Genomic DNA, 204412 nt, shown 5'->3' on the forward strand with positions numbered 1-204412 from the left:
TAAGCACACGTTAAAATAGTTTATATATGTGCACATATTTTTTTCAACGTATGTTTCCCTGTTCTTTTGGAATATGAAGACAAATGAATTCACTTTAGTAAGAGAGTGATCTAATAACATACATGACGTAAAACGAGGACTAGACTTGTTACTGTTGTATGGCCAAATTCAAGGATATCAAAGACATCAGAAAGTGTGCAACTTGTTGTAGCTCTTGTCATCTGGATGTAATTGAATGGTAGATGAATGTGCAAGGAAAATATATGTCAAATAGTCGATGAGATATATCATACATCACATCAACGAATGAATAGCTCCAATAAGTGGATGGCATTCATGTGTGTTGAACTAGTATAAGATATGTTTCCACTATATGGTGTTCTATGACACTATTATGTTTAGAGGTGTGTGTGGTGGTATAGTGTGATGAATAATGCTTTTGATGGCAAGGTAAGAACGTGGACTCGCTTACGGTTTTGTTTTGAAAATGGTTATTTTGAATCGTTTTCGAGTAACACTTGAAACTAAAGAAATGACATGAGCCATATATGATTTGGTTTTCATAAGGAAGAGTCATGTGCACTTTATAAATTGATCAACAAATATTATATAATACTTATAATCTAAATTGAATGCATCTGATATATCCAAACATATGATAAAATTATATCAAGTGAGTAGGTAATGAAAGAGTAGTATTTGAAAATGGAGTTTTATGAGTTTTATTATTGAAACAAGAATTGCAAGGTAGCAACATGATGGAAGAAGGCACCCTTACCGTCCAAGGTAGCACAGCAATTCCTCCACCTCCTATAGAGAGAAAATGCTTTGCAAGCTGAAGAACAAGCCTTGTTAATGGCGGTTCAGCAAATAAAACGCTTCTCCTATGAGAGAATGTAGAGTTCGTGAGACATAACTAGCTTTTGGTCAATCGCACTGTGCAATTTACCTCCTATGAAGAAACTCAAAGCAATGCTGGAAATACTTTGCCCATCAGTATACAAGAGATATACTGCTATTATCCAAAAATCAGATGTATACTTTCCATTATGCTTCTAGAAGACTACTATTCCATCGTATAAATAACCAACCTTACGTAATTTCCTGGCCAAATTAGTCTTCACTTGTTGTACTCTTAATTAATATCAATGAAAAAGTTGACAAAAAAAATGATTTGCAATGTATCAATTAAATTGAACATATAATATTTAACATTTTACCAAAAAAAAAAAAAAACATATAAAACAAGTTAGAAATAAAAAACGAAGTGGTGAAATAGGAAGGTTCGAGATGGAACGCCAAGAGTAGGCTTTTAACTTAAACACTGTGCTGAAAGAGACGGACGCTCTCGAGTTCGCCCTAACACCTAGTCCTCCATTTGTGGCCGCCGCTGCTCGACTCCGGTGGCTCCTATAGCACTGGAGTCGAGTTTTTTGCACTTTAATTTCTTAGATCTGTGTGTTTTGCTTTTGTCTTGTCTCTGGTTTTCGTTCGATTTGAAAAGGGCTAGGAATCCGTCGTGAAGGTGAACAGAGGAGTGTGGAGAGTGATTTTTTGGCCAGGGGTTATGGGTTCTCGGATCTGACGGTCTATGTGCTTCATGGTTTTCCTCTCTCTTTAGATTGGGGGTTCTTTCAGATCTGTTTCTATACTTCTGGTCCTGTTCTTCAGTCGTGGACACGACTCTCTCAGCTCTGGATGTTTCTCTTTATTGGCACTCTTAGCTTTGGGTTAATGATAGTTAGTCGTCTTGTGTGGTTGGGGTTGTGGCTTGTCTTCCTTTGAAGTTTAGTGGTGTGGAAGTGCCTTCTCAACGGGTTACGATATGGGGAGGCTATATGATAGAACCAAAATAAGGATCACTCTTCGGTAAGGTTGATATGAACTCAGATCCGAGAGGATTGAGAACTGATGGTATGAACGGTGACACTAAGGGTTGCGGAATAGCCCAAAGATACTACCAGACTTCGATCGTTGCCGGATGTGACGCACCGGTCCAACAAAAGAAGGATCGAAACTTGGAGATAACCTCACCAAGAAACTAAGAAATGTTCTAACAAAGAACAAAGAGTTTTAACTCAACAAAAGGGGAAAACAATCTGCTTTATTTCGTGGCTCTAAGGCCTTATTTATAGGATTACAAGTTGTAGAGATCCAAAGAAGAATGTGCTAAAAACAAGACATTGGAAATAGAAACAAAGACTTGACTAAATAAAGTCTTTGACCGAAACTTGGACTACTTCTTCATATAGCCACGACCAGGACTTTGAAAGGTGAAGAATATACTCCTGATATGGGCCAAGACATGTCCCTTTGAGGTCTGGTCGAAATCCATCTTTTCCCTTAGCCAATATTTTATCAGTTTCTCCATTTGGGCCAAACAAGCTCGTTTTTGAATCTTTTTGAAAACCATCAAGCCCAATGCTTTCTTGGACATTTAGAACATGAATAATCACCTTTGTCATGATTGAATTGGCCGTTGGTTCATCAGAAAGAAGGTTAGCCATTTCGAGCTTCTCGGGTGGTCTGAATTCGCGAGAACTAAAGATCACTTGATTTGTAAATAGCATAACTATCACATATGAACTCCGTTTGATCTGATTTTTCTTCTAGGAGCTCCGTAATTGAGTTGATAACATTCTCCAAGTGATTTCATGTGTAGAAGCCTCGTGGTTTAGTAGATATGAGTCAAACAATGAACATATATCATTACTGCTTCCAATGATCAAACCATGCATGTCTGTTTTGCCCGGTGCGCTACTCCATGGCACATCATTCCCTCCCTCTTCAAAAGGATTTGACCTCAAATCAATTTTACCTGAATCAAAATAAAATGAATCAGACAAAAAGAATTTTAAAATCATGTAAAATTCAGAGAAGAAAAATTTTGGACAGAAACTTCCTTGGAGTTTTGAACTTGTTTCCCTCAAGTATTTCCAGTTCCATGTTCGAAGAACATAAGTCCTTAGACGTTCTCCAGCGCTTGCTCTCCTTGGAAACTGATCATGCTTAACCTGTTCATTCAAAATAACTCGAGAAACCACATCAAATCTGCGAAAGAAATAATCAAAGGGTTTCTCTATCTTTAGGACATCAAGATCAGGATCCAAGCCCTTAGGATAATCATCAAGCACGTGGACAAGCATCAAACAAGTAAACTGATCACCAAAAATTGGTTTATCAATTTTAAAATTAGGCCAAGCTGAGAAACGGTCAGGAAGAGTCAATGTCAAATCTGAAAAATTCTTATCATGAATGAAATCAAATTGATTCTTTGGCCTAAGCAATTTTGGGTCATGCCTTTTCCTAAACCAAATCTCTTTCAAAGCACAGCTCAATGAAATCAATTCATGAAAAGGTTTGAGCAAAACGTTTTTCAACCAAGTAAGAATATGTTTTCTTTTTGAAATTCTCGGTTTCAAAACATTTTCATGAAGAGTAGAGGCAATCAACTCATGATCCTTACAGTGCTTTTGGTTTAGACAGTAGAATGACCGAGGAAACACCTTTGGTTCATGGAGGATCGGTTTTGGCTCAGGTCGATTCTTTCTGGGGCATGAATCTCCTTTAGAAATCTGGTACTCGCGGATAGATAGACTGAAGAACCTCCGGTTTGGAAAATTCATAACTTCTTCATCCGTGAAGCTTTTCATGCGATTCCAAGCCTCAGTGAATCCTTGATGAGTTGGATTTCTTGTAAAATTGGATTCGAGACAAAAGACCTTCGGAATGTTGAGATATCCTTCTTGGACTGAACCTCTGTCGCTGGCACCAAGGTAGCCGGTTTGAACAACAAAGCTTCTCCAAATCTGAGGTTGTTGGGCACGGCCAATGCTTTCATTCAGAGGCTGAACCTGTCTTTCCTGGATACTCAAAACAAACACTAAAAGACCAGGATCAAATGTGCAAGATAAATATTTGTTCAAATCACAAATCAAGATATCTTTTCCAAGAACAAATTGCACATTTTTCAGCCTGTCAAGGTGCTCATCAAAGTAGATATTACAGACAAGAATTTTATCAAGGTATGCAACAACAGTATTCATTTTCAAGATGTGCATATCCTTCCCAACATCTGAACACACAAGCTTAAGTTCAGTTTGAGAATCATTTATCAAAAGTTCAAGGCATTTTTCAAAGAATGTGTTGTAAACCAAAATATCATCAGAACTCAAGACAACACCATTATCACGAAATGATCTCAGAAAATACCAAGTCTTATCAGTTTCAAAACTTAAGAGATCAGGCTGCAAAACAGAACCACAAAATTCAAGATCACGAAAATCATTTTCAGTTTTAAGTGATTTCTGTTCCACCAACTTCTGAATCAAAATTTCGTCCAAGGCATAAGAGGATGCAAACAATTCATCAGTGATCATTACATGTCTAGAAGAACTCAGATCAAAGCCATTTCCTTTGCAAACAAACAAATCAAGAGATTTTTCAGCACAAAAATCAGTTTGTTGCAAATCAAGATCAAATGGCCTTCCAAGAAGATGAAAACCTTTGTTATGTTCCAAGAACTGATCAGAGCTCAAAATAATTCCAGAAGTAATGCCATTGACATTTTGAAAACGTGATTGATCAAGACATTTATCAGGTTCAAAGATTTTTAAAGAATTAATCATGTTATCAAAAACAGATTTTGAAACACAAAATTTTTTCATCTTGTCAAGACCAAAACGAATTACATCATCAGTACTGACTTTCACAACCATGTCAGGCAGAGAATTAAGAGAAGAAGGTTCCTCACAGTGCTCTTGAAGATCATGAAGCAAAGGGGAAGGAGATGAAGAAGCAGTAGTTGTGCCGGAATCAAAGCAAAGATGGCTCTCCATAAAGGTGGATATGATGCTTGTTGCTTCTTCATCAAAGACTGGATCAGGTTCGTCCACCTCATCAAAGATAGGTTCTGGGACTTCATCCAAAGATGTCCAAATGTCAAGACATGGGCACTGATGTGGAATATCCAGTGGCTCTTCCTCAAAATCCTGTTGAGACAAAACAAGGCTACTCGGATGCTCCGATTGCAAAACAGTTAGTCCTACAATAGCTTGTTCATTATCAAGATTAAACTCAGTTTCAAGAGAAGGAAGATCACAATCTTTTTCACAAAACATCAAGCTTTCAATTAGCTCTTCATCAGATTCATCAAAAATGGGTAGAGAATCTGAAAAATCTTTAAGTTCTTCAAAATGGTTTTCAGATTCACCTTGGGCTTTCTTACTGATGAACAAGGATGGCTCAGCTACTGGGGCACGTGTGGATGTGCTCTTCTTTTGGCTCTTGCTGACGTCCTTGAGGGCTTTGTCCACACCCTTCACAAAGTTATCACAAAATTGTTGGACATCAAACTGAAGCAATCGCCTTCTTGGATCAGCCACATCTCTGGTTGTTTTTCTCCTTATAGCTGGCTGTTCCTGCACACTAACAAACTCATCAAAATAATTCAAAGGATATTTAAAAGGAGTTTGAGAGTTAGAATTTCGTTGAGGCTTCTCCTTGTTACTTTTCCTTTGCAAACCAAACATCATAAACCTGAAAAATCTCAACACAAAAGTTAGTAGATAAAAACCTCACACTCTCAAGTGTTTGATCCTCACCCACACAAGTGTTTCTCTCAGATTTAGATGATCACACACAAGTTTTTACTCAATGTTCTAAGAGAACAAATCAAAGAATCCCAATGGGCAAATCCAAACAAACAAGGGAATTTTCTCAAGATAGAAAGATAAGAGATTTTTGATTTTTGAAATCCGTTTTAACCACCTCAAAGGCTGGATTTCTCCTCAGCCAGCAGGCTTTCTCTTCCACCACCAATCCAAAAAACAAACTTTGAACTTTTTTTTTTTTTTTTTTTGAATCAAATCGTAAATCTTTTTTTTTATATATATATATGGATGGTAATGAGGGGCCCGGATTTAAGAAAGGTAGAAGAAGAAGTGTTTGAAGAAGATGGAGAGATGAGAAGATGGAATGATAATAGAGTTACCGAGAGAGTGGCTCTGATACCACTTGATAGAACCAAAATAAGGATCACTCTTCGGTAAGGTTGATATGAACTCAGATCCGAGAGGATTGAGAACTGATGGTATGAACGGTGACACTAAGGGTTGCGGAATAGCCCAAAGATACTACCAGACTTCGATCGTTGCCGGATGTGACGCACCGGTCCAACAAAAGAAGGATCGAAACTTGGAGATAACCTCACCAAGAAACTAAGAAATGTTCTAACAAAGAACAAAGAGTTTTAACTCAACAAAAGGGGAAAACAATCTGCTTTATTTCGTGGCTCTAAGGCCTTATTTATAGGATTACAAGTTGTAGAGATCCAAAGAAGAATGTGCTAAAAACAAGACATTGGAAATAGAAACAAAGACTTGACTAAATAAAGTCTTTGACCGAAACTTGGACTACTTCTTCATATAGCCACGACCAGGACTTTGAAAGGTGAAGAATATACTCCTGATATGGGCCAAGACATGTCCCTTTGAGGTCTGGTCGAAATCCATCTTTTCCCTTAGCCAATATTTTATCAGTTTCTCCATTTGGGCCAAACAAGCTCGTTTTTGAATCTTTTTGAAAACCATCAAGCCCAATGCTTTCTTGGACATTTAGAACATGAATAATCACCTTTGTCATGATTGAATTGGCCGTTGGTTCATCAGAAAGAAGGTTAGCCATTTCGAGCTTCTCGGGTGGTCTGAATTCGCGAGAACTAAAGATCACTTGATTTGTAAATAGCATAACTATCACATATGAACTCCGTTTGATCTGATTTTTCTTCTAGGAGCTCCGTAATTGAGTTGATAACATTCTCCAAGTGATTTCATGTGTAGAAGCCTCGTGGTTTAGTAGATATGAGTCAAACAATGAACATATATCATTACTGCTTCCAATGATCAAACCATGCATGTCTGTTTTGCCCGGTGCGCTACTCCATGGCACATCACTATATGTTCCGGACTTGGTGTCTTTAAGCCGCTCTTCCTTCTTTGGTCGTAGCTTTTGATCAGGTGTGCTCCAGCTTCTCTTCGTTCTCGTGAGTCGTTGGTAATCTGTGTTTGTCAAGGTCTTTTTGTTGGGTTCGTCTCTTGGATGGCAATCTGTTGTGTAGGCATCTACTTGCTTCCTCTGCATGGTGTGAGGTATCAAGACGAAGCAATGGGTTCGATCTTCGGCTCTTCTCTTGCGAGGACGTGACCACTCTCTTGCTTTGTAGATGGTTGAGTTTGGGTACACGAGGGTCCGCGTGCAAGAGCTGCTGATCCTTTTAGACGTTTTCCCCACTTGGAGTTTCAAGGTTCAACCTTGTGCCTTTCCTCTCTTGGGTTGTCCGTGGTCTTATTGCAGACGCGGTAGTGGTTGTTATTGGCTCTATTTGCGCCTCGGTTGTTGATTGTTTCCGCCGGTGTTGTTTCTCGTGAGGCTGTGGTTGTGACCTGTGATGGATTGTGGTCTTCTCAAGTCTCTGTTTCTGAGTTCAACTCGTGCGTCTTCAGGTTCTTGGTCATGATTGGCGACCTGGTGCTGTTATGGTATTCGGTTTGAGTTTCCTTGATCATTAAGTATTTCAAGTCATAATCCTTTGTTTGTAGTAGTCTCTAGAGTAATGGTTTTATTTATGTTTTTTTAACTTGGGTCTCTGGGATGTTCGATTTGTGAACTCTCGGCTTTGGTCTTCGGAAGAGTTGCGACTCTTGTCGACTGTTGGCTTGTAATGATGGTACTTCCGTTTAAGTTGAATGAAATTCAAAGATGACAAAAAAAAAAGAAGGTTCGAGATGGAAAGAATACTTCTACACACTTCTTCTTTGCCTCTTCTCCAAGCATCCCCCAAAAAAAAAATCAAAACTCATATAATCTTCTCCCAGCGAAAATCTCCGTCGCCTTTCGATAAAACCCCTTCTACACGTTCGTCGCCCTCGCTAGTTGCTTCTTCAGCAACCTCTCATGGCGTCCAGGAGACTATCCAAGTCCACCGCTTCTGCAGCCATCAGAGCCTATAACGCTTTCTCCACACCCTCTCTCCTCCTCCGCTCTCGCGCTATCTCCGCCGCCTCTGCTCACCACTTCACATCGCGTTCCTCTCCCACCTCCTCTCTTCTCCGGCCAAATTCCCTCATCGGAGCTCCCGGAAACGCCGCAAACTCGATCACTCATGGCCGACAACTGCTACCTCTCTCTTTCCAATTCCTTTCTCCGCGCCGCTTCTCCGCCACCGCAGCTCAGGTTTCGTGTTTCCCGTCGATTTGATTTTGAGAAAGTTTGAATCTTTTCGAATGATTTTGTCTTTGTGTAGACTAATCAGAACTCGTATACGGAGATGGCTTGGGAAGGGATTCTCAACGCCTTCGACGCGGCTCGCGTCTCTAAGCAGCAGATCGTGGAGTCTGAGCATTTGATGAAAGCTCTCTTGGAGCAGAAAGACGGTCTCGCCAGGAGGATATTCGCTAAGGCTGGGATCGACAATAGCTCTGTTCTCCAGGCTACTGACGCATTCATCTCCACACAGCCTAAGGTTACTGGTGATACCAGTGGTCAGGTGCTAGGGTCGTCTCTCAGTACTGTGTTGCAAAACGCGGAGAGGTATAAGAAGGAGTTTCAAGATGATTATGTGTCTGTTGAACACCTTCTGCTGGCGTTTTATTCGGACAAAAGGTTTGGGCAAGAGTTTTTTAAGAACCTGAAACTTAAAGAGGAGGCCTTGAAGGAAGTTGTTAAAGAGGTCCGCGGTAGTCAACGAGTTACTGATCAAAGTAAGTTAATACTTGTAAGGCGTGTGACAAAAAGATAGTATCATCATCGTCATTGAACGTTTTTGTTACCCTGCACATGTAGATCCTGAAGGAAAGTATGATGCGCTTGAAAAGTATGGGAATGATTTAACTGAGATGGCCAGACGAGGGAAACTGGATCCTGTCATTGGGAGGGATGATGAGATTCGGCGGTGCATCCAGATATTGTGCAGGAGGACGAAAAACAATCCTGTTATCATCGGTGAGCCTGGTGTTGGCAAAACTGCAATCGCTGAAGGGTAAGTAAGCCGTTTTTCACTTATGCTTTTACTCTCTCTTCTGACGACTTTTACTGAGAGATTTTTTTTAACTTCCTCAGGTTGGCGCAGCGAATTGTACGAGGGGATGTCCCTGAACCTCTTATGAATAGGAAGGTTTGCCCCGATTTCTCTTTAGTTTGTTTACCTTTTCTCTTCTCTATGAACCAGATGAAGATTTTAACAGTGTTCTTGGCTTGGTTGGTTTGTCATGTAGTTAATATCTCTTGACATGGGTTCGCTGCTTGCTGGTGCCAAGTTTCGAGGAGATTTTGAGGAACGGTTGAAAGCAGTACTGAAGGAAGTCACTGCTTCCAATGGACAGACAATCTTGTTCATTGATGAAATTCACACTGTTGTTGGTGCAGGTACCTTTTATTTTTAACCACCAACTATAAAGATTGTTAGATTAGATACATAATAAGCTTGCTTTCTACTTGTCAAAAGATAGTGATGCGTTGTTGAATGAAACTAATGAATGGAGTTGTTGATATTGTTGCGCTTGTGTAGGAGCTACCGGTGGAGCAATGGATGCGAGCAACCTCTTGAAACCAATGCTTGGAAGAGGTGAACTGAGATGCATTGGTGCAACTACACTGACTGAATACCGCAAATACATCGAGAAAGACCCAGCTTTGGAACGTAGGTTTCAACAAGTGTTATGTGGCCAACCATCTGTTGAAGACACCATTTCGATTCTTCGTGGGTTAAGAGAGCGTTACGAGTTACACCATGGTGTTAAAATATCAGATGGTTCCCTTGTTTCAGCAGCGGTTCTGTCAGACCGCTACATCACTGAACGCTTCCTGCCAGACAAAGGTATGAACAACTTGCACCTTGTTAAAAATCACTCTGAGAGCCAGCATTGGTTTCTTAAAGATGGATGGTTGATTGTTTTTGTTTCAGCTATTGATCTTGTTGACGAAGCTGCTGCAAAGCTGAAGATGGAGATCACTTCTAAACCAACCGAACTCGACGAAATAGACAGAGCTGTGATCAAACTGGAGATGGAGAAGCTTTCTTTGAAAAACGATACTGACAAAGCCTCAAAAGAACGCCTTCATAAGATTGAGAATGATTTGACCGCTCTCAAAGAAAAACAGAAAGAACTCAGTGACCAATGGGAGCAAGAAAAGTCTCTCATGACTAGAATACGTTCTTTTAAAGAAGAGGTAAAAAATCTTTGCTCCTCGCTGTGATTTGATTAATTTTAGTGGTTTGCTTAATGTCCTTCTAAACTTGTTTTATGTTTTTATAGATCGATCGTGTGAATCTGGAAATTGAATCTGCTGAACGTGAATACGACCTACAACGTGCTGCTGAGCTTAAGTATGGAACACTTATGTCCCTTCAACGCCAATTAGAAGAAGCTGAGAAAAACCTCACCAAGTTCAGAGAGTCTGGACAGTCATTACTCCGGGAAGAGGTAACCGATCTTGACATAGCAGAGGTAGTAAGCAAGTGGACCGGTATTCCACTGTCGAATCTTCAGCAGTCAGAGAGAGAGAAGCTGGTCATGCTGGAACAAGTGCTCCACAAGAGAGTTGTTGGTCAAGACATGGCTGTAAAATCAGTATCAGATGCTATCCGGCGTTCAAGGGCCGGTCTCTCTGATCCTAACCGTCCAATAGCCAGCTTCATGTTCATGGGTCCCACAGGTGTTGGCAAAACCGAGCTCGCCAAAGCTCTGGCCGGATACCTTTTTAACACTGAGAACGCAATCGTGAGGATCGACATGAGCGAGTACATGGAAAAATTCTCAGTCTCGCGGCTCGTTGGTGCACCACCTGGCTATGTCGGTTATGAAGAAGGTGGACAGTTGACTGAAGCTGTTCGTAGAAGACCCTACTCAGTGGTTTTGTTCGATGAGATCGAGAAAGCCCATCCTGATGTCTTCAACATCCTGCTGCAGCTTCTCGACGATGGAAGGATAACTGATTCTCAAGGGAGGAGAGTGAGTTTCACAAACTGTGTTGTGATTATGACCTCTAATATAGGATCCCACCACATACTCGAGACTCTCGGAAACAGTGAAGACGGCAAAGAAGCAGTGTATGAGTTGATGAAGCGGCAGGTTGTGGACTTGGCAAGACAAACTTTCAGGCCAGAGTTCATGAACAGGATCGATGAGTACATAGTCTTTCAGCCGCTAGATTCGAAGGAAATCTCCAAAATCGTTGAGTTGCAGGTAATTATAATTATTAACTTGTATACACCCCAATTTGGTTTGGTATTTGATGTATTGTAACCATGTGGTGTAGCTGGAACGAGTGAAGAACAGGATGGAACAGAAGAAAATAAAGCTTCAGTACACAAAAGAAGCAGTGGATCTTCTTTCTCAGCTTGGGTTTGATCCCAACTATGGGGCAAGGCCTGTTAAGAGAGTGATCCAACAGATGGTAGAGAATGAGATCGCCGTTGAAGTTTTGAAAGGGGATTTTGCAGAGGAAGACACTATCCTCCTCGATGTTGACCAGACAAGCAACAAATTGGTCATCAAGAAGCTCGAGAACAATGCTCCTATCGAAGAAATGGCAGCTTGATTATACTATAAACAAGCGTTTTTGTAACTTTTTGTTCTATGTTCTGTAGATTCAGCTCTGTTTTCTGACACGTGCGGATGGATGATGTTTAAAAGTTTTATCTCCTGCCGACAGAAGCAACAGACCTACTTCTTTGTCCATAAGCATTTTGAATTAACACCAGGAGCAGTGAGTAACGTGTTATGATAATTCATGGAGAGTTCGTTGGCGAGAACTCCGAAGAGCTTTTCATTACAAAAGAAATTGATATTCTAACAGAAACTGTTTTTACAACTAAGTATTGAAATAATTTTTAATCTATAATTGACAAGTGTTTGTTGGGTTTTCATAACTTTCTCCTAAAACCGATTTTCACTTTATTTTTAATTTAGTTTTGAGGACATTTTCTTATATATTTTCAAAAGAAATGTTCTTACTAATCTAACTAGGTTTAAGACTCGCGTCTTTCGCGGAATGAACATTATATATATAAATTATTTTATATGTTATATGTTTATAACATATTATGAAATAATAAATATATATTGAATAATTAAAAAGTCATTATCTACTACTTATATAATTAAATTGGTGCAAACATATAAATAAATTTTATAAATCAAAAAAATATTTTTTCTATTTAATATGATATAATTAAATTAAAATGATAGTAACATATATATATAGTATATTTTAATATTAATGTTTATTAGATGATACTTTTTGCTCATATTTTTTTTTATCATTTGTATCTGTTATAGCAAAACGTCTAAACTAGTGATAACAAAATTTTCACTATGAGATTAATAGTTTAAGTAATTTATAATATTTTAAAAAATTAAGTTATCAATATTTTTTCAATTTTTTTTATCAAAAAAATGTTCAAAGTAAATTTCAAAATTAAGATATTTATATATTTTTATATAGTATATAGTTTAATTTAAAATGATACATATATTTATATATCTTTTATTTTTGATACTTATTAAATGAGACTTTCAACTTATATTATTTTTTAATTATTTGTATCATGTCATAACAAAAATTTTAAATCATAGATCACAAAATTTGAATGTGAAACTTTTAACAGTTTCAGTAATTCATACTCGTTTTTAAAAATTCAAAATATAATATAAATATATTTTTTTTTAAATTTTTATTATATGGTTACTATGATTGTTTAATTTATTTTAATAGTTTAAAATTAAACAAATATAATTATAATACACACTTATTTTTATCAAATTTTTATTATTCAAAATCATTAATTGTCATATATACTTTAGCCACATTAGGCAATTCCGTAATCTTATTTAAGGAAATAATGAAGCACATTAATAATGTATTTATTGTGGTTTAATAAAAAAATTATTATATATTTAGGTGGACCAACCTATTTTTCTATGGATTCTAAAAATCATTTTAGTAATGACACGTGGATACAAAAAATGTTGCATTGCTTCTCAAATAATATATAGTGGATTTTTATGAGATGAACTTGAGAAATCTAACAAAATCAAATCAAAATCAAATCGGAGAAACGATTTAATAAATTAAATTAAACACATTCTCATATCGCTAGAATTGAATCGGATCCCTTCTGTTTAATAGCCTCCGACATTGAAATCTTTGTTTATTTTTTATAGTTCTCTTAGTAATTCTATTGTCTGGTCATTAATTGAGCGAATAACACTCTCATTAATGATAGTTTAGCTTACTAACTAGTTAGTGACTTTGAAATGTCAGTCGTGTCTTTTAATGGGGAAACAATCTGATACATCTGGCTTAGCCTCTTAAACAATTGAATTTTCAACTTTCAATTTAGTCTACCATCTTTTTATCTGGTTCAACAACTGATTCATATGTTCTAAACTCTAAAGGTTAAAGTTACTTTACGCGTTAAAAAATGTCAATAAACTAAAAAGAAATAGACCATGTAACTAAGTTTCCAAGCCCTAGGCATGAGTGGACCTACTTGCAATCAAAGGGGTTCAATTGACACCCCATAAAATTTTTTTTCTCCTCGTATTTTTAGATTTACGGTACTAAATTTGAACCAGTTCGTTCGCCTATGTTTTTGACAACGACCTTTATGTTTGACACCTGTTAAATAATTCATCTAGGTCCGCCAGGATGTATGTATGCGTGCACCCTTTTTCCTCCGCCATTGTATGCGAAGTTGATGAATATCTGACATGAGAATAAGCACGTAAGTGGACTTGGATTTTATGTGATGATGATGATAATGACGATGATGATGGAACTCGACTCTTGGGTATAAAAGGTGCAGTAAAGAGCTTGGCCCCATCACAGTGAGAGTTTGAAGTTCTTTTGTGATCCATCAAGTGTTTGCTGGAAAAAGGTGTGTAGAGAAGTGATGTTTGAGACTGACTTTAGTCAACTAATTTGTGTTTTGGACGACCAAAAAAGACTGGTCAGCGTTTTCACCCTTGTTGGTTCAGTTCAGTGTTTTTTCTTTCTACAGTCTTTGCTTCTTTTGCCGTTAACTTTGTTACTCCTTGTAATAATATTTTTTCATGCTGATCTCGTAGCAGGGCCGTCTAACAGCACGCGCAAGTAGAGCGGTCGAACAGGGCCTCGAAATATAAAAATAAAAAATTTAAGGATTTTTCAAAATATATAAATAAATTATGGTAAGAAACTTTAAAATTTTAGATATAATGCTAAATTTAGAACTTATAATTAAAAAAAATCAAACAAAATTATTAAATTTTAAAATTACGTTATAAAATGTACAATTAATATATTTTTTGAACAGGGCCTAAAATTAATTAGAGACGGCCCTGTCTCGTAGCACAAGAGCATGTGACAGGTTTTTTTTTCCTTCTCATGTGCTGTGTAATTGAGTTTGGCATTTTTTGGAGGTAGCCCTAAATTTTAATTATATGAAATTTACGTAACAAACAAACAAAACAAAAAATGCTCACACGAGCTTAGGACAAGTAATTAATAAAAAAAAAAAAATCTATAAAGCTTATTTACTTTCTCCTCTGTTTTCGCTTCCAAATAAAAACAGAACAATTCTTTTGTATCTCACTCTCTCTCTCTCTCTCTCCTTCATCAAGCTGCATAGAGCTGATCGGAGAAAATGGCCAAGTGTCACCGCAACAATGTAGATCCTCTCATCCTTCACCGCATTCCCTCCGCTTCTTCCTCCTCCACCTCCTTGAACTCCTTCTCCAGATCGACATTCCGCAGATTGATCCTGGACGCCATCAGCTGCGGCGGCAGCTCACGTCATCAGCGAGAACTCCAACAAGACGAAGAAGATAAAACGACGATCGGAGGGGATGAGTTAGCGACGAAATCAGAGAAGCTATGCGATCTGCTAAACTTAACGAAGATGGAGACGAAGAAGATGAAGAAGGAGGAAACGCTGGAGATTCTGAAACGCGTGGCTAAGGATTTACAAGCGGAGGGAGAGAAGAAAGTAATGGCAGCTAGTGAGGTTAGGCTGTTAGCTAAGGATGACGCCGAGGCGAGAGTGACGCTCGCCATGCTCGGTGCGATCCCTCCGCTCGTTAGTATGATCGACGATTCGCAAAAGAACGAAGATGCTCTGATTGCTTATCTCTATGCTCTTCTCAACCTCGCAATCGGCAATGATGCGTAAGTCTCCAACTGCATGTTTAATTAAAACAATTTGTAACGCTCCGACTGTCCACTGCTAACTAACGAGGTTCCTTTTGATGCCTTATTTATTTTTGCAAGCCTAATGGACCGAATAAAAAAAATGATAATTTAATTTTTTTTTTTCAGGAACAAAGAAGCCATTGTTAGAGGAGGAGCAGTTCACAAAATGCTTAAGCTTATTGAATCGTCAAAGCCTCCTCCTAACCAAGCAATCTCCGAGGCTATCGTGGCGAACTTTCTTGGTTTAAGCGCGTTAGATTCGAACAAACCGATCATCGGTTCCTCTGGAGCGATCATCTTCCTAGTGAGAGCCCTGAAAACTAGTAGCTCGCAAGCCAGAGAAGACGCTCTTCGAGCTCTTTACAACCTCTCGATCCACCACCAAAACGTCTCGTTCATCCTGGAAACCGACCTCGTTCCTTTCCTCTTGAACGCGCTGGGAGACATGGAAGTCAGCGAGAGGATTCTCTCGGTCTTGACGAACGTGGTATCAGTGTCGGAAGGAAGAAGAGCGGTCGGAGAAGCGGCCGAAGCGTTTCCTATACTGGTCGACGTGTTGAACTGGAATGATTCGGAGAAGTGTCAAGAGAAAGCGGTTTACATTCTCATGTTGATGGCTCACAAGGGGTATGGAGACCGGAGGGCGATGATCGAAGCGGGTATTGAGTCTTCGTTGCTTGAGCTGACGCTTGTGGGAAGCCCATTGGTGCAAAGGCGAGCGTCGAGGATACTAGAGTCCTTGAGAGCGGTGGACAAAGGGAAGCAAGTCTCGGCTCCGATCTATGGGATAACATGTTCTTCGTCTTCGTTGAGCAGAGAGAGGAATCGTGAGGTTAGGATGAGTGATGAGAGGAGGGCGGTGCAGCAGTTAGTGCAGCAGAGTTTACAGAGCAACATGAAGAGGATTGTGAAGAGAGCTAATTTTCCACAAGACTTTGTTACTACTTCACAGCATTTTACAAAGAGCTTAACTTTCTGAACTTTGTAAAAGACATGTAAGTTGTTTTTAAAAAAAATTATATCATCATTAATCATTTTCCAATAAAATTGCTCTAGATTTTCTAGTAAAACCTTAGACAATAGTCAAACAGTGTAATTTAGTTCATATCTGAAACCAACAGATTTACCGCTACATAGTTTACTAGGAGCTATCTAGAAATATGCTTTTCACTATTGACGATTATTCACATAGAGATTGTCTAATTGAAACACATATTAAATAAGAGTATTTTAATCACAAATATAAATATTCTACAATTTTGAGTTCAACAAGAAAAGTTGTGCTTCTGATTACGATAAATTTGCTTCCTGAACATGCTTGGATTAGGTCTAGTGTCATGGTAGTTAACTTTCTATCTAAGATTAGGTCAGTGACAGTGGCATCAAGTGTAATTACGAGGAAAATCAGTGGTATTAGTAGAGTGTGATCGGGATCCTCACATGCATCGATAAGTTTTTATATTTTCTCTACATTTTTTTGAACAAAATAAAAACAGATATCTTACAATTATTTTCTATTAAGCATGCATTGGTCCACTCGTGGATCGTGCATCTAGTAGTGTCTTTAAAATATTATGACTTTCTTATACCAATCTTCGTTGCACACTCGTGGGATTTGTGAATAACCGACAACCATTTTCGTACGTTGTTTGCATTTTTTATATATATACAAATACCATAAACATGTCATTCACGTAAATGTTTAATGGTTGTAATTTTTTTGTTAGGTTAATGAATTTAAGGGTACTATACTAGTATTGGCTGACACTATTAAGCCATTAATTGAGAGTCTGAGACCACCGATTCTAGATCTAATATGTGTAGTTTTGAAGTAGGTTTTATTTCTCTTTCTAGGTTTTTGAATTCATTTATTTATTTATTGTTGTTGGTTTGGAGTTTAGATGCACCGACAAACTCATGGTTGTGGAGAAAGAGGAAATTACAAAGGGCCGTCGTCGCATTCGCATTCACAATTTCATAGAAACAAGAAGGAAGCCACGCGACGTATGTCACAAGTCACAGACTCGCAATTAGTTACATTTTGTTTATTTTGTGGTAGTTCAAAACCTAGTTGGAAATATTCAGAAGAGATTCTTTTTCCAAACAAGTTTCCAATCCAAGTTTGGTATGAGAGCTATTGTTTGAAATTTTCCTTACATTGTATATTAGATCAGATATAATTTCTCAGCGTATATGCGCACATTTCTTTTCAATTTGTGGTTTAAGGGATGGTGAGAGTGATATGTATTTGTGAATTAAGATGGAATATTTCGAAGGAGACGTGCATATTTATAAATATTATAATTTAAATGTATACGACAATTAGCATTTACACCAAAGAATAATGTATTCGCCAAACATAAGAAACTGATGAGTTTATTTTCACATTGTAGTTTTGTAATGTTTGTCAAAAAATAAAATAAGAAAATTGTATATGAGTATATCACTTAACATTTTACACCAAAAAGAAAAAGAAAATAATAAGATAACACTATGAAATATGGACACGATATTTCCTAGGAAGAGAGGTATAGACATGGACATATATGTACACTAAGGTTGTTTTTTTTTTGTGCTTAAATATACACTAAGGTTGTTATGAACTTAGTTGAACTTACTTCGAAAATCAGAGTCGCGAAAAACTCTTAATTATATTAGAAAAGATTTCGGTTATAACCATTAAATTTTGTGATAAATTTGAAAAGCCACGAAAAAGATAGAAACTAAAAATGTGGTAATCAATGGTAAAATAATCACGAAATTGTTATGAACTAAAACATGACAACATATAGCCACAGATTAACCACGAAACTTCTACGATGACAAATTTGTGACAAAATAAACTTCTACGATGATAAATCATTATACCTGCTTGAAGGCTGAATGAGGGAATAGTCTATATAAAAAATTGTTGCTATATTCTTCGTAACGTAGGTTAAAATCCTACTTGCCAAACCAGGGAGGTGTGATTATGGTCGGTTAAGGTGGCCAAGATTTAATGATTATGATTTAAATTTTTAATAAATTAGAAATGGTTAATATTAGAATTTAAGCGTGTAACGTCCTATTTGACTATAATTTAAATGTTGTCATAACTATGGACAGTTTTTAGATTTTTTTTTTGAGGTGGAGTTGCAATATGAAAATGAAATTTCAATATTTTTGTTCTTATGTTTGAGAATAAACTAATGGTTTAGTAAGAAGCGTGAGGCTTTGGAAGTTTTAAATAATTATCTATACTAGATCCTTTTTCCGCGCTACGCGCGGATAATATATTTAAATTTGTTACATTTATCATTTTTATTTGTATGTGAATTTTTGTATATTAAATTATATATAACTAATTTTTAAATTTTTTTTTATATTTTTAGTTTGAAGTAAGTATTTCTATTATATGTAACACAATTAACTAATAAAATATGAAGAATCAAGTCCGAACGAAAAGAAAAAAGTACTTCAATAACCTACTTAAAATATAAAACCCTCTTTTCAAAAAAACGTACTTAATAACATTTTTTTATGTGTAATAGTTGAAAACTGAAAATTGAATATCGATCTAGAATATTATTTTAATATATCTAATGGTAAAATATTAATTGTAATAAATAAATTTTGAATTTTGTAATATTACATGAATTAGAAGTCTTTAAAATCTAAAATCTATTTTATAATATATTTTTTATTCATTTATTATGACGTTACAAAATTTTGCTTTAGTTTTATTTGTATATTAATTTTTTAATAATTTAGTTTCTTTTTAGTAATTTTAAAATTATCAAGAATATAATATATTTAAATATATCCAAATATGATGTCTCATTTTAATGTGTATTTGCATTGAACATATTTAATTTGTAGTCTGTATATAAGCCACACTATACAAACAAAAGCACAAAATAAATTTCATAGACGTTGTTGTTGCTTTACTTCTATGTGTAGATGTGATGCCGTATTTTTGTAGTTAGCGTTTTGCCGTGGTTACTAATTTTCTAAGATTCGTATTGTAATGTGGTTGAGATGTAGTGATGAACTGTTCTAATATTTAGCGGTTGGTGTTATGTATATGTTGTGTGTGTAGAGTCAAGAGTGTATTTAACATTGTCGGAGGTTTTTCTAAAAGAAAAATAATGATTATATTCCTAACTTAAGATTTTTTTGTTTTTTGTTGTAATTTTTAATTGGTGATAACATATTTATAAAGTGCATAGCGTTTGTTGAAGTTTAACTGGCTAAAAATGTAGCGAAAAAGGTATTTTTGTGTAAAACAAAATTGTACTGGATCATAGTTAGACATAATGACTTTAACTCAACATCAACAGTTTTAATTTATTATTAAAATATATAATCTTCTATGTCGGACACGTGATATATCAAAGCGTTCATAAATTAAAAAACACATCTAATTTTATAATTTGATGAGTTTTTAATTTTTTTAAAAAAACTTGGAGAATGTTTCAAATAATATAACTTTGTAAATTCTCTGTAGATAATCAAAAACATTTCTCAAGATTCTTTATCGACTTCGCGTTTATAACAGCCATTGTTACCAGAGGATCTTATTTGAGATTGACTCAGGCTCTTGGGTTTATGGAGGACAATCTTGTCCAACACTTTCGTCTCTGTCCCCAAAAACAGCCATGATCACCACTTCTTCGAACTCCTTGCTGTCTGGTAATCCAGATTCTATCGCTTTCTTCTCTTTCGTGTTTGTCTCTCCCTCATCACAACCACCAAAACTCAACATTCCCATGGTTTGACTCGACGATCTTGTCCTCTTCAGCTTCTCTTTATTGTTGATCAACTTCGAAGAGAAGAACGGTTTTGCATCAACCCTTAATGGGTTGTTTAGTACTACATTCACATTCACATTGGTTTTCACGTTCTCGTCACCGTACCCACCATTGCTCAAATCCGGCTTTGCCTTAGGCTTCACGCTCTGTTCTCTACTGAGGCTGCCATATATAGGAAGAACAAAACATGGTGTCAAAAAGCCTTCTCTACTCAACCCTATCATCCCCTCCTCTTCTCATCATCTCGGAGCCAAGATCGTTATAAGCATAAGCTTTTAAATGTGAATCCACTCCTCTAGGACCGTTATTCAAGTGGCTATCTCGTAATTGAAAATGATGCTTACAAATATCTCGTAAGCTTTAAGTACTTGTACCTTGAAGACATCAGTGCCACACAGAAAACCACCGTCTAATAAGACAGAAACTTGTCCATATATGGTTCTCTCGAACGTGGATAAATATGAAAACTTTACAACCTAAACCAGCATGAGCTCTATCGCTAAACTACTTTATGACACTTGGATATTTTAATTAGGAAGCTTAAAGCTTGAAACTTAATATTGATATGGAACAAATCATGAAATCATGTTCATATACTGGTCATATAATTCACTTTTTGCAACAAACTAAGACACACACATAAACAGAGGTCCTACTGTGTAGAAACACAATTATACAAAGATACTACTGCCGAGCTGATAAATAGCTTCAATGAACGTCTCATGAAGTTCTTGTATCCCCACCTGTTCATCAAAACCCAAACCATTCACCCGCAAGACAAATCTATGATATAGTAACTCCATGATGGAATCCCACAAAAAAATTTTTATCGCCACCTGTCATGTATGATCCCCTTCTCTCTTCTGTCGTTTACACCATCTGTGATTCTTCTCTCTAATGTGGTCTTATTTCATATATAAACATTCTTCTTGTGGCTCTTGCCTCTGTGTAGTTCCAACTGGTACATTTCTGTTGCATCATATTTGTTTTAGCAATCCATTTGGTCCATGGTGTCCTCTTTTCGATTCACAGAAAAATAAAAGCTCAGCTTAGTAACATACCTTGTATAATCAACATGAAAGAGATCATGAGTGTTTCGAGTGAGTGATTGTTGATCAGCCTTCTTTCCTCTTTATCTTCTCTGGCCATTTTCCTTGAAGCTGAAGCAGATTCAGTTTGGTCCCCTGTTTGTGTCTCAAGACTAAATTCGATTTCTAAAGATGTGCAGTTGCATTGCTTTGGAAATGGCTCTGAGGAAGAGGTCTTGTTCTCTTGTAGCTTCTGTTGTTTCTCAAACATAATCTATAGTTGTCGGCCCTGTTTCTCAATCTGTATCTGCAGCGACCGTTGGACCTGAGGCATATAATTTAAACAGCATCACACATTAGTCATGATATGTTAGGACTTAGGACGCACTACTACTCTTTCTTGTTTGAAGTAAGGTAAAGAAGGGTAGTTTATTTTTATTGATAACACAGGTGAAGGAGATCATATTACCTCGAGCTGATCATGGAGACGTTTCTGAACTTCCATTTGAAACCTTAGAGCTTGTGTGATCTCAACGCTCATGCAAACGAAACATTAACAAAAATTAACTTAGCTAGAAACACACATATAAGTATTTAACCTTATTACAAACAAAACTCTAAACAAATAAAGTCCCTACGTTTTCATGTCAAGAGGTTTGATATCTTCCATAGATGTCAACTTCTTTTCTTGAGGTTCTTCTGTAGCTTCTGAAGTCTCCGGTTTGTACCTCGCCGTTCTGTATTTCTGTAGAAAGAAAGACCATATAAAATGAGAAATGAGCTATATACCACAAAGATAAAACAGAATGAGATGCAAAAAAAGAAACGTGGAACAAACCTTCAAATGGCTTTTTAAGTGATAGATGGTCAAGCCAGGGTTATTCAAGAGATTCAAAACAGCCTTAGGCGTGGCTCCTAATGGTGGATATTAAGAAAGTTAAGAGAAGAATAAACAGCCCTGAGATATTCTTTTTCAAGAACTAATAGAAGAAGAAAGCTTACACACGTTCACTACCACAAAGCTGATTAACAGCTTCAACGAACGCCTCATGAAGTTCTGGTGTCCAACGCATGCGTTGCTTAGATGCAGATGATAAGTTTCTTGCACTGAGCTGCTCCTCCAACGAAACCATTTGATGCGGGGGGTGGTTAGCTATTACCTCTTCTTTCCTTGGTACGACCAAACATGGTGTCGGTATCTGTTGAAAAGGCATGATTAAATGACAAAATGAGTAAACAGAAGTTCGTATAATAACGCTACATAGAAACTGAACCTGTGGACTTGGATCTCCAAGAAGTTCAGACCAGTTAGGCTCCGAACCATTGTCAATAAGCTGATCTGCCCAACTTTGCCATTCGCTTTTCTGATGGAGTTCCACGGATGAGACCACCCTCTCTGCTTGTTGATTCAGAACAGGAACTTGATAAGAAAAATCAAAGAACTCGTCTAGAGGGTCTGCCAACTTGGAAAATCTTCCAAATAAAAAGCTTTATTTTTGGGTCAGTATTCAGCTTCCATATTCATTTTTCCCAGTCGATAGGAGTCGCTTGAAGGACTTGTGCTGTAGTCTCTCAGTGCTCACAAGCTGCCCAATATCCAGATTTTGTTGAGTAAACCCCATCCTTCGTTAATAAAATAAAGAAGTTTCATGATGAACTACCAAATTTCATTTGGAAACATCTGGTAAGATGTCATATAAAGAAAGAGAGGATAACAAAAACAACAAAGAAGACGTAATACACTGGATTTAGTGTTTACCTGTGAGCACCTTCTAATGTGGACTATGATTTACTGCAGTTTCCACCCTCAGTGATAAAGGCTGGCTTCAAGTCGCCATGTTCATCTTCCCCATTTTTGGCTGTGAAGTTATGATGTCGTTCGAATCAGTAATATATCGACTGTAGCATAAGGCCACTGATCCCATGGAGACTATTATGTAAGACCATTGGAAAATACAGAGTTAGGTATTTAAATGCAAGCTGCTAAAACAGATGCAAAAAAGTGAATTACAAAGTATCATCCTAATCTTCTGCACCAGCGACACTTTTTCGTTCAATGAACTGTTATTCAACCTATTCATAGAAACAAAAACAATGTGAGACAGATAATCATCAAACACCAGTTTAAAAAGCATTTAAAATAGAAAATGAATTCTCAAAGCCACAATTAGCTGCAGGGAAGATAAATAAGACAAAATAAATAGCTAAATTATGTTTATTCATAAGTCGGATACATACTCTGATGAAGTACATATAGATCATTGGATACCAGGTTCTACATTCTTGGGTCATAAGTATACTGTTTTTAGAACCATAAGAAAAAGACCGAGGCAGGTCAACTTACAGTTTCAGGCAGATTATTAATCAGCACTGAAGTCATCACCGTTGCTCGAGCAAATATTCTGAAAAAAAATCAGCAAAAACAGTTGATTAGATATCCAAAGCATCATCAAACAAAATGTCTAAATGTTCAAAGAGTCGTCATAAACAGTAGACTTTCCAACGCTTTCGAATCCTTCAGTGTCGGGGTAATATAATGGAAGTTTTTACACCGTCAAGCTCTATCTTTAGTGGTGTTCCCCATACCCAAATCCATGTTCACAACAGTTAAAGTGGATTCCAACCAAAAAGGTTAAACCTTTCAATAGCAAGAAGACTATATTTGAAATTGGAGGATGATATTGTCCTGGCAAAAATGGGATTAGTGGTGACATACCTTTTGTTTTGGTATCACGCATGTGTCCAACACCAAAACCTAATGAATATGAAAATATTTATTTATGACTAAAGCTTGGAAAGGAAAGGGCAAAAAAAAAAAAACCTTGCATCTCTCTCGTTCCAGTACTCAGCGGCTGAGTACTCAAACGATCTTAAACCGTTTATATCGATTCCGTCGTGGTTATCGTTCGGATCTCCGAACTCGTTGCTTTGGATCGTGTCGAACTCGACAGTGAAGACGTGGTTCGTTTCGTTACCGTTGTTTGAGTTGTTGAAGAGACCGATGTATTGACTTGATTGGGAGTGCGGAAGTGAGGCTATGGGATGGAGAGACGACGAAGACGATTCCATGGCCGCTTAGAGTGGGGATCTGGGAGTATATGGCGAAGACGAAGGTGGTGGAGACGGAAGAGACGGTGGCGTTTGGTATGTCTTTGAACTGGATTGGTTTTGTGTAGAAGGCGTGACCGTTTTTTTTGCCACCATGTTTGATCGCCGGAAGATGAAACGGGGAGAGAGAGAGATTCACGCGAGAGATAAAGCATGATATGGGCTGAGACTTAATTTGTTTCGAACAAAACAAATACAAAAATAAAAGAGCCCAAGAATACCCAATTTCTTGATCTGATGTGGTGAAATGCTGGTTTGCTATTGGCTGATTATTTTTTCTTACGTGGACACATTCCCCTTAGCTTATATTCACCTTTTAGTATTGTATTGATTACATTATAATTAATTTTTCTTTTTTTTATATATAGACAGTTTTTTTATTGATAAGTGATTTATAATTTTATATTTGTATTTGTTGTCTATATAGTTTAAATTTAATTATGTTAATATAATTGTTTTTATGTTTTTATTATTTAAAGCTTCAAATAAGAGGATGCAGCGATAATAATTTTTTTAACGTATTTTAAACAGCTAATGTAGGCAATCACATTAAAAAGTAAAAATAGTAATGAGAAGAATGCAACCGGTTATCACTATTTGCATATACACCTTAGTATTTTTTCATTTCTTGGTTTATTTTAAATTTTGTATACATTTTATTTGACCAATTGAATTTGAATATTTTACTATTCTTTCTTATTGGTATATATGTAGATTTTTTTTTTCCTTTTATAGCACATAGTTTATGTTATTGTAGTTTATGATTACGTTAATAGTTTTAAATTGATTTTGATACAAATCTTGAAACTGAAACATATTTATAACTATGATCAATTTATTAAGGTTAAGACCAAGTTATGTTTATTAATTCGTAACTTATTTACTATTCAACATATATTAATGTTGTAACTTATGGTGTATTAAAAAAACTTTTAGAATTTGCCACCTATATAAACCCCTACATTCTGATTTCATTATACAACTCCTCCATACCTCTAAACAACTCTTCCATACCTCTAAACAACTCCTCCAAAATCTAAACATGAGTCAGTTATTTTGGGTTATACATCACAAAACGAAACCATCTTTATTATTTCCAAAAAAAATCATTACCATGAAGATAAAAAGGCCAAGGATACAGCAAACAAAAATTTTGATATCCGTCGCCCTGAAGATAGCAAACAATGACCACCTAATCCACGATATGGTAAGCGATATGGAGTACATGCTTGAATACCATGAAATTTATTTTGATTCAGTGATGGAGATTATCAAGCAGATTTCTGACTTTGTCGCATGCACTATTCCGACGCTTGCTGATCCCACATATACAAATCTTGATATAATTGTTAAGATATCTGATCACAACCTAGACGCTTTCCGCAGAATTGACCTAGACGTCTATATCATCGAGCTTTGTGAAAACCGAAGAGAACCCATCCCTAGCGAAAAAGATGATATATGCCCAATTTGCTGCGAAGTGTTCTAATATCATCTTTTTCGTTAGGGATGAGTTCTCTTTGGTTTTCACGAAGCTCGATGATATAAACGTCTAGGTCAATTCTGCGGATCGCGTCTAGGTTGTGATCAGATATCTTAACAATTATATCAAGATCTGTATCTGTGGGATCATTGAGCGTCGGAATAGTGTGTGCGACAAAGTCAAAAGTATGCTTGATAATCTCTATTACCGAATAAAAATCAATTTCATGGTATTCAAGCATGTACTCCATATCGCCTACCGTATCGTGGATTAGGTGGCCATTGCTTGCTGTCTTCAGAGTGACGGATATCACAATTTTTGTTTGTTGTGTCCTTGGCCTCTTTATCTTCATTGTAATGATTCTTTTTGGAGATGATAAAGATGGTTCCGTTTTGTGGCGTATAACCCAAAATACCTGACTCATGTTTAAATTTTGGAGGAGTTGTTTAGAGGTATGGATGAGTTGTATAATATAATCAGAATGTAGGGGTTTATATAGGTGGCAAATTCTAAAAGTTTTTAATGCACCATAAGTTAGAGTTTGTACTTCGCGGAAAGGGGAAAGGGAACTTAGCTGTGAGATGGACTTCACGAGCTTCTCGAATTTGAACGATGCCGGACCGGTGAAATTTGAAGCCCAAATGACGTAGGCGAAGCTTATGACGTGGCAGAAATCAGTTTTCCTATAGGTCGTTTTTTTGGGGGACGAAGACACCCTCTCCATGACTTATATTTGCATTTTAGTATTGTATTGATTTATGTATTTATTAGTAATAATTAAAAAAATTTAACACAAATATGATTACAGAAAAATACAAATATCATTACAAAAAAATATAAATATGAAAATTAAAATTTTAAAAATAAAGTAAAACAAAAAATATACCCGTCCATCCTTTCAAGGGCGGCGGATCAGAAACTAGTAGTGCATTATGAGTCATGATTTTGCCACCATAAAAAAAGCAAAAAATATATTATTTTTTTGTAAAAAAGAGCCAGAAATATATTTCATGGCAAGTTTTGTGGCTATTCACCGAAGGAGAGATCCTATCCGTCATATGAAGTGCGGAAAAAGAGAAACATATTCTGAATTTGACACAAAATATTTCGTGTAAAGAATTATAGCAAAAAAAAAATTTGGTAGAATTATAGCAAAATTCTTGGTAAAATGTGGTAAAAATGTGGCTATTTATTCTCTATAAGAAGCAAACGAGCATTCACATATTTTAAGTGGTTCTATTGAAGAATATTGCACGTAAGAGTGGAATAAATTTGAGAGTTCAATGTGTTATTAATTTTAATCAAGAGAGTGGATTCATCGACACATTGATCATATCCATAATTTTGTTTTAGAGAGTTTATGGAAGATAAAAAATGTTGCTACTAATCTAAATTCTTTCGTAAGGGCAAAAATCATGTTATCTCTTTGTGGAAGATGTTAAAACTGTTGGGATTGTTAAATCCCATGTCCAACTCTATATTATCCGATTAGTACGACATTGTCCACTTTGGGTCTAATTGGTAAGTCCGCATGGATTTACTTTTGGTTTCCATCCTAAAAGACCTCCTATTAATTAGAGTTGAACATCTCTTTATATATTAGACATTCTTTGTCTAATTCTCCAATGTGAGACTTAGTTTGTTATCTCACAAAAACCAAAACCAACATGATGTGAAAATTGTATCTCACCATCTTTACCAAATCGGATACAAAGGTAATTATTATGTATGGTTAAACCATGGAAAAAGTTACTATGATGTTAATATTAATTTTTAAGATAAAAAACACAGTACAAGGAAGAAGAATCATATCAGGAGAACATAAACGTTAATATGGGAGGAGGCATTGGGTCATCCCATACATTGAAGGATGTGATGAAACAACCAAGGACGAGCTATGAACATAAATGGTTTCCAATTACAAAACACACAATAATTAAACTCTTATATAAGGAAAATGTAAATTGATATGAACATAAACGTTAATATGGGAGGAGGCATTGGGTCATCCCATACATTGAAGGATGTGATGAAACAACCAAGGACGAGCTATGAACATAAATGGTTTCCAATTACAAAACACACAATAATTAAACTCTTATATAAGGAAAATGTAAATCACCTACAATAACAATATATGTATATTCATTCGTACGACTAGAAGCATCATCAATAGACCAGTCCGGTCTGGGGTATATGAAAATGAACCGATCGCTTAGGGCATTCTAATTTTATACAACAATTTTAGTTGTATATTGGATACTTTAAAAAATTTATATGAAAATGTGGGCATAAGTGTAGAGCATTACAAGTCTTTTTTTAAAGTTAGACCGACAATCGAAGATCAGCAAAATATATGTATTTTCTTGTTTATGAGTTTAGAAAGTAAAAGATGAGATTCAAAGACTCCTCAGAGATAAGTTAACACAACTCTTCACCTTACTTGCTGCTGCTACTCTCATCAACGGGAAGGTAGACTCCTTCTGCTGCCAACCAAACATTATCTGCCCGCTTTTCCCTGATTCCACACACCTGTGTCCCAAAAAAAAAGAAAAAGAAAAAAATCTCATGCATGAGTTTCAACTTTCAAGACATTGGCAATAATATCTGAAGACTAGACAAAAGCGTGTAATTTACCTCTTGCTGACCACCGGCTATACGCTGGTACTTTTTGTCATGGCTATGGAGGTAGCCACTAGTGTCTATGTGTTGAAGTCGGACTCTTTGGTCTTGTTTCCATGTCTTCCCGCTCCCTTCGATTATAAGCCTATGAAACAGATCGTAAGGTGTGAGTGTGAGCTTCTATGTGGATGCAAACACACTAAACATTTAGATGAGTATCAAATAGCTTTTAAGGGATTATAATTACTTCCAGTGATCCCCAGTATCGGAATTTGAATCATCTCCAAAGCAGCTAACCTGCACCAAGAAAATTGGGTTAGCAAGAAGAAGAATGCAACTACCAATTTAAACCGGCACAGTACTTCACAATTCACATAGACCCACTATAATAATATCCTCATACTACACTGCTTAAAACCATAAGATAGATCTTTAACCCAAGCTTAGCGGATCAGGGCATACAAAAACGTTTTAAATGGAAGAGAATAATAACCTCTAAGTTGCCTGATATAGGAGATGCATGCAAGTGACTGTGGAGCCATTTCCGGGTCTTCATGTGCTGCAATCTAATGGTAGCTCCACTCATGACGGCATCACCTTGCTTTGCTGTTGTCCCAGGCACAGGTTTAACAATCTATCAAAAAGAATAGTCCATGACAAGATAAATGCACCAGCTCCATTACTCCATCATAACTCATTAAAAACCATTGCTTCAGATCAAATACAAATTAATGTTCTGTTCTAACATACAAAAAACAGGCAGACCTGAGATTTAGGGGGCAATTTATTAACGATTTTAACTAAAAACTTTTTTTACAATTTTGAAAGCCTAAATTTTTTTTTTTGGAAGCCTATGTTTATGTAGTGTTCTTCAAAAACATTTTGGGGGTGGTAAGGCACCCAATGTTTCATTCGGCTTTGCCCAGGACCGGCCGTGATCCAAAGACTCCAATTTTAAGTTGCTCTAATACACCATATCTTCAAATTTAATAAACTAATATATAAGGATAAGAGAAGCTAGTTGATGTTTTGTTCCAAGACTTGAAACAAAATGATCTTCTTGTGTAAAAGCAATAAAGTACCCAGTAGCTGTTGGAATCAACGACGCCAGGAAAGCCAGTGACTGACTGCTGCCCACTGCCGGATCCATAGGGCACATCGTGAGAATGCAGTCGAACCTTTGTCTTCTCGTGCATCAGCTTCATCGCACTTCCATACGTAATCTATACATCACAACGAGTTACCGAATTCGAATCAAATGCAAGAAGAAACACTAAATCGATACAATGTATACACACACCTCGACGCCTTCTTTACCCGAAGCGGCGGCGGCGGAGGCAGACGTGTAGCCGGAATCTGAATCGACGCTGAGGAAGAGGAAGAGAGCGAGGGAGAAGAATCCCATAGCCATCACGAAGAGAAGAGCGATGAACCAGTTCTGCTGATAAAAGGGGAATTCGGGGATAGGTTTCCTCGCTGAAGGAGGAGGAGCACGTAGAGGCGAAGCAGAGGAAGGAGGAGATGGAGATGGTGGCGAAGGCTTTCTTCTCGAGAGAGCTTGTTGTTGCCCGGACGTCGACGCCACCGTGAAGGATCAAAAATTGAGATCTCGCCGGAGACAGTAGAGATGTGTTGGCTTTGCCGATTCCGGTTAGTTAAGTTTTTTTTTTAGTTTATGTTGACACGTAGGCTTGCGTTTAGATAACAAATGGTAATTCAACACGTGTACCTTGGATGATTTGGCGAGTTATGAGTGGTGCGAAGACGCAAATCAAAGCTAAAATTTACTTTTAAGTAGTTATAGTATAGTATGAGAAAGTTAGTTATTAAGTTTTTTTGTTAGTAGGAGCTTCTATAATGTCAAGATCAGGAGAGGGGCAAAGAGAGCCTCTTCCAAAGTTTTATGGGACGAATGAATAATGTTTTTGTTTGTGAAGATAATGTTCGTTTGTTCACAACATAAGTTTTTGGCGGGTTCTACCTACCAAGCCAATAATCTTTAACAATTTCATTAATCTCTGGCATGTGCTATATTGATCTGAAAATGCCTAGATCTTTTCTATGTTGAAAATGATACAAAAAGATTGTTAAAGGTTTATGGTCCGATTCCTTAATTAAACTTGGAGTACTTGCAATGCGCTGCAAGAAACATCTCTAATCTAGAGTAATTCTCTGATGGGGTCAGGACGAAAACCTGATTCAGTTTTGTTGACAAGTTACAGGACCAATGGTGTAGTATGTATGCTTGTTCTGCCCCTTTTCATTCCTTTCTTCTCTCGCCTCCCTCCATTTTGCATGTCAATCTTATTCCTTTGTGAGAGCTTGTATGTAAAGCATGACACTTTCGATGGAATATTTCACAATTTTATATAAACTCAAAGCTCTTTTGCTGCTCTAGTTGCAGATTCAAAGACTTTAAAGGAAGAGAAAAGAGAAGAACTTTAAAAAATCTTAAAGCTTGACAAGTCGTTGGATGGGGCTGTTGACGTCATTGGTTCCATGGAACTCTCAGCTAAGATACTTGCAAAGTTAGTAATCATATAGCTTTGGTTTTGTTTGTCTACAGAAACAAGATCCATTTAAATGAGATTTCATATAACTCTGCAACGGGCTCATCAAACAGGTTATAGACATGGAGTTCTTCTAACTGAAGTCTTTGATTACCCTTTCAGTGGAAACAGAACTATCATCTTAAGAGAGAAATGTATATATGTGAGACTAAGAATTCTAAATTGCATTTGCAGGTTTATCTGGATACCGTGGGAGATCCTGAGAAGTAATGAATAAAACTGTCTGATAAGTTTGGTTCGATCAAATTTGCCGTTTCAAAGAAAGCTGATAGTTTGTATCCTATTGTTAGTGGAGCAAGTATTGTGGCCAAGGTTAATATGTTATGGATTCTCACTATCTCTATCTCGAAGCTTTTCACTCGCTAAAAGTCGCTGAGTATATATTAAATTGCTTAGGTGACCAGAGACAGAGCGTTGACAGAGTGTTGGTAGAGGAAACTGGAGAAAACATAAACAGAAACTTGGGTTCTGGTCTTCTGGATATTCCGGAGGTGTATTATTTTTAAAACTTCAAATTCGTTTATATTTTTAGTGACTAATATGTTTTGTGATGTAATAATATAGATCCTGAGACAAAGGCATGTTAGAGCAACACAAACATTGTGTTTGGATTCCCATCATTGGTACGTTTCAGTTGGGGAACTTGCACTAACGCATTTGAAGGGCAATGTTGAAGTTTCATTGTTAGTTTTTCTAGTTGCTCATAAAATTATCATTTTTGTGTAGTTTACACAAACATTTTTGATTTTATATATCACTTAATAGCTTATAAAATTATCATCATTTATTTTTGTATAGTTATGCATTTGCATTCATATTCTTTATTTTAAACCAGTAAAAAAATGCAACTTTTATATTATCTTTGTAATTACCATTCAGAATTGATAAATGGAATATACTGGAAACATCCAGTGGTTTATGGTGAATTTTATAAAAGCATAATATACTCAAATATATTAAGACGTCAGCACAGACAAGAACAGAACAATGAAACCCTTAATTAATCATGGCCACTAGAACTATATAGAAAACAAGGAAAGGTCTCTTCAAAAAGTGACGGATCCGACGGCAGATAGTTAATGTTTCAGATCGACGGTCGAATGGTTCATGCCTCTATCTGGTTTAGTGTGAAACCACGTCAGTCTAAAATGAAACCTCCAATAAAAAGCCAACAAAGCTCTCTTATTTTTTCTCTTTCGATAAAGCTTCTCTACTTTAATCTTTGTTTTTATTTTTATTATTTCTTTGGGTGTATTCGAGACACATTCCAGTGAATATATTCTTTACCCATCCCTTTATCTAGATAACTTATTTTATATTCCAAATCATTTTGATTTAGACTGAGCCGACCGAATACTTTAATATGCGATCACGAATTTTTTAAATGTGACTGAATGTTGATGTATAGAGGTAAGATTCGATGTTCAGTATCTTTAGACATTCTAGAGAAAGGACACAAATTTAAGCATATTATAGATTGATGCTAAAATAGATTTTAGTTCAAATATTGTAAGAGTGTTAACCATCGTTGGGTGGTACGGGCAGAGCTAGGAATTATTCTCACCGGAATCAATATTATTATACTTATCTAGTAATATTAAGACAGGTGCAAAAATTAGATTTCATCTTTAAACAAGAGGGTCAATTCTATATGAATGACCTTCTTTTTTTACACTAACAACTTCAGTTATAAACAAAAAACTAGATTTTGACCCGCCTTTGAAAAGCGCGGGTTTTTTAGGTTATATTATAATACAAAGTCTTATTATATCAAAAAATATATTTTTTAACAGTTATATAATATATGAATTAGTTTATTTGATATTTTATATGTACACTTTTACATAAGTTTTTTTAGGCATGAGAATTATATCCGGATCAAAAAAACAAACCGAACCGACCCGAAAATATAGGTTTAGTTCAGGTCGAGAGAAGATAACCTATTGGAGTTTTTTTTGGACCCGCGTCCGGTCCTACCCTAGATCCGATCATAAATATGTTGTGTTTATTAGGTATATTTGGATATTTCGAATATGTTTCTGGCATTATCGATGTTTTTTTTAGGTTTTTGGTTTACGATTATAGTTTTTGATTTCATGTAAATTTTCAAATTAAAAAAAAAATTTTGGGTATTTGGATAAAATTTTGTGTATTTTCAGTTCAGTGTCAGATTTTGAATAAGATTTTAAATTTTTAGGTATTTGAATTTTTTGGGTATTTGTTTGGAGTTTCAAGTATTTTTCGTGTTTCAGATATTTTTCAGCTTTTTTAGATATTTCAAATCTTTTTAGAATCCTAAATACCCGAACAGATGTGGACCCATTACGTGCATATCGGGTCCAACAACCTTTTGATATAGGTTTTTAACGTTATTGTACAAAAACATGGTTGATGAAATATTTTTAGAAAACTCATTTTTAAATATGAAAATATCTATCAAAATATAGACGGTTGAAAGTTTAGTATATAATATGAAATTTTAGTGGGAAAATTTATATATGATATGATTACGTTATTATAAAAGAAAGAGGAAGTTAAAATGTACACATATATGTTGTGTAACTTCTCTTGCTTTAAATTATATATTATATGATAAAAGTGATAATATTAAACATTAGTTTCAATGCTTTTACGATTAAAAGTCAAAATGGTAAATATAGTAATAGTAATGATTAAGATTTAGGAGTGGTATTTGAATAAATAAATGAATTAAATAAATTATTGTTAGGAAAATATATGGTAACATATTGTTAGTATAAGTTTAAGGTAAGACCAAAAAAATAATGAGTTAAATAAAAGGGTCCAAACAACTTTGATAGGTAGATTTTTTAAGACTTCTTCCCTTTTAATAGTATTGATATTAAAAATCATGGAAGTTAACTGACCCCCTCCCCCTCAAGTAGTTCCGCCACTGGTGATACGGCAGGATTGAAAAAATAATAAGCACTTTAAGTTTAAAATTAACCACTTTAATTTATTCATCTGCATGGTTAATCAATATAAACATTTGACTCTCACGTAGAAAATCAAAGTTTATCTGTCATCTGTTGACAAATCTTCAGAAGATTAGTTGAGTCTTTGGATTTGGATACGTTCAAAATTATCAAAAAAAAAGAATTAAGATTTTTTTTTATTCTTCTTAAATCTTTTCTTACTGTATTTAATATTTACAAAAAAAAATTCAATTTATTGGAAATATAGATTTAAAAGATAATTTGGTGGGAGCTAAAAGATAATATATAATAAAACTAAATAAAAAGAAATACCACATTTTATAATTGGATTTGAAACATTTTAAAACAAACATTTACTTCATTTAAAGAAAGTATATTTATGGATAAAAATAAAGAAAAATATTTGGAAACCAAAATCTTAAGTTTTTATTTTAGATATATTTCATAAAATATGAAATAATCTAACTAAAGTCTTAAAGAATATAAATTATCATTTGAAATATTTTTGTAAAAGAATAAATAATGAAAATAATTTTTAAAGAATAAAATTTTCATTTAAAATATTTTCTTAAAAAATTATTTTAAGAACCTGACATTTCTTTAAATCACCTTAAGTGTTTCAAAATGTATGCTATTTTGGGGAATATTTAGTATTTTGAAATATAAAATATTCTATACATTTGAACATGATTTTTGTTCAATAAATAATTTTACAAAAAATATTACTTTATCAAAAATTCTTGTGATATTTCTATAATTTTAAATATATCATTTGATATTCTCAGATTTCTCCATTGAAGATCGAAGTACTCAGATTTAACCCTATTTTTAATTGCAAGTGTACATCTATGCACGATAGTAAATTACGATCAAATCCTCAAAGACTAAAGTTACATTATCAAACTACGAGGAGAGAATGCGAATGTGTTTTTATGGTTTTCAAGTATGATTAATATAAAGAACAATATGTAAAACAAAAATTAAAGTTATGACTAAAAACACTTGGCAATGGAAAATTCTTAGAAAAACATGGATCGTGAAATGAATGCTAGCATAGAATACAGTATAATACCGTTCTCAAACTCAAACCATTCAATTACTGTAATCTACTTCTGCATCGCTAAATCCTATGTTATAAAATTATATAGACTAATTTTCGTTGAATTTTGGATTTTAGACATACTATCTAATAGGTTTGATCTGAAGTTAACAACAATATCAACTGGTTACGAATACTTGCTTATCTAGATTCGGTCATGAGATTAAATACTCATTTTAGATGCATTGTATAAATTTTCTCCAATAGTTTTGCAATTTGTTTAGGGTTTGTTGGTGTTGGTATTCCGCCAACAAAGGAAAGTGACGAAACTAACTAATAATAATTAATTATATTAAAGGCGTTGGTAAATTAAATGTAAATTAACAATAACTACCTTCTTGATAACAACAATGTTACAATAAACATATTGATTTGTTTGCAAAAGTAAAAAAAAAAATGTTTAAAAGAAGGAAAAGAAGGCACACTTGTTCACGATCTTTATATATACTCCCTCTCAAAGTTCAATATCGTTGGAGTCTTGTGGGTTACCATTTTACCTCATAAGATGAAACTCTATAAATTAAAATGTTCTGTTCAATTCAATGCCTCGGCAGACATCTGTTCCCTTTGCATGTAAGAGAGATAAAGAAAGCGACAAAAGCCATAAAGAAAGGTAAGACTCTTTGAATGATAGAGAGATAAGGCTCCTCTTATCTTCTCAACAGATCTTTGTTTCTTTCTTCTTTTCTTTTATTTTTTCCTTTTTTGGTTATGTTTGTTCTCGATTTAGACAAAAAAAAAAAACCCTAGACTTGATCTTCCAAAGGGTGTCTGAATTTCTTCCCTTTTTACAGATTAGTATTCTTTCTCTTTGTGGTTCTTTGCCTTCTTTAGTTAAAACTTAGATCTAACCATAACCATTAATCTCTTATCTTTTCACTGACCCAATGATTCTTATTCTTCGTTTTATCTTGTAGATCTCTAGAGTTGGATGAATTGTGAGTGAATGAGCTGGGGCAAAAGAAACACACAGAAACTGACAGAAGAGAGTGAGCACACAAAAGTAAATTGCATATGTTGCATTTGCTTCTCTTGCGTGCTCACTGCTCTTTCTGTCAGATTCCCGTGCTGATCTCTTTGGCCTGTCCTTGTTCCTCTTTGTCTCAGTCTCTCTCTCTCTCACATACACAAGCTCTCTCTCTCTCTCTTGATTATTTCCAAACTAAGGTAAGAATATACCACTGAAATGATGGCTTGTTCTTGTGTATTGATTTTGGTTCGATCTGATTGCATGCGGTGTGAGATCTTTAAACTTTAACCATAAATTCATTATGGTTTAAGGTATGCGTAATATCGAAAAAGCAATTAGTCTATGTGTTAACGCGTGGTTAAGTGAAATTAAGCATGGTAACCTAGTTCTTATTAGGCTGGTCCTTAATTTCTCGATTCATGTATATATTATTGTTTATTTTTTTCTTTTTGTCTTTTTAATACCTTGTTCCATCCTATATTCTCATATAAATAATATGTCATTTGATTCATGCGATCATCATATCATCTCATTTTTCGTGAATAAGATGTTGCAAGATAACTTCGTCATTATAAGAATGAGTCGTTGGCATTTTAGTTAATTAAATAGTTCGTTCGTACATTTTGATTCAATGAGACACATAATTAGCTTATTATATAAAGAGTTATGCTAGTATATACTTCAGCAAAAAAAAAATTATGCCGGTATATAGTTAGTTGTAATTACCTTTTTTTATAAATGCAATAATGTTACATTTCATGAATCTTTTTATGTTAATGAAGATACAATTATATGTAGCATTATTAATCACATAAATCTTGTGAGAATATTCTTGTGGTGGTTTGTTTTGTCAGATTAATTTGATAGCATGTTCTTATTTTCATTGGCTTTTCAAACACACATTTTGAATGCAACTAATACAGCCTATAATGTATGAGTTTCTGGTATTGGTGCCACATGTTGATGTGTCATGTCTTTCCGCTTTTGTACTGTTAAGGATGTTGAAAAATATTGTTGTTTGTCGACAAAATATCAATACTAGTAATTAATTTTTGGTCCTACTGTTACACCTTTTATTTTTTGTTGGGTAAGTCATGAGTTGTTGGGCTGAGATCGTGATGATGCCGGTGAGGATTTTGTGGTCAAGTGAATGCATCATATACGAATCGATATATCCATTGCAATTGTCTGATGCTTTTATTAGTTAAGGCAGTATTCGATCTTGATATTTGTAGAGAAAACGAAATTTGGAGGACATGGAATACATGCGTATGGATTTTTGAATTGGATGATTTCAGAGGTGTTGGCTCCAGCTTTATAAATTTGTTGGTGTGCGTACATGAGCTCTCTAGAGATCTAGAATACAAATCTATTTGTAAATTGTAAAAGGAAATGCAAATTCATATTTTGTACCGAAGGATCATTTGAAAGAATCATCCAGAGGAAAGTCTAAACGCAAACACAAAACAACTAGACAAACTTTGGCCGAGGCAAAGATCGTTGAGCAAGTACAACAAGCTTATTGTTTAAGAAGTCGATCGAAGAGTATGATAAGTGTATACATCCTACTGTTCATTACAAAAAGATAAAAACAACTTAAATCTCTCTTATGCAAATGCGTAAACCAAACACAATTTCTTACTCTCCTATTTCTCTATCACGATTGCTTTTTAGGACCAACTAGTTTGAGTTAAACTCGACATGGGTCCATTTTCATCTAGAGATAATGGACCCAATCCACATATGTCTAGTTCTTATGATAAAGCTAGGCAACACCACTACATACAATAAGTATTTCACTTTCAAAGATCTTTCTCTCCTCATCTTTGGCGTGTACTCCACAACGGTCGACATAGGTCTTCTATATATAAGGGCATTAGAGCCCTCAGCTATCTAATATAGTAGCTTCTAAGAAATTCTTCATAATTTATTCTTCCAATCGCAAACCCAATATGAATTATTAATGGCTTTTGCATTCTTTTTCTAAGACTTAGTCCTTAATATGTCATTTGAATTAAAATTTTATTTCTTGCAAAAAATCCAGATTTCCAACAATAGTTCCTTTTTGTTATTTAAATTCATAGAATTTTGGAGCTAAGAATTCCCTTTTGGCAGCTTTGAGTCGTACCGTTTATTTTAGAGTAATTCTTGGGTTCACCCCCTAAGGTGAACCTCTAGGTTCACCAACCAATAGGATTTTATTATTTCAAATTTGATATCTTCTAAAAAAGAAAACAAAATATTGTCAAGTTATATTATGTTTTTAAAATAAAAAGGTAAAAAAAATAATAGTTACAAAAAAAAAGTTTTTTTTAAAAAAATATTGTTAACGTCGTCAGCAAAATACTAAACCCTAAATCCTAATCCCTAAACCCTAAATCCGAAACCCTAAATCCTAATCCCTAAACGCTAAAAAATTCAAGGGTTTATGATTTTTGTGTTCAGTGTTTTTGATTTAGAGTTTATGATTTATCCAAGGGTTTAGGATTTATCCAAGGGTTTAGGGTTTCGGATTTAGGGTTTAGGGATTAGAATTTAGGGTTTAGGGATTAGGATTTAGGGTTTAGTATTTTGCTGACGACGTTAACAATATTTTTTTTAAAAAAACTTTTTTTTGTAACTATTATTTTTTTTACCTTTTTATTTTAAAAACATAATATAACTTGACAATATTTTGTTTCCTTTTTTAGAAGATATCAAATTTGAAATAATGAAATCCTATTGGTTGGTGAACCTAGAGGTTCACCTTAGGGGGTGAAACCAAGAATTACTCTTTATTTTATGGCAACTCCCGTTCAAGAATTCTCTTTGCTCCATTTTTAGGTGTGGTCTAGTCCCTCACTTAGGCAAAGCAATGCAACTGGAGTTAACATCTGTAGATTCTTTCAAGGTAGAACCCACTGAGCGTTTGTTGCTTAGCGGATTGTGAAGAATTTGCAGAACTTCTTTATTTGTTAATTAGAATTGGCAAAAGTTATTCACTGTTTAGGGCTTATTCGTATCAACTGCTGCTTAGTGTTTGATTGATCAATGCGCTTTGAAATTCATGGCAGGTTGGGTTTTTAACAGCCAGGTTTGACGACCTAATCAACCATAAATGAGAGACAAAATGAGTACGCAACTAGCCATAAGACAGTGCACTATGTTGAGATCTTACATTTTTTTCGGTAAAAAGATCTTTACATTTTTAGTTGTTACTCTCTATTTTGTACAATAGAGATTGTCAAGAACTTGGTGATAAATCCCTATATAAATTTGGCATTTATCGCGGATGACATCCATCACGGAGTTTCTTGAACATGATAAAATATGATTTACTACCATAGAATATATGGATCTATCACGACATGTCGTAATATTTTGAATTGAAAGAAAAAAGAGAATCCTACGATAATCAGATGTTGCAGTAATGGTAAGGTTATGAGTGATGATGATGGTTATAATTTATAACGATGGTTGTGAATGATACTGATTAGTGTGATAGATATGCATTATTGTTTGTTGGCCATTGGGCCTCGAGAATTATTATATTAAATGATTATAATTTGATGAGTACGTATTATAATTTGATATTGTATAATACCTACTATTTTGCATTACGTGGTTGTGTGTGTCATTTGACAACACATAGATATGGAAGCACGGAGAGACGAGATTGATCCTAGATTGCAGCCTAGGATTGTACGACATATGACGATGCTCATGGTGTACTGATTATTTAGGTGCAGCCGGATATGTCTGGACCATTGTCAATTTATTATTTGTGGCAATGATCTGTTTGGGTGCCTTGAGAGAAAAGATTTCGAGGTGGAAGTGATAGAAGTAAAATATCTGCAAATAGTATACATGAGTATGTAGTAGTATCAAACAATATGTTGATGATGTTTTGTGTGATGAATATTATTTTGGGTTTGCGGACAACTGAAGATGCGGTATTGGAAACCCAACTAACTAAGAAAATTAGTTGCTCACAATCTACTTGTTTTGTATCTAACCATTCGGATTAGAGGATCATTTAAAAGTTGTAATATTTCTCAATTAGTATATAAAAAATAATTCATCATTTAGTCACATAATATGTAGTTATCTTACTACAGTTTTTGTTATGTGTATTATGCTCACTGTCCTATAAATATATCAACTTTGAAAACTTATAATCATACTTAGCATTGTAATAAAATATATATCGTTACAATGTATACAAACCATAACCAGCAAAACCGAGTTTCAAGTACTGAATATTTTACAATCAGTCTGTGTGGTCTCTCATCGCAGAGGTTATTAAGCAGCAAGCAACTTCTTGATGTCCTTCTGCAAAACAGCAGAAACAAAAACAAAAGTATGGTTGTGAACCGGGAATCAAACCGAGATGAACTGAACCGGAAGCAGTTGGGTTAACCGTACCTCGATTTGGAAAGGGGATGTGGTGGGAGGGTACCTCTCAACGACCTTTCCCTTTTTATCAATCAAGAACTTCTCAAAGTTCCATTTAATGAGATCACCCAAGAATCCTCCTGCGTTTGATTTCAAGAACTGATAGATTGGTGCTGTGCTCGGTCCATTCACATCGACCTGTGGGGTTCAAACTTATTCTAATCTGCAATACGCACAACCGAAAAGAATAACAAAGGCTTCGGAGTAATACCTTATCAAATATAGGGAACTCTGCTTTAAACCGGGTGCAAGCAAACTGTTTGATCTCAGGGTTTGAACCGGGCTCTTGGCCACCAAACTGATTACAAGGGAAAGCTAGAATCTCAAATCCTGTAATCAGAACAACAAGAAAGGTTTGTTGATGTCTTACTCAAAATAATGCATTGAGCAAGAAATGCAACAAAATAATCTCTTTAAAAAAAAAAAAAAGACCAAGTAAAGCTCACCTTGGCTCTTGTATTTCTCATACAGATGTGAAAGCTCTGAGTAATTTGATGATGTCAAACCACTGTATGTTCCAGTAACCATACCTCAACATTAGTATAAGTGACATCTAGACACATCTCATTAAAAAAAGAAGAAGGTGCTTACCATCTTGAAGCGACATTGACGATCAGCATAACTTTCCCCTTATACTTGTTCAAAGAAACATCATTCCCATCAATGTCCTGTCTCCACAAACATGAAGAGTCCTCATTATGTTTCAAAATTGCAGATTTAACAAATGATATCTCCATTGAAGTCACTAAACCAATTTCGTTTACTTAAAGCTTCATCATAACTAGAAGATTCCCAAATGAATTAAAACCGTATCTTTTCTGTTCTTAATTTGGTTAGAAGGATAAAGACCAAACCTTTACGGTGAAATCGTGAACGGTCTTCTCAGCAGCAGCTCGAGCTTGAACATTGAAAGTTCGGGACTTGAAGAGAAACCCAGGATTAATCGGAGACTTTAGCGAAAACCCATTCGCGAAATTCGAGATGGCGGTGGAGAATTTCAAGGAAGGGACGAGGAAAGCCGCGGGGTTTAGAGATGGATTGGGTTTGGAAACGTCGAAGAGTGCAGAGAATGGTGAGTAATAAGAAGACGAAAAAGCCATTTTTTGGTTACAGGAGAAGAGTTTATCCTCTTCTGCTTTCGTCTAGCGTTGGTGAAACTGAGGGCTGATTTGATGATAGTCAAGAGTTTATACTAACCCCAAGTTCCCAACACAATAAAAAGGGAAAAGTTAAAAATATATTCCTGCTTTTTTTCTTTTTATTTATTTTTTAAATCGTCACCCAAGCTATTTGATGGTTGATCAAAGATTTATTAATATTTTATAATAAATAATATTCAAATAATATTTTAAGTACAGTGCAAACAAGATCATTCATCATAATTTCGTATGTCAAAATAAATATCTATTGTGAATATTAAATATATAAAATAATATACCTTAAATAATTATAAATATATATAACCATCTGTTATTAAATCAGTAGTTGATATAACTGTTTTCAGAACTTATATTTTTAACAACCCAGATGCTAAAGGAAAAAAAAATAACATAAGAAAAGTATCTTCAAATAATTAAATAGGTTTAACGTTAAAAAATATTTTAAAAGAAAAAATTTAAAAACTATGACTATCGAGTTTCTTTTTGATATTTGTTGAGTCTCGTTTTTAGTCTCTGGTGGGTTTCAAAAAAGAAAAATTAAAATTGGTGAAATAATTTTAATCTATTAAAATGTCTGGATCTCGATAATCCAAGCTATAGTGTTTTCAAAATTGAACTAGAAATCGTACCAGAATAAAAGTACATCTTGTCTCTAATCAGTTCATCATTAAAATTTTATCTTATAAATTTTTTTCTAGCCACATAATAAAATTTAAGAATAAATGCAGCTATCATAAATTGATATCTCGCCGACAAAAATGGATATCCTCGATATTTTCGCTTTTTCTTTTTGAAATTTTAAGAATCAAGAATAAGATTCAATTTAAAAAAATGGTAATTCAAAATATAAGAATGAATCTAAAACTTCGAATGATGACCATTGTCCCGTTCCGCCATGCAGTTAACAGTAATAAATTTTTTTACATATACTATATATCTATATATTTTTATAACTGTTAGAACCACATCGCAGTTGAACCGTTTGTCCCACATCGTTCAAACCGCAGTCACCGTTCGGAGCCTAAAGTTTGATTGGTACGCACTCAAGATCTCATTTCTGAGGGCATTTAGGCACATATTTAATATTTTATTATGAAGTCTCTGTTTATCCTCAATGCCCTTACAGATCCTTGTCCTAATGTATATGTTAAAAAAAAATCCTTATCCTAATTGTCTGGATCTCGATATGTGTTGTTGAACTCAAATGAATAGTTCTAACAAGTGGCAATGCCTTATCCATTAAATATGCTGGATTACAAATAGTGTATGATGTGACAGCCATTTTTCTTGTACTCTTTTTAGTGTAGTAAAATATTCAAATCTGGCTCTCTACGTCTCTTACAAAATCTGCTGCCATCGGATGTGAATAATGACATCATAAGCTGGACAGATCTTTTATAATATAATTTTCCTTTTAGTTGCACAAACAAAAAAAATCTTTTATTTTGCCTTGATAATAAAATAATAGTAAAAACGTTAAAACCGAATTGGATTTTCTTTTAATTCCGATTTAGATTATCTAAATAGGTACCAAACTATTATACGGCACAGCCGAAGGAAAACAGTTAGAGTACCGCTTGCAAATTTACCGCAAGCGCATTGTTTGAAATATTTATTATTAATTATTTATAATTTTGATGTGATTTCAAAAGGTTTTTTTTAGGTCCAGTGACTAATCATCAAGATACTCATAAAAATTTGAGTTTTCTTCTCATTTAAGTCGTCTATGGATAACCAAAGGAAATCGAACTCATCGCGGAAGCTCCAGCTGGAACCCCTTTATCACTAAACCGTTTGAAATATTTGTTTTTAAATTATAATTTTTGTTGTACGTTAATAAACATAAAACTAAAACTTTTTGATAAAATAAAAAATTAAAACCGAAACCAATATTTCAAAAATCAACTTATTATAATAAAAAATTATAAATAAATAACATAAAAAGTAATAAAAATCTCAAATTATTCAGTTTTTTTTTTTAAAATCTCAAATTATTATTAAATAATAAATTTTAACTTATTTTATATTTTGTCTTGAGTTTTGTTTAAATTGTGCTGATAAAAATTTCACTTCATATATGACGAAGCTGGATAGGAAAAAAAATCAAAAAAAGAAAATTTATATGAACCAAAACATAATCCAAAAACTTGGACAATTAGAAATCAGAAATCATGCAAGAACCTGATAGAAAGTTTGGATTATAGTGGTGATACATCCAAGTTTCAACGGAAAGCAAGCAACAACCACCATATAAACAACTGTATATAAATTTATAAATATTTATATATTCATTTTCTGTCAATTATATTTATTATAAACTAGCTAAAATTATTGTTTTACGAATACAAAATAGGGGTTTTTGCCAAAACTAACCCACAACTTGATTTTAATTCCAAACCTATACCCAAACTTGAATCAAATGCAAAACTAACCTAAAAGCTTAGTGAAATTACAGCTCAGTCCCTTGTGACCAAACAAAAAAACAGAAGCCATTTTTACGAATATAGCCCCAGTAAATCGTCTGAGTCGTTTGAGATGTTGGAAGTCGTCTGGACGACTGAAGTGTAAGTCGTCTGGTACCAGTTTATTTTAAAAATAATTTATAAATCTTGTAAAAAAATATTTTGATGCGTAAAGAATAAAAATCAAGTAATTATAAACAGTTTTAACTGATATAAATTAAGATATGATAAAATTGATTTGTTTTGAAGATATATGAGTGGAAGTAGTGAATCATGAAATACTTTGGTTTAGGAGTTTGGCAAACATATGTTGTAGTATTGTATGTATTGTTAGGGTTAGATTTTGGAAAACTAAAATGTTTTTTTCAAAAATTAGTTTTCACCTATATGTGTTTATTTCTGTGTATAGTAAACACTTTTCAAGTTTGATTTGGTTTTATGAAGTGTTTAATTAGATAATTAAGTTTAGGGGTTATGTTTAGGGTGTGGACGACTTATATTTCAGTCGTCTGTTGAATAATTTACCCGGACGACGTATATTTCAGTCGTCCAGACGACTTACTTGTAAGTCGTCTGGAAAGTCTTCTATTTTAGTTTCCCGCTAAAAATATTTAATTTCCCGCTAAAAATATTAAACTCTTCTGGACGACTTACATGTAAGTCGTCTGTTTTAATTTCTTCACCAGACGACTGAAATGTAAGTCGTCCAGGAAGTCGTCTGAGTCAAAAATATTTAATTTAATTGGATTTTTTGTCTCCCTATATAAAGAAAAAATTGCACATTCTCTCTCCTCCTCTCAAATGGCTGCAACAAAAATGTAATGTTCATCATTCTAAAATTCTCCAACCTCTCTCTAATCTCTTTGACTTGAAAACACCAAACTTTATATGAATTTTTCAGTTTTGTCTCATGTATTTCTTACTAATCTATCTCTTTTGCAGGTTTTTAATCAAATGGTACTCATCTTCCACTAATTTAGAGGTAGATCTATTAATTTTAGATATGTATTTTTGTGTGTTCTATAAATGTAGATTTATCTAATCTTCCACTCATTTTCTCTATTTTTAAGTCATTTGAACGTTTTTGAATATGCAAGTTTTTCAGATCTGGATTTGATGTGCAGGTTTTTCAGATCTGGAAGACTTCTGGGACGACTTACCTGTTAGTCGTCTGGAAGTCGTCTGGAAGTCGTCTGGACTTCTTGGAAGTCTTCTGACAAAGTCGTCTGGACTTCCAGGAAGTCGTCTGGACTTCCAGGAAGTCGTCTGGACTTCCAGGAAGTCGTCTGGACTTCCAGGAAGTCGTCTGGACTTCTAGGAAGTCGTCTGGATTTTTCTGAGCGTTTTGGTAAGTTCTTATGTCTGATTTTTCTTCATTTGGTAACTTCTTGTTGTATAAAGTTCTTACTTTTTTCCCAAACTAAAACTCTCCAAACCCACTCTAATCTCTTTGACTTGAAAACACCAAACTTTATATGAATTTTTCAATTTTGTCTCATGTCTTTGTTACTAATCTATTTTTTTTTTTGCAGGTTTTTAATTATTTGGTACTCATCTTCCACTAATTTAAAGGTAGATCTATTATTTTTAGATATGTATTTTTGTGTGTTCTGTAAAGGTAGATTTATCTAATCTTCCACTCATTTTTTCTGTTTTTAAGCCATTTGAACGTTTTTGAATATGCAGGTTTTTCAGATCTGGATTTAATATGCAGGTTTTTCAGATCTGGAAGACTTCTGGGACGACTTACTTGTTAGTCGTCTGGAAGTCATCTGGAAGTCGTCTGGAAGTCGTTTGTACTTCATAAAAGTCGTCTGGACTTCCTGTAAAGTCGTCTGGAAGTCGTCTGAACTTCCTAAAAGTCTTCTGGCAAAGTCGTCTGAACTTCCTGGAAGTCGTCTGGACTTCTTAGAAGTCGTCTGGACTTCTTAAAAGTTGTCTGGTCTTGTCTACTCAAGTGGAATCCAAGCTTGTCTTTGTAGATGAATGATCTATAATAGTTTTGTTTGTGGTCTGTTTTATGAATTGCATGTATACTCTTTTAGTTGTGAATTTTTTGTAAAATCAGTAATAATGTTTTCCAAGATGTATTAAATGTGCTAACAATGTGTTTACACATTTACAAATCAATGAAATAATAGACTTCAGTAGCCTTTTTCTTATCTTTGGATCTCTCATATGCAATAATAAACTCCAATGGCCTTTTTCTCATCTTAATAAACAAGAATGTTGGTAAGAGATGGAAACAAACAATAGTAACTAGTCAAAGCATATCATATTTTTTATAAGTTTGCATTGAAAAACTTAGTCAAATTTAGTAAAACTAAGGGAGAGAACATATTTTGTAAATATAAGTTTTACATATCTTGAAGTTACTTATCACTCTTAAAAATACAAGTTATTCAAAAACTAACGTAGAAGACTTAAAAACTAGTGGAGAAGACGCGGACGACTTCAATCTAAGTTGTCTAGACGACTAAACTATATGTCGTCTGGTCAACGCAGAGGTTATTTTTGCAATTGACTTTGAAATCTGTTATTTCGGACGACTGAAAGTTAAGTCGTCTACTATTGTTTGGTTAAAAAAAAACTCCAAAAAAGCTAGACGACTTACATTTCAGTCGTCAGAGGTTAGTTTTGCATTTGACTGGATTATTTCAGAAGTTTGACTTTTTGGACGACTTACATTTCAGTCGTATAGTGAAAATTAAAATAATAATATTTTTTTAAAAAGTAGACGACTTACAGTTAAGTCGTCATAGGTTAGTTTTGCAATTGAAAAAAAAAACTTCAAGATTTAATTATATACAGACGACTTATAATTCAGTCGTCCACGAGACGACTGAAATGTAACTCGTCCAGGATTTACGAGGTTTGACCAGAATCTCGGAAAAAAATCCTGGACGACTTACAATTAAGTCGTCTGGTGGACGACCGAATTATAAGTCGTCTGTGTATAATTAAATCTTGAAGTTTTTTTTTCAATTGCAAAACTAACCTATGACTACTTAATTGTAAGTCGTTTACTTTTAAAAAAATATTATTATTTTAATTTTCGCCAGACGACTGAAATGTAAGTCGTCTGGGGAAGTCAAACTTCTGAAATTATCCAGTCAAATACAAAACTAACCTATGACGACTGAAATGTAAGTCGTCTAGGTTCTTTGGAATTTTTTTTGAAACCAAACAATAGTAGACGACTTAACTTTCAGTCGTCTCAGGTTACAGATTTCAAAGTCAATTGCAAAAATAATCTCTGCGTTGACCAGACGACTTCCAGGTATGTCGTCTACAGCCAGACGACTGAAAGGTAAGTCGTCTACAGCCAGACGACTTCCCAAGTAAGTCGTCTGACGAACAGATCTGGAAAAAAACTCGATGTCATACCTTAAATTGGTGAGATAAGTTCCTTAGCATACATAAGGCTTCTCCAAGCACACAGAATCACAAACGGAAGTCACCCACCCATAATCGTTAGCTTCTATGACTCTATGAACCATAAAAATTTTAGAATCAAAATCTTGAGTTTTTTTAGCTCATTGTGGAGAGAAAGTGAGAGATATGTTGTGTTTAGTTCACAAGAATGGAAAAAGAAGAAGGGTAAATCGATTTTATGAGCATTAAGAGCTTCAATTTGGTTGTTCATGGTGGTTGTGGTATTGATGACAATGGTAATCTTGTAATTACTTGAAGATGATGAGGGTGAGAGAGTAAAAATGTCATTTTCGAAAAAAAAAATAAAAAAAAATTGATGGCATTTTCGTAAATTATATGAACTTGTGGGGTGAATAGGGCAAAACCAATTTTCAAAAAAAAAAGGAGGTTAGTTTTGAGTTTGACTTTAAGTTGTAGTTCAATTTTGCAAAAATCCCTACAAAATATTCATGCAATTGCAAAAACAACACAAATAAGAACTTATATATATATATATATATAATTATTCATAAGTGAGTACTAATTTTGTTCATACGACCATGCCTAATAAATAATTAGCAGATATATTAATACATCATTTTAAATTTATTAATTTATTATATATGAACAATGGTGACGGCAAAGATTAGACAACTGGTTCAACCAATCCCTGTGAACTTTTAAAAAACAAAAACAAAAAGTTATTTGTATTTTTCAGAAAAATTAGGTAAATTGTAAATTCAACTTAATGACCCCATTATTTTTTTTTTCCGAAAACTGATTTGAACCAATGATTTGTTTTTTTTTTACAGTTGAGCCTACGATTTTTTGACAACTGAACCCATGATTTTCAGGGAAAAATATTTTTTCGTCTTTGGCCTATTGTACCATTTTCATAATCATTTAATTATAAAAATTTTCCATATGATTTTTTTGTCATCATTTAATTATAAAACATTTCCATATGTTTTTTTTTTCACTAGTTCAACACTTCTAATATTTTACTATACAAATTTTCTTCTTATGTTTATAAGCTTTTAAATATTATTTATTTAATTTATTCAATAATTAGATTAAATATAATATATTTTTAATTTAGATTTAATTATAAAAATATTGTCTCCTTTAGATATTATGGCTGGCTCCGCCAATGTATATGAACTTTACGAAAAATAATTTAACAATTTGATATTTTCTTGTAATTTATTATTTAATTCAGGTTTTAGCAATCTTTAATAATCAGTACTTTTGATAATTTTAATGTATATTTTTTTTGTTTATAACATTTTTTTTTCAATTAGTTCTCATTAAGTTTAAAGATTAAAATAAAAAAGATTTATGTTATCATATGAGATTAACATTTTTAAATTTCTAATTTGAGCTTCAACTAACCTTTATCATAAAAATAACTGATTTTTCTTAACATGCAACATTTAACAATTTCTTGTTTAAAAAAATTACTCTCAATAATATGATATATTATTTGGTAAAATATTTTTTTCTTATATATATTTGTTATGGTAAATTCTAAATATTATTATTATTATAAGTTATAATATTAACATTTTAAAATTACATTTTTGCTTGGGAATGTAAATTTAATAAAGAATTATGTCATAATATTCTGCATAAAGGCACTTCATGAATTTTATCAGTTTTGTATGTCAATTTATTTTTATACAAAAATATATGTTGGTCATAAAAGATCCCGTTCATATGAAAAAGGTAAGATCGACTGACAAATACCACATCAAGCAAATCCACAATTAGTTAAATAAATCTTCTCTGTTTTTGATGTTTCCTATATTATACATTCTGGAAGCTGTGATGATGAAGAAGAAGATAAGCTTTAACAGCTGTAAAGATTTACACATCTCGAGTTTTAGTTAATGAACAAGAAAAAAAGGGTGAAGTTGTAAAAAAAAACTTTTCTCATTGTACATCTGATCTCAAGTGGGTTGGTCCTTTTCCCCTTTCTCTCGCCACCCATCTAGTTTCTTCTCCCAACTTCAGAGCTCCGTCCTCAAGGATCTCAAAAGGGCTTTCCTTTTTTTCTTCTACCTTGAGATGTAAGTTGCAACCTTTCTTGTCTGAATCTATTCTCTGTTGGAATAGTCAAATATCTGCATCTGGGTCTTTTTCTTTTGGTCGGAACGATGTCTTTATCACGAGTAGTTCTTAGTTGTTCGAGAATCAATTCAGAACCTTTTTTTGTCTTGGTCTCTGTCCTGAGTAGCTCTTAGTTGATTTGGTCAACTGTGAATCTATAAGAGGTAGAAACTAGATTGTGTAGGATTCTCATAGGTTCAAAGCTAGCTTCTTGTAATATTCTGATTGGTTCAATCTTTTACTTCTTGGCAGAAAGAGATGGGGACATACCTAAGCTCTCCCAAAACTGATAAGTTATCAGAAGATGGTGAGAATGATAAAGTCAGATATGGTTTATCCTCTATGCAAGGTTGGCGTGCCACCATGGAAGATGCGGTGAGTCAAACTTGATCTTTGAACCCACCATGTTGATCATCATATGAAACTTCTAAGAGTTTTGGTTTTTGTTTCCCACACTGATCCCATCTCTCTTGATTGTTAACTCTTTTTATTTTGCTAGCATGCTGCAATTCTTGATCTAGATGATAAGACATCGTTCTTCGGTGTGTATGATGGCCATGGAGGTAATGAACTAGAATTGTTCTTCTGTGTATATACTTTTGGTAATTTTTTTTTATTGATATGGAACTCATTAGTAATTTTACTAAGTGGTGTAGGTAAAGTTGTGGCAAAGTTCTGTGCCAAGTATCTACACCAACAGGTTCTCAGTAATGAAGCATATGGAGCTGGAGACATTGAAACATCTCTTCAGAGAGCATTCTTTAGGTATTGTTTGTTCTTGTAATGTTTAAAACACTTTTTACAGAACAATAAAAAAAGGGTTTCTACTTAAAAGTGTTTCATTGTGTATATTTTTTTAGAATGGATGACATGATGCAAGGACAGAGAGGATGGCGAGAGCTAGCTGTACTCGGTGACAAGATGAATAAGTTTAGCGGCATGATTGAAGGATTCATATGGTCACCAAGAAGCGGTGACGCCAATAACCAGCCTGATAATTGGCCTCTTGAGGATGTAATAATATAGCTTTAGTCGTTTCCTTGTTTGAATTGGGACCTTAAAGAACGGTGCTCCTTTTGTTTTCGTATACAGGGTCCTCATTCTGATTTCGCCGGACCTACTTCCGGGTGTACAGCATGTGTAGCTCTGATCAAAGATAAGAAGCTGTTTGTTGCAAATGCTGGTGACTCACGCTGTGTGATATCAAGGAAAGGCCAGGCTTACAATCTTTCTAAAGATCACAAACCTGATCTTGAAGTTGAGAAAGAGAGGATACTGAAAGCTGGTGGGTTTATTCATGCTGGGCGTATTAATGGAAGCTTGAATCTGACTAGAGCCATTGGTAAGCTTTTCTTCTTATCCCAACACTTTCCAGCATGTAATCTTGATTTGAAGCATTGTTTCTGCTTCTTTTACAGGTGACATGGAGTTCAAACAGAATAAGTTCTTACCATCTGAGAAGCAAATGGTTACTGCTGATCCAGATATAAACACTGTAAGAATCTTAACTGACTTTTTTGGATTTTTTCGCTTGATTTTGGTTTCTTTAAGCTTGATTTGTTATTGTTTTTATCTCATCAGCTTGACCTATGTGATGATGATGATTTTCTTGTTGTTGCATGTGATGGAATCTGGTAACAAAAAAAAACCCAAATGTTTCATTTTGTACATATATGAGTTAGTTTCTTGATGATGAATTTTTGATTTTGATCCTATCTTCTTTAGGGACTGTATGTCAAGCCAGCAACTGGTGGATTTTATCCATGAACAGTTAAAATCTGTAAGTCTATCTGTTGCCTTCTTCTTTTTTTTTTTTACTGTATTAGTCTGTGACGTTGGCAGTAACTTTTCAGGAAACAAAACTTTCAACCGTATGTGAAAAAGTTGTTGATAGATGTTTGGCTCCAGACACTGCGAGTGGTGAAGGCTGTGATAATATGACCATCATCTTGGTTCAGTTCAAGAAGTCTAATAATAACCCATCTGAGCCTGAACCAGAAGAAGAAACCAAACCAGAACCGAGCCAGGACGAGCCGAGCTCATCAAGCTAGATGGTCTTTAAAAAGAGCCAGGGGGAGATTTGAAACGGTTATATCATTAACTTTGGTTTTGAGTGGCTTATAGAAAGCAGATGCTGGTGTTTATTGAGATTTCAGATTTTATTTCCTCAGTTTTCAGAGCTTCTCTTTACTCAGACTCTGGTTCCAGCGGTTCCTGTAATAAAAACGACTCTGTATAGTTTTCTTGTGGTTTATGAGAAAATGTCATTAGATATTTTCATATTCTGATGTACACAAACCATTAATGAGATTTACAGGATGTAGCTGTGATATGGTTATACTCGTTCCTTTTAAGTTTTTTGGTCATACAATTTAAAATCAATTGGCAATGAAGACCCAATCGATATCTTTCCAATGTAATCTCCAACACCTTTCTTCATAATCCATCTCCATCATATCACTTTGAGATAATATTTTTTTTTCTAGCTATTTGAAAAAGTTGAGTTTTCTTTGGGCTATTGATTTGTAAGATACCACTTTTCGAACCGGACTAATGGATTAGGGTGTCAGTCCGCTCTGATACCATAATAAATTTTTCTGGACATCCAACTTAAAACTAATTGACCGTAAGTGAAGTGGCTTAAATACGTTATATATTACTCATGTCTCATTTATCTTTCCAATGTGAGATTTTTTATCTCCAACAATAGTTAGGATTTTTTTTTTATTCAAGATATTTTCTTTATTCAAGATATTTTCATATTTATAGTTACTTTTAATTTTAATAAAAATATCTAGTCAAAAATACTCTATTTTGCAATTGGTTGAATATATATATATATATAAGTTATATTTTAATGATATTTTATATAAAGATAAACTTTTCAATTTTCATAGTTGTGTTTATTGGCCTAAAACATCATATATTTTGCCTATTTGGTACAAAGAGTATTGTTTCTTATAAATAAAAATGTTATCTAATTTTAAACAATACTTCAAAATATTAAATAATATAAATAGAAAGAATAATAAATTATACTTTTATTTGTTTAGTGAGAGGGTAGAAATATTAAAACAAATGCTGTTGTATATGGTTACAATTAACTTTTTGTAAGAGTTGGTTTTGCAAGAGAAGTTTTGGGTGGCTTCTTGCATTTGACACAATGTTTAGAGTAGCAATTAACATCTTTTAATTCATTTTCTATCAATCTTGATAAACTTTTTTTTTGAAACACTAATCAATCTTGATAAACAATAAATTTAATTTAATTATAAAACAGTAGCGAGGAACCGAGACCAACAAAGATCTCTAAGCTAACAAGATGTAATCATAAAAAGAGAAACTAAAAGAGCTTTTCTGAAACAAAAAGCTCGTCCATAAAGCACAAAACCCACATGGTCCCAAATTAGAACCAAGCCCATAGACCAAGAACAAGACCTAACACGGCAGCAAACCCACCACCAAGCCTAGCTGAGCCACTAGTCGGAGCTGGAGCCACGGATGGACCATCTTCGAACTCAACCGGAGAAGGAGCCGGAGAAATAGCTTCGTGACGCGGACTAACCACGACGAGGCTCAGCTTCTGACCTTTCTCACAGTGACCATCGACTCCACTAATGAAGTAAAATGGACCGGACCTGTCCAATTTCACCTTGGTCTCTCCATCAGTGTAGTTAGCTAAAGGGTTCGTGGTGTTACAGCTCTTGTATGCTTCTTGTGTTACTTGCAAAACAGAGTCTTTACCAGCTTCATACCGGAAAACTGAAAGGAAAATATTTATTTAAATAATCGAGTTAGAAACAGAGCATGTAGTAGAAAACAGAGCACCTATAAGAAAACAGAGTAAATAAGTATTAAAATGGTGGGTACCGATAAAGTCGCCGACTTTGAAGCGAGCTTTTTGAGCCCATTCCGTGAACGAGTAAGAAGAGGAAGGAGGGATTTTCCAGTCGCCGGATTTTCCACCGACGGTGACTTCATTTGCATCGGCGAGACAGCATAAGAAGATGAAGGAGAGGATGATAGCCACAAGGGATGAAAAAGAAGCCATTTATGCAGAACCGAACAGAGTATTTGAAAATAGTTACTAATGGAAAAGATAAAAAAGACAGAAAAATAGTTGTCGATTTTTATGTTATGAATGCTGTGGAGATGTTTGTTGATTCTGAAAGAGGCTCGTGTGATGATTTATAGTGGTGAAATTCGAAAACTAGCCGTTAGTTATTTTCCTTTAATTAAAGGGAAAGTGTAAAAATGTTACTGTAGCCGTTGGGAAGCTACCGTGTTGTAACGTTAGAGAAATATTTTTAAAATGCAAATAATTTTACTGACATATTTGTGTCAGCCAAGTTATGAAGGTTTCTCGTTTTTCGCTTTTTTTATTTTTATTTTTGACAAAATAAATCGTAATTTTCAGGAGAAATAAACGTAGTTCCAAAGTATACAAAAAATAAAATATACAAAGAATCACTTGTAGTAATAAGCCGAATGATTTATTGGTGTGGATGATGCGTATCCATACTTCTGGCATGATCCTAAAATACATTGACATCTCTTCTGATATAGAAGATAAACATTTATTGATTCTTTTTATTTGTTGGTTAGCTTTGTGTGTGTGTTTCTTTAACAACAAAAAAAAATCATTCTATTACTTAAACAAAAAATGGTTCGAGAAAGTAAACCGAAATATAATAACCAACAAAACAATTTTTTTCTATGAGAAGATCGTACAATTCTAGTTAAAAAATTAACAAATGCGGTTGACAAAAAAAAAATCAACAAATGCATTATTTCCCTTTGGTTGGTTGTGTTTTAGGGACACTTGACATATATTTTTGTATATAAAAAAACACGGGAAAATATGCATTTTATTTCTGAACTATTTAAAATCAGCACATTTAATACCCAAGTATTGCTTGCGTAAAATTATTTCTGAATTAATCGTTGACTGCATAAAATTAGACATGAAATAGTCAACCATTAAAGTACAGTTCACTGTTTCAAACCCAATTTGCACATTTAACGATTAGTTTGGGAATAATTTGCGCAAGCAGTACTTGGATATTAAAACTGTCGATTTCAAATAGTTGGGGAATAAAAAAATTATTTTTTTATTATGATTTTCTAAATCAAAATATCAATCAATTACTTAAAATTTGAGTTAAGAAAATTTATCAAGATGAATATAAATTTGTATTTATCCCGCATACAATTTTTCAATGTGTATAAGCTTTTATTATATATGATCTAGATGTTACTATATTTTTATTTGTAAAAGCTTATACACATTATAAAATATATATACTGATCATAATAAACTACTATATAGAGATTGTTATAAAAAAACTATTTTTTTAATAAGTTTGTAAGATCATCGATATATATTTTTATACTGATTTATATAAGTTTCAATCAAAAAAAATATATATATATATATATATTTTAAAGTTCGAGTTAATAAAATTTATCAAATTGGATGAACCCAGTATATCCTTGTAATATTCATTTTTGGATACATATTTGTAATATTTAGTTACGTAATCTAGAGTTAAAACCGTCAAATAAAGTTTGCATTGATATATAGCTTATGTACAATATACATTTATCTAAAACAATGATCCAAAACGATATATCGATGATCATAAATTACAAGAATGTTATATCTAACACTGGTAATACTAAATGTGTTGCAATATTTATATATTACACAAATCGTTTTAACTTGATTTTTAAGAAATTGATTGATATTTTAATTTAGAAACTCATAATAAAAATATAGTTTTTTGTTCTCTAACTATTTGAAATCGATACATTTGATACTTAAATATTATTTGCACAAAATTATCCTCAAACTAATTGTTGACTTTGCAGAATTGGGTTTGAAATAGTCAACCGTTAAAAATGGGACCGAAGCCGTTAATTTTTCGTTTATACTTTAACAGTTGACTATTTTATGTCCAATTTTGCGCAATCAACAATTAGTTCGGAAATAATTTTGCGCAAGCAATACTTGGATATTAAATGTGCTGATTTCAAATAGTTAGAGAATAAAATGCTCATTTTCCCAAAAAACACCAAAGATTACATGAGCTCTGCTTAGTGATATAATAGTAAAAAAAATTGTTGAGATGTCTTGAACTTGGTAAGAAGACATGGTAGCATTAGTTAGTTGGAGATGTTGTTAGATATATATCTTTAGTGTTATGGTTTTCGATTCTAGATACTCTTATATATTTTGTGTGTGTATAGTCATAATGTAATATAAATTATATTTTCAATTTCTGATTAATAAAAAAATTCTTTGTCGTAGATAAAACCAATTTGGTGAATCACATTATTTTTTTTTTTTTACGGTGAATCACATTAAATCTCTTTGTCATTTACTTTTTTTTTGTGTTTTAATCTGTTTCCACATCTTTCTCACACATTTTTTTTATAATAAATCATTAAAAATAGGGATTTCAACCTTTAAGATCTTGATCTTGAATATTTGAAATCATGATTGATCCCACAATTATCATAATTATGACAAATAAATCTTTTTGTTTTTGTTGAAACAAACAAATTCATATTTTTATGAATTTTCTTCTAGTGATATATTTGAATTGCATTTTCTTTGCTTCAGGTCTATCAATGATTCATAAGACACAACTATTTGATGGACTTCATATTTGTTAGTGGCATAATCCCAAAACCATTTACATCTCTTATGATTAGAAGGCTGTAGGGGGCGTGGGGTGTTGAATCTTAATTCGCTGTGTTCGATGAAAACACGAATGTAATGGTGGGATATTTGAAAAACGTTTTTTTGAGAGATCAAATGTTAACAACACAGGAAAATATGATGAAGTTGTAAGAGAACTATGAATTCGGCAAGAATAAAGTAAATCTATGAAAATTGTTTTGAATAAAGAAGAGAAGACAAGAGAAGAGAGGAATTGGTGTGTCTTATTCCATGAATAATGAACTCTTTATATAGGGATACAATATGAGGGTTTAGCTTGGAGACCAAGTACAAGTAAATCTTGGTGAACAAGACTTTCTATAATTGACATCACAATAAATATAACACTTCCCCTTGATGTCTATTATGCGCGTATGATACTGCCTCGTTAAAAACCTTACCAGGAAAACCCAGTGGGAAAAACCATGGTTAAGGGAAAAAGAGTGCAGCACGCAATTACTTCCCCTCATGTATACTAACGTCAAGATCCTTGAGACGACGTAATCCAATAAGATGAACCAACTTCTTGAAAGTAGAAGTGGGTAGCGCCTTGGTGAATAAGTCAGCTAAGTTGTCACTTGAACGAACTTGAACGACACGAACATCGCCATTCTTCTGTAGATCATGGGTGAAAAAGAATTTCGGTAGAATGTGCTTTGTCCTGTCTCCTTTGATGTAACCATCTTTGAGTTGAGCGATACATGCAGCATTATCCTCATACATGACTGTTGGGGATTCTTTTCCTGTAGATAGACCACAATCTTCTCGTATATGTTGAATGACGGATCTTAACCATACACACTCGCGACTAGCTTCATGAATGGCTAAAATCTCTGCATGGTTGGAAGAAGTAGCTGCAATTGTTTGCTTCATCGAACGCCAAGATATAGCAGTTCCACCACAAGTAAACACATATCCTGTTTGTGATCTAGCATTGTGGGGATCAGACATGTATCCAGCATCTGCAAAACCAATCAAATCTTCTGCGGATGGGTTAGGAAAGAATATTCCCATGTCTTTCGTACCTTGGAGGTATCGGAGTATATGTTTTATCCCATTCCAATGCCTATGAGTTGGGCATGAACTAAACCTTGCCAGTAGATTCACTGCAAATGATATATCAGGTCTTGTATGACTGGCAAGATACATTAATGCCCCTATAGCACTTAAGTATGGTACTTCAGGACCAAGAACTTCTTCATTCTTCTCTCTAGGGCGGAAGGGATCTTTATTCACATCGAGTGATCTTACCACCATTGGACTACTCAAAGGATGTGCTTGATCCATAGAAAATCGTTTAGCAACCTTTTCTGTGTAAGTTTGTTGATGCAATAAGATTCCATTCTTAAGGTGCTCAATTTGTAGTCCCAAACAAAATCTTGTTTTTCCAAGATCTTTCATCTCAAATTCTTTCTTCAAGTAATCCATTGTAATTGAAATCTCTTCAGGAGTTCCAATAATGTTTAAATCATCAACATACACTGCAATTATAACATATCCTTTCTCAAATCTTTTTATAAAGATACATGGACTGATAGGATCGTTTTTATAGCCTTCTTTCAACAAGTACTCACTTAGGCGATTATACCACATACGTCCTGATTGTTTCAGTCCATAAAGAGATCGGTTTAACTTTATGCTATAACTTTCTCGAGAATTAGAATTTGCTGCTTCTGGCAGTTTAAATCCTTCAGGGACTTTCATGTAAATGTCAGTATCTAGTGGGCCATATAAGTAAGCTGTGACTACATCCATTAAGCGTAAATCAAGTCCTTCCTTTATCGCTAGACTGATAAGGAACCTGAATGTAGTAGCATCCACCACAGGAGAGTATGTCTCTTCATAATCAATTCCTGGTATTTGTGAAAATCCTTGAGCAACTAAACGTGCTTTGTATCTCACAATCTCACCATTTTCATTTCTTTTTCGCACAAAAACCCATTTATATCCCACTGGTTTTACACCTTTAGGTGTACGGACTACAGGTCCAAACACTGCTCTCTTTGCAAGAGATTTTAATTCAGCATCTATTGCTTCTTTCCATTTTGGCCAATCACTTCTTCGTGTACACTCTTCAATAGATTTTGGTTCATGATCCTCATCCATAAGATCAACTGCTACATTGTATGCAAAAATATCATCGACGTCGATTTGCTTTCGGTTCCATTTCATTCCAGACATGACATAGTTAGTTGAGATCTCTTCATTATCAGGTACCTGAATTTCTTTTTGTGTCATGTTCTCTTCTGGAGATTTTTCACTTGTAGTAATTACCTCGGTTTCATTATTGCCAATTTCTGCTCCTTTTCTTTTTCGAGGGTTTTTATCTTTAGAACCGATAGGTCTACCACGCTTCAGACGTGTTTTAGACTCATTAGCAGGTTGATTTTGTCCTTCTTGGACATTCATTCTAACTGGAGCATTTACAGCTGGGATATGTGACGCAGTCACTCTTTTTGGGTCAGTAAATGCATCTGGCAACTGGTTTGCTAAGCTTTGTAAATGAATTATCTTTTGGACTTCTAGGTCACATTCTTTAGTTCGAGGATCAAGATAAGATAATGATAATTCATTCCAATTAATATCCTTTCCCAACTGTTTCTTCTCTTCCCCTAATGTTGGAAAAACAGACTCATTAAAATGACAGTCTGCGAATCGGGCCTTAAATAAATCCCCTGTGGATGGCTCTAAGTATTTAATTATTGATGGAGAATCATATCCAACATATATTCCTAACCTTCTTTGAGGTCCCATTTTAGATCGCTGTGGTGGAGCAATCGGAACATATACTGCACATCCAAATATCTTAAGATGGGAAATATTAGGCTCATGACCCATAATCAATTGTGATGGAGAGAATTGATGATTACTCGTTGGCCTTATGCGAATCAACGCTGCTGCATGTAATATAGCATGTCCCCATGCAGAGACTGGGAGTTTTGATTTCATAAGCAATGGTCTAGCAATCAACTGAAGACGTTTAATTAACGATTCAGCTAAACCATTTTGTGTGTGAACATGTGCTACAGGATGTTCAACAAAAATCCAATTCTTGTGCCAAATTATGTGTTATTGTGAATATCTCATCTTTTGTGTGAGTTCCTCTCTATTTATAATTAAACTTACCGAATTATTTTTTTTCCTAATCCGACTTGGCTTTCCTCATCCGTATTTTCTCTTAATTGAGCCGAGTTTGGTTACATATTGTTGAGCATTGTCGAGGGACATAGTCCATCACCAACAATAAGCCACTCAGTTTATTGGGTAGAGAAATTGTTGATCTTGATGAATTACCAAAACGAGTCCAAAAAGTAAACGAACTCATGCAATGTGTGTCCTCCAAATTTTGTTAAGTTGTAAAAGGTTCACTATTTACAAGAAAATGGCACGAAAGACAAGCAGACGACGAGTCTCAAAGTTTCTATGGACGATAATTCCACTTTTCAGAGCAAATTGGAGGTCTTGTTTAGTGGATAAAAAATTGGTATGCTAAAACCAACAATAACCAAAAATTCTGATAAATAGTTTGCAGTAAACCAATAAGGACCTTTGGAAAAGCCGAGATGGCAACCACCGTCAATGTTTGAAAGATAAGATCCAAGATTTTTACTCTTAGTATCCATTCTTGGTAATTCATTGAGATATACTTTGTTTCTCACAATAAACCGGGGGAGGAGCTTATTTTTGGAAATTAATTATATCCCTCGACAAGGTATGTCAAGTAAACTGAACTCAGTTCACCTGATAGAAAAACGATCATATGAGATAACTTGGAGGAAAAAGAAAAGAAGTTGACATAAATAGGAAATACCTAAGCTCGAAGAGAATATATATTTGATAATCTCAAAAATCGGCGCAAGAATTAGAATTTACATAGTTTCACTATTTTGTCGAGTTCATAACTTTTTACGAGTTTTTATTATTTTCTCTTGTAATCAACATTCAATCTCCCAATAAACGTATTTCGAATAATTCACCATCGAACTCGTGCATATTTCCTGTATACGCTGAATCCATATTAGAATATTTCTCAGTGTTACCTGTATTTAAATGGTCCTATATTAACATGTTTTAAGTATTTATAGATTGATTGGGTGTTTCAGCAAAGCTCCTTCCGTTATCATGAACCTCGTGTTTACTTGTTTCATATGGTCTCATCTCTCTTCAATGCTCAACCAGTTCTCCGGATTAACTGAGTCTAAAGACCATTCCACGTAAACATCCATAAAACGCTCTCGAACAATTAAGGCATATATATACTCCGGATGTTAATAGGTTAGTTAGTTAGTTAGTGTAAGCACGGCCTTTTCTTAGATCTTAAAGTGTATACAATAAAGGATGCTATATTATTCTTTATTACTTAAAAAAAAACAATGGTATCTAATGTGTACTTATTCAAAGATTATCTGTATTTTTAAATAAGTTGATTTGCCAAAACACGAAGAAAAATTAAATATATTTCCATGTTTAGGAAAGTAAATAAAGCAAAAAAAAAGAAAAGAATATTGAAGACATGTATCATAGTCCTTCGAAAAGCTAAACAGATCCTTGGGTCCGTCCTCCTCTCTTATCTTTTTTTTTTCTTGTTAAATCAGACATCCTCAATCTCCGTCTCAAATTCGACAATAGCTGTATCATCTTCTTGCTCTCTCGAATTACAGGAAAACAAAACCCTAGTTTTCTCTCTCCAAATGATAACCTAGCTCTCTCTCTCTCTCTTTTCTTTTCTCTTCTTTCGCATGTGCAAAGCTATCAACATCTGTTTTGATTGAAAGCTAAGTTTCCAATTCCCAAAAAAAAACAGAAGAGATTGAAAGTGTGTATGTCAAGACAAGCCACCAAACTACAAAGAAACACACACAAACACACACACCGTGTTGTTCCTTAAAGACCCAGCAACCAGATAATCTCTCCTCCTCTTCTTCCTCCTGACATTGTCCTCCCTTTTGTTTTCTGGTGATTTGGGGGTTATTGTTTCACCCTTTACTGCAATGTGGGCTCGCATTTGGTGAAGCCGCTCATTATTTCTTAGGGATTGTATTCTCTGGTAAGCCTTTTAAAAGAAGAGCTCTCTCAATGGCTTTGTTTAGAAAGTTCTTCTACAAAAAGCCTCCTGAAGGGTTAGTGGAGATCTCCGAGAGGGTTTACGGTACGCTCTCTGCTTTTTAAGTGTTGGGTTTTTAGAAAGTTTGAACCTTTTAGCTCTTAATTAGTTCAAACTGTTAGTTTTGCTGATCCTTGTTGTATTTATATTTTTTCCCCACAGTCTTTGATTGCTGCTTAACCACGGATATGTTGGAAGAAGAGGAGTACAGAGTCTACGTAGGACGCATAATGAGCCAGCTGAGAGAACAGTTCCCTGGTGCATCCTTCATGGTGTTTAATTTCCGTGACGGAGGAGAGAGCACAAGCCTGATGGAGAATGTGCTCTCCGAGCACGACATGACGACCATCATGGACTACCCTCGTCACTACGAAGGCTGCCCTTTGCTTACTATGGAAACGGTTCACCACTTTCTTAAATCTAGCGAGAATTGGTTGTTGTTGAGCCAGCAGAACATCTTGTTGGCGCACTGTGAGCGCGGCGGGTGGCCTGTTCTGGCCTTTATGCTCGCTTCCCTCTTGCTGTACCGCAAACAGTTTAGTGGAGAAGAGAAAACACTTGAGATGATGTATAAGTATGCTCCTCGCGAGCTGTTGCAGCTTATGTCTCCGCTGAATCCTCTCCCTTCGCAGCTGAGGTTTCTTCGGTATGTTTCGAGTAGGAGCGTTGGCGGCCACTCGCAGTGGCCGCCGCTAGACCGGGCGGTTACGTTGGACTGTATCAATCTTAAGCTGGTTCCTGACTTTGATGGTGAGGGTGGGTGCCGGCCGATATTTAGAATATATGGTCAAGATCCGTTTATGGCTTCTGACCGGACTTCGAAAGTGCTTTTCTCCATGCCTAAAAGAAGCAAAGCTGTTAAGCATTATAAGCAGGTGGTTTGTATGTTTGTTTGTTCATTCAGTCTCTCTCTCTCTCTCCCGAGTATCATTATAGTAACTTAAACTTACTGTCTACCGTTGCAGGCAGATTGTGAGGTGGTGAAGATTGACATTAATTGCCATATTCTCGGTGATGTGGTGCTTGAGTGCATTACTTTAGATAGTGATCATGAGAGGGAAGAGATGATGTTTCGTGTTGTGTTCAATACTGCGTTTCTTAGATCGAACGCTCTTTTACTTAACCGTGATGACATTGATGTACTGTGGAACACAACGGATCGGTTTCCTAAAGGTTTCAGAGCTGAGGTGATTATTTTATCTTCTTTTTTTTGGTTTGTATCTATACAAGTGGTAACATTCTGTGTGTTTGTTCAGGTTATATTTTCGGAGATGGGCGCTGGTAACAATCACGTCTCTGTTGATTTAACGGATATGGAGGAGAATGATGGTTTACCTATGGAAGCGTTTGCTAAGGTTCAGGAGATTTTTAGTGATGGAGAATGGTTGGATCCAAACTCTGATGTTGCTGTCACTGTTTTTAACCAAATAACAGCGGCAAACATCCTTCAAGAGAGCTTGGATTCAGGTTCCCCTCGAAGCCCTGATTCACGTAGCTTACTTGAATCGGCGCTTGAGAAGGTTAGGGAGAAGACCAAGCTGATGATATCGGAGAACGTTGCTGTGAGTCCTGATGCATTCTCTCCGGTGTGGAGAGAGAGAGACTCAGATTCTTGTCATAGATCTTATGCAGATCCGAACTCACTCATTAAGAAGGTGGATGAACCGCAGGGACTTCGTGTTTCTGTGCAAAGACAAGCTCACTCGAAGATAATCTCACCGAGATTGCTTCAAAGTTCGGTGACATCACCAGTTTTGAATCGTAGCCCCACACAAGGGTCATCGCCTGCTTCGGTATCCAGGTTTCACAGCTCCCCGTCTAGCCTTGGGATCACTTCGATATTACACGATCATGGTCCAGGTAAAGGTGAAGAGGCTACTTCTTCATCATCACCTTCCATCACGTTTCAACCAGCTTTGCATCCACTGATACTTAAAGCTTCTCCTTCAAATGGCTCTCCCCCAGCAGAAGCAGTTGTGAAGCCACCAACGTTGCCACTGTTGAAGCCACTTAAGATTTTGTCTCCTCCTCCTCCACCCCCACCACCACCTCCTGCATCCTCCTCTCTGCGTTCCACAGCAACACAAGGGCCACCTCCACCGCCTCCTCCTCCACCTCAACGTTCTGCACAGCCATCTTTTCCTTCGCCACCACCGTTACCACCTCCAAAGAAAGTAGCAACCACATCTAACGCCCCACCTCCTCCTCCCCCACCTTTGCGTTCTAAACCTCTCTCCGGAGCTGCAGCCCCTCCCGTTCCTCCTCCACCAGCCCCTTCAGCTCTGTCTCGTTCTCAAAACGGTGGTTGCAATGGGAACGTTCCTCCAGTCCCTGGACCACCATTGGGTTTAAAGGGGCGGGGGATGTTACAGGCGAGTCTTAAAGGTCAGGGTCAAACGAGAAAGGCCAACTTGAAACCGTATCATTGGTTGAAGCTTACTAGGGCATTGCAAGGAAGTTTATGGGCTGAGGCGCAGCAGACACCTGATGAAGCTGCTACGTATGAATATTTAGTTTACAAGTATTTGATTTGGTTTCTTATATTAGCTTCGGCATCTTCTAACTGTGTCTTTCCAATTCTAGTGCTCCAGAGTTCGACATCTCTGAGCTTGAGAAACTCTTCTCAGCAGCGATTCCTAGTTCTGACAATGAAACGAAAGGTGGGAAGTCAGGTCGACGTGGCCGGCCTAAAGTTCAGAAAGTCCAGCTGGTAATTGTTGCAATGAACATTCTGCTCTTCTGACACTACTAGTTTTCCAAGATCTGTTAGAATATAGCTTACAGTCACTCTATTTTTTTCCAACTAACGTGGTCTATTAGTTTTGCAGATTGAGCTCAGACGAGCATACAACTGTGAGATCATGCTCTCTAAAGTTAAAATACCTTTGCCTGATTTAATGGTAAGTACAAATTTTTCTAGCAAAAGACATTGCTCATCTTGTTGACCAAAAGCTGTTTTAAATCGTATTATCTTTTACCTGAATGATCTTTTTGGGTCACAGAGTTCTGTTCTTGCATTGGATGAGTCGGTGATAGATGTTGATCAAGTTGACAATTTAATCAAGTTTTGTCCAACAAAAGAAGAAGCAGAATTGCTCAAGGTATATATATTTGTTTTCTGCTTCTTGATAGTATTAAGTTATTATCATCAAGTGACAGCTTCTTTTGTGAATACACTGATGCTACATCTCCTGTCTGCTTTTCTTGCTTTCCGCAGGGCTACACTGGAAATAAGGAAAATTTGGGACGGTGTGAGCAGGTTGGTCTGCTGAATCCACATTTATAAATGAACAATCCACATTTATAGATGAATTCAAGTTCTTCTCTCAGTTCCGTACTGACAGCAATTTTTCTGACTTTTCTTGTGATAGTTCTTTTTAGAATTGCTGAAAGTTCCTCGAGTGGAGACCAAGCTAAGGGTTTTCTCGTACAAGATCCAGTTCCATTCCCAGGTACGAGCATCAACTGGAGTTTTGTATCTGTGTAATGCTTTAGGTTTCTAAAATCTTGGATCTTTATTTTCCCTTCAGGTTACTGATCTTAGAAGAGGTTTGAATATCATACATCAAGCAGCCAACGAGGCAAGTTGATTTAATTTTTTTCGTGAACCACACCAGATTCATGTTCCACTCTTGACTCTGTTGTATGTTTACTCTTTCCAGGTTAGAGGCTCGGCTAAACTAAAAAGAATCATGCAAACTATACTTTCCTTGGGCAATGCCTTGAACCACGGGACTGCAAGGGGTGAGAATATAATCTACTGCCTTTTCTCTGCCTTATTTTCAAAGAGTTATTGGTATCTTTTATATATATATTTCTTCTCTTTTTGACAGGCTCGGCTATCGGATTTCGCTTGGATAGTCTTCTGAAACTCACTGACACTAGATCCCGCAACAGTAAGATGACTCTGATGCACTATCTCTGTAAGGTATAGGAGATTTTTCAATAGTTTCCCGCTCTTTCTCTCCCTTGTTTTAATGTAAAAGTCCCTTTGCTCTTAACATGCATTCCTCTTTACAGGTGCTCGCCGAAAAACTTCCTGAGTTACTTGATTTTCCAAAAGACCTGGTGAGCTTGGAGGCTGCAACAAAGGTAGTTTTGCTTTTATTTATATAAAAAGAAACTCGTTCAATCCTCTGACAGTATTATTTGATGGCAGATTCAACTAAAATATCTAGCAGAGGAGATGCAAGCGATTAGGAAAGGGTTGGAGAAAGTTGTACTAGAATTCACTACATCTGAAACTGATGGTCCAGTATCAAAACACTTTCGTATGGTACGCTAAATCACTGATACTTGTTTTAACTAGTGATTGCTATTGTTTTTATCATCTGCTTAGCCTTCTTGTAACTTGTTTTATGCAGAACTTGAAAGAGTTTCTTAGTTTTGCCGAAGGAGAAGTTAGGTCCTTGGCTTCTCTTTATTCAACTGTGGTTAGAATTCCCTTATTTTTATTGCTTTTCTGCATCACTTTGATTTCAACATTTCAAGAAGCTTAGGCGCTATTAATCCGTTGTATTTTCTTAGGGTGGAAGTGCCGATGCTTTGGCGTTATATTTCGGAGAGGATCCAGCTCGTGTCCCATTTGAACAAGGTAACATTACTCAACAACCTATTCAGTTTCTTTTCCTCTTATCTCTCGAGTTGTGTCTCTGGCTTGACCTATGAGAAACAAATTCCTTGTAATCTGCAGTTGTATCCACCCTGCAAAACTTTGTTAGAATATTTGTACGGTCGCACGAGGAAAACTGCAAGCAAGTCGAGTTTGAAAAGAGAAGAGTGCAGAAAGAAGCAGAGAACGAGAAACTTAAGAAAGGTGTGTGCAGTGAGAACTGATACACAATGTCCGAACACAAAAAAAGGTTCATGTTCTCTACTCGCTCGACCTCCTTGAGTTGTGCCTTTGGCAGTCCTGGGAACCCAGAAACTACATGTTCCGGCTCCTACCATTCTTTGACGTAGAGTTAGAGAACTTTCCATTTAGTAGCTCATCATCAGACAAGACAGTGGCGTTGGAATCAGTCTTTTAGCTTAGGAGAGGAAACTTTGTTCCAATCATAGGTTTACAAAAGCAGATGGAATCTGGCGTTATCTACTGAAGAAGACATGAAGATTCAGCTCTGTGATATGATGGAAATAGTATTAGATAGACTTAAGCAGTAGCTGTTGAGTTCTTCCCTGCTTTAATGCAGAAAATGTTATAACTTTTTTGTGTATAAGTTTTGGGAGGAAGAAAGGGGATGTGTAAATATTGAGTGTGTTTTGTGTGTGTGTGTGTCTTATCAACACTTGCAATCTTACATCCAATGAAATATTTAGGCTTTTCCTACATGGCATTATCTCTAATTTTTTCTTTTTGTATTTTTATACAATGTTGCTTCTTCCTAGCTTTTCTCCAAAAGATATGGAAGATTTATGAGCAAAGGTTTAAAACGATTTTTTCAGCCTTTCTAACACCATTTCCTGTCTTATGAAATACATGAGAAACAATATAAATCCGAGGTAGAATTATATTTATATTGACATGTTTTAATTTATAATGCATCAAAATATTTTTATACTATTTATTAATTTTAGAATTGAATACATTAATACATTTTCGAGAAATCTGCTCAAGATAATAGAATTTTAAAAAATATCTTATGGTATAAAAGCAGTTCCATCTTTGAATATGTGAAAACATAGATTTTTAACAGAATTTAAAAATAATAAATTAAATATAATCTAGTTAATAATTAATTTTACACTTCAAATAATAGTGTTAACTAGAAATCAACAGATAGACAAAAGGTTTCTAAGATTTTTTTGTTGAGGTTCTAAAACCAGAATCAGTTCATTTGTCTCTATTTTCCTTTTTCAATTTTTATTTTATTTTTTAATAGTTACTATATATTAGCTTAGATCCTCCTCCATTGAGGCTGTTCTAGACGACTAGACCTCATTATTAAAAAAAATTCTGAGGACTATAATCAATCATACAAGTGTATATGGATTTTTTGTTTGGTAATAAAAAAATAGTTATAATTTTACTACGATTTTATGTTATTTTCTATTTGATAGAATTTGAAGTATATATTTGCATTCAAATACAAGTTTGAGTTATTTTAGTAAATCCCCCATTTATAGAAGTAACTGAGAAATTCAACTCTGCAACGTATTGGCGAATACATATTACCCTTTGGAATCCCCGCATTATATCCCCGCATACACATCCTTTGGAATCCCTCAACAATGTCGGAACTAAGGCAAGTGCGTCATCTCTCACTATTTAATTTTGCATATTTGCATGATCGAGTGATTTACTTAAGTCTGTGTCTATATACGGAAAGAAGACTGGATGGCAAGATCGTAATTATAACAGGCGGAGCCAGCGGTATCGGAGCCGAGGCGGCTAGGCTATTCACCGACCACGGAGCTAAAGTGGTCATAGTCGATATACAAGAGGAGCTAGGCCAAAACGTCGCCGTTTCCATCGGGAAAGAGAGAGCCAGTTTCTACCGTTGCGACGTAACAGAGGAGACAGAAGTGGAGAACGCCGTCAAGTTCACCGTCGAGAAGCACGGAAAGCTCGACGTTCTTTTCAGCAACGCCGGCGTCTTGGACCCGCGGGGAAGCATCCTCGACTTGGATCTTGACCGGTTCGACCGCATAATGGCGGTTAACGTGCGCGGCGCGGCTGCGTTTATCAAACACGCGGCACGTGCGATGGTGGAGAAAGGCACGCGTGGGTCTATCGTGTGTACCACGAGCGTGTCGTCGGAGATTGGTGGTGGGAGACGTCACGGGTACACGGCGTCTAAACATGGACTGCTCGGGCTGATCAGAACGGCGTGTGGGGAGCTGGGGAAGTATGGGATTAGAGTCAACGGTGTGGCACCGTACGCGCTCGCGACGCCGTTGACTAGCCACGACGAGGAAACGGCGAGGCAGGTGGAGGAAGAATTTGCGGCCAAGGGGGTGCTCAAGGGTGTGGTGCTTAACGCTCGCCACGTGGCGCAAGTGGCTCTGTTTTTGGCTTCTGATGAGTCGGTTTATGTCAGTGGTCAGAATTTGGCGGTGGATGGAGGTTATAGTATGTGTCGTTCAGGCAATGTTCAAATTTAGAGAAACATTAATAATTGAATCAGTCAAAAAAAAGATAATAATTGAACGTCAAAACTTTTGTCATTTTCCTCTTTTTTTCTGCTGTAATAATAACTGATATGATTGGGAATAAGAGTATGAAATCATAATAATAGACTAACATCAGTGCTGTTTGTTTGGTCGACGCAACGCAGCTACCAACGACTACGTTAGTGTCAATTTTTTTAATAAATTTTTATACGTTTCATTTACGCCGGTACTGTGTCTGTGTCTACGTCTAAACGCTACGTCCTCGCGTTGATCGTCGAAAAAATTTATGTCTGCGATTAAAACAGTGTCGGTGTTGGCGTCTACAAAACGAACAACAACTATTTTCATTAACGCTGACACCGACGCTGATGCCGACGCCAAAAACTGCGGCAACCAAACGAACATCACTATCCATAATATGATGAGCCGAACGTAAAATAACCTAGTAAAACTTTTGATTAAGATAACCATGTGATATATATTAACACGAACTGAAATTGAAAATGTTGTAATGAAGAAAGATTTAGGTAAGGTAATTTTGCATTAACTATATCAACAAATATAGAGAATTTTGTCCTCACTGGAATTGAGTCATATTTTCGGCATCAGTACACATAATTTTTGCCGGATCATATTTTACGACGAATTAAATTATAACGTTTTTATTTATTACTATTATGATTATTATTCTTTAATTTATTTGATGATCAATTAAGTCAGAAATAAATAAGTAATTCTAATTTATCAATATTTTGATGGACAGGTCGTAATTTAAGTAAACCTTAGAAAACAATTATGTTCTCCTCCCACTTCAAATATATGTCTTTGGATTTATGTAAAGACATTTTGAAATCAACACATAAGTCTATAGGCAAGCCGAAAGAAATTTAAAAATTTATATTAAGAGATTTAGGTGTTCGTTTTCCAATTAGGATACACTCCATTAAAGAAGATCTCTCAGGCACAATGAAATTTATGAAGTTTCATATAATTCCATTATGTAATTAATCTAGATGTTTAGAGATCTTAGGGTTCATAAAAATATTCTTACAAAGTAAACCATATGAGAGAAACAGAAGAAATGTATCAAAGCAGGCGTCATCTGGAAGAAGAAAAACATTATAAACATGCCCATAATATTATCATCTACTTCCCAATTCCGTAAAGTGCAAATGGAATCTCTCGTGCAGGCTTATCTTTCACTCCCCAAATTGGTCGAAACAGCCATCTTTCAACCTTCAATGGGAAAACCATACTAATCCAGACTGAAGGCAACTTTTTCCCTCCGGTAGGGGAACTATAGGTCCCAAGAATAGACGCCATAGATCAAGAATGATCGTTACCAACATAGAAGCACCTAAAGCATCAACAGCCACACGTGACAAATCCCATTTATCACTTGATTTCTCATCCATCCTGCAATACCACCATTACCAATGAAAAAACGCATATGAAAAGGAGATGAAAAAATCTAGGACAGAGTAACACTATAGACCAGTTTCAATAGGCATCAGTCTTGTTTAAGGCGTCTCTTTACCTGAAGAACATTGGAAAGCTCACAATGAAGTATAAGGCATAGAACAAACATCCAACTCTGTACATGGCATTTCGGTCCACAAACTCGTAGTAAGGAAACTGCAAATGTTTGAAAACAAAACAAAAACATATGAAACTTGTTCTCAAGTAATTTCCAAAGAAGACTCTAGAATGGTGTTACTAGCTAAACATATATAGCCTTTAAGCCTAATATATACAAGAATAATTTATCAATAAGCTACTACTTGATAAAGCACGAAGTAAGTTGCTCTCTGTGGTTTCCGGAATATCTAGAAACAGAAAACTAGATCTAATGTGCCCTGAGAAAAAGTATCAAACAAATGAACACCACAACATACATTTACAATAGAAACAGTCTCCAGGTATGCAATGAAATAAGAAAAGGCCAGTATCCATGCAGCCTCAAAACACCATCTCAGAGAATCTGGTAAATCAGATATGGAATGTCGTAGCCTTCGAAGAGTAATGTTGGATGCAACGTGGTAAAAGAGGAAACAAACATGTGCCATGAAGAATGTGCTGTGAGGCACCTGTTCAGCACAAAAATCTGCCATCATGAGCTCAGGGAAACAATAAAACACAGACACACACACACGATGGAGAAAAGCCGAGGTTAGATGTGTGTTTGCTTACATTATTCATTTTCCACGCCGGAAAAGTATATGACGCTCCAAGAACTTGGAAGAAATAGTGAGTCAAAAAGTAGTTTCCCACATAGCTGAAAATAATTATCCAGAGATTTGCCTGTGGTAGAAATAAAGTCCTTAATTGATACAACAACGGATGAGATATCAAACTCTCACCACTGTAACTATTAAGAAATTAAAGGCACTATTAAACTAAACTCTACTAATGTCAAAAACATAATAAAGAGAGTGTTGAATAGATGAGTAAATAATAAGAGAGTTTCTGATGTAATATTTATGTGTAAGAATTTTTGGTATTATATTAATTATGTTTAGGAAAATAACTAAGAAATATGCAGCGAGAGTTTCTCTACATGTGATTCGGTAAACCAAATAGCTTAAAATTAAAACAGAGAAGGAAGAACGCTTGCCTTAACCCAATAACGGTCCTTCCAGCATAAGTCTCTGTCGGCCTGAAGAAAGGAATACAATAGCGGTTAACTATCAGTTAAGAGACACAAGTAGATGATCATGGCTATAGAACCACAAGTCAGCATGTTTGGTCACACTGAAACAGAGTTCTCAAACCGTAACAAAGTCATAATAGCTTCTATACAACCAAATAACATAAAGATCTTCGTTAAAACAGGTTACATGCATTTAGTAGATGTACAATAACCTCTTTACATGTTTTCGAATTTTTCCATTAAGGTAGTGACTTCTAGTCCAAGGTAAGGCGACAAAATAAAAAGAAAATGGATTAATGAAAAAAGAAGAAGTTGTAACCTTTCCAATAACTAACATTGGTATCAAGAAAGCAGGAACAGCTGAAACCAAGGCCGCAAGCAGATACTCCAACTCCGTGAATGTCTGCTAGTTGGCAAATAAAATTTTAATTGTTTCCAACTGTGAATAGCTAGCTAGTTGCATGGAGCTAAACAAGCCAGCTCCAGGATATGTAGACTTCATATGAAAACATATTGATAATCTTACAAAAACGGACCTCGTAAAGCTTGTAAGGAACAATGATTCCCAAGGAGAGAGTGAGCCAGAAAGGAGTGTAGAACAGGAAGAAGAGCTCTCCCCATCTCTTGCTCGGATTTTGTGCCAGCCACAAGCTCCGAGAAACATCACTTGATCCTGTAAAAAACTTTATATTATATTATTTTAACAAAAATCAATAAAACGGAAGAAGCAGAAGAGATGGGCGTTACCTGACATCTTCCTTGTGACCGGAAAATCTGGAGTTTGGCTTTGGGAAGAGAAACGTTTCGATGGGTTACTTGAAAGGGATTACTTTGTACGATCGACCATATAAATAATCACAACAAGGTGAACGTGACAGCTCTACTATCGTGATTATGACGGGAATTATGGCCGCAGTTAAGATTTAATCACATGTGACGTTACTCCATGGACCATTCTAATAAGCTGCAGAGGGTGTACTTTCAAAACAAGCATTAATCAACAGAAGGGCTGAAGAAAAAGTATGAACTGGAGGACTTAGAGAAAGTCAATGGGCCAGCACAAGATTTGAGCTACCAGCTCAATGTCACAATATTAAACTTAATCAACAACAATGTGATCATTAAAAAAATATAGTTTTGGATGAATACACTCAAGTCGGTTTCTTACGCTAAAAGTTGGTGTAATCCATCACGTCACCCAAGAGGTGTTGAAGGCAAAACTATCCCCTTTTTTTTCATTCTTTTACAGCTTTAGTTTCTTATAATTCGGAGTATTAATTTGTAAATATTTTTTTTTGGACAGTGGAAAAAATCAGTGTTCTAAAAAGTGGTCTATGCGGCTCTTAGGGATTAAGCTTATAAGGCTGTGACAATTACCTTATAAACCGCCTAGACAATTACAATATAAATAATATATAATTTATTATTCATAATTATAATAATTAAGAAAGATTCTTATGAAAAAAATAATCTGAATTTTATCATTAATAAATATTAATATTTAATAAAAAATATTAGGTAAATTTAACATATTATTATTGTATATATAAACGCCTAAACCAACTAATTAATAATTTAGACATTCTCTTAATCGTTTTAATCACCGGGTGTTGGGTCATCACCCGCTTAGCGCCTAGCGGTTTCTTTTGCAAAAAATAGTTAGATACTTACTAGATGGTATGACTCAATGTCTAAGGTAATAACTAGGATAATAAACAATATAAGTTAAGGTATTTATCCAATTTTTTCATTATTTATTATATTTATATGATATTTTCTAAATTATTATTATCCTATTATATTATTGATTTCTGTTATATTTTGAATTGACACAACTTAAGACCAATTTTTTTATTAATTTATCGTATTTATTAATTTATTGAATATTAATTTATAGAAAACTAAAGATCTAATATGTATATGTCCTTGATAGTTAATTTGAACCGACCCAACATGAAATTTTATAATTTGGAGTGTTAATTTGTAAGTATTTTTAACTTTTGGTAGTGTAAAAAAATAGTTAGATGCTTACTAGATGGTGTGACTCAATGTCTAATACTTAAAATATTTGATCAAAATCCAAATTATTATTCAAGTGATTTAAGTGTTTTATAAAATAAAACATTATACTAAGTATATAATTTGGTATATACAATATTATGAATTAAACTAAATGTATATCATTGAATTCTAAATAATTTTACTAAGTATATAATTTGGTATATACAAAATTATGAATTAAACTAAATATAAATTATTGTATCTAATATTTATATATAATTTATTAATTATTATAATTCCTAGTATTTATATTATCTTATTACTATTATATTATAACTTTTAAGCGATTCAAAAATAATTACCATAATTTTAAATGTGTACTTCTAGGCGCTACATAAGCTGCCACTTAAAACATTTCTTCAATCACTTTTAATTGTCTCTTTCATAAATATATTACAGTACTTGGTTTGGTTTAATTTTAAATGTTATAAATATATATATTACAGTACTTGGTTTGGTTTATTTGCGTTAGCTGACGACTATTTGGATGTTTCGAATGATCGAATCAAATGTTTTGAATGATGGAATCAATCTAATTTGTATTTATGTTAGTTTTGTTTTTTTTTGGTTGAGTTTAGTTTATTTATTTATTTATTGATGTATTCGCTCTTTAGAACACAAAATGTTGAGTTGTCTATGATCGGCCATCATTTATGATGATTTGAAGAGTATGAGAACATCCTTACTAGTAGGAATATACTCAAGAATATCAAAATATTAATATTTTTTATTTGATTATTTCTAATCTATTCTATTTTGATTAGACCAATCCATAGTAACTTAACATGTCTTATATATAGTTATACATGTCAATTAGACCGATACCCGCAGCCTCACTCCTAAAATTATCTGGTTTGGACTTAGTTTTATAAATTCCAAAAATTAGGTCTTTCGGACTAAGCCCATTTGGATTTTGGATATTTTGGGCCTAAGCTAGTTTGGGTTAAAACTAGTCCGAAAACCCAAAATTTTATACTTTAGCTAAATATTATCGTTATTGCAATCCAAACGATTATTAGTATTGCCATATTATTTTGATATTTTTATCCAAACTCTAATAAAACAAATATAAAAGTTGTTAATGATTTTATTGTTTGATCATTATAAGTATCACATTTTAAATTTTGTACATGTACAATTTCTTTCATGTACAATATTTTTTTTTTAATATACAAAATATGAAACATTTGACTATGTTCATCATAAATTTTGTTTTCTTATATGTTTAGTTTTAATTTATATTTGATTATTTAAATCAAATTAATTTTTATTTGTTTATAATATGTTTTTAAAGCATACGAATATTTTTGATAAAAAAAGGGTTTAAATTCATTTTATATTTTAAAACAAAAAATGAAACTATTTTTTTTAATGAAATTCACATGTATTACAACGATGAAAGTGACAATGACAAATTATTTTTCGAAAAGCCCGAAAAACTCTATAGCCATATAAGGACCGGACCAGGCTTTTGAATTATAGGCCCAAAATATTACCGGACCAAACCGGGCTCAACTATTTACGAGCTTGGCAGGTTTGGGCCGAGCCAGGCCGGGCCGAATTGACACCCCTATATATAGTGAGGAAATTGGTAGCACTGAGTTTTGTCACGTTTTTCATAGTGACATTGATAAGGCCATCTGGAATCGGAGAGAACAGTTTCGTGAGATGTGGCAGGTGAAATTGTCATACTAATAGAGTTGAGAAAGAAAACATCATTTTTGGAAAAGAAAAATGGCGGCCACGATCTTATGGTCTGATTTTATATGACTTGAGGCTGAATAATTCCATTAGATGACTTGATTACAATACAATATAGCATGCATACGTGATTAGGGTTTTAATATTTAGTATTGTATGCTTTCCATAACTATATTCTACATATATAGATGCACCAATTTGGCTTATATAAGAGTTTGTTCTTGGAGTTGTTCCTGTGAAGACAAGACCATCAGTCAGGTTAGATATACATAGCATGTTAAGAGGGTAATATATATATTTCGTATAGTAGTACCTCTGTAACAAATAAGGCGTGGAAGCCATATGGGACCCTATGTGGCAGCTCCACCACTGCGACTGGCTCAGACGACATTGTTTTTGCGTCTATCACATTCACACATGATTTTCTGCCCATTTTTAGTCGTCATTATATTATCGTTCAGCACAGACACAAAAAGAAACAAATGCAAAACCGGTAAGGAAGCATGCATGTAAGTAAATAAGCACTATACCCTGTGTTTTCATCATGAACAAAGAATATCAAGTAACCGTCGTCTTCTTCTGCTGTCTCGCGCGGGACATATATTGGGTCTGAGCCATATATTCCGTGTCCCATCTTATATATTCCTTTGATATTGCCTCCTATTTGCAGCATTGTTTTGCTTGTCTCAGCTTCCGCATGCAGATCAAACTTGATAATTCCTGTAACCTTTGAAATGCCGTCCAGAAATGTTCCAATACCATATACATATCTCTGTTTCCTTAATACACCAAGAAAACAAAAGATGAGGTTTTCTTGCATGTTCAATACTCATGGACAAAGGTGAAATCATACTTTCCAGTGTAGGACTCATTGATTCTTGGGAAATCAACTGAAGATGCAGATAGTTTCTTCTGAGAAGCTGAGCCCGTTTTCATGTTGAATCTCATTTCATACCTGCGCAAGCAATAGTTGAGGACGGTGTTTTTGATTTAGGAGAGAGAATAGGAGATGTATCATGTCAGGGATCCTTACAGTTCGTTGCTAAAACTTCTAAGTACTTCTTCATCATTCCCACTGACCATGTCAAGATTTGGGTTCTCAAGGCGACAAGTGATAAGGACGACTTCTTCGTCTTCTTCCCAAGCATTGGCTGGAGATATAGGGAATCATTCATAGAAATTTAATTGGTACGTAGAATATAAGAAATGATCATATGAACCCTTAAACAGACATATAAAAGCACACACCGTTGTGGAATATAAAGCAGTTGGGAAGCTCAAACCATTTAATCATGAGCTCATCCTTGGCATACCGTGGAAGAACACCAAAACGAGCCTTTTTTGTAGGATCAAATGAGTATAGCATTTTCTTCTCTTTCACCATTTCCTTAGAATAAATTTCAAAAACGAAAATAATGAATGTATAACCAATGTTTATGACTCTCAAAGGAAGTATTAAAAAACAAGTGTCCCTTGTTTGCTTATAAATTAATAATCATCGTCTCTTGCACACCATTTCAACTAAACTATAAGGGAAGCAAAAATCTCTTGTAGGTGTAATCTTTAAATTTAATGAGTACCTTTGGCCTGAAGTGCATAGGAAGATCCATGAAGATTGAGTAATTCTCGGTAATTGCAAAATCATGCATCATGATTGGCTCTGATATAGTAATTGGAACAGGGTCATGCATAATACCATCTTTCGAGATCACTCGGTATATGAGATATGGTGGCATATGCGAATAGCCAAATGTAAACATTTCACCTGGACCGAGACAGCCCATCATGGGTCAACAGAAAGAGTAGCTCTCGTCTCTCACAGAAAAAAATTGAAGACTTACCCGTAACAGGGTCAACTTTTGGGTGGGCAGTGAAGGAATGGGTCAATCTCTTGTCATAATCTATCATACCAAGAGTTTGCAGGTCCCCATCTTCTAAAACTTTGATGACATCTATAAAGAAAGAGAATGACATATTTAGTGTCCTATCCAAATCTAAAAATATGATTTTTAAATAGAAGAAATAATGAGTAATTCTGGTAATAAAAACACACACATCAAATTCAATTATTATTTTTAGATTTTAAGCATAGCAGAGGAAATAGACCAAGTTCAATTATTATTTTTTTGGTGTAACCAAGTTCAATTATTTGCGACCACTTTGGACCATCCCAAGAAAAAGAAAAGAAAAACAAAATAGTTAGTAGAGGGTTTACAAGGCTTATCTGTCTCCTGTAATGCTAGAAGGTGTCCATGATGATATACGAGCGATGTATTAGCTGGTGCATGGAAGAAAAAAAAAGAATCAGAATTTGAAATAGTTGGGAGATAAAGTAGTATGGATGAAGTAACCAACCAGTTCCGTTTCCATAGGAGTCGTCCAATACTTTCAGTTTAGTTCTCAGATGTTGCATATTTGCCATAAGCAATCCGAAAATCCCTTTAAGGTCTCCAATCTGCAAAATTTTCAATGAAATAAAAAATGATTCGCCCATGCAATGCCGACTCATAAAAGGAGATGTGGCCAGTAAGAGGAACTGATCCGGTCACATTGAAATGGTAATGGTCATGTTGTTTCCACCTGACCTAAAGTAACTTGAATAAAAATTGAGCTGAAGATATCCTTTATATATTAATTGAGAAACATTACAACATTGTTTTATAACAACGTATCACCATAAAAATCAAATTCAGAATTTTTAGATAAATAAGTTGGTATATCTTAATTTATATTATAATTTTTATTAAACTAATTATTAAATAGATAAAATAGTGTACAAAATAATATTCTTGCACTTTTCTTAAATAAAAACTACGGAATTACCTAATATAATTAACGTATATATGACAATTAATGATTAAGAATAATAAATATTTGATAATAATTTTGTATCTTAGCTCTTTTAAGTTTAATTTTATATTATTAAAAGATACTAAACCACCACATTAATCATATAATAAAAAAAAATTTCTTATATGCTATATTTTGAATTTTTAAAACGACTATAAATTACTGAAAATGTTAAATGTCTCACACTAAACATTTGTGATCAATGGTTTAACTTTTCTTAGTAATAACATGATACAAATGAATATAAATCGTATAAATATGAAGTCTCATTTACTGGACATTCATATTATATGGTAATTTCTAAATTCGTATTGAAAAAGTATTGAAACCTAAATATTTTAATTTTGAAATTTGCATTCAAAAAATCGCACATTAGATTTATTTATACGATATAAATATTTATATTAAAATAAATTAGATTTGCATTCAATAATAAATATTTATATTAAAATATACTATATATCTAAATATTTATATTAAAATATACTATATATCTATGTCTATGTCAATGACATTTAGTTATATACCATGTAAAATAAATAAAATGATTGTTTTGATTTATTTTACCAAAAAAGTATTGTAAATAAACAAGATGTATTGTTTTATTTATGTATTTACTCTAATTTAATTATATACATAATACTTAAATAAATATAAATAAATAATAATAGATAAAAATTAGTTTTATATATAACATTTATTCCGCGCAATTGCGCGGATCTTACGCTAGTTTATAAATATTTGAAGGCATGCTTGTTTCCTCAGCTTTTTTTCAAAGCCGGCACTGGCCACCGGGATCTCCCATTTCTTAATAATTAAAGCACTCCATTTTCATATATATATATATATATATATATATATATATATATAATATTAAAAAAATAAATAAATATAAAAATAGGTTGAAGATAACAAAAAATATATCTTATGTGTATATTTTCGCTTCACTACAAAACTTATAAATATACCGATAAATTTTGATTTCTTTTTAATAACTCTTCTGAAAATATAAAAATTTTGAATCTAAATTTTGTTTTGCGTTATAGCCTATAAAAATGTTGAATCGGTCACTGGCCCTATGAGCAATGCAATTTTAGAAGATAAACTTTATATATATATATATTTAGAAGCTCACCTTCATCAATTTGGCAGCTCCAAAAAACTCTTCCTGCTTGAGACGTGATGTCTTAACGTACCGAGAAGAATACGTTGCTTTCCCCTCTTTGATGCGTACCCCATGTATCATTCTATAAAGTTATATGAGACATGGAGATTCATATAAGAGCAGGTAGTATCGGCACAAAATATTTGGGGCCCGTGACAAAAGAAAATAATTTGGGTTCTGTAATTGAAAAAAAAATTTAGTTCTAATTTACCTTTCCGAACTCTTTTAAATAAAAACATGTAAATATTTACTAGACTAATTAATTCAAAACTGATTATGTATACAAAATTATGTTGGACAAAAATGGAAAATTATATATCTAACAAGTTCTGCCTAAAAACTCTCATTTTGGCGTTAAGCAGCCCGTGGGTTTCGTGAGATAATCAAGGGGACTATGAACATGTAACAGGAAACCGTTAACGTACCCATCTCCATCAAACCTGAAAAGAGTTGAGGGAATCAAATATTATAAGTAAGAGGCCACTCATAAATTAATAATCCTTTAATTAAGAAAAAAACAAATGAAGAAGAGCACGTGCCAGAGATATCCAGCGACGGGATCAAACTTGGGATTTGGACCAACCCTCAGAAATTCACCATTCAAGCATTCCTGGTAATTAACAAAAAAGACAATCAGAAACTGTGAACTCTTAGAAAGAAATGATCAGATGTGGAGCTCTCTCACGGGAAGAAAGCCATGGACGGGGAGGTCCTTGACCGGAGGAGTTTCGTCTCGGAGGGGAGCGAAGTTGCCGGAGAGGTAGTTTAGAGGGAGAGAAGTATCGTGCATGAGCTTGACGAGGAGTGACTCAAGAAGATCGATAAGCTTAGAGGAGAAACCCTTTGAGGGTTTAGGGTTGACAGAGAGTATTCCATCATCACCAAGCTTCTCCTCCATGAATGTTTGATCAGAAACTGAATTGAGAAGTGAGCGTCTCCAGCGCAAAGAGCGAGAAAAATGCTGCAGAGCCCACGGACGGTGGTTGCTAAGATTATTGTGAGGGTAAGGATTGTTCTGATAATGTTTGGTGGCAGTGACCGAGTAATGGGGACGCTTTGGAAGCAAGAGATGTCTGTAGTGTAATCTAGAGGTGTGTCTAACTGAAGCGCCTCTAGGGCTGGACGGCGGTGAAAGAGAGAACATGTTGAAGAAGATGGTTATTGAGTATCTGGACAACTAAAACTGTGTGGATTTGGGAGATATATAAAGAAGAAACATAGAGAAAATGTTGTTCTTAAAGAAAATAAATGTTTGTGAACTACATGAACGATACACCATTACATGGCTACACATCTAGACAAAAATAATATATCAAAATTCACAGAAACTATATAATTCACATGATAATATCTCTGAACTATCTTATATATTAAAACTAGGGTCGGCCCGCCCTACGGGCGGGATGTTATTTCGAATAGTTAAAATAAATATTTAATATAAATTTTTATTAATTTAAAATTTAAATATTAGTTCAGCTCTGTATTTGTTTTTCTTTTTTTTTTAAGTCTAAAATATGGCTTTTGTTGTGGTTTTATAATTCAAAAAAAATTTCAATATTATTTAGAAAATAAAATGTGTATCAATGATATAGAGATATACAATCACATCCAATGTTGTCGTCAACCTAGATCTAATGTCTGGACTGTTCTGTTTATAATATCTGAGAAGGACATCGAGAAAGCATTGGCTTCAGAAGGAATATGAACAATGTGGCTACCGTCGTTGTTATTGACGGCTGAAAGGAGGGGCTCCAGTTTCTGAGGTTTTTCCTCGTCATTATCTACTCAAAAATTGACAATGTGAAGAGCGACACTATTCTTTTTGAACTTTTTCCCAACAACCTCCAAGGCATTCTTTTCATACTTGATTGGGCTAAAAAAATAGAAGCGCAACATAAGCATCAGATAGCTTTAAAAAAAAAAAAGAACAATAGGCAAGAAAGCTAATACCTTCCAGGGAAAACAATAATCATTTGGCTGTTGATTCTTGGTGTTACAGTTTTGCAAGTACCTGTGCTAAACACCTGTAAGAATGGCTTCCTTCTCCTCATCATCCAATCATTTTCCAAGTCCAGGAAGAGGAAAGGCGTGTATTAACACTTAGCCACTGAAATCCAACCATGTACATAAATAATCACCATCATTTTCAAGTAAACAAAGCGACAAAACATTAGAGAGTAGCTATTTCCTCTTAAACTTGGTCAAACGATGGTGTCGGTTTAAAAAGGTAGTCTTTTTCGGTTTGGTGTATGTAAAACGTATCTTCCTATCAAACTCTGTTAGAGAGTCAATTTCGCAATAGTAAATATTATAAACAATCAAATGAGAAAAGATATCATGGATATAGTGGAACTTACGGCTCCTCTTTCGATTTAGATATAATGTTTATGCTCTTTAGATCCTCATGATCAACACCACAAATCACTCCAATCTGTAACAGAAAAAAGATTTTAATCATATCAAATCAAATAAGATTAAAAAATCAATTTAACTAAAATAAACCTACCAAGAGTTAATGCGAAAGTTCTAAGAAGACGAAGACACGTTCATCGTTCTGCTACGTTGTTTAGTTGTCGGAAACTCAACTGCCGATCTAAACAGAGATCCGCAACTCTGCTTGAAATCAAAATCCTTTTACTTTATAATCCTCTCATGAACCCGACTGATCTTAATTTTACTCTAACTCCTTGAAATCAAAATCAGAGTAGGCGTAGTCAAGACTCTAATTCCTTTATCTGCAATGGCAAAACACGAAAAATCCCCTAAATTACAGATAAAAAGGACAATCCAAAAGCTCTAATGGAATAGAGTGTACCTGGGTTTTGGCACCGCAGAGAAGATTGACAGCTTTGGTTTGAGCCTATAATCTCTATTTCTCACCAACTCGAAGTTGTTGATGTATATCATAGTCCACTACACACAAAATCAAAATCCATGAATCATACTAAAATACTCAAAATCAGAAGCAGATGAAATTCAAAAATCACCTCGAGCAAATGTTGAAGATGAAGATAGTATAGTTTGAGAGATATAGAAGATGGTTTGGAGGGGAGCAAAGCATACTTTTTTATACTCGGAGAAACACCACATCTAAGAAGATTAACACATATTGAAGTGTAGATCGTGGATAAAGAAATTAAGAACATGTTCAATGCAGTGGATCTGGAAGCAAAATTAAGAACATATTGAACATGACTTTAAAAGCAAAATCACCTTAATAAAGATCTAAATTCAAAAGCTTGATAATGTTGAGATTACAAACCGAAATAGTTTAATCTTACCATGAACATGAGTTTAAGAACATAATCACCCTTGAATCCAGTAAGAGCATACCCAGCCCATCAGCTCCCCACGTTTATGGCTTTCAGAATCTGAGGAATTTCATCTCCTCTGCAAGAAAGGAAAGTCGATACACAGTCTCGATCTAGCAATTAGGGTTACAACGCGAAGCACCTCTCTTCTGGGCTGGATGCAGCCTCCTTTTTCAGAACCCAACACGCATCAAACAGAAAAAGCCCATCACGGTAAGCTTTAATGAAACGCAGCGCTTCAGACACGTGTTGCGTGTAGAAAGAACGACTTATCTAGCTGGCGGGTGACGTGGAGGCACCAGGATTGAGAGAACTGTACTTTATATATAAAGATAGAAGTCATGATTTTTTTCATGTATGATTTTCTTAATATAGACATCGTTTAGAAATCTTATTAAATGTATTTTATTAAGACTAATAATACATAGAATCTTTAAAATACTTTAATCATAATATCTTTTGATATATTTTCATTTTAAATATAAATATATTTATTTTAAAATTCTAACAAATCTGTTTAAAAGATTTTCACAAGATCTTCATCTTCAAAATTATATTTAAATATTTTTACTAATTTCAAAATTCATTTGAAATATTATTATACATTAATAAATTCAGTAATCGTTTATAAAATAAAAAATAAAAAATTATGTAGTATTTTATATATTAAATAATCATAATCAATCATATTAAAAAATTATTATATTGAGCTAAATATAATAAAATTGTATTAAATTTATAAATTTTATAAATTTTATTTTCGTAAGTATAAATATTTGTGTTAAAAAAATAAAATCTAATACATTGGTAAGATGGGTTAACATTAGCAAATTATATAATGCATGTATAAAAATTAACATGTATTTCTTTAAAGCTTATAATATAAAATATTTGTAACTACTTTAATCATAATATATTTTCATTTTAAATATTATATATATTTATATATTATATTTTAAAAATTCTAATAAATCTGTGTAAAAATATTTTAACAATAACTTAATGTATTTTAAGTTATCGTTTATAAAATAAAAAATAAATAAACTATATCATATTTTATCTACTTTATAGTCATGATCATGTTTTTTTTTTTTTGATCAAAGTCATGATCATGTTAAAATATAATTATTATACCTAAATAAATATGATAAAAATATATTCAATTGATAAATTTATAAATTTTATTTTCATAATATAAATGATTTATTTTAAAAATATAATATGGTGATGGAATGGCTTAAAATTAGCAAACTATATAATACATGTCTAAAAATTAACATATCATAGACTTTTGTATATCAATAATATATTATCTAAAATGAATAAGCATAAAAAATATTAGTAAAAAAATACATCTTTGAAACACGAGTCAGAATTTAGTATAAATATTTATTTAAAAAATAAAATATGATGATAGAACGGGTTAAAATTAGAAAACCATATAATACATGTCTAAAAATTAACATATCTTAGACTTTTGTATATAAAATAATATATTATCTAAAATGAATAAGCATAAAAAATATTAGTAAAAAAAATACAGCTTTGAAACACGGGTCAGAATTTAGTATAAATTAAATACAAAATAATTTTCAAATATGTTTTCTCATGAATATATTAATTTGTTTAATAACTAAATGAAAATACAATAAGATAAATATATAATAAGAAGTGAAAATACATACGGTTTTAAACAATTGATTAATTATAAAATTATTGTATTTGAAATAGTTATATAAACATTTAAGTATATGATTAACATTACAAATATATACCACTAATGTTTAAAAATAATAATTTATGTATAGAAAAGTGAAAACAAATATTCGTGTGGTTGCGCGGGTCAAAATCTAGTTATGTATTATGTTGTTAACACCAATATACATCATTCTGGTAGCCAAAAAGTGTTGGATTTGGAATCAGCCAACTTTTATTTTCCACATGTTTTGGTTGTATAACATTGCATTTGTATATGCTTGATCTGTGTATTTATTTTTATTTTTATTTTTGGTATATGTGTTATGATCCATTTTAACTTTTTAAGAGTTTAATTAACATAAATCTTATCAGATGTTGTTGAATTCCAAACCTGACACACATTTTAGCTATCAGAATGATAGTTGCGGTGTTAGCAACATAACACATAATAGTTCAAGGATGTTGTCATGTGAATCAAATAGTTCTTGTAGTTTTCGATACATTTCTTTTGTTTAGATTTGTATGTTGTGTTGATTGTTTGTGTAGATAACAATAAAAAAATTTCTTTTGAAATAAACAAATTTTCATATTCACTGATTGAAATAGACTTTCTGAAGAATATGTAAACCAAAATGGGAACTCGTGTTTATGCGAACGACATAAAACGGTTGACTCCGAGCACTATGTACAAAACTGTCCACCCATGTATTTTGAGTTCAGAGCACATGTGTCATCACAAAAGCGTCATATTTATCTTTGTTTCATAGAAACTCTTCAAGATAATTTGCAAATGCAGGTCATTCTTTAAGTTTACAAACCATCTTTACCAATTCAAAGATATCTGTCACAAATGTTACAGTTATCTGTCGGAAGGTTATCATGCATTCCATACCACATATAACAAATTCGAATTTCGAGTGCAAGGGTGTGAAGCAACTCCTTGTATTCCAAGCCCCCATCAAACCCTCTAACTTTGTAGCTTATTATACCACTCTTCAGAACAACACAAACTATTGGGAATACGGAATCAAAGGAGGCGTGTTTCACCTCTGCATATGGAGAGCTAGAAGCTCTTGGGCTATAGAAAGTATATTACAATATTCAATATATCAGCATTTTAGAACATAATGCAAAGATCTGATTTCAATGATTCAAGAACTAATACATGTCCAAGCTTTTTAATGAATGAAAGGAGTACGCTACTCTAAAAGAAAGATTTCAAAATTTTGAGATTGTTTACCATTATCAAGCAAAACAGGACGGTGTATTCATTAACTAAGACTGCACATATTTTTTACAGAGATTTGTTTTTCGTTGATTGTTTAGTTCCGATCTGGCTTGAGCAATAAAATAGATTTTTGATGTGAGAAAATCACTTAATTCAACGAGAAATAAATTTCAATTATAGTTGTTGTGTTGGTTTACATCATATGGTTTATAATATCATGTTCATCTCCTATGCAGAAAACTTGACATATATTCTTGGATGGCTTAAAGCAAAAAGGATATATAGTTATATACGCGAAATTTTCGTTAATACTCTCACATCGTTTATGAAGTTACTAAACCATATCATTAAACCATTATTAAACCATCTAAATAAATTTGATGCTGATAGATGCAATCCATGTTCGAAAACTCCGGTAAGACACCTGATTGAGCGCTGGCGAGACGCTCGACGTGTTTAAATCTGATGCTTAATAACTAATCTATTTATTTGGGACATAAATAAGACGAAATCACTCAACAATTTGATTATTTACAGTTGATGGCCGCCATGAAAATGGTTTGCACAGTCGCAAACTCTAAAAAAATATTGGGGAAGATGATGAGAAAATTACCATTATGCCACTCAGTAAATGAAAAAAATGAAAAAAAAAAAGCAAAATACGTTAGGGACAGGTCGAACAAAAGAACTCCAGAGTAAGGGGCGACTAATTTTTCCGTTACCACCTGCAAACGCAGCTTTTGCGGTTGGTAACAGTTGTTGGCGGTTTGCAACAATCATTCAAATCGCTCTAAACCGATTCAAACTGCCCCGAATCTCATAAATTCAAAAGCTGGCTTCAGCTAGCGTTTGTGGTTGCGGGAAGATAATTTTTTTTCTTTTTTTTAAATAAAATATATAGAAAATTAAAAATACTTAATAAAAAATTTAAAATTGAAATTATGAAAATATTAAAATATATCTATTATATTTTAATTAATATTATAAAATTTGATAATAAAAACATTTTCAATAAATTTTCAAAAATTATAATTATAATTTTCTAAATATAAATTTTATATTTATTATAATTTTATGATTTTTGATATTTTTATAATTATATTAAATATAAATATTATTTTTTTATTATTTGACTGTTACCGCATTTGGTAGTTTACCAGTCATAAGTCACCTGCAAATACACCAATTTTTAACCGTAGTAACATTCGTACAAATCTCTTAAAACCGCTAAAAACCACAATCGCCCGCATTCACAAACTTCCGTAACCGCAACCGCTGTGTTTGAACCAATCAGGCCCTAAAACCAGCATTTCTTCCCACTTGACCGTAGGATTTTAATGATATACATCACACACACGAAAACATATCACACTGGTGGTCTGGATTTTTTGCTTTTTTTACTTGGTAACATAAAACTGATATGTTGGTTCCCAGAAAAAAATAACAGGACTCTAGTGAAGTTTTTATTAATCATATATTATTTTACCACAAATCAAAATAATATTTATCGACAGCCCTAATTATAATTATAATCGCAATTGTTTTTTGTTGGTAATTTGTTCTAGCGTTTAGAAAATCATTTAAGAATCTATATTGTGTATTGTTAATAGAAAACTTCTTAAATAATGTAAAAACATTTAATTCAGTAGAGTAATATAGATGTTGTCACTGTAAAATCAGTAATGTTTTGCATATTATTTTTTAGCATATAATAAACATTTCAATATAACTAATAGATTATGATGAATATATGATACAAACGCCAGTTATAAACATGAAATAATAAGATCACCATTAATATTTTAAACTATGTTATGTAAATATAATAATATGTAATTTGTATTATGTTGAGACATCAAAAATACATAACACTTGAAAATGAGAAACAAATAAAAAGTGAACATGAAAAAAATTTACTATCCGTACGGGCACGCGGATCAAAAGCTAGTAATTACATTAATTGTCTTTTCATATTTCACTTAGTTTAACAATTTCATTAGTTATATTATCTTAACAATACATAACATCATTAATTATATTACTATAATAATAATAGTGCAGATTTTATTGATTAGTTAATCAATATTAAATTTGTGCTAATTATAAAATCAAAAATATAAAATAAATAGGTTTTGCATATGATTAAACATTCGGTTTGCTTTATTTTACTAATTTTTTATTTATTTTAGTTTCAATCGGTGGAAAATTACGTAGCTAAAAACACAATTCAAAAGCATGTTGTTTGTGAATAAAATAATAATTTAAATCAAAATAATAAAAAGGTATTACATTTATTGTCACTTAATTTTTCACTTTATATAATTGTTTTACTAAATAAAAAAAAACTCTTTCTCTTTCACTTAATTTAACCAAACACATTGAAAGAGTTATTTTTATTAATTTATAAAATCAGTTAGGCATGAACATTGACTATCCACTTAGGTACGGATTGTTTTTTTCGGGTATCGTTTTTTCTGTTTTGAAATTCTTCGCTTGAATATTATAAATTTATGTGTGGATTTAGAGTTGGATCATTCTGTGTATGGATGAATTCGGTTCAATGTATAAGAATCTAAAAATATCTAAATAACATATGTATCTAAAACGGGTTTGGATATTTGTATAAAAAATAACCATACTATCCGATTTGGTCCATGTCTTTTGAATACAATTAGTTATTTTACGATTCATCTAAAATATATAACACTAATTATGAAAAACAAATATCAATGTATACAAATGTAAAATGCGCGGGTCAGTTCCTAGTAAACATTATGGGCAAAAAATACCACTGTTTATAAACACGTTGGTGATTGAATATTTTTTATGGTATATAAATATCCGGTGATTAAATTTTTTTTTTTTTGAACTGAGTAATTAAATATCTTCTTGTCTCCATTTTGGACGTACCAATACAAGTATACAACTGGCATTGAGAAAACAAAAACATGTCGACGAAAAAAACAAAAAACAATAGATAGCAGTTGAAAGCAACTTGCTGTACAATCTACCATTTGTAGACAGAGAAACAACGTCTATCACAACAACATTATCATCTGGTCAAGTGGTGATTGCAATGATGAGTTACAGAGAAGTGAAGAATATGTTCATGGCAAGATAGGAAGCTATTTTTTAACTTCTTGTCAAGTTGGATAATCTAATCATTAGGCTCCTAAAGCTTCTTTGCTCTATCTTGTTTTCTTTTTTTTTTACCAAGATAGAGTAGACTCTAGATTTAATTTTTTGTAAATCTCAAACATCATTAATATGATATTAGCAGTCTTAGCAAGCAAAAAAAACACTTGAAAGCAACTGGCATCAGCGCGTCACTACTAAGGATTTTCCTTATCTCTTTTCTAGACATATCAATCAATACAACATCAACAAGTAGCAACTTGCAGAAAAATAAATTAAACTTAAAATAATTGATTGGAATATCTCATATTTAAAATGAGGTCACCAACTAGTGGTAGCAAACTTTCAGTAACTTGTGGGAAACTCAAAGAGAAAGTCGAAAAGTTATGTATACAAACAATGGGGAAAATGGTTGTATACACTCCATCAATTTGCGTTGTGCTTTTTTAAACTCAAACAAAACATACGTGCGAAATCGTTCATAAATCTTTTTAAAAAAATTCGACCCAAATTTTATTATGTAACATAAAATCTTACTTTGACTAACTTATCATTAGTCAACCGTTAAACTATGTTTAGTCGAATAAGAAAAAAGTGCTGATTTCAATCTGTACAATTTTGGGTAAGTGCGATTTCATACCCAAACTGAACAATAATTTGAATTTCATACCCACTTTAATATTAACATAAAAACTACTTAAACTAATGTTTGGTTAGTCAACCGACACCATTTTAACTAAACTAATTAAAACACTAACTATGACTCGACCCACGCCTAGAAACTGAGCATTAAACCACTGCACTGAGACAAATTTTGTAAAATCTACATATATACTAAATTATATAGGTATCAAAACGAGTAAATAAATCACTAGCTTCTTCTCCCTCTGGCTATCTCTCTCTCAGTTGCCAATTTCAGAAGTTTCAGTCTTTATGAAGTTTTATTTTGATAGTAATGAACATTTTAAAATCACATGAGAAGGTAATGTTGGGAGCCAAAAAGAGTAGCTCCGGCTATAACACGTAGACAAGAGAAGGGATTAGTTTCTTCGTCTAAAAATGAATTAGCATGAACTGAGGGATTATCAAACCCAAGAAATCGAATCCATTTGATCAGGGATCGATCCGCCACGAACGTGAGTAAACCTAGTATCGAGAAGAAGTAAAACAATGGTGTAACATGAAAGAGAGCGAACAAGACAAAGATATAAGTTAGTATATATGTAAATATGACAACAGTTACTGACCTGATGGTAAAGTGTTCGTTTAATTCACTTGTCTAGCGTGGGTTTGACCCTCCAAGTGACGGAATTTTATTATTTTTGCTAAAACAACGTCGTTTTAACTCTTCCTCGATATGTCATCTCTGCCTAAACACTGACTCGCTAAAAAATAACGGTCATAGTAGTTTTTTTATGAAATTCAAACTATCGTTCAGTTCGGGTATGAAATTCAAATTATTGTTCAGTTTGGGTATGAAATCACACTTACTCTTTGTTCAGGTCTAAAAAGACATGACCAAAATTGTACAGGTTGAAATCGGCACTTTTCCTTTATCCGATTAAGCATGGTTTAACGGTTGACTAACGATAAGTTAGTCAACATAGAATTTCATGTTACGGAGTCAAGTTTGTGGTGTAGCTTGATGTATTGTACATGCAGGTGTAGAGACATGCTAGGCAGGGAGTGGCGAACAACTTAACCCGGTTTCTTGCAAGGTTCGGTGGTGGTGGTAGTGGGTGCTTTGCTCGGTTTCAAGCGTTGTGTGGGGTCGTGTATAAGCCCAGCTTTAATGGCGATTGCAAGGCTGTGTGGTAAGTATCTGGAATCGTCCATAATGGTCGTCGAGCGCTTCATAGACATAGACAGTGACGGTTATAAGCTCGTGGAGTTTATCAAAGGTTGAAAACGGCAACCGATTCCAAAAAAGTTTGAAAAACGGATTAGCGGAATGTGCCGGGTTTAGTGGGCGGGCGAAACTAGTTTTGTAATAGTTTGACTTTGAAAATTTTGTTCAAAGCAAGTTTGTAACCGGTTCTGAATTCTCAATTGTTCGGGTTGAATATATATTTATTAATTCAAAAAAAAAAAAACTATACGAGGCATCAAGGCTGAATATACGTATATCGTACCGTATACTAAAGCTATCGTATTTGTCTATTTGTCTATATTGATCTGCTTCCCTGTATATCAGCACATATCTAATCACCAGAGATAATAAGACACATTACATATTTACATTCTTACAGCAGGTGATTACAGATACAAGGAAAGTCTAGGGACATGGTTTTCGTCTAGGAGCTGAGGTTGGTTATGAAGTAAATTGTCAAAGCACTATCCAAAATTCTACCAAACGTTACATAACTTGCCTAATTGCGTAACTTGGAATAACTTAATCAATAAAATGACAAACACTACTGTTCAGAAGAAATGGTAGGTGAGCTTTATAGCTTCGTCATCTCTGGAATATATGCACCAGTTTTGCTTATATTAGAGTTTGTTCCTGGAGTTGTCTCTGTGGAGACAATGGTACAGTTAGGTATGCATCGTTTATAAATAGGAGAGTATATGGATGTAGTTTAGAAGTACCTCTGTAACAAACAGGGCGTGAAAGCCATATGGGACCCTATGTGGCAGTTCCACTATTGCGACTGGCTCAGCTGACATTGTTCTTGCGTCTATCACATTCACACATGATTTTCTGTCCATTTTCAGTCATCATCATATTATTTTACCATCAAGACGCAAAAAGAAACAAATACTAATTGTTAAGGAAGTAGTAGGGAGAGCCATAAGTAATACCCTGTGTTTTCGTCATGAACAAAGAATATCAAGTAACCGTCGTCTTCCTCCGCTGACTCGCGCGGGACATATATAGCGTCCGAACAATATATTCCTTGTCCCAGCTTATATATTCCTTTGATATTTCCTCCTACCTGCAGTATCCTGTTGCCTGTCTCAGCTTCCGCATGCAGATCAAGCTTGATAATTCCTGTAACCTTTGAAATGCCGTCCAGAAATGTTCCATAACCATATACATATCTATTTTTCCTAAATGCACCCAAGAAAAAAAAAAAGAGAAATGATGAGGTTTCCTTGCATATATTAGTCAACATTTGAGTAAAAGGGTGAGATTCTTACTTTCCAGTGTAGCACTCGTTGATTCTTGGGAAATAATTTGAAGATGCGGATAGTTTCTTCTGAGAAGCTGAGCCCGTTTTCATGTTGAATCTCATTTCGTACCTGCACAAGCAAATAGTTGAGGTGCGTATCTTGTTTACGAGGGAGCAGAAGAGATGTATGTAACAGGTCAGTGATTCTTACAGTTCGTTGCTAAAACTTTCAAGTATTTCTTCCACGTTCCCGCTGACCATGTCAAGATTTGGATTTTCAAGTCGACAAGTGATGAGGACGACTTCATCCTCTTCTTCCCAAGCATTGGCTGGAGATATAGGGAGCGTATTACAGAAGTTTATTTGGTACATAGAATATAAAATTATGATTTAAACAGATATATCAATACACTCACCGTTGTGGAATATAAAGCAGTTAGGAAGCTCAAACCATCTAATCATGAGGTCATCCTTGGCATAGCGTGGAAGAACACCAAAACGAGCATTTTTTGTGGGATCAAATGAATATATCATTTTCTTCTCTTTAACCATTTCCTTCATAAAAAATACATTTACTTGAAATCATTTGCAAAGACACAAGAATGAATGTATAGGGGAGTCAGACACTTTATGACTTTCTCATAGGAAGTATAAAAATAAGCATCCCATGTTTGCTTTATAATTTGTCATATCTTGCACACAATTTCAACAAACTATATGGGAAACAAAATTCTCTTGTAGGTGTAACCTTTAAAATTGATGAGTACCTCTGGCCTAAAGTGCATAGGAAGATCCATGAAGATTGCGTAAGTCTCGGTAATAGCAAAATCATGCATCATGACTGGCTTTGAGATAGTAATTGGGACTGGGTCATGCATAATGCCATCTTTCGAGATCACTCTGTATGTGAGGTAAGGTGGCATAGGCGAACACCCAAATGTAAACATTTCACCTGTAAAGAGATAGGGCACATCATGGGTCAACAGAAATACTATATCATGTTTCTCAGGAAAAATTGAAGACTTACCCGTAACAGGGTCAACTTTGGGGTGGGCAGTGAAGGAGTGGGTCAATCTCTTGTCATAATCTGTCATGCCAAGAGTTTGAAGGTCTCCATCTTCCAAAACCTTGATAACGTCTACAAAATGGAAAGAGAATATAATGGCTTCAACTTTTACTACAAGAAAATATGGTTAGTCCTAACTAGATTATGTCTCGATTTTCTAATGCCAATTATTAAGGACGACTATTATGTGTTTTGTCAAGGGAGTTTCCGTGTTAGCTGGAGATGTCTCTTTTGGGTGGACTAGCCGGCGAGCACATGATTAGTGTCCTATTCATTGGGAAAATTATTGAAACTTATCCATAATTATCCAAAAACTTAAACCGAATTGAATCCAAGTTGGAGTCATTTTTTTCTTGGATATTAGCTAATTCTTAATCTTGTTATCCAAACCAAACAGAAAGCCAAAATAACAAAACTAAAACAGAGCCGATTTTCATAAAGATACATGAAAACCGAGAAAACCAACCCGAACTCCCAGAACTAAGAAGAGGGCTTACACGGCTTATCCGTCTCCTGCAATGCTAGAAGCTTTCCATGGTGATATATGAGCGATGTATTAGCTGGTACGTCGAAAAATAGTGTGAATATACTTAGCTGGGGATAGAGTAGCAGGGATGAAGTAACCAACCAGTTCCATTTCCGTAAGAGTCGTCCAATACTTTCAATTTAATTCTCAGTTGTTGCATAATGACCATAACCAATCCGAAAAACCCCTTAAGGTCCCCAATCTGAAAACGAAAAAGAGCACAAATGATTTTCGCCACAAGTTCCCATGCAGTTGCCGTAGACAACGCGCAAGCACTAGACGGTGGTAGAACGTTTTCAATTTTATGTCAATTATATTCAGACGCTTAAAGATGTTTAGGTGGATATTATGCGAGGCACTTATATTATTTAAATTAATTATTAAGTATTTATGTATCAAAATCTATATATTTGAGTTTTAAAAAAAAATCTATATATCTACTCTATTAAAATAGAAGTCACAACATCATTTCATGTGTGATTTTTTAAGTTGGACCATTCCTTAAAAAAAAACTTAAATGAATTTTTTTATACATATTTGAATTATTCTAACTATTCTAAGAAAATCAAATAGATATTCCTATATTTTCTCTTAATTACATTTGAATAAAATCTTTTCATATCTTTTTTTACAATATAAATATGTATTTCGTATTTATTTAAAATATAAATGTTTATTTTGTTTTTCACTTGACAAACCTTTTAAATAATATATTAATTTCGTAATTATTTAAAATATTAATTTATATTTCATTTTTTACTAAAATAAACCTTTTAAGTATGTAATTAATTTTTTGATTATATTAAACTCATGTACAATTTTTATTAATTTATGATATTAATTTAACATAATATTTTCAATTAAGTCTCTCATCTCTAATATTTAAGATTTGTTAATTTAGAATTTTGTACCACACTGCTGAAAATATGCTATCAATATGAATGATCGGTCTAGAAATGCTATTTTGAAAGTACATTCCTTTTTTGTTATTATAGTGGCCGGTTTAGTTTTATTTTCAATAATAGAAGTATATGGCTACTTTGTTTACAAAAAAAAGATAATTAAGTTTATTTTTATATAGACCATATCTATAAATTATTCATTAATATATATTTTTTTGTTTCTTTTATCTTGTGCAATAGATATTGTACCAATTTATGTCATTAACATAAATGACAGATGAATGATTGAAAAAAATATCTTTCATGTGATTATTTTGTTTTCAGTGTGTTTATTATCAAATTTAGTTGTAAGTTTAAGTGTTAATTATATAACATGATGTATGATGGATGAATAATTTCAAATAAAAGTTTAACATTGAAAATTTCATTGTAAATAATCCAAGAGTTTTGGGATTAAAAAAGTCTAACACCAATAGACAACATAAGAAACCTCAAAAACATAGATAATAATGAGAAAATTCATGTTTACAAGATCAAAAACAAACACAATGCATTACAATTTCCGATTTAATAATTTAAATGAAGCGGACGTGTTATAAAGTACGGTACTTAATATAGGTTATTCAGTCAAAGATTAAATTCATACAAATAATTCGATCAACATATATGTATGACCAAAACCTAAAATACAAGTATAATCATATAGAAATTAGCATTTAAGTTAATATAAAATTGAACAGAATTTGTCGTAAATATCATATAATTTAAGGTTTTAGTTAGTGTTCATGTTTTAATAAAAGATATCACTAATAATTTGAAACACTAAATTAAATAACTGCATGCAAACTATAAAAATTGTTGGTTTTAAAAATATTAAATTAAACTATTAGTAATATAGTAAATGTTAAATCAAATATTTATATATATAAAAATGAAAAATAATCACCCGCACGGTTGTGCGGGTCGATATCTAGTTTGATTTATTTGCGAAATAGTTCTAAATTTATATGTGTATGGTCTTTTATATTTTAAACATATGTGGTATTATATGAAATCATTTATATATGCTAAACCATATTTTTCACACGAATTGTATTATTAAGTATATTTTATTTTCACATTTCTAAAAATAATGACCTTCATCAATTTGGCATCTCCGAAAAACTCTTCCTGCTGGAGACGTGATGTCTTAACGAATCGAGAAACGTAAGTTGCTTTCCCATCTTTGATGCGTACCCCATGTATCATTCTGCGAAGTTATAGAAAAATGAAGTAATTGACAAAAAAATAACAGAAGATTCATGCATGTGAGAGCAAGGGCGTCAGATACTTTGGGACCATCACTAAACAGTGGCCGAGCTAGGATATTATTATGTGGGTCAGATCCATGTGAGTTTTTGAAAATAATTTTTTTTGCATATATTTCCTATAGAAGAAACATATGATGAATTTTGTTTATTGACCCTTGTAAATACTTGTATAATTAGTTTGACCCCTGTAAATTTCTTTTCCCTCCGCTACTGTCACTAAATTTGAGTATTTTATTATAAATCCGAAGAAACAAATTAAAATTAATAAAACAAATTAAAACCAGATTAGAACTTGTAGATATCTGTATAATTTTTTTTATTTCTATATCCAAAATATCTCAAGCGGATCTCAATTAAATAGGGATTGAATTGGGCGCTTGGATAAATTAATAAAAAATTTTTACCAAAAATATCAATTATATTTATATATAAAATAACCAAATATCTATAAATACAATTTATAAATTTACTAAAAATATTAGAAAAACAAAATTACTCATATTTTTCAAGCTTTCCGAAATATCTGAATTTATCTTAATATTTTTATCTAAAATATCTAAAACAATTCAAATGATCCGATACTTTATCCAGATCATTAGAATTACCCTAAATTTTACTCAAATATCCAAAAAACCTTACTGAATGCTATACATAACCCTCACAAAAACAGAGAGAGAGAAGTTGGCTTCTATAATCCAACCAGTTGTAGTTTTAATTTACTTTTTGCATTTATAGAAAAAATGGTTATGGTAACACAAATAATATATCTAAAAAACACTCTTCCTAAAAACTATCATTTTTATCTTTGAAAACAAACTTATATTCAGAATCCTTAAAAAAAAGAGAGAGATTGGATCCCTCTGACATGAGACACGGAACTGGCTCCCAAGCCCTCCCTCTGAGCCGTTCCCGTGTGAGAGAGTAGAGATAGGTGAAAAATGAATGAGAAACATAAGCGGTGAGGGGATCAAACATAACCTACCCATCTCCATCAAACCTGAAAAGAACATAGGGAAGAATGTATATTTATATGTTGGAAGCGACAATACCATGATGATATTTTAATTTAGAAAAAAACATGGAAGAAGAGAACGTGCCAGTGATATCCAGCGAGAGGATCAAACTTGGGATTTGGACCAACTCTAAGAAATATACCATTCAAGCATTCCTGATAATTAACAAAAAACACTATCAGAAACAGTGAACCCATGGAAATAAATGATCAGAGTGGTGGAGCTCTCTCACGGGAAGAAAGCCATGGACGTGGAGGTCCTTGACCGGAGGTGTTTCGTCTCGGAGGGGAGCAAAGTTGCCTGAGAGGTAGTGCAGAGGGAGAGAAGCATCGTGCATGAGCTTGACAACGAGTGCCTCAAGAAGATCGATAAGCTTAGAGGAAAAACACTTGGAGGGTTTAGGATTGACAGAGAGTATGCTATCATCACTGAGCTTTTCCCCCATGAATGTTTGATCAGAAACTGAACTGAGAAGCGAAAGTCTCCAGCGCGAAGAAGGAGAGAAACGCTGCAGAGCCCACGGACGGTGGTTGCTAAGCTGATTCTGAGGATAAGAGTTGTTCTGATAAGGTTTAGTGCCAATAATGGAAGCGTCTGTGGAGGTTAACGGCGGCGTAAGAGAGGGCATGCTGAAGATGGTGCTTCTCATAAGTTTAACTGTTTCAGAAATTGACAAATTTTAAATTAGGTGATCATGATCAACGCCGCTTGGCGTTAGTTTATATAGGATAACAATTCATTTATTGAAAATGTGCGATTTATACTTTTCATATTTTTTATGAAATGTCAATGATAATAAATATCCTTCTTTGTGACAAAAAATAAAATAAAATAGAAGTGCTTCTATTTTTCTATAGAGATAACTACTAAAATAATGTGTAAAATGTTGAAATTAATAAAAAGGCTCAAAGAGCTATGAATCCAAAAAGTGTGAAAAATTATTTAAAACATAGTATTTTTTACAATAAAAATCACATTGATAATAAAATAACTAAATAATAATATTATAATAACATGATAATAAAAGTAAAATAAATTTCTTGTGACTGATATTTATAACTTTTATGGTTGCCGTTTGCTATTAGTCAGTCGAGTGACGTTTTGTGGCTCACGTCAATATTAATGAAAGATTTGTTTGTCCTCCAACATCTGTTTGACCAAGTCACACATAAAGTCTTAACACTATTAAATATAAATATATAAATCTATCCTTATTGTTTGTAGCACATTTAAATATAGGGGAATTGGGGTGTATGGCAACGAAAAAAACGATAATTGACAGAGTAGCTATTTTACCTAATGAACAGATACACGGCGTCATATATATATAATAATACAGTATTACCCTTTTAATTAACCGGCTGCACCTGCTACAAAAATTAATTTTAAAAAAAAAATTAACTGCACAAAGGTAAATCGTGTCTTCATCCGAATCACAGCTTCTTCTTCTCACTTTCTTCAGCAATTTCTCGAAGTCGAAAGGCCTCCGATCTGCTCCAACGCTTCGCCTCTGCATGCAATCCAATTTTTATCTCGGTCGTCCTCTCTTTTAATCGTGTTCGCCGTTAGTAGGGGTGTTCAATCCGGATATCGGTTCGGTTTCGGTTCAGTTTTTTCGGTTTTCGGTATTTCGGTTAGTAAAATATAACTACCGTTCTAAATCCATATTTACTTCGGTTCGGTTCGGTTTATATACCGTCGGTTTTCGGTTTATTCGGTTTTATACCAAAAAACATAATTATTTAGTTTGAGATCATATTATATGAATTTTAGAGTCATATTGGCAATATAGTCATTTATTAAAAATATATTACATGTTCAATAAATGAACAAAAAAGTAAAAATGCTTCTACCATCAAATAAAATAATCAAATCTATAACTAAAATCAAAGCATGAAATTTTGAAAATAAAAATATGAAACAAAACAGAAATATGAAAAAAAAGTTTTTTTCACTCTTCCCTATATATTGTTTATTAAAGTCATGTTTTTTCAATTGAACACGAAACTCTGTTTGTTTACAGATAAGAAAAAAGTTGTAAAAATTTTCCATTAATTATTGTCCATCAAATTTATAATCTTCATATTAATTTAATGAAGACTAAAATAAAGCAAAAAAATCAAAAGAAGACTTAGAAAATAAGATGTCTGAATTGCGATGTATTGTTATTTAATTATAGTTCAAGTGTTTTACAAATTAAGGCTCTTTATTACTATAAAATTATAGTAATAGTTATTAACACAAATTTAACTTATGTAACAAATAGATTTTCATGTATTGTTATAAAATAGATACATATTTACGTGTTTCTACTTTTAATCGGTTTTGTTCGGTTTATTCGGTTTATTCGGTTTAATCGGTTATATACCAAACCATATCCAAATCCTACGGTTTTTATAAAATTATATCCATTCGGTTTATATGGTATATACCAAAACCAAACCATATTGTCTATTTCGGTTCGGTTCGGTTCGGTACGGTTCGGTTTTACCATGTTGAACAGCCCTAGCCGTTAGGGTTCGGCGGTTGGGTTTTGCGTTACGGTTTTGGCGGCGGGTAGTAACACAACCGACCTCTCCAACTTCACCAACTTGATTCTTCTGAGCTTTTTGACAGTCCTGTAAGTTCTCACTGTTCTTCCGTCGATTCTGGTTACTAAAACATCTTCTTTGCTTATCTGATTTTATTTTGGGATCCTCTCTGATGTTCTGCTTGAATTGGGGTTTCGTCTCTACGGTGCATAGTTCATGGTGTAGAAATATCTATTATTTTATGGAATAGCATCTGTAATACATAGATGTTTCATCGTATGTCTGTATTAGTATATCTCGTTGATATATGTCATGTCAAGTGGAATAGTATAAGGTTCACATTATTCCATTTTACATGGAATCATACTTTTACATCATATGCCTTTCCATTCGTTAGCCATTCTTATTCGATTTGACTCATAATTCATTTCTATATTTAATATTACAGTGTGAACCGTCCTCACTCTTCGCCTCTCTTATTTTTCATTCTTCAGGTTTGGTATGGAAAAATTAGACCTTCCAAGTAGATTGTTTGAGATAGGCTTTGATGTCAAGTGGATTTAGTTTCCTGAAGATTTGGGTTGCCTATGGTGGATTAGGGTTTATATTTTCCTAATTTGGGTTTAGTGTTTAATGTCAAGTGTTTAATTACCAGCCCCATTAGCTTTGTATTTCATGTTGCTCATAAGGAATGTAAATACATGTTTCCAGTATTATGGCAGGTGGATTTAATTTCACAAAGATTTGGGTTGCCTATGTATTGGGGTTTATATTTCTCTAACTTGGGTTTAGTGTTTACTATCAAGTTTTCTATTACTATCTTCATTAGCTTTGTATTTCATGTGGCTCATGAGGAATGTAAATACATGTCTCCAGTATTATGGCATGTGGATTTAATTTTATGAAGATTTGGGTTGCCTATGGATTGGGTTTATATTTTCTTAACTTGGATTTAGTGTTTACTGCTAAGTGTTCTATTACCATCCCTATTAGCTTTGTATTTCATGTTGCTCAATCTTGGTTCTAGTATGCACATAGTATCATTTTAAATAGTACATTGTATATAGTCTAGAAGTGTTCTCGTAATGGACGGTGCAAATATGTATGTAACTCTATAACACACATTTATAATCATTAACCTACATCATTAAAATGTGTATATCGTTTACAAATCAGAGGTTAGGGTTTAGTATTCCCAGTTAGGGTTTAGTATTTCCTAAACAACTTTTGTAATATGGAATAGAATATATCGGCTATTCTGTATAGAATGGCTTTATTCGTTTTTATACTATACAGATGGAATGGAAAATACTGTTTTTCAGTTTAGTTTATGTTGGTTTCAGGTTCAGGTTGGGTAAGAAGTACACACTTTGATGTCATCATAGAAGTTCAAAAATATTACCATTAAAATTATTTACTGTCAAAAATGTAAACTGTAAAAACATTTCCCTTCCGTTCTTGTTAATTTTTTTTGTGTTTCAGTATGTGGTTCTCATCACAACACACAACGCAAGACGTAACGTACTATCACTTGTAAATGGTTACCTGTTAAGGTAAGGGTTAAAACCGGATAGTTTGTGTATGAAATGTCTGACACTAAATAATGTCAAAATCAAAGTTATTTATTTAATTTAATCTTTATTTATGGCTAGTACGCAAATTAGCCCTTAAATATACCATCATTATAAATTTATAACTGTAGGTAAGAATATAAGTTGATCATTATTATATGTAAATACACAATTTTATCATCACATTTTTTTTGTCACAAAGACACAATTTTATCATCACTAACAGCATAATTATCATCATTTACTAACCAATCAAAAGTCTAACCAAACAAAACAAATACAATAAATCTATCATCAAAACCGTTGACCGAGATTCGTAATGGGTGAAGAGGTTCCAGCTTTGATAAACTTTGGTAAGGAAGCTAGAAGATTCGTTTTCTTTCTGTTTTCATTTGGTCCTTTTCAATATAAAAATGTTTTACAAGTTATATTTTGTAGATTAACACCAAATCTAGTCGCAGATTTCTCGGAGCCAAAACTAAGCAGCGTCTTAAGGATATTTGCCGATTGCTCCCAAAAGTGAGCATATCACTTGGTAGAAATTTCCTGCAAGCAACAACGAATTTATCACCTTATCCAAACAAAACGATTTAGAATTGATTTTTGTTTTTTTCCCTCCAACACATTTTTTAATACTACTTTTCAAAACCATTTTTCGATACATACTTTTCAATATGTTTACTACTTCCAAACGTATTATATTCTAGTATTGTCCTGAACTTCATTTTTAATAATAAAGTTATTACCTTATGTCAATATGAATACTCAAATAAATTAATAATGTCAATTTATTGTGTAATAGACTTAACAGTTTTAGTTGATCAAAAAAAAAAAGACTTAACAGTTTTCTTTTTTGATCAAAAAGACTTAATAGACTTAACAGTAATAGACAATGTTAAGTCTTAATAGACTTAACAGTAATAGACTTTACACAAAAATGTAAATTCTTAACACAATAATGTAATAGACTTAACAGTAATAGACTTAACACAATAGACTTAACAGTTTTTTGATCAAATATTAACACAATAATGTCAATTTATTGTGTAATAGACTCAATAGACTTAACAGTAATATACTTAATTGACTGAGAGTTTACAAGGACGCATAACATAACGAGTTTATTAACGAACATTTTAGACGATATGTCTAATGTTAGCGGGTAACAAAATTGTTATGTACTAATAAAAGATACCAACTATATTTTATTTTATTTTGAACTACTAATCATATTTTGGTTTATTCAATTTTGATTGCACAATAATATTTTGTTCGGATTCGATTTTAGTTCATATAGTTTGGCTTTGGTTGTTAGAAAAATTGATTTGGTTTTTGCTTGATAAATTCTCTTCGGTTCGGTTTTCACTCATACACACGCCATGCTGTTCTCAAAGCTTACAGAAGAACTTCGTGCCGTTTATATAAGTCGCCTACTTATTCCACTGAAAGAAGCGGGAAAATTAGATAAAACCCTAAGGGAGAGCGAAAGAGGGAAGGAGATGAGTCATCATCCTCATCACCACCACCAAGCCGTCGATAATCTTATCAATGTTTTCGCGAGAGCCTCTCGTGATCTCGATGCTGTCCATTTCAAGCTCGACAAGGAGTTCCAGCAGATTTACCCAGACAACGTAAGCAATTTCGATCCTGCTACTTTGGATTCAACCTCGATCTATCTAATCATTCAGTTTATGAATTTAATACGTAGGCGAATCCGATGAAGCTGATTCAGAGAATCAAGAAGCTGCAGGAAGATGTGACTTTCCTCAAAGACCAATGCCTTGAGCTTTTGTCTGCTAAACAGGTTCTTCCTTTGTTGTCTCTTTATGGCTACGAATGGTAACTACGATTTGAGCGGTGCGGGACAAGTGGTTCAATTGCGGTGCGATTTTAACAATTATAAAAACATATAAATATATGGTATATATAGAGTTTTTTGTTAGTCTTTAACTCCTGGGGCGGAGAACATTCGAAGCCTATATCTTTGAAACTGCTAAATCAAATCTGGAGTTTGTGGAAGGAAGTTTTGATTCTAGAAGGCTTCTCTGCAGTATTTGATTTTTTATTATCATTATTTGTTTGTTATGAACAGGATTTGATTGACAAGGCGCAGACAACACTTGTTGGTAACTACAACCTTATTCAGAAAATAAATGCGGCCTTGGGAGAATCAACAAACGGCGATGCTGATGATGATGCATTGGCTGATTTTAATCAGGTTGGTGGTGTTCGTTTTCTTCTTGATAATGCCAATCAATTCGATACCTTAAAAATCAAAATGCACATGAGCGTCCTTAAGAACATCTTTTTCCACCATAAATCCTTTTGCTTTTCATTTTCAACAGATAATTGAGGAGTGGACAATGCAAGTTAGATCAAGAACAGGTAACCAGAACAAAGCCATTAGATGTCGTGGAAACATTGAGTTATGTTTTGCAGTGGTTTTAAGTATTATTTTCCTAAATGATGCTTCTTGTTTCTGGTAGTGGGAGAGACAGAGGAGGCAGATAAAGAAGACATTAATAAGTTGCTTTTCTCCGCTATTGTTCATAACAATTGAGGATGTTCATGGTTATGTTCAGATTATGTAAACTGTGTTTTGGATTGTGTACCTAAGATCACTAGATCATTTTACAATCTAACATTACATGAACTATCCCCTTGTGCTTTAAAATTTGGTATTCATTTTGGTCGTTTCGTTTAGGTAGAGATACACTGTGGCTTAAATGTCTGGCAAAGCTTGCAAAACATCAATTGCTATTGGTATTTTTCCTTTATACATGGTTTCATCTTTGGATGTTCCCGCAAAATAAGGCAATAATCTCTTAGAAGCACACATTGTAAGACGCAAGCCCAAGAGCGTCATTTGAGTAGCCTTCTTACCTTAATACATGCTTACCAATATTCATCTTCTTCAGCAATTGTTTGCTTCTCTCTCTATCTTAAACAACGCCATCGAGACTGAGGATATTGTTGATATCATCATTTTTTTTCTCATCATCAATATTATGTAACGATTCTCCAGAATGAACATGTCAGCCTGCAATCTGACTTTGCATTGAAGGATTCTGCCATGTCAGAGTAAGGCTCTGTGAATGTCTCACCAACCCTGTTTCCTCTTATAACCTGATCAAGCATAAGATCAGTAAGTCCATGATCAATGTCCATTCTATACAAGGAGGACCAATACTGCTACAGAGGTAATCATTCATCTTTCTCTTCCCCGGCATGAACCATCAGGAAAATTTGACACATTTAAAAATGCTTCAAAAGTTGAAAGTGTATATTAAGTAACGTCACTTTCTTATTAATGGAGAAACATTTTGAAAGAATAACCTTCAAAATGTAAGTTATTTATATGGGTGCCATGCTGACATGTCAACACCATATTCACTCTCAGCTCATATATAAAATTACCCTTTCTCACTTAGAGAAATTACATCAAATGCCATTGTCAATCCAAACTAATTATTGTTGTTATATATCATGCTCTCATAAAAATTACCTTTTCTTAACCGTAGCTTTTACCTTATGTAAAAGTCAAAACAGTTATCTATCTTTTTTACCAGTGGTCGTACTTTAAGTTATGGCCTCCTTTTTTGTTCAAGATGTTCTACATCGTTGAACACTTGAACTCTTTAATATTTGTTTTTTTTTTATATTCTCCTACGGCTTTCGCGAATGACTCAACAGAATCGTTGAAAACTTTTTATATCATTGATTCGTTTATATCATTGATTTTGTTTCTTTTACCCTGTAGTTTTTCTTAAAACTTTTTCCATGTTTGGGTTGTTTATCAGAATTTTTTGTTTTTTTTTTTCATAATCTCCTCGATCATACAAATCTTCTCACCTCCAATTAGTTGATATTTTTAAGTTTCCAAAAGGCTTCCAGTTTTTGATGATTACGCCGTAATGCAGATCTTAACCAAAACACAAGTTCAAAGGGATTTTCACAAACCGAAATAGCGTAATGAAAACAAATTTAATTGACTAAAATTTGCTACTTTACAACGATTTATTAAAGCAATATATACATGAATCTGGTGCTGATTACTGATGGTATACGGAAACTAAGTTTGGAGGATATGGTAATTGATATTACTCTTTTAGAGTAGAATATAGATAGTTTTGACTATATTAAATATTTTGCAGTCATAAATATATAAGTTATTCCGCCAGTAACTAGGACATTTAAAGAGCTTTGGTGTCAAAAAGTATATATGGTAAATTATACTGTGATTTACGTTAATTAGAGAGTGATTGGCAAGCTTAATCTGTTCCATGAATTATGCTAATATTTCAAAAAAATTGCTCATCAATGCTCTGATTTTCTTCTATATAAGCCACTACAATGTTAGCCATTTCATCATTAAGCATAATCTTTCATAGAGAAAAAAAAAATCTTTTTGGAGGGTCATTCTCGGTGCTTTCTGAAGCACCTGAGGTTATATAAATGCTATTTATATCTATTACCTATATTCCGTAATTATGTAAAAAATGAGCGGCTTATTGTTTGTATGCTAACTATGCAGGGGTCTCTAATGTGCATGGTGGTTCATCTCAGCATTCTGACTCTAATGATCTAACACCAGCCAAGCACACTACCAGAATGGCGTGTACTATAAAGTTGAAGAAGGGATGGTCGAAGTGAGAAAGGGTAATTTTTGCAATATTTCGCTGAGTTTTTCGATTTGGTTTTATTTATCGATTGAAGTTTGTGTTTTCTGGTCTTTTTAAGGTTGATTTGCTTTGTTGTTTGAATTTTACAATTAATTTGAAACCTCTACTCTTCATCATTTCCAATTTTTGCAACTAATCTTATATTGTCATGGCTGAATACACTGTTCCTATCTTTTTAGACATTTTTTTTACAGTATCTTTTTAGACATTATAGGCGAATCCTTTTGAATATTAGCTTCAAAAAATAATTTACTATAAATGTACTTAATTTTAAGCCTCATTTTTTATTTAAAGTTTGACTTTTGCATTTGTTGTTATTTTTTTTTTTGATCAACTGTTGTTATTTTTTCATATGTCAATACCCTATACTTAATTTAGACACTCTGCATTACCAGTCAAGTTCTAAGAAAAAAACGGTGAAGAAGCATTTATATTTACATGTTTGATTGACGTTGTTCATTTGAGTTGTACTTGATGGAACAGTTAGTGTGAACATACATGACCATCTTTATCTGACAGCTCTCACCCTGTAAACACACATGAATAGGCACTTTAGTGAGGAAAGCAATAAGTTAGATTCTTGAATACATTAAGGTTGACATGTTAATTATTTCATTCTTACGTTGAAAGTGATGTGGCGGGAGCGACACAAAATAAGTGCAGAGACTTCTTTAAGCACCACTTATCTATAGAACAAAACACATATAATCAAAGGGGATTAAGTATTTGTAAACAGTAATTGAGCATTATGTTATTCTCGGTGAGAGCTGACAGAGACGCTTACTAAACCAATTCAGCATTAGTGATGTATTGATGCAGTGTTGATACGAAGCTGCATCCGTCTTACGCTCTTTCTTGCTTAATTATCTACTCAACAAATTCACCGTTCGGTAATTTTAGCGATAGAAGACATTTGATGGAGAGGACAACCTAACAGAAAAATCATGTATTTTTAATGAAGAATCTGATAAACGATGACCAGAACGAGAAGAAGTGTAAACTGACATGGGATCCTGAGTTAGAACTCCACAGAATATGAAAAATCTGAAAACCTTTGCGTTGGAACACATAATTGGCGATATGATAATATTTTCTACCTATATATCTATTGTGAATGTAAAATTATAATGCTTTCAACCAAATAGCATACAAACACATAATTGCAGTCCAAGAGAACAAGATAGGCAAGATATGAACAAAACCACCAAGAAAAAATGAACGAGAATAGTAATCAGATTCCTAATGCAAAGAGAAGAAAGCATGGTATAGTTTTGTGATTCAATTACACGTTGTGAGGCTTGAATTCTCACATGAAATTTTTGTTTACACAAATTGAATTTTTTTCCTTTTGGTTGTTGTAGTGGACCGCATAAATAAATAAGCAAATGTGGTTATTTTGCAAGACTTAACTAATTCACAAGGAAATGACTCAAAAGATACAAGAATACAAAGACAGTGACAAAAAAAACTTAAAGGTCGGGTACACCCCCAACAAGAAAAAAAAAATTCTGAAGGCCATTACAGTAATTAAGGAAGACAATATCTGAATATGTTTTTCTGATCAATAACGATGGTCCATTAACATAAATAATTTAGGTAAGCCCGTCAATAATTAGAGATCACATGTAACAATATATGGCTCAAACTAAGGGCATGACTGGTTCAAACGCAGCGGTTGCGGTTACGGGAGTTTGTGGATGCGGGCGGTTGCGGTTTCTATCGGTTTTAAGAGATTTGAACGACTGGTACTGCGGTTAAAAATTGATGCGTTTGTGGGTGACTTATGACTGGTTAACTACCTAATGCGGTAACAATCAAATAATAAATTAACAATATTTACATTTAATATAATTATAAAAATATCAAAAATCATAAAATTATACTCCCTCTGTTTTTAATTATAAGTAGTTTTACTTAAAAGCACAAATATTTAGAAAGTTGTTATCTAAAAAAATATATCATTTAATCAATTAATTCAACCAATTATAAAAAACTTAACATTATTTTATTGGTCACACAATATCCAATAAATGAAAAAGGTGCATTGAAATATGTAAACTACTTAAATTGCGAAACAAACTCTTTTTGCTAAAACTACTTACATTTGAAAACAGAGGGAGTATTAAATATAAAATTTATATTTAGAAAATTATAATTTTAATTTTTGAAAATTTATTGAAATTGTTTTTATTATAAAGTTTTATAATATTAATTAAAATATAATAGATATATTTTAATATTTTCATAATTTCAATTTTAAATTTTTTATTAAATATGTTTACTTTTGTATATATATTGTTTTAAAAAAAAAGAAAAAAATTTTACCCTCTCGCAACCGCCCGTAACCGCAAACGCTAGCTGAAGCCAGCTTTTGAATTTATGAGATTCGGAGCGGTTTGAAGCGGTTTAGAGCGATTGGAGTGATTGTTGCAAACCGCCGATAACCGCTACCAACCGCAAAAGCTGCGTTTGCGGGTGGTAGCGGGAAAACCAGTCGCCCCCTAAGTCCATCAATAATAGATTAATACTATTCCTTTTTAACAGATTAACACTATTCAGTCCGAATATTTAAGCTTCGATCAGGCTAATTTTTTTACCTGTAATGGTCAAATCATTACTATGAAACAACACACTCTGATTGTTTTTAAACTATATGGTTTATATTTTCATATAGTTTATGCATTCAAAAATATCAATGAGTATGTAATTCATATTGCTTTAGGATCCATAAATACTATATTACTTCAAAATTACTGATACAAAAGACTCACCCCGCGCATAGCGCGGGTCTCATCCTAGTGTTTAAGAAAAGTGCATCCATGTGTTACCAATTCTTTAATCTTTGAGTTGTTCTAACATTTAGTCAATAATTCAACTTTTTATTGATGACTTAAAATATTACTGTTTTTGAGTAACGACTTAAATATTACAAAAGTTCAAATACTTAGATTTATTCGTCCCTTGTTACAAAACGAAAACCCTGGAGACTTTATGGATTAAGAAAAACAAATTTCCATTTCCTGATCATTGTAAATTTGCAATAGACCCATTGAATTGGGTAGCTTTCTTATTGCATGGCGATCATAGAAGGTTTTTATTCTGTCAAATATCTCATCTAGCACTGACGCGTCGGTTCCAATCGATATTCTCACCCAATTATCAGCCCCTAGAGCCACTCCTACAAAACATTTTTTCTTAAATTATAAATAAACAACACAAAATTTATCATCATATATTTGGAGGCCAGGGATTTACATAAAACTTAATTAAATCGATAAGCACCTGGAATCAAGAGGACGCTCTCCTCACTAACTAGCTTCATGCAAAACTCAAAGTCATTTTTGATATTAACCAACATTGACGTATCAAGTTTTACCTGTGGAATAAATAGTTCAAATCAGTCAGTTTTATTTTGATCCTGAACATTAAAGTAAAATCTAAGAAATGAAAAATACCCATAAGTAAGAAAAATACCCATAAGTAAAATCCTGAGCATAAAAGTAAAATCTTACCCATAAGTAAGAACAAGATTCAGGTTTCTTGGGACAAAAGAGACAAGGGATGTCCTTGAGCCTCTCACACGAAAATTCTACCGACTGTCTCATTGCTTTAATCTTCTTGTCGAAGAACTCTTTAGGTGTTTTCTCTAATATATCAGGAAGTGCCTCCTATCAAATTTCACAAAGACAAACTCAATTATTTAGAAAGATTAACATAAATATATAGTAAGAATCTCTTTATGTTATACTTTTACATTATACAATTACCCCATATCTATTAGTTTGAAAAATGAACTAATAGAAACATTTAGTTTAACAATAACTAAACCTGATGTCATCAGCAAAATAACTTCTTAAATAATAGTAAATTTTTTAAATAATAGTATAGATAAAAGTATATTTTCTTAGTCATGGTCTTACAGAAAATAATATATAAAACCATAGTATATATGAATAGTATAGTGGCTTTATATTATGTAAAAGTGAACAACTGATATTAGTAAAAAAATTCGTTTGTAAGAACATGTTTACAATATTAATATTACAAACATGAGGTAACACAATGAGAGGGTCCACAATGTAATAGTTCTTTCCATTTGTTAGTTAATGTTTTCAATATTTAAAACTATACATTATATAACATTGTAATATATATTAGTGATACCAATGGCAATCTTGTAATATGTTAGTAAAAAAATGATTTTAAATATGGGTTGAGAAAGGAAACATGTAAGGCTGGTAGGTCAGCATGATATAAGTGTAAATAAGATATCAAAGTAATTTTTCTCTTTAAAGTCGATTCACTTTTAATTCATAAGGGATTTATATAGGATAGCCAACGTGAGAGCACAAACCTGGAGAATAAGTGAAGGTTGTGGAGTTAAGTCTAAACAATCCTCTATTGCTTGAATAACCTGTTGTGAACAAATTGCCAAAAACTTTAATTTGACTCTCGTACTAATTATTTAATGTGCGTGACTAATATAATTAAATAGGTTTTTTTTTGTCAGCAATTAAATAGGGTTTAGATTTATAAAAGCTTCTTCCTAATTAGGGATATTAGAAGACTATTCAAGCATATACTTTTGTTTGTTAGTAGAAGTTGTGTTTGACCACACGGCTCATATCAACTCTAATATATTAAAAAGTATTGAGGTAAAAAAGTTTTTAACTAACCCCTGTTGATTTCAAAATGCTATTAGGATCATTCATGGCCATCCAACCAATTCTCCAACCCGGGACGACCCATCCCTTGGATATGGATCCGAGCGTGATCACTGGAGCTATCGATGCAAAGATCCCCATGGGAATAAAAGGCCTATCTCCATATACAACATGTTTGTATACTTCATCAGATATCACCACTATACCAAGTTTCCTAGCCATCTCGGCAACCTGAAGGTTGGTCCATGCAAATATGGGTATTAGATTATAACTTCTTTACAAAGTTTATGCTTATTGATTATGTGAAAATTACATATACCTTATTGAGATGATCGTAGCTGTAGACATTTCCACAAGGATTGTTGGGATTGATAAGTACCATTGCGACGGTATTCTCATCAGCAGCAGCCTCGAGGCCGTCTAGGTCTATCTCCCAATCTTTTTGGGGAAGGAGATCGTACTTGCGAATCTCAAGGCAACTATAGAGAGCACGAGCATCGTAATGAGGGTAACCCGGCCTTGGAAGCAGAATGTTGGCGACTGAATTTCCGGCTAGTGAATCTATTACAATCTCTATTGCCTGGTTGCAACCACCTGTGATATACACATCCTCCTCCTTCAGCTTCGCTGGAAGCTCTCCGTTTAGATAATCCGCTACCGCCCTGAGAGAACCGGTTAAAGTTAATTAATGAACTATTGATTTAAAAGTTATTTTGAAAGATTTTGTTGTGACAATAAATAAATTTTTAAATTGAACTCAAACCTTCTAGCTTTTAATATTCCAGGGCTCGGTGCATAAGAGTTAGCCATGCCCGAGCGTGCCGCTGCAGCCACGGCTTCCTCTGCTACGGGGCAAGTCAGAAAGCTGGGAGAGGCGGAGGGATCGCCAGGACTTGGGGCCAAGATGGGTTTCCCGCTGTTCAAGTTGTAGTTTCTGAACATCTTAAAAACAAGCTTTCTCAACGCTACCGCAGCCGCATCACTAGTTGCTGTGTTTCCCTTAAACTGCCAAACATTGCCGTTTGCGTTGCCGTTGTTCGCCATCTTCTCTCGTTTTGATTTTAGATGCTTCTTGTAGTTGTGGGTACATGCTTTTTTTATTGCCAGTCTCGTACCCTTTTTATAGGACCACAAGCAGACTGAACTGCTACGAATTTTCAGCACTATTTTAGCATTCGGAATTTTGACCGATTTAGTATTAGTATGTTTGCCATGACTATTATTTGAAAGACTTTACGTCTCTATCTCCTTCAAAATTTTGTTTGTCGCAACAAAACCATTGTTCTAAAACAAGCTAGGCGTCGGCGGCAGATAAACCTCTAGCTAATAGCCGCGCGGACGTGTAAATGGAATTTAGATGGATATATATAAATAAAAATAATAATACATATACATTAGTTTTCGAAAACTGAACAGAGAATATATTTCAAATATAATTTTTATGTGTAAAATATAGTAACATAAATATTTTATTTTGCAAAACGTGTTTAAATATATATAATGATGATAAACATTTATAAAGTGAAATTATTTTTCAAATTATTAAACCAATAGCTATAATCATATAAATACATAAATAAATAAAAATTAATAAACATTAGTAAACTATATAATAATGGTAATATTTAGTTTAAAAAAAATATTAATGCTTAAATCCATTTAGGTATTTGCTAGATCGCATAATATTCACCTAAACGTTATTATGCGCTTAAACTATATAAGTCCGTATAAAACACTTTGTAATATGTAAACGGTACGGTTAACTATTGTACATCGCATACACACAACCTACACGGGTTCATAGACCATATTTTTAAATACTGAATAAAACTCTATAAAGTTTAATCAAGAATAATAATTAATTTATATAGTTTTTATTTTGAATTTTTCTTTTAAGTATATTTTTATTTAAAATAAAATATTTAATTTCACATTTTTATTTATTAATTAAATTTTAGAGTTTTAACTTTTATATTGTTTATTAGATTATTTGATTTTTATAATATATCTCTAATGAATCAAAGATACGTACAAATTGGAAGGACTCCTTCACCACTGGTTCAAGCAGGACCACCCTAGAAGATTCTTTCTATCTATGTTTATAAAGGTCTTACTTGTTTTCAGCTTTATTTTGGCTTACAAATTTCTGTTCATTTCCACTTATTAGTTACTAGTATTTCCTCCCGTATTACTATTACGTACGGGCCTTTATATTTATGTATATATATTGTATGTTCATTTTGAACATATTATATATACATTTAAATTTATAATTAAAATAAATATTATTTTGAGGATTATTGTTGGCAAACTTTAAAAGAAACTAAAATTTTGATGTTCATATCTTACAATAGTGTATAGACCCAAATGTATAATATTAATCCTTTTCCAAACCAACAAAATCATTAAATATAAACAATAAAATCATAGGTTTTGCACAAAAGTACAATTAAATTTCAACTTAGTTTTTGTAGATAATTGAGGTTAATTATTATGTTTTTTAGTCATTTTTTTGTTGCTTCGGCTTTTCTGTTTGTGAACGGATCTACAAATTTGTTAAACACTAAATAAGAAAAACAAAATCAGAAGTACAGGTTGAATTGAAAGTAAAGAAAAAAATACACCTCTTTTTATAAGATAATAAATACACAATACAAAAATATGGAAGACTAACCTGATGTTAGGTCTTAATTTAGATAATAAACATAAGTCCTCATTCCTCTATCACCCGAGTGTTTTATTATCCCCATTTTCTCTTTTTTTCTTCTTCTTGTGGTTCGCTTTATAGGGGCCATGTACATGTGATTTGAAGGTGAGCCTCTAACTCTTCTTCCCTGAATCATTCACCAAAGCAAATAAATTTGTTCAACAAAATTGAGAATCAGTTTTGTCCATTATGAAAATGTTATTGACCTATGTTATTTACGTACCTTTTTCAGCATATAGTGTGATGTATGTGCAATATCTTAAAAAATGAAAGAAAAGAAATATAGTATCAATGACGTGTTTTTAAACGCTAAAATGCCACAAAACTATTCATTGTGTGTAATAGAGTTGGAGATGCTTATTGCTACCTTTGTTGCCGAAGCTTTGATTTGTCTTCTTTAATTGAAGAATTAAGATTTGAAACGTGAGCACTCGAAGGCCATTTACAACTTGAAATATGTGAAAAAAGATTATTTAAGAGTAATTATAAACCATTTTTTTTGTTGCTTCAATCAAAGATCACAATTGTTAAAAAGAAGAATATGAAGCGATGGAATAGCAAAAAGAGATGAAGTAGAAGGGAGATTAATAGAGAGTAAAATTAATAAATTGAAGTAACAATATATAAACAATAAAACAGTTTAAATCGTGATTAGTTTTGAACGTGGGGTGAATGTGAGAACATTTAGGGCTTTAGATTTTAGTTATTTGGAGTTTCAGAAATTTTATGATCAAAATTAATCTGTTCTGACAACATTTAAAAAAAAACATTTTTGTAAAAATACATGTCATGTGTCAGATTTTGATTGGTGAGATGACTTACGCTTTAGTATATAAGAGATACTTGTATGAGATTAAATATTGAACAGAAACAAAAAAAATTGTGTCGCTCCATAGGTTATTCTTGGGGATTTTTTTTTTAAATAATGTATTCAATTTTAAGAGTTTTTCATTGAATACAGTTTTGATATAAGATTGTGTCGCTCCATAGGTGATTCTTGGGGATTTCATAGTTTTATTTATTAATTTAATTTTATAGATTTAACTTTTACTGCTCATTGTGCTTTGAGAAACTTTCAATTCGGAAAATATAAGAATGTGATTTTTAATTTTTGATATGAAAGGCTAAGAAACTTTTCATACTTGTGATATGTTAACACGTGAAGATTAAAGATTGTCCTCATCATTTTGATGGGAACGAAGAGGCTGGAAATGATGACATTGTGATCAATGAAAATTGGATGATGGTTACATACAAAAAGTGACGTCAGCTGGTTGAAACTTGGATGATGGTTTACATACAAGAAGTGATGTCAGCTGGTTTTCATGAGGCTAAGCGAGAAAACTAACATCATCAAAAGCAAAAGACGGACGACCATTTCATGTAACATTTCTTTGACCTTTTTTTTTAAATAGTGATATTCTTGTAAATAACTTGATATGTTAGGAATAATATAGGATGAAAATGATTAGTCTTGTGTTTGACCAACAATTTTGGGTCATTAGCAACAAACCTATTTATTGTTTAGATATGTAGAGTTTCGTATAATTTTAAAATTGAACCACAATTTATTTTGGTTCTAGTTAAGTTAAAATATTAATTAACTTTGTTAATTAAGTTTAGTTTGATTCTTCATCTTAGATTTGTAAAGATTTTATAAAATTATTTATAAAATTAACGATATGTTGTTTTGAGGGAAAATAGGAAAAATTGTTGATAGACTAGAGTTATATTCAGTAAAAATATTCAACAGTGCCAACAGTTAATCACGGAAGAAGGAATTTTACATTTTTTAACTTTGATATCCTGTTAATTTTTACCATAAACTAACATGTCTTTTAAATAAGTTATCTGAACTATCAAATTAATTTTGAAAACAGAATTGACCAAAATGATGTTGGGTGACCAGTATTACTAATATTCTAAAATATTCAAAAAAAAATCTGAAAACCTGAAAATACAATACTCCTTCCGTTTCAGTTTAGTTGTTGTTGTAGCTTAAAATTTTCGTTTCAAAATAAGTGTTGTTTTATAATTTTAATGAAGATTTATTGATTTTGATATTCTAATTTTTTTTTTTATCGGTTGAAATGTGGTTAGGTGTACTGGTAAGGATATTTTTATTTAGTAAATATACAAAATTGTTTTTTTAATCTATGTGCTCAAGTCTAAAACGACAATTAAAATAAATCGGAGGAAGTAAATACCATAAAGCCAAAATATATTCAAAAAAACGAGAGACTACAAATACCTACAAACCTAAGAATATACCTGAAACTTGAGAAACATGAAAATTCTTTAAATACAAAAATATACTCAGAAATCAGAAATTTGAGAGTGCATGACCTAATACTGTAAAATCACCATAATAGAATCTTGTCAAAGTCGGTCTTTATGGATTGGTTCATGTATGAGTTTTAGGTCCGAGTTAAATGTCTAGGACAAAATTCTGAATTGAAATTGGCTCAATACGATTCAGTTTCCAATTTTATCCGATCAAACACTCAAATAATCCACACATTATGTGTAATAATTATTTTTAGATATTTTGATATATTTTGAGCTGTCATATTTTGAGTTTTCTGGTATAATTTAATTTTTGAGTGTATTTTTGGGGTTTTGGGTGTATTTTGGGGTTTCAGTATATTTTTGTATTTAAGATATTTTCAGTATTTTTTTTGTAGAGTATTTTATATTGTTTCTGGTTTTCAGGTATATCTTAAGTTTTGAGTATATATAGTTTTCTGGATTTAAATTTTATTTTGGAATTTCTATTTTTAGTCATTTTGGATTTTGTGTATAGTTTAGATTTTTAGATAATTTTTGATAAATTTTATGTAACAACTGATTCATCATAAACTAAATATGCAGCATCTAATTTAGTATGGTTGACCAATAATAATGTGGTCAATGTTTTTTTATTTAAATTGATATTTTAGATAGTTTATTTAAAATGCATGTTAGCTAGGGGTGTTCAATCCGGATATCGGTTCGGTTTCGCTTCGGTTTTTTTCGGTTTTCGGTATTTCGGTTAGTAAAATATAACTACCATTCTAAATCCATATTTACTTCGGTTCGGTTCGGTTTATATACCGTTGGTTTTCAGTTTATTCGGTTTTATACCAAAAAAACATAATTATTTTGTTTGAGATCATATTATATGAATTTTAGTCATATTGTCAACACAGTCATTTATTAAAAAAATATTACATGTTCAAGTAAATGAACAAAAAAGTAAAAATGATTCTACCATCAAATAAAATAATCAAATCTATAACTAAAATCAAAGCTTGAAATTTTGAAAATAAAAATATGAAACAAAACAGAAACATGAAAGAAATGTTTTTCCACTCTTACATATTTAGTGTTCATTAAAGTCATGTTTTTTCAATTGAAAATTTTCCATTAATTATTGTCCATCAAATTTATAATCTTCATATTAATTTAGTGAAGATTAAAATAAATCAAAAAGATCAAAAAAAGACTTAGAAAATAAGATGTCTGAATTGCAATGTATTGTTATTTAGTTATAGTTCAAGTATTTTACAAATTAAGGTTTTTTATTACTATAAAATTATGGTAATAGTTATTAACACAAATTTAACTTATGTAACAAATAGATTTTCATGTATTGCTATAAAATAGATACATATTTACATGTTTCTACTTTTAATCGGTTTTGTTCGGTTTATTCGGTTTAATCGGTTATATACCAAACCATATCCAAATCCTACGGTTTTTATAAAATTATATCCATTCGGTTTATATGGTATATACCAAAACCAAACCATATTGTCTATTTCGGTTCGGTTCAGTTTGGTACGGTTCGGTTTTACCATATTGAACAGCACTAATGTTAGCTCAAGTTAGCATATACACGATATCAAAATTGATATATAATTTGCACGACTTTTGAGGTTGAAATTAGTAATATTCTCAACAAAGATTATCTTGTTCTGAGTTTTTCTAAAGAAATATCAATTGGAAAGTAGAGTTCACTCGGATCATGACGCCGAGATATATTTTTGGTCAAGGACGACGAGATTCAAACACTACTGATGATGTCAAATTTGGTCCCCAAAGCTAACTTCGTGGAAATTCGTTATTTATTCGCCCTTGAACAAATCTAAAACTACATAAGAAGTTAAAACAGATTAAATTGACCTTGAGAATTAACGAATAGCTAAATAACCAAAACAAATTGTCAAGAGAGAAAGATTCCCAATGGGGAAACACGCACACTGGAATATATGATTGTGTTCTTCCTGGTCTTGTGTGGAATTTGTGAAAAAACACTTTGACGTTAACATTATGTATAATAAGTGATAACTAAATGAGACGAACGTTTTTTCACGTGGAATACTTATGAAACAGTAATTCATTCAAAAATCTACTATATGTATGGGTATATTACAACCACGTCTTTTTTGTTCAACAACATAAACTTAACAGAGATTCAAGTATCAAGAGTTATCTCTAACATAAGATACTACAACAACAAGAGAGCAATACGAGAACTTCAAAACACGCAGCCGCAAAACAACCTCATCTTATCTCACAAGGATTCCGGAAACTAGAGACTAATCTCACCTAAATGAACAAGTTATCAACTCCTCTACCAAGTTTTAGCTCAATCAGAAAATATCTGATCACTGTCGAAGTTACCAAACACTCAAAACAGTATTACTAAAAAGTTGTGACGACCAGCTTCCTAAATCTCAGATAATAGAAGATTCAACCATTGAAAACTAAATCTCTTTGGTTAACCTTTAACCCCCTAAGTAACGAAGCTTCTCACAAAATATCAACCAAATCAAAACCTGTTTTACTTTACAGACCTACCCTAACAAACCCAGACACATTATCTCTTCTTCTTTTTTTATCTCTTTTCAAGAGTTTTTTAAGTACTTTTTTTTTCTCATGTTATATCTCTATAGTGGAGACATGTTTACTACACGAATTAAATTAAAAATATTTACATAGTGTTTCACTAATCTCCGAGACCCAAGATTAATCTATAAGATTAATGTCAATGTCCCAACTTTAAATTTGGTTATTTCCGATCACACAAATTAAATTAAAAATATTTACATAGTGTTTCACTAATCTCCAAAACCCAAAATTAATCTATAAGATGTCAATGTCCCAACTTTAAATTTGGTTATCTCCGATCAAATCCATTAAAAAATTTCCACCAGGAGAAACCCAACGGCCAACACCAACGTTAACCTTTATTCTCGGTTAAGATCAAAACTCTTAAAAAATAACAAGAAAACCCCTTACAAATGAAACCGAATCTTTATCGAAAATGCCCAACAAAAACAAAATGTCTCAAGTGCCTGGACATAGTTGCAAGAAGAGATAGAAAACGGAGTCTCACTACTGGCAAGCTTCCAAGAAGAACAAATTCAGAATACGTTTTCTTTAAAGAAAGATATCTGGGAATTTAGAACTTTAGATTCATAATCCTTGGATTTGTACTTTAAGAACATTTCTTACCCAATTCCGATAAAAAAAATTTAACTAGTATTTAAAAATAAGTTTAGCAAAACAAATAATCCTAATACTTTTTATATGTTCTATATAACTTTATTAGTTAATTATACTAATAAATTGTAAATTTCAAAAATTTAACTATATTTATTAAATTTTTATTGGTTTAAAATTGTGAGAAATAAATAATCAGAAAATGTGATATGTTCTAATCAATATTTTTTTAATATTTTTAAAGTACCTATATGTATTTTTTTTAGAAACAGAAGAAATACGAATTAACTGGTCAAAGAAAAAAAAAAGATGATAGTGTTAAAAATCCTAATTTCGTTGTTTTTAGTTTGGGTTTTTAGTTTCTGAAAAACCTTCCATAATTCAGTCAACTAATTTTTTTGTCGGCAGGCAACTACCTTATTCATTTAATGCCATGCTCTTAAACTTTTCAGGGCCGTCAAAATTACAAAACTAGTATCAACTATTTTATTCCATAAATGCTGTGCAGTCCAAGTCTTAACAAGAGGTTGCACTTGTTGAGAACGTGTACCTCACGCGACTATTATTTTAACGTTTTAAACACACATCTCTCGCCACGTAAAGGTCTGACGGGTTCAACGCAGCGTTTACGGGAGTTTGTAGATGCGGACGGTTGTGATTTCTAGCGGTATTAAAAGATTTGTACGACTGGTGCTGCGGTTAAAAATTGGTGCGTTTGCGGGTGATTTATGACTGGTTAACTACCAAATGCGGTAACAGTTAAATAATAAATTAACAATATTTACATTTAATATAATTATAAAAATATCAAAAATCATAAAATTATAATAAATATAAAATTTATATTTAGAAAGTTATAATTTTAATTTTTGAAAATTTATTGAAATTGTTTTTATTATAAAATTTTATAATATTAATTAAAATATAATAGATATATTTTAATATTTTCATAATTTCAATTTTAAATTTTTATTAAATATTTTTACTTTTGTATATATATTGTTTTAAAAAAATAAAAAATTTTATCCTTTCGCAACCGCCTGCAACCGCAAACGCTAGCTGGAACCAGTTTTTGAATTTATGAGATTTGAAGCGGTTTGAAACAGTTTAGAACGATTTGAGTGATTGTTGCAAACCGCCGACAACCGCTACCAACCGCAAAAGCTGCGTTTGCGGATGGTAGCGGAAAAACTAGTCGCCCCCTAAATCAACCACAGTTAATCTCTCGCTCGATCGAAACGTCTTTTATAAACTGCTTTTTTTTTTTGAGCAAACGTCTTTTATAAACTGCTATAATTTATAGTTGCGGCCTTATTCGTGCGCACTCCGTAAATATCTCTGTTAAAAATTTCACGCATATAGGTGGAATGGTTTATAGTTCGGTCATATTTTCCAAATTCTTGAATGCTGAAGTCTCCGACGAAACTATTCTTTTATTGAATTCTCACAAAAAGCTATTCTTTATTCAGACCGTTTACTTTTCACCAATGACTGCAAAGATCTTAAGCCAAAAACATCGAGACTTTTCTCCTCATTTGTTTTATATTAAGTTGAATTTCTTCTTGTTCCATTTGCTATCTCGTTGTCATACCATATCGTAGTTTTGAATTAGATTTTTCTGGATCATATATACAGGGCATATATAGAATGTATTATATATTAATACTAATTTAGGATAAAAACTGCGTCTTGCGCATAGTAAGTTTATTTGTATATATTATCGATAACTTTTTATATATATTTGATCGTTTTATTTATACATATACAATATTTTTCTTGTTATTATATAATTTCTTTTTGATGTACCGGGCTTAAAAATTATGGAACTAACTATATTTAATATATCATGGATTGATCATATTAGACATTAAACAATTTATGATACAAAAACCTTATTTTTTCCCCCGAACACATTCTTGAAAAATGTGAACAGTAATGTTTCACAGTTAAATTATTTTAACATTTATCTTTCATATAGTTTTGAAAGGTTCCAGATCAATCATCGAATTGATACATGTTATTTTAATATTTTTAATCATATGCTTAAGGAAAATTTACATTTTTGTAATTTAAAGTCGTTTTAAAAAATTCAAAATATAAAATATAAGAAAAAATATAACATATAAGAAAAAATATAACATATAAAAAAATATAACATATAAGGTTTCCTCATTTTTGTAATTTAAAGTCATTTAAAATTTTCAAAATACAACATATAATAAAAAATTAGATTTTTTATTATATGGTTAATGTGACTGTTTAATTTTTTAATAATATAAAATGTTACAATAATGTTGATCTTTTAGTTAACTTCAAGCACATTCAGAATTTCATATCGGATGACACCTTTTTTGTTAGGGATTTTAAACAAAAATGAAGAAGGATACAAAAATTGTTATCAAATCTTTATTATTTATAATCATTAATTTCTATATATCTATACTAATAAAGTTGACTAGAAAGGCTCCACAATGCGCCACCTCAGCGAAGGCTATTCCAAAATGTGACACGTGGCGTTATTTTTTCATTCTTTGTTTCTGAAAAATGGGTTGTTTACTTACGAAAGTCTCATGTTGCATTTGATTTATTTGTTTGGGCCTATCATTATTTCAGAATTTCGGTCCAAAAGTCTTTCTTCTTCGATCAAGTATGGTCGGAACAAATTAGCCAACAAAAACTGTTGGTTTACATAACGCCCTCCCCCTGAATTCAGTCAACCACAATAATGATCTCATTAATGTCGTTCTCATCACTACCTCCACTCTCTCGCATTCATTAGTTCACTCACACCACCATGGAAACGTCTGAAAACTACACCTATAACTATAAATACCATAGTTGGATTCAATAACAATCAATAATCCCATCAAATCATTTCGCATTCTCTCTTCTTATCAAAAAAAAAAATCCACATCCTCTCTCTGCAGTTCAGCTATATTCAATGGACACAGTGACCTACTTCTAACTGAATTGAAAGCCGAATGTTGTCCTAAACCAATCGAGGTGCGATTGCTCATGTTGGGAGGGTTGGAATGCAAAGAAAGAAAGTGAACTCATGGGTGTGACATGCTCTTGGTAGATGAAAGGTAAACACAAAGAAGGTGAGATGGATGGTTGATAATTTCACGAGGCTCTCTGGTGAATCGCGGTTCATGGACCATGGTAAGTATGAAGTATCATATGCAATAACATCAATCCCATAAAATTCTTTCCATAACACGACTTCCCAGATATCATAATATAACATTATCTCAAAATGATGACACAACACAAAAAGAAAAACAAACACAAAATTGCTCAAAAAATATTTACAATGAAGGTTAAGTTTCGTGCATCTCAACACATAATTTCCATAACAATATTACATAACAAATAAAAAATTACAATAAAAAATGTGCAAACAAAAAATAAGAAAACATGTGACACCACTTACGTTTCAACTATGCGTGCATATAAATTAAGAACCGAAAACCGAATTGAAGGCAATAAAAAAAGACAGTCTAAAACTAAACAGAAATTCACAAACAATTGAGCGGTTTATATATTTTTGAAGCTGAAAAATCGAAAATCGTATCATAGAACAAAATAAGAACTTATAATAGGCATTCTATTTAGTTATAAAATTACCATAAAATTCAAATATTATTTATAAACCAAATACCCGAAAGTTTGAAATAAAATAACATGTGCCACCACTGAACACGTGCAACAAATAAATACAATAAAAAATGTGCAAACAAAAAATAACAAAACATGCGTATCACTATGATTTCAACTAAACATGCGTATCACTATGGTTTCAACTATGCCTCAACATATTAATTAGGAAGAAAAAATCTGAATCGAAGCCGACAAAAAATGAATCTGAAACTGAAATATTTCCCAAATAACCGAGCAGTTCATATATTTCTGAAACTGAAAAACCGTGTTGCAACCGAACAAAGAACCGGATGAGTACTTAAAATATAAATTATATTGAGTTTTAAAATTACCAAAAACTTATATTGCTAAAATATGAAATACCCAAATATTTATTTATCCAAAATATTTAAAATTATTTGAATTACCGAAATATTAGAATTATCCAAATAGTTTTTGTTTCAATATTAAAATTTATCTGGATTATCCGATATTAAATCCCAAAACTGAAAAGATCTGATTTTACCTGAATTATCCAAAATTAACCAAAACCAGAACTGAATTGGAATAAAAGCTTATTGGATATTAGTTGGTTCTTACGATTGGTACCCGAACTAAACCAAAGACCAAAATAACCAAACCAAAACTAAAGAAAGTTTCATAAATAATTGAATGGTTCATATATTTCTTGAACCTAAAAAAACAAAAGACCGAGAAAAACAAAATGGAACTGAACCGAAAATTGAACATTCTTGCATAGTTTCAACTGTTTGAGACCAATTCAGCACATATCTAAAAAGAAAAAAAAAACTATACTTAATGATAAATAGTATATATAGTAGAATTTTTTTTAAAATAAACAATAAATTTATAAAATAAATAAACCAGTAAGTATATACAAACATAACTTATATTTAACCGAATATAATACATCCCGCGCGAAGCGCGGACATACCACTAGTATGTTAATCATATTAGGTAATTCCGTAGTTTTTATTTAAGGAAAAAATACATGCTTCTTATATTTTGAGTTAATAATGTTTCCTAGTAATTGGATTTGGACCAAAAAAATTTCAATTGATTCTTAAGTTGTCACGTAAGCTAAATTGATATTCTAATTAAACGACACTTAAATATGTGTTTTTTTAATTAGTACAAATTTAAGATTACAACTTTTTAAATGATTTTTAATTAATATATAGGAGATATTAAATATTAAATATTAAACCGTAAGAATATTTTAAGAATGTCAGGCGTAACATTTTTTCTGTCATCTGGTGTTATTACTACTATATGAGGTAAAAGGTTACAATATTTGGAATACTAAAATGGCTACTAAAACCGTTATCGAAACCGGTTAAGTACCACTGTCTACAGCTCAAATAGAGAGACTATGCCCTAGAGAAAGGAAACCCAACAACAACAAAGAGTACCTTAATAAGGATGGGGGATAAGACAGACTTAAATCAATCCAAGCTCAAACCATAATTAAACACCTGCAACAAGACGCTTCCACGCTATAACCACTGATAGCAGGAGGGTTGAAGCTAAACTAACGAACAAGAGCACCCGAAAACTCTCAAATCACAACTCCGCCTGAAAAACAAGAAGAGAATCAAACCCACGAGCTCCACTAGAACCAGCAACGCCGAAACACACAAAACCAGGAAACGACCACTACAAGAAAATAAGTCATTTCAGACGTCAAATTCATCAGAAACCAGTTTTCTGACGGATTTGACGGTCAGTTCTAGTTGGTCGGAAATTTTTACGGTAGTGGTTGAAATTTTTTGACCGTAAATTTCCAAAATCTTAGGGTTTGGAATATAATATTTTGGTTTAGATTTATGATTTGAAGTTAAATTTTCAAAATAATAAAATTTTGACTTTAAATTTTAGATATGGGTTTTGGTGTTTGCAGTATAGGGTTTAAAGTATAAGTTTAAGATTTGAGTTTAACCTTGATATTCTGAGATGTAATATTAAGTTAATTAGAGTTTAGGGTTTAAAATCATGTTCAGGGTTTAGGGTTTCAAAATTTGGTCAATCTGTTGGAAGTTTTTGATGATTTTCCAACCACTTCATTCCGTTAGAAATTTTTGACAGATTTCCAATGACTTTTTTTTTATGATTTTGTCGTCTGAAAACGGTAGAAAATTTCATACCATCTTCTTTCCAATTCATTTTTGTCATAGTTTCCAACCAATTTAAATATCTGTTGGAAATTTATCATAAATTTTTGACCGAAAAAATAGGACTGAAAGTCCGTCAGAAAAGACCTTCTTTTCTTGTAGTGAACTAGAAGCAAGGTGGAGGAGCCACACCTGAAATAGATCACCAATGGATCAAATAAACAATAAAACAAGGTTCAAGGGGAACCCTTAATCTGTGGCGGAAAAACGCCGACTAGGACCAGCAACTCTTACACGCAGACACTCGCATTCCATATTCTGCCACCTTCAAACAGAAGACTGGCCACTCCTCGCAAGAAAAAATTTAATGATCAAAACCACAGCATAGCTAGAAACCCAAACCTCAATAGCTCACCGAGCAACAAAAAGAAAGGATTTAAGATGACTCCGCAAAGATTTAGCATTTAGAAGACGAACCCAAAAAACACAACCTAATCATTCTCTAAACTTTTGACCAAAGGGACACACTGAACAAGGCGGAAGAGCGGAAGAATTGATACAAAAGTCAAGCAAAACTTAACCCACTCTGAATCTAAATAAACCAAGAAATAAACAGGACATGCGACCTACAACCAGGCCCAAGTTTGAGCACATGCTTAAGAAACATTTGCATGGGCCTAAAATTTGTATAGTTTTTTTGCTTATATTTCTGTTTTTGTCGTTAGCATATGGAAGGAAAAATGTGTTCTAAGACTTATTTTGAACATATAACATCATAAATATTGGATATTCTTTTTTCATTTTCTTATATAAAATGAAATAGAAAGATAATTTTCAGAATTGATACTTTTATGTCTTACGGATATTGTAATTTTTAATTAACTATTTAGGGCCTATATTTTTAATTTCGTATTAGACCCGAAATATCTCAGAACCGGCACTGTCTACAACAACACACAGAGACGTATGCAACCAGGGGCAGACCCATGGCTTGAGCAGGTGTGGCACGTGCCACATGCTCAATACTATAAATCTCTTTTGATATACGTATTCTTATGTACTGTTTAGCTCTTCTGGCTACCAAGACTACATTGTGCCACACTCAACTCTAGATCGACTCCCCAAGATATGTGTTTTGGTTCTTTTAAATTTTCTAAACCCTATTATATTTTACTCATTTTTTTCATAGGACACTTTTCCCTCTTATCTTTTTGCTACCTAAAGTTGCTTTTTTATATAATTTGTTTTGATTTTCTTCCTACTTTTTCTAAAATAAAAACATAATTTATTTAGTTTCAAAAATTTATTTTTATTAAGTTTATTTTTATTTATTTTAATAGTTATATAAAATAACATATGTCATTTTATAATATTACTAAAACTAAATATTTATCATTATGAAAATCATTCATATATTTTAGTTGACCCATATTTTTTAAATAAGATTAAGAATTTTAGTGGCTATATATTATATAAAAATAAATAAATTTAACATCCTGAATTATTTTAAATATATATATAATATGTGCTCCATATTGAATTATTTTCTGGGTCTGCCCCTATATGCAACCATGGTACTAAGGCCGACGTATATGAACTAGCCACAAACGATTCTTAGAAGACCTAAAGCTACCCAACAAATCATCATCAAAGACCAATAAACACACAGCCCTACTCCGCTCCAAGCTTCAAATCAAAAACTAGAACTAAACTCAGGAAGGAGAAACCCCATAAACGACGATTTGTGAAAGATTTCAGCTCCGTAGCTTCTCCCACTCACTGAAATTATCAAAAAAAAGTGTGGGGTTCACTTGGGGTTTGGAGCAAGAAGAGGCATTCCAAACACTCAAAGAAAGATTGACCAATGCGCCAATATTGGTATTGCCCAACTTTCTCAAAACATTTGAGATAGAATGTGATGCCCCTGAGATTGGGATTGGAACTGTGCTGATTGCTGATGCAAGAGAAGGATCTTGATTTTAAGCTATATATCTGTTATAGCATATATTCTACCATAAAAGTACCTGAACCGGATAGCATTAATATTTTCCCTACGTTGCCGAAAACAAAAAAAAACAATCTGAGGAAAAAAGTAAACAGCTAGCTAGACACTAGCTTTATAACATTTGTGAATCAGAAACAACCATTTCCATAGCCAAAATGATAAGCATTAGAAAGACCAGAAGACGTGTTCATGTAAGAAGGAGCCGTCACTTTATTAGCATCCAAGAAACCGAACACATCCTCTTTCACCTCCTTAAACGGCACCGTATTTGTCTCCGACACAACAATCTTCCTCAACTCTTCTAACGCACATTTCATTACCTGTAACTGAACCATATTCATCTCGTCCACTGGTCCTTCCCACCAACTTGTCACCAACCGCCTCGCCGCATTCCCTTTTCTCGTTTCTGCCATCGCTTGACCCTTCTTCTTCTCTTCCTCTACCTCACTCACGGTCTGCGTCAACAGCATATTCAGCTCGCAGTTCCCTGCAGTGTTTCCCTGCGGTTTCTTCGTTTGCGCTAAGGACAAATCGTTTCGGGACAAGTAACGGTCCAATACGGATTCGACGCTGGGATGGCCGAAAGAGAAAGGCTTTTTGGCTGGAGAATACACGATGATCCCAATCTCTGCGCCACACAATGTGCAAAGCTCGCTAGCTTTCTTGAACAGACCGGCTCTACGTTTTGAGAATGTGACTTGCCGATGGGTCTCTTTCTTTATCTTAACCATCGGAATTCTCTGTCGTCCCATGCTTTCTTTCTTCTTCGACATCATAGTTTTTTTTAAAGGTGTAGCTTTAGTTGCTTTGAGTTGTTGGACAATTTGGTGGAGAAGCTATTTGTTTATATACATGTTTGAGTGTGTGTGTGGGGCATAATTACGAGATCAACTTTCATAGTTGGCAATTTATTTTTATTTTTGTAACATCAAACTTGTAATTACTCAGTTTGTCTTTAATTTTGTAGATAGATAATAACATTCTAAAGATTTGTGTATGTTATAAAATCGTAGTTTAGTATGGCAATTATTTTTTTTCTTCTCTTTGCATTATTGTCTAGTATATAAATGCATGATTTTCTAATAACAAAATGTTAAAAGTTAGTTCTTGTATATTTATACCCAAAATGATATAATGATTTATATTCTGTAACAGAAAGCTTGTAAATTACTCAGTTTATTTTCTAATTTTGTAGATAGACAGTAAAACTGCGAAGATTTGTGTATGTTATCAAATCTAAATTGACAATGCAATGATTCTTTTTCTTTTTCCTTGTATTATTGGCTTGTGTATAAATGCATAAATTTTATATCACTAATTGTTAAATAATCATGTCTAATATAAATTTTATATAAGGATTCACCAATTTGATGCAAAAATAAAACAATAACGAAAAATAGGTCAAAACAATGATATATTCTTTCTTTTCTTGATTAGTATTTTTAATTTAATTAAGAAAATACCGCAAATAGTATTACACTTTAAATTAGCTATACTACACCTAATTTCAGAATTAGCTCTTCCAAAACATGAATTGATGCTTCCATAACACTTTCAACTTTTTAGTAGAAATTTTTTCTGAAGCAGAAAACATTCTCGGATAAAGTACACTTGCGTTTATTTTGATATGAGTCATATACAATAACTTTTATTGTGTGTTTTTGTCCTTCGACAGCCCATAAGTGTTTTTGTTGGATAATTTGGTGGAAAACAATCATCACCAAAATACCTTAAGATATCACTTTATCACAAAATAGTTTCCAAAGATCAAAATGACTAAAATAAGTTTAATAATTAAAAAACAATTATACTTTTAGAATTAACTAATCTAAATTTAAAATTTAAATGGAAGAGTTTGGGAGTTGCGGTTTAGAATTTAAAATTTAAGATTTTAGAATATAAAATTTAAAATAATAATTTTAAAAATAAAAATTTTGAAAATAAAAAAAGAACTATACAAATTGAAAAGGTAGTTTCAAATATTGTATAACTTGTTTCAAAATAAATTAAAAATATTTTTGTTATTTATTATGAGTAACAATAACTAAATTATGATAATAAACCTACCGGCTCGGAAAACCAAACCGGTGGAGTAGAATCAACATAAAACACAGCTGAAGAATATAATTATCTTTTACTTCTCTAATGAATTTTCTTTTTATCATTTTCCTTTTATGCTTTTTCTTGATCATAAAATATATTTTAGATAAAAGTTATTATATTTTTCAGGAAACCACCTACAAGAAACGAAAAAAGAGCCAGAATTGTAAATTACTAAAAAATTGTAAAGCCGGGTTCCGTTTAGGCCAACATTATCAGTTAGTCCCTTAAGGGTCCCTAAGGAGGGGGAGGGGCCACAAAACATCAGGACCGAGGAAAAAAGAAGAGAAAAAGTCCTTAAATAAGGGACAAATGAGGTGAGTCCTTGTAAATCCTTGTACTATTCATTTGGGGACTTTCATCTGGGGACCTATTGATAATGTTGCCCTTAGGGGTCGGGGACAAGAGGCTAAAACGAGAGCGGTGTTGCTGCTATGGCGAGCGAAGAAGACAAAGCCCTTGAAGATCTTCTCGACTATCAGCTGAAAGACCAAAGAGAATCACTTTCAGCCATTGAAGAAGCCCTCGCCTCTGACCCTTCTAATCCCGACCTCCTCTCGGTAACTTCTCTTCCCCAAAATCAGATCCCAAGTTTCTTGGGAAACTAGATCATCAATCCATTGTGTAGATTACCCGTTTCGCTATTGACTTTATAATCGCTAATTGCAAACAAAAGATCTCATCTTTGGCCATGAAAGGCATGATCTTCATTATTGATATTTATGTTTTTTTGGTTATCTGTTAAGGTACATGAAGAGCTTGTTGGAGCAATCAAGGATGCAGAGGAAGGGCTTTTCCAGTTAAAACGTGCTCGGTTATTACAGGAAGCTGACATTGTTCTCCACGGTCTGAATAATAACGCTGCTGCAGTCAAACCTGAGTATACTGACCCTGCAAATGAGCTGGAGCTGGAGCCAGAGAGAAAGGATTTGGACGATGGATCGAAATGTAGATTCCGGCACACTGATGGACGTTGGTATAACGGTCGCATTATTGGGTTTGAAGGCTCTGATTACGCAAAGATCTCTTTCCTTACACCCACTTCCGAGAGTATGATGGTAAGCACTTTCTTAGGGTGGCTAGTGTTATGTGTCTGTCTGAGATAACTAACGCTGCACTGAACTACTTGCAGATGTGCAAGTTTTTTATGCAAGGGAGGTGTCGGTTTGGCAGTTCCTGTCGTTTATCACATGGTGTGTGAATCTTAGTAAGTGCTCTGGTAACATCTAAAAGAACCGTGGTTTAACTGTATGAGATCAAATGCAGGAGTTGATGTGCCGATATCTTCTCTGAAGAACTATGAAGAGACTGAGTGGAAGCAGTCCATGGTAGGCTCCAAGATTTGGGCAGTTTCTGGAAGCAAATACGATGTATGGAGGGTGGGTGAACTTGAATCATGGGATGATAAGTTGCAGCTAGGCGGAGTTGTTTTCAGAGATGATGGAAGCTCAGCGAAGCTAGGTTCTGATGCTATGGTATTATCAAAGTACGCTGATGATGATGGAGAAGAGGAGGATGAGGAAGAAGAAGAAGAAGATGGGAGTGGTTCAGGCTCTGAAGAAGAATCTGTTTCGAGTGATTACGATGAAGAGTTTCCTCAAGGCATAGGCATTCTAGGAACCACAGATCAAAGGAGAGGAGGAGTACAGAATGAGACAGCTATATTCGCCAAGTGGGAGAATCACACCAGAGGGATAGCTTCTAAGTTGATGGCAAGTATGGGTTACCGTGAAGGGATGGGACTCGGCGTCTCCGGTCAAGGGAGGTTAGACCCAATTGTTGCAAAAGTGCTGCCTCCAAAGAGGTCGTTGGATCACGCTCTCGAGCATATCAAGAACGGAGAAGCTAAAAGCGAGAAACCAAAGAAGAAGAGGAGCAGAGGTGGGAGAAGGAAACGTGAGAAGAAGTTTGCAGAAGCAGCTAGAGCGGCGAAACTGGAAGAGGAATCAGATTTGTTTAGCTTCATCAACAACCACGAGAGAGCAAATGGGAGAGAGTCTGTGAAAAAGAGGCAGAACATCGGTCCGGTAGACAGGAAAGCACTGGTTGCGTACGAAGACGAAGTCAAGGACTTGAAGTTTCAAGTAAAGAAACTAGAAGAGATGGTGAAGAGAAACAAAAGAGATCAGAGCTTTTCAGATGCTGCGACGAGGAGATTGAAAGAAGTCCAGAAGGCACTGGCTTCAACGTTAGCAGCTCAAGCTTCTGCCTCCAATGCTGTAGAAAGCAAAGAGAAAGAAAAGAAATGGCTCAAGTTCTAGAAACATTGCACCTTTAATCATTTTTGAACATATATTTCATTGGGAGAGACAATGGAACCTTCTTGATTATAATTGCGTTTACAAGTAAAAACAGTTGCATACATTTTCTCATAGTCTTCTGTGTGTTCACTTGTATAGCCTCTTGAGCAAGCATAAGCTGCCACTGAGCACAACGCTGCTGAACCCAACATTGCACTGTCTACTAACGACCAGGATAGCCAAAAAGGCGATAAAAAGATTGTAACGTTTGAAAACATTACGTCTTATTCTAGTAGTAGTATGTTTATCCATTATTGGATTCTTCTACTCGCTTTTTGAGTTGATAAGGAACCAAATCTGTGTTTCTGGAAAGGACCTTTCTGGAAATTAAGATGTGAATTATGAGTAATCCACACTCGTATATAGTATAGTATGTGGTTATTCCTCTAATTGCATTATGTGAATAAGACGCAAATCTAACGGCCGGTTGTTATTTTCATAAGTTGACAATGGTGTGATGATTGGATCAACTATGAATGTCAAAATTTAACCTCTAGCTGTAGCTAAGCTGATTGTAGCCATAAAGTTGTTACTGTATATTTTTTTTGCAAGGATTTTTGATGTAGTTAAATTTGTTGTAAATGTAAACTATAGAACATAGAAATTTTAAAATAAATGTGATTTATATATAAAATAATTATTTTTATCAGTTAAGATAATTTATATTAATATTTTTTTATAATTTATCAAAATTTAATGTTATTCAAAATGTGATATGTAAATAATATGTTGCAATTTTTTTGGCGAGATAGTTTTTTTAGATTGAAAGGGAGCATTGTTGGAAGTAAATCACACACTTACTACTTGAAAAATTAAAGCTTTTTTTACCAAAAAAAAAAATTGAAGCTTTTGTTTTGGTTTTTAGCTTACCTATTGCTGCTTATGTTCTGACTGTTTTTGTTCAAACTAAGTTGTTTCATAAACTTAAAACTATTGCAGAGCCGGTCGTTGGGCCAAGCCTATGAAACAGGAGCTTCCTACCAACATATTTATTGATAAAATTTGGCCACAATTGTTCAAATAATTACCTTAGTCTACCACATAATCTTGAGTACATGGTATTTGAAAGGACAAACTCGGGTTTGAATATTGTAAAAACCATATTTTTTTAGAGAAACAACCATATTTTTTTGTTTTTGCTTCTAGCCATGTAATTTCTTGGACCGGCTCTGGACTATTGGTTAGAATATAAAAACCAAGTCAGAGCCTTAGACCCTTTGATGTTAGATATGGTGAAGACTGACCCAGTAGTAACAACACAAAAGATCAACTGTATTTTTGGACCCTTTGATCCAAATTTCAAGTAACTATCACGACAAAGGCTTACCGACCAAAACTTGTTTCATTGTGTACTTCTTTGAACTTAGCACACTTTTTATTTGGTACTAGGTAACTGGATGTATAGATCAGACATTACAATTTCATTCTCCATGAATAGTTCACGAGATATAGTGGTTTGTTTGTTTTTGTGGTCCTAAAAGAATTAATCTTGTTGTACATCGATCAAGTCTTTCTACTTGGTCTACAAAGTACAAACCATTTTTTTTTGTTCCACAGATTCTCTTTGTTCTTGTGTGCCCAGTGACGTCTACTATAAAAGGCAAAAAAAAATCATTGTTGCATGCAGTGGCTGTTCAGTGTTCAAACTCTTGAAAGGTATCTCTCACTTTCAATTTCTAGCATTAGCACCAAAACGCAAATCTTGATTTTGCAGATTGACAATGTGCATGCATGATGACTCCCTCTCTCTCACACACATGCACAAGAGAAGTAAAAACTGTCATTAAATTCTCCTGACTCAACCATCTCGCTCTCTATCTCTATCTGACAAAAACACAAATGCAATTTACAGTTATCATTTATCACAACAGCTACCTCTTCTCTCTCTTTCTCTTTTCTCTAAAGTAAATTAATCAACTAGCATTGTCTTCACTTCAGAGAGACACAATCAAAGAATGGCGTCTCCCTTCTCTTCCTGCAAACAAAAACATGCATTCCTCTCCTCTCTTCTTCTTTTTCTTCCTCTACTCCTGCTCATTTCTTCTTCCGTGGCTGATCTCTCTTTCAACTTCTACGGCAGTTCATGCCCAGGAGCTGAATTTATCGTTAGAAACACCGTTAGATCAGCTTCTTCCTCTGATCCATCAGTCCTTGGGAAGCTCCTCCGTCTTGTCTTCCATGACTGTTTCGTCCAGGTTTATTACTAACACCAAAAACATTACTCTTCCACCCATTTTATTATTTCTTATATTACAAAATGACATTTTCTTTTTTTCATTACTGTTTCAGGGTTGTGATGCGTCAGTTTTGGTTCGAGGGAACAGTACAGAGAGAAGCGACCCTGGAAACGCGTCCCTAGGAGGTTTTGATGTAATAGAAAGCGCCAAAAATGTACTAGAAATCTTCTGTCCGGGCATAGTCTCCTGCGCTGATGTTCTTGTTCTTGCTGCTAGAGACGCCGTCGAAGCTGTAAGATTTAACCAAATCCACATGCATGTAATGTAGATATGACTAAAACTAATATTTTGTAATAAAAACTTTGTTTCTTGGTGGTATGAAATACTATTGGTTCGGACAGCTTGGAGGACCGGTAGTTGCAATACCGACAGGGAGGAGAGACGGGACTGTCTCAGCGGCGGAAAACGTCAGACCAAACATCATTGATACCGACTTCACAGTTGATAAGATGATCAATATCTTTTCCTCCAAAGGCTTATCTGTTCAAGATCTTGTCGTTCTCTCAGGTAGATGTTTTAAAACAAGAGATTTATTTGTCAAACAAGCCTGAAAGTTTTGGTTTCAGGAGCCCATACTGTTGGTGCTGCGCACTGCAACACATTCAACAGCAGGTTTACGAGAGATCCTAGAGGCAATTTCGAGCTCATAGACGCGTCTCTCGACAACTCCTACGCGCAGACACTTCTGAACAAGTGTTCGTCTTCTATGGATCCGACGACTACGGTCGTAAACAACGATCCAGAGACATCGTCGACGTTCGACAATCAGTACTACAAGAACTTGTTGGCGCACAAGGGTCTGTTCCAGACGGATTCTGCTCTCATGGAAGATGATCGGACTAGGAAGATTGTCGAGATACTGGCGAACGATGAGGAGAGTTTTTTGGAGAGATGGACTGAGTCGTTCATGAAGATGAGTGTGATTGGTGTGAGAGTTGGTGAAGAAGGTGAGATCAGACGTTCTTGTTCTTCTGTAAATTAAACAGAGAGGTTAGATGAATTCAGACAGAGGAGCAAAACTGCAATATAGTTTGTTGTGTCTTACTTACTGCTGTTAATTTTAGTACCACAATTTCTTTAATTTGTTTATGTTCAGTTCTCTTTACTGAAATGTTAATTTTGTTATTTACCAACAACAAGGGAAACATAATTTCAGAAAAAAAAAACAAAACAAATGGTGGTTCCATCTTTTTTCTAAGAAAGAGCTCAAACCAGAGATATAAAAGAAAATTCATGTCAAACACTTGCTAGCAAACTATATTTGCATAAGCTTAGTGTTGTTGTGGTAAGAACAGATGGAGTCTACTAGTTGATATAATGGACTTGAATCATGGTAATATGAGATAACCTATTTATAGTTTTTTTGACACCTGATTTATAAATGCTGTCAAACTCATAATCCAAATCCTTTCACAAGAGGCGTTGATACTCTATAAAAAATGTGCAAACATAAGGATGATGAATTAGTGAAATAAACATAGAAAAGTTCACCAAGTAACCATGTAGTAAAATGATTACGCTATGAACGTATAGTTAGTTTTGTGTTTTTTTTTTCTGTGAACAATACTCTATATATAGCCATGCAATTTGTCTCATAACCACAAATTTTGTGTGTGGCTGTAGCTAATTTTTTTACTAATGTAAAAGGAACATCACCAAATTGATATAGATGCCTATTATAATCTACAATAAATAATATGGTCCAAATACATAATTTCATGTAGTATCACTACATACTGTAATCCCCTATATATTAAAAGAGAAACATTACAACATATTTTTGTAGCCACATGTCATCACAACAACCATTCTTAGAATTCTTAGAAAATATGTTGGTCCATATAAATATATAATAAGCTTTTTATTAAACTAACCATAAATTAATCATAAATGTTTTTCATTGTTTTCTTAAATAAAAATCACGAAATTACCTAATGTGGCTAAAGTATATATGACAATTAATGATTTTGAATAATAAAGATTTGATAAAAAATTAGTCTATTATCTATCATTTTTAAAAAATTTAACTTATTAAAATAAATTAAACAACCACATTAACTATATAATAAAAATTTAGATTATTTCCTATATGTTATATTTTGAATTTTTAAAAACGAATATAAATGACTAAAGTTGTTAAAAATCTTACATTTAAAATTTATGTTATAACAAGATACAAATGATTACGAAATTACATAAGTAGGAAATCTCATTTAATAAATATTATATATATATGTATATTAATATTTTTTAAAAATAAATTATATACCATATAAAATACATAAGTATTTTAATTTCGAATTTGCTTTTAATTTTTTTGATAAACATTTTTAACAATTATTAACAACTTAATATTTAGATTTTAAACTTTGCATTGAATGTTTTTAAAATTATAAATTATTAAAACTATTAAACATCCCATAATTTCTTATTGTTATCATTGATTTAAAAAATTTGTTATAAAGAAATACAAATGATCAAAAATAATATTAGTATAAAATATTTTTTAACAGATGTCAATATAAAAAATATACTATATATCTATGTTAATATCATTTAAACTTAATTTTATACCATATAAAATATAAAAAAAAATATTTGTCTGGATTAATAAAATTTATTTAAGTATTTGTACCAAATTAATTATATATGTAATAGTTACTAAATTTTAATTATTCAATATATATTTATTATTTCATAATACGTAAAAAATATATAATTTTTAAAAATAATATATATAATATTCATGTGCAAGGCGCGGATCTTAACCTAATATACTATATTTTAAATACTTTAGTAACCGTCTATAATCTACCTTATACTATACTATAATTCCATCTAGACAAACATAGTATAGTATGTTTTGTAATTACATTTCATTTTCCTCACCCGACTAACATTCCCTAACATTCGTTTATAACTTACCGCTCTAACTGCAACTACTTGCTAAATACTTGCTAAATTTTAGTTAACTACATAACAAAATGTATCGTTTTTAAAATCACCATTATTATCTTCCTTACCGTCGGCTCCAAGGTACAACTACCATCTTCGATTTCACTGAATCTTCATGTTGCGCACCGCTGCCTAGCACTTCCGTAACTTTAATTTCACCGTCACGCTCGATAAATATTCTCCCCCAAAAAATTGACCAAACCACACCCTCACAGTTATCATCTAGTTTTTTTTCTCATGAATTAATTCACTCTTCTTACAATCAACTTCAAGCATCGAGTTCCACTCATGGAATTTTTGTCTGTTTTTTTTTATAAAAAAACATGTAATATATTATATCGCATAAACTAGTATGTTACTTGTTGAACTATAACTTCTTTATACGTTACATATTTTATTTTATTTTATTTTCTTAATTGTTACGGGTATGAAGATCAGACCGTAATGAACTAATGATATTGTGCTTTTAGTCCAAAAATCGGGCCGTAACAATCATGGGCTTTAGAATAAGTAGGCCCAAAATGTTCCTTCTTTCATCACCTTATCACTAACTGCAACAAAAAAAAAACAGGAACTGAAAACCCTAGGCACTCCTCAGCTGCAAACTCTTCAACCGCTTCCCAAACAATCCATTAGCGACAGAATCTTCGATCTAAGCTTGTGAAATCATGGCGGAATTGGATATCGACACCCGCGCGGCTAAGCTAGGGATCGATTGGTCTCAGGTTAACCTCGATTCAATCCAACTCCCTCCTGGAGAAAACTTCGGGATCGAGAGGTGAGTTTTTTCTCTCTTCTCTCTCTATTAGATCTGTAGAAATGAGATGTGATGTGAACAATGAAACTGATTCTGTTTTTTTTGTTGCTGTTGTGGTGGTTTTAGTGATGACGAAGGTGTTTACCACGACGACCAGCTAGAGTTCGACACTGGGTTCGGTAACATAATCGTGGTTGATAACCTCCCTGTTGTCCCGAAGACCAAGTTTGAGAAGCTCGAGAATGTCCTGAAGAAGATTTACAGCCAGCTGGGAGTTATCAAGGAGAAAGGGCTGTGGATGCCTGTTGATCCCAACACGGGGATGACATTGGGATACTGTTTCATTGAGTTCAATACTCCTCAGGTTTAGTTTATTGTCTTAATGAGAAGAGAACATGTGTTTTGGTAAGAGTTTGTGTTAATGTATTGGGATTGTTTTTTATTTTGCAGGAAGCTCAAAACGCTAAGGAGAAGACTCATGGCTACAAGTTGGACAAGTCTCATATCTTTGCTGTCAACATGTTCGATGATTTTGACAGGCTGATGAATGTCAAAGAGGAGTGGGAGGCTCCTCAGACCAAGCCCTATGTCCCTGGGGTATGTCTAGTCTTCGTTATGTTAATGTCAGGCTGTGTTTTCTAACTGGCATGTACCTTGAAACCTTTACTGTAGCTGTTCAGTTATTTATTTCGGATATTCTCTGGTTAATTTTGTGAAATTGCATGTATATTTGTGTATTCACTGCAGCCATTTGAGGTGCTTGTTCTGTGTTACGTTTTCAGGAAAACTTGCAAAAGTGGCTTACGGATGAGAAAGCAAGGGATCAGCTAGTCACGCGCTCTGGCCCTGATACCGAAGTTTTTTGGAATGATGCTAGGCAGAAGAATACTGAACTCGTTCATAAGCGTCCGGTAAGTTACTTGCATCTTCCTTTGTATGTATGTTTAATGTAACCATCAATTTAATATATGTGATGTTCTCTTCGTATGCAGTACTGGACAGAGAGCTATGTGCAGTGGTCTCCTCTAGGTACGTACCTCGTGACACTTCACAAGCAGGGGGCTGCCGTTTGGGGTGGCGCTGACACCTTCACTCGTCTCATGCGTTATCAGCATAATATGGTTCGTTCTTTGTCTCTCCTCTTGATTGTTACTTTTCCTCTGTTGTCCTGAAGTTTGAGTTCTTTTTTCTGGTTGATTCAATTGTAGGTAAAACTAGTTGATTTCTCTCCGGGTGAGAAATACCTGGTAACTTACCACAGCCAGGAACCAAGTAACCCACGAGATGCAAGTGTAAGTGCATCTTTGCTTCTGTTCCCTTCCTATTTCTTTTTTTAATTTTCTTATGCAAAGGATTCTGATTTCTATTCGACTTACAGAAAGTAGAGATAAAGGTCTTTGATGTGAGAACCGGGAGGATGATGAGAGACTTTAAGGGTAGTGCTGATGAGTTTTCAATTGGAGGACCTGGTGGTGTTGCTGGTGCTTCTTGGCCTGTCTTCAGGTAATTTCTTTAACTGCTTTTATGTTTCCTAAAAAGGCATACTCTACATTTGTTGATATATTTTAAACCTTTTCTGCAGATGGGCTGGTGGAAAAGACGACAAATACTTTGCCAAGCTCAGCAAGAACACGATATCCGTCTACGAGACCGAGACATTCGGCCTAATTGACAAGAAATCCATCAAGGTTGATAATGTCGTGGACATCTGTTGGTCTCCTACCGACTCCATCCTCTCACTCTTTGTTCCTGAACAAGGTGGTGGCAACCAGCCTGCCAAGGTAGCTCTTGTCCAAATCCCTAGCAAGGTGGAGCTGAGACAGAAGAATCTCTTCAGCGTGAGCGACTGCAAGATGTACTGGCAGAGCAGTGGAGAGTATCTTGCTGTCAAGGTTGATCGATACACAAAGACGAAGAAGAGCACGTACTCCGGCTTCGAGCTTTTCCGCATCAAGGAAAGGGATATCCCCATCGAGGTTCTTGAGCTGGACAACAAGAACGACAAGATCATCGCTTTCGCGTGGGAGCCCAAGGGTCACAGGTTTGCCGTGATCCATGGTGACCAGCCAAGGCCAGATGTCAGTTTCTACACGATGAAGACCACACAGCACGGTGGAAGGGTTACCAAGCTCGGTACTTTGAAGGCCAAACAAGCCAATGCCCTCTTCTGGTCGCCCACGGGGAAGTACATCATTCTCGCTGGGTTGAAGAATTTCAACGGCCAGCTTGAGTTTTTCAACGTGGATGAGCTCGAGACCATGGCCACAACTGAACACTTCATGGCCACTGATATCGAATGGGACCCTACTGGAAGGTAACTACTACTACTACTACTTTCTGTTGGTGGTCACGGTTTCTATTGTTGGTTTCTCATGATGATGTTGTTTACATTGATAGGTACGTTGCAACCGCAGTGACGTCAGTCCACGAGATGGAGAATGGGTTCACCATCTGGTCGTTCAATGGAAAATTGCTGTATCGGAATCTGAAGGATCATTTCTTCCAGGTATGTACCAAAAAACAAAACTGGTCACACCATCTAATAAGATGGATGTCTAATTATTTTTTCCATGGTTATACAGTTGGCGTGGCGCCCAAGACCTCCATCATTCTTGTCTCCGGAAAAGGAAGAAGAGATAGCGAAGAACCTGAAGAAGTACAGCAAGAAGTACGAGTTGGAGGATCAGGACGTGTCGCTGCTGTTGAGTGAACAAGACAGAGAGAAGAGGAAGGCGTTAAAGGAAGAGTGGGAGAAATGGGTGAAGCAGTGGAAGTCGCTGCACGAAGAGGAGAAACTTGCGAGGCAAAGCCTCAGGGATGGAGAAGTCAGTGATGAGGAAGAAGAAGAGGATGAAGCCAAAGAAGTTAAAGAAGTTGAGTTTGAGGATGTTATTGAAGTCACTGAAGAAGTCGTCCAAGAATGAAGAAGTGGCTTCTCGTTATTTACTTGTCCTTGGATCTCTCTTTAGACATCATCATTAAACTGTTCTTTTCGTTATCGTGTTCTGTTTGAAGTTTTAAAAGAATTTTCAATTTTGGTTCCTTAGGATACTATGTTTCTTATCCAGTGTTTGAATTACATGTTGGAGCACTTTAATAAATCGACCGTAACTTAAATTCATTATCACTTTGGTTATGTCCCACCAGCAACTCTTGAACATGTTTTTGGGATCACAAACATCACCATCGCTTCCAATCGCAATAATTATTATGTTCCTCACACACTGCTTGACATTCCTTTTCCTGGGACATCTTAAATGGCAAGCTTGGCGAAAACATGATGGGCTTATTAAACTGGGTCTATCGAATTCTTGCCCAAAACCTCTGTTCCCCTCATCATTTCAAATAGGAGGGCACCACGCGTTATGTTTGGATTCGAATCAAAGCTCTTGCGATCCAATCTATTGATCATGAGCTACAGACAAATTCAAGTTTACTGCCATAAGCTGAAATCGCTGGCTGCTTTGCTCTCCAATGACCAGAGGACAAACAATTCAAGTTTACTTCTATAAGCTGAAATCTCTGGCTGATCTGCTTTCCAATATTGATGCGCCAGTCAACACACTTGTCATGAAAATTACATCGGTGTTATCTAACACAAAGAGCCATTTTCGAACTTTTCCAGTGATAAATCAATGCTAGAGATGAAGTTCGTCTCAAAAAGATAAACAAGAATAATCAAAAAGAGCTTATTAATCCAAAGATTGTCGAAATATCACTTGGACCCTTGTTAGAATTTCTTATGGTTTCACTTATCAATTTCATGTTAAAAGACGATGCTCTCTTTATGGGTTTCATTGACAAATCCGTGTAAGGTTTTTATATATCTTCTCTCAAAAGGAAAAGAATAATAATAAGTAAACATGTCATTGATATTTAACTCTTTAAATGAAGAACTAAGCAACTTACTAAACAACCCAGTAAGTAAAGAAGAGAGAAGATACAATGTCCAGGGGGATGACGAGACAGTGTATGAAGATGATTCTAGCCACTTCCCGACTTCAAGGTATTACTCAACCTGAAAATCAAAGATAGACAAAACGATGAATATTTGAGAACCAAACCAAACCAAACACGCAAAGAGTTTGTTTAGTAGCATATATACTGTGGTTGCATACCAGTCTAATCCTTCGAAAAGGCCCTCGCCTTTAACAGCACAAGTTTTGAAGATAGCCCACTGACGACTCTTGATCTTATGCAACTCCAAGGCTTCCGTCACAGCGGCATCATCAAGTGCACCAGGAAGATCCTGTTCGGTTGGTTCAAGGAAACTCAGAACCACCAAAAATGTTTGCAAATTATTCAGAAGGGGTAGTACCATTTAAGATACTACTACTAACCTGCTTGTTTGCAAAAATGAGAACAACCGCACCTTTCAATTCCTCTTCCTACAAAACCAGTTTCAAAAGTTAGATGCTGTTCAGTTTGATGCAGCAGTCTATAACAATTCCTAAAATGATTCAAGAGAATAGAAAAGAGGAGGAATCCTTGAGCAGTAGAGAATTTTTAACCTCCAAAATAGCATGGAATTCCTCTTTAGCCACCCCGATTCGATCTGTATCGCTCGAGTCAACAACGTAGATCACTGCTTGTGTATTCGGAAAATAGCATCGCCAGTATGGCCTGTCACATTTAACAAAATTAGAAGCACCACACAAACGAAACAACTACAATCAATCTTGATGCTAATTCTACCTGATGCTCGTTTGTCCACCTGCCACAAGAAACAAATTGATTTACCAAATTGGATTTTATTATTTTAAAAATGTGGAAACTTTACTGAATCAATCTGATATGCTAAGTAGCCTACCTAAATCCCAGACCTGAAACTTGATATTGTTGTACTGCACTGTCTCCACGTTGAATCCAATAGCTATCAAACACATCGGGAGCAATCGCCAAATTAAAAACTAAATTATTCAAAATCGAATCAGCTAGATCTGGAGATGAATTACATACTAGGAATCGTGGAGACCACTTCCCCCATCTGAAGCCGATCTGTAAATCAAATTCATTATGAATCAAAAAACGAATTGGTTGAGATGGAGGGGGGGGAGGGGAGTGGTGATTTTACAGAGGATAGTGGTTTTGCCAGCATTGTCGAGACCGAGGACGAGGATACGAGCTTCTTTGTTGCCAAACACCGAAGAGAACATCCGCGTGAACAGGATCCCCATCTTCTTCTTCTTCTCCGGTTCAGATCAGATCAAAGGATCGAAAGAGAGAATCTTCTTCTTCTTCTTCTCCAGGACCATTCGACCTTCTCTTTTCTTTTGAGAGTTGGAGAAACTTTCAGTTTTTTGTTTTGCTCTTTTGTTGCCTCTGATGCAAGCAGAGTCTTCATTGGGCCCAAAATATATATGTATATAAGTTCATACTATAGTTTCTAAAGCCCATCGTGTATAATGAGCGCTTTTAGTGTTAAAAAAATTGATGATTCGGACATAAAGCCATTAATATACCAAAAAAAAGGTTGAAAACTGTTGCCAAAAAAAAAAAGAAGTTGAAAACAAAATAAAGAAAAGAAAAACTGATCAAGGATAATGCAAAACTTAAACTATAGACATTTGTATGGAGTGCACTTCACTTCAAAATCTCTTTGCATTAATGAGAAAAGAAGATAAATTGGTCATGTTTATCAGATATCATCAAATTAAGGCAAAGCAAGCAAATGGGACAAGTAATCAAGTGGATCTTTTGTATTGCAATTTGTACCATACAAAATTCTTAGATCGAAAAATGAATCTGATGTTAATTCATAACAAGAGTTATTTTATTAACTCAAAATAATCTACGAATACAGCTAATAATAATAAGGCTGGTATGTACAAATTATTGGACTATCAAAATCAGCACAAAAATAGGAGAAGTACACAAATGCACGTAAATATATGAAAGTAACACATAAATATATAAGAGACAAATTATAGTGATGGAATATGTGTTCTGAATATATATTATCTATTATCTTATTACAAAGTATGATAATTATTAGTTTACAAAAAAAATGTATGATAATTATTATATTAATAATCATATGACGAATAGTTTTATAAAATTTGACACGTGATGGTTATACGTGCATGCATACTAAACCATGTAAAATTCATATCTGAAAATTGTACATAGAATATAGATTTTTAAAAAATTCTTATTTCTCTTAGTCTTTACAATTGATAATAACTCGCAATCTCGAATTTGAACCTCATATATTGTACTAGTAAAAAAACATTAATGAACTATTAACCTAACCACTCGACAAATGAGCGGATCTATTGTGGAGGAGGGGCAGGGGTAAATTATGTTTCCACTTGTTAGCTTTGCATATGTGATCATTAGTGTGTTTTATTTTTATAATATGATTAACTGTAGTATCACTGATAATTTTAAGATCAAGAAAATAAATTATTTCCAGGTCCGGTGATTGAAAATTACAAACAAACATTCTTTAATCGTAACCTAAAACGTTTTCTCAGAAAGTTTTACATTCCCGAGAAGGACAAAGGGAACTCTCCGAAGAAAATCCCCAAAAGGAAAAGCTTAAAAGAAAATAAGTAACAAAAAAATTAAAATACTAAAACTGAGAGATTTTTTTTTTGATAAAGGAAAAGCTTAGCGACTTGTTGCTTCGTCATTTTGTTTGCTTTCCTCTCTCTTTGCAGCATCACCTTCCTCGAGAATTACAACTTCACCCTCGTGACTACAAACACACTTGTTCGAAGCAGGCGTCGCAAGATACGTAGGCAAGTCATCTCCGGCCATTATAACAATATACTTCTCTTCGTACGTCGCCTTCTCTCCGGACCGACTCTCTTTCTCTTCATCAACTCCACTGCCGTTTCCTTCCCCGAAATCTTCACCTGAAGTAGCCAAGCGCCAGTAAGAGCATGCCAGGATTAGTAAAGCAAAGGCGATGAGGCCCAACATTGCCGCAAGGCCACCGAATAAATACGGCACCGGCGAGTGCCACGAAGATTGTGGCAGTTGGTGATTCCCGAATGATTCTACAGATGTTGCATGCCTCGCTGCATCTAACGATGTTGGTTTAATGCTCAATGACCTCATTTTGTTCTTTGCTTGTATGTTTCTTCTGTTTCTCTCAGGTTTTTCTTTGTTTTATTTTTAATTTTATCTTCTGAGTTTATAAGTTGAAAAAGAAGAAGGTTAAAGGATGCATGGCACAATGGGAGAGTTAGATAATATATTTATAGGTCGGAAGTACCTAGAAAAAAGTAGCGAAGTGAGTCACCCCCAGCTAATTACTTCAATTTAGTAAATTAAAGCTTGCTTATTTATTTGTTTTGGTCCCAAGTGGTTTATTACTTTAGTTTTGCCACATATATATTTGCATGCAGTTTCAATCTTACTGATGAAAGGGTTATGTGGAGACTGTAGACATATATGTTACGGTGCTTCTTTATTTAAAGATACCAACGTAAACTAGATGGGCTAACCAGTGATGGTAGTCCAGTAGCGCTTGAGGAAAATAAATCTAATACAGCAAATTTTGGTTCGAATCCGCTGGCTACACGAATATGAACTATTGCTTTTGGTTCATTTGAATGTCCAGAAAAAAGTCTATCTGTAGTCTATACATACATTCGGAGTTAGTCTGTGTCTTTAATAGATCCGGATTTAATTTTTCTTTAATAAAAAAAAAAGCTTTTCTGTTGCGGTAAATATTTGTCAAAGGCTCAATTCCGTTTGCAACCATGGATGTCATGCTAAATTTTGAATATTCGTCAGATTTTGATCTTTTGTAGTTGGATTTGTTCAAAGGTTATATTTCGTAGGTTCTATTTCGAATTTTCGAGTTATTGTATGGGTAACCATGTCATCCGGTTGTAGAGATCTAAAAACATCATTATTAACATTATTCATTGAAGTCGTTCAACATTAAACTAATAATATAAATACAAAAATAGTTTTGACAAACCTATAGTACTTAATACTCATGCTTTGTTTAGGAAAAGAGAAAGATATATTTTGTATACTATTTTCATATGGAAAACTCTCCAAACAATTTGAGATTTTTTTGCTATGTAATTATTTATAATTGTTTTATTTTAAATCCAAAATTTAGATAATATATCAAAATATATTATGTAAATTGAGGTATTTCGTTATAACTATACCTATACTGATGTTCTTACTGTCTCTAATTCTCTGTTATTGGTTAAAAAATTTGGTCCTTATTTCCATATTCTCTGTTTTCCTTTTATGTGATCAGAGTTGGACTATGTATCTCTTCGAGCTTAGTCATTCGTACCTATAGGCTTTTCTTTTAGTTTTTTTTTTAGTTTTGGGATTGGGTTCAACACATTTTTCAAACCTGATTAGTACGAAGTTAAATTAGTCATTTCGATTAATTCTGTATTACAAATTAGTCATTACTAGAGTCCAGAGGTCATCGATAAAAGTCCATGCTATTGTGTCCATCGAAAACCTCTCACAAATTATGACATCAGTGACCGAACAGGTGCAATGTTATGTTCACTTTCATATTTATCATATATATGAACGGTCTATTTTGAAGGACCATATCGGACCATTTTGGCTTGTTATAATCTGTTGTCCCGCATTGCTTTCACTTGACACTTAAATCAACTTGTGCTATTTATTAAAATGTGGGAATACGTAGTGCTTACACACTACAGTATATATTATAATATTTGAAATCATCTATGAGTTCACATTTACTTGCGGATAAATATTTTTTCCAAATTAACAAATAAAAAAAAGATCAACGCTTATTTTCCTTGCTAAAGATCTTTTGTCAGGAATGGATTTTATAGGGTTACTTAGGGTGATGCAGTTAGGCATAAATTTTCGTAAAACAAATAGAATTGTCGACTGTAGTATCGTTTATCTAATATTTTTCATAATTGTAATAACATAATTAACCAGACAAAAAAAAAGAAAATGTTTATTTTCACTTGTTCTAATAAGACATAAATTTAGTTAAAAATTGCCGATTTTTTTCTATTGAGCGAAATTAGATAGTTCAAAAAAAACCAGCAAACCTAATGTAAAAATTTATGCTCTTATTTTCTTAGTTCAATGGTAAACACTTATAGATAAATGGTAAACCATCAAACCTAATGCAAAAATTATGCTCTTATTTTCTTAGTTCAATGGTATAATTTATAGATCAAACGTTCAAAATTTTAAATTTATAGTGTAGTTTTCCGGGTTCATCTATTAAAGTCTTTTTAAGGTCTACAAAGGTTGTAACTGGATTTTTATTTGATTCACTTAATCATGAGAGGTGCAGAAAACACTTTCAGTTTTCAACAAATCATTTACCATAAACTCTGTTAATTTGTACTCCCTCTGTATCAATATAAGTGGTTTTAAAAAAAAAATTGCAATTTACCTTGGTTACATAAAAATATCATTAAATAACACTAATTTAACCAATAAAAAACACAATATTTTGTAACTAGTCACAAAATTTAAATGATATTACGAATTTTGTAATTAGTCCTAAAGATGCTTAAAATGTTTACTGTTTAGTGTTGGAGAAATTTACGAATAATTTCTTACGAAATATCTCAAAAACGAATATAGAAAAATAATTAAAAGTAAGAGAGATTTAAAAAGATTTTCATCTGAATTTTTTTCGAATACTGGTTAAATCCTAAAATTCTACATGTCACTCAACTAATAGTTAATTTTTAAATAAAATTTAATTTTATAATTTAAATATTTTAATTTTCTTAAAACTCATATAGTTTCTCACTTTTAATAATGCCCTTAGACCTTCAAAATAATTAGTAAAAAATTAAAGTATTTTCACTTTATATAACCGAAAATCTTTAATGATTTAGTTTAAGGAACAGTGAAAGAGCACATTGCCTTGGTGGTAAATGACAATGTTTGCACAATAATAAGAGAGACAGAAATGATTGAGAAAGGACTAAGAGGAAATGGGAATTGTGGGTTAAAGTTCGAACAGACTCCCTTTGTGCATTTCTTCTTCATTTGTCCATTTTCTTTATTGGTGCGTTGATGTGGTCTATATGTTCTCTTCTGTTTATGCGGTGACAGTGCTGTGCTTAGACTATATGGGGCCTAAGTAGGGCTGTTCAATATGGTAAAACCGAACCGTACCGAACCGAACCGAACCGAAATAGATAATATGGTTTGGTTTTGGTATATATCATATAAACCGAATAGATATAATTTTATAAAAACCGTAGGATTTGGATATGGTTTGGTATATAACCGATTAAACCGAATAAACCGAACAAAACCGATTAAAAGTAGAAACATGCAAATATGTATCTATTTTATAACAATACATGAAAATCTATTTGTTACATAAGTTAAATTTGTGTTAATAACTACTACCATAATTTTATAGTAATAAAAACCTTAATTTGTAAAACACTTGAACTATAACTAAATAACAATACATCGCAATTCAGACATCTTATTTTCTAAGTTTTTTTTTGATCTTTTTGAATTATTTTAGTCATCACTAAATTAATATGAAGATTATAAATTTGATGGACAATAATTAATGGAAAATTTTTAATTAAAAAAACATGACTTTAATGAACACTAAATATGGAAGAGTGGAAAAATTTTTATTTCATGTTTCTGTTTTGTTTCATATTTTTATTTTCAAAATTTCAAGGTTTTATTTTAGTTATAGATTTGATTATTTTATTTGATGGTAGAAGCATTTTTACTTTTTTGTTCATTTATTTGAACATGTAATATATTTTAAATAAATGACTGTGTTGACAATATGACTCTAAAATTCATATAATATGATCTCAAACAAAATAATTATGTTTTTGGTATAAAACCGAATAAACCGAAAACCGACGGTATATAAACCGAACCGAACCGAAGTAAATATGGATTTAGAATGGTAGTTATATTTTACTAACCGAAATACCGAAAACCGAAAAAAAATCGAACCGAAACCGAACCGATATCCGGATTGAACACCCCTAGGCCTAAGGCAATTCTAAAATTTGGGGTCTTAGTGGTAAGCTGCGAAAACGCAACAATCCGCAAAAACATTCCCTAGCCGACTTAAAAAGAATATCCACAAGCAAGTATTTTTTAAAAATAATTTCAAATGAATAAATACAAATTATAAATATAGCCAGGCAAACTTGGAGAAGTTTGGTGGAACACATGAACACAGCCAGACACGACTTTGAGAGTCCATGACACAACCATTTCCATAAAAAAATGACTCTGTTTTAAATTGTAACAAGGGTGTGTGGGGTTGACAAGCACATGGGTAGATGATAGCAAAGCACATTAAAAGTTAAAAACTAGTGTTTAGTATATCACCATGACACGAGGACGAGGTACACTCTCGACAATAATGGGTAACACTAACAGAACACAAAATCTATAACGAAAAGGTTGTTGTGATCCGAGAAAACAAAACCAACATAAGGTCTCAAGTATCCAAAGTATGATGTATATCTTAGCGTTTAATCCGGAGAGCCACCACTGGAGATGTGCTGAAGATCGTCACAGGGTTATTTCTTAAGATCTCTAAAACAATTGAAATTTTCTTCCGGTCTTCCTGTATGTATTCCATATTTGTAGGCGTGTGTTACATAGACAGGCTCATTGGTGAACACAACTGAGTTCCCACTCACGCCCACATCCATCAGGAAGCTCCTAGCCGAGCAGGAGACATTACCAAAGTGTCCAATAAACAAAACACGGTCTCCCAACTCGCTGACCTCGGCCCATTTACCAGCCTCCTCATCTAACCTACTCACTCTCAATGTTAACCGACTAAAGTTTTAATACACCAGTACCACGAGGGATGATTTGCTGAACCAGGAAAAGTTCATCATCACCAGAGGGAACCAAATAATTATTTGAACCTCAGTTGACAAGCTCCGGGGGCATCATAGGAGTCAAATTTACTTGAATAAGGATCAATAGCGAAAATGTCACCGTTAAGGGAGAGAGTAAGTCGGGCGTGTTAATAGACGATTGGGAAAGGGGAACGATGATCGCCACGAGGTGCAGACAGAGCGAGCATGAAGGACGTCGAAACAGTTGTCTAGATTCTTGGGGATGACGTCAAGAAGCTCTCCAGGTAGAAGAGACCAGTCTGGTATCATCGATGGCTTCTTTTTGGTGGAAGGTTCTGACGTGTTTGCTGCTGATGAAGACGATGTTGTTGACGTCGCTTCTCCTTTTTTTTCTTTCATTCACAAGTGCAAATAAAATCGACAATGGGTTATTATGGGTACAAGCCCATTAACACATGTTTAATAGCCATAACCTTCAAAATTATGTTGGGTTGGGAGATTTTTTAATAGGTCGGTGGTTGCTTCTTTTTGTCAACATTGGTTTTATAGAATCCCATAGGCTAAATTAATTATACTATTACAAAAAAACACATTAATCAATATTAATTACCAAATACCAAAAATAGAAAAAAAAACAGAAAATTGCATTTTAAACTTTCAATATAATAGCTTTGGTTTTTGTAGAAAACATAATATAAAACTTTGTTTTCATTCTAAAATAGCAAAATCTTATTTTCCACCAAAAACTGAATATTTTGTTTTTCACAAAAGCATAAAAAAGTTTGTTCATGAAACATAATTTTTTTCTGTTGTAACTATAAATTCTTTCATATCGGGTGTTTTTTTTTCCAAATAAAACTCTTCTTTGTACATTTGGGTGTTTGTTCTCGGGGTGTTGTTGTCTGTAAGTGAATGTTGCGGCTAAAGAAGTCGGCGCGAGCTGTTTTGATGAGTCCAATTCTTAAGAACTGATCATCGGGCATGCTAAAATCTACCGGATTTAGTTCTCGCTTTTACTGTAGGCTCGATTATGAGACAAGTGTGTTTTGATTTTGATGTTTTCTTTGTTTGTTAGTTGTTATGTTGGTTAATTAGTCCATGTTTAGCTATATATGAATCTGTGTTTAGTTTTATTTTGTTATTCTATTCTTTGTCATCTCTATTTTTTTGTAAAAAATTAAAAACTGGTAATAAATATTAACATTATTTCCAGAAAAAATAAACTAAATTCTGCTTTTTGTAAAAATAGATTCCGCACAAAAAATTGAAAACCTTGTTTTCCATTAAAAGCTAAAAATTTATTCTTCTGTTTTAAACTTTTTAAAATACTAGGTCAAAATCCGCGCTACGCCGCGGATTATCATAACACGAATAAATTTTATGTATTATTCGTACTCTTTTTGACATTTACCGTGAGACAGTTGATTGGAAAATTAGAAAAAAAATGGTTTGTCTTCAACTTCACAAATTTGGTTCGAAGTAAATGGCAAATTAATTACTGAATTTCACATTTTCAATATACAATATAATACTAATGAAACAATAATTATCCTTGATAAATAAAAGGTCATACGATTTATCAATTTTTATGTAAGTACATAAGAACAGGTTTTAGAAAACATGTCCACTCTTTTCCAAGTTAGTGTTATTTTTGTTTTTTTTGTTTTTAGATTCTTAAAATTTTACTGTTTCTATATAAATTTAAGAAGATTATGATGAGTTCATACTGTATTTTAGTAACTTATTTAGAGATATTTTTAGTCATTTAAAAATTCTAGCGTTTTCTTAGATTCTTTTTATTTTTCCAAAACATGTTTCAGCGATTTTTCTTGTCAAAAATAAAAATAAAAATCGATTTTCATTTATTTGATTTAATTTCCATATTTGATTTTCGGAAAAATCAAAAAGTAAACAACTTTCATTTATTTAAAATTATATTAAAATATATATAAAAATATTTAAATTATAATCTTAGATATATTTTCAATTATTTATTTTGGTTAAGATATATTAAATTAAGTCGTAGAAAACTTATTTAAAAATTTGATATACAATTTTATAATATTAGCAGTAAATATTTTCTATCACCAATAATATTTGAGATAAATAAAATTATTTATAAAATTAATGTAATTTACAATTAATTTTCACCTGAAAGTAAGTATAATTTGCATTGGAATTCTAAAATGATATTTTTGCGTAACAAAAAAAAAATTAAAATGACATTTATTATGAAACAAAAGGAATATTAATTTGTCTTGAATGGTTATTTTAATTTATGTTTCTTCAAGTTTTATGTGTCATCGGATTCCACAATTCAAAGAATCTAGTCATCTTCCTAACTTTATTCTACAAACACGTTTTGGGAATGGTAAACAATAATTCTGTGAATAAAACATTGACTTAGCTAGGCGTAGGTCTTCATAAGGTATGTAGTATTGTCGGTTGTCGAATCGTCTAAGTAATCTTTCTTATATCATAATTGTAAGATCGTAATAAATCAGCGTTAAAAAAAAACATTGACTTAGCTTTATAGTGAAATAGAGTGATCACTGGAAGATTTACAAAAAGAAAATACATGAAATGAAATGGTCATATTTACATACTCCTTCCATTTCTAAATAATGGATATGCTAGCACTTTTTATTTATTTCTTAAAGATTTAATTTTTATATTTTCTATGTATTTTGATAATGAATTGTAAACTTCAAAAAATATTAATTAACAATTTTAAATTTATTGAATTGCTATTGGTTTAAATTTTATGGAAAATTGGTATAATTTTAAAAATTAATACATTGATAGTTGGATATTATTTTTTTCTTAATATTTGTAAAAAATTTAAAACATGCATTATTTAAAAACAGAGGGTGTATTATGTTTCATTGGTTATATGAATTTTATGTATATTTCGATAGGCACAGTCTCATTAAATACATAATGCAACACTTTTTATTAATATTTATGTATTTCTTTTCTATGCTATGTATTATGTCTATTTTAAAATCACCAATCTTTTAAAAAACTGACATGACTGTGGTTTCAAAACGTAAAGATATCATGAGGGAAACATACTTTATCAAGCAAACAATAATACGGAGCTGACTGCTCTTCCAGAAGAGCTAAAACATATAATGACTGCTGCAGCACCTTCCCATCCATTTGTTTCCTATATTACAAAATAGATAATAGATACTATGGTCTTTTCAGCAATTTGATGAGCAATTGTAACAGGACCTACACTGGAATTGAGTTCCATAAGTCAGTAGTATGTGGCTTTCACGTTACAATTATATCATTCTTATACCTACAAAGAGTGACATATTGCATATACTTAGCTACAAAAGATGGGAATCTAAAAAGAGGGAGGAAGTATCAAGGAAGATGACTGCTACAGTGACTACCACAGAAAGAGAGGGTCCTTTGGCAGAGCTCACTACATTGGTACCAAAGAAGATGACTACCACAATGATGTCATCATGGAAATGCCTTCTCATGCCTCTCTCTATCTTCTTCACATCAGTAGATATCATTTTTCTCTTTTTTTTTGCTGCAGCTTGCAGGGCCATCTTCACCAGTCTACATCTGTCCCTTGTGTTGGTCATTCACAGCATATGTCAGACTCAATATTTGGTTCTCTAATAAGTTTTTTTTTCTTGAGGAAAATGGGGTCTAATGCACACGTTCCGTGAATGGTTCTGAACGATGTCAACAACTTCTTGGTAGGTCAGCTGTTCCCATAGTCTGTCTGAAGCAAATATGAGAAACTGATCTTGTGGTTGGAGCTCATGCTGTGTTATCGACGGTTCTTACTCAAGATTGGTCTTTTCATCGTCTCACGGAGTTTATACTTTGTGTCAATAGTTTCCTGTTGAACTCCGCATTCTTAAGATACATCTCTTATGGATCTAGATATCTGCAAAATAAAAAAAATAAAAAAGCATATCTTAGCCGTCTCAATTCGGTCACCATACTTATATTGCATGGAAAAGGAACAAACATATCTAGACTGTCAACATACATGTATGCAGCAATGAAGATAGAACATGGGTTCAACTGAACTTATACGTCATTATATTGATCTCAACCATAGCACTGGCACATTGAGATGCTATAGTTTCATCTTTACCACTGTGTGTCATCCTTTCAAACCTCTCAACAAAAAAATATAAACTTACAATAAGCTACATGAGCTGCAACAAAGCCTAAACAACGCCAATAACTATTCCACTGAATCAAACTTAGAATTGACTCATCAAATACCAAAAGAAAACTCAACTCTTTGTTTGAATCTGTTGAAGAAAGTCAGACGTTTTGTCAAAAGACAACTTTTTTGGGAAAAATCTCTGAAAAACCGTCAAGCTAGTCACTCTTTATCTAATTCAAGAGGAAGCTGAGTCATAATCAAATATAATGCAAGCAGTAGCAAAGATCAATTCCAAAAAAAAACCTAATTTCTTTAAACACAGAAGTTAATAAATAAAGATAATGTATCTGCAGTTTCACTTTGAGGCAAAATCTACGCAAGATGATCAGAGCCGTATATGAAATCTCTCTTGGATCAGGAGTTGATACTCCTCCTCTATCAAATCAACACCATCCATGGACACCACCAGATCACATCTGAGACTCGGCTTTGTCGCAGACTGTAGTCGAAACCTCACAAAGAGGCAGACAGCGAAGAATTATGCCTACGGCTAGAGAGCTTTAGTGGAGAAGTGGTAGATAAACTAAAGGACTTGGATTAAGCTTTACATAGCTATCATCGAAACCTCCGAAGTCCAATATCAAAAATCAACGATGATAAACGAAGAAGAAAGGTAACTGATGTGGAGAAGGGAAATGTTTTCATTGGTCTTTGAAGTTTTTTCGGTTAATGACATGTCAGTCTCACATGATTCTAAAATGCTTAGGTGTCAACTGCTAGAGAGAACCTAGCCTTATTATTGTGTTGATTCCAAAGAATTGGAGGGAAATTGCTCGTTTATTTGGCATTTTGTGCTTTTGACAAATGATTCATTGAGTTGTTTCTTTTTCCTATATGCTCGTGATACTGCCACAAGTGTACAAATATACTACTTTTTCTGGTGATTCTTGTTTGTAGTTTCAAGATAAACAGGTTGAACAAAACAATGTTTTTTGTTCAAGAAAAATAATGTTTCAAGATAAATTACCTATACCTCTTCCATTTTATTTTAATTGTTATTTTAGACCTATACACACAAAATTAAGAAAATATTAGGTTTTTTTTATATTTACTAAATAGAAACATTATTATCAATACACCTAATTACATTTAAACAATAAAAAAATAGATTGAAATCTAAAATCAATAAATTTTGCTTCAAATTATAAAACAACATTTTTTTGTTTTGGTAAAAGAAATTACATATGCTGATAGCCTGGTATGCATTAACAAACAAAAATATATATGATTCAATATCTTGAACACTTCAAGTGCTGTTAATATTGGCTACAAATTTCCAAATTAAGATAGTTTGAATTTTTATCCAAATAACTTATATTAACAGAAATGAGTACATCTAAACGCTTTTTTTTTTTTTTAAGAATGTGTTCTCAAGATTTTGAATATACAAAAATAAATTTCATCGTGTTTATTGAATATACTTTTGGGGGATATTTGATGGAATATCTTCACCACCAATCAAAGTCTTTATAGTTCAGTCCCAATACTGTTTTAGTCAGCTTACATTTCTCGAAAACAATGACATTTTGGAAAAGCTGATGTAAAGAAAAGAAGCGAGTTCTTGACTTTTTGTTATTATTAATTAGTTCAGAAACACCAAGTTTTTTTTATTCTGAGAAGAAGAAAAACTCATTCAACAAGTTTTTTAAGTAATGGCTCTCTGTTCTCCAACTAACCCACATTTTTTCCAACCTCTTCTTCCCGGTTTCACTAAGCACCTCGTATACTCTCTGTTTCCCTATCCCTATCTGACCAAAATGGTTCTGTTTCTAACTCTCGTGCGTGGTGTTTCAGGACATTCCTGTGGCATTCTTTTTGAAGCACTTAGATAAACGTAACAAAGGCAAAACGGCAAAGCTGAGATCAGACACATCCGAGACGACCTGGAACGTGAAGCTTGACGGCCGGAGATTCTCTGACGGTTGGGAATATTTCGCCGTCGCTCATGATCTCCGAGTTGGTGACATTGTTGTTTTCAGACACGAAGGAGAGTTAGCGTTCCATGTCACAGCTTTAGGACCAAGTTGTTGTGAGATTCAATATGGAGAAGATAGCCAAGAAGAGGACAAAAGTGGTAAACTTCAGTTTTATATTCGGTTTTATTGCCATATTTAGATTGAGTCCATTTACTTCTCAACAGGGGAGCTTTGTGATGCTATGGAGGAGATTTCAAGAAAGAAGAAGAGACCAAAGACAGAAATAGATTTTTCAAAAGACCAATCTTGTTTTGTTATTACAGTCACGCCATCAAATCTAAGGCGTGATACAGTGGTTATTTTACTTCCTTATTACTCCTTAATATATAAAGTAATTTTGAGATTTTAAGTGAGAGTTGTTTTAACTTTTGACGTATATTAAAACTTGTGGCTGTATTATTGCAGTATCTTCCGAAAGCCTTTGCAGTGGTAAATTGTCTGATGAAGAAATTTGAGATTGTTTTAGTGAATGAAGAACGAGAATCATGGAAGTTAAACTTGAGACAAGATTCATATTTAGGCCGGTTTTACATGAGCAATGGCTGGAGAAGTTTCTGTGTTGCTAACGGGAAGAAACCTGAAGACATGTTCACATTTAAAATGGTCCAAAATGAAACAACACCTGTGCTCAAATTGTTACCGTGGAACAACGAAGATCTGCATAACCCTGGTAAGTTGATTTTCCTATACCTTTGTTAATTTATTATCAGAGGCCCGTTCCATTGTCTTTATGGACCTATGCAAGTTCAACTTTTATAAAAACAATTATAATAGTTTTGTTAAGGACTTTAATGTTTCTGAGAAAAGTCTAAATTTTAACTAAAAATTTGCAAAAAAAATTTGGACACGGTGCAAATGCACTTCCTGCACTTGCTATAAGCCGGACCTGTTTATTATGCATCATCACACTTGTAGGGCGATAAGGATGTGGTTAATCCTAGTTTTAGGTTTATCTGAGTTTTATATTTTTTAATCTCTTCAAAATACTGCAAATGAGATTTTACAACTGATACAGAGAAAGTTCCAAAAAAGAAGCATCAAGAAATAGAAGCAGATTCTTCTTTCGTGGCCATTGTCACGGCTTCAAACATAAGGCGCGATACAATGGTTATGTTACTTTCATAATATTTCTTACTTATCATATACACTAATCTTGATTTGAGTGAGGTGTGTTTCTAAAGCTGTAACTAAACTTATTGCAACATTTTGTAGTATCTTCCAAAAACGTTCGCAGCGTCGAATGGTCTAAAAAGTAAATTTAAGATTGATTTAATGAACGAAAAGGGAGAATCATGGACGATAGACTTGAGACACGAGCCATACTCAGGCCGGTTTCTTATAAGAAGCGGCTGGAGAAGCTTTTGCGCAGCTAATGGGAAGAAGCCAGGAGACATGTTCAATTTCAAATTAATCCGAAACGTTGAAACACCTGTCCTTAAGTTGTTCCCTTTGAATCTGCCCAAACTTGGTAAGTTCCCTTTGATTCTGCACAAGCTTGGTAAGTTTGTCCTCTCTTTTGTTCTTTCTAGAAACACAAAACCATACAGAAGTTGGTTTTTGTTTCTCTGTAGAGCCTAGCGAAGACACAAGACAAGGTTTAGAAGCTACGGAAAGAGAGTTTCTTGGTGTAGAAACTAACCGTGATGACTCAAGGCAAGAAGCTATTAGGAAAGGAAAATGGTTAGAAGCTAATGAAATTACCATCAAAGAAGAAAATATCTCAACAACCGAAAACCGATTTGTAACATTAACACTTACAACTAGTAAACTTGTAAGTTCCACGACAAAACTCTTGTGTGTTTTTCTTTTATTTTTTTTCACTTGCTATGGAATGAAATCTAAAGAACAAAATCTACAGAATCTTCCGTTGGAATTCACGAAGGGGAATGGAATAAAAAAAGCAGAGAAGATAAAGATGATTGACAGGTACGGTACAACATGGTCGACTTCACTACTCATGAATAAGAAGAAAAGAGGAGAAATGAAATTAGGAAAGGGTTGCAAAGGCTTCTGTGAAGTCAACGGCGTTAGGATGGGCGAGTCTTTTGTCTTGGAGTTGGTTTGGGAAGACACAGTTCCGGTTCTTAAGTTCTGTTACAAATGTTGAGAACCAAATCAAGAAAGTCTTTTTGACATGTTGTCAAGAATCGCTGTTGAAAGGAACTTCAATGGATTTTTAGTTTCTTTTTTTGGTTCAACAATAATTTATATTATCCCAATCTTGGTTACAGGATCATTAACCTTACTAGAGGTTTAGACCACAATCACACACCTAGGATTAATATAGTACCCATGAGATTATCAGGGCTACTTAGTGCTCAGATTAACATAGTACCCATGAGACTATTCAAACAAAAGTTTTAATAGTGGAAAAATTGATTTTAAATTTTAATTTCTAAACCCTAAATGTACTCCACACATTTAAACCATAAATCTAAATTAGTTAATCTTGTGGTACAAATATTTTTTATATTATTAGTCTTTTTGACTATTAAAAACTATTTTTATGATAAAAAGTTTTTTTTTAATTGTTATCTTAGGGCATTTCTCTTTTTATAATGAACCCTTTTGTAATCTACATCAGTTTGTATTGCTACTACTTTTTTGTTTTGAACATTTGCTCCACTTACAATATGAACTTTATATTGCTAAACTTGTGTATTATGCTATTATGGGAGGACCCGTATTATCTCATTGCGAACAACTGAAGCTCTATGTCCCAGCTCCAGAGAGTCTACAACGACTCAAGGTCTCGGACCTCATCCAATCTGTCACCTCTGATTGGGACATGGAAAATATAGAACTTAGTTTACCTTTCCATAAAGAGCAAATTCTAAAGATAAAGCCTAACAGTCTAAGAGCTGAGGACGCCTTGGTTTGGCTAAAGAACTCTTCGGGAGAATACTCTACTCGATCAGGTTACCTGACAATCACATAAGAAAAAGACGAGCTGCTCCCCTCAGCCCAAGTCGCTGCTCCTGAATGGTTCCCTAGTGTCTGGAATATAAAAACATCAGAGAAAATTAAAATTTTTATTTAGAAATCCCTACAAGGCGCGCTACCAGTAGAAGACCAATTTGTAATTCAGAACATATCAGTCACGGCTCTTTGTGCCAGATGCAATGCAGTGGAGTCGGTAAACCATTTACTGTTCCATTGCCCCTATGCAGCAAACGTTTGGAATCTAGCCCCATTAGCAACCAATGTAAACCCTCTCACGTTCATGATACTTCCAAGAGGGATGGAAGAAGGTTCGTAAAGTACCTTCCTTACCACCAGTGGGGATCTAAGCAGAAACATTCTCGGCCTGGATTGTTTGGTCTCTCTGGTGATCGAGAAACAATCTCATTTTTATAAAAAGGAACATTTCCCTAGAAGAGACATTGCAGAAAGCTATCTCCGTCGCTAGAGACTGGATGATGGCTCAACCCTCTTCAAATCCGAAACCGCTGATACCTTTGATCAGACTCGAACCAAACCTCAGAAACCCCAATATATGCTCGATCTTCACCGACGCTGCGTGGAACTCTACTACGGGTACGCAGGGCTTGGTTGGATCATTGATGATCTGATCTCTTCATCTCAACATGCAGCGACAGTGACTTCGGTTTCATCGTCTCTAATGGCAGAAACTTTGGCAGTTCGAGCCGCCATAACTTTTGCCCTCCCTCACAGAACCGACTCCATCTCAGTCTTATAAAAATAATGGATAAAATATGTTTTTTTAACTATAAAACAGTCAAAATTATATATAAAAGATGGAAATTTATTGTGATAAACATCTAAATAATCGAATGAAAGAATAATACAAGTTTATACACGATAAAGAGAGAGAGAGAGAGAGTCAGTAGAAACCCTAGTCCGCCGCGTTTCTCCGGCGGCGTTGTCGCTGTGTCGTCGCCGGAGAGTCACCCTTTACCTTCTTTTTTCTCCTTTTCCTTTTGCCTTCGTTAACGTCCCTTCCCCTCAGCGAGATGCGTGTGAACTCTGGCTTCTTCGGCTCTTCAGATCTCAGATCTGGCCGTGTAGTGCGGTTTCCGAGTTTCTGGAGTCACAGCGAGTTGAGTTAGGAAGGTGTCGTTATCGGAGGTCGGCTTTTAGGGTTGGATTTTGGATGGAGCTATTTTCCCCTTGTCGCTCCGTGTACCTCCGTAGATGTCTAATCTGTGCCGTCGTCGCTCTCCTCCGAGCTTCAGTGTTCTTTCGCAGGCGTTAGTGGATGAGCTCCGGTTGGATTCGACATCTGAACCCGTCTTTTCTTCATTCCGGAAGAACTGAAACTCATGCTCTTGGAGATGTTGTTTCGCTCTGTTCCGGCGGCTCGGTTTTGGAGTCAAGACTAGGAACTCGTGATGGAAGGTCTTGTGTGGCAGTTTACGCACCAGTTTGGTGGGGAACCCGTTTCTGTGTTTGAAAAGAAATCTGCAACTAAGGTATCTTCTCATTATGTGGTTCTTTTGGCTTGGAATCCATATAATAAGGCTGGAGTACGACTGATATCTGGACGGAACTTGAGGGTGAAGTATGCGCCTTGGCGTTGAGTTGGTATGATCCAAGTTCTGAATGTCAATTAAGTGGTGATCTCCAGCAAGGTCTTAGTTTGGAATTCATCTGTTCAGTTTTAGTCAATGCTCGTGTAATTAGTGGTTTAAGGGACAGTTCATTTTCACCATTTTGGTAAAGTGAATTTGTTTTCATGGTGGTCAAAGTGATAGGTAGTTAGATGAGGCAATGTAGGATCCAAATAAGTGATCTTAGATGATGCTACATCTACTTCCATATATCACATTGTGGTTAAAGCCTCTTGAGGCATTGTGGTCACAATTGTTTGTATCAAAACATTTGGCTAATGATAAGTTGATGTTGAGTTAAAAAAAAAAATAATAATCGAATGAAAAAGATAATATTGTAATAGCAAAAATTGGAACGTAAGTCCAAAACAAAACACATCACTGAAATAAAGAAAAAGAAAAAAGATGTTGCATTACACATTGAACTACAATCATTTTATTGTAACTAGATTATTTACCGCGCTACGCGCGGTTTGTCTTATATACATCTAATTTGCATTTATCTCTTGTATTTTTTATTTTATTATTGTTAATGATGAGATATGAAAAGATTTTTGTCTCAAAATTATTTTTTGATAGAATAAAATTTTAAAAAGTTAATATTCTACATATTTTTCTATTTTTACATAGAGTTTTTAATTTATATGTGCATATTATGTATTATAGTATTTAAGTTTGTTTTTCACTTGAAAATTATTTTTTTTAATACTAAACAGACTAAAACAATAATGGAGAAAAACAGTTTTGATTTTTTTGGTGTTGTTCTCTTTCTTGGGGAACTCTACATAAATCTATATTTTAATATTTTGATATTTCATTAGTGTTGTTGTGTAGAATTTTTTTCTTGACTCTTATATATCTCATCTTTTAGACATAGTTTTAAAATATTTTGTTAGAAATGAATATTCATTTCTCTTTCAAATATAAAATAAAAATATTCTAATTAAAATGTGTAGAATAATAAATAACAACCATAAATTTTATCAAAAGACAAATGAGCTATGTTAAAATAAAATTTTGCTTAAAAATTGACAGTGGTATGAGCAAATAATATCATATAAAAGTAAAAGCATAGTTATTCTTAAATTAAGTTCATTGGAAAATAAAAACATCTGCATGAATGTGATTAATTTTTGATTAGTTTTTTGTTTAACATTTCTTTTATTTTAAACTGAATAAACGAAAAACCTTTGAGACTTCACAAATTTCATCCTCCAATTTTTACGTGTGGTCTATGATAAAATTATCAATTTGCTTTTCGTCAATTTTTTCTGGTTATTTTGCTATTAATTTATATGCAAATTGTAATTATTTTGAATACATGTAATACCTTTTTTGTCGATAAACTGAGACCAGTCCCAGTTCTTATTTATAAATAGTTTTAGTGGAATCATTTTGAGCCCATGGAAACCAATAAAGACCAGATAGATAGCTTAAGATCCACGTAACCGCTCAATACACATTCTTGTTTTCTTGTATTGGTTTGTTTAGTTGTATACACGTACTACACTTTCATGTAAAATACTTAAAACCAATCATTTTCTTACGTACTATAAATAATCAGGTAGACAGCAATAGAAAGTGAAATAAATCGATCGGAATGTATCATGTACTATATTTATGTCTATGAAAATGAACCACAAAAAGAACTAATTAACGTCGATTCATGTGCATCTTCTGCATTGCATTAAAATCCCAATTTGCTTTACTTCCCTCTTTCCCACAAAGTTTGAACTTTTCCTTCTTCAACAAAAACTTGCTATCTCTCTCACCAAATCAAGCAATGTCCACGACGCACCTGAACCGTTCGATCTTGATCTCTCTCCTCCTTCTCACAACTTCCATCGCTTATCCAACCGCCGAAGTAAACCGGACGATGACATCAAGTAACTTCCGTTACCGAACTCACCGATTCATCCCGAGGGTTCACCTCCCGTATTACGTGTTAGTGTTACACTATATACATGAAAGTCATGATGTTAACTAATTAAAAGCTGAATTTTTTAAGAAAAACGGGATCTTAAATGGGAACGTACCGTTAGCAAGATCGAGAAGGAAGTCAGCCGGATTCATCGGAAACGCCGGCGAGAATCCGACGGAGTCGAAGTAAGCCATGGCGTCACGTCCTTTACCGAACAAACACCTCCCTTCACTCAAAAGCAGCACAGTATCAAACATCTGAAACGCACGGCTCGACGGCTGGTGAATAGACGTCACCACCGTCTTCCCTTTCCCATGAGCCATCCCGGCTAGCGTCTGAACCAACCGGAGAGCCGCCGTCGCGTCAAGCCCCGACGTGGGCTCGTCAAGAACCAAAAGGCTCAGGTTGATGAGTACCTCGTGAGCTATGCTCACACGTTTCCTCTCACCACCTGAGATCCCTATTCTGTACCGTTTTTACTAAGAAGAAAGTTGAGCAATCTTGCCGAAACGAAAGCCCCCTCGCCAAAGGAGTATACATTTTGCTCTGAAGTAGAAGAGAGAAACAACAACAATAGAGCCGTGCTAGAGTTTGCACGTTCAGCTGTGCCTACATGTTTGATTAGCCTGGAAAATGTTATAGTCCATGGGGACCGATAGAGCCTTCAGAAAGATCTCTCTCAATAGCTGGAGAGTCTTCAGTGTGGCAACGAAAACTTCAAGACAAACTGTCCGGGAAAACTTCATGGATGGATGCTTCATCTATAAAAAAAAATGGCCTTAATCACATTCATCCGAGAACATAAATCAACTGTAAGGTAGAAGGAACAGAGAGACATATGGGAGGGAAGTTCCATTCTAGTAGGATGAGATAGTATTTCATTGAAATGAATGATCCTAAAGCTCAAGATTTACTGTTTGCGGAAACTCACCATCCCCAACTTGTGTGGCATCCATGGCAGAGAAAAGTAGCATTGAATTTGTTGTCCTTGACGTGTACGTATTTACTCTCAGCTGTGAAATCAGAGGGACAAAACTCCCATTCGTCAAATGAATCATATATAAAAGTGGTCTCTCCTCGTAGATTCCACAGCTTTTGCATTGTGTTGTAGGATTAGTGGCTGATATATCAAAATAAAAACATATATATCAGAGACAAAAATGATAATGATGATAACATTTAAAAATAAGCCAACCTATTCTAATATAGCCACCTCTTATAAAAGATCAATGCAGTAATGTCATATCTTCTTATCTGAGCTACAACCGATAAGTGAAGAAAACAACAAAGCAGACATCGAATATCTGCAGGGAAATCACACAGACGTTAACAACAGTTAGTTTTCAATAATCTGAGAAAAATGTGTTAAATCAGCAGAGAAGATCCTTACGTTGTCGATTTGCTTGAGATGTCATTAACAGTGAAACTGAGGAGATGAATCAGACTTAGATTCCGGATCTTCCCAGGAATGAGTTAATGCGTTAGTGAACCTGTAAACATAGCTTTCACTTTTGTCTTTCCATCATTCGCGCTAAACATGTAAACCACAAGAAGAACATGTAAATCCAGATCGATACCATGGAATCATAGACAATTGTGAAACTACAATCCAATTTAATGATGAAATTAGTGAACTCAGAGATGGTATCAGAGGATGAACACTGATGTATAGTCAAAAGTTCGAAACTTACGTATATCGATTGCTGATAGGCTTGAGATCTACAACTTGGACGACAATCTCAAAGCAATCCGAATACGAATCAAAGGATGGGTTTGAAAACGTTTCGTTTGTACTTTAATCGATCTGGAAACCCTAAAGGTGTGTGCTTGTGAGCGATTGAATAGATTTCAGCTGAGAGGAAGAGGAAAAGGTTTTGAATACACAGTAGAGAGATTCAGAGAAGTATAGTTTATATAAACAAAGAACAATGGGAGTCGGAACGCTAACATATCTGACTTTGTAAGGACTAAGGAGTAATGAAGCTTATTAAATGTGAAAGAGTGGGTCGACTTAATGGGCCACGTTGAATCAGAGAACTGGAAAATAACTATCTTCGGCCTTGGGAAATTATTGACGTGGCTACATAACAGTTCCTATTGGTCGATTAAATTTGATGACGTGTATACTCTCTTTGCTCTAGTTATTTAACTTTTAGTATTGTTAGATGTGGCCTTGGAAACAGTGATTAATATGTGGCCTAAAGCACAAGCTTTATCTGCCTTATGGCAGGGACGGCACTGCTTCTCAGATTCACATACGCTTATCAAATTGATCAACAAGAGAAAGATGAATCTCGAGATCTATGGTGCACTTAATGATATCTACTTTCTATCTTCCTCCTTTAAGTCTATCGTTTTCAATTTCCGATAAATGTTAGGGCCGATCATGTTGCAAAACAAGTCTTTTGGGCTTCAAATCGACTTTAAGTTTTTAATGCAAGTTACAATTGAACAAAAAGGAAAAGAAAAAAGAAGAAGAAGAGCAATTAGAGCTCAGACCAAACCAAATGACACTTCCAGCCCAACCCAATAACTTCTATTGGAATTATAAAAAAACTATTTGAGTTTGTCCGATCAAAGTCCCCAATGACAAGTTAACAACAATACAATACAACACATGAACCATCAAATGACAATGTTCATTGTATATAGTCTACGCGCCTAGATTTCGAAATTTCTAAAAAGAGTAACATTTGGTTCCTGAGAAGAACAAAAGGTCCTCTGTCCTGAAAAAGAAAACTCTTTCTCTTCCGCTCTAGGGTTTTTGGCTCAATTGTGCTTCGACATTGCCGACTCCTCACCTATTTCTTCTCGAAGCTTCCTGAAGAAAGAAGCTTGGAGCAAAAGATTCGGACCCACCGTGGAAAGTGAAGACATTTGAGGCTTGAGAAGATGGTTTTAGATTTGTCTGATTTAGAACCTGCTGGTTGCCGTCAGACTCGAGACTTACCGTCTCCAAGCTGCAACAATGGTCAGGACGAGATGGGTAAGTTTTGGTCTGTTTGCTTTATACGATTTGTAGTCAAATCTGAAGACTTTTTTACTTGAAAGTGTTTGATTTTTATAAGCTGATACAGAACTTGAGAGAAACAAGAAAGCCAAGAAGAACAATCCAGAAACAGAAGTTGATTCTTCTATTTCTTCAGACCACTCTTGTTTTGTGGCCCTTGTCACCGCTTCGAATCTACACAAAGATGCTCTGGTACCAATACCTTTTATTTGTATATTAGTTTCTAATCACTCACTTAATGAAATGTTGTTCATAAAGTGGCGCATTTTATTTTAGATCCTCTTGTGGTTAATGCTTGGGAGAGAACTTGTTGAAATATAACCAAAAACTTTAACTTTAATATGGCTTTGGTTCAGTTTTAATAAGGCATCTTAGGTTACTCTCAACTTATTTTATTGCAGGATCTTCCAAAAGAATTCGCAAGCTCAAATCTTCTTGAAAAAGAATGCCGCAAAATTGTTTTAAGAGATAGATGGGAAAGATCATGGGCGATGGATCTGGCGTTCAACAAGTCATCTGATACTTTCTACATAAGGCAAGGCTGGAGAAGTTTCTGTGATGAAAACGGAAAGAAAGCAGGAAGTTTCTTTGTTTTCAAACTAATTGGAAACAGAGAAACACCTTTGCTCAGTCTATGTTCCACAGAATCAACCAGTAACAAGAACAACAAAGAATCTTGTGTGGAGCATTCAACTACACCACCAATAATCAAAAGCCGTTTAATGACCTTAACAATTGAGCACGCGAGCTTCATAAAAGGAAGCCTGGTGAGTTTCATTCAATAAACTTTTTCAAATGTTTAAGTATAAATGTTGGTTATGTTTTCCGTTCAAATGTTTTCCAGCATCTTCCACTGCGTTTTATGAAGAAACATGGTTTGGATAAACCTCGGTTGATAACTCTGTTGGGCAAAGATGGCACAAAGTGGGTGGCAAATCTGCGACGTGAAAGCTCAGGTGGAAGAATGAGGTTGGGGAAAGGCTGGAAAGATTTTGCTTTAGCCAACGGCTTAAAGGTTGGGGACTCCTTTACGTTTGAGTTAGTCGGGAAAAACAATACTCCTCCTATGCTTAGTTTGATTAGAACAGAATCCACAAGTGATACAAGGCAGCCCAGCAGTGGAAACAAGACCAGGGAAGGGAAGAAGACCATAGAGGAGAGGAGAGATTCATCTTCAGCAATCAAAAATCAAGTTGTGACATTAACACTCACACCTGATGATGTCAGAGCCTGTCAACTAGTAAGTTCTCATCAAACAACTCTTGATTCCAAGGTGGGTTGGTGTCTGTCTTGATGGTGACAGAGCTGTGTTTTAAATCATATATATATATATATATATTTTTGTAGATTCTTCCAAGTCAATTCATGAAGGCTAATGGTATCTACAAGCTTGGAAAGATAACTCTGTTGGGTGAAAATGGAACGAGGTGGCTGGCATTTCTACTGTCAAAAGATGGACTTCTGGCTCTTGGATGTGGTTGGAAGGACTTTTGTGAGGCTAATGGCGTTAAGACAGGAGAGTCATTCACTTTGGAATGTATTTGCGAAGCTAATGACACAACTCATGTGTTTAAGTTCTGTTCCAACTCTGGAGAGTAAAGACAAAAAAATTAGTTGGTTAGAAACATGTTAAGTGTACAATCTTTGACACTGAAACTATTGGTGTAAGAGACACGATCTTTGCAGTGCAATAGAATTGCTCTTGTGTTCCATGAAATGCCGTGATTTTTTTACTTTACAATCGTTGCTGATTCATCTGTTAGTATCAGTAGAGTTGAGGACTACACAGTGCCAAAAAAGTAACCTCCTATTCTTATTATTATGCCTAGACTTGGGTGTTTGGGGGATTCAGTTGTTTTTCTAAAAAAATTTAGGCTATTTATTAAGTGTTTATGAGATTTGGAATGATTTTGGTTCAGTTCTTTTGGTTCTTTGTTTTGTTTTGGTAGTAAAAATGGAAAACTGTAAGTACCCAAAACAATTTGCATTGAGTTTGATTACTTTTCATGCTTTTGAATAGTTTTGGATAATTCTCATATAAATATCAGATCATTTAAATAGTTCAAGTAAAACTATAGAATAGTTCGGATAATGTCAGATATTTAGATAAAAATATCTGAATATTTTGATTTGCAGTTAATTTTGGATATTTTAGATTTTCAGATAATTTTTGACATTTTTAAATAAAATATGGTTTAAATATTTTGCTATTTATTTAAAAAATAAATATAACTAAAAATAAATAATATTTGTAAATATATAAAATGAATTTGGATTCTCAGATAATTTATAATATTTTCGTTTATATACCATACCAATTTGTCCCACCGCCAAAATCAGTTAAAATTGCTTTTGTAAATACTTTTGTTTCCTTTTATTTAACGATAAAAACAAAAGGAAATACTTTTGTAACTTATAAAAGTGTTTGTTAGTATTGTCACCGAAAAAAATCTTTGCTAGGTTATTTTTTTTCTTGTGTTCACCAGTTCTTCGAGACAATGGCGAAATCAACGCTTCTTCACCCACAGTTCTTCCACACACTAGTTCCTGGCTGTGGCTTCCACACTCACCTTGTAAGTTGTAACCTTCTCTCCTTCTCTACCTTTTTTTTTTTGTTATCGACCAGCTTCTTAGTCATAGACATTAATCATCTCTTTTTCCTTTTTATTGTTTTCTTGTATAGATAACTAGGGTGGGCCCGCGCTACGCGCGGATGTATTGCTTTTTTGAAGATATAAAACTTTTGTAACATTTTTGTATATTCATTTGGTTGGCAGTGTGATACAATCGATTAGTCTTATCTGCACCAGCCTATTGTGTTATTCGTATATTTGCACTTTAGTACTTTTTAGAATATTTACTTAGACAACTAATTTGGTTTTGAAACATCAAATATAGCAATCAATCCATATATTAATTTCTGTTAAAACTTGTGGCAAATATTTTCGATACAGCACAAAATGCAAGGAACATTGATATGCATTGTTGCTGCATTTTATGGTCGAGCCGGTAAAGTCATCTCAAAGGATGGTTATGAATTTATAGACTTGCTTGAAACAGAAGCAAAGCTTGAAGTTGTTATCCATGTCAATGACATGGCAACTTATTAGTGGTTTGAGCTTCTGGATGTTTTTTTTGGTACAGAAGACGACATTAAACCGTCGTAGTGTCTCTCGTTGTTACTCAAGCAGCGGAGATTATATTTTGTTAATTTTAACTGCGGCTTATTTATGGTTTGAGCTTCCGCATGTTTTTTTGGTACAGAAGACGACATTAAATCGTCGTATTGTCTCTCGTTGTTACTCAAGCAGCAGAGATTATATTTTGTTAAATTTTAACTTTATTTATATTTGATGTGTGTAAATTTTAATTTTGCTGTCAAAGATATTTTCTAACTTGTTTTATTTTAACTATTATCATATCTTTTTGTTATCTTTTTTTTTAATTCAAACACATCTAAATCTTTTAATACGTATGACCATTTTCTTTACACTGTAATTTAAATGGGACTAATGTGTATATAATGTAATCTTATTTGGATGTGAAGATATTTTAATATGTTTGATATGTTGATATAATTTGATTTATTTATTGTTTCATATATTTTTAGTTATAGCATATCTTATTTCTTATGTGTATTTATTAAAATAAAATAGTATTACAGTCACGTGTGCAAGTGAGCAAACAATAAAAACCATGTTAAATTTTAATGAACATTCAAATTTTTGTTGTTTTCAAATTAAAATAATATTAGTTTTTACTAATTATGTTTATTCTTATTAGATATCATATACTTTCTATATGATCTATGCACTGATACTTTTATTTATATATATATTCCTTTACAATGTGATAAATACATCTATATTAGTTTGGTTGTAATGCAGGTATATACACTGTTTGGTAAAATTGATTGACCCCAAAGAAAGAAAGATTCAACTTCTCAGCAACACGATCAAGAGCACCATGCACTTTATGAGATGCGAACGGCACTTTATGCAATTTGAAGAATTTTTTTTCCTAAAACCATTTTTGTCACCATCACCTGTCAGAAAATGCACAATATGGTGACTAAATCTATGACAGATGTGTCTTAAAGCTAAAAAACCAAGAAAATTTGTAAGATATCTATTCACAAACATACCATCACTTGCAACTCAGAAATTAGGTCCATCGCTACGATACATGACATCAACCCAAGTTGCATATCTTTTTTTTTTTTAATAATATGCAAAATTTATTCAAGAAAATGCTTTTTTGTATACACCATGTGTAACTTGTTTTTTTTTTTTGTTTAAACTAAAACCTTCTATCTAAAAGAGAACCTTACACCCAACATATAATTTGAAATTTATGCTTGTGAAACAAACTATAGCTGCAAAAGAGCTTCATGGTTTTGACTCCCCATTGCTAAGATAGACAGGCAATTGTTCTTGTTGACAAAAAGAAAAGAAAAAAAAACAGGCAATTGTTCTTGACTTGGTGTTCTATACACTGGCAATTTGCGTATCTATATATAAGACGGTTTATAAAATTATATACTAAGTGTATATGGTGAGTCTTCCCCTAAGTTTTTTTCTTACGTCAAATTAGGATCTGGATGGCCATCTTCTAGAGGAACTCCATTGGAAATTGAATCCTACAAAACTTTCCAACATCAATCATTTAAAATCTCCAGAGGTTCGAAAAATGAATGTAATATACATCTTAGTGACCAAGACATACTGGTTTGGCTCCAAGATAATCGACAAAATTTGGTCTCGCATAAGAACCAGTAACAGCATGCATGGCAACAAAATGAACCTAAAAGCAAGGGAAAAAACATAAACAGAAGGCTTAGTTTTGGTTCTTAGCATGTTGACAAACTCTTCAGCCAGGCTAAAGGTGCACATAATAGGAACAACGCACACAAAAGTTCATAAAAAGCTTCGGGATGAAGGAATATCATATACCCAAAACGTGATCTTGAAAGAAGACCTCCACTAAGGCCAAAATCAAACACATTCTGCAGACCATGAGCATATTTGTTAAGTGTAATTGACTTGAGAGAAACAGAGTAAGAAAAAAAAAACAATAAACGAAGGCTAAAAAGCAGAGTAATAAAATCTTTATACGTTGAAACCTTCGCTTACATCAAAACTGGTCTCCAAAAGAAACAGAGTGAGAAAAAACAATAAAACTAAGGCTGAAAAAGCAGAGTTATAAATATTTCTCCGTTAAAAGCTTTTCACTTACACAAAAGTCTCCTCCCAATACTATACGTCTCTTTCTTGACCTCCACTTTCTCTCTCACTTCCTTCACCTCTGTCTAAAATGGAAAAAGCCATGGTTCCGATTTGCAAGAAAGACCTTGTTTACCGGCCATTGGAGATGCCTCTTGAGCCGATGGAGTTCCTTACTTACTCCCGGAGCCAAAGCTTTAACACTTTTGAATCATCAGTTTCTACTCTCCAAAACAGAAGAAGAACCCATCTCCGGCAAAGGTGATATAGTCGGGAAGAGAATGATGAGGGTATACCCTTTGGTTTCGAGCACCTCTGAATCCTCAGATTTTCCTGTCCAAAACAGAGAGAAGAACCCATCTCTGGCCAGCCTTCAGCGAGCAATATAGATGAGTTAGCCATTCAAGCGAAATAGAACTTTCTCTTAACAGCAGTTATCTCACCAATAATATATGTGTGACGATTAATATTAATATCTTATATCCAGCTATATTGATGAACAGATTATAGGAGGAATACATGGAAGTTGGGTATTGGTGTTGGCTAGACCAAGCATCTCGCTGTGATTACGGAACCTGAAACATTCTTTAGGTATTGGAGAAGATGGTTCAGTTAGCAAGAGTGGTAGCGTCACTGAATCGAATCAGCAGAGAGGAGTGCGAGAGCCTGAAGTTTTGATTACACTGAGTTACATCAAAACCGGTGAAAGAATACATTGAACCGGCCGGGAGAAAAGGCCCGTAAGTTGCTAGTCGGCTCACGTTCACCTGCATAATGGTCGCCTGAAACACATTTAGAAAGAAACCATTCTTTGCAAACGGTTCAAAAATAATCATTCTGAAGACGTTTATAATAACAGGTTGAGTTTGATAATAACATGGACATGAGTTTAAGATCAGGAAAACATTATGCACATGATTTCAAGATAATATGAACATGCGGTTAAGATGACTATAAACAAACATGAGTTAAATCACAACCGGTTTCTAAATAAATCTCACTGAAGTAGGTCAATTGAAATCCGTATTAACAGTTTCATAATGTTTAGTATAAGAACACTATGAACATGGGTTTAATAACATAAGAAGACTATGAACATAAGCCTAAGAACATTTCTAACATCGCTTTTAAAAAATCTTTGAACATGAGTTTTGTGAACATAAAGCAATCTGAACATGAGTTTAAGAACATAATTACCTTTGAATCCAGTAAGAGCATATCAAGAGACATCAGTTCCCCTCCACTCGGAAATTTCTGGCTTTCCAGAATCTGAGCAACGGCACTTGGACGGTGGAGGAGCCTCGGCCAGGCTTCAGATCAGAAAGGAAGATTGATGAATTAGCCATTTCACAGGTAATATACAGATTAGTGTTTTCACAGATTGAGAAGGTGATGTTCAAGTGAAGAAAGCTAACCTTTTTATAGGTGTAGTTCAGAGGTATAACTCACAATTAAAGTCAGATCGTGGTTCACGTCACCTATGGAGTTAATAAGGTGATAAATGCGATGAATAACTCGGAACGTTTCGGATTATTAGAAGTGAAGGCTATAAGACGCGATTGGAGACAAACAAAGAGATTATGCAACTCGATTTCAGTAATCCAATTACTCGAGACACCATTGATGCTGACAGATAACAGAGAGAAAAAATTTTAGATACCAGGCGTTAGAAGAAGAAGACGAACCCTAGTTACGGCGTGGTAAACGATGAGGATTAAAGAGTCTATTGTTTTGGGCTTTAATTCTTAAAGTAAACAGAAAGCCCACAAATTTTTATTAGATTCTATAAATGAAACAACGCGTTTTGAATAACAGACACGTGGCGCCGTCTCCTTATTCGAATTTCCAGGCTGGATCTGACGTGGAGGGCCTAGGAAGGAGGGAAACACTCCTTTATATAATTAGATTCCTTTAGACTTCTTCTCCAAGTATATAGAAGGAAGAAGCGTGGATAACACGGCTCACCTGAAATCTGGCTCCTCAGACAGAACCTGGCAAGTGAAGATGACTGGTCCGATACTCAGTGACGGCTGGAGAGAGTTCGCCGTAGCTCACAGTCTCCAAGCAGGCCACCTCATCCTTGTCAGATACGAAGGAGATATGGTCTTTCATGTTACGGACTGCCGTGAGATTCCAAGCAACAACAATAAGCATTCGCACCCAAGAACAGATGTTGATGATCTTCCTAAGAAGAAGAAGAGAGCGAAGACTAACAGTAATGAAACAGAAGCGGATTCTTCTTCATTAGACAACTCATGTTTTGTGGCCACTGTCACAGCTTTCAATCTACTCATAGATACACTGGTATTGTGCATTTATCATTTTATCTTACTAATATAGTTTCATCACTCACTTAATCTGACTCTTGTGGTGTTTGCAGTATCTTCCTCAACACTTCACAAGCACAAACGGTCTTACAAGGGAATCCCACAAGATTGTTTTAATAGATGGAGAGGGAAGATCATGGACACTGGATCTGAGGTTCAACGCCTCATCAGATACTTTTTACATGACCCGGGGTTGGAGAAGTTTCTGTGAAGAAAACGGCCAAGAAGCTGGAGGCTTCTTTACGTTTAAACTTGTCGGAAACGGGGAAACTCTTGTGCTAAGTTTCCGCCCTACAGAATCTATCAGTAGTACAATGCAAAGAGACTCTTCTCAAGAAGAGGACACAGAATGGGAGAGTGATGAAGACGAGCCGTTAATGCAGACAGAAAATAAGAAGAAGTGTAATCCAAAACGAAGAGCTGTGCCATATTCATCATACTCACCATGTCACAAGAGATTCTTAACATTTACACTTCCACCTGATTGTTTCAGAATTGAACGTTTGGTAAGTTTTAGAAAAGAAAAAATGAACAACTCTTGATAATGTCTCTTATTTTTTTGATAGGTGGTTGCACCTCTTTGCCGGAAACCCAAACATTATAAATAGTCTCTCTTGTTTTGAATCCTAGTGGCGGAGTGCCTACTAGACACTCCTTTACCACTAGACCAACCTATTTGGTATCATGTCTCCTATTAATCCTCTGTTTTTTTTGTATCTACAGAGTCTTCCAAAGCAATTCTTGAGGGAGAATGGCATAAACAAGCCTGGAGAGATATGTCTATTAGATAAAGATGGTATGAAGTGGCCCACAAGCCTTCTACGAGACAAGAAAGGAATAATGAGTTTGGGAAAAGGTTGGAAAGAATTTGTCAAATCAAACGGCTTAGCTTCTGGATTCACACTCAAGTTAATATGGGAAGACACAACTCCTGCGTTTAGTTTGTGCTGTCCAGAATCCACCAGTGACAAAGAGCAACAAGAGTATTTCAAACATATCAAGAAACAGTCTCTTTACATAGATCCTAGCAACAACGGAGACAATAGCAGCAAGGATTCATCTCCATCAAGCCATAACCCATTGGTAACAATAAAAATCAGACCCGACCTTCTCACATGTAATAGAATGGTACGTTCTAACTCCTTGTACTCTTTTAGTAGTCAATCACATTTAAGATAATACAATATTTTAACTGTTCCTTTGAAATACTTTTCCAGCGTCTTCCAAAGCAATTCGTGATGGAAAGCAACATGAACAAGCCTGGAGTGATATATCTGTTGGGCAAAGATGATACAAAGTGGACGACAAAGCTTGTGAAGGAAAGAGACGGGAGAATGAAACTGGGAAGTGGCTGGACAGTTTTTGCTGAAGCAAACGGCTTTAAGACAGGCGAGTCCGTTACGTTGGAGTCAATATGGGAAGATGGGACTCCTATGATCAGGTTTCTCCGTACAGGTTCTAACAGTTCAGAAACTAAGAAGAATGAGTCGGTTTCCACGGAAGTCACAGAGCCTAAAACGAGTGGTTCATCTTCAGAGATCCATGACCGGTTCGTGACATTAACACTATTACCTGAAGATGTCAAAGCCGGTGTACTGGTAAGTTCGTCAAGCAACTCTTGTATCAGACATGAATTATATATAGTTTCTGTCTTGAAATTCTAATTTGGTAATGAGATGTGTGTTTGTTCAAATATTTTTTTTTTGGTAGATTATTCCTAGTCAGCTCTTGGAGGCTAATGGCGTCAACAAACTTGGGAAGATAACTATTTTGGGTGAAAACAAAATGGAGTTGTCAGGATATCTATTGTCAAGAGGTGGAACTGTTGCTTTGGAAAATGGTTGGGGTGAGTTTTGTGAAGCTAATGGCGTAAAGCTAGGAGAGTCTTTCACTTTGGAGTTCATTAAGAAACCAGACAAAACAACTCATGTATTCAAGTTTTGTTCTATAGGGAGACTAACAAATAGTCACCAAAATGTTAATTAGATATAGAAGTTGTTCCAGGTGGTGACAACTCTTCATCCTCCATGGTAGTAAATCAGAGCACATTTTTTACTAATGATATACCTAATATTATCAGTGACTGTGAGTAAACAAATGCCAAAGTTAATAGACAATAAAACCTTTTTATTTTGTCAACAGATAGTAAAATCTAACAACTGTCACGTAATTTATTACATTTTCATTTGTTTGCAAACCGTCAGGACTGATCAGTTATGTTATTTATTGCCCATCACTCCTGTCCTGGACACTTAGCTGCAATGTCCTCGACTATGTCATGCCCTCGGATCAATAGCTTATATTCTTGTTTTGACTTTGTTAGTAACATAATATAAGCAGAAACTATTCTTCCACATGATCTTCAGTGATAACATGAACAAAGTTTTTAGTCAAAAAAAAAAAATAACATGAACAAAGTGTTATTACTGTTTCAACCAAAAAAAAAAACAGAGAAAATGTTAAAGAGTACTTCAGATCATGATTGTTCAGTTACTTTAGCTCACTCTTAATATCTGAAGTCAAATCTCACTTTTGAGTTTATCGAAACGCATGGAGACTAGTAGAGTGCACGTGTCTTCCGCTGAACCCAAGCACTTAAATGAAGATACAGAAATCAATAAAAACAAATAGCTCAGCAATAAATTTACAAAAGAAAACTCTCAACTCTGAGCTTGGTGAAATGTTGTGTTTCTTACACACTTTCCACCATGAAATTTAGAGGTAGAGGGTAAGAGATCTAGAAACTTGGAGAACATGGTGAATCAACATTTCTTTCAGCCTCTTCTTCCCGGCTTCCACAGCCACTTGGTACTCAATCTCTCTTCTTTCTTTTAAAAGTCTTTCTATGAGAAGCTAATTTAGAAAGATGGTTCTGGTTTTGTATATGCATGCATGTTGCTTCAGACCATTCCTGTAGCCCTTCTGCTCCAAGCATGTAGAAGGAAGAAAAAATGAGCACATGACTACGGCGAAGCTGAGATCAGACGTATCGGACGATATAACCTGGAAAGTGAAGATAGAAGATGGCCGGAAACTCACTGATGGTTGGAAAGAGTTCGCTCTCGCGCACGATCTACGAGTTGGTGACATTGTCATTTTCAGACAAGAGAAAGACATGGCTTTCCACGTTACAATGTTCGGACCCAGTTGCTGTGAGATTCAGTATGGATCGCGTTTGAACAAGAACAAGCTCAATCTCAGTGAGTTGTTTACAATACGGAACCAGCTTTGATTATGACAAATTGAATTTTTATTTTTGATCTTTCTTTTTTTCAGGTAAGATTCAAAACAAGAAGAAAGTGAAGAAGAAGAATAAGAAAAGATATATAAAGTCTTCTTCACTAGATCCCTCTTGTTTTGTGAATAATGTCAGGCCTTCAAGCCTCCGAGATAACAGACTGGTACTCTAGTACTCCTAACTCGAACTAAAAACTCTTATTATAGTGTCTGAATTTGATCAAAACCATGTTCTGTTGTAATGAATTTCCAGACTCTTCCAAAGCGTTTTGTGAGGGAAAATGGTCTAGAGACAAGATGTGGAGAGATTGTTCTAATGAATGAAAAGGGTAGATCATGGACTTTGAATTTGAGCCGAAAGGATTCATGTGGAACTATGTATATCACAGGAGGATGGAAAAGCTTCTGTAATGCCAGTGGACTTAGAACTGGCAGTTTATTTACTTTCAAACTGATCAAAAGAGGAGACAGTCTGGTTCTACTCAAGTCCCCCTCCTCCACAAAGCCTGCAGAAGAAGATTGCTTAGAAGCTTATGAGAGAGAGCCGGACAGCGAAGAAAAGAGCAACCAAGACAAGAAGCCTAGACTGTTATGGAAAGCCTCTACATCTTCACCATCTCAGAAAAAGCCTAGATCCTTATGGAAAGCCTCTACATCTTCACCAAGCCAAAACCTATTTCTGACATTAACTCTCAAAATTTCGGACGTCAAAAACTCCAGACTGGTCAGTTTCATCAACTTTGTCTTTTTACATTCTATCAGTCTTGAATCTTTTTTTTTTTGAATATTTGATGCAGTTTATTCCGGTAAACTTCACAAGGCTGCATGGCATCAACAAGGAAACTAAAATGGCTATGTTGGATAAAAACGGTGTGAAGTGGTCTACGTCTCTACGGTCTGAGACGAGTGGTGGTGATAGGATAAGATTGGTAGGAGGTTGGAAAGAGTTCTTCAAAGCTAACTGTGTGGAGATTGGTGAATCCATCATTGTGAAGCTGATTTGGGAAGGAGACAAAAGTTGTGTCCTTGAGTTCTACTCCAAGGTGAAGCAAGAGACCAAATGAAATATGTGGCTGAGTGTGTTCTTTTTTTTTGAGCTTTTGCAAATACCCAAGACGAATTGAAATGAATCGATGTTACTTTTACGTTTGTTGTAGGATCCCACTGTGGGATCTGTGAGTGTTGAATTAACTTTAGTTGAGAAAACTCTGATTTCAAGAAATCTCAACATCTCAAAAAAACAACCGAAGATAGAGGTAGATAAAGAAACACTTAAAGGCAATGAAGTAAAAGGTGGCGACAAATCACAAAACAGGCCCTTGGAATCAAAGTTTTGGCCTTATTCCCACTAAAAATGTAGTGTGGTAGGTGTGGTTTCTTCCAGCTTCCAAGGCGGTGCCATGTAAGACATAATCCGAGCTGGTGGAGTTAACGGCCCAAATGGCTAGACTGAGTACAACTGGAAGTAACCTCAACGAGAAACTGATAAACATAAAATACAAAAATGAAAGGAAAGATAGATATGTTTAAGGAGGAAAAGATATTTCACTTGGAATCGAAAAATTATTGTTCAATAAAATAATTGATGATAGTCAAAAACGAAATTGATGTACCAATAGGAAGGAAAAGGAGATTGATAAAAGATCATCTCCGGTGATAGAATTTTGACAATAAGCTAAATTTTATTTATAAATAATTACATATGATTTCTCTTTTAAATTTAGAAAGACAAAATTATTTTGATAGTGATTATTGATAGTTCGAAAAAATAATTAATGATAGTCAAAAACGAAATTGATGTACCGATACGAAGAAAAAGGAGACTGATAAAAGATCATCTCCAGTGATAGAATTTTGACAAGAAGCTAAATTTACTTCATAAATAATTACAGATGATTTCTATTTTAAATTTAGAAAGAAATATTTATTTTGATAATGATTATAAACCTTGGGTGATAAAATTGTGTATCTAATTATCAATGAAACTCAATTTATAGCAGTTAATATTTATAATATATATTTCTAAGTCAAGTAAATCTAGATTAAATTAAAATAGAAAACCAAGAAAAATAAGAAATGTAACAAAAAGAAGAAAAAAAAGGTTAATCTCGAGATTTATACCAAAAAAATGTCATAATAACAAAGATTTAAGAGGCCCAATTTTCTAGAGAGAGAGAGAGAGAGAGAGAGAGTATAAAACCGAAGCAGAGGAGATTCTCTCTCGGCCTCTCCGAATCGAATCTGAGAAAGAAGAAGAAAGCTTCGAGATCGATGGTTAGATGCATGAAGTAGGATCAACGTGGGATCTCAATTTCTTCACGCAGCTCGTATTGACTCTCCTCTTCCTCTCCCTCGGTCTCCTCTTCTTCGTCAAACAAACGGCGGCCAAGTACTTCGAGGTCGGCGCCTCCGGTGGTTTCCACCGCCGAGATTTCATGGTTCCTGACGCGGCTGCTGAATGCTCCGTCTGTGGGAAGCTCTCCACCAAGAAGTGCTCTCGTTGCAAATCCGTTCGATACTGGTATCACTTTTCTCCTCTTTTGATTAGGGATTTTCTTTTGATGGATTTTTGATGTTGACTCTTTTGTTATTACTTATTTCAGAACAGTCTTGCTTTTGTCTGAAAGTTTCGATATTTTAGCCATATCATCAATGTTTGTTTTATTATGTTTCTACAGAACAGTCTTGCTTTTGTCTGAAAGTTTTGATATTTAGCAATCCTCTAGATCAATCAATGTTTGTTTTATTATGTTTCTACAGAACAGTCTTGCTTTTGTCTGAAAGTTTAGTGCGTATTTGTTTTTTTAATCCTATTTCTCTTCTCTCTCTCTGTGTGTTAACTGTTACTAGCTCTGCGGAGTGCCAAAAGTCAGACTGGAACTCAGGGCATAACCGACAATGCAAGGTGTTTAAGAGCTCTGACTCATCACCTGTGAGAAAGGATGATCTCGGTTTCAAAGCTTCTCTCTTTGGGAGTAGGTCTGCGTCTAAGGCTGCATTGACTTCTAAGCTGAGCCAAAGCAAGGCTGTCGTCAAGCCTGGAGATGTAATGTGCCTTATTCTATTCATCTGATGTTTGACACTCTTAGTAGTAGTTTTGTATCTGATTTTTGCATTATTCTTGAGCAGGTTCTTTTCCCATACGAGACTTTTGTTAACTATTTCAACTGGGACAAACCTACATTGGCTCCTTGTGGGCTCACCAATTGTGGAAACAGGTTTTTTTTTTTGTTAAAGCTAATTGTTTTTTTTTGTATAGTTTACAGTCTGGTTTTCTTATGGTTTTATATCTCAAAAATCCTCTTTCAGTTGTTTTGCTAATGTGGTTCTGCAATGCCTTTCATGGACACGCCCTCTTGTTGCGTACCTACTTGAGAGAGGCCACAAGAGAGAATGTAAGTTTCTTTAAATTCTGAGGGCGATTTTTAAATGCTTGACAGCTCTTTAATTGTGTGTTTGTGTTTAACAGGTAGGCGCAATGATTGGTGCTTCTTCTGTGAGTTTGAAACTCACCTCGAAAGAGCAAACATGAGCCGGTTTCCCTTTTCACCAATGAACATTATCTCGCGGTTGCCTAACATTGGTGGGAATCTTGGGTATGGGAGACAGGAAGACGCTCATGAGTTGATGAGGTTTGTAATTGACATGATGCAATCCGTTTGCCTCGACGAGTTTGGTGGAGAAAAAGCGGTGCCTCCTCGTGCCCAAGAAACAACACTTATTCAACACATATTTGGCGGTCTCCTTCAGTCACAGGTTAATTGAAATAAAGATATAGAAAGTGTGTCAAATAAAGCCATACTAATGTTTTTTTAATTAACTTTTTGCAGGTCAAGTGTACTGTTTGCAGTAATGTTTCTGACCAGTACGAAAATATGATGGATTTAACGGTTGAGATCCACGGGGATGCGGTATCATTGGAGGAATGTCTTGATCAGTTCACTGCTAAAGAGTGGCTTCAGGGAGATAACCTTTACAAATGTGATAGGTCCGTACTCTTAATATCCCTTCTTAAACCGGAGAGACATGGTTGATCTTGTGTTTCTGAAAGTTTTAGTCTCTCTTTTTTCAGATGTAATGACTATGTGAAGGCATGTAAGCGCCTTTCAATTCGTTCTGCTCCTAATATTCTCACAATTGCCTTAAAAAGATTCCAGGTTTTTTAGCTCTCTTCCTCTCACTTTTGGTCTCTTTACATCTGATGTTTGTTTGCTAATAAATCCAAAACTGTTGTACAGGGTGGGAGGTTTGGTAAACTGAACAAAAGAATTGGTTTTCCGGAGACATTTGATCTCAGCCCTTACACGAGCGGTGGTGGAGAAGGATCCGATGTGTACAATCTGTACGCTGTGATTGTCCATTTAGATATGTTGAATGCCTCATTTTTCGGCCACTACATTTGCTACGTGAAGGACTTGCGAGGAGACTGGTATAGAATAGACGATTCTGAGGTGAGAATCATCTCTTATCAACTCTTGTTTGCCTATTATTACAAGATGTTCTAATCCTCTCTCTCAAAATACTCGCAGGTGGAAAAAGTTGAACTAGAAGATGTCCTTTCTCAACGAGCATACATGCTCCTCTACAGCAGGTAGAGAGCCTTTTCACTTTTTGTGCAACAGCAAAAAATCTTGTATTAGGAGAATTATCTTTAACAGATTATAATATTTGATGTTGGTTGGTGCAGGGTTCAGACTAGACCGTCAAGTCTTAGACCCGAAGAAGTTCAAGATGAGAAGAAAACAGATACATTGAACACAGAATCTAGCCAAGATGGATCTGTTGAGAGTTCTGGGGTGGGACCAAATGTGTCCTCGCTGTGTAACGGCATCTCCATCTCACATTCAGAAGGATCATCATCGTCATCTTTGTCATCATCAGTAAGTGTCTCTGAAAAAGAAGGGGAAGTTGCCGAGAGGGTGGATACGGTAGATTCTGAGTCCAACCCTTCTGTTGACATGGAACATGATTCTGGAACAGATCATCAAGAAGTAGTAAATGGGAAAGAACATCCAACGGTTGAAGATCCTGCTGTTGATTCTTCGGACAATACTGCTTCATCCCCATCTGCTGCCACAGAAAATCCCACTGTTGAGGATCCTGCTTGTTCGGACATTACTACTTCGTCTCCATCTGCTGCTATAGAGTCCAAACACAAGGAGAAAGAAGATTCAGACACCAAGATGATTGATGATGCTCAGTGAATCCAAAAGGATAGTGAAAGTTGCAACATTTTTCATGGCTCTTGAAGATCAACAAGGGAGCTTCTAACTTAACAATAACGTTGGCAAGTTTGTTTTTAGACGCTGCGGCTTCTGGTGCTTGAAGGATATGATCTATTTAGAAGAAATCATTAGTCCTATGTGAGATAGAAACTTCAGGATCAGCAAGTATGTAGTAAGTTATTCTGTGTCTTTTAGAATAGGTTTTTACCATTGAACCCAAAACCCTTATAGCAATAACGATTAATACAGTGACAACTTCTGTGCTTAGTGTTGGACTAGTTCACTATGGTTTCTGGTTTTGATTTCTTTCATCTCTATGCATCTTGAGACTGAGCATTTGTTTTTGTTTCAGTTATGATTCCTGTTTTAGTGTGGAATTAGCTTGGTTTACTTCTTTAGCTTGGTTTCATGTGGAATTAGTTTCTGCATTTAGTTTTACTTTTACCACAATGACAAGTGGAAAGGAAACTCCGGTGTTGATTAACTTTTTCTTTTCTTATTTCATTTGGTTCAAAAGGCCAAAGAAGTAAAACGGTTCAAAATGTTAACCGAAAGTACCGGTCTAAAAGAAGTTGCCGACATGTCAGCTTTTGAGATTAAAGACAGCAAAAAATGTTGAGCTTTTGTCAATTCTGAACCTACAAAGCAAATGTCATTCATAGCTTTGGCCTGAACTTTACACATGACCACCTTAATAAGTAAAAAAGCACTCGAGTGTTTCGTACCGGATTGAGTCTGAAGATCCTTGTCCAACAAAGATCAAACCATCAGGACTTCAGATTAAAACTTGGATGAGATACTCTATACAAAAATTTCTTGAAGGGATCTAATTTTCTCACACTCTTATACTACACTTTTTAGCTTCTGAAGAGTTTTATGTGTCATCATGAGGCTATGTTCCAATTTCCAGCTAACTTTTAGGTCGGCCATCATTCAAATTCTTCTTCTTTTTACTATTCTCTTTCACCATAAAGGGTCGACACTAGAAAGTCATATTTCTTGAATGGATCCTTGTTCCAGACCGTCATTCCTTTTTTTATTTATTCTCCTCTCTTTTTTAGTCTTCCCTCTAGATGATGCCATTTTTCTGGTCTTTCTTCGGTTGTTTATTTATTTTGAGGGTTTGAGAACCATCAAACACTTTCTTCTCTTATATTTCAGCTCTAATATGTATGAATAAAAATATACTTAGAACAATTAAAGACATGACTGGTTTCCCGGCTACCACCCTTTTAAACCGATATTTGATTTTTATATATTTTTATTTATAATTGTGATTGATTTGATTTTTACAATAAATTTGTTTAAAATAGAATTATTAAATTTAAAGAATAGCTAAAACTTAGATGAGAAGTAATATGTTAAAAAATATTATTTCAGATTTATAATATTCATATAAAATCTTAAATATGTAAATAAGATTTGAAACCTTATCTCAGAATGTTAAAAATATATTCAGCAGTTGAACATGTGACGAGTAAATTGCATGGACTTATTCACAGATCTTAAATCATGTTATAATGCATGATCATAAATTTACAGTTTGTAATATTTTATTTTAATAAAATAGTTGTTTTAAAAGTTATTTGATGTAAGTTTGATGTTGTGTTGATTTAAAATATTGTGTATCTCATAGTAATATATGTTTCCCCTATATATTTATTTGTGGTTTTAATATTTTTACTGTAAAATTAATTTTTCATAATATAAATATATTCCATGTATTTTAATAATTATTATTATTTTTTTTTTATAAATGTAATGGAATGGGTTGTTATTTTGATTTATCAATTTTTATTTATTTTTATAAAAATGAAATGATATATTCTTTAAGTATGTATCGTATTAGTTTAAATAGTTTGTAACGTTTGATAGAATAACAACAAAAACTGCAATTAAAATAATATGATCCATTCCAATAATAACAAATTTAATATGTTGTTATAAAGTTAAAAATATATTGATCTTATTTTTAATAACTTATACTTAAAAATAGTCATCTTAAAACCAAAATTAATTCATATATTTACTTTTGAATATGGAAGTATGTTAACATGGATGATTTTTTTGTTGTTTTCTGTATATTTACTTTGATTTTATAATTTATAACATAATTGGCTTATTAAAATATTAGTTACATTTATTTGATTCAATAATTTAGTTATGCTTTGGCCTGTATATATCTAAAAATATCAGATATTTTCGTTTATTAATCAAAACTGAATTAATTTAGTTTAATTTTTTTAATAAAGTACAAATTCATTATTTAAAAAATATATATATATATATATGTATATATACAATTTTGTTATAGTTGAAAAAGCAAACATGTATTTATTTTAAACTAAAAATCTATTTGAAGACATTTCAAACTTAATAGTTAGAAATGTGTTTAATAGTATTAATCTTAGCGACAATCAAAAAAATAAAATATACTCTCTCTGTTCCTTATAGATCTATTTTTTAGAAAAAAAAATTGTTTCAAAAAGATACATTTTTTACATTTTCAAGACATTAATTAATGAAAATTGTACTTTTCAACAAATACAATTATGTTTAATAAAATCTCATTGGTTAAAATTTATTGGAAATAGTTAATTAAGAAAAACAATGTATTGAAAAATACAATTTTAAATGTTTTCTTAATAAGTGTGAAAAAAACTATAACATAGATCTTTTAGGAACGGAGAGAGTATGCGGTAACATAAATCGTAAATCACAAATTCAATGAAGGTTAATTCTATATAATATTCATGTTTAAATGAATATATATTAGAACAACTGTTCATTTGTTTAAAAATGTTGTTTCCAAATAAATAAGCAAACTCGTAAATCGATGACAACAAAAATATTATATTATAATATATGTTTTTTCGTAAAGTATTTAATATATTAAAAAAATCTTATTTCAGTAAGAGTATAATTTATTTTTATTTTTTCAATATGAAATTAATATTATTCCATTTTTCATATAAAATTGTAAATTTCCTTAGTAATATAGACAAGTATAATTAACATATCAATGAATATTAAATGCAATGGGTTGATACTTAAATTATTCCCCTATATAATGAGTTAACAATTTCGAAGTACACAAAGCTTTAGATTTAAAGAGGCCATGTTATTTAATGGTTTTGGAAAAATATCCTCACCAAACAAATTATGTTACTTGATTGACAGATACATTAGATAGTTTGGCAAGATTGCCTATACAACTTGAATATGTTATTTGTTAATGATTTTGAATATTAGTACTAAATACGTTTATTTGTTATTAGTTTAACGCGCTAAACAAATGAAGAATGAATGGACAGATGTTGAGTGATGAATAAAAACGGTAAGAAATCAAATCTTAACTATTATCTAATCACTTCAAACCACACAAAAAAATACCATATTTTGTTTCTCCTAATATATCATGGTCTATAACTCACAATTGTTTGTTTCTTTGAAATTTGTTCCCCATATAATGTTAATAGTGTTTGATGAAAGATTGTTTGATGAACAGAAATATATGTATTTTGTCAAATGCAATTGCCACGTCTTATCATTCAGAACATAAAAAAACTAGGTTTGTTCACTATTACAGAATCTTCTTAATAATTCATTTGAAGTAAAGTTCGCCTTTTTAAACCTCGTGATTACTAGCTCATTATATTCAGCTGTTCACTACAATTTTGAATTTGTCTATGCACCTCACTTCCACCTACTCTTCTAAATGAAAGCTATTATTTTTTATCATAAAAAAAAAATGCTTTCCCTATGATTCATGATCATGAGATTTTATAAAAAAAATCCCTTCTTTTTAAAATTATATTTTGGAAAAAAAAGATGAATTTAGCATCTACAAGCCATCATCATTGCGGTAGCTGAAGAGGAAACATTCACATGAAAGTGTAAGGGATCTTATAACATTCTTAGCATACCTCAATTTTCTGCTTCTCTCTCTTTCTCCCATTGCCAAAGTATCAAACTTTCTCTCTCTCTCTTGCCGAAACTACTCATTGTCTTTACTCTCTCGCAGGTCACTATTAATGAGACCCCTTTGAGCTGTTTCTGCTTCTTTTGTCCGTTTTTCAAAAACGGGTCTTTAGATATCCGGGTTCTTGGATCTTGGCATTACTCAAAAGCTAACTTCATTTAGATGGGCTTTGCTTAATCTTCAACTCTTAAAGTTACAATTTTTCAGTTTTGGAATCTTTGACTTGTTTAGGGGAAGTCAGATTTAAGTTTGGGAAGAGACAAAAAATGGCTCCAAGGTTCGGTTTTTCAGATTTGTGGGCGAAAGAAACGAGGAAAGGTACACCGGTTGTGGTGACAATGGAGAATCCCAACTACTCCATCGTTGAAGTAGATGAGCCAGAAAGTGCTTTTAGACCAATGGAGAGGACTAGAGGCAAGAACGCTAAGCAAGTGACTTGGGTTTTGCTTCTCCAAGCTCACAAAGCCGTTGGTTGTCTCACCTGGCTAGCCACAGCCTTCTGGTCTCTCCTTGGCTCGCTCAAGAGACGGCTATGTTTCACTCACCGACTCGGCTCCGAGCGACTTGGCAGAGACAGATGGCTTTTCACAGCCATTAAGCTCTTCTTAGCTGCTTCCTTGTCTGTTCTTGGGTTTGAGTTAATTGCTTACTACAAAGGATGGCATTACTTCAAGAATATACCGACAAGCAAACTTGAGATCCAGAGCTTGTTTCATCTGCTCTACGTTGGTTGGTTGAGCTTAAGAGCTGATTATATCGCTCCTCCGGTCAAAGCCCTCTCCAAGTTGTGTATTGTGCTGTTCCTTGTACAGTCCGTAGATCGTTTGATTCTTTGCTTAGGCTGTTTTTGGATCAAGTACAAGAAGATTAAGCCGAGAATCGACGAAGAGCCTTTTGGAAATGATGATGTTGAAGGGTCAGGATCTGAGTATCCAATGGTTCTTGTTCAGATACCAATGTGCAATGAGAGAGAGGTATGGAGAACAAAGTATCAATCTTTTCTCTTGTTTTATTCACCTTTTGTGCTTCAATGAAGTTACATTATTGTGCAGGTGTATGAGCAGTCTATATCTGCAGTGTGTCAGCTTGACTGGCCAAAAGATAGAATGCTGATTCAGGTTCTGGATGATTCGGATGATGGAAGCATCCAGGAGTTGATTAGAGCTGAGGTCACTAAATGGAGCCAAAAGGGTGTCAATATAATTTACAGGCATCGCTTGGTTAGAACTGGATACAAAGCTGGTAACCTCAAATCTGCAATGAGCTGTGATTATGTGGAAGCTTACGAGTTTGTTGCCATTTTCGATGCGGACTTTCAACCTAACTCAGATTTCCTCAAGCTAACCGTTCCACATTTCAAGGTCTGTAAGATCAATTAGTACTCTCTGCTCTCCATTTCATATTAAATGTTGTTCTAGAGTTAAATTTTCGTTACAAAATAAGTGTAGTTTTATAATTTCAACAAAAAATTTGTCAACTTCATATGATATATGACATTTTATATTCTCCAATTTATTTTTCTTTTGGTTGAAATATGGCTAGGTGTGTAGTTAATAATGTTTTTATCTAGAAAATATACAAATTGAATGTTTTTTTAGATCTAAAACAACACTTCAAATGAAAAGGAGGAAGTATTAGTTTGGTTGTGTCATAGAGACAAGACCATTGTTTTGGTGAAGCTTCTAACTTTGAAAATGCCAAATGTTATTTCAGGAGAAGCCAGAGTTAGGTCTGGTTCAGGCTAGGTGGGCGTTTGTGAACAAAGACGAGAACCTGTTGACTCGTCTCCAGAACATCAATCTGTGTTTTCATTTCGAGGTTGAGCAGCAAGTTAATGGTGTCTTCTTGAATTTCTTTGGCTTCAATGGAACCGCTGGAGTATGGAGAATCAAAGCCCTTGAGGAATCTGGAGGTTGGCTTGAAAGAACAACCGTTGAGGATATGGACATAGCTGTCCGAGCTCATCTCCATGGATGGAAATTCATATATCTAAATGATGTCAAGGTAACTATTAATTTGGATGGTCTTTGTCACAGTTTCATGAATAAGCCTTATGTTAAAAAAAAACACACAATCTGTTAGGTTCTTTGTGAAGTTCCTGAGTCATATGAAGCATACAAGAAGCAGCAACACCGATGGCACTCAGGTCCTATGCAGCTGTTTCGCTTGTGTCTTGGTGCAATCTTGACCTCTAAGGTGTGGTTAATCTGATCATTTTTTTATATAATATATGATTTAAATTTAATAGTTTCTTCTTTGCAGATTGCAATGTGGAAGAAAGCAAATCTGATACTTTTGTTCTTCCTTCTAAGGAAACTCATACTTCCTTTCTACTCCTTCACATTGTTCTGTGTGATTCTTCCAATCACCATGTTCGTTCCAGAAGCCGAGCTTCCCGTTTGGGTTATCTGCTATGTACCAATATTCATGTCGCTACTCAACGTTCTTCCTGCTCCAAAGTCTTTCCCTTTCATCGTTCCTTACCTCTTGTTTGAGAACACAATGTCAGTCACCAAGTTCAACGCCATGGTATCTGGACTGTTCCAGCTCGGCAGCTCTTACGAGTGGATTGTGACAAAGAAAGCAGGAAGATCATCGGAGTCTGATCTTTTGGGTCTCACTGATAAAAGGATGCCACCAAACCAAATGCAAAGAGGAGCTTCAGAGAGTGAGCTCTTGGAGATAAGCCAAGCTGAGGAGCAGAAGAAACAAACGGTTGCTGTGAAGAAAACTAATAAGATATTCCATAAAGAGCTCGCACTAGCTTTTCTTTTGCTGACCGCAGCAGTTAGGAGTCTGTTGGCCTCGCAAGGAGTGCATTTCTACTTCCTGTTGTTCCAAGGTCTCACTTTTCTTCTTGTGGGACTTGATCTCATAGGTGAGCAGATGAGTTGAGAAGCCAGAGAAGATGAAGAAGCAGCTTCAGATGATGGTGACTGAAGATGGAGTTAAACTCTGTGAGTTTCCTTCTCCTATTTTCTAATGCTGGAGCCATAGTTTGTAGGATAATTATTGATTTTAAATTTGGTTACATCTCTCTCCATTGTGATTAATCCTTGTTAGGTTAGAGTTGAAGCTACATTTAATACTCACCCCCATATCTATATATGTAGTATCAACAAACAGTCAGGAACATGTTTCTTAATGTCTTATATACATTTTGCTGTTACAAAGACTTACATCTATCTTCCTTTTTCATTCTCTGAATTTTTTTTTTTTGCTTTAAAAAAACTAAAGAGAAACATTATCTGATCTGACAAATCAAAAAACTAAAACAAGAATATTTTTTTTTAAATATAGTTTTCTCTGAACTTGAACTCATTTGAGTCTGTCAAAACATGAAGATAAAGTTGTCGGTTTAAATTACAAGGAACATAAAAGCATATTTTGGGAGCCAGGAGATGTCTGAATCTTAATAATGGCATCAACTCATTAATGTATGGGGACCAAAGGAAACTGATCTATGGGTAAGTTGATTAAGGATCTAGTGACCATAGCTTAAAACTCTTGGATTATTTAGTAAACTATAAACTTTTTGGAAACACTTTATTCTCCAAAGTTATATGATATAAGTCTAGTCTTAAGGGATGTATTAACTCACGAACCCATAATTTTCTGATAAAAAAAAAGATTTAAGGACCTAGTGATGATCTTCTCTGGTTCAAATCTGAACTGATACAAATAAAATCTGGAATTCTGAAAAATATAAGTCTGATGATGTATAGTCTATATTTATACAAACTGCTGAACATTTTTTATAATTAATTTCAAGCAGCCAAGTTTAAATTCTTTTAACAAACTGATTTTTCTTAACTTAAAAGATTTTATCAAAAAAACAGTTAATCTGCATCCACAGAGAAATCCGGTTCTTCCGGTTTAGGAAGCATCGGTACATCAACGTCCTTCATCTTACGAGAAGCCCTCCTCGTGTTCTTAGCAAACCTCGAAGCAAGCACCGTTGCAGCAAAATGCGGTTTCCCAATAGAAGTATGATGGCGCGACGGAGTACTGCTCTGTCTCTCTTCTTGTTGACTCATTATCTCCTCGGCCGCAGCAGCTGCAAGAGCTTCCTCTTCTTCATAAGAAGAGTATGACTCAGCCAAGCTAAGACTCTTAGCCAGCATTCTCCTCTTATACCGTCTCCAAGCCACTTGCACGAAGCAAGCAGCCCAAGTTCTCCACTGGTGAGAGTAGTAACGGAATGTGTGTTGCAGCTTCTTGCTATGCAAACGTCTGAACTGGTTAGCCACAAACTTGAGATCCTCTGCTTGTAAAGCAAAGGCTTCAACTTCTTCTAACGCTCGCACCGTTCTTGTCGAGGAAGGTAGGTTTACTTTCGATTTTGGAAGTAAGGCCCAAGCGAGAAGCTCTTCTCCGCAAAACTCTCCTGGTTTGAGTGTGATTGAGTTGAAGAATCCTGTCCTGCCTCCATTAGTCGTCGAGCTTTCGAGCTTTCCACGGATGATAAAGAGCATTTCCGTCACTGGATCGCCTTCACGTACAATGTAGTTCCCTTGCGTGCTTAGAGATGACACTAACCGTTCGCATATGGCATCTAGTAACTGATCATCCATTTGCGCAAATAGCGGTACCTAAGAAAAGCCGTCACAAAAATATAAAGTTAGGTGGGCTTCCAACTCAAAACCAATTGAAAATGACGAGATTGGTCCGTAATAGTCTCTTCCAATTTCGGGTGTGGGATACACTTACACGACGAACAAGGTCGAGACAGAGATGTCGTTGGATGTCTCTTCGAAGATCAGCAGGTAACGAATGAAGAATGGTCTCTTCATCAACTCCTCTAGTAGCTAACCATTTGTACTGAACGAAACGTCTCACTCTTTCTCTTAAGTTCTGAGGTAGCTGACGATGTCCCATCCATTCTTCTGTGTCTCTTCTCTTCAGTCTCCACTCCTCTAGCCTCACCGTGATCGATTGCAAGTACGTCTAAATACATTAAACCAAAAAACGATATCAATGAAATAAATAAATAGATTTGATGTTGTTACTAATAACAATATTTCACTCCTTTTATTACCTGCATGTTTCCTATTAAAAGAGCAAATAAAACCAGACCAAAGATAGCCACAAGGATGGCAAACATTGTCTCTAGGACAGAAGTACTTGTATCAAGATTCTGTCCGTAAGAACTTTAAAACAATAAAACTTTGTGTTAGAGAAAAAAAAATGCTGAAAACGTGTAAGGAAATGGAGAAGTGTAATGAGTGAATCTAACCTTAGTTGCTGCAAACCAAACCATAGGCAATACAAGTACTTCTCCAAGAAGGGAGATGAGACTACATTTTTGGTGAGAGCATCTGCGAAAATGCCGAAAGTGAACCGTATCTTGTTCGAAGGATCACAGTTGCTGAAGACAACAGTTACATTCTGCCAGTTATTCCTATCCTCTCGGTTCACTGTACCACAGTCAAAGAAATCAGTAACACATCGTATTGGACCTAATTCGTTATGACATTCTGCTTTCCAACACGTTGCTTGCCGCTCTATGGACAGTAGATACCATGCCGCACCAAGAATCTACACAGCATAACCAAAAAAAATGTGAGAAACATAAGAAGAATATAAGATTAAACCAAGCCTTAAGCTAATTCTGATCTCAATGGTTCAGCTTCTTAAACTTTAGCTATACGTCTAATATAGCCAGGGCCGGTCATGGATAAAACCCAATAAAACATTGGTTTGATCCCGAAAATTTTAAAAGTCGATATATATATAAGTTACATAGGCTCCAAGTTACATAAAAAAGGAGATTTATACTAAATATTTATAACTCAAAATTTTAGGACCGGCCCTTATTATAACAAGCTTAGACTAGACTATACCTTAAATAAACAATTAAAAAGAAAGATAACAAAAGGCACACACTGATATTCTTGTGAGTTGGGTTAGAGAGCGTTTAGTGAGTCTCTAACTATAATATTATTTTGGGTTTGGTGACTTGAATCTGATTTAGCAGGTATCATAATAGCTAACTCACATGACTAGCGAGCATATACTGAAGAAGGTTATAAGCAGCACCAGCCCAAGCGGTGGTTGTAACAACTCCGGTCGCTTTGATAATCTCAGCGCTTAGAGGGAAAATAAGATAAAGCCTAGGAATGTACTGAACTAGAACAATGAGGACAAGTGCATTTGTTGTATGGTCCGAGTGAGAGCTTCTGATTGATGGCAAGATAAACCAACTAACAATCTGCAAAATCAAAAAGTAGACACAAAAGTCAAAGATTTTTTTTGTGTAACCAAACCAAGTGGGTCCATTTGCTTTAACCTCGTGGTGGGACTCCTTACCAAACATAAAAAGACAAAGATTTGTTTTCGAGTAGGTACCTGAGGAAGGGGCAAGCAAGCGATGAGATCAACGATGAAATCTGATCTCAAGTATCTTCTAGCTATCAGCTTCGGATCTTTCACAAGCTCTCCACGACCAAACACTCTTGAAGTGCGAGAGACGTAAGCTGTTCTGAACTTGATGACAATGTGCAAGACATAGAAGAGATCCGCTAGTGTTCTGAAGAAAGTGATGACGATTCCGAGTTTCAAATCTGTGGTCATACAAGAGGACCGACCAGTGTTTTTGACTGAAGACAGGAAGAAGAACAAAGGGTCGACGTAAAGAGCAACGAGACACCAGAAGAGGAAAACTCTGTTCCATTGAAGCACTACGTCACCACCAGGATCGAGAATCTTGTCTCTCTCGATCTCGAAGTTCTCCGGGAACACTTTGAGTCCACCGAATCTTGGGAGTTTGAAGAGACGGGTTTTGTTAGTCTTTTTGGGGATTACTAACTCTGGTTTTAGAAATTGAGTTGTTGATGGTTTGAACATTGGTAATGGCTGACGCTTCTCTGTTGCTTCTAGGGTTTGCTTCTCTTCTCCATAGAATCTGTGTCAAGCAGACCAAACAACAACAAACAAAAAAACTTGGGTTTAACAATGAGATCAGGAGAAGAAAAGAAAAGACAAGTGCAATCTCTTTTACATCTGTTTTGTCTGAAAATCAGTAATTAGATAATGCAATGTTATAGAGAACAAAAAGTAAGAAAATGAGAAAACTTGCAACAAAAGTAAAAGAAAAAAAGGATCAAAACTTTATTGGGATTATTATTGAGATAACTACTACATATTAAGATAGACTCCAAACTCTGTTAGGATAATGATGTAATAGGTCTTTGTACTTATCGGATTAGGAGTTCTATTTCTTGTATAAATACTGAGCTTTGGCTTTCATAATAAGATAACAGATTCTACTACAATCCTATTTCATGGTATCAGAGCAAACGATCTGAGAACCCTAAAATTTTTCTAACGGCGTTTCTTGCTATTCAAGAAACATGGCCGATACAAATTCTTCTACTACATCTACTTTAATTCCTGCAACAACTGCAGACATTACTATCTCTTCTCCTTACTATATGCATCCTTCAGATAATCCAGGAGCCCTAATTACCTCGGTGTTGCTACGTGGAGATAACTACACAGAATGGGCTACAGAATTGTCCAACTCAATACAAGCAAAACGCAAGCTTGGGTTTATCAATGGAACAATCATCAAACCAACAGATGAACCTGAGCTCTCCCGATGGCTTGCAACAAACTCTATGCTGGTCGGTTGGATTCGTACATCCATTGATCCAAAAATCCGCTCTACAGTAACGTTTGTTCCTGATGCTCACAAGCTTTGGGATAATCTTCAACGGCGTTTTTCAGTACGAAACGGAGTACGGATTCATCAGCTTCGTGATTCTATCAACACTTGTCAACAAAACGGCCAGACAGTCATTGATTACTATGGAAAACTTTCAAAGTTATGGGAAGAGCTCGATAACCTAAAAACACCTCGGTCTTGTTCTTGTGATGCATCAGCCGACATTGAAAAAGAAAGAGAAGAGATACGGGTTCATAAGTTCTTATTTGGGCTTGATGAATCTCGCTTCCGCACTATAAGATCTCAGATTATTGACGAGGATCCATTGCCTGACATGAACAATGTCTACTCTAGAGTCATTCGAGAAGAACAACACAACAATACAGCTCGCTCTAAGGAACTAAAAACAGAGGCAATTGGATTCTCTGCAACGATGGATTCTACACCATCTGATACACAACAAGCTGCTGCTGTCTTTACTAAAGGACGTGACCCTAATCGTTCTTGTTCTCACTGTTCTCGGACAGGTCATGAAAAATCTGAATGTTTTTTGCTTCATGGTTATCCAGAGTGGTGGTATGAACAGAAGAATGCTAATATAGGAGGCAACTCGGTTGGATCTATGTCACGAGGACGAGGAGGACGCGGAGGTCGTTTCTCTGGTTCTAATGTTCGTGGTCGTGGAAGGTCCAATTCATCTCGAGTCATCACCAACAATGCAACAACTTCTCCTACACTAAATGATGAGCAGATAACTCAACTTCTCCAACTTCTACAAACTTCTCGACCATCTGTCTCCTCAGAGAAACTCTCGGGTAAAACATCTTTAAAGGATGTGATAATAGATACGGGCGCGTCTCATCACATGACAGGAGACCTGTCTATCTTAACTAATGTTACAGACATCTTACCTTCGTCTGTTAAATTTCCCAACGGCCGGTTTTCTCAGGCAACGAAAAAGGGAACACTTGTGCTCAGTCGAGACTATTACTTAACTGATGTCTTATATGTTCCAGATTTCAATTGCACGCTCATTTCAGTTTCTTGTCTGTTACGGCAAACTGGCTGCATTGCTATCTTTACTGATACTCTTTGTGTGTTACAGGACCGTTTTACGAAGACCCTGATTGGAACGGGTGAAGAACGTGAGGGGGTTTATTTCTTTACGGGAGTCACGGTCGCGAGTGTTCACCAAACTGGTTACAAGAATTCATCTACATCGGAATTGTGGCACAGACGGCTGGGTCATCCCTCTTTTAGAGTTTTATCTTCATTGCCTGTTTTAGATAATATGGTTTTTGATTCTGAACAAGCTGCGTCTTGTGAAATCTGTTTTCGAGCAAAACAAACTCGACAAGTTTTTAATAAAAGTTTAAACAAAGCTTCTGAGCCGTTTTCATTGATTCACTGTGATGTTTGGGGGCCATATCGGACTACTTCTTCTTGTGGTTCACGATACTTTCTGACTATTGTTGATGACTACACACGAGCTGTATGGACTTACTTGATGCTTGAAAAGTCAGAAGTAGCCACATTACTTCGCCACTTTCTTGCTCACTGTGAACGTCAATTTGGCAAAACAGTCAAGACGGTACGCTCAGATAATGGGTCAGAGTTTCTTGTCTTGTCGACTTTCTTTAAGCAACAGGGTATAATACATCAAACTTCTTGTGTGGATACGCCACAACAAAATGGACGTGCTGAAAGGAAGCACCGGCATATCTTAAATGTAGCGCGTGCCTGTCTGTTCCAGGCTAAGCTTCCGGTTTCCTTCTGGGGAGAGAGCATCCTTACTGCTGCTCACTTGATTAATCATACGCCATCACAGGTTCTTAAGGGCAAGTCGCCATTTGAAATGTTGTTTGGGAAGAAACCAGATTATGATCAGCTTCGTGTATTTGGCTGCTTGTGTTACTCACATAGGAAGGCTCGTGACAAGGACAAATTTGGTGATCGTAGCAGAAAATGTCTCTTTATGGGATATCCTTATGGCAAGAAAGCATGGAAGTTATATGATCTTGAAACTGGAGAGTTCTTCTCAAGCAGAGATGTTGTCTTCTCTGAATCCAAATTCCCGGGAGTGAATACAGATGATTATGTCACACCTCCAAGGAACCACTATGATCCTACGATTGAAGATTGGTTACTCCCTGACATTGAATTAAGGGGGAGCTCGTCACCTACTGGTACTACTACAATGCCTGCAACTACTACTACAATGCCTGCAACTACTACTACGCCTGCACATACAACTGCTGTGGCACCCCCTACTGTTGTTCCTGCAGAAATAAGGGACACAACATCTTCTCCGCAGTCTCCATTACTTTCTACAAACATGGGCTCTCCTGAGCCTGTCTCGAGCTCGCCAGGATTACCAGAAGTCCTAGGTCGTGGTCAGCGTCATAAAACTCCATCCATTCTCCTTAAAGACTACGTGGTTCATTCTGCTCTTGCTAAAGAAACCCCCTCTCACGAACTTCTCACGTCTGATCTCGGTCTCTCGCTAATGGTCTCAGGTAAAACACCCTATCCCATCTCAAGCTATGTCTCTGACCATCGTTTTTCAGATTCTCATCGAGTGTATCTTGCTGCACTAATTACTGATGATGTGCCTAAGAGTTTTAAGGAAGCATCCAAACACAAGATTTGGAATGATGCAATGTCCACAGAAGTGAATGCTTTTGAGATTACAGATACTTGGGATGTGACTGATCTACCTCCAGGCAAGAAAGCTCTGGGTAATGCATGGCTCTACTCCAACAAATACAAGGCAGACGGGACTCTGGATAAGCATAAAGCTCGTTTGGTGGTTCTTGGCAATCATCAAACAGAGGGCGAGGATTTTACTGATACTTTTGCGCCGGTTGCAAAACTCTCTACGGTTCGGATTATTCTTAAGATTGCTGCAACAAAGAATTGGATTGTCCATCAAATGGATGTCAGTATTGCCTTTTTACATGGTGATCTAGAAGAAGAAATCTACATGAAACTACCACAAGGATACAAATGCTCGGATCCAAATAAAGTATGCCGCCTCAAGAAGTCGTTGTATGGATTACGTCAGGCTCCACGATGCTGGTACTCTAAACTTGAAAAGGCTTTGCACGAATTTGGATTTTCTCATGAGTATGCCGATCATTCCTTGTTCTCCAAGGTTCGTGGCTCTACATGCATTCACATCCTAGTATATGTTGATGATTTTATTATTGCCAGTAACGATGCCACTGCACTTCAAGATTTTAAAAACTACCTTCAGAAGTGCTTTCGTATGAAAGACCTTGGCAAGCTAAAATACTTCCTTGGTCTTGAGGTAGCTCGCAACAGCTCTGGTTTTTACTTGTCTCAGCGTAAATACGCTCTTGACATATTGCTTGGTGCAAAACCCTCCCCTGTTCCGATTGAGTTGAATCATAAGTTGGCTATTGCAGAGGGTCCATTGGCAAATGCTCAGCAGTATCGGCGTCTCGTCGGTCGTTTAATCTACTTAACAAATACTCGTCCTGATCTTGGTTATCCTGTCCATATATTAGCGCAGTTCATGCAAGCTCCACGTCAACCACACTGGGAAGCTGCTCTTCGCGTGGTTCGTTATATTAAAGGGACGCCAGGGCAAGGCATTTTTATCAAATCCGATGATAGTCTTGACATCAGTATTTACTGTGATTCTGACTGGATGGGATGCCCGCTTTCTCGACGTTCCCTGAGTGCATACATTACGTTCTTAGGTGATACTCCAGTCTCTTGGCGCACAAAGAAACAAGACACTGTCTCTCTTTCCTCTGCTGAAGCAGAATACCGTGCTATGTCCGAAGCTCTTAAAGAACTCAAGTGGTTGAAAGGTCTTCTCCAATCGTTCAACATTGATCACTCTCATCCGATGAAACTATACTGTGAGAGTAAGTCAGCTCTATACATTGCTGCGAATCCTGTTTTTCATGAAAGGACGAAACATATCGAGAAGGACTGCCATCATGTTCGTGATGCTCTCAAGATGAAGCTTATAACTACTGAACATGTTTCTTCCAAAGATCAGCTTGCTGACATCCTCACTAAATCACTTCCAAGACCTTTGTTTGAGTCTCTCTTGTCCAAGTTGGGTGTTCGAAACATCACACTTCCAACTTGAGGGGGAGTATTGAGATAACTACTACATATTAAGATAGACTCCAAACTCTGTTAGGATAATGATGTAATAGGTCTTTGTACTTATCGGATTAGGAGTTCTATTTCTTGTATAAATACTGAGCTTTGGCTTTCATAATAAGATAACAGATTCTACTACAATCCTATTTCAATTATTGCAAATGCAAAAAATGTAAACTTTTTCCATCATCGAGAGAATCCAAAAACTTTTTCCTTTTTTTTTTCTAAAAAAAATGAAAACCTTGTTTTTGATGAAAATCAAGAACCTGACAGTATTGTCTCTTTTGAACTCCATGTTTTTGAAGTTGAAAGCAGAAGCAGGAAGTGCTTCTTCTTGCTCTTGTTCTTGTTGTTAAGGCAATGAGAAACGAATCAGAGGAAAAGATATTGAGCTGACTTCTTCATGTTCAGAAAATGGCAGAGAGGGAGAGAGAGAGAGAAAGAGAGAGCATGGGCTGTAACAGATTTATTGAGTTTGACTTCACGTGAAACAACAAAAGAACTGAAGGTAGAGAGAAAGATTATTAATTGAAAACAGCTCATGTTATGCTCTCTGCCAAGGAGACGTAGAACGAGTGAAAGAAGCCTACTACTACTTGTTGTCTTTGATTAATTTAAAATGTTTTCTTGGAAATCGTAAGAGAGAGAGCGAGAACGTGCGTTCCATTAAAGCCTATTAATGTATTTTTTTTAAAGGAGATCGATGAACAGCAGTTTCTGCCTAGTACGATTCTCTCTTTGTAGTAGCAACACTCGTTTTGCGTAGAAGATCCATGAATCGCTCGAACAAAAACAATAGAAAATTTTGTATTTATATGTAAATTATAGAAAAATATATCGGTAAAGATGAGATTAGTTCTGACGGTTTTCTGATGCCTTTAGATCTCAATTATCCTTTTAGAATTTTTTTTCCAGTTTTTAAATGTTTTGCACGAAAGATTAATTAATTACGATGACGCGGTTATAACTAAAGAGATTTGATGTTACTTTTATAATAGTATATGATGATAAAAAAGGAAGAATCGTTTGTGCTCACTATTTGTTTCATTGTTTGTCATAGGCTCAATGAGTTTGGACTCATATGGTCTCAAATCCGGATGTTTGGCCGACCTTTACTTCAAAAATTGGAGCAAGTGGTATAAATATTGTAAGAGCTAATGATTTCATTATCATTACAAAGAATGGAGATTTTGCATTTATACAAAACTTATGAGTAAGAATGTATGGGAAGAGACATATTTGTATAGTAGATGTCATATATATGTGAGACGATGATATCAGTCTATCAAATTTCAATCATTATATGATTGAGAGTATCTTTAATAATAAGTGACACCTTGTGTTTTCTTTTTGGAAGTAGTGTTCTCATATATCAGCCAACCATGAAAAAGGACCTATTTGCCAGCAAAAAAAATTCAAGATTTATTTAAACGAATTAAACTGATTTTGAACTGGTTAAATCGGTTTAAAAAAATTGTTTCAGCTACCATTTCATGCGTCATCACTTGATAAAACGATATCCAGTTCTATTTTTGATTGCAAATGAACTATAGTGCAGAAGCTTTTGGTTTTTGTTTGGGAACAGTCGAGAATATATGGTTATGAGTTGAGTCTTTTGGGTTGCTAATGAGCTGCTATGTTTCGATCTCTTCCTGGTCAAGAGATGGCTCTTAACGTGGCCAGTGAGGGATTAGGCATCGGATTTGTGGATAACTAGAAGAAATTGCTTGGTTTGCACCAGACATTCTTAAACATAGAGAGCCAATGATGACAAGTGGGTTTTTAAAAATGTTATATGTTATGAATCTTATGATGTTAGGACAAGTTCATTAACATCGTCTGTTGTTATAGAAAATGATATGAATTTCATTAGGCGTGGTGGTGTTGTGTGTCCTCACGCATGTTAATATAATGCAGATAATTTATTCAAAGCGTGATAAGTACCTGCCAGTGCATAAACAAAGAGACTTTTATGTTCAAGAAAAAAAAAAGGCCATGATGGTTTTGAAGAAGGCAACATCAGAGCTGATGAAGTTTTCAAACATGCGAGGAAGCAGAAGCAAGTAGAAGATCCACAACGTGGTAAACTATCATGAAGATGTCAATCAATTTACCGCAGGGCAGAGCAGAAAAACAGAGTTAAGCAAGTTAGGGATCCACAAGCTACAATGAAGATGACATTGCAGGTCAATCAATTAACGAAGAAACTTCAGGGCAGAGCAGAGAAGCAGAGATAAGCAATGAAGCAGTAGAAACTCGAAGAAACAAGTAGGGGATCCACAAACTATTATGAAGATGCCATTGCAGATCAATCATCAATTAACGTAGCCTCAGAAACTTCAGGGCAGAGTAGAGAAGCAGAGATAAGCAATGAAGCAGTAGAAGAAACCCGAAGAAACCTCAGACACAATAAAACAAAACACTCAGAATTTCATTAATGTTTTTAATGTCTTTTAAGAACTTGGGTAGGAATATTAAAAGGTTGTACTTTACCTAACGGCAGACACAACAACGGCTTCATATCCAAACTCAAATAAGAAGCATGATCCAGCAATTCAAAAGTAGCAAGCATATCCAATCCACCCCAACAGCTAAACACATGTTTCTCTTAGTGAGATTCACAGATACTAATCTCCCTTAAGCTGCCCTCTTGACGTCGCAAGAAAACAGTTAGTTCCCTGGTCCCTTAAACACTCAGCTACGGCTTCTGCGCACATCTTTCAGACCATTTCTGCATAAAAAAGCTTTATCAGCAACAAAAACTTTGTATAATGCGACTAATCATTGTTACACATAGCATAGAGTCTTAAAGTAACGGACTTGAGCAAAAGAGAGTATACCCATTAGTATAAGGCACCTCCTCACGTGCTCTGTAAGGCGGCGGTGACCTACTGTAGTTGCGACCACGAGGAGAAGGACTACGACGTCTTGGAGGAGGAGGAGATCTCGCACGAGGGCTGTAACTCCTGAAAACCAAAAACAAACACAAGTTAGTTCACACGCTCACTGGAGCTAGTAGACAAGTTACACAAATCGTCAATAAAAAAGAACCTGCGGCCTCCATAGGTTGGGCTCTTTCTGTATCTTGGAGGACTACGGCTACGGCTACGACCACGAGGAGAAGGACTACGACCCCTCCGAGAGCCACCACCACCACGGGAGCGGCATTCACGTGCAAAGTGACCAGACTCGCCACACTCATAGCACTTCAAATCAGAACCACCACGGCCACGACCACCATCACCACGGCCTCCACCACCACCACGGCCTCCTCCACCGCCGCCACGGTTATGAGACTGCTCAACTCTCCATCCGTTCTTGCCTAACATAAACAATATATCAAACTCTGCACTGTGATAATTCTAAAAAAAGATTCGTATTTGGTACCATCTAAGTCACGGATGGCGTCTCGAGCATCCCTCGAGTCTTCGAAATCAAGAAAAGCGTAACCAGGTGGTCTTCTTGCAACCCAAACACTGCACAAACAATAACAAACTTCAAATCAAACAATTGATTACAGGTTTAAGGGTAAAGGAATCGAAATTGAATACCTCTTGATGACTCCGTAGACACGAAACTCATCCTCGAGCTCGCGCTCTGTAACTCGCGGATCCAAATTACCAACGTACACACGCGACATCTGTTCAATCACCTCAATCAAATTCAAATTCAAGTTCGGACTTTACGACAACTCTATGAGATTCAATTGATCAACGAGGGAGATCCTATTAGCTAAGAAAACAGGAGAGGGAGTGGAAACGGAGATCGGGGATCACCTGAAGAGATCACTTGGTGGTGGTGAGAAGAAGCGAAACGGCGTGTCCTTTGGGTCTTGTGAAAGAAATTAGGGTTATCTAATTTTGAGAGTGGAGTAGAGGAGATGGGAATATAAACCAAAGAGACTTTTGTTGTGGGTCAACTTAATGTTATTCTCTTTGCTTTTCTTTTGGGCTCCAAATGGGTCTATTAAAATTCCAGTCTCACGATAATTTCATTTTTTTTTTTTAACAGTAAAGCTCTTTATAACTTCTTCATTCCTAAAACAAAATTAATATTGTTTAAAATTTGTGACCAATTACATAATACAACATTTTAATTAATTGTATTTAATAATATTTTATGTATTCAATATAAATTGTATAGGGAAATTTGCACTTTAAAATGTGAGCTTTAAACATCAAATAAAATGAAGCAACCGAGTAATCGTTAAACACAGAGAGTAATAAATGCCTCTAGTTGTCATTGCGTAAACAGTTACTATTTGTGGTAAAATTTTTGAACTCTCTCTCTCAAACATGTTTTGTGAACCCCATATTTGCATGATTCAAAATTCCTATTCGATATTTCGCTGCAGATATTAACTTAGTGTGGGAAAGGCAAGAGTTGGTAATGGCTATTCTGATTGATTTAGGACATCTATTTTTCAATCTAAAATAGAGTTTAGAGTAAAATTAATCTAATGGTATTTTATTTTTTACTTTATAATAGAGTGAAAAATAGGTTTACTCCAAATATATAGTAACTTGTTTTTTTTTTGTTCAATCATTTTATTTTAGAGTAAAAAATAGAGTAAGCCATTAGAGCATCTTCAATGTAAAACTCCATTTTTTCCTCCAAAATGAAGTAAAAGTGAAAATGGAGTAAAATTAATCCAATCCTATTCCATTTCTCACTAGTGATGAACAAAAAAAATAGATTACTTCATTTATGAAATAAATTTCATTGTAGAGTGAAATATGAAGTTGGGTTGAAGCATTCATTACTCCATATTTTACTTTTACTCCATTTTAGAGGAAAAAATAGAATAGGGATAGAAGATACCTTAGAGATGGTCTTACATCATAGTACGATGAAAGAGTTGTCACCACCGGGATCTTTAATATCTAATTAACATTTTCCTACCTTTTTGTTAGTCTCCAGAGAACAAAACTTAAATACAGGAGTTGTTGTTCTGTTTTGTTCTTTACTAAACTCTAAAGTGAAAGATTCGCCTAAACTTACGCCATTAGCTTCACAAAACTCATCCCAACCCATTCCCAAAGCAACAGTTCCATCTCTTTTCAACAGATACGCAGACCATTCCATTTTGTTTTCACCCAAAAGAATTATCTTCCCAAGTCTGTTGATACCATTAGCCTTCATGAACTCACTTGGAAGATGCTGCAAAACAGCAGACCTTACCAATTATAAATTCACAGACAGAAACTAACCCATGTACGAAAATGAACTTACCAGCTTACAGGCTCTAACCTCTTCCGGTGTGAGTGTTAATGTGACCGATCGATTTTGGATTGCTGAGGATGAATCACTACTGCTTCCAGCTTCTGTGGAAACATATGCTTTTGAACTCCTAGACTCTGCACCTGACAACCTGAGCATACGAGTTCCGTCTTTCCATATTAACTCCATAGCAAAGGAATCGCCTGACTTAAACTTGTTTGCTTCAACAAAATCTTTCCAACCCTTTCCCAAACTCATTCTTCCTTTTTTATCCTGATGGATTTTTGTCAGCCACTTTCTACCATCTCTACCCAACAGATATATCATTCTGAGCTTGTTCAAGCTATTCTCTCTTGCAAACTGTGCTGGAACAACCTGGAAAAGGATCGAAGGGAGAATACATATACGTACTACCAAGAGCGCAAGAGAGAAAACTAATCCTCTGAAACAAGAAACTGTTTGATAAACTTACCAGTCTACACGTTATGAAGCAGCAAGGTGCAATCGTTAATGTAACAAATTGTTTTAGGCTCAATGGAGTTGAATCTCTCCCTCTCTTCTGTCCCTCCCATGACATGTTCTCTTCTTTGTTATTCTCATCTTTGCTGCTATTGTCTATGTTGCTAGGATCTATGAAAAGAGATTGTTTCTTGATAGCTTTGAAATACTCTTCTTGCTCTCTGTCACTGGTAGAATCTGCAGAGCACAAACTAAACACCGGAGTCGTGTCTTCCCACATCAACTTGAGTGTGAAGCCTGACTCTACGCCGTTTGCTTTGACAAATTCTTTCCAACCCTTTCCCAAACTCATACTTCCTCTGATGTTTACTAAAAAAAGACTTGTCGGCCACTTTGTACCATCTTTACCCAATAGATGTATCTCCCCAGGCTTGTTGATGCCATTCTCTCTCACGAATAGCGCTGGAAGAGACTGCAGAGGACGAATAAACATACGTCAAAAACCAATAAGGGGCAGAATCCAGAGTTTTTTTTTTTTGATGAACTTACCAATGTATGATGATGTGTGGCATAACCATGCGGAAGTGTAAATGTTACATATCGTTTATAATATGATGAATATGATGTGACTCTTCGTTTCGGACTACACTTCTTTTTTCCTGTCTCCATCAACGACTCCATTGAGCTGCAATCATCTTCACTGCTCTCGCCTGGTATGTATTCATCTTTGCTGCTAAATTCTGTGGAAAGAGATTCCCTCTCGCTAGCTTGCGAACAGTCCCTTGTATCATTATTAGATTCTGTAAGGCTAAGACTGAGCACGGGAGTTTCACCGTTTCCTACTAGTTTAAACATAAAGAAGCCTCCTGGTCCTTGACCGTTTTCTTCACAGAAATTTCTCCAACCTCGGCTCGTGCAAAAAGTGTCGGATGATTTATTGAAGCTCAGATCCAATGTCCATGATCTTTCCCCTCCATCTACTAAAACAATCTTGCGGCATTTTCTTGTAAAACCATTTGAGCTTGTAACATGTTGTGGAAGATGCTGCAAACATCAGATTCAACACAAGAGTGAGATTAATTTACTTAGGGGTTTCTTTGTATATTTTCAGCATACAATAGTCAAGATGGGGAACACCTCGAGAATGTAAGATATAATCAGAAAATGAAGCATTTAACCATGTTATTTCATAAATGCACCTTCCACATCGAAAGGAGAATACATTACATGAATCAAGTCATGCAACACAATGCGCAAATAATACAATGGGGATAAAAGGCCAAACTATCTAAAAAAAGGCATTATTAAATGTTTTCCTTAAATAACCATTACGTTTTCTAAAAGCAGAAGAAAACATAGGTTCTTTCTCATAAGGCTTCAGTTTAGGCCAGGGTAATACAATCGAAGAAGGTATCAAGCAGGCAAGCAAGAAGTGAGCACAAATCACAACAAGAATTCCATATCTCTAAAAAATAAACCATCACATGCATTTTGCAAGTATACATAGTCATCTAACCGTATTCCAGTAATTAGATCAATCAACAGCCTACGGAAACCAGAAGAAACTCGAATGACTATAAGGAAAAAAAAAACTCAAATTGAAGTATGAACCCTGGTTTAGTTTCAGTAATATAACAAAACGTGAACAAACTCTTTCATTAGTGAAAGCAGTAGAGATGGTATGCATATAGTGCAAATCGAACCAATCAAAAATCCGAATGAAACCAAACCCAAGTTGAATCTAAAATATATATAACAGAAGCCGTTCATTGGAGCTATTAGTGAGTGAAAGAGTAAAAGTAAAGACCAGTTTATCTGTGCGTAGACTAGAAGCCGTAACAAGAGCCACAAAACAGGAGTTATCTGAAGAAGAAGAAGAAAGTGGTTCTGCTTCTGCTTCTGGACTTCTCATCTTAACTTTCTTGTTTCTGGGAAGCTCTGTATCAGTACCACAACTTTAAGACAGTAGTTGGACTGGAATCAAATAATATAACAACAACAGAATCTAAGAGAAGTGAAATCTTAACATTTAGACCCAAAAAAAAAAAAAAAAAAAAGAAGTGAAATCACCAATGCCATCCTCATCCCCATCACATCTATCTACTTATGTTCTTGGATACAGACGCTTCTTCAACAAAGTTTTATCTAATTTCACACCAAAAAATCACTAACATTGAATCTCCAGAAAAAAACAAAAAAGAAAGTCAGAAGAAGAGGCTCACCAATGTTGTTGCATGGAGGCGAAATGTCTTGAATCTCACAGCAACTTTGACCTAAATTCGAAACACGGAAGACCATATCTCCTTCGTATCTAACAAGAAGGACGCCGCCGAACCGAAGATTATTAGCGACGGCGAACTCTCTCCAGCCGTCACCTAGTCTCCGACCAGTCATCTTCACTCTCCATTTTTTATCCGACGCGTCGGATATCAGCTCAGCCGCCACGCTTATGCCTTCCTCAATGTACTTGGAGAAGAAGTCTTCAGGAATCATCTACAAACAAACAACGAAAGTATGAATGTACTGTGAATAAGCTGTTCGAGAGAGAGAGAGAGAGTAAGAGAGATGGTTTACGAGGTGAGTGTGAAAGCCTGGAACTAGTGTGTGGAAGAACTGTGGGCGAAGAAGCCTTGGTTTCGCCATTGCCGAAGCTTCGCTGCTCTCCTCTTCTTTCAACAGATTAAACTGTTTGGGCCTTAGCAAAATATATAGTGGTATTATGGGCCTTGCTTTCAGCTTCTACTGCTCCCCTTTCTAGGTCCAACTCTCACTGAAATGAGGCCTGGACATCCCAATCGGATTTAGCTTACGTCCAATCAGATCTTAGTTTTTTGGATTTATCAGAATTAGAATTAGCCACATTCATGTTATATAAAAATTAGGTTCGGAAAAATTCTACTGAATTTAGGTCGGGGTTAGTAAATTTTTAAAAAACTAGTACAGCCTAATGTACTTTCGGTTTCGAGTATTAATCGATTCTTCGCTTTAAAAGTACCTGATTTATATCTACTTTGTAACTAAAACATAAGTAAAATCAATTCTTCGATTTTAAAATACATGATTTGTACCTATTTTGTAACCAAAACATAAGTAAAACCGATTCAAAAATAAGAAAAGAACATCTAACGTGATTATTCAAAATCAAACGAAAAGTAAACATATAGTTATTGATAGAAAGAAAACCAAATAGAGTTTTGCTTCAAAATAAGAAAGGAACATCCGATGATTGCCTCTATTTTCTATTTTCTAACAATATAATAGAGTTTTGCTTCAATGTTTATTTTCATTTTTAATCTAAGAAAATATTTTAATTATATTTATTTTTAAAATTTTCACAGTTTTGAGAATGTTGATATTATTCTGATTTATTGTGTCTTGTACAGGAGAATGACACATTTACTATATTATCAAAATTAAAATATTATTGCAAAGTTAAATTTCATTTCAACATATAGATAACAAAAAAAGACATATTAATATTTAAATGTAGAAACTTATAAATATATTATTTTAGATAAAATAAAAACATGATAAAATGAGATATCATTATGTAAAAAGGTTATATTATAAAAAT

At 34.3% G+C, this 204412-nt stretch overlaps 29 protein-coding genes, 6 long non-coding RNA genes and 1 pseudogene across 52 annotated transcripts; 17 read left to right on the forward strand and 19 right to left on the reverse strand.

Annotated features, from left to right (window-relative positions):
- The first annotated feature begins 6956 nt into the window (after positions 1-6956).
- LOC106368579 (chaperone protein ClpB4, mitochondrial-like) lies at positions 6957-11760 on the forward strand. The gene is made up of 9 exons (XM_013808579.3): positions 6957-8232; positions 8303-8759; positions 8842-9037; positions 9118-9172; positions 9273-9423; positions 9566-9874; positions 9962-10227; positions 10314-11243; positions 11317-11760. The coding sequence occupies exons 1-9, from the start codon at positions 7954-7956 to the stop codon at positions 11596-11598; spliced, it is 2925 nt and encodes a 974-aa protein (XP_013664033.2). The 5' UTR covers positions 6957-7953; the 3' UTR covers positions 11599-11760.
- A 2828-nt stretch (positions 11761-14588) lies between these two features.
- On the forward strand, positions 14589-17540 carry LOC106368580 (U-box domain-containing protein 4-like). 2 transcript variants are annotated; one of them, XM_048741439.1, is made up of 3 exons: positions 14589-15207; positions 15358-16226; positions 17133-17540. In XM_048741439.1, exons 1-2 carry the CDS (start codon positions 14687-14689, stop codon positions 16208-16210), a joined length of 1374 nt encoding a protein of 457 aa, XP_048597396.1. In that variant the 5' UTR covers positions 14589-14686; the 3' UTR covers positions 16211-16226; positions 17133-17540. The 2 variants fall into 2 exon arrangements, with proteins under 2 accessions (XP_048597396.1, XP_048597395.1); XM_048741438.1 differs by lacking the exon at positions 17133-17540 and having other exon boundaries at positions 15358-16278.
- A 3006-nt stretch (positions 17541-20546) lies between these two features.
- Positions 20547-22671, reverse strand: LOC106416985 (annotated as a pseudogene).
- Positions 22672-23130: 459 nt separating this feature from the next.
- Positions 23131-24307, reverse strand: LOC125578525 (L-type lectin-domain containing receptor kinase IV.2-like). Of its 3 annotated transcripts, none has more exons than XR_007316635.1 (3): positions 23871-24307; positions 23766-23804; positions 23131-23687 (listed from the first exon to the last, which is right to left on the reverse strand). XR_007316635.1 is itself a non-coding variant. In XM_048741440.1 (2 exons), exons 1-2 carry the CDS (start codon positions 24116-24118, stop codon positions 23385-23387), a joined length of 315 nt encoding a protein of 104 aa, XP_048597397.1. In that variant the 5' UTR covers positions 24119-24303; the 3' UTR covers positions 23147-23384. The 3 variants fall into 3 exon arrangements, 1 of the variants encoding a protein (XP_048597397.1); XR_007316636.1 differs by having other exon boundaries at positions 23131-23451; positions 23871-24295; XM_048741440.1 differs by lacking the exon at positions 23766-23804 and having other exon boundaries at positions 23147-23451; positions 23871-24303.
- A 3588-nt stretch (positions 24308-27895) lies between these two features.
- LOC106368581 (stromal cell-derived factor 2-like protein) lies at positions 27896-29938 on the reverse strand. Its single transcript, XM_048741442.1, has 6 exons — positions 29563-29938; positions 29345-29485; positions 28756-28896; positions 28510-28559; positions 28278-28407; positions 27896-28172 (listed from the first exon to the last, which is right to left on the reverse strand). Exons 1-6 carry the CDS (start codon positions 29671-29673, stop codon positions 28080-28082), a joined length of 666 nt encoding a protein of 221 aa, XP_048597399.1. The 5' UTR covers positions 29674-29938; the 3' UTR covers positions 27896-28079.
- A 160-nt stretch (positions 29939-30098) lies between these two features.
- LOC106363682 lies at positions 30099-33285 on the forward strand. The gene is made up of 3 exons (XR_002654039.2): positions 30099-31144; positions 31229-31323; positions 31397-33285. It is a non-coding gene; the product is annotated as an uncharacterized LOC106363682 (long non-coding RNA).
- Positions 33286-33514: 229 nt separating this feature from the next.
- LOC106368582 lies at positions 33515-37302 on the forward strand. Its single transcript, XR_001274070.3, has 2 exons — positions 33515-35498; positions 35803-37302. It is a non-coding gene; the product is annotated as an uncharacterized LOC106368582 (long non-coding RNA).
- Positions 37303-39992: 2690 nt separating this feature from the next.
- Positions 39993-41515, reverse strand: LOC106368583 (phospholipid hydroperoxide glutathione peroxidase 1, chloroplastic). Its single transcript, XM_013808581.3, has 6 exons — positions 41144-41515; positions 40881-40957; positions 40736-40797; positions 40501-40619; positions 40260-40427; positions 39993-40166 (listed from the first exon to the last, which is right to left on the reverse strand). The coding sequence occupies exons 1-6, from the start codon at positions 41387-41389 to the stop codon at positions 40137-40139; spliced, it is 702 nt and encodes a 233-aa protein (XP_013664035.3). The 5' UTR covers positions 41390-41515; the 3' UTR covers positions 39993-40136.
- Positions 41516-49130: 7615 nt separating this feature from the next.
- On the forward strand, positions 49131-51708 carry LOC106368584 (probable protein phosphatase 2C 21). 2 transcript variants are annotated; one of them, XM_013808582.3, is made up of 10 exons: positions 49131-49394; positions 49687-49809; positions 49934-49997; positions 50091-50199; positions 50295-50448; positions 50527-50776; positions 50853-50929; positions 51016-51068; positions 51160-51214; positions 51288-51708. In XM_013808582.3, the coding sequence occupies exons 2-10, from the start codon at positions 49693-49695 to the stop codon at positions 51483-51485; spliced, it is 1077 nt and encodes a 358-aa protein (XP_013664036.1). In that variant the 5' UTR covers positions 49131-49394; positions 49687-49692; the 3' UTR covers positions 51486-51708. The 2 variants fall into 2 exon arrangements, with proteins under 2 accessions (XP_013664036.1, XP_048597400.1); XM_048741443.1 differs by lacking the exon at positions 49131-49394 and adding an exon at positions 49526-49598.
- A 968-nt stretch (positions 51709-52676) lies between these two features.
- Positions 52677-53605, reverse strand: LOC106365138 (early nodulin-like protein 1). The gene is made up of 2 exons (XM_048741444.1): positions 53305-53605; positions 52677-53196 (listed from the first exon to the last, which is right to left on the reverse strand). The coding sequence occupies exons 1-2, from the start codon at positions 53483-53485 to the stop codon at positions 52841-52843; spliced, it is 537 nt and encodes a 178-aa protein (XP_048597401.1). The 5' UTR covers positions 53486-53605; the 3' UTR covers positions 52677-52840.
- A 7062-nt stretch (positions 53606-60667) lies between these two features.
- LOC106368585 (formin-like protein 18) lies at positions 60668-66593 on the forward strand. 3 transcript variants are annotated; one of them, XM_013808583.3, is made up of 17 exons: positions 60673-61307; positions 61425-62137; positions 62228-62449; positions 62519-63762; positions 63846-63972; positions 64091-64162; positions 64265-64363; positions 64480-64521; positions 64634-64714; positions 64793-64843; positions 64925-65006; positions 65096-65190; positions 65283-65354; positions 65422-65538; positions 65627-65695; positions 65790-65856; positions 65956-66593. In XM_013808583.3, the coding sequence occupies exons 1-17, from the start codon at positions 61235-61237 to the stop codon at positions 66096-66098; spliced, it is 3369 nt and encodes a 1122-aa protein (XP_013664037.2). In that variant the 5' UTR covers positions 60673-61234; the 3' UTR covers positions 66099-66593. The 3 variants fall into 3 exon arrangements, 2 of the variants coding, with proteins under 2 accessions (XP_048597403.1, XP_013664037.2); XR_002654040.2 differs by lacking the exons at positions 65283-65354; positions 65422-65538; positions 65627-65695; positions 65790-65856; positions 65956-66593 and having other exon boundaries at positions 60668-61307; positions 64083-64162; positions 65096-65122; XM_048741446.1 differs by lacking the exons at positions 64480-64521; positions 64634-64714; positions 64793-64843; ... (5 more) ...; positions 65790-65856; positions 65956-66593 and having other exon boundaries at positions 60668-61307; positions 64083-64162; positions 64265-64382.
- A 557-nt stretch (positions 66594-67150) lies between these two features.
- On the forward strand, positions 67151-68507 carry LOC106368586 (short-chain dehydrogenase reductase 3c). Its single transcript, XM_013808584.3, has 2 exons — positions 67151-67507; positions 67595-68507. The coding sequence occupies exons 1-2, from the start codon at positions 67494-67496 to the stop codon at positions 68364-68366; spliced, it is 786 nt and encodes a 261-aa protein (XP_013664038.1). The 5' UTR covers positions 67151-67493; the 3' UTR covers positions 68367-68507.
- Positions 68508-69347: 840 nt separating this feature from the next.
- Positions 69348-74608, reverse strand: LOC106368587 (cycloeucalenol cycloisomerase-like). Its single transcript, XM_013808585.3, has 8 exons — positions 71773-74608; positions 71562-71698; positions 71345-71428; positions 70990-71031; positions 70566-70676; positions 70271-70462; positions 69913-70010; positions 69348-69791 (listed from the first exon to the last, which is right to left on the reverse strand). The coding sequence occupies exons 1-8, from the start codon at positions 71777-71779 to the stop codon at positions 69614-69616; spliced, it is 849 nt and encodes a 282-aa protein (XP_013664039.1). The 5' UTR covers positions 71780-74608; the 3' UTR covers positions 69348-69613.
- Positions 74609-74851: 243 nt separating this feature from the next.
- LOC106368588 (carotenoid 9,10(9',10')-cleavage dioxygenase 1-like) lies at positions 74852-80086 on the reverse strand. Of its 2 annotated transcripts, XM_013808586.3 has the most exons (14): positions 79488-80072; positions 79342-79412; positions 79228-79242; positions 78773-78884; positions 77143-77242; positions 77003-77065; positions 76629-76739; positions 76368-76552; positions 76036-76174; positions 75821-75938; positions 75641-75742; positions 75318-75566; positions 75101-75212; positions 74852-75020 (listed from the first exon to the last, which is right to left on the reverse strand). In XM_013808586.3, the coding sequence occupies exons 1-14, from the start codon at positions 79944-79946 to the stop codon at positions 74991-74993; spliced, it is 1866 nt and encodes a 621-aa protein (XP_013664040.2). In that variant the 5' UTR covers positions 79947-80072; the 3' UTR covers positions 74852-74990. The 2 variants fall into 2 exon arrangements, 1 of the variants encoding a protein (XP_013664040.2); XR_007316637.1 differs by lacking the exon at positions 74852-75020 and having other exon boundaries at positions 75104-75212; positions 75318-75559; positions 79488-80086.
- Positions 80087-80397: 311 nt separating this feature from the next.
- LOC111214733 lies at positions 80398-81618 on the reverse strand. Its single transcript, XR_007316638.1, has 3 exons — positions 81309-81618; positions 81160-81233; positions 80398-80909 (listed from the first exon to the last, which is right to left on the reverse strand). It is a non-coding gene; the product is annotated as an uncharacterized LOC111214733 (long non-coding RNA).
- Positions 81619-90379: 8761 nt separating this feature from the next.
- On the reverse strand, positions 90380-96833 carry LOC106368590 (carotenoid 9,10(9',10')-cleavage dioxygenase 1). Its single transcript, XM_013808587.3, has 14 exons — positions 96337-96833; positions 96189-96259; positions 96074-96088; positions 94919-95030; positions 92982-93081; positions 92851-92913; positions 92315-92425; positions 92055-92239; positions 91704-91842; positions 91499-91616; positions 91316-91417; positions 90977-91225; positions 90764-90875; positions 90380-90689 (listed from the first exon to the last, which is right to left on the reverse strand). The coding sequence occupies exons 1-14, from the start codon at positions 96751-96753 to the stop codon at positions 90660-90662; spliced, it is 1824 nt and encodes a 607-aa protein (XP_013664041.2). The 5' UTR covers positions 96754-96833; the 3' UTR covers positions 90380-90659.
- A 4813-nt stretch (positions 96834-101646) lies between these two features.
- BNAA09G41160D lies at positions 101647-102891 on the forward strand. The gene is made up of 5 exons (XM_013804588.3): positions 101647-101837; positions 101915-102010; positions 102299-102424; positions 102552-102591; positions 102693-102891. The coding sequence occupies exons 1-5, from the start codon at positions 101706-101708 to the stop codon at positions 102764-102766; spliced, it is 468 nt and encodes a 155-aa protein (XP_013660042.2). The 5' UTR covers positions 101647-101705; the 3' UTR covers positions 102767-102891.
- Positions 102892-107708: 4817 nt separating this feature from the next.
- Positions 107709-111084, reverse strand: LOC106368591 (probable aminotransferase TAT3). Its single transcript, XM_013808588.3, has 7 exons — positions 110316-111084; positions 109872-110214; positions 109565-109783; positions 109243-109302; positions 108401-108556; positions 108171-108264; positions 107709-108066 (listed from the first exon to the last, which is right to left on the reverse strand). The coding sequence occupies exons 1-7, from the start codon at positions 110594-110596 to the stop codon at positions 107885-107887; spliced, it is 1335 nt and encodes a 444-aa protein (XP_013664042.2). The 5' UTR covers positions 110597-111084; the 3' UTR covers positions 107709-107884.
- Positions 111085-119506: 8422 nt separating this feature from the next.
- On the reverse strand, positions 119507-127261 carry LOC106365140 (agamous-like MADS-box protein AGL61). The gene has a single exon (XM_048741448.1). The coding sequence runs from the start codon at positions 126296-126298 to the stop codon at positions 125651-125653; it is 648 nt and encodes a 215-aa protein (XP_048597405.1). The 5' UTR covers positions 126299-127261; the 3' UTR covers positions 119507-125650.
- Positions 127262-127745: 484 nt separating this feature from the next.
- Positions 127746-129986, forward strand: LOC106368592 (zinc finger CCCH domain-containing protein 22). The gene is made up of 5 exons (XM_048741449.1): positions 127746-127827; positions 128015-128182; positions 128369-128680; positions 128755-128815; positions 128889-129986. Exons 2-5 carry the CDS (start codon positions 128057-128059, stop codon positions 129881-129883), a joined length of 1494 nt encoding a protein of 497 aa, XP_048597406.1. The 5' UTR covers positions 127746-127827; positions 128015-128056; the 3' UTR covers positions 129884-129986.
- A 1819-nt stretch (positions 129987-131805) lies between these two features.
- Positions 131806-133234, forward strand: LOC106365141 (peroxidase 18). Its single transcript, XM_013804589.3, has 4 exons — positions 131806-132117; positions 132212-132391; positions 132501-132666; positions 132726-133234. The coding sequence occupies exons 1-4, from the start codon at positions 131878-131880 to the stop codon at positions 133139-133141; spliced, it is 1002 nt and encodes a 333-aa protein (XP_013660043.1). The 5' UTR covers positions 131806-131877; the 3' UTR covers positions 133142-133234.
- A 2433-nt stretch (positions 133235-135667) lies between these two features.
- Positions 135668-138992, forward strand: LOC106368593 (eukaryotic translation initiation factor 3 subunit B). Its single transcript, XM_013808590.3, has 10 exons — positions 135668-135892; positions 135998-136235; positions 136322-136468; positions 136654-136782; positions 136864-136992; positions 137080-137163; positions 137250-137374; positions 137454-138185; positions 138269-138377; positions 138454-138992. The coding sequence occupies exons 1-10, from the start codon at positions 135783-135785 to the stop codon at positions 138793-138795; spliced, it is 2145 nt and encodes a 714-aa protein (XP_013664044.1). The 5' UTR covers positions 135668-135782; the 3' UTR covers positions 138796-138992.
- Positions 138993-139668: 676 nt separating this feature from the next.
- On the reverse strand, positions 139669-141188 carry LOC106368595 (ADP-ribosylation factor 1). The gene is made up of 8 exons (XM_013808591.3): positions 140946-141188; positions 140831-140869; positions 140682-140744; positions 140567-140585; positions 140383-140494; positions 140212-140259; positions 139990-140120; positions 139669-139889 (listed from the first exon to the last, which is right to left on the reverse strand). The coding sequence occupies exons 1-8, from the start codon at positions 141046-141048 to the stop codon at positions 139856-139858; spliced, it is 549 nt and encodes a 182-aa protein (XP_013664045.1). The 5' UTR covers positions 141049-141188; the 3' UTR covers positions 139669-139855.
- Positions 141189-142255: 1067 nt separating this feature from the next.
- On the reverse strand, positions 142256-143244 carry LOC106365142 (protein GLUTAMINE DUMPER 4-like). The gene has a single exon (XM_013804590.3). It carries the CDS (start codon positions 142934-142936, stop codon positions 142484-142486), a length of 453 nt encoding a protein of 150 aa, XP_013660044.2. The 5' UTR covers positions 142937-143244; the 3' UTR covers positions 142256-142483.
- A 7666-nt stretch (positions 143245-150910) lies between these two features.
- On the reverse strand, positions 150911-152549 carry LOC111198671. Its single transcript, XR_002652801.2, has 2 exons — positions 151694-152549; positions 150911-151588 (listed from the first exon to the last, which is right to left on the reverse strand). It is a non-coding gene; the product is annotated as an uncharacterized LOC111198671 (long non-coding RNA).
- Positions 152550-153301: 752 nt separating this feature from the next.
- On the forward strand, positions 153302-156095 carry LOC106368597 (B3 domain-containing protein REM10). 2 transcript variants are annotated; one of them, XM_048741452.1, is made up of 8 exons: positions 153314-153600; positions 153674-153953; positions 154020-154150; positions 154261-154525; positions 154871-154962; positions 155068-155323; positions 155427-155626; positions 155714-156092. In XM_048741452.1, exons 1-8 carry the CDS (start codon positions 153532-153534, stop codon positions 155960-155962), a joined length of 1542 nt encoding a protein of 513 aa, XP_048597409.1. In that variant the 5' UTR covers positions 153314-153531; the 3' UTR covers positions 155963-156092. The 2 variants fall into 2 exon arrangements, with proteins under 2 accessions (XP_048597408.1, XP_048597409.1); XM_048741451.1 differs by having other exon boundaries at positions 153302-153600; positions 155427-156095.
- Positions 156096-159951: 3856 nt separating this feature from the next.
- Positions 159952-162497, reverse strand: LOC125578527. Of its 3 annotated transcripts, none has more exons than XR_007316641.1 (6): positions 162039-162497; positions 161738-161837; positions 161561-161651; positions 161279-161467; positions 160463-161108; positions 159952-160382 (listed from the first exon to the last, which is right to left on the reverse strand). It is a non-coding gene; the product is annotated as an uncharacterized LOC125578527 (long non-coding RNA). The 3 variants fall into 3 exon arrangements; XR_007316640.1 differs by having other exon boundaries at positions 161738-161878; XR_007316639.1 differs by having other exon boundaries at positions 161738-162497.
- A 421-nt stretch (positions 162498-162918) lies between these two features.
- On the forward strand, positions 162919-165033 carry LOC106368598 (B3 domain-containing protein REM12). The gene is made up of 5 exons (XM_013808595.3): positions 162919-163333; positions 163425-163549; positions 163759-164124; positions 164202-164597; positions 164705-165033. Exons 1-5 carry the CDS (start codon positions 163240-163242, stop codon positions 164954-164956), a joined length of 1233 nt encoding a protein of 410 aa, XP_013664049.2. The 5' UTR covers positions 162919-163239; the 3' UTR covers positions 164957-165033.
- A 1982-nt stretch (positions 165034-167015) lies between these two features.
- Positions 167016-170288, reverse strand: LOC106418455. Of its 4 annotated transcripts, XR_002654651.2 has the most exons (7): positions 169995-170287; positions 169777-169889; positions 168593-169346; positions 168310-168362; positions 168083-168160; positions 167941-167996; positions 167016-167402 (listed from the first exon to the last, which is right to left on the reverse strand). It is a non-coding gene; the product is annotated as an uncharacterized LOC106418455 (long non-coding RNA). The 4 variants fall into 4 exon arrangements; XR_001283673.3 differs by lacking the exon at positions 167016-167402 and having other exon boundaries at positions 167730-167996; positions 168593-169361; positions 169995-170288; XR_001283672.3 differs by lacking the exon at positions 167016-167402 and having other exon boundaries at positions 167730-167996.
- A 1128-nt stretch (positions 170289-171416) lies between these two features.
- LOC125578526 (B3 domain-containing protein REM13-like) lies at positions 171417-173342 on the forward strand. Its single transcript, XM_048741454.1, has 3 exons — positions 171417-172034; positions 172124-172504; positions 172617-173342. Exons 1-3 carry the CDS (start codon positions 171591-171593, stop codon positions 172890-172892), a joined length of 1101 nt encoding a protein of 366 aa, XP_048597411.1. The 5' UTR covers positions 171417-171590; the 3' UTR covers positions 172893-173342.
- Positions 173343-173536: 194 nt separating this feature from the next.
- LOC106363685 (B3 domain-containing protein REM14) lies at positions 173537-175272 on the forward strand. The gene is given in 6 exon segments (XM_048741453.1): positions 173537-173714; positions 173811-173834; positions 173836-174106; positions 174183-174307; positions 174397-174867; positions 174941-175272. Coding segments are annotated over 6 exon segments (1212 nt in total). The 5' UTR covers positions 173537-173660; the 3' UTR covers positions 175208-175272.
- Positions 175273-176297: 1025 nt separating this feature from the next.
- On the forward strand, positions 176298-179635 carry LOC106368600 (ubiquitin carboxyl-terminal hydrolase 19-like). The gene is made up of 10 exons (XM_013808597.3): positions 176298-176664; positions 176994-177189; positions 177273-177361; positions 177453-177538; positions 177613-177899; positions 177974-178131; positions 178216-178300; positions 178382-178594; positions 178673-178734; positions 178831-179635. The coding sequence occupies exons 1-10, from the start codon at positions 176423-176425 to the stop codon at positions 179345-179347; spliced, it is 1935 nt and encodes a 644-aa protein (XP_013664051.2). The 5' UTR covers positions 176298-176422; the 3' UTR covers positions 179348-179635.
- Positions 179636-183049: 3414 nt separating this feature from the next.
- LOC106368601 (probable xyloglucan glycosyltransferase 8) lies at positions 183050-186548 on the forward strand. Of its 2 annotated transcripts, none has more exons than XM_013808600.3 (6): positions 183050-183264; positions 183582-184324; positions 184403-184711; positions 185064-185354; positions 185433-185546; positions 185613-186548. In XM_013808600.3, exons 2-6 carry the CDS (start codon positions 183617-183619, stop codon positions 186243-186245), a joined length of 2055 nt encoding a protein of 684 aa, XP_013664054.2. In that variant the 5' UTR covers positions 183050-183264; positions 183582-183616; the 3' UTR covers positions 186246-186548. The 2 variants fall into 2 exon arrangements, with proteins under 2 accessions (XP_013664054.2, XP_013664053.2); XM_013808599.3 differs by having other exon boundaries at positions 183057-183264; positions 183393-184324.
- Positions 186317-196382, reverse strand: LOC106365143 (probable cyclic nucleotide-gated ion channel 14). Its single transcript, XM_013804591.3, has 7 exons — positions 195426-196382; positions 189699-190254; positions 189349-189561; positions 188587-188888; positions 188389-188500; positions 188061-188297; positions 186317-187942 (listed from the first exon to the last, which is right to left on the reverse strand). Exons 1-7 carry the CDS (start codon positions 195452-195454, stop codon positions 187190-187192), a joined length of 2202 nt encoding a protein of 733 aa, XP_013660045.1. The 5' UTR covers positions 195455-196382; the 3' UTR covers positions 186317-187189.
- Positions 196383-197062: 680 nt separating this feature from the next.
- Positions 197063-199081, reverse strand: LOC106368602 (serine/arginine-rich splicing factor RSZ22A). Of its 3 annotated transcripts, XR_007316642.1 has the most exons (7): positions 198936-199081; positions 198711-198799; positions 198547-198635; positions 198211-198481; positions 198000-198125; positions 197653-197890; positions 197063-197558 (listed from the first exon to the last, which is right to left on the reverse strand). XR_007316642.1 is itself a non-coding variant. In XM_048741458.1 (6 exons), exons 2-6 carry the CDS (start codon positions 198797-198799, stop codon positions 197854-197856), a joined length of 612 nt encoding a protein of 203 aa, XP_048597415.1. In that variant the 5' UTR covers positions 198936-199081; the 3' UTR covers positions 197248-197853. The 3 variants fall into 3 exon arrangements, 2 of the variants coding, with proteins under 2 accessions (XP_048597415.1, XP_013664055.1); XM_048741458.1 differs by having other exon boundaries at positions 197248-197890; XM_013808601.3 differs by having other exon boundaries at positions 197248-197890; positions 198711-198811; positions 198936-199068.
- An 893-nt stretch (positions 199082-199974) lies between these two features.
- Positions 199975-203509, reverse strand: LOC106368604 (B3 domain-containing protein REM13-like). 2 transcript variants are annotated; one of them, XM_048741459.1, is made up of 7 exons: positions 203413-203509; positions 203061-203331; positions 202646-202776; positions 201388-201882; positions 200852-201310; positions 200392-200754; positions 199975-200319 (listed from the first exon to the last, which is right to left on the reverse strand). In XM_048741459.1, the coding sequence occupies exons 1-7, from the start codon at positions 203479-203481 to the stop codon at positions 200047-200049; spliced, it is 2061 nt and encodes a 686-aa protein (XP_048597416.1). In that variant the 5' UTR covers positions 203482-203509; the 3' UTR covers positions 199975-200046. The 2 variants fall into 2 exon arrangements, with proteins under 2 accessions (XP_048597416.1, XP_048597417.1); XM_048741460.1 differs by lacking the exons at positions 203061-203331; positions 203413-203509 and adding an exon at positions 202909-202935 and having other exon boundaries at positions 199977-200319.
- Positions 203510-204412: the final 903 nt, after the last annotated feature.

This window comes from Brassica napus, chromosome A9, assembly GCF_020379485.1.
Source record: "Brassica napus cultivar Da-Ae chromosome A9, Da-Ae, whole genome shotgun sequence".
Classification (NCBI taxonomy): domain Eukaryota; kingdom Viridiplantae; phylum Streptophyta; class Magnoliopsida; order Brassicales; family Brassicaceae; genus Brassica; species Brassica napus.

What these genes read in the sequence shown, in the direction of transcription:
- LOC106368604 (XM_048741459.1), bottom strand. Translation starts at nt 203,481, where the DNA reads ATGGCGAAACCAAGGCTTCTTCGCCCACAGTTCTTCCACACACTAGTT. An exon ending in GCTTCATAACGTGTAGACTG is followed by an intron (nt 200,755 to 200,851) that starts GTAAGTTTATCA and finishes ATCCTTTTCCAG; the next exon opens with GTTGTTCCAGCACAGTTTGC. An exon ending in AGGTTAGAGCCTGTAAGCTG is followed by an intron (nt 200,320 to 200,391) that starts GTAAGTTCATTT and finishes GCTGTTTTGCAG; the next exon opens with CATCTTCCAAGTGAGTTCAT.
- LOC106368585 (XM_013808583.3), top strand. Translation starts at nt 61,235, where the DNA reads ATGGCTTTGTTTAGAAAGTTCTTCTACAAAAAGCCTCCTGAAGGGTTA. An exon ending in TACATCAAGCAGCCAACGAG is followed by an intron (nt 64,844 to 64,924) that starts GCAAGTTGATTT and finishes TACTCTTTCCAG; the next exon opens with GTTAGAGGCTCGGCTAAACT. An exon ending in CTTCTCTTTATTCAACTGTG is followed by an intron (nt 65,696 to 65,789) that starts GTTAGAATTCCC and finishes GTATTTTCTTAG; the next exon opens with GGTGGAAGTGCCGATGCTTT.
- LOC106368583 (XM_013808581.3), bottom strand. Translation starts at nt 41,389, where the DNA reads ATGGCTTTTTCGTCTTCTTATTACTCACCATTCTCTGCACTCTTCGAC. An exon ending in GTCAATGTCGCTTCAAGATG is followed by an intron (nt 40,798 to 40,880) that starts GTAAGCACCTTC and finishes TGGAACATACAG; the next exon opens with TGGTTTGACATCATCAAATT. An exon ending in TGAGAAATACAAGAGCCAAG is followed by an intron (nt 40,620 to 40,735) that starts GTGAGCTTTACT and finishes TTCTGATTACAG; the next exon opens with GATTTGAGATTCTAGCTTTC.
- LOC106368593 (XM_013808590.3), top strand. Translation starts at nt 135,783, where the DNA reads ATGGCGGAATTGGATATCGACACCCGCGCGGCTAAGCTAGGGATCGAT. An exon ending in GAAAACTTCGGGATCGAGAG is followed by an intron (nt 135,893 to 135,997) that starts GTGAGTTTTTTC and finishes TGGTGGTTTTAG; the next exon opens with TGATGACGAAGGTGTTTACC. An exon ending in GCTTCTTGGCCTGTCTTCAG is followed by an intron (nt 137,375 to 137,453) that starts GTAATTTCTTTA and finishes CCTTTTCTGCAG; the next exon opens with ATGGGCTGGTGGAAAAGACG.
- LOC106365138 (XM_048741444.1), bottom strand. Translation starts at nt 53,485, where the DNA reads ATGGCTTCTTTTTCATCCCTTGTGGCTATCATCCTCTCCTTCATCTTC. An exon ending in CAAAGTCGGCGACTTTATCG is followed by an intron (nt 53,197 to 53,304) that starts GTACCCACCATT and finishes TTTTCCTTTCAG; the next exon opens with TTTTCCGGTATGAAGCTGGT.
- LOC106368592 (XM_048741449.1), top strand. Translation starts at nt 128,057, where the DNA reads ATGGCGAGCGAAGAAGACAAAGCCCTTGAAGATCTTCTCGACTATCAG. An exon ending in CTAATCCCGACCTCCTCTCG is followed by an intron (nt 128,183 to 128,368) that starts GTAACTTCTCTT and finishes TTATCTGTTAAG; the next exon opens with GTACATGAAGAGCTTGTTGG. An exon ending in CCACTTCCGAGAGTATGATG is followed by an intron (nt 128,681 to 128,754) that starts GTAAGCACTTTC and finishes AACTACTTGCAG; the next exon opens with ATGTGCAAGTTTTTTATGCA.
- LOC106368581 (XM_048741442.1), bottom strand. Translation starts at nt 29,673, where the DNA reads ATGGCTATGGGATTCTTCTCCCTCGCTCTCTTCCTCTTCCTCAGCGTC. An exon ending in TTGATTCCAACAGCTACTGG is followed by an intron (nt 28,897 to 29,344) that starts GTACTTTATTGC and finishes TCTTTTTGATAG; the next exon opens with ATTGTTAAACCTGTGCCTGG. An exon ending in CTATATCAGGCAACTTAGAG is followed by an intron (nt 28,560 to 28,755) that starts GTTATTATTCTC and finishes TTCTTGGTGCAG; the next exon opens with GTTAGCTGCTTTGGAGATGA.
- LOC106368590 (XM_013808587.3), bottom strand. Translation starts at nt 96,753, where the DNA reads ATGAGAAGCACCATCTTCAGCATGCCCTCTCTTACGCCGCCGTTAACC. An exon ending in CTCTTACGGAAATGGAACTG is followed by an intron (nt 92,914 to 92,981) that starts GTTGGTTACTTC and finishes TCGACGTACCAG; the next exon opens with CTAATACATCGCTCATATAT. An exon ending in GAAAGTTTTAGCAACGAACT is followed by an intron (nt 91,418 to 91,498) that starts GTAAGAATCACT and finishes TTGCTTGTGCAG; the next exon opens with GTACGAAATGAGATTCAACA.
- LOC106368601 (XM_013808600.3), top strand. Translation starts at nt 183,617, where the DNA reads ATGGCTCCAAGGTTCGGTTTTTCAGATTTGTGGGCGAAAGAAACGAGG. An exon ending in TAACCGTTCCACATTTCAAG is followed by an intron (nt 184,712 to 185,063) that starts GTCTGTAAGATC and finishes ATGTTATTTCAG; the next exon opens with GAGAAGCCAGAGTTAGGTCT. An exon ending in TATATCTAAATGATGTCAAG is followed by an intron (nt 185,355 to 185,432) that starts GTAACTATTAAT and finishes ACAATCTGTTAG; the next exon opens with GTTCTTTGTGAAGTTCCTGA.
- LOC106368600 (XM_013808597.3), top strand. Translation starts at nt 176,423, where the DNA reads ATGCATGAAGTAGGATCAACGTGGGATCTCAATTTCTTCACGCAGCTC. An exon ending in TTGCCTTAAAAAGATTCCAG is followed by an intron (nt 178,301 to 178,381) that starts GTTTTTTAGCTC and finishes ACTGTTGTACAG; the next exon opens with GGTGGGAGGTTTGGTAAACT. An exon ending in ATAGAATAGACGATTCTGAG is followed by an intron (nt 178,595 to 178,672) that starts GTGAGAATCATC and finishes AAATACTCGCAG; the next exon opens with GTGGAAAAAGTTGAACTAGA.
- LOC106368602 (XM_048741458.1), bottom strand. Translation starts at nt 198,799, where the DNA reads ATGTCGCGTGTGTACGTTGGTAATTTGGATCCGCGAGTTACAGAGCGC. An exon ending in CCAACCTATGGAGGCCGCAG is followed by an intron (nt 198,126 to 198,210) that starts GTTCTTTTTTAT and finishes TTTGGTTTTCAG; the next exon opens with GAGTTACAGCCCTCGTGCGA. An exon ending in GAGGTGCCTTATACTAATGG is followed by an intron (nt 197,891 to 197,999) that starts GTATACTCTCTT and finishes TTTTTTATGCAG; the next exon opens with AAATGGTCTGAAAGATGTGC.
- LOC106368595 (XM_013808591.3), bottom strand. Translation starts at nt 141,048, where the DNA reads ATGGGGATCCTGTTCACGCGGATGTTCTCTTCGGTGTTTGGCAACAAA. An exon ending in AATTCCATGCTATTTTGGAG is followed by an intron (nt 140,260 to 140,382) that starts GTTAAAAATTCT and finishes CTGGTTTTGTAG; the next exon opens with GAAGAGGAATTGAAAGGTGC. An exon ending in TCATTTTTGCAAACAAGCAG is followed by an intron (nt 140,121 to 140,211) that starts GTTAGTAGTAGT and finishes CCAACCGAACAG; the next exon opens with GATCTTCCTGGTGCACTTGA.
- LOC106368579 (XM_013808579.3), top strand. Translation starts at nt 7,954, where the DNA reads ATGGCGTCCAGGAGACTATCCAAGTCCACCGCTTCTGCAGCCATCAGA. An exon ending in TCACACTGTTGTTGGTGCAG is followed by an intron (nt 9,424 to 9,565) that starts GTACCTTTTATT and finishes GCGCTTGTGTAG; the next exon opens with GAGCTACCGGTGGAGCAATG. An exon ending in ACGCTTCCTGCCAGACAAAG is followed by an intron (nt 9,875 to 9,961) that starts GTATGAACAACT and finishes TTTTTGTTTCAG; the next exon opens with CTATTGATCTTGTTGACGAA.
- LOC125578526 (XM_048741454.1), top strand. Translation starts at nt 171,591, where the DNA reads ATGTCTCCTATTAATCCTCTGTTTTTTTTGTATCTACAGAGTCTTCCA. An exon ending in TTCTCACATGTAATAGAATG is followed by an intron (nt 172,035 to 172,123) that starts GTACGTTCTAAC and finishes ATACTTTTCCAG; the next exon opens with CGTCTTCCAAAGCAATTCGT. An exon ending in ATGTCAAAGCCGGTGTACTG is followed by an intron (nt 172,505 to 172,616) that starts GTAAGTTCGTCA and finishes TTTTTTTGGTAG; the next exon opens with ATTATTCCTAGTCAGCTCTT.
- LOC106368587 (XM_013808585.3), bottom strand. An exon ending in CAATGTTAGTTATTGGAAAG is followed by an intron (nt 71,032 to 71,344) that starts GTTACAACTTCT and finishes TCCTTTCTTCAG; the next exon opens with GCCGACAGAGACTTATGCTG. An exon ending in CGGCGTGGAAAATGAATAAT is followed by an intron (nt 70,463 to 70,565) that starts GTAAGCAAACAC and finishes TGTGCTGAACAG; the next exon opens with GTGCCTCACAGCACATTCTT.
- LOC106368598 (XM_013808595.3), top strand. Translation starts at nt 163,240, where the DNA reads ATGGTTTTAGATTTGTCTGATTTAGAACCTGCTGGTTGCCGTCAGACT. An exon ending in CAATGGTCAGGACGAGATGG is followed by an intron (nt 163,334 to 163,424) that starts GTAAGTTTTGGT and finishes AAGCTGATACAG; the next exon opens with AACTTGAGAGAAACAAGAAA. An exon ending in ATGTCAGAGCCTGTCAACTA is followed by an intron (nt 164,598 to 164,704) that starts GTAAGTTCTCAT and finishes ATATTTTTGTAG; the next exon opens with ATTCTTCCAAGTCAATTCAT.
- LOC106365142 (XM_013804590.3), bottom strand. Translation starts at nt 142,936, where the DNA reads ATGAGGTCATTGAGCATTAAACCAACATCGTTAGATGCAGCGAGGCAT.
- LOC106368588 (XM_013808586.3), bottom strand. Translation starts at nt 79,946, where the DNA reads ATGTTCTCTCTTTCACCGCCGTCCAGCCCTAGAGGCGCTTCAGTTAGA. An exon ending in CTATGCACTTCAGGCCAAAG is followed by an intron (nt 76,175 to 76,367) that starts GTACTCATTAAA and finishes ATTTATTCTAAG; the next exon opens with GAAATGGTGAAAGAGAAGAA. An exon ending in GTTCATGATGAAAACACAGG is followed by an intron (nt 75,213 to 75,317) that starts GTATAGTGCTTA and finishes AAAAATGGGCAG; the next exon opens with AAAATCATGTGTGAATGTGA.
- LOC106368597 (XM_048741451.1), top strand. Translation starts at nt 153,532, where the DNA reads ATGGCTCTCTGTTCTCCAACTAACCCACATTTTTTCCAACCTCTTCTT. An exon ending in CGAAGATCTGCATAACCCTG is followed by an intron (nt 154,526 to 154,870) that starts GTAAGTTGATTT and finishes CAACTGATACAG; the next exon opens with AGAAAGTTCCAAAAAAGAAG. An exon ending in ACATAAGGCGCGATACAATG is followed by an intron (nt 154,963 to 155,067) that starts GTTATGTTACTT and finishes AACATTTTGTAG; the next exon opens with TATCTTCCAAAAACGTTCGC.
- LOC106365141 (XM_013804589.3), top strand. Translation starts at nt 131,878, where the DNA reads ATGGCGTCTCCCTTCTCTTCCTGCAAACAAAAACATGCATTCCTCTCC. An exon ending in TCCATGACTGTTTCGTCCAG is followed by an intron (nt 132,118 to 132,211) that starts GTTTATTACTAA and finishes TTACTGTTTCAG; the next exon opens with GGTTGTGATGCGTCAGTTTT. An exon ending in CTAGAGACGCCGTCGAAGCT is followed by an intron (nt 132,392 to 132,500) that starts GTAAGATTTAAC and finishes TGGTTCGGACAG; the next exon opens with CTTGGAGGACCGGTAGTTGC.
- LOC106365143 (XM_013804591.3), bottom strand. Translation starts at nt 195,454, where the DNA reads ATGGAGTTCAAAAGAGACAATACTGTCAG. An exon ending in CTTGCTTGCCCCTTCCTCAG is followed by an intron (nt 189,562 to 189,698) that starts GTACCTACTCGA and finishes TTGATTTTGCAG; the next exon opens with ATTGTTAGTTGGTTTATCTT. An exon ending in GTCTCGACCTTGTTCGTCGT is followed by an intron (nt 187,943 to 188,060) that starts GTAAGTGTATCC and finishes GGCTTTTCTTAG; the next exon opens with GTACCGCTATTTGCGCAAAT.
- LOC125578525 (XM_048741440.1), bottom strand. Translation starts at nt 24,118, where the DNA reads ATGGAATCGTCTTCGTCGTCTCTCCATCCCATAGCCTCACTTCCGCAC. An exon ending in TGGAACGAGAGAGATGCAAG is followed by an intron (nt 23,452 to 23,870) that starts GTTTTTTTTTTT and finishes ATTTTTTTTCAG; the next exon opens with AATATTTGCTCGAGCAACGG.
- LOC106368591 (XM_013808588.3), bottom strand. Translation starts at nt 110,596, where the DNA reads ATGGCGAACAACGGCAACGCAAACGGCAATGTTTGGCAGTTTAAGGGA. An exon ending in GCATTTTGAAATCAACAGGG is followed by an intron (nt 109,303 to 109,564) that starts GTTAGTTAAAAA and finishes TGTTCACAACAG; the next exon opens with GTTATTCAAGCAATAGAGGA. An exon ending in AATCTTGTTCTTACTTATGG is followed by an intron (nt 108,265 to 108,400) that starts GTAAGATTTTAC and finishes TTTATTCCACAG; the next exon opens with GTAAAACTTGATACGTCAAT.
- BNAA09G41160D (XM_013804588.3), top strand. Translation starts at nt 101,706, where the DNA reads ATGAGTCATCATCCTCATCACCACCACCAAGCCGTCGATAATCTTATC. An exon ending in AGCAGATTTACCCAGACAAC is followed by an intron (nt 101,838 to 101,914) that starts GTAAGCAATTTC and finishes TTTAATACGTAG; the next exon opens with GCGAATCCGATGAAGCTGAT. An exon ending in CATTGGCTGATTTTAATCAG is followed by an intron (nt 102,425 to 102,551) that starts GTTGGTGGTGTT and finishes CATTTTCAACAG; the next exon opens with ATAATTGAGGAGTGGACAAT.
- LOC106365140 (XM_048741448.1), bottom strand. Translation starts at nt 126,298, where the DNA reads ATGATGTCGAAGAAGAAAGAAAGCATGGGACGACAGAGAATTCCGATG.
- LOC106368580 (XM_048741439.1), top strand. Translation starts at nt 14,687, where the DNA reads ATGGCCAAGTGTCACCGCAACAATGTAGATCCTCTCATCCTTCACCGC. An exon ending in CTCGCAATCGGCAATGATGC is followed by an intron (nt 15,208 to 15,357) that starts GTAAGTCTCCAA and finishes TTTTTTTTTCAG; the next exon opens with GAACAAAGAAGCCATTGTTA.
- LOC106368584 (XM_013808582.3), top strand. Translation starts at nt 49,693, where the DNA reads ATGGGGACATACCTAAGCTCTCCCAAAACTGATAAGTTATCAGAAGAT. An exon ending in ATAATTGGCCTCTTGAGGAT is followed by an intron (nt 50,449 to 50,526) that starts GTAATAATATAG and finishes TTTCGTATACAG; the next exon opens with GGTCCTCATTCTGATTTCGC. An exon ending in GAATCTGACTAGAGCCATTG is followed by an intron (nt 50,777 to 50,852) that starts GTAAGCTTTTCT and finishes CTTCTTTTACAG; the next exon opens with GTGACATGGAGTTCAAACAG.